At 38.4% G+C, this 274,461-nt stretch overlaps 8 protein-coding genes across 8 annotated transcripts; 5 read left to right on the top strand and 3 right to left on the bottom strand.

The window, feature by feature from the left end:
• Positions 1-10,404: 10,404 nt before the first annotated feature.
• LOC139732308 (NMDA receptor synaptonuclear signaling and neuronal migration factor-like) lies at positions 10,405-22,908 on the bottom strand. Its single transcript, XM_071643181.1, has 13 exons — positions 22,905-22,908; positions 22,110-22,302; positions 19,885-19,953; positions 19,026-19,180; positions 18,373-18,471; positions 15,691-15,815; positions 14,907-14,984; positions 14,219-14,252; positions 13,596-13,666; positions 13,084-13,169; positions 12,437-12,539; positions 10,985-11,060; positions 10,405-10,531 (listed from the first exon to the last, which is right to left on the bottom strand). Exons 1-13 carry the CDS (start codon positions 22,906-22,908, stop codon positions 10,428-10,430), a joined length of 1,197 nt encoding a protein of 398 aa, XP_071499282.1. The 3' UTR covers positions 10,405-10,427.
• A 20,680-nt stretch (positions 22,909-43,588) lies between these two features.
• On the top strand, positions 43,589-56,484 carry LOC139732298 (uncharacterized). The gene is made up of 7 exons (XM_071643170.1): positions 43,589-43,616; positions 45,012-45,249; positions 46,467-46,609; positions 47,393-47,509; positions 51,642-51,905; positions 55,610-55,761; positions 56,149-56,484. The coding sequence occupies exons 1-7, from the start codon at positions 43,589-43,591 to the stop codon at positions 56,482-56,484; spliced, it is 1,278 nt and encodes a 425-aa protein (XP_071499271.1).
• Positions 56,485-66,897: 10,413 nt separating this feature from the next.
• Positions 66,898-136,333, top strand: LOC139732812 (uncharacterized). Its single transcript, XM_071643656.1, has 5 exons — positions 66,898-67,072; positions 122,263-122,458; positions 129,104-129,243; positions 130,297-130,590; positions 135,937-136,333. Exons 1-5 carry the CDS (start codon positions 66,952-66,954, stop codon positions 136,260-136,262), a joined length of 1,077 nt encoding a protein of 358 aa, XP_071499757.1. The 5' UTR covers positions 66,898-66,951; the 3' UTR covers positions 136,263-136,333.
• Positions 113,670-174,708, bottom strand: LOC139732802 (uncharacterized). The gene is made up of 5 exons (XM_071643647.1): positions 174,574-174,708; positions 140,118-140,172; positions 119,017-119,411; positions 116,618-116,840; positions 113,670-116,148 (listed from the first exon to the last, which is right to left on the bottom strand). The coding sequence occupies exons 3-5, from the start codon at positions 119,387-119,389 to the stop codon at positions 115,422-115,424; spliced, it is 1,323 nt and encodes a 440-aa protein (XP_071499748.1). The 5' UTR covers positions 119,390-119,411; positions 140,118-140,172; positions 174,574-174,708; the 3' UTR covers positions 113,670-115,421.
• LOC139732791 (torsin-1A-interacting protein 1-like) lies at positions 143,639-148,753 on the top strand. Its single transcript, XM_071643638.1, has 2 exons — positions 143,639-143,766; positions 145,823-148,753. The coding sequence occupies exon 2, from the start codon at positions 145,827-145,829 to the stop codon at positions 146,988-146,990; it is 1,164 nt and encodes a 387-aa protein (XP_071499739.1). The 5' UTR covers positions 143,639-143,766; positions 145,823-145,826; the 3' UTR covers positions 146,991-148,753.
• Positions 174,709-176,627: 1,919 nt separating the features above from the next.
• On the top strand, positions 176,628-184,647 carry LOC139732780 (calumenin-B-like). Its single transcript, XM_071643627.1, has 7 exons — positions 176,628-176,833; positions 178,099-178,204; positions 179,441-179,622; positions 181,095-181,208; positions 181,907-182,003; positions 183,199-183,347; positions 183,969-184,647. The coding sequence occupies exons 1-7, from the start codon at positions 176,639-176,641 to the stop codon at positions 184,119-184,121; spliced, it is 996 nt and encodes a 331-aa protein (XP_071499728.1). The 5' UTR covers positions 176,628-176,638; the 3' UTR covers positions 184,122-184,647.
• Positions 184,648-193,190: 8,543 nt separating this feature from the next.
• LOC139732769 (uncharacterized) lies at positions 193,191-206,892 on the bottom strand. The gene is made up of 4 exons (XM_071643617.1): positions 206,554-206,892; positions 198,845-199,005; positions 197,796-197,917; positions 193,191-196,816 (listed from the first exon to the last, which is right to left on the bottom strand). The coding sequence occupies exons 1-4, from the start codon at positions 206,770-206,772 to the stop codon at positions 196,110-196,112; spliced, it is 1,209 nt and encodes a 402-aa protein (XP_071499718.1). The 5' UTR covers positions 206,773-206,892; the 3' UTR covers positions 193,191-196,109.
• A 3,458-nt stretch (positions 206,893-210,350) lies between these two features.
• On the top strand, positions 210,351-261,003 carry LOC139733239 (procollagen galactosyltransferase 2-like). The gene is made up of 10 exons (XM_071644082.1): positions 210,351-211,061; positions 217,985-218,213; positions 218,997-219,131; positions 228,511-228,712; positions 251,172-251,291; positions 253,661-253,850; positions 255,564-255,696; positions 256,510-256,637; positions 257,388-257,591; positions 258,088-261,003. The coding sequence occupies exons 1-10, from the start codon at positions 210,817-210,819 to the stop codon at positions 258,446-258,448; spliced, it is 1,947 nt and encodes a 648-aa protein (XP_071500183.1). The 5' UTR covers positions 210,351-210,816; the 3' UTR covers positions 258,449-261,003.
• The last annotated feature ends 13,458 nt before the right edge of the window (positions 261,004-274,461 follow it).

Here is a 274,461-nt window from a genome sequence, read left to right as displayed (position 1 = left end):
ATTTAGAAACCACTCTGAAATGTTACGGAAAGAGCATACAATTCTTTGGGTGAATGGGAAATTTATTTAATGAAAATTGGATTCGAAATGACCGAGATATCAAAAAACAAGGGAAAACAAGAGAGATCCTAATAAAGTCGTGGCTGTCACATTTTACAAGGATTGCTTTTTGGGATATCTCGGCCATTTCAAGACCAATTTTCATCAAATAAACTATTTATCAAACAGATAAACAGAAGAATGAATAAATGTTCATCAAATAGATTCCATGTTCTTTCATATATGTACGTTATTTCATAAGAGGTATCTCCTCATCCTACAAACGCCAGCACACACATACACACACACACACACACACACACACACACACACACACATACACACACAGCTGGAAACCTGCGGATCCGTCTAAACTACAAGTACTGTCATCCCCTTTAGAAACAACAGATAAGTTGCACTGCACATGCAGTGTAACTAACGAAGACTGTTTCTTGTAACCAAAAAGCTTACAAAAAGACTTTGGATTCCAGAAAAGGAGTTCATTTTAATGGGAATCCATTGATCATGCGTGGGCCCTCTGATGAAAAGCCTTAGTCCTAAACATTTTGTTGTACAGTGCACTCTCGTCGTAATGACCACAGTTATAACGAAATTCTGGTTACAAGAAGTAAGAATCAACGCCCCAACATTACCCGCTCCATTTCTTTTTAATTTTTGTTTGGTTATAACGCAATTTCGATATAACGATAAATCGGATATCAAACGAGGACTTTGTTATAATGGGAGTCCACACATACTAGCAATAGGTACATTGTGGGAGTACCCCGTTGTTTTCTTCAATAAGCAAATACATGTAGTCCTTTTTACCCTCACAGTGTCTGACTACAGAAAGCGAAACATAAGGTAGAACCTCACAATGTACCTCTTGGTCGTCCACTGTACCACATTGTAAAAATCTGTCATGCACAGTAAATGCGTCTTGTGGTCACAAATGCACTATCAACAATAATGGGGTCTTTTCCCTGTTGTTCAGAGTGTGTGTGTGTGTGTGTGTGTGTGTGTGTGCCTGATGTGGGATGTGCAACACATTTTCCTGTAGTAGATAATGTGCTTCTGGGTATCAAACATCCAAGCGTGCGGTATACATGTATGTATGTAAACTTACCATGCTACATATGTGTCGAGTTTATGCTGTGTTCATGAGAAACAGACCCACCACACTATCATCTACGTACGTGACTGGAATGTAGTGTGTAGGCTACACTGATGCTCCTCACTAATCCTCCTGGGTATTAAACAAAATGTGACACAATAGAGACAGCGGAGGTACTGAAAATATTCATTTTAATCATATCAGCTCTGATATTTTGATAGAAGTATTTTGACAAACCGATACTATATACACAACATACAAATACAACAATGTAAACAAGGTCATGGCATGGTCGTAATGATCTCATATGATATCATTTATATTTAAAAAAAGTCTTGTCTTTCACATGACCGGCAATATTTACTGGCAAGGGATACAGAAGGCTCGAAGCTACGAATATCACAGTTTTCACTCCATTCAAACATCTTCACCCGAGTTTTAGTTTCGCCAGAGGTTGATCGATGGTTACGAAAATGCAATAATTTGCAATCTTTTTCTTCTTTTTTTTCAAATATACCTGCTGCTGTTGCATAGTTAAACATGTTACAGATGTGATCATCTGCCACTACATCTGTAATACGGAAAATTTGGTGCCCCAATATAAGTAGCAATATAAGAGGCAAAAGTAGCAATCCTTTTTTAGCCTTGGTTGCGTGATTGGGGCCCTGTTTTATGAAGAGTTAAAATCTATTGTATAGTTGATTTCAACTGTAAGTCTGTGGCAGCCTGTGTAGTAAGGAAATTTAAAATCGATTTTGTAATTTTGATAAAACGGGGCCCGGATTACCCAAAGACAAATTTGGTTGCCCGGCACCAATGTGTAGTGGTAACATAAATGTTACACCCTGCTGAAGAAGGTCCCAATCTACGGCTTAGGCAATATGCGCTGTGTAGAAAACAAATGAAAGACCAATTAGCAGTTGTACACTTGGAAAAGGTTTGGTGTGTTATTTGCACACACTATCTGAAGAAACCTGACATATTTAGCCGACACGCATTCACACACTCTAAAATGATCCTGAGTAAGAAAATTGATTAAAGTTTGTTCTTTACAATCAAGCACTATGATAAGAAGACCAAGTGGTTACAAGGGAAAAAATTAGACGAACAGAAGAATCTTGATGACAAATCTTGAAGTACAATGTAAGTTCAATTACGACGAAATGGACAAATATTGTACTTATAGGAAATCATTCAAGATTTAAAATAGAATTATGGCCACAAAACGTCTTAAATAGCTCGAGACGAACAACTTGAATAATCCAGTTTGTGTGTGTGTGGGGGGGGGGAGGGAGGGGAAAGGTGCCCCACGTTAGTGTGAAATTTGCATGTTTGTCTTTCAGGCTCCAGATGTACTTTCAGAGCTGGGTCTCATTTTTGTATTTTTGATGCTTGCTCGATTTAACATGGTTCCTGTAACATTTTTCCACGTTGTCATGTCTTACGGTTACATTAAAACTGAAGAGCCGTTTCCATGCATCTTCCTCTCAGCGGGCATTGGTCTTTTTGGCGGCAGTTGCATTTGGGTTTGGGTTCCGTGTCACGTGGCTTGAATTGACTGATAACTCTTTTGGTTGTGGGATTTTATGACTGCATCTATGTACGTTTTTCATACAGCTGTAGCTCACTTTTATCGGGTTCTTATTAAATATTGGGTTCAGTTTGTGCCCTTTTGGGGGAGTGTTTGCTGATGAGCTTCAGAAGTCTACCAACAAAAAGTCCGATGAGTAGCAAATACGTTAAGCCGATCCACCGTGCCACATAAACACAGAAGCACATCACTTTGAAAATCAAGTCTGCCTGAAAATCGCCGCAGCGTGAAACCACCGGTAGCGGACAAGACGTCAAAGCACACGATGGTATCTATGTTTTCTGCACCCTATGCCCATCCCATGAAAAAAAGAATGAAAACAAAAAGAATCGGGGATCAAAATACCGAGCAGGAATACGCCTCATTTAAGTTAGTCTACCCGTTTATATTCGGTGCTTTTCTGCCTGCTGTCAAGGTAGATTTGGAGGCAGCTGGTTATCTAAACTTGGAGAACGACCATTCCATATTTACCATAAAAGGACGAGACTCTCCCGCTTCTTCTAAAGAAGCTGGTAAGAGCTCTTGCTTATGACAAACGCAGAGCTCATCACGAGGATCACGCAGGTCAGATGCAGCATGGTATCAATGATGTGGCTTTCACTGTGGTTATCAACCCATAATAAACGACCAATGTGGCTTTCACTATGGTTATCAACCCGTAATAAATGACCAAGAGATCGAAAGCGGTGTAGAGTTTACACCAAACTGCGTGAAGAAGTCAAACTTTGATGATTTCTTAGAGCCAGCCCTCTCCCCCTCATACCCCATACCTGTGGTAAGGGACGAAGGGAAAATGGTGATTGGGCCAAGGATCGAGGGGGAGGGAGGAGAAAAGTTTCAGTTCGACTTGTTAGAGCCAGGCCCTTCTTTCCTTCCTCACGAGGAGGAGAACACGGCCCGGAGAAGAGGTAAAAGACGGTACAAGAAATACAAATCGCCGCGATTCACCATTTCACCAGGATGAACGCTAACGAAGAAGAATTAATCCTTAACTCTGTTCGGGAGTTAGATTTCGATGCTTCAACCTCCGTCCGTGGTTCTAACCTCAAACAACCCCAAGATACCCCATACCCGTAATAGGGGATATAAGGAAGATAGAAAGTGGTGGAGGAGAACAAGGGGAAGAAGAGGGTGCAGGAGGTGTCGAATTCTGTTGGAGCAGGGAGGTGAGAGAACGTCTCAACTCCCTGCTTGTATATACGACGAGAACCACCTACAAGAGCGATGTAGAACGTCAAACACCAAACTGTGTTTGGAAGCTGAATTTCGATGTAATCGAACCAGCCCCCCCCCCCCCTCCCGACACACCCAATCCCTATCATATGAGAAACTGAAAGAGAGCAAAGGAGGAGGAGAGGAATCTGCAAGAGGTGTAAGAAGATGGGCACAAAATTACTCAAGCCTTTTGTTGGGGGCGATCCGACAAATTCTATCCAACCATTCATGGTCTGAAATAGTGATAGTGACCAGATGTCAGAACACACATCACTATACTACAGAACATGAAGCTACCCTGCAGGACCGGCAAAATTGCAATTCTACTGCCCTTCTTCCTTTATTTACAGAAAGGACAGCCCAATAGAGGATTGGGGATAAGATCGTTCTGAACAAGTCGAAAGACGAGATCTGAACCTTCATCTTTACGGAATTGTTCGAAGATTGAACTTGACGCAGTTAAGGTCAGTCATATACTGTCTTATATACATGCGACACACCATGTCGAGTCGCGTATCTGCTCTAAGAGCTCTGGCTATACATTACCAGACATCTCCTCGATTTTAATTCATCAGTTCATCTTTTGCGAACAGAATGTTCTTGGATCTCGGGACAGATCAGAGCGGCGTACAACCGCTGTCACCTACGCCATTCAGCCTTTCATAAGGTTAATTGATTATTGGCAGGAAAACTACAAAATTTTCCAATACTCGGTTTCTCCCCTGGAGTGCAAAACAAAGGGTGTCACTGGCTATATAATTAAGGAGAACCGCCGAGAGGAGCACAAACCATCTTGATAGCAAACCAGGTAATCATGGAAGACTGTAGTGCATCCACGAGCAAGGGAGCATCTGCACCTTCTAAATCGACATCAAAACCGTCATCACCTAAACTCGAGCAGTCAACACCTATAAAACCCGAGCACTCATCACCTATAAACCCGAGCAGGGATCTGTGGGAGATAAAAAACCAGTCTACCAACCACCCTACTCAGTGCCACCAATACCAAAAAGCGTCGATGACGAATTAGACGAAATACCGGACGGGTATCTCGCTTTTTCTACCGGTGTTGGGATACCGGGATTCGAAAAATTTCGCCGACACAAGTACGTGGAGTACCTAATACCGATATGGTAAGAGAATAAGGAAGTCCACTCAGACCCAAATGCTTGAGTGAGCACGAACAATGGGTGCGATGATGTAACGTTATTAGCATAACAATGGGTTAATTTGCATAGGAGGTCACGCAGAAGGGTCATGTACGTCTCTGGTAACTAAGCAACGGGTAAACAAATAACATAGTGGTTGATAATTGGTGGGAAAAATGGTAGAATGTTCGAAAATTGGCTGGTTTTTTTAAAGGAACGAAGGAGGAAAATGGCGCGCATTTGAATGATTTTCATTTTTGAATGATAATCATTATTCGTAGCAACCGTCATCCAGTGGTATTTGTTGTAACTATAAAGGAGTCTTGGGCACATAAACAAGAAACAAAAAACTTGTATAAATATCGCCGTCTTGACAACGGCCTCATCATTCGAGCTCCGCAGCCTGACGACGTAGCAACTCTGGAAGAACAGACATCATCGGGACAAGTTCTGACTTGCAGTGGACGTTGGCACTAAGAAAAGCATAGCAGTTTTACATATTATTCGCTGGATTTCATCGTTGAACAGGTGAGACGAGAACGTGTTGCCCGTATTAACATTTTAAACGAGATTGAAAGTTAAAATAGATAAAGCCAAGCATGTACACTTAAGGCGTATGCATGTTGTGATTGAGGTATAGGGAGTATATTGGTAACATAACGTGTCTTAAATTTTTAGGCGAATATTTCTACGTTCAACCGTTTGTATACGTGTACTGCTGTAAGCATGAAAAACATATGGTCGCAAAGACATTCATAATCTTGTTCTCGGCATCTTAGCGCATGATCGTGAATGCCAATAGCCATTGATTTCTATAATTGTGACAAAAATTGTAAGCAGATTTTTCTCCGTTTGTCTTGTCGTGACTAGTATGTCCGGAAACATGACTCCTGAATGGACTAGCCAAGACGGCGCGAGCGCGAACATCAGGCCCTCTACACTACATATATGGCGAGCGCTAGACGGAGGTGTCATGCGCAAAGGAGGAGAGAACAGAGGCAACAAGCGGTAGATCAGCGCAGGAGATCCCTCAACTGGGATGAGTGGGAGAGTGTAGAGGAAGGGAACTCCTCCGATCCCGATATTCCCCAAGCCGGGCATGGTGACAATGTGGGGGTAAGTACGGAATATGAATAGACGTTTTATTTACATTTTATAGAACGACGAATCGACAGTTCAATGTCACGATATGGTCATATATTATCAAGTTTAGATATCATATCGATATGAATAATAGTTGCAAGTAATCTTTATTTTCTGTGTCTGTGTGTATGCTTTGAATTAAAACAGAGGAACGAGGATGAAGATTCATCCGACTTGGACAGTGAGGAAGCTTCGAACCCTCCTGAAAGTTCGCGGTCCTTCTCACAACCCGACAGTGAAATGCATCCGGTTTCTCAAGAGGGCGAAATAGATACCCAGATGGATTTATTCTCCAGCCCTCGAGAGAAGGACAGTGAAAATTCTACCCAGACAACGCGTGAAAACGTCTCACCGAGTGAAACAAGTTTGATGGTAAGTTCATGAGATATCAATTTTGGCAATATTGATGGAAAAGTGTCTGAAACAACTTGTAACTATGCTTGTCTTGTCGGTTTCATGTTTAACAACATTTTTTTCCTTACTTTTACACAGGACCAGATCGGAGAATATTTTGATCTCCTTGCGAGGGAGGAGATGGAGGCGCCGCGTTTCAGAGGGCGCATCACGGACTATAGACTGGCGATACGCCCTTTAGAGACCCTTTTGATACGCTACGCTATGCACGATGTGGTAAGTGCATTGTTTGAAAGCATCATAATGCGTGTTACGGCAAACTTTGAGAAAGGTGATGAGGTAGGCTTTGTCATATCATCTCCAAATTTGAAACAGGATGCGGGCATACCTCTGACGAGAAAAGATCAACTTTCGGTGGAACTAAGGAGCTTAAAGCTCCTTGGTGGAATGAATCCTGTCCATCATTGAGCAAATTATGCAATCCAACGAAGATTTTCGGCTTTTGGGGGTATTTAATCTAAAGGTTGTCCACACTCACATGCCCGAGGGAGGCAAATCCAGTGAAAACACGATCCCCTTGGACCGCTTCATCGCAAAGAAAAAGAGATTCGTTCAAATTTCGAACACAGATAATCTCTGTTGTGGGAGGGCTTTAGCCGTGGCTGTGGCCTATGTCAATAAAGATGAAGACCCCCAAACATTTCGCCAAAAAGCGGCTGGAGTGGACAAAGCCAAAAAAAAATGTGGTTTACCCGAAATAAAACAATTCCAGAGGTATCTCCATGACAAAGGCTACCAAATCGCTGTGTATGTCAGTGGTGGAACGCATGGGCTCATATACAAGGGACCGGAGTATGGCAAGTTGTTGACCCTTTTCTTCCATAACGGGTATTTTGACGTCATCGTCGCCATGCCCGCTTTCCTCCGTAAGAGCTCTTTCTGTAGGGTTTGCTTCAAGGGGTACGATCAAGTATCGAAGCACGTCTGCCTCGATACGTGCAATTGCTGCAAAAGCAAACAAAACTGTCGGTTAGAGAATTGGGTACAGTGCCCTGACTGTGGCAAGTGTTTCAAGACCGAAGGGTGTTTCGAAAATCATCAGACACCCTTGCAAACTGAAAAAACAACGATCAATCTGCCAACTGTTGCAGAGGTACAAGAAGTGCAACGTTTTAATCGACAGTAGAAGAGAAAAATCCGAAAAACACGATTGTAGGGTGGGATATTGCGAGCGATGCAAAACACGGGTGATCAAAGAAGGGCATCAGTGTTTTATGAGAACTCTTCCTGATCCCAACCTGAACCATGACAAAGAGTAAGAAAAAGAATCAGGAAAAGCAGAAATCCAAGAAACAAAAATTCATCGTTTTTGATTTCGAATGCAGACAGGATGACAAAGTGGGGCAAAATGACCACGGGCCTGTCTTTAAACACATTCCAAATTTGTGCATTGCACTGAGAGTGTGTCAAGACTGTTTTGCGGATAAGGGGGGGGGGGGGGCAACGTTTGCACAACCTGCCGTGTTAGGGAACATATTTTCAAAGGGGACGACACGCTCGACAAATTTTGCGAATGTTTATTTGGCACGGAAGAGGATCACGAGAGAGTAACTGCCATCGCTCACAATGCCCGCTCATACGATACCCAGTTTCTCAAAGAATACTGTCACAGACAATTAGGCATTGTACCCGAAGTCATCATGAATGGTGGTAAGATTCGTAGTCTTCCAATCAATGATGTAAAAGTCATTGATTCTCTGAGCTTTCTCGCCATGCTTCTTTCTTATCCCTCTACCTTTGCTCTCAAAGAGTTGAAGAAAGGGTTTTCCCCCATTTTTTATGCCTCCGTTTTCAATAAAACTGAGTACCAAGACTACAAAGGAGCACTTCCGGACAAATCCTATTACGATCCCGATGGGATGTCTGAAAGCAAGCGTTCAGAATTCGAAGCTTGGTACTCAACACACAGGAACGATCATTTTGACTTCGAAGAAGAAATTCTGGCATACTGTCGTTCCGACGTCCAAATTCTCATGGAGGGCTGCATGGCTTTTCGTACGCTTTTCATGAAAGTAACGGGCAATATTGATCCCTTCAAAAACATAACCATTGCTTCGGCCCGTAACACCGTGTTTAGGACCAAATTTCTGAAACCAAATTCCATAGGTCTCATACCTACCCATGGGTATAGATGGAAGGATCGGCATTCTCTTCTGGCACTGAAATGGTTGGAGTGGATTAGCCACCAAAACAACGTACGCATTGACCATGCTAGGAACTGGGGAGAGCATCGTATTGACAGGTTTCGCGTCGATGGTTACGACAGGACCACGAATACCATTTACAAACTTTGGGGGAATCTGTGGCACGGTTGTCCACGCTGCTACCCTCGACGGGATGTCGTTCTGCCGGGATCCGATGAAACGGTCCAAGATGTATATGACCGCACCATACCGGCTGAACGTCATACGAAAGCAAGGGTACACGGTGGTAACCATGTGGGAGTGCCAATTCAGAAAAATGTTGAAGGAAGATTTGGCGGTGGCAAATTTTGTTGACACTCTCCAGTTCCAGGAACCCCTCCAACCGCGCGAAGCATTATATGGGGGGAGGAAAATGCGCTAAAATCATACCATAGGGTACAGAATGATGATCGCATAGAGTATGTCGATGTTTGTAGTCTATACCCTTCTGGGTTTGCAAGTATGCCGAATTTCCGCTAGGACATCCCACCGTGATCACGGACAACTTTGACGACATTGGCAATTACTTCGGACTTGTAAAATGTCAGGTGTGTCCTCCACGCCAACTCTTTCATCCTGTCCTCCCCTACAGAAGCGAGGAGGGTAAACTTCTCTTTCCTCTCTGTCGAACGTGCGCCAATGACAAGAACACCCTGTGACCATTCCAGTGAAGAAAGGGCCCTGCTCTCTACTTGGGTTAGTACACGAGGAACTAAAAAAATATATATATATTCTTGAATGTGCGTGTGCGTGTGTATCTATATGTGTAGTTATGGTATGTCTGAATCTCTTTTTTCTGTTTTACTCCATCTTCTAGACCCAAGAAAAACACAAATTAACTCTCAACCGCTCAAGCGACACAACCGGCACTGCTTCTACATGCACCTGACGTCAGTGCCCTCACCACATGACACTCTACCTCTAACTGTGACAGCTGATATAATGCTCTAGAACTCTCTCGACTCGGTCTGTGACGTGCTGGTAGCAGAAGTTTCTTTTTTTATTGTTGTTGTTGCTTTAGGTTGAAAGTAATGCCATTTATCATATATATAATATATATATATATATATATATATATATATATACATATATACGTAAGCCCTTGTCAACTTTTGTCTATCAAATTGAAGACTTTGCCATTTGACCCTGTCAGATTGAATTTTATACTTTTCTGTTTAATATCATGGAGGTATGCTCCCTTCCCTTCTGTGTTTTTATGTTCCAAATAAACTCTCGTTTCACACGTATTGCACTTCTATGCATGGTATAGTAAAATGTGTGATTTTCTTACGACTATACGAGGAATGTTGTGTCGATATACATAGCCATAAAGATCAAATCTGGTATTCAGTAAGTAATTTGAACTCCCCCCTCCCCCCTCCCCCCCTCCCCTCCACACTACTCTGTAACACACATTAATTATGCATTATATACATCGCTTTTCTTTCAATATCTCCCGCTATTTCGAGACTGCTAGTATATAGTTCCTATGTCTAGACTTGTAAGGCATATCGTTTGATCAAACTCATGGCAGAATCGGAGATTTTGTTATTCTTGGCTCTTTGATGTCCGTCCAAGCATCACCTCATTGACGGTGGAAGCTTCATCTCAGACTTCGAGTACTTGGTCGACTTCCACAGGCGGTACTTGACAGGGCTGAAATACGAGCTGATCATTTCGGCACCTGTACCATAAAGCAAGTGATACAAATACACTTTTCTTTCGGAATATTGTTCATGCTCATCCAAAATAGCAATGTTCTTGGGTTTGTACAAGTGTCAGTGTGTAATGTATACTCTTGAGACGTAGGCTTCTTCTAAGTCGGCCTAAACAAAGATGTTATGCTTCTCTTTAGTAAATACGAATGTTCTACTCCTTGTTGGTCATGCCCTGAATTTCGACGGGGAAATTCTTGAATTTAGCTTTTACACAGCGCTTTAATTACGTACCTACCCCGGAACGAAACAATTTTGAAAGAAGCTAGATTTCACTTTTGTTCTGCATGTTAATAATATCTTTTATTTGCCTTTACCTTATCATGTCAACTTTCTCCCGAGGTATCAGTCTTTACTTCGAGGTCAAAAATTGTTATACATTGTGTATGTCTTGTCGAGTGGCTAAAGAGAGAAAATTATACCTTCACCGGTGAGTTCCAATGGGGACTCGAACCGCACGATGTTTGGCCGCATGATGTCCTCCAAGTAGTCAAACATCTGTAAAGAGTCAAATTTTGATGAATAATGATGTTAATAATAATGATGATGATGATAACAACAACAACAATGATAATGATAGTAATAGTAATAGTAATGATAATAACAATAATAATGATAACAATAACAATGATAATCGAGTCTTTTAATGCACCATGTCTATCACACAGTGGCACTCCCGGTGCAGAAAGGTAAGACCTCCTCTCTCATTGCTTCATTCAGGAAGAGACCACAATTGAAAGAAAGCACAACGTTACTGGAACAAAAAAGTTTTGAGCTCTTTTTTGAACAGAGGGAAAGAGGTCTCCGTTCTTACAGTTACAAAGGCAATGAGTTCCAGACAGAAGAGCCAGACTGAGTGAAAGTTCTATTGCCCCATAAATGATAGGTCCGGGGAACTCGAAGCGTATGAGCAGTGGATGAACGAAGAAATCTGGTTGCTTTGTACTTATAGAATAGTTCCTGAAGGTAGCTCGGTGCTGTGCCGTGTGAAAACCAGTATCAAGTTTTTGTATAAAATTCGCTAAAAAACAAATCATTTGAGATATGTTTTCATAATACGCTAGCAGGGGATCCCCGTTATAATGAAATCCTCAGCAACGGCAGTATTCTTTCTACATATCAAAATTTCGTCAGGGCCGAACAACTAAGTACACAAAGATATGCAGTCAATCATCTAAGGACTTGAATTTTTACTTCGTTATACTGAATGTTTCGTCATAGCCATATTCGTTACAACGGGAGTGCACTGTGCCAGCTGACGAATAAGACTGGCAATAGATTTCTCTCGGTCTCTGTTTAATCTTCAAGAGACAGCGATGTGAATCGTGAATCGAGCACAAAATCAGATTATCTCTTCACTTGGAAACCGCATGATTTACAGCACAAGGCATAGCTACTCAGTTGTCTTCATGATAGACATAATTCACTTACTCTGAGTCGGATTTGTATACTATATCGAGGAAGGGGGTACAATGAGACTGATGGACATTGCTTCATACCTTGATTTCCGGTCATGATTGTGTGTCGTGCCATAATGAGCGATATATGCTCAGGTATCAAATGTGTCGTTGGATAACAACATTTACGTAAATACTTGCAATAAAGAGTACCGTATGGACACAAGAAATATGATCTTCTTAGACCTTTTAGCTTGCAGAACCAGGTGACAATGTCTTGCTAATAATGCGTCATGGATTTACTGCAGTCACTTGCATTTCAAGATGAATGTACAGAATGTGTCACTGAACTACACTTACTGAAGTCAATGGAATCAATCACCTCGGCAAGTAAACATAGACCGACAATATTGCGCGCAGGACTTGGGGGGGGGGGGGGGGGTAATCGGGAGGGCTGACAAACATAATGGTGCTTACCTGCAGACCACTCTCACTGCCAAGGATGTTGCATCCCATAATGTGAATCACTGTGTCCTCCGGGTTGATTCGACTCATCATCTTACCCACCTCCTTCCAAAACCTACAAATTTGATATGAGGTTTCATACATACAGGGTGACTTTTACTTCAACGGCGATATCTTCTAAAAAATCATGTATTTTTTAGAATTAAAAAAGTGGTTTTATGGCATGAAGCCACACAAAGTATCAACATCATTCATTTCGCCAATGATAAATTGCATGTATATCAAAGAATAAAGTACATGTACATGAAATAATAAACTGCATGTACATTAAAAAAATAAAGTACATGTACATGAAATCGAAATATATTTTTAATTTCACAAAGAATTTCTTTCACTTATCAAAATTCAGATACAAATAGATGTCACATATGATACGAAGAGACAAATAATACAATTTGACAGGTAGCTATACAAACAGTCTAAATAACATGAATACGATTTCAGTTGATATTAGACACAAAACCTCTTCGTTTTATTTGTGGCAAAAAAACAATACTTTGCATACAAATAAACCACATTGTAACACTTTACAATATCGAAATATAACAGGCAGAACAATTAATGTCCGTGTGTGTGTTTGTTTTCTTTACATTTCTTACCTCACTTGGTCGGCTTCGCTTTCCTTCTTCAGTTTTGCCGTTGTCAGAACTTTCTTCTTTAGTATATACAGATATCCCGGCCCACCCTGATCATAGGAAAAATACGGGGAAAGAATAAACAATCAATGGCCTTCTGTTACCTATCTTAATCTGCATTGGAGATGCATGTATCACTTTGATATGCTCTTTCAGGGAACCGAATGAAATCATAAGTTGATTTGCTTTTTATATAATTGGAAGTGAGCTTTAAGATAGCGAATACTTAACAGACAAAAAGTGTTAGTTTACCTATTCCAACGGCTCTTTTTTTGAACGTCAGTGTATACTAGTATTCTTTATCAAAACAATGCTTTGTCTTGGCTTTCATAATTATGAAGAACACTCGTAGTAAATTGAGGCTTTGGAGAAATTGAATGCACTATAAATAATCTCAAATGTTTTCTGGGAAAAAAACTAATGAATATGCCTGGACTGAAATCAAAGCTTCTTTTATCCTGACATCGAGATCTCACCGAAGCATATATGCACAATGATCTTGCTTTGCAGCCTTGTCGGTAAGCTTGTAGGTTTACCCTGATGGCATCTGGGAAAAGATACAAACATGACAGTCAATAATACTTTTAATCATTACATCTTTTCGAAATGTGTGTGGGTTGCCATAAGGGAATCCAAAATTACATTATATCAAAGTATACATTTGTGACGGTCCTATCACTTTTATCTAATCGTCCTGACTGGTGCCTGAATAGGGCTAGTTCATTCTATTGTGATTTTCTATCTAACAGAAAGGAAGATATAAAAATAAATATCATGTATTGAAATACCGGTGCATATACAATTTCCTAATCGCTCAAGTTCCGGGAATAGAAACGGGACAGCCATAGTTAGGATACAAGAACATCAATCTTTGGGATAATGAATAAAGATCAACTCCGGGATAGCCTACCTGGGGCCCATTTCATAAATTAATTTGATAGCTCATCAAAGTCTTTTGCGTTATCAGCTTCTTGGTTGTTTCGATATCTTCTGTTATTACATTGTTAACAAAAATCATTTCAACTTTGATTAACATGATAATTATAAATATGGTATGATGAAACAACCCCTTGATTCACTTGACTGTAACACAACTCACCTAATAATGTGTCGAACGTATCGTTATTGAAATCCTGAAAAGAAAACAAAACGCACATACCAAGAAGTGGTTTAGTATACACGTATAGTACTCATCGCATTCTTATCATATTACTTTTCCAATTACTTTTCCCGTCTACAGTAGTTACAATATGGTCTATCGATTTGATATTGAATTGTACTTTATTTTGTTTGATTTATTTATGTACAGTATTGTTTTTAAGTGCTGGGCACATCATACTTTGACAAATCATTTGCAGTTCAGCCTCTGGCATATGCAAAGTTGATTTATTGGATGAATGAAGGTACCAGTCCTTCAGATACCATGACACATCCGTCAACTGAATACTGAATCTAAATTGCATATTACACTCATTCAGTATGCGGTTTTTGCACGGTAGGCCCTACATAAGAAAAGGTACCAGACAGCATGTGCGCTGCTGTATTCAAAGTAATGCAAACAATTACGGAACTAAACTATCCAGAAAATCCTGTAGTGTTTCTGTTGGTCGAAGCATGAAACCACTCAAAACAATTACATCATGAAACCTATCAATAAACATTTCAAGAACAGCTGTCTCCTTATCCTGAGGAGTAAAAAACTACAATGATCTCGATTACCACTCGTTAAACAAGAATACACATCTATAATGTAGTATCAATTGGAAGAAATCCACTTTACTACTTACGTAATTGAAGACTAGAACACCCTTTTCATGCGCCGTTGCTTGTAGCATGTCAGCTTTTGGAACATTGGATGAAATGAGCTGGAATTAAAATTGATAAACGAATATGTGTAAATAACATGCAGTCTTAAAACGATTCTATGATTTTCAGAAACGAAGGACACATTATTGTTGTTATAACCCTTGACAATGATTTTTTGATGAAAAAGAAATGTAAGCCTTGTACATGATTATGGTATACGCATATTTTTATTTATTGTATTACTTGTATATGAATGAGCTCTGTGTGCGTACATGCTTGTATAATAATAGACCCTAGCTGGTGCAGGCATGAGACACAGAGGACTGTAATTGCTGTATGTCATTAATGTTCGGAACAATATTGTATTTCTAATTGATATATGTTGTATTCTTTATTTGGTATATATTTGCTTTTTGTTTGCCATTTTCTTCTTTGTTGACATGTTTGAACATGTATATGCATGTATATATATCTTTCCATTTTTGAAGCGCCATGAGCACTGAAAAGTGGACCTGTGCGCTATACAAGTAGCCACTATTATCATTATTATTATCATCATCATAACTTTTTATTTTCTTATTATAATTATTGTTATTATCATTATTATTATCATTATCATTACTGTTATTATAATTGTTATTATTATCATCATCATTATCATCATTGTTATTGTTATTATTATTATTATTATTATTATTATTATTATTACTATTACTATTATCATAACAGATAAGGGCAAACACACACCCATCGTTCTGTACGTACCAGTATCCTGGGAGGCTGGTAGTCCGGTCCACCGCACTCTGTGACCTCCAGCTGCTGTTCTGCGTACCACTGCAACTCCGTGATTTCGGACTGAAAAACACCAAACTCCTGTTTCGTTTTCGTGCCTGAAACGGAAAAAAAGTGACATAAAGCATGGCATGATCAATGCGGAAAAGTGAAAAACCGATCGGCAGCTTTCCTTGTTCTTCCTTTCTCATTCGCTGCCCACATCGGGGCCCACACTCGGGAGTGCACTATTGTAGGACACAGTGGGAAAATTACCCCAGATGAACCCAAATGCATGCCAGAAACGCTATCTAATGTATAGAAATATACATCAACCACACAATTAGAAAATTGCCCGCAAACCCAGTATCTGTTCTATGTACATTTTGGACTTGTGTGTGTGTGTCTGTATGTGTGTGCGCGCGCGCGCGTGTGTGTGTATTGACACACCACACCGCAGATCTATTTTTGCACCACAATTCCACATCAGGAGGGTGTTTCATCAACGTTTGTCGGCGCTGACAACTTGAATCACCATAGTAACAGTCAGTGACCAGAGCATCTCAGCCGATCAAAACCAAGGATTTTGCTGAAATTGGTCAGTGCCGACAGTTGTCGGCGCTGACAAGCATTGATGAAACACCCCCTGGTCTATAATAGGAACATGATTGAATAAATTGATACTGATGACTGTTTAAAAAACAACGACTTCAGTTCCTTTAAAAAAGAAAACTGAAAAGAATGTGGACAATTTTTCTATTGATCCTACCACATGCTATATAATCCGTGCCATGAATATTCCCAGCTATCTACACGTTCCTTTCCTTTGATCTGTCGTTCGTTCCATCGCCACGATGACTTTTTTTTCGATTCGTCATCATCATCATCATCATCAGCTGTTCTCCTATTTATCCATATTATTCTATTTTCATTTCGCAGCTATTTCGTTTTCTAGCTCTTAACAATTCCTCTATGCTAGCTTTCTAATTCTCTCCAACCTTCCTTCCCTGTCACGCAGTGGTATTTATCATTGATACATTTCAATTATTATGTCTGGCGGTCGACGTGCTTTGTTTGTTCTCCACAATATTGTTAATATACACGCTCGCATTTATCACCGCACGTATCTCTGGCAAATGTTTGATGAAATGCGCTATGGTGTCCACACGAAGCTGCTCTTTTCCATACAACATTATTGTGTGCGTATTCGAAATGTGAGGAAGAAACACTGGATCTGTTATCTAGTTGTCATGGAATCGACACACAAAGCTTAAATACTATCCGCTAGTCAATTTCCACAAAGGAACTGACTTTTAGCATGCAATTAACATTTTGAGACACGGGAGCAGAATGGAATGCTCAGACATTAATTTTGAATCAATCTTCACAATTTAATACGTGATATTATGGAGCACTTTAAACATTGACGCGGTGGAGTTCGCATACATTTTGTGCTGGTGCGCGTTATAAATTATGGAATGTCTTTTGATTGAGTTTTACGCTGCAAATGCCAGCGCTTCTATAGTTACTATAGTACAAAATGGCCAGAGGGTTTTTTTTTTGTGAGTGTGTGTATGTGGGGTTTTTTTTAACACGATTCGCAATGGGAATTTCTCCCACATGGTTTGGGTGAATGCAGTAATATTTAGTGGAACAGATCAAGGAAAGTTTGAGGAAAATCGGACAATCCGTTGAAAAGTTATGAATTTTTAAAGTTTTGCTGCCGCAAATCAATGCTGGATGAGAAGACTTAAACAGGCCGTTGTGATGTCACAACTGAACAGCGATATAAAGAAAATATAAAGAGAGTTAAAAATGTAATTTTCTAGCATAATGAAAGAGTAATATTTTGGCGTAACCTATGCTTACCTCTTTAGAATGCAGAGGAAATACAGTGTATTGTCATAATGTCAGTAACAAGTCAAAACAATGTGTGCTTTTCAGTGAAAATTAGCTTTTTTTCTAAATTCTCGTACTGTATGTCGTTGTTCTGCAGCTGCATCAAGAACTGCTATAATCTTCTCGTCCAGCCGGATTGGCGGCATCGAAACTTTAAGAATTGACAACTTTTCATTGTCAGATGATTTTCCTTAAACTCCATTGTGTTAAACTAATATTGCTTCATTTACTCAATTCACATGTATCATATTTCGAGAAACTTCCTCTTTAATATACTACAATATAGAGAAATACAATGTGGCAGTATGTTGAATACTAAAACAATCATGCTGTTTCACTTTTGATGATATAAACAAGGAGAAAAGAACATGATGCCTTTTCAAACGTGTTTGAAGGATCGTGCTTAATCATCCTAAAGCAAGTCGACCTGTTCCTGGCAAACCTCATTACGTTGTACATGCATATACCTGACCTTTCGTATCTGCTCATAAAGATCATAAAGTCACTCTTTCGATTGCAAGTCTCCGCAGTTTTAGTGTATGTTTAGAAAGAGTAAGGAAGAGCCACCTCTATGAGAAAATGAATGAATGAATGAATATGTCTACCTATGACACCAGAAGTCCTGAATAGCCCAATAAAATCGATCAAAATCGCATTAGACAGTTTCACCGTTGGAACCCCTGTGTTTTCAATATAATGTTCTTGTTTTGAATTCTTGCATGTAGCATTATGTAGGCCTACATAATACAGATTAAGTTCTGATCTCAGCAAACATACCGATTTCAATTTTGAATTCCTTCTTGTCTGCCTCCAAACCCGCCTTGTCACGCCACGCCCTTGCTCGCGTCCTTCTCTGCTCCTTTCTTTCCGCTAATACTGTGGTGAGGAAATGGTACGCCAAAAAGTTACATCACATTTCATATTACATAATGGAGGAACAATATTTCTCTAAAGTTCTGTCTATATCTCAACCCCTTAAAAAAGGGAAAACAACAACAGCAACAAAACGCTGACATAAGATGATGGCTACTATATCTGTATATCATATACGGTAAATTAAACAATTCGTTCTGGTTTTTATTGTTAACCTCTTCCACCAGCGTTGACATTAATTGGAAAGGTGTACAAGCAATGTAAGAACATACAAGTAAACCATCATTATATGCGCTATACAGTATCTAATGTATACATAAATGAATATACCGTAATATTATACTATATATACTACTGATGGCTGAGGAGACATTCCGCTGTACATTCTACATAATTCACACACATACACAACTGTGACAACTATTTCTTTTTTTGTGTGTGTGTAGGAGAATATTGATAATATGTTTCTTTATGTTCTCACGGTTTTAGTTTTTTACTCATTTGTTTAAATGACAGACATGGGTTACTGGGAGGTCAATATTTGAAATATCACTTACATTTCATTTGTTCCTCTTTGGTCAGTTTCTTAACGGGTTTGTGATCGAAGTCTGGTACCGAGGGCGTGATGGGAGGCAGTTTGGTGGGAGCTGGTGTCACGGTCCTTGATATATCATCCTCGGTACTGATTGAGGACCGATGACGGCGAAATTGCCTAATCAAAAAACAAACAAACAAACGAACAAATGTGAAAAATTCAGTGATGAAAACAATATTTGATAATAGTGACGATGATAATAATGATAATGATAATAATGATGATGGTGATGGTGATGATGATGATAATGATAATGATAATAATAATAGTAATAGTTACAATAACAAAAATAGTGGCTATATCTAAACAGTCCACAGGTCCACCCTTCGGTGCTCATTGCGTATCAAAAAAAAAATGAAAATGAAAATATTTACATTTACAACATGACAAGAGGGAAGAGAATAACAAACAACAAGCAGACAATATTAATCAGATGAAGAACACAATTTTCCTGAACATTTTGAATTGCAGCTTTATAATCCTCAGTGTGAAAGTAATAAGTAAATGATTCCACGGTTGTTATGCAGTCGTAAGATTGCGTTTATAAGTGTGTGTTTTTGTGGGGTTTTTTTCGACAGAAAGAAAAGAAGGAAATTTAACTGGTATATCACCGTGATTTCCCAGACGTGTTTTGCAAAGGACTTTTCAACGGTTTAAAAGACAAAAGTGCGAAGGGGAAAATAAGAATAGTGCATTTAATTGGATTTCAAAGGAAAAACAAAAACAAAGAGAGAAGAGCAAAGTGAAATGAAATAGTGTTTCCATGTCGTCTTGAATTAAGGTATTTAAAAACATACATCATGAATTCTTATTTGACTTACCTCTGGATCTTGATGGCCATGTCATTTTGCTTCTGAAGTAATTTCCTGTCTTGGAAGCCGCGAAACACACTGTAGAGATAAAATTCAAAATCAGTCCACTGTGAACGACGCGTCATAGCAACAAAGGCACAATCACCTAACAACCGTTCGAAAAGGAGCAAAAACAGTGCACTATCGGTCAAAGCAGGGACTCGCCTCCCTGATCAAAGCAATGGTTGGATATCTAAATTATCATGTAAGGGATTGATGATTATTGTTTCAGTGGTAGTGATGGAGGTTGTGATGGTGCGATGAATGAAGAAAAAATGGTTATTCCGCGGTGGATGCAAGGAAACTGGTCTCGTCAATGTTCTTAGGATGGCAGTGATTAAACTGTTGAGGGTGTTGCTGGTACCGGTAGAAGTAGAAGAGTTGGTGGCGGGTGTTGTGGTGTCAGCTGTTGTAGGAAGGAAGTTGTTCTTGTTGAGGGACGTTACAATGGTAGTGGCTGTTTCGGTGGTGCGTGTGATGAACAGTAGGCTGGATGATTGGAAGGGAGGAGCGATGCCGTGTTGGTAACGGTAACGATGGCTAGGGATAAGTAAGAGGTTATGAAGATGTGACGGTGCAACCATTTGTTGTTGGTACAAGTAATGGTGAATGTGGTAGATATGGTAGTAATGGTGGTGGCAAGAGCTGTAGAGAAGCTGACGAGAAGTAGAATGAAGGTTAGCGGTGGAGATAGCTGTTGCCATAAACATCACCGATAAACTGTCAATAAGACGTTGATTGATCTGCGCATCGATTCGCGCAGAAAGTCAAGGCTGCGTCATCTATCAAGTTCTAGTTCAGCTCGGTTCTCGCTTGCTTGCTGAGCAATATCGGTAATTGAAGACCCAGACGACAGCCAAACTCTTTCAACCAAACCGAAAACAAACACATCCTGCCGCAGGAAATTGGAAAAAAACATCGGTGTCTTGGAGAATGTCTCGCGCAAAGCACAGGGACTGCATCTGAAGTCGAAAACGTCGGCACGAAAGTGATGCAGGTTTGTTGAAACAAGACAAACAGGTTATTCTTTATAACTATATTATGCGAGTGTAATACATTACTGGCGTCCGGTGTCAGTTATTGAACCGTTTTAATGCATTAGTGTATCAATTTCCTATGGCGCTTCATTTCGCTGTTTCCACAACAAAAGTCATTCATCACTGACAACATAGGTGACGTTTGACAATTAACCCGGAATACACAGTAATTCGCTCAGTAACGCGTACAATTACCTCTTTAGAGCTGGTGACGATTAGCTTTTACGCAAATACCGTTGATATTTCCTCTCCATAAAATATCCAAAGTCATTCCCCTGAAAATCATCCTATTCAGGAATGTATCATCGTCAAACTGGCATACCATCGTATCATAGCCACATAATAACTCAGCATTGCATCTCCTACATTATCATAGCTTGCGCATTACTTTATGCAGTCTGTTCTGTGAGGGACGAATTCATTGATGCACATCCAATCATCTAAATTGAGTCTTGTCACTATGACAACGTGATAGCGTCTAACTGAGGAGCGTTCTTATCCAACATCACAAAGCAATGCTATGTAAAATAGAACATGGGCATTGCCAACAATAGAATCATGTTATAGATGTTGCTGCTGACATTAATTCATGGTTATTTTCATAATAATATCACCCAACATTGTGCAGAGAGAGAGAGGCAAATAGATGAATTACTCGCGTGCGTTATATCGACGGAGAACTCAGTATATTTAATTAGGCAATGGCAGTGATGATCCATAGCGGTTAATGAGTTAGGCAACAGACAGAAGCAATCTATTGTCATGGTTGTGATACTCCATTGTAAAAATCGATTGAGTAGTGTTTGTGTGTCGTGCAATAATCTGCAGAAATAATTACAATGCAATCAATTATTCGAAATTCAACAAAAGAGCGCGGTCTTAGAAATCGATTCCTGAAATAATGATCACTGTCGATAAGAATGTGTATATATGTATGAACAGTTAACCTGTCTATTGTGAATACCCAAGAGTAACGAAAAAATGGCCGTTTAAGAAAATGCAGCGAGATTTTCGTAGCCGTAAAAGACAGGTGGCTGTTAAGGCAGGTTTTATTATGTTGATGTTAGGGTGCCGATATGTTTTAGTTGTGATGAGTAGTTGCCACATGACGCAACGACTGACGTAATCCATGTGCAGTTATTAGCAAATTTTCCTAACCTTTGAATCTTTGTGACTCTATCAGCGATCTCATCCCGCTCCTCTGAATGTTCCTCGGGTAAAACGCCATTTTGTTCGCCCGTGCCGTTCGTCAGAACGGCCAGTTCCTCGTTCCTTGTTTCGGAGGTCACTCCCGTGTCATTTGAATTGCCTTCTGTGATGAATACCGGCTGAGCTGCATTGCCATTGGCGTCTAGGGTGAAATATAGATACAACAGGGAGATGTTATAGATGGAGTAATAACTTTTCGTATAACCCATACAAACACAATGTTTATGTTCTATAACATTACACTGGGATGTCAAACATTCCTCTTCGGTGTTGTAACGCGCAAATCGAAATTTATGACATTGAATGAATACAAATTAGGTCATCTCTAACGATCATATTTTGCCATAGTGCGCCCACGTTAGCTTTCTATCTGTTAATCTGGCATAATTGATTTTCAGAATAAAGAACTCCACTAAATAAAAAGGGTGCTCCGGCGTGTTTTCTTATTTTTGATGTTATAAACGTGTTAATTTTTTTTTTTACAGTTTACTTTCATTCGATGCCCCAATTCAAAGCACATACATCCATTGTATTTCAGTGACAATTTATCTTATTCACAATCAGGGTCATGTAAGCAGCCAAGTATTGTGCAGACACGTCTTTGTAAGGAAATTCACATGAATTACAATGTAATGGATAAAATAATATTCATGAGACCTCTTGTTTTGACTCTCCCTCTCGACTGGGAGCACATCGAAGCGAACAACGCCAAATACGCGAGTCTACACGTGCAAATACACATACCCATGGTGCACATACAAAAAAAAAAAAAAAAAAATCCGGACAACATGAATACAATACTGCTGAATTATATGCACACATCCAAATTTCAGGAATTGATGTTTAATTTGGTGTCTAAACTACATGTATGTCTTATTCCGAAACTTTTGAGCGTTATATTTGGTAAGTGTGGCTTTAATCTCAGCCTGTTCCTATAAAGCTGAACTACACTTCTACTGTTAAGTTTTCTTTTGCATTTTGAACTCGCTGCGTAAACATGCAGATCATGGTGAAATGATCAAAATAAACAATGTTTGACATGACCATTTGCACAACGAAAACTCTGAATTAACATCAAGTATTACACACAATAAAAAGCATTCATGTTAACAGGCATAGTTTCTTATAATAAATGTCTGGCAAGGACTTGCACCTGTTACTCTCGAATCATGCGTGCAAGCTTTACGATTCAAAAGACAATTTTCATGTTACACAATGTCTTAGTGTGCCCATATCAAGTTGTATTTATAAGCCTGAAGGGTTCATTCAAAAATCGATACAGACGTGAAATTCGTTGAAGTCTTTATTCGTCACGTTCAGGAATGTGTCTTCTCTTTTGTTCTTTGAAATGGAATCTTCAAGATATATCTACCATCTGTTTTTTACAATAGCGGCTCACAATTGTTGCATAATGATCATTGTAAACAACCAATTGCACAAAGCAAGTTCGTCACAGTCATGAATGCACAGCGTTTAGAGGTTCTTGGATGTGTTCTGGTATTGTTATTGTTGTTTGCAGTCTTTGTTTGCTGTGGGCTCGAAAACTTTTTCATATCCCTTTGCAAACATTTGCACGAAGCAAGCAGAGAAAATGTGACTCAGGAAAAAAAGGGGGAAGTTGTACATGTATGTCTTCTAAAACAGCGTATAGACATCCGGTTTTAATGTCGGCGATAACTGAGGGATGGGGGACTTCCAAAGTAAGAAGAAAAGATGATTCAATAGGTTATGCAATGATTCAAGTACATTGGTCTGCCTTATATAAATCAACTACTGTTAGGTATATACCGCAGCTCTTCACCCAAACCGAAAAGGTCTATCAGTTTCAAGCACTAGACATATTTCCTGCGTAAGTTAGAGGACGGTCGTGTTTATTGGACCTCGGACATTCAAAACAGTAAACAACCAACCATGTATAGCAAACGTCAACGTATTCTCTAACCTTATGAATAGCAATTTATCAAAAGAGAAAGTTTTGCATTGTAAGTGTCAAGAAAATCATTATTTCGTGCAATTAATTGGAAAAATACATCAATCGATAACATTGGCCCCTAAAAATTAATGCTCGTTTTGCGACCTTGACAATTATGATGTAATTGCCAAGTCACTTTTAAGATAAATAATGTGTAATAGATATATGTAACAATTTCGTGATTTAAGTTTCTTTATAAAGTGTGAAATTTGGTGTCACGCCTTTATGCACTGCAAAGGAACTGAAAACATCAAACTTAACAAATGGCTCAGCTAGAGCACAGAACTATTTGGTGCATTTGAATTTCTGAATATTGTAATCAAAATCACATCAACATTAAACATGTACGTATCACCATAGGTTTACTGCGCTCAAGTAGTATGCTTGTAAGCACGTATTGGTACTATTGATATGGAAGCGAAATCAATGTTTTGGCGCCTGCTCCTCAAACCGCGCTCCAAAGAAACCACTCGGGCCTTCTACACAGCTTTATTACGTAACTTTATCATACGCTTTCTATGTATCAAAGAACGCACTCAATGAGGCATTGTGGACTTTAACACAAATTCTCGAAACGGTAAAATGTACCTTTATAGTACAGGCATGGACTCGTGGACAGGTAACCGATCGATTCTTCAATAATCGTATAATTAGGTTGCGTATACGAGAAACCGTCCTGATGTGAGGTGACGCCTAAAACGCCCTGGTAGTCTCATTGTTTTTCGATTAGTACGCTAGTGTCAGAAAAGGTCAATGAACTTAGGTCAGAAAGAAGACTTTGTCAAGGGATAGATCTGAAAGCATACTAACTTTCATTCTTTCCAGTCCGTCTCTACGACTGATAAAAAGTGACGTCCTATATGAGCATTATGAACTAGCTAGAAATTGGGTGATGTCAGATAATCAATGATCGCAACGAGACTGACGTAACGAGACTGAATGTCTCATAAAGCACGCGCTCTATCTGATAGATACCTCAGCCTATTTGGTTACGTGACATCTTTAGATGACACGCGATTTGCCCAATATGGAACGTCGGGAAGTGCGTCGAAATACCGTTTTCTAACTTATTGGTCAAAATAAGTATACTAGAACTGAATGTCTCACGCATTTTTTTTCGAAATAGTAATATATAATAATCTTCACATGATGTTACCATTCCATACGTGTCGTTTATATTATTTTGTTGGTTTTAGCTGCTTTTTCAATGTACAGAATAAATTTCAAAAACAAGCAGAATCAAAAGCCTTCGCAATTAATATTATTATGATTAATATTAATCATGATTTATATATGATTAATCTTTGGGAAAATGATGAAATCAGCCACGGCTTCTGAGTCACATTCAGATCAATGTTTGGCAAGTCCCTTGGTACCGTTGAATTTAAAGTTGGAAGTCGTTTTGGCGGCCTATGGGCTATTGCTTTTCGATCCTCCAAGGAGCTTCGCAGTTCCTCCCACATTGCTTCGAGCCAACTCAACAACACAGTAATCCTCGCCGTATACTACACTACCAAAAGTAGAAGGACGCTTTGTGGTGAAGGAAGAAATCAGTGAAGCGCTCAAATCGGCTCTCCTGGCGTCTGGAGGCCCTTTCATTCTTTCTTCTCACAAAGAAAATATAGATTTAAATGCGAGATAAGAGTACTGCCTCTCTCAGGACTTGAGATAGTGGACAAAATAGAAGCCAGCTCTTGCAGCTTTGGAATGATTTTAATCATCTTCACGAACCGTCTATTTTCCCACGTCCTATATGTATTTGAAACCCCTTGCGCGCCTAATCGATGCATTGCACACTTGAAATAAAGTACATATTGTATATCATTAAGCGCATTGTCGCTAGATTTATCTCCCTTTCTATGCGATTATTACCAGCCAGCGACGAGATCTTGTTTATGTATGATTCAAAATTGATAGAGCATATATGCGATTAAAATGATTGAACTTTCCCACGAAGGTTTATGCGAGTGCGTTATTTGGAATAAATCAACCATTCTACTGATAGACCAGGAGCTGGCTGCTGGTCAATTTACCCCATCAAGCCCAAAAGGTTTGACCCCTCAAAGTTACTGGGGCCACCCCCCTCATTACAAAACTGGGCGTCAGCCTGATATCTGAGGGCGGGGTCGTCCCCCAGGGACCCCCCCCCCCCCCAAAATGGCCTCCGGCGGGTGTAATTTACCCCATGGAGCCCATGGACCAAACCTGGTCTAAAAGAATGGCCTAGGGGTGTACATAATAAAAATATAAAAACTGACAAAATATCTGGTCGGGAAAGGGGTTGCCAGACCGTCCCCCCCCCCCCCCCTGGGCCCCCCCTGGCGGGTGTAATTTACCCCATGCAGCCCATGCACCAAACTTGGTCCAATGAAAGTACTATGGGTGTACATAATGAAAATATAAAAACTGACACGATATCTGGTTGGGAAAAGGGTTGCCAGATCCCCTCACCCCCCCCCCCCCAACCACCGCCCATTACGCCCCTTCGTGGGTTTAATTTAGCCAACAGCACCCATGGATCAAATTTGGCTGGGGGAAAGTAGGCCCCACTATGGGTGTGCAAAAAATAAAGATAAAAGCTGACAAAATATCTCACTTACAAAGAGTAATCAAACATATCCCCTACCTTTGCTACCCCCCCCCCCCCATTTTTTAGTGTGAAGGGCCTATACAGTTTGGAGAGGTATGAATGAGCGTGTCATAAAAAGTAATAAATGGAACTTCTTGAATTAAGATGAAGTTATGACAACAGAAGCATTGTGTGTGTACATATATCCACATGCCCCATCCCACTCCCTCCCCCAAAAGAATGGAGTTATTGATATCTACACTAGAAACATAGTCAGACAGTGCAGACCTTTGCCAAGCAGCTCATTTCCACCCATCCACACATGCTAAAAACTGCCAAATTTCCCATATAAAAGCCTTTTGCTTTTAAATGCCATCAACTTCCAAGAAATAACAAACTGTCCCTGTGTTGTAGCCTCTCCCAGGATAGGCTGCAGTGCCAGTGTGGTGCATGTAGTAGAGTGCAGACTCATTGACAACCAACAAAGGTTTGTACCTGTAAACTATGAGAGCTGCACAAGGTATAGAAAACAAACAACTGAAGTGAAAACAAGCTTACAATGTATGTGTACTTTCGCCTCATACATCAGTGTAAACAAACTCAGAGTTGAGCATAAATACTGTAGCAATGCACAATTATAGCTTTGGCTCTAACAGAGATGTAAGTGAATGACCTTTGGTACAGATTCCTATATTTTTGCAGGTATTTAAAATATTATCTTACTACCAATGGTTTTGATTTGCAATCTAAGCAATTTGAGGCTTCATTTGGTCACAGCTCTTCAATCTTAAGGCTCTCTGTCCATGTTTCTGGCATGGTAGACATGCTGCATGTACTGTAGCTTGTTAAGACATCGGTATCACAATATTTGCAACTTTAATCAGGCTGTTTGTTATTTCTTTTGCTATATTTAAAGAGAGTTTCAGATTATTTGCCTAATCTTCATACCCAATTCTGCAAGTATTCATTCACTGGAACATCTGCATCTTCAACACTTATGATACATATAGCTATTAATAAGGCTATTTCTAATCCTAAAGTCAAAGTTGTCTATTAGATAGAGAAATTGAAATGTAGTATAATTCTGCCTTTTTGACTCTAGCTAAGAATGATAGGAAGTGCAGTGACTTTAACAAATTCAGGGTTTAAGTGTTCTATGCAAATTTAAAGCAATGCACACCTTTGACACTTAAACCTATATAGGCTGAGAACATTGATGTTCTATTTATTGGTTTTTCAGTTATGACTCATAATACACTACATCTCGCTGATAATCCATCCCCTGTTCCAGTTCATTTGGTTTCGCCAAATAGTACTAGGTACTCTACAAGCTATAGCATGTATAGGAAATATAGGTCTAACGTTAGATATCTAGCCATATCATAGCATATTTGAGACTTAGATCTAGTCCAAGATCTAGACTCTTGACCTTTCTTTGTTTGCTCTGTTACTGACACCAATTGTCATCCAGTGATGAAATACATGTACTACTGTCATAGGGGCCTACCAGTATAGTACCTACAATAGGAAAGCCCAGTTCACTTCCCGAGGTCAGGAAAACATCGCCTTTTTATTGTTTGCAGACTGATGATACACGTGTTGCCGATCTTCGAAATGTATAATTGCATGCAACAAGTAAAATGTATACAACATACAAATATATGCATGCAATTAACCACACTATGGCCTATGCACCCACTGCATGTACAATTTTGTATCACATGTATACAGTTTCTTGTACTGTTGTACATGAGCTTGCTCCACATGCATGGTAACACAGTTGAACTGGAGGATGTTGGATACAGTTGTGATTATTTCTGCCACTTGAGATTTTATGTTACTTATATATAGTATTGTCTGCATTATTGTTTGTATGCAAAACAACTTGAAAGGTTGAGAACACATTTGGATGAAACTTGTATGAAAAGATGATAATAACACAATTACATTTTAAAAACAGATGATAAATATAAATTTTGGTAGTGATCCGGGAATCTTTATGAAATTTTGATGATTTTTATCTTATGGCAGATGAGATCAATGGAATTGGGAGTTCAAGCTGCATGGATTTGAGGTTTGCATACATGCGCACTAAAGGTAAAGGCATGTGCTCAAGGTATAATGCACTACCACACAGCTGGAAGTTGATGGCATTTAAAAGCAAAAGGCTTTTATATGGGAAATTTGGCAGTTTTTAGCATGTGTGGATGGGTGGAAATGAGCTGCTTGGCAAAGGTCTGCACTGTCTGACTATGTTTCTAGTGTAGATATCAATAACTCCATTCTTTTGGGGAGGGAGTGGGATGGGGCATGTGGATATATGTACACACACACAATGCTTCTGTTGTCATAACTTCATCTTAATTCAAGAAGTTCCATTTATTACTTTTTATGACACGCTCATTCATACCTCTCCAAACCGTATAGGCCCTTCACACTAAAAAATGGGGGGGGGGTAGTAAAGGTAGGGGATATGTTTGATTACTCTTTGTAAGTGAGATATTTTGTCAGCTTTTATCTTTATTTTTTGCACACCCATAGTGGGGCCTACTTTCCCCCAGCCAAATTTGATCCATGGGTGCTGTTGGCTAAATTAAACCCACGAAGGGGCGTAATGGGCAGTGGTGGTGGGGGGGGGGGGGGCGGGTGAGGGGATCTGGCAACCCCTTTCCCAACCAGATATCGTGTCAGTTTTTATATTTTCATTATGTACACCCATAGTACTTTCATTGGACCAAGTTTGGTGCATGGGCTGCATGGGGTAAATTACACCCGCCAGGGGGGGCCCAGGGGGGGACGGTCTGGCAACCCCTTTCCCGACCAGATATTTTGTCAGTTTTTATATTTTTATTATGTACACCCCTAGGCCATTCTTTTAGACCAGGTTTGGTCCATGGGCTCCATGGGGTAAATTACACCCGCCGGGGGCCATTTTGGGGGGGTCCCTGGGGGACGACCCCGCCCTCAGGTATCAGGCTGACGCCCAGTTTTGTAATGAGGGGGGTGGCCCCAGTAACTTTGAGGGGTCAAACCTTTTGGGCTTGTTGGGGTAAATTGACCAGCAGCCAGCTCCTGGTCTATGACGTACAATGCGACAACAAATCGGTTTCTAACAAGCTATCATTTCAAGCTGTGACGCTTTTATTTTGTTCGATGGAATCTCGGTTCCTCCATGGGGTGTGCAGTTCGTTGCCAAACTCCTGTTGTTTCTCTCATTATCCGATCTATTATATCCATCTCCAAAGTCTGTTGTTTGTCAAAAATGCATGACATTGTGTCAAAGTATCACACATAATATGCAGAGTCTAACACGCACACACACGCACACGCACACACTCACACACACGCACAAACCCCTCTCCAGTCAATCAAACTAAGAATCAAACAAAAAAAAACTTACCTGATTCATTTTTGGTAACATTTTCGGTTTCTCTCCTCTTTCTCGCTCTCTCCCCTGCTTCATTGAAAGCTTGCGCGGCTCTGTATAGAGATTGAAAAATAGTGTGAGAGTGTTAATAATTTGTCTGAGAAATATATTACATTTAACTCTTTAGCTTTTCATAATTATAGTTTACTTTCCACACATACTCCTGATTAATTATCCACATTTGGCTTATTTTTCATTTATACAACCACTTTCCTCTTCCATGTGTCTATACTTCCCAGTACTCTCTTTTACACCTTCTTGTAACTGTTCATTGGTTCTTTTTATAATGACCTCCGGTCAAACTCTGTTCCGTATTCTTGATTGGTTTGTGTATGTAATGATTTGAATATGTACATTCACTACAATGGCAGAAGTCAGTTGGTAGATTAGAGAAGAGGCTACCACAGGGACTGATCAAGAAGCTTTATTTAGAGATGGAGTTATAACCAGTTCGTAATTCCACATTTTGCATGAGCAGAAAAGGGTCATTTTTAGCAACAAGCATTTTGGTTTGTTAATTCACTGAGATGAGCATCCTTATCTAAATTATAGTGTTTGCCAGCACATCCACCTTACAGCAAGCGTGGTATTTGGCAATAGCAAATGAAAAAGGTTTTTATTGCGTTTAATACAGAAGAATGAAATAGATGCCTGCTAGAGTGTCAACTGATGGACTATTATGGTCACCTTGTCTAAACGCAAGTACACTGTACATATTTCGTTTGAACGCAAATTCCACAAATTGATATGTCGGGCAAGTTTATGCATCATACCGCTTGGAAAACGAGGGAAGTGTCTGACCAACTTAGAAAAAAGGAAGGTTATTTGTACAATGTGTACATGAGCTAATTATGAACTGGTTTATCATTCAAACAGTTTTGTGTAGAAAATTATTCCGCCGGTGCATTGTGCCTTTGATGATTGGGGTTTGATGATGTCGTCTTGCCTATTCATAGCAATCTGAAAATTCATTTTGATCGCTAACGTACATTGTAACGTTGGCTATATTTTGTTTGGCTTCAAAGGATATTTAGACATTTGTGTCTCCATTCTCTAGAACCTCCTTGGACCGATGGAGATCAGAATCATTTTCTTACCCTCATCTGCCTGCCCTAAGCTGAGTATTTGGTTTGGGTAGAACTTTGCTTCATTTTGCAGAGTGAATAGGCTCGGTTTTGAACATCACTGAGATGAGTTTTACAGGATGCACAATTGTATATAATCGAGTTCTGCGGTAAAACCATGGGGAAATATTCTTTCAAAACACCAATGGCATTAGAAGAGGATAGTCTAGAGAAAAGCTGAAAAAAGGACTATTTTCGCTGAACATTTAGCTTAATTTTGTTTCTGCTGAATGTATTAGTGAACAAGAGACGGGAGAGAGAAACAGAGACCGTGCAAGTGTAGTCTTGATAGCTCAGAACAGAAATATAACGAGGAGAGTGGATTATAGAAGATGATAAGTGTGATATACGATACGCGAATTTCTTCCAAAATAATCTACCTCTTTCCCTCTATTCCCTTTTTATGTAAGAATGATGAAAGAATAGTTTGGTAACAGAACACATGGAGGGCTTACGAATACAACCTTGTATACTAGATTTTCTGAAATAGTCCGGTACATACACACATACACTGTGCTATATAGCGCCTTTCCAAAAGGTATAAGAGTTCTATATCACTCATGATAAAGTTATGTGCAGATAGCCAGAAATATCAGATGGAAATTTATAGCCCTTCGAATAGAAACATGCTTCTTGAAGAAGACTACATAAATTATGTATTTGCTTATTATGGGGGGGGGGGGGTGATGAATTTTAAAGTTTCGGGGCGATGTACGAAAAAGAACGATCTCCATTTTGAGGGTCTTTGAAATGAGGTACGGAAAAATGCAAACATCATGTACTATACCTGAAGATCATAGATTCATGCGTCTACAAGGGAAGGGACTGATGACGAATCAGTGCTGTATTTAAAAGCATCAGCTCCCTTGTACATTCTTGGTGCGAATTAATAGAAATACAAATACACATGACTTATTATGACACCCGCTTTTTGTACACACATGACATCACGATTACTTTGTCCTGCCATCAACATCGAGGCGCGTAAAAGTGTTAGGTCCTTCATGACGACATTCGTGAATGCTTATTATTTCCCGTCAGTGCATATTATGTTGCAATACGTCTGCCATGTCATTTTGAAATCGGTCTGGAACTGGATAATCTTTCGAAGAATGATCAAGTTTGGATTTGACCCCATCCACCTGGTCATGACCACCCAACTTATAAACCGTATGTAAAGTATGGCCAAAATCTAGACCTGAATACAGACGCCTAAAGCCTGCATTCATTATCATCCATAGGTATCCATTTTTTAAACCCAGGGAATGGTTTTCAAAATAATTAAGATTATCGATCCTCTGGTTACGAGCTACAATACACCATTGTAAAGGACTGCATAAAAACAAACGAACAAACAAAGAAAGAAAGAAAACAATCGAACGCGAGTACAGCAGCTGTATGAAATAATTAGTTATCTATATACGTGTGGCTCCATTAGTTACCTTTATGTATTCAGGTTTAAACACAGTATAACAAGCACGAAACTTTATACAATAATAAAGCCGTAAACCAAAATGTTCAAATGTCATACTTTATCTTAGCAAATGTTGTACAATATAAGACGACAGAAAATTTCAGTAGGTGTCAAATGTATGTGTATAAAAACATTTCCCTTGAGAAGCCATACTCATGAGCTATTAAATCCATGAGTGCACATCACCCATGAATCATACAGACCACGAGCCACACACTCCGTGAATCATACAGCCCACGAGTTAAACAGCCAATGAGTTTGACACTAAGCAAACAAGGCCCACGAGACCGACACAGTAAACCCCGTGTTGTCGAACTCGTGGTCTGTTTTATCTTATGTGTCGAACTCATGGGCCTTCAAAATTGCCTATCGCCAAACTGGGCTGTATGACTATTGGAGCTTTTTTTTAACAATGTCGAACTCGTGGGCTGTGTGACTCGTGGTTGTCAGTCTCGTGGGATGACCCCCCTTCCTCGCAAACTTTCTGGTTATATTGTAAGGAACATCCTTTGTTATACAGGTATGCACGCAGACAGTGCCATAAAAATAGGTAAAAATCCCTGTTTTGCTAGCTTTATGGAGGATGATAAGCCTGTTGACAGTTTCTGACAGAGCAGTAATCACGAAAACTGTACATGAAAACAATTATCTTGAAATAAATTTACTTACGCTAATTTCGTCTGTATGGTTTTGTCGGGTTTCTTCTTAGACGCACCGGATCCCATTGCTCATACACTAATGCAGGTCTAATGAAAAGTTTATGACAGAATCTTTGATAATCGCCAAAAGGGAGACACTTTAAATATCCCGAGTTGTGATCAGATAATCAGACATAGAACCATGACATGATGATGGAAACAGAAGCGCGTCAGGGATCGGTGCAAAACAGCGAAGTTTTTTGCCGATTATGGACGTGCGTTATATCAGCTCAGCAGGTAGGCCCATGCGCGGAATTTTTTACAGTACTCATTAATATCATAAGCTGAAAAAAAATCCCTGGTATGTCAATGTCCACGTTTAAACTGCTTCCTTGTCGATGTTGTTCCCCACAAAATGTACACAGCTCTCTAGAGCTGACAAATTAATGGCGTCCAATGAAGTGAAAATTCCGAATGAGTGCATAAAGTTCACAACAAGATAAACAAATAACGCTTCTTGAAGGGGTCTTCTTGGTCGAACTAGTCTCAAAGTTTAGAGTCCAAACTATTCTTGAATCTCTGGCTATCAATGAATAGTTTTCATTTCATCTATTCAAACGCGGATCTACGATTCCGTATCGACATAGTCATCCTTGACACATTATGACGTGAGAAGTCGACGCACGTAGAATTACTCACGAAAGAAGTCGACAAACATAGAATTACTCACGAATGCGGCGTGGGCCCACATACTGTATCTTCCAACGCTGTCAGGGAAGCCTAATCTTTCCCTGTCGTTGTTAAGGCGATTGTGTACATGCGCACAAATACACTGGGCGCCACATTGGGTATGGGACAATAGACCTGTCCTTTGAAAACAGCGACTCCTTGTGGTTGGATACAGTTCAGTAGCTTTAGAATGGCGCGAGAGTATGGGTCGGAATCGTTAGGTGTAGCTTTTCGCTTTGTCAACCAGTAAGAATGGACTGGAACGTCATTGTTGCTTAGCTCCAAATTTGCATTCCCCCAAGAGAGAAGATCATGGCCTGCAGGCCACGGCCTTTCTTTGGTCTTCGATCGGTTGGAAGATACTATGCAGCATGAGGATAAGTAGGTACTCACCCAACATGGTCTTCAAGGGTCTTTGCTCAACTTCACTGGTTAAGGACCGGAGTGTACACAACACGTTTGGAAAGTTTATGCAAAGTCAGAGAAGTGTAACCAACCAGCAAGTTGCCTCACAGAAGCCTTTCCTTGATGGATCTATTTATCAGGTCTGGGACTGAAGATTTTCCAAATCAATATTCCTGAAATTTAAATCCAATCCCATCACGCAATCATTGCATAAAGTGATATGCAATAATTACTTAACCGACGGCGAATTACTCTGTCTGAAAATAAAGAGGTACTAATTTACTTCACTTCCAAGTACATCAACAACTGAACGCCCACAGTTTCAAATGCCAACGTTTTTATTGCTTATTTCATCACTCTCATAACCACTGACGTGCAGATTGTACAAAATATCACTAAAATCTTGAGATTCTGGTCTGGGAAGGACTTACTAAATGACTGGGAGATAGATAACACAAATTCCTGAAGTTACTTCTCTATACAAGATAATTTTCATGTTTTCCAACCTTCGACATCATGTGCTGCGTAAAGGTTCTCGTGACCGCTGCGTGTGGTACCAGACGAATCTCCAGAGAGAAGATTTTGTTCAGACTTTATAAGCCCAAAAAGCGAGCATAGATTAACAGCAGTCCACTAGTCAAAGCGGCATGCATCACATGTTACAAGGCATAAAGAGAAAAAAAGTGACAGAAAAAGGACTAAGCATCACAATTTGCTATAATATTCTGCGACTGAATGACAATGGAACCTGTAAGATTACACCATACAAACGAAGACATTTGGAACAAAACATTTGGAAACTTTGATACCAGTTTTTCGAGCTCCAGCAGCGTGGACAATATTGAATGTACAACGTGCGATATTTTACCTTTTGTTATTACGTGAAGTATAAGATGTACGCTCTGATTATAATCTTTCCATTCACCCTGTCATCCCACCCAACAAATTAATGATCGCCTCGTCAAGCGCCCATAAACGTTTAATTTGCAAATAACGATGTTAACTTGACTCATAGAATATATTATTATCTTGCAAGAAAGTGTTACAATCGGGTCAATACAAATCAGGCACTTTAGACTGTATTCAAAGAGTGACATTGTTCATTCTTTCTCAATTTCCAAAGCTGAAATTGGTTTTTCTTCTCATCTTGCCAAGATGGCGCTCCTAGATGGCGCACGCGTGTGAACAGTTGGCGCTGTTCGCTTTGACGTGCGAACCCAATTGATACTTAGTACCCCTTTCACGCTAGTCACTGGGGTGATCACCTGGGAGATTCAACGGGGATTAATCAAACGGGAAATCGAGCAGGGGAGACATGCGAAAAATTTCGTTCACTTTAGGACTTTTTACACTTGTAAATGGTAAATTTTTGCTTAGTCCCGTACCAACCGTGGGGCTAAAGGGGGCCTTAGGAGAATTTCTAAAACTCAACAATAATGGGAGCAAATGGAGGAAAATGTGCAATTATGAAAAAATTTCATTAGTTTTGAATGCATAATCACTTCATTTTCACTGGAAAAGGATGTTCATACACTAGCGAACATAGGCTGAGTAACTAAAGCTTATTCCTTCTCTGAAAACAAACAAGAGTTACTCTAAGCGGGCAACACTTTGGAGAAATGCTTTAACCCTGTAAAGCCCAAGAGGGGGGGGGGGGGGGGGACACACTGTGCCCCCACCATATTTTCGTTTGCAACTCCTACACCCTTTACCCGATTTCAACCAAATTTGGTGACTTTGCCTAGAGTCTTGTTACGAACATTTTGATGTATAATTTTTCTTTGCTCCATACTGCTGGTTGCCATGGAAACCGTAAACTGACAACCATGTTCGTCAGATTTTGCATGATTTTCTGTTCCAATTTCAGTTAGTAATATGATAATGGATGAAATGGGGGTTTTCTTGGCTGTAATTTGCTGAAGGACCAAAGGTGAAGTAATTATGGTTGTGAATTACCCTGAAATGGCCTTATTATTTCCTTTATTTTCTATATGAAATAGGCATCAAACAATAGATAAGATAGAAATAATCGAAAATACAGCATTTTCCAAAGACTACCCTTTTATTTTGTGTTATCTTCACACAAGCTCTGCCTATAATATCATTTGTTTATCATATTATCAATCTGCAAACTCAAAATTTCAATGTTTTGAAAATACGAAATGCGATACCAATATATGTATCCATTCAAAGCAATACATCATAGGTTTAATATATTTCTTTATATTGTAATGAATAGCGCCCCCATACGTTGACCTTGAGAAAGTTCAACCATAACAAATAGTGAAGGTTGACTTACTTTTCCTTTGTGGTAATATATGAAAATGATCAATATAAAATAGAAACATATATACTGGGGATAAAGAAATAAAAATAAAAACATGATTTTAGTGTATTTCCTATGTATTTCTTTATATTTTGGTTAATAGCGCCCTCAGTGGATGACCTTGAGAATTTTCAAATGTCGGGTCATATAGAGTATGAGTTGCTCTACCCATGTGCCAAATACGGCGGTCATACATCATATTTATTTTTTTAAAAAAAGTTATATTGGGGGACACAATGTGCCCCGCCCCATCCCCCCCCCCCTCCTTGGGCCTATGGAAGAGTCAAAATAGCTTGGGCTTTATAGGGTTAAGAGTTCAGAAGGCAAGACAACCCAGCCAGAGATAATCAGGTTATATAACACCTCGCCTTGTCACTGCTTTCTATACGTGCAGATCACCCCTTCTTTCTTTCTTTCTTTTTGCGATGCAGATCGATCACGAAAAATGAATGAATTTACCCCAAACTGATGTCATCATGCTATCGAATATACCTATAGGCTGGTGTCAACCGCATTATCAACTTTTTCTGTTCTCTTTTGTTGGTGGTTTATTTTGTGTGTGTATGAGAGTATCAGTCTATTTTTTCTGGGATAGACGTGGGACTATAATTCAAGCGGAACTGTTTTCAGTCATCACTTTAGGTGTATGTTTGCAGTAAATTTCGGAGACAAAGCATGGGAAATTTTTCCTGTCCGTCCCCCTTTTAGTGTCCAGTCTGTCTTGGATCTCATTAAGTGGGCAAGTCAGAGTTTTTATACACAACGATTCAACGTAATTTGACTCAAACAATCGTTCTCATTCCGCGCTAATTATTCAAACTTGCCAATGCTTACTTGAGGGATTTACGTACTTTGGTAATGGGAGGGGGAGTGGACTTAACAATAAAATTATTGTGAGGTTGGTTTACAGAGGTAGCGAAAAGACAGAAAGGAGATGAAAGAGGTTGCAAACTACGTGCTACACGCACCACGGTATGAAAGAAAAGTAGAATGTTGTTTCTGTTTTTGTTTTGTTTTTGTCCATTTTGGTAAAGTGGACGCCTGGTTACAATGGGGGGGGGGGGGCACAGTCCTCTCTCCTTCTCCCTCCTTTCCCATATAATATTTACATACCTTCTTCTTCTTACAGCCCTGGCGTTTATCGTATCTTGATACGATACGATCTCGATCTCGTCTTTATATTCCTTTAAACGTAAATTAAAAGAGTTTTTATTGAGTGCATATTTTGCAGACACTGAACAGTCGTAATGTCTTATGTAATACTGTGGTATGTTATTGTCCGATCAAACATTTTGTCAACATGTTGCAGATTCCATTTAGGGTCTTGCCATCGGGCTCTCTGAATTCATCATTAGCAATTCCACATTCTACTTCGTTTCCCTCTCTTCCTCTTTCCCTCTGCCCCTCTCTAACCTTCTATGCAGAGCTTGACGGCATGCACCAAATGGCTTAATAGTTGTACATGTTACTTTTTGTGTCTTACTGATCATATCCTGGTGAAAGTTTTAATGCAACAATAGTTTATAGTATATATACCACAGTAGGCTGTATAATAATGATGGCTCGGTCACAGTAAGTTCATATTAATGTATAGTTTGTTTGTTTTTCTTCTTCTTCTTTTTCTTCTTCTTTTTTATTACATAAAATTTGGCAACCTTACATCATCATTCTGGTCTTATCTTCTATCCGTTCTCCGTTTCTTTTTCACAAACACTGATTACTCGGGGCTTACAGCCAAACAAGCTAGCTTTCATGTAGGTCCCGTCATACTTCTCTTTGATCAACCCCATTTCGATTTCGATCTTGACCAGTTATCATTACATGTAATTACTGTGTTATCACCATGTATATTGTTTGTTTTCTGCACATTGTTCACAAGGTAAAAGAACTTGTCTGGTTTCTGTTGTAATGTTCATAAATGAGAAGTATGAAAATAAAATGAATTGAATTGAATTGAATTGATTATTGTACCTTAGTTGTGTTTAATATATCAGGGCTCGACACTAACGGTGGCCGGTGGCTCGGGGCCACCAAAAATGAAAGTCGCGCCACCAAATTTCAAAAAAGGGCAAATTTGGTGGCCCGCCTTCAAATTGATGGAATTTACGTCGATGAAGGGCAATTTGTCAATCAGTTGCAAAACTCAATCATTTTGTTTCGGCAAAAATTAGATCTGCGACACGAACGCAAAAGACAACGTTTATTAGGAAAAATGGTGTTCCGCACACGCGCGAGACAGTTGTTTCCATTCTCCATCCCAGGATGCTGTGTCGTCTGGAATCTAGAAAACTTCTACCTGGGAAACCCCATTTCTGACTCCTCAAGGTTGACCCTCACTGACTTAGCTGGGAGACGGATGACTTAATATTATCTCATATATCTTGTATCTATATCGTTGATAGTGAAAAGAAGACATAATATACGCATAGGCATATGTATGCATATATGAATATACAATGCTTATGAATATATGTTTATACATTATTACCATTTTGTTTGTAATCTTCATGCTTAGTGATGGCAAAGCATGATTATTATATTTCAGAAGTTTGATATAAGAATTGAAATAAGAGTTATTTGTTATCATTTTTCCATTTTTTGATACATCATATATTTTTGTTGATAAGATGATGTTAGATTGCATTTTTGCGTTGAATCAAATGATTAATTTGTGCATATTGTAAAGGTAATACTTTCAGAAGATTGATATGACACTGCGTTATATATCATGGCACACTATGCCATTAGGTTAATATAATCGTTCTGATGGTAGATCCTGAAGGCCTGATGACAGGCCGACAGCTCGATTAAAAGGTAGCACAAGATCGAGAGCAACGTCTGCCTCAAGTCTCAATTTTTCGCTGTATGTTACCCATAATGAGGCAACTAATAGAAGTACACAGTCCATGCCGGAAGAGCGCGGCGTCTACACGGATCAACACGGCAGCTTATACACGGCAGCCACACGGGCCATCCCGGATTGCTTGGCCAACACGGCAGTCCCCGCATGACGCCGGATGTTTTTGACCTCCAAAAGTTGCGTGTTGGCCTCCCGGATGTCCAGGGATGACCAAGGCGTAAACAAGGATCTCTCCTCGGGTCATCCCGGATCAGATCCGGTGTGATCCGGCATGTCTATGTTAATGGGGCTTAAAGCAAGTAACACGCAAAATGCTCTCATTATACTGTTATGTATACACGTACATACATATGGCGCCGTAACAAGCAGGAAACCAGAGTTCTGTGACAAACGCCCACACCGCTGAAAATGTATAATAGCTTTAGTTACTGACCACTTGGTATAAAAGGAACATGTACAAGCCCTACTTACGTTAAGGAACTGTTCACGAATTCCTTTCAAGAACAAGCAGTGATAGAGCTAATACAGTGCTGTTAATAAATCCATTGATGAATGCAGTTTAAAGTTTACGTGCGTAATCTTACGGCTCTGTTGAAGGGGAAGGGGAGGGGAGGATAAAGTGTTTGATATCATTCGAGTAATCATTAAAATTTAGTCCTACTCTATTCTATTTCAGGTGCATTACGTGAACCAAATAAATATTCGAAGACCAAACAGTATTCGGTTTACACCAATATGTTCACATCAAAGTAAACATTTCATATTTACTGCAAAGAGACACGGATAAAGAAATTACACGAAGCTACAGCTAAAAGGAACGCATTCTACAATCATAAACTCTAACCAGATTATGCGATAGCCATTCATCTATAAAGTCAAAATTGTATGGTAACCAAATATCTCTCACTCTAAAAACAAAGGTTCGACTTGTACTTATACGGGTGCGTACTTTGCAACTATCAGACCACTGGGAGCACCGTTAGGGGTGCAATTGTGCACCTTTCCTGCCAGAAAGGTGCAAAATTGGACCCCTGCAAGGTTGAACCTATTTTTCTTAGAGCGTACATAACCTGAATAATTATGTTTTATGTTTACCGCCTCCCCCTCAAAAAAAAAGTAGAGAAAAGCCATTTATAGCGTACTATAGACATGTATGGAAATGTTTAAAAACATTACAAGTTAGAAAATAAAAGTGAGTTTGAAACCCCATGTGGTGAATGAAACAAGATAACAGTGAGTTGATGTCTAAAATAAACTTTTAATAACAATATTGACGAAAACATTATGGGGGTGGGGAAGCAAATGCCTTGGGCGTTTAGTTAACATATACGGTTAATAGCGTCAAATGATCACAGAAAAAAAAATCCCATACGAAAACTCACAAAACATATTCAAAGGATGAAGTTTGAATTTATATTTTAAGACTGTCTGACTCTTCATCTCTTCCACCCTCTTGCTGGTGTCAACAATCATTGTCTGTTGATCTGACTTTATGGAAATATGAATCCATTTGTGTGTTATTTTATTGTATACTTCATTTTGTGTGTGTGTGTGTTATTTGTGTATTATGTTCCTGTATCATATTATGGACTTGAGGAAGAACAGCCTGTGGCTGAAACAAGTTCCTGTGTGGAAATAGAATGAATGGATGAATGAATTCGCTATGGTTCATGGGAAGACTACTTTTGTGGGAGTGGAAAGAACGGGGGATTGGGTATAAGCTATCAAATAAATAAGACAGAAATGGAGAGATAGATACTTAGAGAGAGATAGAGGGTGAGAAAGAGAGAGGGAGAGAAAAAAAAAGCTAATAGAGCTTCTTTGAACATTTTATATTTGCACTCTCGTATTCTTGTGTTTGTCTATACTTCTATTTTTCTGCATTCCTCTATATATTATTATCTTTTAGTTCTTTACTACTACGCATGGGCAGTCGTTAACAAATGTATATCAGAATGATTCGAGTCAGGGGAGGAGGTGAATTGATCAACCGTTTTGCTGAATATGCCTTGATGTCGGGTAAACGAGGGAGTGCTTGTAGACTGTGAACGTTTTTGGACATGTTTTCCTCCATATAGCGCTGGTATGCTTTATAATTGACCTACTCGTGTGACGGTTTTACACTTTTTTTATGTAATGTAGAGCTGTGTCACCTTTAAATCTTCGGTACTCCAGCAGTTGACCAGCTCAATCTGTCCAGGGTCGTACATCAAAAGCAAGAGATTCCACTGAACGAGACAAGATAAGTAGCTTTGTCTATACTCGCGAGTTTCTATCTAATAACTGATGGACACAAAGTGCGTAATAATTATGTTACCCACTCGGAGTGCAAATTGGGGATTTCAGTACAAAGTCAAATTATACTCATCACCATGAACAATAAAAAATCTGCCAAAGTTTCGTTTTCTTCTTTTTGTAAATAATTTTGATATTGGATTGCAATTTTCCAGAGTGACGTGGTCTAGGTGAAGGAAAAAATAAATAAATTGAAGACCACATTTCACGTATTAACGAATTTGTCTGGAATCTTGGGCTTGTTTGTTCACTTGAGTCGTGGAAGTAATTTGAAGAAGCAGTGGAATAGCTACGAAAGGTAAGACTGTCCATTCATTGGACATGGTTCTCTTTCATTTTGATTAAGTTTAGGGTGGATCAGGAACCATTATATTATAGTATGGGTAGGCTACACGACTGTACGGTACTCCCGATGGTTGATCCTATATACCGTATGTACTTGTAAGATCTGGTCGAGCCCTATTAGGAGGCTTAGAAAATAACAATATCAAATAACTAGGAATTTAATCATAAAAAAGAAGTACAAAAAGGTAGAGAAATGACAATTCCAGATGACAGTGAAGTTCAAGTCACAAATTCCATAGAAACTGTCCTTAGTGTAAGAGACCTGTGCAATGCAAATATCTTTTGACATGAATTGATTTAGTACACGGTGATTATCTCTTATTTGGCCAAATGAATATCTAAATGTCTGCGATATATTTTCTAATATTATACCACTTTTGTTCAGGTTCATAATTCTTCATATCAATCACTGCCAGGGGCGGATCCAGGGAGGACCGCAACCGGCGCAACCCCCCCCCCCTTTATTTTTTGTTGAAACAAAAGAAATAAAAAGAAAAAATGGGGGAGGGGTGCGTGCCCCCCCCCTTTAATCTTGTAAACGCGCCCCCTCTTTACAGAATTCCTGGATCCGCCCCTGACTGCTAATCTATGATTAACAGAAGACATTAATTGGACTGCACCTTTTCCTTGACTGAGCACGACTTGAATGTTTGCTAAGATGTACAGTTAGTATTGGCAATCTTTCAACAGACATGACTGAGGGCGACAATTGAATTTTAAAAAAAAAGTCATAGTGCATGTTCACCCCCGGCATTCATCATCCGTGTACCAGTTATTTTCTGTCCATGAATGTGTGTGTGTGTGTGTGTGTGTGTGTGTGTGTGTGTGTGTGAATGTGTGTGTGTGAATGTCTATGTGTGTATGTGAATGTGTGTGTGTGTGTGTGTGTGTGTGCCATTCGTGCATATTTGACTCATTGGCACGAAAAGGGTTAATAATCTCTGTCTTTTATGCGACAAGCCCTGTCAGCCTTGGGCTATTAACATAACAATGTTGCCATTTCGGGGCCTTGGTGGTTGTTCCAAGTTCATCGTGTCATTGCCGGTAACCAAGGATAGCGTGGTGTATTGTCGCTGCCAGGAAAGTACATGTAGACCTAGTAGAAAGATAGATACTGCAGATGAATAGATAAATAGATGGATAGATAGAGAGGGGGGGGGAGAGAATCAGACAAGCGCACGCAAAATTGGGTCATAAAGCCACATGATTTCGTTCATGAATTATATATCAGAGCCTCCTGCAAACAGTGGCGGTGATATCAACCATGGCTCCAAGCAACATTACTGTAACAGGTAAGCAAATTATATACCTCTCTTTGCTGCAGCAGTTTTCTCCATAAAGACTTCTTTGGTTTGGGTGAGGGCTCTTTTATGTGAAAGGGATAGATCAGTTTCGGTTGAGATGGGGCTTCAGGTTTCAAACGTTTTTCGGTGATGAGATCTTTTATGGAATAATAAAGAGCATGTCATTCTAAGAGGAATTCAAAGTTTATTTGATGAGCACTGGTTTTGAAATGGCTAAGTTGTCCAAAACAAAGCGATCCCCATTAAAGAAGGGACCCATCTTTTAATAGGATTGCTCTCTTTTACTTTGTTTTATGATATTTCACGAGCCATTTCAAAACCGATTTTCATCGAATAAACTTTGAATTCATCGTAGAATTGTTTGTGCGCTCTTTACAATTTCATAAAGTAGTTTCTAAGTTTCTCGCAAAAAGGTCGAAAGCTGAATCCACACTTCACCAAATACCGTATCATCCCTTTAATGTTTAATATCAGTCATATCTTGGCGGGGGGGGGGGGGGGTTCAGTATGCCTAAAAATAGTTGATTTATACACTGGCATACAGCAATACGCCTGGCTCCTTACGTACCCCCATTGGATCATCTTCCTATATTTTTGAAGCCCCCTGTTACCGCCGCCGTATTACAATGTTTTAAACCAGATAGGTAAATAAGAATTGAGATTCTATGTCTGAGGTGCAGACAAGTAAAGTATGTGGTCCCATCAAACTTAAAAACAAATACACGATAACCTACCCCCCCCCCCAAAAAAAAAATGATAATGATAAACCAACCAGTTCCCCTGAAACCGGCACAGATGTATAATGTATGAATTCTATAAGTAAAAATGTAAAAATACAAAAAGAACAAAAACCCAAAACACACAGGTATATCATGTACACAGTTCTCTTTTCTCTGTAAATCAAGTTTGCTAAAATGTTAAGTCTTACTTGGTCGTCATCTGTTTCTAGCATCCATAATTTTAATTGAATCCGCTGTTTGACTGATCGCCCGTGCTATTAATAGTTCATGGTATAGCGGCCAAAGAATCAACTATACAGTTTTTATGCAAGAATTTGTGCGTCTCACATAACGGCACTTTGCTCTAGAGCAAAGAAAATAAGTAGTCGCGAGAAACCATTTTTCATCTCTTTTTTTTTTTATGCGACAATGTTTATACTTATAACATGAGCAAAATGAATTTACGTGGTGTTGCATATGGGAAGACCTTAACTACCCACAACCCACATACCCATGATAAGTTATTTGCACTGTTGGGATGCAACCATATTATGTTCATCAATTCTTGCTTGTAAAAAGACGAGAAGAATGGTAACAGACCAGAAGAGTGGGCGAATTCCTTCTTTATAACTTTCTCGGCTATTTTCTGTCTCTCTAATATCAGCCCGAACCTTACGGCAGTTCGTACCGGTGTGTCGTGGAGCAACATCTGCCCACTACCTAGGACATGGGCTAACCGTTGCCAGAAGCATGTCCACGCACTCGCTCACCAAGCACTGTGAACCTCCGGAATTCGGGAGAAGTCTCCGGGAGCGAGAGTTCTTCATCCCGGTAGACCTGGCCTATGTTAACCACGGGTCTTACGGAAGTGTGCCGAAGAGCTTGTTGAAAATTCAGCAGAGGTTTGTTCATTGTATTCCCCTCTCTCTTTTGTCTGTATAGGCCTATCACCATCCTTCGAAACTTCGAAAGGAAATCGAAACCCAATATACGATAATACGTGTGGAATGAGGGAATGCAGAATGCTCCTGGAACACATTAGCGAAGTTTGAGGCAAATCCGTTCAAAGTTGTGAATTTTTAAAGTTTTGGTACCGCCATCGCTGGATGAGAAAACTGAAAACTACAGATTGTGATGTCACGTACGACCTATATGTACAACGACATACAGAAAATGCATGATGTATGCAGGGAATTCCGCAAAAATTCATGTTTTATGTTGAGTACACTTTCTTGTTACTGTATTTCATGCCCCTTGCTTTCTAAACGAGGATAGTCAAGAGCTCTTTTATTAGGCTAGAAAGTGAAAATATGTTGCATTTTGCTTGTTTTATTCATATCGTTTCCCATACGTGATACGTCTGTTGTAGTCTTTTCATCTCATCCAGCCCACCAAAACTTTGAAAATTCATAGTTTTTAAAGGATTCCGATTTTCCTCAAACTTCGCTTATGTGTTAAGCTATTATGATATTGCGACATCCCCTCAATTAGCATTTGTAAACGTGGGTTTTATTCTCCTTAACAACCAATGACAACGTCAAATCGTAGATGTGTATATCATGTAATGCTAGAGCGTGCATCTAATATTCTTCCTCCGTTCATCGATATTTTTTGTTTTGCTTTTTTTTAGGCATAATAAGATATGAATATTCAATTATAGTCTAATCTTAGTCCCGTTTCATAAAAATTGTTATCAGTGACAAACTGCCACATTTCTATGACAAATTTACTCTCAGCCAATCAGATGCAAGGACTTCAGTAGCTTATAACAACTATCACAACTTGTCACTGATAACAAGTTTTATGAAACGGGGCCCAGAAATGCGCAGGTATGTTGGTAATTTACGTGTACACATAATTATACACAGCTCAGATCGAATAATTATTTTTAACCATAAATGTTCATGATCACAATATCGACCCTTTGAAACTCCGTCAAATCACTTTCGTTTTTTTCTTTTTCACAAATATTTCTATACATAACAGCGGAAGCATCAAAAACATATAGAACCTTTCAGTTATCATCATGATTTTTCTTTTGTATAAAATATGTATCCCTCCGGAAACATTACTGACAGTCTTGTTGTAACCTCTTTTGATGCACTTTGTCCACATGCAGGATGCTTGAAGAAATGGAATCCAATCCAGAGCTGTGGTATAGATTTAAAGCGCTGGATTTGTACAAGAACGCTGCAAAGCAAGTAGCCGATTTCGTGGCAGCACAGCCTGAAAACTTGCTGCTCATCGAAAATGCAACAACTGGTGGGTAACAGCATGTCATGTCTTGTGTTGTAAAGTGTGATAACAGATTGTTCAATGGGGATTAGTCAAGCACTAATGTGACCAAACAGATTTTTTTTTTATTCGATGAGAACTGGTGTTCTCGGAGTAAAGATCTCTATCAATACCCACGCCGCCGTTGCAAAACCATCTATAAAAATAGTGTAACTTGTACCGTCATAAAATATGCGGTGGAGTCATTTTTTTTTTTATTATGCACATGTTCAAAACAAAAAAATGGGTGTGATGATAATGATATGCTGAGAATATGGTGAGGTGATGACGCCATTAGCTCCACTATTTTGCGACCATAATATGTCTCGTGAAAACTTGTGAAATTGTGCAATTTGACAACTTCCTTGTTTTCATACCATGGATTTGATTTAACTTCTATAACTATATGTTTATACTATTTCACTCTATTCATTATATAAGAGTCAAATTAACGTTTTCTCTTTTCACATATTTCTCCAAGCATTTGATCATAAAAACTAACAGACAGTATGATACATTATACACACACATAAAAATGTATACATAAAAACCAAGTCCGTCTCTTTCTTGATCTGGGAGCGGGTGAATGTGTGCGTGTCACTTGTGTTGGGTAGGGGGCTGTCTAATAAGTCCATCCTCAACACACTGTCGTAGATGTAACACTTCAACTTTTTGGCGACAAACAATAGAAATGAAGCATTTCATTATCATTTCCGAAATCCCCAACTTTCACATCGTTATCACAATTCTCTTGAATGTCTCAACTTGCAGCAACCAACAGTATCCTGCAATCTTTTCACTTCGAGGCTGGGGATCAGATATTGATGACGAATCACACGTACATGTCGGTCGAGCAGACGGTACAGATTCTCACGAGTCGGAGACCGGGTAAGACGAAAAGACGATAGCATACACATTATTGAATAGAACAGATTTGAACGAATCACAAAGGATTTGATAGTTTTTGTCAGGCATGAATATTAGCAGTATAGCATATCTCGTGTTGTCATTCACCTGCAATATTGCCGTTTCCGAGGCTCACCAGAAGGATTCGAGGTTAGGCAACTCTATAGCCTCATGGTTCATTGACACCATGGGGATCATCGTTGCCTCCCAGTCCTACATCAGTGATCATGGCGCCTGCCTGAACTGTCGCATGCATCTTCCCTCCATCTCTTCGTAGAGAAAATCACACTTGTATAGCTAATATAAGCAGAAGGCCACCCAAGACCCTTCAAAAATTCTTTACGTTTGAATCAAGAAAATGCGTATCCCTTGGACCCTTGACTTTCGCCCTTCTCGTCCTTTCAGTTGGCATGCAGGAACCCTTGAGCCCTTGCTACAGCTCCAACCCAAACATGCAATCAGACAGTAGCGAATGGTACCATCTGGACACGGTCACCATCACTCCAATAATACTCCAATAATACCAAGCCCAAACCTAGAACTCACATATCATGGCGGTGAGTTGGCTCAGTCGGTAGCGCGTCTGTCTCACGATCCTAAAGGCCCGGGTTCGAACCCGAGTCTGGACTGAGCATTGTTGTGTGTAAGCATGCCGTCCCCTCTAGCAAGAGGCAAAACACTCTGTCCCTCGGATAGGACATAAAATGGAGGTCCCGTGTATGAGAGAGTAACAACTCATGCACGTTTAAGATCCCGCTTCATTCATTCATCGCAAAGAGCAGGGTGTTTAACGCGGTGAAGTGGTTCCACCTCACATCCAACTGGACCCCATGGAAGACCAGCTTAGCGTAGCTGAATATGAGCTATCCAGCCATCTTCTCAAGGGCTTTTTACACTTGTGTTTCTTAACCCCGGACTTTCTCTGACCCAGGACTATCGTTAGTCCCGTACCAATTTTTTCAGCTTTTTACACTCGCCAGTTAGTACCGTACTATCTCTTGTCCGGGGCTAAGGAGAAAACTGACCTTTTTACACTCGTATTTCTTAGCCCCGGACTTTCCAAACCACATGAATATTCATAATTACGCTGTGTACTGTACACGTACACGCACGCACCGGCAGCACTTGATTACCTCGTTTCTGATTGGTCAGTGAGGGTCGGACTTCGTCTCCGTCGCTTAGCCCAGGATTATTTTTTCGTTCTGTTTACACTTACTTGCTTGGCACCGCAATTGCGGTGCTAGCACCGCAATTGCGGTGCTAACCCCAGCTATTTTGCAGGGCCAGATAGTACCGTACTATCGGTGGGGCTAGCCCACTTTGGCAAAAACGAGTGTAAACAGAAAGTGGGCTAAGGATAGTCCCGTACCAACGGTGGGGCTAAGGCCTCCCCCTTAGCCCCACCGTTAGTCCGGGGCTAAGTAAAATTTTACAAGTGTAAAAAGCCCTTCAGATGGAAATGAACAAACAAATAAACAAACAAACAAACCTAGAGACTGAGTAGTACTAAAGCATATGCGAACAGGAACAGACGGCGCCTTACGTTTTTTTTTCTGACAGTGGCGACCTCGGCCCTCCGCCTCGGCTCACCCGCTGGAATAGAGCTGCATGGACCTGTGAGATTCGCAGCCCCGACACATTGTAAAGAACATGCAGATCACATGAAAGAAGAAGAAGAAAAAAAGCAAAGAAGAAGAAGAAGAAGAATGAGGAGAATAACAAGATTATACATGAAATACATATAATGAACGGGCGCACATAGTGAGAGTGCACGCATGACAAATCGGGTGACGTTCGTTATTCCTCCAGGGTTATTCCAAAGGTTTGTCTATTAAAAAATGAAAATAAGATTCGGTATTCCAATGGTTCGTGTTATCGAAACACACAAATTCAGTTTACCTAGATATCCTTTATTCCAAAATTTAAATAGGGTTCATTATTGGGAACATTTGTAGCTTGTTGTGAAGGTTCATGCTCCGAAACTTTGTTCATCTGAAAATGGGAAAAACGTGAATGCCTATACCACCAACGAACGTTCGGAGTCGTTTTCGGATTAACAAATCTTGGTAAATAAATGGAGTCCGAAAATGGTATGGGTTGTTACTAGCTCAGCCAGGAAGGATGTATTTGCCGGAATTGTCTGTTTCTGCAATATCGCTTAAAAAGCTGTGAAATGAAATTTGATGGATATTTCAGACTACATTCGTTATGGCAAGAGACACAAAGTAATGTTGTATCAGATCTTGAGCCGGAGTCACGATTTTCACTTAGGATTATTCGCCTTCCGGAATAGAGGACGGTACATTGCACTTTTTGATTTTTGATTTTTGATTTTTGATTTTTTTTTTTTTTTTTGAGCGCGAAACAAAAAAAAAATGGGGTATCATCCAAAAAAAATTAAATGAACGAACAACATCTCCATGATAAGGTCTGTTAAAATCTAATTCTAAATCTAAAACTAATTCAGATCGCAGTATATTATTTAGGATCTGGCGATCCAGAAGTAGAAGCCATGTACAATGCAATATGTGAAGAAAAGAGGGTTTTTCATTATTCTATTATGTTGATATTCGGAAGTCAGTGTTCTCTACACATACTTGAATATCTTCCTTTTGCCTTCATTATTGACTTTTTTCTCATTAATCATCATTCTGTTGAAGTTCAAACATTGACATTACGAATTTTTATGCCATAGAGAGTGACATAAGCGAACAAAAGAGAAATACTGGTAATATTGAGAAACAAGACAAACATTAGTGTTATATTTTGGTCTATATTGCGATATGTGACTCTCTGTGGTTTTGGCGGGGGTCATGCTCTCCGAGCTCTTTTGCAGTTGCCATGGTTGTGGGCTTCTCTTGATCGAATAGTTACAAAAGCCCTTTTGTAGATCGCCACCGCCGTGACGACAAACCTTCTTAGTGCGGCTATGCAGAGCACTCGATTCCAGAGAATTTGCGCCGTGGGATAATAATTGAGTAACGGCGAGGCTACGAGAAACCTCGAGCACGGTCGAACAAATCAAGACCACACCATTATGATGAACTTTTGAACACATTCTGTAAAAGTCATGAAGCATAGCGTCCCTTAGCTGAGAGTTCAATTGATATTTGTGGTGGTCTCTTGTTATTGCTTGTGTGCTTTTAAATTCCTCTGCACAAAGCAACCAAACAAGTAACCAAACTGCAAACAAAAAGGGACGTGACTTTTTTTGTGTCAAAGTTTAATCGTCGAATGGCCTTTATTTTTATGTAAAGGGAGACGAACAACAACATCAACGACAAGGTGGTATGTGTAGAGCAGAATGAACGAGCACTCGATGTTAGTTGGGAGTTGGTGTGACAATTGGAATATTTATCTGTGATAAATTTGGGTTAGAGGAATTCAGTACACAAGTTAAGTCATGCAGCAATACTTCACTCAGATAACTCCCTACTCATCCCCCCCCCCCCCTCTCTCTCTCTCACCATAATCCATGTGGACACAATATACACGTGTAGACATACATAGTGTATACAGCAGACAGGTTTATTAGACACCGGAATTCAAAATATGAAATGCCATTAACTTTTCTCACATTTTTTTTTTTAGTTTCCCAAAGAGTTTTCCCTGATCACTTGCATTGGCAACTGATAATAAGAACATAGCGTCTATACCGTAACAATGCCTCCGCACGAAGTGTCGCAGGAGGCATTAGTATGTTTTCGGGTTGTCCGTTCGTCCGTCCTACCCCTGTCCGTCCTTAGGCCCTAAGTGAAAATGCCCTTATTCCCGAATACTTGCCCTCCGAACAATATATTCAGCCATCCAAATGAAATCTGGTTCAAGGAATGTATAAACGCTAAACGCATTTTGATGTTGTGCCATCAAACTTTCAAAAAAAAAAAATGTAATTTCTTTTCTTTAATAATGTCGTCTCACACTGTGAAGCTGTATAACAGACCTATGTGAGAATCAAATACAAAATGGCGGAGGCATACCAGCCATAGACTTTATAGCGCCATTTCAAGTTTTATACTTAAAACCACACAACTTTACAAGAGTTTCTTATTTTGCGGGGAGCATTACGTAGTCACAACTCCATGCAGTGACGTTTCATTTTATTTTCCACAAGATATCGACGTGGTACAAATTCACATACCTTTCAAGACGACGACGGAAGAAATACTCGAGCGTCACGTGACAGCCCTCAACGAAAACCCGCGAATCCGGCTCGCCCTGATCGACCACATTCCCTGCACATCCGCCACCTTGTTTCCAATCAGAGAGCTTGTGAGCATGTGCCGCGAACGGGGAGTGATCAGCGCGGTAGACGGGGCGCACGGGCCGGGCCAGGTTTCGTTGAGACTGGAAGACCTTGGCGCTGACTTTTATTACGGTAGGCAAATGAGCGATGTAGGCCTAGTGATCCCTGAGGTCACTCCAAAATGAGTGAAAATGAGCATTTTCACTCAAAATTCACTCCAATTTCACTCTAAATTCACTCTTTTTTGTATTCACTCCTTTAAGAGTGAATATTTTCACTCGATTTTTTTAGAGAGTAGGCCTAACTTATAGAGACGTTGCCTTAGATTGACAAACGTTATTTAAATCTCGTCTACGATGTAAATTTAGTCCAGGAACAAAACAAGGGTGTACTAGACGTATCTGGCATATGCGTCACGTGCATTTATAACAGTCGAAATAACTCATACCAGATTTGAAATACACCATTGTAAATGTATTCATTTATTCATTCATTTACTAAAATATATTTATTTAGGATGACTTGCTCAGTTTGAGCTGTTTTCCATCAATGTCCTGAGATAAAACACAATAACACCAGCAAGTGATTAATCTTCACAATGACTGTCATCAGCAAACAATTTCACATCAGCATCACTGAAATAAAAATAACCAAACAGATTAATTATCTACAGAATAACATAACAATAATTAATTATCTACAAAATTGTGGGCCTCTTCCAACGAGAAGACTGCAAAGAAAAAGAGAACAAATCAAACTAATATGAAAATGCCGACATAATTATGCGTACCACACTTTTCTGTGGTAAAGAACCCAGCTGTAGCAGACACAATCACAAGAACTAACATGCACCCAAGTTACACACACTCACGCACTCACACATGTACGCATGCATGTAAAGGAAGATTGCATAACATATACAAACATAATCATGAAATATTATTCCTTTGCAGTCGGTCCTGGAAAATTAGACTTGCTAAGATTGCAATAAATCTCTCTTCCAGCCAGTGGCGTATCTAGGGAAAACGGCGCCCGGGGCAAGCGCGAAAATTGCGCCCCTAATTTCTGAAAAAGACTATTGTTCAACCCCAACCCCATCCCGGTAGGGACTTTAAGCAAAGTCCACATGATATGCTTTTCAAGCCCTTAAAAGGGGTCTTTTGAGGGTGATTTAAATGTAATGAATTTTGATAAATTTTGGCGAGCGAGCGCAGCGAGCGAGCCGAAAATTTGTGTATTTCAGCTGACAAGACATGGAATTCTTGTCATTTTTTGCTTATCAAATCTTACAACTCTAATCAAGATAGTGACGGCCTTATAGATAACGATTTATCTATACCAACAAACTGAGTACTCTAAAAAATATTCTAAATCAAAGGGGCATTTCATGAAGCATTTTGTCCGACAACTTGTCGGACAAAATTTGCTTTCAGCCAATCAGAAGCAAGGATTTCAGTAGCTTTTAACAGTTTGTCAGACGAAATATCTGACAAATTGCTTCATGAAATGCCCCCCCCCCCCCCCCATGTACGCGCGAGTGAGCCGAAATTTGTATATTTCCGCGTCATCATCACGTTTTGTTCTTATCTCCTTTTTAATTTTGATAAATTTTGGCCAGCGAGCGCAGCGAGCGAGCCGAAAATTTTTGTATTTCAACTTACAAAACATGGAACTCTTGTCATTTTTTGCTTATCAAATCTTACAATTCTAATCAAGATACAATGTATAGTGACGGTCTTATAGATAACGATTTTTACTAACAAACTGAAGACTTGAAAAAATACTCTGAATTAGTACGAGCGAGTGAGCCGAAATTTGTATATTTCCGCGTCATCATCACGTTTTGTTCTTATCTCCTTTTTGTTTTGATAAATTTTGGCGAGCGAGCGCAGCGAGCGAGCCGAAAATTTTTGTATTACAGCTTACAAAACATGGAACTCTTGTCATTTTTTGCTTATCAAATCTTACAATTCTAATCAAGATATAGTGACGGCCTTATAGATAACGATTTTTACCAACAAACTAAGGAATTGAAGAAATACTCTGAATTAGTACGAGCGAGTGAGCCGAAATTTGTATATTTCCGCGTCATCATCATCACGTTTTGTTCTTATCTCCTCTTTGTTTTGATAAATTTTGGCGAGCGAGCGCAGCGAGCGAGCCGAAAATTTTTGTATTTCAGCTTACAAAACATGGAACTCTTGTCATTTTTTGCTTATCAAATCTTACAATTCTAATCAAGATATAGTGACGGCCTTATAGATAACGATTTTTACCAACAAACTGAGGGCTTGAAGAAATACTCTAAATTAGTACGAGCGAGTGAGCCGAAATTTGTATATTTCCACGTCATCATTACGTTTTGTTCTTATCTTGTTTGTTTTTTTTTGGCGCCCCCCCCCCCCCCCCCCCCGTACGTTCGAAACCGTTGGCGCCTTCTTTTGATCCAATTGGCGATCGCTTCGGAACGAAAGAAATTGCAGCCGCTGCTCAGTGAAACATTTTGCCTACTAAATATAAAATGACATGTGTGAACACAATAGACATTGTCATTTTTTCCGCTTCATCATCACATTTTGTTCTTACCTTCTTCTTCTATATAAAATTTAGAGAGCGAGCGCAGCGAGCGAGCCGAACATTGTATTTCAGCTTACATAACATGGAATTCTTGTGTGAACACAATAAACATTGTCATTTTGTCCGAGTCATCGTTATGTTTTGTTTTAATCTTTTTTTGATTTGGTTTTCTGCCCCCCCCCCCCCCCACATTCTTCCTCCCCCCCCCCCCCCCTTTCCGGTGAGTTTCTTCTTCTTCTTTTCTTTTTTCTTTTTTTTTCTTTTTTTTTCTTCGTTTTTTCTTTTTTTTTCTTCTTCGTTTTTTTTTTGCGCCCCCAAGGAGTGGCGCCCGGGGCACGTGCCCCCCTTGCCCCCCCCCCCCCTAGATACGCCACTGCTTCCAGCCCGTGTTCTCGGTCTTGCCTGGTGCGTGCTTATTTGTTTGTACTTAAACATTACGTCTATAATAATCATCTGCTGTCCCTTTTGAACAGCGCCTCTTTACGTCAATGTTGGACAGTTTGTTGATCAGCTGCAATAAAAACAACTCGATGGTAGCATGAATTTGAATAATTATACGCGGTTTCATCCGCTGCAAACACTAGGATTAGAACCAGCACTGGCAGTCGGACGGAAGCTCGGTGGTCTAATGAATAAGATGCTGGTCAGAGATCAGGAGGTTGTACTATGTAGGTTCGAATCCTACCCGAATATGTATGCCCATGATTTCTTTTGTTATGGCTACTTCTTATTTACGTCGATATGAGGGAAATTTGTTAATCAGCAGATGTATGATAGGCCTATACTCGTATACAGATGGGCATCTGGCAATGCTGATGGCGTATAGAACTCTAGGATCACAGTGTTTACACTATGTAAAAAATCACTCTGGGAAGCGAAAACCACATCACTGGATGCTGTTTGCTAAAAACAACAGCAACAAAACAAACAAACAAAAACACACACTCAAAACAAACAGTAAAATCGTGAGCTGGGAAATATTTCAAGATGGCAAACGGAAAGGTTGTGACAGAGAGCTTACTGACTGTATGATATACTCCATATGATATGATACATATATATTTATATATCATATATATGTATGTATATATATATATATATATATATATATATATATATTCGCCTATGCTATTTTTGTCTCTGTGTGTTTGTGTTCATGGGTGTGTGTGTGTCTTTTCAAATCTATGTGGCTATACTAGGTAATTTACACAAGTGGTTGTTCTGCCCCCGTGGTTGCTCGCTCTTCTACGCACGTCCAGGGCACCATCACTGGCTGCGCACCGCCGTGTCGTCCCTGTACACTTTCTCCGAGGACCTCCACAAGCGTTTTCACTACACGGGCACCAAAGATTACATCCCTTTTTATATGGCCGGGCATGCGATAGATTACCTCAGCTACTTGGGCGGCTTGGTGAGTTACAACTGTTTTGAGGATACTTGAATGGTTACTTCCATAAAATGTTTATCGTTATTGCCATCATAATTGCTGCTTGTTTGACTTCTTGTGTTTGTTTATTATTCATTTAAAGGCGACAAAATGACACTCTTAAAATGCGACAAATCAGCTTTGCAATCGTTCTCCACTTTTGACCTTTTTTTTCATCAAGGTCGTGCCAGGTCAAAATAATGTTCCAGTTAATCAACCTTCCAGATTGTTTTGTCATAAATGCTTTAATTCAAAGGACGGCGAAAATATTGTCATGGATGTAATAATGATGTTATATCGACGTTTTTATGGTTATAAAGATTCGACAATAGTGAATTCTTTTACTAACATGGGATTTTTGGTCTGACACAGGAACGAATCACGGCCTACAACTCGGAGCTGACGATCTGGGCCGCTGAGATGCTGGCCGACGCCTGGCAGACGAATTATATCAAACTGGAGGGGAGGGTGCGGGCGCCCTTTATGTGTCTCGTCACTCTGCCGAAGACCCCGCGTCTTGCACAGTTCTGGCATCCCACCGGACTGAGGGAAATCTGTCGCGAGATAGCCAAAGAGGGCGTGGTCGTTGCCGTCACGAGGGACGAGAAGGAGAAATATCTGCGCCTCAACGCGCAAGTCTACAACTTTAAGGAGGAATTCTACGCGTTACGTGACGCAGTCATCAAGGTGCTTGGAGCGAAAGTTTAGATCACCTGACGTAGGTCCCTACATGTTCAGCTCATCGGATGTTAAAAAAGGAGAAGAAGCTCAGGAAGTTCATTCACATTATTGCTTTTTTAAGACTCTTATTATAACAATAATATATGAACAATATTATCATTTCAATAGGTTAGCCTCCCTTGCTTTCAGCCTACAAGGATTAAAAAAAAAACCAAAAAACTTTCAACCCGAATACAAGTAGGCATGCTATTTAGCTGATACATGTTATCTGAAACATGAAGCGGAGTACATCATTAGGTGTTCACACTAATGATTTAGCTCCCAGTCGAGTCCAAAGGCAACCGAAAGTTCTTAGTTTCACCTTTTGGATCGTCACCTTGGACTGGTCGGTCTTGGAATGAGATTCCTATAATGACGTCGAACAAAAATGAGAAGACATCTGCATCCGAAATAATAAAGAACATCACAGTGCACTAATGTAACTTATGGTGTAATTCGATATCACTTATACACTGGCTTCTATACTTCTCTTTCCCCTGCTTTTACTTCTCTTACTACCACCATTCCACCAATTATTGAAGTGATCAATTTGTCAGAACTATCTATTCCCGCCATTTCGAAATTCATCTATAATTATGCAGTTAACAAGACTGAAAGTGACAGCTCGCATATTGAAGATGTGCATGCACTGCTTCCTTAGGAACGAAATCATTGAGACGTTTGGGAGATGCAGAAAAAAAAAATTGCCGGAGATATAAACATTTAAATGAGATATAAATCATAAAATAGCATATTAGTGGAGAAGCCATCATAATTCATCATGTTAGCACTTAAAAAAGTTGTCTTAGCCGACACTTATATGAGTATAAATGATTTCGCACATTATACGCAAAATTTCACGAAATTGATTTGTTTGGTAAAAAAAGCAAAGCTGGATTGAATTACAGTGTTTAATAAGTGTGTCAAAATAAACGAAATGCATGAAATAGCTCTTCTCTTTGATGTAAATTTCAAAGCGATATTACGATAAGTATTACTTAAACAAAAGTAAAAACAATAAACAGAGACTTTTTGAATATGATGAAGATGATGATGATAATGATTATGATGATGATGACGATGATAACGACGACGATGATGATGATGAGGATGATGATGATGATTACTGGAGCAGGATTAATGTCGCACCATTTGTAAAGAACATTCGGAGGCGTCCAAGCCTGAGTGAAAACTTTATTGAAGTCACTGGTCTTCGGCATTTGAACTATTTGTCCTTTTGTAAGTACATGTACATTAAATGCTTGCTTATTTACCCAGTTTGGTGTTCTTAATTGTCATTGATGATTTTGATGTGGACTACCTCCCTCCTTTACAGCTCTCCTGGTCACGTCTCGAATACAAATTATTAATGTAAGGTGGCGCGTACTAACACGCAAACCTTCGAAATTGAGACCTGATTTCGTTTTCGGATTAAACGAATCTACAGATTATTACAGTACATAAAAACATTACTGTAATCGATTTTACAGTGGATATGACATTTTAATAATAGTGATAATAATAGTGGTCTCTTATATGCGCTGAAGTCCATCAAGAATGATGCTCATGGCGCTCTTACATAACCAGCATGACCAGTACATAATACAGCCATACAATAATCAAATACAATAACTTGTCAGAAGAAATGAAATACAAATCTTTGATAATATTCCACCTGTTTATAGACTAACTCATTAATTGGATCATCACTACCATTTCCCCATTATACTGAGTTCTCCGTTGACGTAACCCACGTGAGTCATTCATCCATGCCTCTCTCTCCCTCTCTCGCACGTGGATGCTTAGTGATATATCAAAATGACCATGAATTTTTGTCACCGGAAACATTCTGTAAGATGATTCTAATGTTCACAGTGTCGATGTACTATTTCTGCACAACCTTGCTCTGTGATGTTGGATAAGAACGGTCCTCAGCTAGACGCTATCACGTTGCCATAGTGACAAGAGTCAATTTGGATGATTGGTCGTGCAATTTGCATCGATGAATTTGTCCCTCACAATCAGGACTACATAACGCAATACGCTATAGGAGATGCGGTGCTGCGTTGTATGAGGCTGTAATACCATGATAGATACTATGCTAGTTTGGACAACGATACATCCCAAAAAGGATATCCCTACCAGTGAAATGGACTTGAATATTGAACGGAAATGTCAACGGTGTTTGTGTAAAAACCTATTGCTACCATCAAGTCTAAAGGGCCACTCGTACACGTCACTGCATTTCGGCTTGTTTAGTGTGTACTCTCGGTAAATCGTCGAACCTCACCTGTATTATCAGTGATATGCAAGTGATATGTTGTGGAAATAGCGACATACTGTACTGTTGGAAACCCATACACTCTGACGCATTATGGTTCAATTACTGAAACCAGACAATGCCGAAGTATGTATTACACTCGTAAATAGAGAAACCGGCTCTCCTGATTCAACAGCCTGCATCACTTTCGTGCCAACGTGTTCGATTTCAGATGAAATGCCTATATGCTTAGCAAGAGACACTCCCCAAGACACGGATATTTTCCAATTTCCTGCCACAGATAGTGTGTGTTGTTGTTGTGGTTTAGATTGTTTTGCTGTCGTTGGAGTCATAATTTACCGATATTGCTCAGCAAACATGAACAAAACCGAGGTAGAATTTGACAGGTAACGAAGCCCTCACTTTCTGCGCGAATCGATGCGCAGATCAATCGACTAACTGCCAGTTTCTCTTCCCCATGTTAGTGCAATCTGGTGATGATGTTTATGGCAACAGCTACCACCACAGCCAAACTTCATTCTACTTCTCTCCAGCTTCGTCACAACTCCTGCCACCACCATCGCTACCACAGCTACCACCACTACTTGCAGCAACAACACACGGTCGCACCATCACATCTTCATAACCTCTTACTTATCCCTAGCCATCGTTACCATTATCAACACGGCATCGCTCCTCCTTTCCAATCATGCAGTCAACTGCTCATCACACGCACCATCGAAAAAGCCACAACCATTGTAACGTCCCTCAAGAAGAACAACTTCCTTTTCACGACAGCTGACACCACAACACCCGCCACCAACTCTTCTACTTCTACCAGTACAAGTACCAGCAACACCCCCAACAGTTTAATCACTGCCATCCTGAGTACATTAACGCGACCAGTTTCCTTGCATCCACTGCGGAATAACCATTCTTTCATCATTCATCGCACCATTACAACCACCATTACCACCACTGAAACAATAATCATCAATCCCTTATATAATAACCACTGCTTTGACCAGGGAGGTGAATCCCTGCTTTGACTAATTGCACTCTCTCTTTCTCCTTTTCGAACGGTTGATAGGTGATTAACTGTGCCTTTGTTGCCATTGGTTGCTATGTCGTTGCGTCGTTACCAATAATTTTCAATTTTATCTCTGCTATACAACAGTGTTTTTCGCGGCTTTCAAGAAAGGAAATTACCCCAGAAACAACGACATGGCTATCAAAATCAAGAGCTAAGTAATTAAGTAGGAATTACATGCCATACATGTTATTTTAGTATCTGAACTATAAATAAAACTATTTGTTTTTTCCGTCACTTCTACTTTTCGTTTGTCTGTCTCCCCCTTTGAATTCAAGTTAAGTCCAGTATTTCTTTGTTTTCCCTTTCATATATATATATATATATATATATATATATGTGTGTGTGTGTGTGTGTGTGTGTGTGTGTGTGTGTGTTATGAACGAAATGTCACGCATGTAGTGTCATGACAATATCTGTTATTTTGTGTGTGTGTGTTTTAGAGCTCTTTTTAGATAATGAGAAACTTCTTATGAAATACAAAAGAACATATAATTCAAAGAAGAAATCAAAGTTTATTTGATGGAAATGTGTTTTGAAATGGCTAAGATATCCAAAACAAAGCAATCCTCATGAAAGGTGGGACCCACCTTTTATTACGATTACTTTGTTTTACTTTGTTTTTACCGTAGAAATAGTAATGAACTTTCAAATAAGATATATAGTTCACGAAAGATGCAATGTCTTATGTGTTTCATATCCGAGAAGACCAACTTATTTCATTCCAGTCCTCAAATATGACTACTCAAAAAAAAAAAAAAAAAATCCTCTCTAAAAACTCTCACTTTTTTCTGTTTCAGAATTTTCCGTCGACCTGTATATAATCTATTTCGTTTCATTTGATTTGGATTTTGTAATCTCTTTTTAAATACAAGAATATAACATAAATAAATTGTACAAAGTTATTGAGTAATATTTGAACACATGAAATGTATAAAAACAGGTGAACAATTGACAAATACGGGCAGGTGACTTTTACGCATTAAAAAAATCACGTACTTGCTTTTGAAAACACAAATTAAGCATATCTAATTGTAAAAGAAATGCAGGAGACCATTATCATAAGAATAATATAAGATTCATTCATTCATTCATTCATTTATTTTTTATTTCCAACAAAAACATATAAATATATTACAAAAATTGAATACAGTACATAAATTTCATTATACAAAGTAAAGGATAAATTTACAGAAAACTTGTAGGTATAGGAAAATGTTGGAAATGGGGAGGAATGCTAAAAAGCTGAGCTTGTAGGGTGCATTCCCCCCACACGTAATACAAGAAATTATGATCGATTGACTGATATACATTGAAAATGGATGAAACAAAGAAACTAAGACAAAAAAAACTATAACCTAACTTATCCGAAACAAAAACCCTAAACAAATCCCTACACCAAGTCGCTGTCATGCCGGAAGAGAGAGGAGAGAAACTAAGACAGAGAGGGAGAGAAATAGAGAGAGAGAGAGAGAGAGAGAGAGAGAGAGAGAGTGTGTGTGTGTGTGTGTGTGTGTGTGTGTGTGTGTGTGTGTGTGTGTGTGTGTGTGTGTGTGTGTGTGAGTGTGTGTGTGTATGAGAGAGAGAGAGAGAGAGAGAGAGAGGGAAAGAAAGCAGCTTATTGCGTGGAGTGAAGATAAAAGACAAAAAAAAAAATAGAAGGACACGAGAGGTAGTGGATGGATGGAGCCGCTTAGCTGTGATTTCAACAGAATATAAGGTTGGATTTTACACTTCTTTGCAACCAATAAAGAATCAACACAATTTTTCAATTTCATAGAATTAGCATACAATTAATTTTCATAATGCTATTTAGATAAATTCTTATAACTGTTCAAAATATTTTTCTTCAGATTACTCTTAAAAGAACTTAAACTTGGGGATGTCCTTAAACTGTTAGAAAGGTTGTTCCAATATTTAGGTCCAGCAAATAGATTGTGTAAACATAGTTCTAGTTAAAGGCAGATGGAATTCATTTGAGTGACGAGTCGGATATTTATGGAACGAGCGGTTTCTCGCAAACATGCTTGTGAAAACAGACGGCAACAAATTATTAGAAAGTTTATACATAAATTGGCCAAGACAATAATAATAAATATCAGTTATCTTTAAATTTTTGTTTTCAGAAAATAAAACATCGGTGTGGGCTCTCCAAGATACATGACAAATTATTCGAAGAGCTTTTTTTCTGGAGACGGGACAGTCTGTCGAGATATGTTGGATGTGTGTTCCCAAGCTGAATATAACATTAAAAGGGTGGGAATGGGAAAATAATATTTAACTCTATTAATAACATCAATATTTTGAGATATTGTGTGACAAATACTATCAATATGTGACTTCCGTGAAAGTTTATTGTCTATAACCAAACCTAAAAACTTCATTGATGCAACTTCATCTATAACTATATCATCTATTTGATGCTTTGATAAGATGCTTAATGTTAATGTGTATTTTGAAGAAGGAACTCACTCTCATCTTTTACATCTAATGAGTTTTTATGGCTTATTTTTTACCCGTTTTTTTCTTTTTGTGCATATGGTTGTTGTTGTTGCTGCTGCTACTGTTATTGTCATTGTTTTTAAGACTTATCTTGGTATATTCGCTACGAAAACGTGATATGGGGCTGCCCGGGCTGGTCCACGTTATTCATAGGTGTGAGCACAGAACGGTCTCATTATAATGTTTTGAACGCAGCTGGCGCCATAGCAAATAGGAAACCGGTTTAACTCAGAGTTCCTCAACACACGCCTAGGATACTGAGTACCCTGCGTATAGAAGTTGAGCTTACACGGAGTATGAACATGGCCGTGGTATGACCAAAGAGTTACAGACTTCTGTCTACTGGTTTACATATAGGCTATACCCTTTGATTTCGCATCAGTGGATCTTACTATAAAAGACTAACAATCTGGCTCATGAGGGCCGGGATACAAGGATATTATGTTCAGGTATATAATTCAAATCTTGGTCATTTCTACCAAAGTTTGTTTATTTTTCTAAGGTACTTCATTTCGATCGATATGGGAACGCTAAACCCATGATACAACCCACGTTTGAGGACGTTCTTGCATGCTTCATAACGACCGCCGTAATGGTTTTAAAGGAAATTAGAAGATTACATTAGGATATTACCACATGAACAAGTTCCCATAGCGACACGTGTATCTTGTCATAAAGGAATGTAATCTATCAACACATCATAAAACTTGCTAGAGTAATCTTCAAACAGAAGAACAGAGCTTAGGAAAAATATGGGGGGGGGGGGATATAATATGAAGCATATTAACTACCCTTATCATTCTAAGTAAACTATCTTTAACATGCCTTCTGAGGTTCGCCACGGATTCATTCACATTAATTAGAATAATTAGAATAAGACCACAAACAAACAAACACCCTCAGCAATACACATTAATCTTACAAGAGCAAACGTTTAAACAGGAAGCTACAAAAAGGGAGGGGGGGAGGGGGGGGGGGAGGGGGCGCCTTACAAAACTAAAGGGAGGGGTGCACGCCCTCATTTTTTTCTTTTTATTTCCAGGTGCACCCCGCCTGAATCCTCCACTGTTACTTTTCGTTTGACGCGTTCACATTTTGCACAGTATCAAGGAAGCTGAAAGTAAACGTTGAAATAATATATATATATATATATATATATATATATATATACATGTATATATACAATGTATATATACATATATATATATATATATATATATATATATATATATATATATATATATATATAATTACACTTGCATGCACACTCTCTTCTTTCTCTTTCAATTCAATCAATAGTTTATTTATTTCCATAAAGAATACATTACACAAACGGTACATGTGTCAATGTACCTCTTTCATGTAGGCCCTATACATAAATACATAATGATACATAAAAGCACATGATTATTAACATCTTTAAAATGATGTATAATGAATACATGTATGCATGTATACTGACTTTGATGGTGTATATACTTTGTTAAACTAGGCATAGCTGATCAACACAAGAGGCAAAGAGTTCAGAAAAGCATTTCTTTTTCGATACTGCAAATTGGACGAATGTTTTCTCATAACTATACGGGAAGAAAAGTAAAATGGCATCATTGTACGCATGCAGGGGACATTAATATCTTGAAGAATTTATGCAGAGCCTATACAGAGGATATCATTGCGTGTGTGTGTGTGTGTGTGTGTGTGTTTGCGTAGTGTGTGTGTTTGTGTTTGTTTTTGTTTTTTTCTCAATATCTGTGTCACAAATGACAGGAACGAAAGTTTGTCTAAGAAATAGGACGCCATCTCATCTTGGACTTCTGTAAGAAACGGAAATGGTTGGGGTGGGTGGTATCCTGCAATGGCCGGAACTAACACAAACTCATTCTAAATAGTAACAATTGGTATCCCCACGTGGACACACCAAAGGTAGCAGGTAGCAGAGTCTGACAGACATAATTGCAATCATGACATGTCAACAACACATTTCGCTAAAGGAAGTCATTAATGACGTATATAGTATCACTCATCACAAACCTGCTAACGAGGAGAACTGTGACGTCACAGGTGCTCTACCAGTCACTCTTTCATCTTGCATTCAAGTTGATATCAAGGCCCCAAGAAACACAGTTCAGCTGGAAGGCACGGTAATGATGATGATGATGAAGATGATGCTGACGATGAAAACGGCGACCACGACGACGATGACTTTGATACCCCTATACTACTTCTATATCTTGCAGTATAGTAGTATGGTATAGTAGTGACACCATGATATATGATAACAGATTGATAAAACAGATTGATGACATCGCTATATACAACATCAAGGCTTTATAAAAAAAATCAAGTTAAAACTAAAAGTAAAAATTTGAAACATTACTCTCTCTCTCTCTCTCTTTACAAGGGAATGTAGAAACATATCTAAGATGTGAATATACTAGTAGACAATTGGTACATTCAGCAGTTCATTGCTAAAGGCACGCAATTAAAAAGGAATTCCATTAAAAGGAACTCTCGGATCTGCATGCATGTATTCAAGAGGTGATCGCATATTTGGTGATGATCTGAACGTGATTCAGCGGCGGGTTTTTGACAGAGAGCTGTATAGAAAAGACACAGCGGTATACATATAACTTGAGGAATTCAGTGAGGTCAAAGTCTAGAATTAGGCCAAAATATTTCGATTATATCATTACTGATTATGACCGCAAGATATTGGATTAGGTTTTGATATGATTGTTAAGAGGGCAAACGGTGCATTACCTATCATAGCAAGCTTTGAATGCCATCGTTTTGTTTTTGATTTTGATTTTGATTTGTTTTGCTTTTCAAATCTCACAGACTGTGTTATCCATTGATTGGAAAACGGGTATTCCGTGAGTGATTTGATGATTGAGAACGAAAGAAGATAACACTAATGACGTCATAACAGCAATCACTTCATGTTTTGTCAATTTTTTTCTTGTTTTTAGGATGTGACAAATATATGTTCCACTGAATTTACAGGCAATGAATGAGTGTTTTACCGGAGGAGGGTATAGTCCTACAACACAAACGGCAATCATGAACACAATAATTCATTGAAAATTTTCAACTTTAGAATGATCAACACTTACATTTGGCACAAACCAATAAAATGCAAATCATTGTAATTATTATGATTATTTTTTTTGTAGAGTGGTATAAATCTGCAAATTAGAATATGAAGATCCGTCCATCTCCTCTGCTGATTGTTATTAATTTGGATTACAAAGTCCTCTTATAATGAAATATTTTCAAGGGACATTTTCCTTAGATACATGCTTGTCATGAAGAACGCTCTTTAATCATTAAGAATTTCCCAAAACTATGATTGTAATAAGTTTAAGAAGCCAGAACTCTTATATCGATCTGTGGCATGAATAGATATAAATATTTTCTCTAAGACAGTTAATTAGCATGTGTTGTTGGGTATGATCAACCCGTTGCCATTTTCTCTTTTGCTGTAGGCAGATGGTTGTTCAGCAAGGCACTTTAGCCCCTATATTATGAAGTTTTACATTGTGAGGTCGGTATAGTAAATGGATTTGTACTCTGAAATCCCCGGAGGCAAATCAAACGGATAAGTTCTTAGTCCGTTAAACTTGTCACTGGGTACTAGATAACACGTTCAGATATGTGTTGCGCTTTCACTTTAATTGCATATTACTTTGTAAACCAATATCTACAACACATTTCATGGAGCTAAATCAGAACCTTCCACTTTTGTCATAATGCATTCTACATCAGTAGAAATCTCATATGGTTAAGGTTGCGCATGATGACCCTAAAGATTTGCACTTTCATGAAAACTTTTCTCTCACCTCCTTGTTAAAATAAAGGATAAATAGCTTTGTGTGTTTCTATAGCAATGAATTTGATAAGATTAAAAAGCTTTTAACAAAATCCGTATTTCCACTGCAGTCTCCAACTACGATTGACGCCATGTATAAGCACCCCTTTGTATGTACGTAAAAACTTTACTATCTAATATCACACTCTAGCCTAAAGACTACACCAGCAATACGATGTCCTCACCTTTCTTTTTAATCATGGACGTAGACAAGAGTAGAGTACTACTATTCTGTTTTCTGTTTTTGAGTTTCAAGTTTCGAGTAGGACTGATGTAGACGATTATACATCTGTATTACTTAAAGAGGTTGGCTCAAGATAGAACTTGAAAGTAGTGGTGGAATAGTAGACCTTTACCCCTGAAGTACAGCGATTTATCTTATTGTTCGTCGGCATTTCTTACTGTTGAATCACACACCCGTCCATGTAAACCCACTTACGACGATAAAACGAAGGTACAAAAACCAAGAACGCATTTCTGAGAATATTTCAGCTTTGAGGAGGCATGGTGATAAGTCCCGCCCCCTCATGCATATTCATAAACGACCTCTTTGAAGAAAGGGGATCGTACCGATGATTATGACGTCAGCCAAACAACACATGGGGGATTCTCTCTCGCTCGTGCGATCGATTTATATCATTCGGCGCCCGTGAGGTTGCATTACAGCATCAGTGACTGCCAACTCAGCGTGGCTATTGCTCTGCAGTGCATACAAATCAACTCTCTGCTGGACAGATGGATCCTAACACGGGAATATTTGTAAAAGTCGAAAGACTTTCGAATATGGCAGTACTTATTTTCACAATCGTCTCGATATCATTTGTATTAACGGTACCTGCACAGCATTCAGAAAGCGGTAAGATTTTTAGAATATTTCTAAATATTACATCTCGTCATTCTGTATCTGACCGAATCCGACCAGCTGATCCGGTGCGAGCGCTTGACGTCGGCACCGCCTAAGCCTTCGGGGGCTGTCCCCAATCTCATACTGGGTCAAGTACAGTATGAACGCACAGTTCTTTATCATCCCAAATATTTACGAGGGGTCGTTTATCCTTGATAAGAGATATTATCATCTTATATCCATGCCGACACATGGCAGGGCTGTTGCTTCTGGCTGTTTATGTCCATCAAATTTCAGCATTGCATATCAGTGCATTTAAAGGGATACGTACCCCAAGGGCCAAGCATACACACGCATGCATAGAATGTGCAGAATGTTAGTTTAAAATAATAATAACGTCACCTTTGAAGTGCTTGGAAAATCGGACAATCTGCTTAGAAATTATGAGTTTTTGCAATTTTGGTTTAATGCATGTGCCTTATGGATGAGAAGTCTACTGCAATGATATACTGTGATGTCGCAACACTATTCAAAACAATATAAAAGCATATAGTATAAATAAGAATTCTGTTGAACTCGTGTAGGCCTACATTCCTGTGACTTATTACTTAGACTTGTTATTATGTAAGATATCGATTAGGATAATCTCCCTGCATTCTGAAGGAGGTAAGCCAAGGGCTCTTTCATGATATCAGGAAAGTGAAATTATTTTTATTTACCTGCATGTATATTGACATATTAAACTACTAACATTTGGTGTGTGTGTCTAAATTTCTATGCATGTTTGTGTGTCTATGTGTGTGTTTATAGCCAAATAGTGAAAGAGGATGGTTTGACACCACCCAATGTATGTTTGCATCAATCAACTCTAAACACACAGTGATTCATGAATTTCAGTGTCTCAATGTTTTATCTTGTCTCCATCCATTCATACGTAGGCCTGTGTATGTATATTTTCATGCATACATATATAAATTATATACATAAGGCTTATTGATAGATGGATAGAGAGGTATGTGACACAATCGCCATGAAAGTGCCCAATTCATTGCGGTGAGATCTGGGCTAGAAGTCGTCAATATTTGTTGAAGACTGCAAAAAGGCTGTAATTAAGATTATTTCGTGGATGTGTAGGACCTCCCTCCAGAAGGAGAAATTAAGAAATGAAGACACGCAAAGGCTTATTCTCTTGATATGTGGAACTATTGTAATATTACAAAATAATGAACGAAAATCCCAATAAAGTGCTAACCTGTCATGTGGCATAAAGAATAGCATTACCAACTGTAGCTACATATTTGTCACATGGCAATATGTTGTTGGAGTAGCAGTCACCGGAGAATATCAGAATTTTGTGTTAAGGGCACTTTGAAATCATTACAAGTTCTATTCAATGTTAGGAAAATGCCATCTGGTGTGCAGAAAATGGTTGGAGGATTAAAGAGGGAGAGAGAGATGGATGTATTTTAAAGCCATGTCTTTTACCTACCAGCACTAGAAAGGCAAGCATATAACAAGGTTAAAATCATGTGACTTTCTGTTTTTTTTGTGTGTGTGTTTGTGTGATTGATATACATGCATAGATACTACATTAATTACAATTCAATTATGATTTCTTATATCATGGTCATCCCCATTATTATCTTCATCAATAATTTTCATATTTCTACTCATAATCATGACAATTTATGAGGATGGATAAGGATGACAAATGAGTTGCAGATTGAGGTATGAAGTACTCTTCGTACCACATAATGACTGAAGATATTCATGGAAAGATGGATGATATCTTTTTGGGACTGAAAATTATTGTGTGTCAGAGGCACAGGGGGATACAGGGAGAGAGGAATCATATAACTTCAACTGAAAGCATATATCAGATTTTATTAGTTACAGAGAGGCACATTGAGAAAAAGGAGATTGTAGCCCGAGGTTTAGCAGTGTGTGATGATAAAGGAGTGGATTTGTCATGCTGTAGTCTGCCCTAAAGCTAGAGTTCAGGAATGCGAACAGCATGAGCCAGAAACCCACTTTTCCTCTCTCACATAGACAGCGTTTACCCATGGCAAGTAAGAAGAATTCAGTGTTATTGAAGAATCACACTAAATTCAAACCTTGCATTGGTTTGGTGGACATGTGATTATCCCATGCTCAAAATAACAATGATCACATTACTCCAATACAAAGGATCCTTCATTTTTGGCAGATATCTACTTTTGTCTTAGTTATGTCACATTCAAAGCTTATGTAATTAAAGATCACAGGGTAGAAAACACTAACACAGAAAATTATGTTAGTACCTAAAGTTGCATAATATCTACAATCTAGAGTGCAGTAATAATTTGATAGTTCACTTTCCTATACCTTAGCTTGCAACCAATTAGCACTCAGTACAGCAGAAAGGGAAATGTGGATGGAGGAAAATCTGATTAAAAAACACAAAAATTGTAAAAGAGAAGATAAGGGGGGGGGGGGGTATGGAAGGAAATGACACAAAAAATAAGAAACAAATGAAAAAGGCTAATAAACAGGAATAGGAAAAGGAGATTGCAATGATAGAGAAGAAGAGGAGAAGCAGGAATATTAGAAAAAGAAGGGAGTGCCCAGAAAAAAAAAAAGATTTTTACAGAGAGAGAAAAAAAAATGGAGGGATAGATTGAATGCATGTAATATCAGTTCTGCAAAGAAATTCTTACTCTCAGAGATATGATATGTCGAGAAATAAGACTAATATGAATATATTGGAAGCCAGGCTGAACAATGCTGTCCATAGTTCAGGCTGACCTCCAGACCCCAATACACTTTTATGACATACCCTTTTATCACTCTCAAATGGGGCTGTTCACATTCATACCTGTTTTCCTGGGGGAATCATGTTTCTCAGGACCTCTCTCAAACCAAATACCTTTTTCTGTGTTTACTGTGGATTTATTCAGCTTTGCACATGAAGATCTTTGACATTTTGTGAGGCATAATTATTTTCATTCCAAGAGACTGTGTACCATATTGTATTTATTGGTCATCATGTGATCATATTTAGGCCTAGATATATACTTCTGGTGGAATTTTAAGAGGAATACTGCCAAAGTGTGTAAAGTTTGTTGTGTAAGTTCAAATACGTTTGTGAAAGAGTGGGAATAATGTCTGCATTTCTTTCAATTTCTCATATTTGGGGAGACAGCTTTTGAAATAAGTTGTATTTTGTAATAAGCTTTATCTAGCTTGGTTTTTGACATAGTTAATGAGCAGCTTTGCCTGTCATGTCACAAATTTTGTTTCAGTGCAATTTTACCATGTCAGTGTGAATGGCTGTGGAGTTATGAATAGATAACAGCATAGGCTAGCAGGCATGGACTCAAGATAAATAGCACAGTGACTTACTGATTTCAGTCAAGTGATAACTTACTCTGTCAAGAAACGAGCTGTAATTCTTTCCTCAGTGTAATAACATGTAGCCAGTATAGGGCCTAGTACTTAACATCAAAGCAGATATGGATGCAGCGAAAAATGTGAAGTGTAGGGAAACTCTCGATTTCTCACTCCAACCAAAACCGAATTATACAGTGTATATAATGTACTCCAATTTACTTGACCCTTGAAATTGAGGACAATTTGTGCCGATGTGAACGAAGCAGTAGGCCTATCCCTGCTGTGCAGGTTTGCTTTCATAGGTGAAACTCTGCAATAATAAATGAAGCCTGGGCAAGAAATGTGTACGAAGATTAAAGGCTTTAGCTTTTAACCTGTGACAGGGACCTCCATTGTCCACTGGTGATGGGCATGTTATGATAGATGGGAACAGGACATTAAACTGCACCTCAGTAATTTAATTTATGAATGTTGAAAATGGCTTTTGACTATTTGATTTTGAGGGAAATTCTGTTTTTCCTTTGCAGAAGCTCTGCTAGGATACCTTCCATAATTTCTCAGTAAGGAACATAAAATCTTTGTTTTATAAGGCATTGGGTAGGATTTTGAAGCTTAGCTTGTTTTGTGCTTGACAGCAAGGCAGTCACTTTGATTAGAGTGTGAAAACTTATTTTGGAGTTTTAAATGCCAAAATGTCAGAGTGATTACATTGCTTTAGTCAGTGAAATGGAACATTCACAACAGCACACTTGTATCATTCCCAAGAAGGTTGAAATGTTGAATCTGTGCTTCTTTGACAGCTAGAAATCTATTAACCAATATTGGCTGCCATCACACGTCATTGTTGCCATAGTAATGAAAAGTAATAGGCCTTTGATGATTATGAGATGATATGAATGATCACAGACATTCAAAGGGCACAACGACATCCAGGTTCTTCCTATGGAAAAGGAACTGTATTTGGAGATATGAAGAAAAGAACTAATTTGTTCTATTAAAAAAGAAATAAATTCATCTTGTTTTTGTATCTTGATATTTGTTCCTTAGCATTCTACATTTCTCTGCCTCTCCCAGGCCCCCTTTCTCTCCCTCTCTCTTTTCCCTGTCCACTCTCTGAATTTCATTTTCTCCTTCTCTTCCTTTTTTGTCTCTAATATCATGAAGGAAGCCACTCACAAAACTTTCTGTAATCACAATGCTAGTCTCTTTAAATACTGTTAAAGTCCCTAAACAAGTTTTGTTTATATCTCCAAATCGTGGTTTAGTAGCGATGTGCAACAGGAGCAGGCTTGTAATTTCTTTCTGCAAAAGAAAACAAAATGCTCCTAAAACAATAAATCAATACATAAAGATATACAAATTGTGCAAGCATATTACTTGAAACATGTGTATATATATTACATTATTTGATCAGATGATGAATTTAGTATAGGTCCTATGACAGACTGTGAGTTTCGTTTGTTGTAATGAGTTTGCCTTTCCCCATTTCTTTTTGAGCAGATTTATTTTAGGTTGTTCCACATTGATTTAGCTTTCAAAGGGCATGGTTATACAGTTTTGTATCTCTCACATATTCTCTAATCATGAAGTATGAATTGGTTCTAGCAGTAAAATTATATCTATTCCATTCTTTCAGTGAGAATACTCTAGTTTTGAGCTTGATGTATCATATATGGTGGCAAATATGCGCATTGCCCTTATTATCTGATGTGCAGGTAGGTTGCATCAGTTTGATGTGATTAGATCCAGCTTGGAAGCGGGCAGATGAAACACAGATAATTTGCCTTTAAAATGGCTATCCAGAAATCTTTATCAAGAGCTGTCCTCATTTTACAGTTTATCAAATTATTGAATTTATCAGGACTATGTGTCTTGTGTCTAATTGAAGACTGCATTGGAGGTGGTATTGGATCTGTAGCAATCATCTCTGTAAAGATACAAACAATTTCCAAAATTTCCATAATGTAATGTGTCTGTTATGAGATGATTCAAGCTGTAGTACATGTACTACGTGGCCCCAAACCACATTAGATAAATCAGATCACTGCCACATCTGTATATTTGTTTGGATATAAATCAGTCCCAACCAGCAGCAGAGGCTAATCTTACATAGGTCTTAAAAGGGATTCAGCGACGGCATTTACTTTGAAATTCAATAACCCTAAAAAACTTTCTGCCATAATTCCATTCTCTCAATTTTATTTGCTGAAATCTGATAGCAAGAGAGAAAACTAACAGCTTCCTTTTGAAAATATGATGTAAATCAACAGATTGTTGTGTTACAGAGCATAATGTGTTATCACCCTTTACTCTGCCATGTCTATTATATGAAGGGAATATATCCCTCTAGAAGTTGATCTATGTGACAAGAATATAATTGGAACCATTGACATTTTTTGCCTGTACAGTTGACTCTACAGGAGAAAACATGATTTATGGGAAGAGAAATTCTTAATGTCAAATACGAAATAAAAGGTACCCCTTCCCTCATGAGATGAAATGTAATACAAATGTATCTGACATAATATGATATGTTTTCTGCTCAATGTTTTCAGTTTTAAGATTTTCTAAGACAGTGACTACTGAAGAATGTGATTTATTGATGACAGCCACTCTTCAGATGGATACAAAGCTTCAAAAACCATAATCTACGTCATACCACCAGGCCACCAGGTAGTCAATGATACTTGCTATGATACCAAACCATATTTAGTAGAGTTTCAAAGAATGCAAAAGCTCTTTCTTGCTCACTGTTGTTGCCACAATGACAGATAGTTGTTTAGAAGAAGAATCCCACGTAAAGCTGAAGCATGCAGGATAACACATGGTTTCATGGAAATTAGTGACAAAGGCCACATTAACTGAATTTTCTGGTTGCTAGAATCAGACCACAATTGTGTATGATCTGTTTTTGTGGTAGAGGCTGGAGGACAGAACCACTGCATTTAGAGTTAAAAGAGACCCATTCTAATTGGGAAATATTGTTAAAGTATTGATCTTTTTAAAATCTTTCCATTCACACATTTACAAAAGTTGTATGATATCTGTTTGACTTTATATACACCTACTAGAAATTTGAGGTCATCTAGTGATCCGCTTCGTCTCACATACTCTGTTACTCGCACCTTAGCCAGTGATAGGACATTTACTGTGTCTGCTTCAAAGCACTGGAACAATTTACCACTTACCGTTAGACAGTCTCCATCAGTCAGTGTGTTCAAAAAAGCCTTGAAAACACATCTTTTCAGTAGCAACTAGTTCGTAGCTGTATATATAACATTTATCCAATTATACATACTGTCGTACATGTTTTGAATTGATTGTAAGCGCTTTGGGCCTTGTGGGAAAAGCGCACTATAAATAATAGTAATAATAATAATAATAATAATAATATCTCGGCAGAGAGAAAGAAAAAATGAGTTTTTGTCACTCTTATGCACTTGTGTGTTTAATTAGCTTGGCAGTTTGCTGAATATGCAACGGATGGAACAATGACCTATCTGGCTAGCTACACATCTTGAGTTTGGCTGTAGGAAGTAATCTGCACATAGATTAGAAGGGACAAAAATATGATTTGTCTATGGACAAGGTTCACACTGTAACTTGTTTAAAAACAAACTTCAATGCAAAGGTAGAAAAATAACATTCTTGTGCATAAGTCCCCCCCCCCCCCCGCAATGTTTTATGTGGTTTTTGTCACAATTGCCTACCAACTTCCATGTTGTTGCAATGTTTTTTCATTTTTTTTGCTGTTATTTTCCTACTGATTCAATATTTCTTTTGTCACAAATTTTCATGTGTAGTGGGAATGGCCCTCCTGTATATGAAAATCAGTAAAAGTACAGATAAGATGGGAATTAAGGTTACTTTTCACCCAGTTTCAAGGCATTTGAGATTTTACTCATGCAACTTTCATAAACGATACTGCATTTTGATCAGGTTTTACATCGCAATAATTTGAGTAGGGAAGTGTTCTTTATTTTGTCAAAATTCAAGACAGACAGCAAAGGTGTGAGTGTTCATAACTACCAATTGTATGTGCCTTTAAAATGCATGTAGCCAGTTTTCTCATGTATTACTTTAATCTCATTTGGAGCAAAGTACAATCCAACATGAAAACAAAAACAGGTAGTCTTCAAATCAAATTCCAGTCAGTAAGTCAATACATGTTGTAAGATAAGGCGGCACAGAGAAAAACAGTCCTCACTGTCCTTGAAAGGTAAATGCCATATTTTCCAATGTGTCATGTATGCTTGTCGAGGCTTGGAATAGTAATAGATACCGTACGTTGAGTGTGCTGGCCCTTCATACTTCCCAAAAATTTAATCTAAAGCTGACAGATAATGTGTGATAACAGAAACTGAAAACATTAACATTCTTTGCTGCCCATACCTGTCATTTGATTCATATCCTCAGTTGATCGGTTCATAGTCTTCCACAATTAATGCATAAGAACATAAATTTCATTCATGTGATAGATATTTTGGATAACTGTAATTGCAAAGTATTCGTTACAAAATGATAATCTCCCAACTGCCATTAGAAACAACAGAAAACCTAATTTACATCAAGGTCCTATTACAAGAGGATTTTTACCAGTAAGGCTAGGAAAGAACTGATAAAGAGACAGACAGACAGACAGACAGACCACAGACAGACAGACAGACAGAGGGGAAAAAGAATGAAAGAGGAAAATAAAAAATGAAAGAACCAGCGATTATACCACAGCTATTAAATGTTAAGTACTGGTATATAATTAAATCTATAATTTATGGTAGGATCATGAATTTCCATGTGTAGGTGTGTGAAATAGATTAACTCTCCAGTGGACAAAGTTCAGTGAACTTTTGCTACTTTCGTCATGGTGTATGTGTTGAGATATGTGACATGGTATAGGGAAGGAGTGTACAGAGTATCAATTACCATGTTATACACATATCAACTGACCATACCGTTACACCTGTATCCTGCTGATAAAATCACTGTATTAACCATCTGGTATTTACTTGGAGGTTGCTAGGAGTGATCTCTAAACTTATGATTACTGGCAGTAACTTGCATCAGCGCAGTTCATGTTCATGTAAAGCTTAAACTCATTGGAGAATTTAAAGTGTCTGAAAATAACAACAAAATGGATAATTTCATCAAATGGACTGTGTATGTATTGTGTAATCTAACAATAGAATTAAAATGAAAAATGCTCACAAAAGACCACAACTGTGGTATGTACTTATCATTTGAGGAAATAAGTGAGTTGATCTTTTAAGGAAGTTTAAAACAAGTGTACAAGTGAAATCGATTCATTAACTATGAAATTTGCAAGTTATTTTCCCCTTCTTTAATGATTTTTTCATGAACAATATGCATGATGTGGCCTAATTTTTTCTTGACACATTTAGCATATAACTTTAAGTTTTGGAATGCATTCTTCACATCTTTCTCTACTTTCAAATTGTTTTTGTGGTCCCTTTTTGTTCTTATCTACAAAGATCACACTTGTGGTATAAACATATTCATTTGTATACATAACAATGTAAACTTTGAAGTTTATATAATGATCAGAATGAACTGAATGCCTCCCTGCAACAGAGGTCATATATCATTTCCTGTACAACAATATTTGGATCAGAGCCAGAAAGTATTAGGCCTAGTACTCAAACTGTTTTGTGAGCTTGACTGCTGTGTAGAAGTATCTGCCAATAATTAAGTCTTCAGGAGAGATTGTAGGGTATTATTTTCATTGTAGATGATGAAACAGAGATGATGTCCTCGAAGACTTTTTTTTTTGGCTGCATCCCCTCCCCACCCCCCCCCCCCCCACCCCTCAAAGATCAAATGTTGTCTTACTGCATGGCTGCCAACTCTGTAAATCCTTGACTTAATATTTTGAATACGCCCATCGTCACTGTTCCATGTTTATCATGTCAGCATGAATACTAGTTGGTGTGGTGCTGGAGAAATAGATTAAGAGAATGGAATGGAGATAGATAGAATGATATAATGAAGGAGATAGATAGATGTAATAATACTGATAGATAGTTACATCTATAGGGAAGTACAGTGTAGATAGATAAATAGATTACAGATATATTGATAGATAGACAGCTACATAGCTAGATAAATTGACAGATAGTTGCTTGGGTAGATAGATAGATAGATAGATAGATAGATAGATAGATAGATAGATAGATAGATAGATAGACATATAGATAGAAAGTAACTGTAAAACTAGAAATTGTTGCTTGAACGATAATTGTGAATTTCGCAAGAGCAAACATTTGCAAGATTAAAATGCACGCAAATGTTCTTGCCTACAATCAATGTATGCATTCACTGCTAGTGGCAATTGCAAAGGTTTCATGCTGCGAAAAAGGCTGCCAGCTCAAATTCGTGAAAAATTAATGCCACAAAAATTTCTTGCTTAACAGTAGATAAAAAGGCATAAGTTACAAAGGTAGATAGAAAAAAAAATCAAAAGATAAAGAGAGAACAGAAGAGAGGGAGGGGAAAGAAACCATGAGGAAGCAAGGGGGCCTAGCCTAGAGGACTTGCTGGAATTCTGATGAGATCATCCAATTAAGGCAGGTTACTAAGGCTGGTCAAACCCTAAGTCCAAGGAAATCTCACAAATTTTTAGACTTGGCAAGAACATTACCTGGCTATGAGGTATTGCATTTATGGTGACTTTCCTTGAAATTTAATCCACTCTAGCTTATTGGCAAGGGGTTCATTTGAAAGATAACTGCTGTTTATGAGAATGCAAGCCTACAGTCGATCCTGAAACAGTTTCTTAAACTTAGGCAAAGTATACTGACTTGACCTTGATCACAGTGATGTTTAAATTGACTTGATACATATTGCCCTTATGAATGTTTGTGGTTTTACACAGTACAGATCAGGACCCCATTTCATTAAAAAAAAAGTTGATACCAATAGCAACCCTTGCTGGAATGGCAATTGTCATGGTAACTACAAGAATCCAGCTTCCTGATTGGCTACTGTTGCTAGTTATAGCAATTATTCCCCCCCCCCCCCCCCCCCGCTTTCTGAAAGGGGTTCGTCAAGTGCTCTTTCATTATGCTAGAAGAGTGAATTTTTGTGGAATTCCCTTTATATTTTCTTTATATTGTTGTCCACACATGACATCATAACCTTTAGTAGTCTCCTCATCCAGCGGTTCCAACACCAAAACTTTAAAAATTCATAACTTTTACATCGATTGTCTGATTTTCGTCAAACTTTCACTGATGTGTTCTACTAATGTTGCTGCTTTCACTCAATCCACATTTCTCTTTGGGTTTTGGTTTCCTTTAATGCCAGCATAGCAACTAACACTCTGTGTTGTTCCTAAATCCTTGTTACTTCACCTTTTCCAGTAAGTTTACAAAGCTGATATTGTTTGTTTATCTTCTCTAAGAGGATCATAGAGCTACAAAGTTTCACTTTCACTGGAAGATTCCTTTGCTCCTCTGTAAGAGATTCCATTGTGTTAGTATTTCACATATCAACTCCAACCTCTTGAAAAGGGTATTACGATTTGCAGATGCAGAGGTAAATCTAGGTGTGCCTTTGTGAAGATTTGTGACCGCGAAGTAGGCCATTTGTGACAGGTGCTTAGGAGCAAGAAGATTAGCACTGTCACTGGATGAGAATTGGGTTAGAGCATGTTAATCTTAAAGCTATGCAGGGTTTCTATACTACTTTGCCTGTATTACATGGTAAGGTTTGCTCTTTTACAGCATCTATAGTGGAATACATGTATTATCCAGCCAAGATTAAGAAGTAACAGCAGTGTTCAACAGTCAGGTTTATGTATATCAACTGTACCAAAACAACTCATTCATAAACATGATTAATGCCATATACACTTTAAAAAAAAACCTGAGCTCTCCATCTTTGTTACAATCTTTCTTACTTGCATATTTTCTGTTTTTATTATTTTTTTTTTTCGGGGGGGGGGGGGGGGGAGGGAGGGAGGGGAGAGTTTCAAGGGTTTCACCTGACACACTCATAATCAATGATATCTTGTAAAATATCTCCATTGACAAGCTATGAAGATAGTTTTTAATAGTGAATGCATAATATTTCTTCTTTATTACTTAAGGTGAAGTAAAGATGCCCCCGTTCTGAATTGTGTGTTTGACACTTTTCATATCCTTTAATCAGTTATAGACCCATGATGACTAAATCATGATCACTACACTGGCCTTTCTCATTAGCAGGCAGTTGGGGTAGCACCCACGTCTCTGTGGTTGGTGACTCTTCTTCACCCCTCCCCCTTCCCCAAGTCCTTTAGAATAGGGTCTATAGTGTATTCTCCCCAAAGCTCTTCAAATTGACAACTGGCATCTCCAAGGTTTTAGTCAACATCCTACTCATTAGTGAGAACAAGTGTCTTCATCTTCCCTCTGACAATTTCTCTCTCTCATTTTGTTTTTTTTTGCCCCAGCCCAATTTGAGTCTTAATTAGTGTTCCCCTGTATCGCTGCCCAGTCTTTGACATAATTCCAGAGGTATGTTTCAAATTAAGATAGAACGATGCCGTCTATGTAATTAGGTCCACCCACCAGCAGACGATGAAAAAAAAAAAGAAACAGGAGAAATTCAGAGATAGAGATATATAGACAGACACAAACCCACACCATCACCCACAGATACTCACACCCACACCCTGCCCTGTAGGCATTTATGACTTACTTGGACTGGTCAGTTGCCCTGGATAGTAGAAAGTGTCAATCAAATTATAAGTGATCACTGAATGACTCATTGGGCCAACAGAATGCTGGTGTAATGATTCCAGAATTTTTCATTGATAGACCCACACAATTTGTATCGTTATTGTATTGTACTACATTTTCCTGGTAATTTGACCATTTATCAAGTTTCCTTACAAAATTGTTCAGATGATAATATGTCTCATTACTGAATAAATACTTAAATAGAATAATGAAAAATATGTCATTGCAATGATGATAGAAGTGATGATACTACTGTACTTGTTATATTAATGATAGTAGTTGTGGTAATCGTATCATTAGTAGTAGTAGTAGTAGTAGTAGCAGCAGCAGCATTAATGATAATAAAAACAATAACCTTTTTTTTTGTCATGGTGCAGCTGCAACAGAGCATTTGTGTTAAAAAAAATGCACTGGAAGCATAACTTGTTCTTTCTACTTCATATATCTGTGTTGACCAGGTTGCTAGAAGATGAACATTAAACTTGCATACAACTTGTTAGTAATGATTCTAGACTCACAGCAAATTGTTTGCCTCGAAAGGTGCATATTTTGTTGTGTATAGAAAGTATTTTGCAAGAGAGTACACACACACACACACACACACACACACAAAATAAAGATGAGGGCAATTTATGTTCACTTTATTCTGATGCACCACACAGATACTAAAACAATAGGATTGACAATAGCATGGTAACACCAAGCATTGTTTCGATTATTCTTTTTAGATGGCTTATGTACATATTTGATTTGGATTAAAAACAACCAAACATGGCTGTCCTTACTGTCATTGTCCTGACTGCCCCATTTATATTGTATGGCAACACTTACCTTGAATTGAGTGAGTGTGAAAATCTCACAAATCTATGTGTGCTGTGTCATCGTCTGTGGGTTATTGTATTCAGGAGAGAGGCATTAATCATTCATGAACATTAGATGTAGTGACACAGCTCACACAATTCATGTCACCTGATTCTGCTGCTGAGTGTGTCGGTGTGTTACTGCCAATGTTTTACAGGTCGTAACTACCTTTTCTTTTTTTACTGGGCTTATGTTGTCCCTCCCACATGTCATGACGGACCAGGAAAGACTCGAGAGACACATGTCAACATCCCCTGTATTCCCATTAATCTTTAGACTCTGCACTCATCAGTGATAATCCAAATTTGCAGATTTGGGGGATTAAAGGAAGAAACCCCTCATATGCAGAGAACCATGGGCAAATCATGGTAGCTCATAATGCTAACTTATCTGGCAATAGTTTACGGATTGTGTGATTCATGTTCATGAAGTAGCATTACTTTCAAATTTTGCCTCAATCACTGCATGTATGACTTGAAGGTATCCTTGGCTAAGTGTCGATTTTGAATAAAGAAGTCCATGCACTCGTGGAATTGAATAGTTCTGCTCATTATTAATATTTGGCACTCTATGACATATCTGAGACAAAATCTGCTCATTATGGGAAATGTTACATACTCTCTCTCTCTCTCTCACTGTATAGTGTTTGTGTGGGTGTGTGTAGTGACCTTTTCACACTGCTCCTTTAAAATGAAGTTGATAATGCAGAGGGTAATCGTTATTTGCTTTACTGAGATGAAGGAATGTCATATCATGATAGAATGTAAAGAAATATATCAAGGCTGCACATTGAAGGATTTGACATACTGTGCATATTGTAGATGATATTTATGACAACACCATGACAAGCAATTTATAGGCTCAAGTACAGATAATAACCATATCAGCATGGGCCCAAGTATGACTTTGTGAAAGATCTGATATAGCCATACGGAAAGCTCTCTCCTTCTTCCTCATCTCTCTAGGGCCCTTTCCCTGATTCAGCTCCATGAGGGCTTAGTCACTAATAATATTGTAATTGTGAGCACAGAATGAGCTGTTCCTAGGGCATATATGTGATCATCACACTCACACATCAAAAGAAAAACCCAAACCCTCTAGGAAATGATATTATAGAGAGAGTTTTTGAACATTTGATGAAATAAGGCCCTAAATCATTTACTCAGGATGTGTCACGCTGTAAATGTCAGTGACATGAGTTCATATCATCCAGGCAAGGCAGGTGATAAAGACAGTAAATGCATCAGTGATGAGAGAGAAAGAGCCTCAAAGGAGGCCAAGGTGGTTTTAACAGGTTTATATGGAAAGTATTTTGCACTTGTTTATCTTTATTTGCTGCCTGTTGGTTTTGGAAGGAAATAATCCAGTCTCATGACTTCTAGATATAGATATTGTTTTGCAATCAATACAAAATACAACCAGAAGAACAATCAATAGTTCAATTAGCCTTTCTTTCAGTATTTCATTTTCAATATCACCAGAAAAAAAATCTTTAACTATAATTCTGTTCATAGTGAGAAGATACTGTAAAACACAATATTTTTGTGGCGTGAAATTTTCGTGAATTGGAGCCAGCAGCCTTTTTCGCAGCATGAAATTTTCGTAAGTTGCCTCTAACATTCAATGCATATAGTGTAAACAAAACTTTAGGGTGCACTTTAATTTCGCAAATCTTGGCTCTCGCGAAATTCATGAAATTAAAATGCACACGAACACTCCTCGTTTTACAGTATCACGTTTTAAGGACTTTAAAGAAAAAGAAATTGGACCTTTAATGTGATTTCACTTGAAAATGACAAATGATCCTGCTTGAAGTGCCCTGTTTTCATTAGAAGTAAATTTCATTTCCAAAATTGAATTTCTGTGATGACCATGGCTCTTTTATCTTGTGATGACTTTACTATACCTCAGGCATTTTAAGGAAATTACAGGAAATCTAAGAAATGGTTTGATTTGTTATCTGCACTGCTTCAAGACTAAAGTTTCATCAAAGGTTACTATACATTGTGTACTATTCCAGTGCCATCTATTCTTCCAAGATGAAATTTTCACATGAATTTTGGAGACTTGTGTTGAGGATGACAGTGGGGTGGGATGGGCCATCATTCTTACATTTGTAATTATTTAATGGAGATGCATAAAAGAAATAGAAATGTTAAAGGTTTGATGTACAATGAACCCCTTTTAAAGAATGGCAGAACAAAGCTCCTAGCCAGAAAAATTAGTTGGTTCATAAATATTGAAACCAAGTTAAGATAACCATTAGACTAGCCTCCATGAAAATTATCTTCACAAAGCTTCCAATGTTTGTTAGTCTGTCAAGATTCAATGTAAGATATCTGGGCATGCACCACATAAAAAAAGGATATTTTCAAAGTCATTATCTTGTTTTAGCGGAATAACTACCTCTGTGAATCATTTTATGCTGCAATGTCTTTGGAGATTTCCAGTGGATTTCCTGCATGCTATTTTCTTCACGTTCATACAGTAGTATTGACTTGGAGAACAGGGAGTGTTGCCTTGCTCTCACCTGTGGGGACTTCTCGCAGGCTAGCTGTTGGTGTGAGTCATCCAGCAAAACTTGGCTCAGAATCCTGACTTTTATTGTCCTTGCTGACATGTATCATATCATTTGTTTGTTTCCTTGTTTGCTTGTAACCTAGATTAACATATTGCCTAACCTTGCACTAAAAATGTGTAATGGCATTGTCTCGCAAGATGAAACATTCAATAGGGTTCTTGAGTGTGTAAATAATATTTAATGATAGTGATTATCAAAGTGATGAAAGTGAAGGTATTCTACAGACAGTGCTGATGGATGATATTCACAAATCAAAGTTAACTGTAACCCATTCTGTGTGCCTCGGACTTTAGACAGTGTGTACAATGCTATGGGGTTTTCTGGGCCAATCAGCACTCAAGCACACAAGGGTTAACAAAACCTCCAAACCAAACCAATCTCTGTACAGATTGTACAAAGGACTTGTGTATGCATAGGACTTATGAGCCAAATTTTGTTATAGATATGTAATTAGCCTGGCATGCATTGGATGATTCTACAATGTAGGTAACTCATTGAGGACTGGCTGATTTTGCTACAGCACACATTTCCCATAGACACTTGCCCGAGTATACTCGGGACTCGTATCTTGAGTAATATGAAATTATGTAGGCCTAGATCCTTTTCATTGTATGAAGCTCACTATGATGATAAAGTATGTGTTTAAATTGTTACATTGCTAAATCAGCTGCATCATTGTGCATTGCATGAATCAGGAATAACCCTTGTGAGTTAAATGTTCCTCTGGAAAAGGAGAGCAGTGGAAGACTCCACATAAAGAAACAGAAATGTTCTGTGATGAGTTGCCACCATATTGCATCCAGAATGCATTCACAAGCCTGAGGCAACAGAAGGTATCTTAGTCGAGTGTGGAAGGCATGAACCTGATATATAGCAATGTTGTCACAGGTAACATTAATTTCTGATCCCACTTGCTTAGAGTTATAGTAGGAATTCAAAAAAGAATCTCCATCTATTGGATATCATTTCTGGCACTGATTAGAATATCATCTGTGGTACATTTGACCACATTGTTCAGAGAGGTTCACACAAAAAAGTAATTTTTGAAAATAACTTCATGTATCACGGACACATGGTTGCCAGCAACCAAGAATTGGAGTCATCAACATGTATGAACATCAATCTATCATGATTGTTATAATTCTTTTTTTTTTTTAATTTGACACCACACCTGTCTATATCAATGATAGTGGAATCACAGGCTTGGGGGATGTGATAGTGGGTAATAACACCCACTGGAGAGAGATGCTTAGTGAAGGGGGAGGGGGTAAGGGAGGAAAGAGAGCTTTGGGAGATGCTGCCTGGAGTGGAAGAGAGTGGAACCAAGAACAGAATACACCTGATGCCTTAATGAATAACTGGGATAGGATGTTAATTACTGTCATTATTGACAGGTCTGACATATCTGTCAGAAAGAGTCATGATAGAGTTGATATATTGTAGGATTATTCTTTAACAAATTATTGAAATATAGGCCTGCAGGAACTCAATATATATCTCAATATTCATGCCTTACACTGAATGTTTGCTAGAATTATATCCCACAATATTTTTGGAGATGCCAAGCTAGGTACAAAGATTCTCTTACCTGCAAACATTATAAACAAGCAAAGTTCACTGAAAGTTTCTGGGCAAGAAGATATTAACTAGCAAAAATATGGTATGATATGAGGAAAATATCCTGAATCTTCCAGGGCTGTGGTTCCTGTTTACTGAATGAAATCGTCCCTGAGTGACATATTGGACATCATTTAGATAGCATTTAGCCTGGTATACCTATCAAGGGTTGCCATAAACCTGATGATGAATTCATCAAATATCTTGCAATGGACCCATTTTCTACTTTCCCACAACAGTGACAAAATTGCACTGGAGAAAGTTGGAGATGCCCATTAGGCTTGCCATTAATGGTCTTAGCGCTGACAGCAGGAAAAACATGCTAATGAATGCAGCAGATGGTGATGGTAATTATATCTATGTACCAGCCCCTATCCCTCCCTATCTTGCAAATTTTTCTTCACCGCTAGACTATTTTCATGAGGTTATTGAGATGGTTACAGAGAGATGGGATAGCCGAGAAATTGAGATGATCATGACATGGTGGATGGAATCATGGCTGCTTTTTTGCTGAAAATGTTTCCTTATTTTTGACATGATTTTCCATTTTTTTCATCCCTGTACTCATTATATATCACAAGTTTGCTTCAAATTATTTCAAAAATTAACTCTATGTTTTCCTTATCTCAAGTGTATGCAGTTATTGTCTCGATGCACTTGGGTATCTGTGATAGCTGATGTATAAGTAATAAACTCGTTAAGAAAATTGATGTATTGTGGAAGATATTCAAGCTTTTTACATCTCAAAAGCCTTGCTTCTCTTGTATTCCCACTGTCTTTGACTAGTCAGTAGTATACCCAGGGCTTGATGCTAACTTTTTTCACTGCACTGCAAAAAGTCCGGTGTTAAATGGTGAACACCGAGCTGGTGTTAAATTTTCGGTGCTCATTTATGGTGTTAAATTAACACCCCCGGGTGTCATTTCCAAATTTTAAACTGTTTTTTGAAGAGTTTCTTAGTAACTGCACTTCTTGTTGATTTTTAATTTAAGCAAGACGATCAAGAATTTTACATTAAAATACTAGATTTTTGAAAAAATGTGAAAATAAATTTACACCAAAGTGACACCAGCTGGTGTGGTCTCTTATTGAAGCTGGACGGGTGTTAAACCATTGATATTAACACCAACAAATATCAAATCAACACCATGTGGTGTCATTTTTGAATTAACACCAGTACAGTGTCAAAATAACACCAGGTACAGTGTCAAATTAACACCACGAAGTGTCAGGTGAACACTTTTCAACACCATCACAGTGCATTTTTAACACCTGTGGGTGTGGTCCTTTATTGAAGTTTGATCGGTGTTAGATTTAACACCCGTGGTGTTAAATCTAACACCGATGTTTTTACAGTGTGGTGTCCCCTAAAATCTTTGAATTTGAAATTTTGGTAGCCCCAAAAAGGAATGTATTGATCTGAAGTAAAAGAAAATAAAACAATCCAATTTGAATCTTAATTGCCTGATTGGACCACCAAAAGATGATGTTTCTAAGAATTTGGTGGTACGACATAATTTTTAGTGGCCCCAGGTCACCGGGCCACCAGGCCACCGGGTCACTAGCCCACCACTAATGTCAAACCCTGGTACTGTATAAACTGTTATTTTCGCAAGGCTTTATTTTTCGCAAATTTCGCAAATCACTGTTGGACCACGAATTTAACAACACTTGAAAATGTTGCCATGCCATTGAGTAATAGTGCACTTATGATATCATGGATGTCAATTCACGAAAACGACATCTAGCGAAAACATCAGTGATCTCCTCATTCGCGAAAATATCTGTACGTGAAAATAAAAGCTCATACAGCATACCAATGACATGACTCTCACATGCAGACACTCAGACCTTGCTGGGTTAGCCTTTGTAAGAAATTTTCTTTTTCTGTGACATTCAGTGTATTAAACTACTAACTACAATAACATTAGACAGATGTGTGGGATAGAGTAGAGTTCCGTATTGCCAAGGGTAAGTAAGTGTACCTTTAAGGTGAATGTAGTGAGGTATCATTCACACTAACAGCCCATTATCTAATGATAATGCCTGGTCTAATGTTCCTGCATCGTTGAGCTGATGAAGAGAGAAAAACATTAAGCATAGTGCCATTGATGAAAATTTCCAAAAAGATGAAATAGTAAATTTCTCAGGACCTACTAATTTTCCAACACCAGAATAAGGGATAACTTGGCTTCCCCTTTGCTGTGTACTTATGCAATATACATACAAAATGCACTATACATTTTGTCTTTTTTAAGCTGTTTTTGCTTCAAGGTATTTGCTTTTTTTTCTGACAGCCTTCAGAATTCCAATCCCACCAATGCATTCTATCATAGTTCAGTCAGATTACCATTGATTCCTCTCCTGAATAGCTCTAAATCAGCATATCTTTCTATTCTGTTGTCAGACTACCAGTATTGTATACATGATTTTAGTTATGTGTTTGAATATAACAATGGTACATCTCATTGTTTTGTTTGATTGTTTTCGAAAATAAGGGGGAAAATGACAGTAGTATTTGTGATATGTTCAATGCTTAAAACTCTTTAGTAAATTTGAGTTTGAATTGAACTTATTGAATATTGAACTTGCATTTCTAAAAGATCTCTCTAAGGAAACAGATTCAGATCAAAGATTAAGAATTGACACGGATCTGACAGGCTTCATTGTAAGATGACAGTTATCTGGAAGTCAACCATCAACTATTCAATTCCCAATTAGCAGCCAGGCCAGGTGATCATTGGTTAGATCCCGTTTTTAAGACGACAGCTTGGTTCCACGTCAGGGTGTAAAACCAAACACCGGCATTGCCACAAATTAGCAGTATTAGATTTAGGGCTCGTAAGCTTTCCTGTGAATTAGTATAATTCAACTCTCAGCATGCGTTGTTGACCAAGCAATTAACCAAGAGACTTTGACATTGGTCAGTGTCCAGCAGGCACTGGGGAATTAAATTTTTAATCCTTGGAGACATGTTGCGGTTTGTAGAACCTAAGTGGATTCAAGGAAAGATACCAGGTTGATGTAAACTTCCTATCTGCAGTATAGTTGAGATGACAAGGTTGATGATAATGAGAACACGATTCCTATCTACCTTGGCAAGAAAAAAAAAAAATAACCTAAAATTGCCCCATTGTATACTGTACACTGGCAGAAAAACAAGTGAGAGTTTACTTACCTTTGAACCGTCCTAGGTTTGAAGGTAAGTAGTGTGCGGAATCCTTAAACAAGAGTGGTAACCCTCATGGTCTAGTGTACCAAAATAGGTAGAGGTATGTGACCAAATACCGTAATTTTCACTGATGAGTGAAAGTTTACATGGCTGGATAACCTCTGAAAATGAAAATGCACTTTTGATATGGAACTTTCATTTTGGGTTTTACTTGTGCATGATTTTAGGTGGTCATCAGTGACATCCAATGAGAGTACAGAATATGAGGAAAACTCAAGTTTTATGCTGTCAATGTATAGGAAGGAGCCTATGACCCCAAAGCCTCAACTAATTGTGTTTATCTAATGGAATGGTATTCTTTCAGGAATATTTACATCTTTACCAGTAGACATTTATTGTGAAGAGAAAGCGTAAACACGTCACAAAATACTTGCAAGTATTTTATGACTTGCTTATGCTCTCTCTTCACAAATACATCCTTTCTGAAGTATTCAGTTTTACATTTAGTTTTTGATATTTGAGGGAACAGAAGTAATTCATGGGTTATGCAAGATGGTAATGATACTTGACTGATAATGCATCTCTATGCATTAAATTTACCCAGTCATGGTAAAGAACCGAGATCATACTAGTATTTTATACCCTGATAAGATACGAAATTAATAAACTGTAGGTCACCAGACTGTGATGAGTGACATATTCTGATACAAATAGAATTTGACTTCTTCATTCTGCTATTGTACATGTACATGTAGTATTGACTACCTTAGGGTAGAGTAAAAGTACCGTAGTTATGGGTAAACTCGGCATAGCGGGTAAACTCGGCCCCCTGCGCGCACGTTACAACTATCCATAATGCGCGCGCTGGGGGCCGAGTTTATCCATAACTACAGTACCATACTTTTTATTACTGGTAGGGCCGATATTGCACTCCCGTTATAACGAACACAGTTGTATCGAAATTCTTGTTATAACAAAGTAACAATCCAGGTCCCCACATTATCATCTACACAACTTTATACACTTTACTGTTCGTCTATATAGTGGACTCCTGTTATAATGAAGTACTCCAGACCGGCAGTTTTCTTTCGTTATATATCTTAATTTCATTTTAACCGAACAGATAAACAATAAAAATACATGGAGTGGATAATGTTGCGGCCTAAATTTTTACTTTATTGTAACCGAAATTTTGTAATTACCGTGTTCGTTTTAACGGGAGTGTACTGTAACAAAATTTTGATATTCAGATAACAAAAGAAAACTGGCATTCGCAAGAACTTTGTTAAAATGTGAGTTGCCTGTACTGATACTAGAACTTTGGTACCAGTCAGGCTAGTTGCCATGTTAGTAATCCTAGCAAACATGACTTCAGGCACTGGCCCAAGCTGGTGTGATATTTCCCCTCACACACAGAGAGAGGGAAGCGAGTCATGCAGCCACACCTTGGCAGGTTCTCATAGTAGTCTAAAGCTTTCCATCATTTCAACCCTCTTTTCCAAACTCTTGTTTTGTCCACTTCCATTCATTTTAGCATAGCTGCTACTGATAGTAACATTCGGCTTAGCTTTGCTGTCATGCATCCAAAGAAACTTCTTCATATGGGATTTGAAATAAGTGTTAGTATATTTTTTTCCCTTGTACTTTCATTAAACTGTTTGTTTGGACCTTCATTTACCTCAAGGGCTATAGTTTTATTATTTATTTGTGTGTAGATTTAAATCATGATTAAGAATTAAAGATCAAGATAGGTGGAGTATATCAATCTTTATCTTTAATTGCGGTAATTATGTTTGTTTTGTTTTTTTTCCAAGCCCCTGCGCAATTAAGGAGAAACACAACGTTAGTTTGTTGATACTTGGAGGAGCATTTATTCAACGAACCATGGTAGTGGTACAAGTCACAGTTATACTGCTTATTATCATAGATGGCGCTATTGTATGTTAATTCAACAACACCTTAACTGGCGTAATCACTTCTTTCTTCCTTGCAGCAATTATACAAAAATTAACAGTTTTACATACCGCAACACTTACCTAACTTCACAGCACAAACTTATAGTGACATGAGAGCAAACACAATATGAAAATCCTATAAAGTATATGTTTAAGTCACCTAACAAATAAACAAAACTTTTACACTATATTTTCTCCAAGTAACATCATAAATCAGCATACATATACCTATGTCCTTAAATGACTTACATGTAGGGTAACAAAAAACCAATATCACACCTTGTATCTTAAAAAATAACTGCTTACAGTCTTCAACATGGGAACAATATGTTATGCAAGCATCACACTGCACAAATAGCCATTTCTTAGTATCATAGAAACTATCAACTTTCATATACAAATATACCTTACTACTGCTGCTCAAACAATTATTATAAACAAAATCTTAAAACAAAACAAATCATTGTTTTTGTTTTTGTTGTCCGTGACAGCACCTAATAGTGCAACCAAAAAAATTCCAAACCCTGAAAATATTGGTAAAACATCTGATCGCATTGGGCAAACATGAATATAAAATGGATTAATCATAATTGAAAGAGAAATAAAGCTGGCACCATAGGAATGGGAGAGACTGAGGTGACAGACTAAAAATATACCAACATATCTGATAAAGAAGGCATGTGATTAGAAAGAGGGGGATGCATGAACAATTATAAAAGACATGTGTGAAACATTATACTCTGTATAAGATACAATATAAACTGACTGTTAAAATCGTACTATACAGCACTTGGAAACAATAGCACAATTTGCCTTGACTAGCATTGTACAATACCAGATATCAAACAAAACAGCTTGGTCCCAAGGATCTTATCATAAAGATTTCCCCTGCATAACAAAAACATGCCAGTAGTTAACACACATAATCTGCATGATGTCAGACAACCTAATAAAACAAATAAAAAGAAGTCTCCTTGCTTGGAGGACCTTGATATAAAGAGTTTCCCCATAGAACAAAAATATGCCTGTAGCTAGCACATATCATCGGCATGACCTATTAAACAACAAAAGAATGAATGTACATTGTATATAGTACATGTGAAACATAACATCAAATGTTTTAACAAAATCACAGTCCTTGAAAAAAATTACTAGCCGGGGGATCGAATGAGCACCAGGCACTAGTTACTACACAAACTGTACATGGGTTATCACATGGTGGTGTAAAACAACAATACTAAAGTTCAGACCACAGTGTATGTCACTGACGAACAAAACCGGGGGGGGGGGGGGGGGGGGGGGGCCTGGAGGCACAGATCTATTCGAGAACATAATCAGAGAGGTAAGGCGGGGCATGTCGGCTGCGATGGGGATATCGTCGGCTAGGTGAGGGCACACCAGGTGTTTGACAATTGTCTGGAGGAGCGGGTGGGGGTATAAGTTCATCATGTGGGGTAGACAGTTCATGTGGGATATCGGGGGGTTCCGGTGGCCGGAGGTCAGGTTGCATCGAAGTGATAGCACCGGGATGCAGAGGGGGCATGTGATCATTCGTTACTGTAGAAACCTCGGGAGGATGTGGCGGGGGCCTCGCTTGATCTGTTGCATCAACGATGGGTAGGTCGCTCACATCATCACCATCAGATTCAGGGGACCGAGAAGGTAAAGTGGGGACATCTGACGGAACCTTCAGACAGTCAGAACGGCGCACACGGTAAGACGTGGACCGAAGTTGGTTACCGACGAACCTGCGAACGTTGCACCACTCATCCTCAATACTACAAACGAGGTAGCGGGGTCGGGAATGCATCTTGGATCGATCCCTGCGGAGATAGACAAGATCACCAACGTGAATGGTGATGTCTGGTGAAGGGGGCGGTCGTGTGGGTGCCTTCGACTTGACACTTGGAGCATGATTAGCACGTCGGCGGTTGTGTTGAGTCATGATGATATCTTGGTCTTTGATAGGAATCTGTTCACTTGTGAACTGATCACGTTGAGTCCAAAGCTCCCGAGCAGATAGGCCATTACCACGGAGCCGACTGTTGAGGCGATTTGTAGCAAAAGCAAGGGCAAGGGGGGTAACTGGGCCACCATGTGGATCACCACGGAGTAGTTCGTCTTCCAGTTCCCGTACTGCTTTTTCAGCGACAGGGTTCTTGTTGACGTTTGTGGGTTGACCAAGTTCGAGGGTAATCCCCTGTCTACGAAGCAACTCATCATTCCGGAGGGCTGCAAAGCCCGGGGCTGGATCTGTGCGCACTACAGCAAGTGGGCCCTCTAGCGGTCGTAAAGGTGGGCACAAATGGAGTAGAGCATTGCGGAGGGAGCCAGCACGTTCATCCGGGATCAGCATGCATGAGGTATACGATGTCACCGTCTCTCTGATGACGAATATGAGCTGTCGTGCACGCTTGATGACATCTGCTGCAAATGATACGCCCACCACACATGGCGGATCACTTGTGGATTGGGGTGTGGCAGCATGAGGAACATTCCGAAGTGAGAGACAGCAGTGGCAACCTAGGCTTACCTGCTGAATGGCAGCATCAAGGTCCAAGGCGTAGAAATACCGAGACACCACTTGTTTGAGCTGGTGTGGGGTAGGGTGACTCAGTTGGAGATGGAGGGCAGTGAGGATGCCAGGAAGCACCCTGCGGGGAACTACAATACGCTCTTGCCGTGGCTGGAATGCGCGTTCTTGCCGGACAACAAGGAGGCCGTCACTAGCAATGGTAGCGACCTGTAGGTAACGCTTCACATCGCGAATATCCGTCAATTTCTTTGAAGGGCGGGTACCCTGCTTGAGATGGGCATGTGTACGACGGAGGTCTGCGCATTCAGATTGAATCCGTGCCCACGCATTGCGGGATGTGAATGGCATACGTGTACGTCCAGACAGAACTTCGTCTATGGTATTGCGGTGAACAGCGGCGCCCTCCAACTGAGCAATGAAAGAGCAAATCTGACACTTGGGCTCTTGACATGGAGGAGCATTCCTACTGGCAAAGTCAGCTGGTACATTCGCAGAGCCAGCTAGATGGCGAATGGATACCTGGTACCTACTCACAGTTGTTAGGAATGTGGAGACTCTGGGACTAGCAGAAAATTCTCCACGGCACAGCTTTTCATAGGCCTGAACACATGGTTTGCTGTCAGTAAGGATACAGACAGGGTGATGTGACTGAATAATGAATGGGCTGAAATGCTTGGTGGCAGTGGCGATTGACAGTGCCTCCACCTCACAGGGGAGCCAGGTGACTTGGCGGCCATGCAGCTTAGCACTAAAAAAACCAGCCACAAGGGGTTTCTTATCTCTCGTCACATACATGGTGGCACCGAGGCCATGTTTCTTGACTGACCCATCTGTGACAATCCACAACTGGTCGGAGGGTCGTGGCAGAGTGATAGTCCGTGAAGACTGAATGGCGGACTGAGCCTTGGTGAATGCACCATGCAACTCATCTGTCCAGTGGATGCGGTCTTGTGACTTTAGGCCAGCAATGGAATCGTCAAGGGGGCTCACGTACGAAGCACAGCTGGGGAGCACACGAGCAAGCATCTTGTACGCGCCAATAAATGATCTCATGCCCTTCACCGTAGTAGGAGGGGAACAGGTTGACAATGTTGTCATCCTGTGTGGACTTGCACGGAGGGTTCCTTCAGACCAGATCCACCCTAGGATAGTTGTAGTCCTGGGACAGACAGTAGTCTTGGTCGGGGACAGGTGAAGGCCATTGGCAGCTAGGGCCTGCAGTACCCGCGACCAGTTCTGAAGCAAGGATTGTGGTGTGTCGGCACCACAGTACAGATCATCTGCCAACTTAACAACAACGCCTTCAACCAACAAGTCTCCAAGCACGCGACACATCATTTCCTCCAAGGCAGTCTCAGAGCCTGGCATACCCATGGCACAACGGGTGTATACCCGGATACCTCGGAAGGGTGTAGCAACACCACAGTATTTCATGGACTCCTTTGAAAGGGGTATCTGATAGAATGCACTGGCAAGGTCTGATGCAACAATGTACTTCCACTGACCAACTTTACGCAATGTAGAATCAACATCAGGGAGGACCGAGGGCTGAGGCTTGGAATAACGACCTACATCAGCGAAGGCTGTGACTAGCCGGTGACCGCCATTGGGTTTCTTGACCAAGAAGGATGGGTTGACATATTCAACAGTGACACCAATATCCTCTGGACGAGCAAAAACACCAAGTTTCTCCAGGTCATCAAATTTATCCTGCAACTCGACAAGCTTGTCATGGGAATACAAGGGGAGCCGCCCTTTGCGTTGAGGTGGTTGGACTGGGCCCATGTTCACAACAGCCTGGAATGGTCCAGAAGCACCGTTATAACCCTTGTAAGAGGAGCTAAACACACTGTCACACTTGGCATGAAGTGCCTGGAAAGCATGCCTAGTCTGTGCTGGGAGAATCCCATCTGGATCGAGAATCACTGATTCAGCAGACTGGGCAGAGGAGCCTTCCCCACGGGGCGGGGTGGGGGGCGCTGCAAGCCGACCTGTGATGGGTGGGGCAGACAGACCTGTATCCTCCATACACATGGGGCTGACCTGACACAAATGCGAATTGCGCCGAATAATACAGGGCGCCTCAGACAGATTGGGAATGCGGATCTTACCAGCGATACTCGGGACCACCTGGGGAACCGGGAAAAATTCTGGCAGGGAGGGGGTAGGAGGAGAGTCTGTGCGAGGCTCTAACACAAAGGTCTCCTCATCTGCAAACTGGGGAGGCAAGGCAAGCTCAAGGAATTCTCCTGGCCAGAGAGTCATGGTTTTAGAAGGAGCTCGGAGAACGTGGGCACGCCTAACAGCATGGCCAACTTTTGACTTCCCAGTGGAACCATAGGAGTACACAGTGCCATCATCCAATGATATCTGCCGCTTAGCTGGTCGAATAGCCACATCATTGCGCTCCATAAATGGGGTCCCAGCAAGGACCTCAACATCCAAATTCTCCACCACCAAGCCCTCAAAATGGAAAACATGATTATCACGAGACAACGTGAGACGGGTTTCACCAACGACCTCCAAGGGGGATGATCCATCGGCTTGGTGGGCAGACTGGGATGTGGGAGCCACACTACATCCTAGTGCATGCGCTGTAGAGGCCCGCATCATGTTCCCAGTTGCACCGCTGTCAACAGTGACACGAACAACATGATGATTGTAAAAAGCATCAAAGTAAGGAGACTGACGCACCTGAACACGGAGTGTAGCAGGGGAGTCTCTGGAGTCTGGCCCAGACACCGCATCTGGGTCAACCTGAGTGTCCTGGGGTTCAATGTCATCCGCAAGCATCTCATCACTATCAAAAATCTTAGCAACCTGGCGGGCTTTAGCCATGTACTGCCTATCAGATTCTGGGAGGTAGGGGCATACACTAAGAAAGTGATTGCTGGGGCGGCCAGCCTGGAGACAGAGGGGGCATGACCTAGCAGGCTTAGCGCGAGGTCGAACACGAGATTGTGGTTGAGCGCGCCTAGGGTTAGATTGATTGCGATTGCGTGGGGGAAGGGCAGCGGCACGCATGGCCCTAGAACACTCAACTGACTCAAGGAGACTAGTGAGGGCCTGAGATATTTCAGGCTTAAGAGAAGCAAGGGTACGTGAGCGGAGCTCTGTGCCGTACCGCTGTTTGACTAGCTGGGGAAGATCAGGATGAAGCAATTGGAGCCAATGCAACACTATGAAATTTTCGATAGTTGGAGTAAGCTCTTCGTCTTCTGTAATGGTATCACCATGGTGAGTAATACCTCCACCTGAGGTCAGCAGGTTATCCTCTACAAAGGCAAGTATCCTTTGGTACAAGTCCTCTGGCCGTTCATCACTTTCCAACTTGATGTTAGAAAAATCAAGAAAATGGGCACCGGTAGACTGAAAACCGTAATGGAGACGAATTTTCGACCAAATGTCATTGAGTGAAGTGGAACTGCGGACTATACAGTTCCTCGCAATCACGGGACAGAAATTGGCTATCTGTCCTAGCATTAAATCAAGCATGACAGCCTTTTGCTGAGCTGTTTTGCGAGAATCTGTGGGGACAGAGCTACTGTCATCAACAAAGCCCCGATTAGGATTTGTCTTGGTCTTTTTGGACCATGTCACTGACTCGCCTAGGAAGGGTGCAAAGTGCTGGTCGAGGTTGAGGGTGTACAGGAGATTCTGTCTCCAACTCTCAAACGAGGTGATGGTTTCTATTTTACCCAAGCACCATTGCTTTGGCACTTTGGCCGTAGCACACGCCATTGTGGGTGTGTGGGACTGTACCGTACAAACAAACTAGTTGCTATTGAAGTCCTAAGTAAAAACTTACGTTTACGGTGGACTTGGCTGTTTTATCTCAGCAGAATTTCTTCCTGTGATGGGCAAGATTTAACTTAGGCTGTGGGTAGTATTCCAGCGCTGCCACCACGCAATTAAGGAGAAACACAACGTTAGTTTGTTGATACTTGGAGGAGCATTTATTCAACGAACCATGGTAGTGGTACAAGTCACAGTTATACTGCTTATTATCATAGATGGCGCTGTAATGCCTTGAAATTACAGGGTAAGACCATTTCATTTTGCATGACCCCTACAATATAAAATCTCTTACAACTTCCATCAATTCCTCCTTTGGCAAAATTTTGGCACTACATACAGTGTCTGGCAGTGTTTGTATTGCTCAACTACTTTCTAGTTTGGCTAGGGAGAATGAATTCAATCACAGTCTCCTTACATTACATTACAGTCTCTCTACATTATAGGTCATCTTTCAAATGTGTTTCAAAGATCAGCCTTCTTTTCAAGTGCTTCTTCAGTGGCGATGTGCTGGTATGGAAAGTCATTCTTTGTTATACACAGAGAAAAGCCACAAAATAGTCAGTGGACGTGCAAGCAACTTGCAGAAGACGAGGTTAACATTGAATGGTATCTTTTCTATCCGACAAATAAAACAGAAGAAATGTGCAAATGATGTGGCAAAAGAAGAGAAATGATACCATGTCCAATGGTATCGTTTGTTGCACCCTCCACCCCTTGGTGGTAGGCACCTACCCATTGTATGATTGTGAAGATTCTATGCTGTATCATTCACAATGTGTGTGTTAGTTTGTGTGTGTGTGGTTTTTTTATGTGTGAATGTTCTGACTAGCCATCATGCTATCTTAGTTGCTAGGTTATCAGAATACAACTTTTGGTACTGCAGCTGTAGAAATAGATGTAGAAGCTGATGACAGTCTCAGAGACTGTATAGGAAAATGATGAAAATGGTGACAATATTACATCTTATCTCATATAAATCTTATTTGTGAGTGTGCCTTTTCCAGAGTCTGGAATTGTTTCATTCATTTACTTTTCAATTTTTGCATCAACAATAATGGGTAAGCTCTCAGATAGGGCCTATACTCATTCCTTTATTCAATCACAGCTAAACTAAACTCTTTTTTTTTTTAAAGTCTGGATTGTTGTTTATTTTACCATGTAGACTTAAAGCAGGATGAGAGACTGAAGAAAAGGGGAGAAAGACAAATGACTATTACTTTCTTTCAAAGGTACTTGCATAGGAATTGCAGTGAGTGTTGAGCATTGCTTGTGGAGACTTCAAAAGCAGAAAATGAAGAAGAATGATTAGAAATAGTTATTATTAAGTGTAGCATCTTATTCAGTTTGTGTTGATTAATTTGCATTCTTCATTTTTCTCTTCATAAGTATCCACAATGACTCTTGCTATTAACTATGAACAGAATATTCTCATCAACTGTCAGTTATACTACTTGTAATATGAGCTTCAAGATGACCCAATAAAGTGGCAGAGGAGAGGAGTACGTCTGTGAATGTTGGGTTTGAAATAAGGTCATCATTCAAGGGAATGATATGGAAGACAATCAAGGTAATTGTGTAGGATGTCAGCAGGATAGTTTCAATGATCACTACTCCAAACCACATCCACCCATTTTCTCAGTTTCCAAAAGCCCAAGTATCCTGTTATGCTCCAGCATTATTGCAGACATGGGTGGTAAGAGCCAAAAGTATCAGGAAGGTGATTGGCTTACTCCTTGAGGAATGAAAAAGGGGCAGAGGAAGGCAAAGAGGGGGGGGGGGGGGGAGGGGTTAATGTGATACCACCCCAGAGAATGGTGTGGTGGAGAGTAGTGGGGATTGAAGCAAGGTCTCGATACCTGGAACCACATCCTTCTCCCTTTCCATGACTTTGGTGTAATAAGATGCTCCTCGTGTTTAGCATCATTTAAGAGGTGCATAACCATTCCATGCACTCTGCCTTCTTAAGTTTCATTTTTCTACCATTTTCCTTCATTTCTGAGAAGAGGATTAATATGTGAAAATATGCTCAATCAGTAGAAAACAAAAAAAATGAGAGAAATTCACCGAAGCATAAGCAAGATAGTGCTCGATAAAGAGAGTCATGTCAATTTTCACATCTAAAAAATTCCCTCCCATAGAGATAACACGTCATAGCGAACATAGAAAAAGAAGTACATATGACCTTTGACCCCACTTTGCACAGACAAGATGGCATCTGAGCAAAAAGTGGTTATTTTATGAAATGATCCCTGTAACATGGTCTTTACGTGGGCAAAATATGGGAAAGATAGGACCTGTATTCACCAAGATACAGGATGAAACATCTATGACCTTTGACCCTAATTTACATACCCAAGATGGTGTCTGATCAAGTAGTTGTTATTTTATGAAATAATGTTCGTGACATGAACTAAAGATGTGCAAAATATGGTGGTGATAGGGTATGTTTTTCTTGATTTATTGCACATAAAGTTGCAAAAAGAAAGAAATATTTCAATACATCGAAGATAAACTTTAATTTCAACCAAGTTTTTTCACGTGATCCCGACAATGTATGAAGAAACGAAGGGCACACTTACGATAGCTCTCCGTCTCAGCTACAACATGTTAAAATCTTAGAGAAATTCACCGAAGCATAAGTGAGCTAGTGCTCGATAAAGATAGTCATGTCAATTTTCATTTCCATAAAAATTGCACTCCCATAGAGATTACACGTAAACTGGTCAAATTTGACAAGGTTACCTTCAATCCATTTTTTCGAGGTAATGTCGTCATCAAATCAAAATTGTGTAATTACATAAATGAAAGATCATTTCATAACCTACAACATATTGAAATTTGGGTGAAAATTGGGAAAGGATAAGTGAGATAGGCTCGAGTAAACTTGAAATTTGATGACGTCATTTTGAAAATTTTCTTTTTTTACTTTATTAAGAAATTTGATATCTTTTAATCATTTTGTTAGCATAGCCAGCCCATGAAATTACATGTACAACTCATCAGCTTTCAGAATATGTAAAGAAAATGGGTGGTCACCGTCCATTCTGACGAGTAAAATCCGATTTAAAATTGGCGGTTTTTTAGCATAGTTGCACTGTGTATCCCCATTGACGCACGCGCGGAATTTTGAATTTGACGGGCCCATATGACGTCATATTGATTCGGATCGACTTGAAACTTGGTAGAAATATTCCTTGACATTTTGGACATCCGATCCGTGTGAAAAAATTGAAAATTTCTATTTTATATTAGCTGTGCGTGCGAATATGTGCGCGCGCGTACGCGTCCGTCCAATTTTTTCAATTTTTCAAAAAATGCTCCAAATGGTCTGAAACGTGTGCAAAAAAATTTTGAGCTCGATTTGAGCATACAAATATTTCAACGCGCGCGTACGCGCGCGTTTTGAGATAAGAATAAATTTTGAGAATATGAGTAGAATCCACTTGACTTGAAATATATGTGACGTAAATTTCATTGAAATATTCCATTCCATTAATGCGATATTCATGAAAATGTGTTTTCATATAATGACGTCATAGTGACGTCACGGTCGACTGATCACTATGATTTTACTTGCGCTGTCGTCCTTACGACATGATACATATATGGTGTGAGTCTGACATTGAGAGGCAATGCACTTTGTGAGCTAACCTCTGCACAACTTTTGAGGAGAAATAAAGAAGAAACTAGAGATTGTAATTTGTCATCACTGACAAATTAAGGTGATCCGATTTTTTTTAATCAATGATTCGAGTCCTGATCGCAATAGGCATGACCATACAAGTTTCATCTGTGTTTAGAGACATTGGCCGTGTGATGTTTGCATTCTCATTTAGAAAAGGGAGTCATATCTGCCATCTTTGGTACCAAATTCTGTATACACTGAATAACGAAGATACAGCAATGAATACATATGACCTTTGACCCACCTTTGCACTCCCAAGATTGCATCTGATGAAATAGTGGTTATTTTGTGAAATGATTCTCGCGACATCGTCTATACGTGTGAAAAATATGGGAAAGATAGGACAGGTATTCACTAAGATACAAGATGAAACATTTATGACCTTTGACCCTAATTTACATACCCAAGATGTTGTCCGATCTAGTAGTTGTTATTTTATGAAATAATGTACGAGACATGAACTAAACATGTGCAAAATATGAGGGTGATAGGGCGTGTTTTTCTTGAGTTATTGCAAAGAAAGTTGCAGAAAGAAAGAAATATCTCAATACATAGAAGATAAGCTTTAATTTCAACCAATTTTTTATCGTAATCCCGACATCGTATGAAAAAACGAAGGAAATGAAACGATAGCGCAAAGTCTCAGCTACAATATATTCAAATCTGGGAGAAATTCACCGAAGGGTAAGTGAGCTAGTGCTCGATAAAGACAATCATGTCAATTTTCACATTAAAGAAAATTCCCTCCCATAGAGATAACACGTCATAACGAAGATACAAAAAGAAGTACATATGACCTTTGACCTCAATTTGCACAGACAAGATGGCATCTGAGCAAAAAGTGATTATTTTGTGAAATGATCCTTGTAACATGGTCTTTGCGTGTGCAAAATATGGGAAAGATAGGACATGTATTCACTAAGATACAGGGTGAAACACCTTTGACCTTTGACCCTAATTTACATACCCAAGATGGTGTCCGATCAAGTAGTTGTTATTTTATGAAATAATGCACGTGACATGAACTAAACATGTGCAAAATATAGAAGTGATAGAGGCCGTTCTTCTTGAGTTATTGCAAAGAAAGTTGCAGAAAGAAAGAAATATCTCAATACATCGAAGATAAGCCTGAATTTCAACCCAATTTTTTGACGTGATTTTGACATCGTATGAAAAAACAAAGGGCACACTTACGGTAGCGTAAAGTCTCAGCTACAACATATTAAAATCTGGGAGAAATTTACCGAAGCTTAAGTGAGCTAGTGCTCGATAAAGATAGTCATGTCAATTTTCATTTCCAGAAAAACTGCACTCCCATAGAGATAACACGTAAACTGGTCAAATTTGACAAGATTACTTTTAATCCATTTTTACGAGGTGATACCGTTATCCAATCAGAACAATGTAATTTTATGTTTGAAAGAACATTAAATAAGCTACATCATACTGAAATCTGGGTGAAAATTGACAAAGGACTAGTGAGATACGCTCGAATGAACTTGAAATTTGATGACGTCATTTTGAAAATTTACTTTTTTTACTTTATTAAGAAATTTGATATCTTTTAATCATTTTGTCAGCATTGCCACCCCATGAAATGACATGTACAACTCATCAGCTTTCAAAATATGTACAGAAAATGGGGGGTCACCGTCCATCCTGACGAGTAAAATCGGATTTAAAATTGGCGTTTTTTTTGGCATAGTTGCACTGTATATCGCCATTGACGCGCGCGCGGAATTTCAACTTTGACGGGCCCGTATGACGTCATATTGAGTCGGATTGACTTGAAACTTGGTAGAAATATTCCTTGACATTTCAGACAGCCGATAAGTGTGAAAAAACGGGAAATTTCTATTGCATATGAGCTGTGCGTGCGTATATGTGCGCGCGCGTACGCGTCCGTCCAATTTTTTCAATTTTTCAAAAAATGCTCCAAATGACCTGAAACGTGTGCAAAAAAAATTTGAGCTCGATTGGAGCATGTCAACATTTTAACGCGCGCGTACGCGCACGGTTTGAGTGTAAACTGAAATGTGAGAAAATGTGTAGAATACGCTTGATTTGAACTATATGTGACGTAAATTTCATGGAAAAATTCCTTTCCATTAATGAGATATTAATGAAAATGTGTTTTCATATAATGACGTCATAGTGACGTCACGGTCCATTGATCACAATGATTTTACAAAATCTGTCGTCTTTGTGACATGATACATATATGGTATAATTTTCAAATTGATAGGCAGAGGACTTTCTGAGTTAATCTCTGCACAACTTTTGTCCAGAAATAAAGAATCAGTACAGATACAATAGGTGATCCGAAGGATACTCGGATCACCTAAAAAGAATCCGTACAGATACAGAAGGTGATCCGAGAGGATACTCGGATCACCTAACTAGAGATTGTAATTTGTCATCACTGACAAATTAAGGTGATCCGATTTTTTTTTAAAATCAATGATTCGAGTCCTGATCGTAATAGGCATGACAATACAAGTTTCATCTGTGTTTAGAGACATTGGCCGTGTGAGGTTTGGATTCTCATTTAGAAAAGGGAGTCATATCTGCCATCTTTGGTACCAATTCTGTATACACTGAATAACGAAGATACAGCAACGAATACATATGACCTTTGACCCACCTTTACACTCCCAAGATGGCATCTGAGGAAAAAGTGGTTATTTTGTGAAATGATTCTCGCGACATCGTCTATATTCGTGTGCAAAATATGGCAAAGATAGGACAGGTATTCACCAAGATGCAAAATGCAAAGTCTTAGGTACAACATAAAATCTGGGAGAAATTCACCGAAGGGTAAGTGAGAGCTAGTGCTCGATAAAGAAAAGCATGTCGATTTTCACATTAAAAAAAAAATCCCTCCCATAGAGATAACACGTCATAACGAAAATACAGAAAGAAGTACATATGACCTTTGACCTCACTTTGCACACCCAAGATGGCGTCTGAGCAAAAAATGGTTATTTTGTGAAATGATCCTTGTTACATGGTCTTTGTGTGTGCAAAATATGGGAAAGATAGGACATGTATTCACCAAGATACAGGATGAAACATTTATGACCTTTGACCCTAATTTACATACCCAAGATGGTGTCTGATCAAGTAGTTGTTATTTTATGAAATAATGTACGTGACATGAACTAAACATGTGCAAAATATGGGATTGATAGCCATTGTTGTTGTTCATCTATTGCACAGAAAGTAGTAGAAAGAAAGAAAAATAAAGAAAAAAATATGTTATTTTATAGAAATTTGAAGGAGAAGCATAAAAAAATCAGAAAAAGATAAAGTTAGGAAGGGAGATTAAGACTAACTAAAGAAAAAGAAGAATAAAAGTGTTAAAAAAAATGAAAAAAAAATATTGGCAGGGGTGAGCCTCGAACCAGGGACCTTAGGATTACGAGTCGGATGCGCTATGCAATGACCTATTTCATGCTCCATAAGGCCCTGTGTATTAAGCAAAATGACGCTGCATCGAAGCCACGTGCCATTTTCAACCAAGTTTTTCGACGTGATGCCGACGTCGTATGAAAAAATGAAGGGCACACTTACGATAGCCCAAAGTCTCAGCTACAACATACTAAAATCTGGGAAAAATTCACCGAAGCAAAAGTGAGCTAGTGCTCGAAAAAGAGAGTCATGTCAATTTTCACTGCCAGAAAAACTGCTCTCCCATAGAGATAACACGTAAACTGGTCAAATTCTACAAGGATACATTCAATCCACAATGCACTTTGTGAGCTAACCTCTGCACAACTTTTGAGGAGAAATAAAGAAGAAAAAAGAGATTGTAATTTGTCATCACTGACAAATTAAGGTGATCCGATTTTTGTTTAATCAATGATTCGAGTCCTGATTGCAATAGGCATGACCATACAAGTTCCATCTGTGTTTAGAGACATTGGCCGTGTGGTGTTTGCATTCTCATTTAGCAAAGGGAGTCATATCTGCCATGTTTGGTACCAAATTCTGCATACACTATAACAAAGAAACGGCAACAAGTACATATGACTTTTGACCCACCTTTGCACTCCCAAGATTGCATCTGATGAAATAGTGGTTATTTTGTGAAATGATTCTCGCGACATCGTCTATACGTGTGAAAAATATGGGAAAGATATAAGGACAGGTATTCACCAAGATACAAGATGAAACATTTATGACCTTTGACCCTAATTTACATATCCAAGATGTCCGATCTAGTAGTTGTTATCTCATTAAATAATGTACGTGACATGAACTAAACATGTGGGGTGATAGGGCGTGTTTTTCTTGAGTTATTGCAAAGGAAGTTGCAGAAAGAAAGAAATATCTCAATACATAGAAGATAAGCTTTAATTTCGACCAAGTTTTTTTTTATCGTGATGCCGACAACGTATGAAAAAACGAAGGGCACAGTTATGGTAGCGTAAAGTCTCAGCTACAACATATTAAAATCTGGGAGAAATTCACCGAAGGGTAAGTGAGCTAGTGCTCGATAAAGACAATCATGTCAATTTTCACATTTAAAAAAATTCCCTCCCACAGAGATAACACGTCATAACAAAGATACAAAAGAAGTACATATGACCTTTGACCTCAATTTGCACAGACAAGATGGCATCTGAGTAAAAAGTAGTTATTTTGTGAAATGATCCTTGTAACATGGTCTTTGCGTGTGCAAAATATGGGAAAGATAGTACAGGTATTCACTAAGATACAGGATGAAACACTTATGACCTTTGACCCTAATTTACATACCCAAGATGGTGTCTGATCAAGTAGTTGTTATTTTATGAAATAATTTACGTGACATGAACTTAACATGTGCAAAATATGGAAGTGATAGAGGCCGTTTTTCTTGAGTTATTGCAAAGAAAGTTGCAGAAAGAAAGAAATATCTCAATACATCGAAGATAAGCTTGAATTTCAACCAAAATCTTTGACGTGATCCCGACAGCGTATGAAAAAATGAAGGGCACATTTACGGTAGCGTAAAGTCTAAGCTACAACATATTAAAATCTGGGAGAAATTTACCGAAGGGTAAGTGAGCTAGTGCTCGATAAAGATAGTCATGTCAATTTTCATTTCCAGAAAAACTGCACTCCCGTAGAGATAACACGTAAACTGGTCAAATTTGACAAGATTACTTTCAATCCATTTTTACGAGGTGATACCGTTATCCAATCAAAACTTTGTAACTTTGTGTTTGTAAGAACATTAAATAAGCTACAATATACTGAAATCTGGGTGAAAATTGACAAAGGACTAGTGAGATATGCTCGAATAAACTTGAAATTTGATGACGTCATTTTGAAAATTCACTTTTTTTACTTTATTAAGAAATTTGATATCTTTTGATCATTTTGTCAGCATTACCACCCCATGAAATGACATGTACAACTCATCAGCTTTCAAAATATGTAAAGAAAATGGGGGGTCACCGTCCATCCTGACGAGTAAAATCGGATTTAAAATTGGCGGTTTTTTGGCATAGTTGCACTGTATATCGCCATTGACGCGCGCGCGGAATTTAAACTTTGATTGGCCCGTATGACGTCATATTGAGTCGGATCGACTTGAAACTTGGTAGAAATATCCCTTGACATTTCAGACATTCGATCCGTGCGATAAAACGGGAAATTTCTATTGCATATGAGCTGTGCGTGCGTATATGCGCGCGCGCGTACGCGTCCGTCGATTTTTTTTGAAATGCTGTAAATGACCTGAAACGTGTGCAAAACAATTTTGAGGTTGATTAGAGCATGTTTACATTTCAACGCGCGCGTACGCGCTCGTTTACTATGAACGTGACCAAATTTTATGAAATATATCAATAGACCTTGACTTGAACTATATGATATCTTAATTTCATTCAAAAATTCCGTTCCATTAATGAGATATTGATGTAAACGTGATTTCAGATAATGACGTCATAATGACGTCACGGTCAACTGATCACATTGATACACTAGATCTGTCGTCCTTAGGACATGATACATACATGGTATAAGTTTGAAAGTGATAGGTGGGGGACTTTTTGAGTTAACCGCTGCACAAGATTTGAGGAGAAAGAAATAAAGAAGAAGAAGAAGAAAGAATCCGTACAGATACAATAGGTGATCCGAGAGGATACTCGGATCACCTAAATATTTTCTGGTCAAATAGATATCATGTGATATTGTATTGTATATCTTTCCTTTTTATATGTTATTACTATTTTTATTCTAATTATTAGGTGATCCGAGTATCCTCTCGGATCACCTATTGTATCTGTACGGATTCTTTCTTCTTCTTCTTCTTCTTTCTTTATTTCTCCCCAAAAGTTGTGCAGAGGTTAGCTCAGAAAGTACTCTGCCTATCAAGTTCAAACTTATACCATGTATGTATCGTGTCCCAAAGACGGCAATCGAATTGAAATCAAAGTGATCAGTCGACCGTGACGTCACTATGACGTCATTATATGAAAACACATTCTCAATCATATCTCATTAATGGAATGAAGTTTTTCAATGAAATTTACGTCACATACATTTCAAGTTATGCGCATTCTACTCATATTCTCAAAATTCACATTTTCTCTTGGTACGTGCGCGTACGCGCGCGTTGAAATATTTGTATGCTCAAATCGAGCTCAAATTTTTTTTGCACACGTTTCAGACCATTTGGAGCATTTTTTGAAAAATTGAAAAAATCGGACGGACGCGTACGCGCGCGCGCATATACGCACGCACAGCTCATATGCAATAGAAATTTTCAGTTTATTCACACGGATCGGATGTCCACAATGTCAAGGAATATTTCTATCAAGTTTCAAGTCGATCCGACTCAATATGACGTCATACGGGCCCGTCAAATTCAAAATTCCGCGCGTGCGTCAATGGGGATACACTGTGCAACTATGCCAAAAAACCGCCAATTTTAAATCGGATTTTACTCGTCAGGATGGACGGTGACCCCCCATTTTCTTGACATATTCTGAAAGCTGATGAGTTGTATATGTCATTTCATGGGTTGGCGATACTGAAAAAATGATTAAAAGATATCAAATTTCTTAATAAAGTAAACAAAGTAAATTTTCCAAATGACGTCATCAAATTTCAAATTCACTCGAGCGTATCTCACTTAAATTTCGCCAATTTTCACCCAGATTTCAGTATGTTGTAGCTTATGAAATGTTCTTTCATCAATGTAATAACAACATTTTGATTGGATAACGTCATCACCTCGTAAAAATGGATTGAAAGTATCCTTGTAAAATTTGACCAGTTTACGTGTTATCTCTATGGGAGAGCAGTTTTTCTGGCAGTGAAAATTGACATGACTCTCTTTTTCGAGCACTAGTTCACCTATGCTTCGGTGAATTTCTCCCAGATTTTAGTATGTTGTAGTTGAGACTTTGGGCTATCGTAAGTGTGACCTCCATTTTTTCATACATCGTTGGTATCACATCGAAAAACTTGGTTGAAAACTTGCATGTGGCTTCGATGCAGCGTCATTTTGCTTAATACACAGGGCCTATGGAGCATGAAATAGGTCATTGCATAGCGCATCCGACTCGTAATCCTAAGGTCCCTGGTTCGAGGCTCACCCCTGCCAATATTTTTTTTCATTTTTTTAAACACTTTTTTTCTTCTTTTTCTTTAGTTAGTCTTAATCTCCCTTCCTAACTTTATCTTTTTCTGATTTTTTTATGCTTCTCCTTCAAATTTCTATAAAATAACATATTTTTTTCTTTATTTTTCTTTCTTTCTACTACTTTCTGTGCAATAGATGAACAACAACAATGGCTATCAATCCCATATTTTGCACATGTTTAGTTCATGTCACGTACATTATTTCATAAAATAACAACTACTTGATCAGACACCATCTTGGGTATGTAAATTAGGGTCAAAGGTCATAAATGTGTCATCCTGTGTCTTGGTGAATACATGTCCTATCTTTCCCATATTTTGCACACACAAAGACCATGTAACAAGGATCATTTCACAAAATAACCACTTTTTGCTCAGACGCCATCTTGGGTGTGCAAAGTGAGGTCAAAGGTCATATGTACTTCTTTCTGTATTTTCGTTATGACGTGTTATCTCTATGGGAGGGATTTTTTTTAATGTGAAAATCGACATGCTTTTCTTTATCGAGCACTAGCTCTCACTTACCCTTCGGTGAATTTCTCCCAGATTTTATGTTGTACCTAAGACTTTGCATTTTGCATCTTGGTGAATACCTGTCCTATCTTTGCCATATTTTGCACACGGATATAGACGATGTCGCAAGAATCATTTCACAAAATAACCACTTTTTCCTCAGATGCCATCTTGGGAGTGTAAAGGTGGGTCAAAGGTCATATGTATTCGTTGCTGTATCTTCGTTATTCAGTGTATACAGAATTGGTACCAAAGATGGCAGATATGACTCCCTTTTCTAAATGAGAATCCAAACCTCACACGGCCAATGTCTCTAAACACAGATGAAACTTGTATTGTCATGCCTATTACGATCAGGACTCGAATCATTGATTAAAAAAAAATCGGATCACCTTAATTTGTCAGTGATGACAAATTACAATCTCTAGTTTTTTTTTAATTTTTTTAAACACTTTTTTTCTTCTTTTTCTTTAGTTAATCTTAATCTCCCTTTCCTTACTTTATCTTTTTCTGATTTTTTTATGCTTCTCCTTCAAATTTCTATAAAATAACATAATTTTTTCTTTATTTTTCTTTCTTTCTACTACTTTCTGTGCAATAGATGAACAACAACAATGGCTATCAATCCCATATTTTGCACATGTCTAGTACATGTCACGTACATTATTTCATAAAATAACAACTACTTGATCGGACACCATCTTGGGTATGTAAATTAGGGTCAAAGGTCATAAATGTTTCATCCTGTATCTTGGTGAATACATGTCCTATCTTTCCCATATTTTGCACACGCAAAGACCATGTTACAAGAATCATTTCACAAAATAACTACTAATTGCTCAGATGCCATCTTGGGTGTGCAAAGTGGGGTCAAAGGTCATATGTACTTCTTTCTCAATCTTCGCTATTACGTGTTATCTCTATAGGAGGGAGTTTTTCTAGATGTGAAAATTGACATGACTATCTTTATCATGCACTATCTTACTTATGCTTCCGTGAATTTCTCCTAGATTTTAATATGTTGTAGCTGAGACTTTGTGCTATCATATAAGTGCCCTTTGTTTTTTCACACGATGTCGGTATCACGTCAAAATACTTGGTTGAAATTAAAGCTCATCAACGATGTATTGAAATTTTTCTTTCTTTGCACAACTTTCTTTGCAAAACCACAAGAAAAACATGCTCTATCACCACCATATTTTGCACATGTTTAGTTCATGTCACCTACATTATTTCATAAAATAACGACTTCTTAATCAGACGCCATCTTAAGTATGTAAATAAGGGTGAAAGGTCATATATGTTTCATCCTGCATCTTGGTGAATACCTGTACTATCTTTCCCATATTTTGCACACGTATAGACGATGTCGCAAAAATCATTTCACAAAATAAACACTTTTTCCTCAGATGCCATCTTGGGAGTGTAAAAGTGGGTCAAAGGTCATATGTATTTGTTGCTGTATCTTTGTTATCTAGTGTATACAGAATTTGGTACCACAGATGGCAGATATGACTCCCTTTTCTAAATGAGAATCCAAACATCACACGGCCAATGTCTCTAAACACAGATGAAACCTGTATGGTCATGCCTATTGCAATCAGGACTCGAATAATTCATTAAAAAAATCGGATCACCTTAATTTGTCAGTAATGACAAATTACAATCTCTAGTTTTCATTGTAATTATTATTATCATTATTATCATCAAGGACATCATCATTTTCATCATCATCGTCATCATCATCATCATCATCATCTTCAATTACATGAATATGTAATTAAATGAAACCTTTTTTTGATTTTGAAAAGGTAAGGCTTTTGCTAATTTTGATGCATTTTGTGAGGAAACTTACCAACACACTTATGATATTTCACACCCAATAGCGCACAAGATAAAAAAAAATCTAATAAAAATTCACAAATAGTTATATAGGCCTCCTAGCCTCCTCCCTCTGCCTTTGTCCTGTCTCTTATTTCCAACTCTGTGGAGGGGTCGCTGTAAGGTCACTGCACTTAATCTGTTTCGTCCAGACGACTTCATATGCCATAGCTCATTTATTTTGCAAATTGGCAATATGACGAGTGGGTGAGTTGAGACAGGCCCACTGGTATTGAGGAGGTCTGTTACATGATAGGTGCTGGTTGATTGCACTTGGCTGAAGTGAATTTTGGGAACCAAACCGGGGCTGCGATCACACAAAACCGTCATGCCCGGGAGACCTGTATCAGATGACCCTGTGGCCCGTGTGAAAACCGGCATGTGCATAATTTCTTATGATTCCTTGTGATTTGGGTCAGAATGAGGAAAAACTGAAGCTAGTAGAGATGACGGCAACAATGATGATGATGATGATGATGATGGCAATGACGTCTCTAACAGATACTGAAAATCATAAAAATGATGATGATCATGCTCAAGCTACTCATGCTCGTGATCGTGCTACCAATTTTTGATGATGATCATAGTTTTTTGTGTATAATAGATGTATACGATGGATTATACTTGAAATTGTTTGAATACATACACATATATGAAAATGTGTAAATCTTATAGAAATATATTGTGCTAAATAACTGACATGCAAGACTTCTGCAAATTAGATTAAGGTATAGATTTTGAAGTCACTGTACCCTCATATAAGAGATCAAAAGAGTTATGTATAATAAAGTATCTGTACCTGGTTCAACAATTTCCTTGTTCTGTTCTTACCTTTTCAAGTAGATTCATTGTACACTGATTCACTGGTACACTGTATTCCATCTCATGTTTTTTGTTGCTGGATAATGTTTAACAGTAAAGGGCAAAATGTTAATGTGTTATACATTCCTGCACTACGGAAGTGTATTTTTTTTTCACACCATAGCTGGAGGAAACATGATATAATTGGACTGTATGTATCCTAGAAGGAAAATCTCATGGGGTTTAGTCTGATCAGGATGGCCAGAAGGAATGATTTGTTTTCAGTGATTTCATCTATTTTCAGGTGAAAGTGAAATGAGTGAACATCCTGAAAAAACAAAAATCAAAAACAAAAACAGAAGTTCAATCATCAAACACCAATGCATGAGAGTGTCACTTTGACCTGTAGGGAAATACTTAGAGAGATAGAGAGAGGCAGAGAGACAATAAGAGTGAGAGAGGGAGAGAGGGATATACAACATATATATATATATATATATATATATATATATATATATATATATATATGTGTGTGTGTGTGTGTGTGTGTGTGTATGTGTGTGTGTGTGTGTGTGTATGTGTGTGTGTGTGTGTATACATACATACATAATTTAGACAAAGAGAGGGAGGTAGAGAGAGAGAGAGAGAGTGGAGGAAACTAATGTGTAGACGCTTGTGCATGTACCCGGTACTAGTACTCTCTGCACACAGTTTTTTTATCTTGTTCGTTCTCTACTGCAGAAAATATTATTGAGTTGCATCACCTTCACTGATAAGGCATGCTTGAGTCTGTGCCAAAGAGAAAGTATTAGAGTTCACGCTACATGGATTAAAGCAGTTAAATCGCTTGTACTTAGCCATGGGAGATAGTTGTTAGAAAACATTTGGCTGTTGTGAAAACTGTATCCATGGGATCATTGTACTTATGCGCTGTCTTAAAGGCAGTCACTTCTAAATGCACGCATCATTATACGGAACAGGAATTTTTTGGTTTGTTTTTATTTTCATAAAGATGAAACCAATTTCCCAGCAGTGGCATGTGATAACTTTCTCCTGGAATTTTTAAAACCAGCTTTAAACCAGCCAGTATATGTATGTAAACAAATTGTCATAATCATACATGAAGTGATATGATCTAGTGGAGAGGTGATCGTGTTCTAACTTGTATAATAGCTACTACATTGTACATTTATTTTTCAAAATGAGTAGTAAATACTCTGTGTGTGTGAATACAACTGTATGTGAATGTACATGTGTATGTATGTATATACATGTATGCATGTATATGCATGCATGTATGTATTTATGTATATATTAGTTGTTTCTCATGCCTTGTGAGGACAATTCTACATTATAGATCCTGTGAAACCCACTCACACACATCGGCCAATGGCCAAATGAATAAGTGGTAATTCTACTCTAACTGCATTACCATTGAGTTGTATTTTGGATACCAGTTGTATTGTTCAAGGGTTTAAATATAAAGTTAAGATTGTAGTACGGAAAAAATTCTGGGGAGTAGACGATATTTTATCCAATCTTTTCTATCAGTTTTCCTGATTTCAAGGCAAAAAGAATCCCCACTTCAACAAAATATCTCCAATAATCACGATGAAATCCTTCCTACCAGATGATCAATTGCTCACAATTTCTTCTTACTTGAGGTCGGCAAGTGATGGAATTACAGAGAAATTTTAAACATATTTTCACTGCATATCACCATACAGAATGGGTGAACATCAAACTTTTGTATGAATGAGAATTGAGTGCTCCTAATATTGAAGAGGCATCATCTTGGCTTAGCTTGCATTCAATTTCAAAGGGCTCTGCCAACAACCTAATATGATATGGTCTATGTTGATTTGTTTTGCTACAATTTCAAACCAGAAACAGTATTTTTATGGTGGATAGTGATTTTTGCTGTTTCTGAGCTGTGTTTAACCCCTTTAAATGTGTGGTTCAGAGATAGCAGTGATTGGCTATTCCAGATTTATTACATTCTCCTTGATTCCCCCAGCAGCTGAACACAAAGTGCATTGACACTCTTAATGTCAATATAGCAGCTGCAAACTGAGGAAAAATAGCAACTTGGGATGGTAAGGTTCCTTAGAATATGTCCGTAATATATTTCTCTCTTCTTTAACTAGTTGTAATATGGTTACTGTTTTTCTTCATGTGGACCTTACTTTCAGTAATGTTTGCAAACACATTTTTCAGAAGCGAGTGATGTTGGTTTCAATTTGTAAGATACAAACACAGCAATAGTCATGCCTTATCCAAGATGGGGAAAAAATAATGGAATCAACTTTATTGTCTTACTCACATGTCAGTTGAGTGATAGTCTGTTGGATCATAGAACTACTCAAAACAGTGGCAGTAATAGGATTTGAGCCAACATGAAAAGAATGTATCATCTATTGTAATTTGTTCTGTCCATAGTAATTTACAAGAAAACAAGAATGTCATGTGTCATGGAAGTATCATCAGTGTCTTTAGTGTTCAATGTGTCTGATGAAATATCAAATGAATACAAATCTAAAGACTTGTTGAGGTGGATATCTTTCTCTCTATCGTGTATCTTCATTTTCATAGGTATCCACTCATTTAGTGACAACACCATAGATGTGAGAATAAGGACATATTTGAGTAGTGAAGAGTTTTATTACTTTTCTAGAACATGAGCATTGTGTTCACATGTTTCAGTATCAAGAAAGGAATACAAGATCTCCTTGTACTGAAAGCTACATCCTTTCATACAAAACATCAAGTAACTACGAGAACTATGCCTGATTTTCTTCACGTCGAAAAGGCATACATAGATATGCCAACTGGTTTCACATTATTCACAACTATATCTACATGTTTAAATCATACGACTTCAGACAGGTCAACATTATCACAGACATGCGGAGAGAAAACTTTAAAAGGAAATGACAGATATAATATTCATAACAAAAGGTCACAAATGCTAGTGTTCTGCTGCTATTTTTTATATGTACAAAGCTTCTGTCTTGAACTATATATTGTTATACCTGTGACCTAGTCACTTCAAAATTATAGTTCAAGCTACACAAGACAACCTATTTTCTTTTTCTTTCTTTTTTTTTACATGCTGAACAAGACACAATATGAAAACTACAACTAATCATTTTAGAGTGTCCTGCAAAAGTTTGGATGAGAGCATCAGATAACATCTTTCGATAAGTTCAAACTAAGGTAGAGTTGAAACCATAAATGACAAAATATGTGTGTTTTACAACAATGAGACAACTAAAAAAACATCCCTAGATTTATCGAATGATCTTCATTAAATCATATTCTCTCTTCTTTTTTTTTGGTTACAACACAATGATCATTGGTTAGTTGGTGGAGTCTATACACACTGAAATACATCCATTGAAGAGAAATCATTCACTGTTTAATAATCATGATTTTTTTTTTTTTTTTTTTTTTGGGGGGGGGGAATGGGTCGAAGGAGGTTGTAGCAATAAACAAATACAGTAACTTTTTGGACATGTTAATGTTTTTATGTGGCGCTCTAATACATTGCTGGAAGCGTATGCATGTGTATCGTAAAGTAATAACAGCAAGTATACCAACATTCATGTACTCAGTTAACTTAACACATAAAAATATGTCATATATGTACTGAAGAGTGACTAGGACGCATGAGATGTGTATCACAAGAGCATTAATGAATGCTTTCATCTTTGGTTAGAAACAAGACAATCAAGCTACACATCCAAACAAATATTTTTACTTTTTCATTGTTTAGCATTAACACTCAGCATAGTAACTGGGATTACAATGTATGAACAGGAATTGTTTTTTTCTTTTTTTTCTGCAAGACTAATTTAGTGCAATTCCCATACTCTATGCACATTTCATTCTACCATATATGCCATCAGCATAGTCTATCCTAAATGTAGGACAGATATTTACAAGTGTAATGCCACAGATGACTGGCACTGTTTCAGAACATTTTCTGTTTTACGAGAAAAATGACAGTAAATCCACCACATGATACATGTACTTCATTCACAAAACTGTAATCAAAATATCAGTCTAACTGCTGAATATGTTAAATCAAGCAGACTTACTTTCATGAACAAACTGAAAAAGTTCAGATGCACAAAATCCTTGTACAATGCAAGGAATATGAAATAGATAAACGTGTTGTCACAAAGTTCACAAAATAATGCAGAGTGGAGTTGTATGACTTATCCTCTACACACATGATTTGGAAAGAAAAGAAACTAATAAAAAACACTTTAATAGCCATGCAATTGTAGCAACATCAACATACTGCTGAAATAAACACTAGAAGGTGACTCTTAAAGTACATGTAATAATCACATGATAACATAGGTTAAAAGTATAATTCACCATCTTGGCACTTCTACAGTCTAGCAACACAGTCTAACACAATTATGGTTTATTACAAGCTCATAGATATGAGTGTTTGAACCTTACATAACATGATAGTAATGTAACACTGATACATCTTTTCATTTAATTTTAAAGCCATGTTTGTGAGATGTAAGCATTTCTAGCTCTACAAAGCTATGTACAGCCACGAGTCACATAGTCAGCTATATACATTTATAATACAAAAAGACATTGAGGTTAACAGGTCTTTTGAATGCTAGCATGTCATCATCCGGCATTGAAAGTTATTAACCATGGGGTATGTCGTTCAAGTTGGTGACTGAAGGCTGAAGAAAATTCAGTATCACTGAAAATGCTGCTGTAGATATTGTGAGTTTTGAATTTATGTCTAAAGTTCACGACAAGTGAAACCATTGCAATGTGACATCTTTTTCTGAAGAAAGTTACCGAAAGTTTTATTCTTCATTCTGCATATGTTCTGGTGACTATGTTGCATTTTTTCTTTTCTTACAGAAATCAACTCATTTGGCAAAAATATGGTGTCATTATTGCACTGCATGCAAAATTCCTGTTGACTCTCTATCTATCAGAGATGAGTAAATCTTGTGAGGAAGGCAAGAAACTTTTTAAAAATGAAGATATATAAATAGGAAAAGACAAATCTTTCTACATAAACATATTCTAAGGCAGACAAAAAAAAAAACATTTTAAAAGTCATACATGTAAACAGTAATCAATAGCAAATCTAAGCAAGTACAGTAAGCAATGATAGGATGTTGAAGATAACAACAGTGGTGGATCACATACACAGTGCAGTGAGAATTCTGTTAAGAACCTGTGTGCTGGGGTCTTGGGGCTTGGTGCAGTGTCAGCCCTGGGATGAGGCTAAGGTGTGCAGGGACCTGAAGTGGTCCTGGACCAGGGTGTCCTGGAGCCTGGTGTGGACTCTGGCCCTGATGTGGCACCTGGACCTGGTGAGGTGACGAACCCTGATGTGCAGATCCATGGTGCATTCCTGGTTGCTGGTGCTGCCCAGGAGCCTGTTGTGGAGCCTGGCTCTGGTGTTGGAGCGTCAAGCCTTGGTGTTGCTGCGCAGCAGCTTGGTGCTGCTGAGGAGGGGCTTGATGCTGGGTGGCATTCCCCTGGTGCTGGGACACCGCCACTTGGTGCTGCTGCTGCTGCTGCTGCTGGGCTTCATTACTTTGGTGTTGGAGGGACGAGGATTCCGCCGCTTCCTGGCGCTGGGTGGAGCGTGGCCTCCCCCTTCGGCCGGTTCCCTGCTGAGGCACCTGCAGGGGTTGGCCCTGCTGGGGAGAGGGCGTCTCTGTGTTGTGAGGAGACATGTCATCGCCCTGTTGCTGTGGGCTTTGCAAGAAGAAAGGCAGGAACCGACTACCGCAGTCAAGTTCCAGCTGGCGCACCCTGAGATACACGGCCTCGGTTGGGGTGGGGATGAACGGGGGATCCCCTGGCTGTTGTGCTTTCAACTTGGCCTCCACCTGTCTCCCCTGCTGCACCATATACTTCCAGCAGTACCGCAGGTCACGAATGGTTCTATGGTGTGGGACAAAATGAATGTTGGACAAAATGAAAAAGAGTCCTGTTGCTGTGTACCAAGATGGCAAATAACAAAATCCAATTCATGACGGCGTATTAAAGGCACAAGAATATAAAGTGCAAATTCAGGGAAAATCGCTCTGAAGAATTGATACCAAACTGTCAACAGAACAGGAAAGCACATTTTTTTTTTTAATTTCCTACTTTAATTGTGTCACAGTTTTTTCCCCCATTGCTGAAAATTTTCGGTCCAGACAAATGTCCCAGAAGTAAGGTGCTGTTCTAGCGTCTAAAGGAATTGTAAATGATGAAGACATAGAAAGAAACCACAACTGAATGTACAGGTAAAAAAAAGAGAGAAAAAGAATATGATTGTTGCAGAATTGTCAGAAATAACACATTCCTTGGTCACTTTGCCTTTGAAAGCCATCTTATGTCACTGAAATTTCAAGTTTTTATGGCGTACCTTTGGGTGACAGCACGAGGATCCTCATTGTAGTTGTCATGGATCTCCTGCCAGGCCCCGTCCCTGCGGAGCTCGCAGGTGAGCTCTGGCCCGGTCAGCATGACGTCCGACCACCTGTTGGTGACCAGCTCCAAGAGGAGCTCCTTCTCATACAACTTGTACACAGTGCGCTTGCCTCGTTGCTTCACGTTGGGCAGGTCTGTGAGAGGCGGACACGGGATTTCTTGGGGATGACATGCATGTGTGGTGGAAGCACGGTCAATGCGAAATGTCACGTCACGTTCAACGGAAAGAAAAAAATAGACATGCATAGGGGTTCACGTGTGGAAGAAACAACAGAGGTCATGAACGTAATACAATGTATAATGGTGCATTAAGGTACATTCATTATCAACAAATTGGGTACAGAAATCAGGCTTGGTTACTGGTACATGCAACAAACGGTTAGACTAGAGAATTTTTCATCATATTAAATATTCTTTTACAAGAGCCTTTGCTGCAAGTGCATCTCTTCCACACAAAACTGTTACTTTGTTGAGATAATAAGCCAGTTTGGAGAACGTTAACTCATGGGCACGTTGGTATGAATGACCTCTCTTTTTCTCAGTCAGTTAGGGGCGCTTTACTCATTTTCAGAGCGACATGTAAATGTATAAGCTTTACATAACAGTTCATGGGATTCATCGATCCTGTTCAAACAAAGAATGAACTTGCATAGACCAGATGACCAGAATGATCCATCAATTAACACTTGGGAAAGCATCCATTACATTACGAGGAAGATTGTGACGTACACACAGATCACAGTGTACAGCTGTATTGAAAGTTAAAACCAAAGACAGTAGATAACAAGATACGAAGGCGTGCGATAACAATGGACTTTGCCCTCAGAGTGTATGACTGAGATTAAACAACGCACACAGCCTGGGCTGTATGAGCGAGGCATGTTTTTTATTGGATTTGAGTCAGTAGGAATTGCAAGCGAGCACATGGCTTTGCTTATGTAGGGGAGAAGAATGTTCGCGAAGGCATGTGCTTTGCAATGGCATGGATACTTATACACGGCGCTTTCGTGGCTATGCATGTACATGTACTGGATGGACGGAGGTCAAAACACACCAATCCGAAGCTTGCTTTGTAAGTTTGTTGTAAACGACAACTGATACGGAATCTTTGAAATATTGTTGTGGTATTTTGGTAGATTTTTTGTGTAAAATATTAACAAAATCAAAGATCGCTTGAAGAAAAATTGTCCCGTTTATCAGAGGTCCCCGCTTGCATTGAATGTATTAACAATTTCTATTGATATTGCCAAATACCATGTTTGCTGTCAGGTGGGTATGATGGCAAGCAGCATATAAGGATTACATGAATAATCATTACATCACAGATGCTTATCCCAGTGAATTTAGAAACCAACATGCCCGTTGGTACAAATGACCTTTATTCTGCTCATGCACAAAGTAGAACTGCAAACTGGCTTATAATCATGATAAACAGCTTTGAAGCTGGACAGACAATAATTCTGTGTTACAATGAACTGATTGAAATAGCATAGCCTTGTGCAAGTGTTAAAGCAAGCATCAGGCTCCATTCCATATGTAGGTATATTAACACAGATTACAGCTTGGAGTTAACTCAGTTTGATTCTAAATTTCAGGCCACGAACTACAAGGCTGTCATTTATTCTTTTCTCTTGTGAGAGAACAATTCTCTTATTCTTAGAATAATACATTCAGTAGTATTCCACTAACTTTAAACATAAGTGGTCTTGAATAGTTGATTTCGCTTTTTTTAAGAGTTGAGATTTAATCCCAACTATCTTCTGTTCCTGATAGGTAAGAGGAATAATCTGAAAGAAAGTGCTTTGTGGATTTATGTGTCTATGATATTGCTCATGCAGTAATTAAACAAATGTATACAGGACATAATGCCTTATCAACTAGTACATGCATGTTATCTACATGTATTGCTACAGTCATTATAAGATGGGGAATTCAACAGAAATGAAACACATGACAACTTTGAAGAGCTTTCTATATGACAAAGGTTGGAAGTATGACAGTTAATCCACCTTCTTTCTATCCACAAATATGATTATCTATTTTGTTTCCCTTCAACAAAGCTGCATAAACAAAGGGAGAGCCAAGGTGCACAAGGTAAAAGCTTGTGCATTCAAGCATGCAATAAGCTTTGTCTTTGCCAGCAAGCAAATCATGGAAATTATTTGGATCTAATATTTATTGAAATAGAAAGATAAAAAGATGGACAAAATTTTGCTGCAACTTTTGAAAAATGCTAAAAGATGCCATACTTCCCATCTATGTCATAATGGTTGTACGTGATTGCAAAGAACGGGGATAAAACTACAGAAAAAGGCCAAGGAAAGTTGACTGTACCCGCACCGTCTTCCATCTTCCAGTGGGAGGCATCAAGGAGCAAGGCCCGGTAGTTGACCAGCCGTTTCCGCCCATTCAGGTACTCCATCACTATCTGCATCGGGGGCAGCTTGGGGAACTGAACCTGTGTCACATACTTCCAGGCACCCCGCAGGTCGTCGGAACTGCGCCGCGACACGGTGTCGCGGTGGGCGTTGAAGAGGAGGGTGATTTCGGTCCAGGCACGGTCACAGTTGAAGAGGACCTTGCCCTCCTTTCGCTTGTCGGTGATGGCGGGGAGGTTGGGTTCGATGAGCTCCATCAAGATCTGCTTCTCGATCTTCGTGTACGTCTTGCGACGATACTTTGGTGGCATTTTAAGTGGCATTAACATTCAGCACGATTTAGGTAGAAACCTGCATGGAAGGAGCAAGAACATTCCAGTGAGTGTTATACCATTTCATTACCGGTACCTGGATATGAATCCGATGAAGGGAGAAAAATATTCATCCATATGGAATATGTGTCTGTAATATACAGAATAACAAACAGTGTTCAAAACATACAAATTAATTCACAGCAACACACTCCATGCATGTGACCAGGTAGATATTACATGCAAAGTATGACAACAGCTGATAAAATAAAGGGGTCTAGCCTCTTTCCAGACTGATACCTGTACAAAGATTGAATTTAAGTGTGAAAAAAAGAAATTACAGCCATGGAACGAGGCTATGACAAGTTGTCTGTGTCGCTCAGTCTTTGTGGTCAACTGTGGCACCAATTACCTGCTTTGCCAGAAAATTTAATGACCTCATTTTCACAGCCTCTGTGGTAGATGCATTTGGATTCTTACCGCTGTATAGCCTTATCTTATTACTCTGTGGTGAGATGATGAAATATGCTTCTCAACTTGACTTGAGTTGATATAGGAGGTTGAATACGATCTAGGTCCATATAGATTGCCAGGCTATGATGGTTTGTGTTGTGACTATGGATGCAAGTCTGAGGGCAGGCACTAATCACGTTGTTGGCATTTAAACAAATAGAATCCAGGATGCTAAGTGATTAGTTACTTCACATTACCAATGGAACTGGTGGCAAAAAATGGCCACCTTCATTGAAAGTCACTTGCCCAAATGAGGAAAAGAATGTCTATGGTGCAAGTGAGCACTCATCTATTGTTTCAGCAGCAACTTTCACTGGACAACTTATTAGGTCAGTAGGCATACCTTAATTTGCTCTGTTTTCTTGGAGTACGGCCTCTCAATTTATTTAGGAAATATGGATGTCCAGCTAGACAAGTGTGGATTATTATCTATATCATGAATACTGAATGTTTTAATCCCTTCCCAAAACAAATGAAAAGCCAGTGCTTAGTTTGATGCATCTATATCTAATGTTATGTACCTTGAGAAAGAATGAATTTAAGAATGTAAAGCCAAAGAGCTAACTGTCTGAGGTAGATAGGAACAAAACTTGTTTTACAGAATGCCATTCCACCAGAATTTCAGAATTCTGAGTGCACATGTCCCTCATTCTTCAGATGTGCATCAGCTGGCTTCAAGGGTAGCCAGCTCACACACAAGCAGGGATAACTTGGTGGAGAATGAAATATTCATGTCATGTCCTAAATCTTGTTTAGCTGCTGTAATCCTATATGGCAGGGCTCAGACACATCAGTACAGTGTTGCAACCAGGCAAACGTGACAGTGTAGACGAGAGGAAATCGAGTGGGGGGGGGGGGGGGTAGGGGGAGACAGATGAATGGATGCATGGAAGGATGAAAGTAAGGTGATATGAGATAACAGAAAAAAGACACTAGGCAAAAAATGGGAAAAGCTACATTGAGAATAGGGAGGCATCCCACCTCCCTGCTGAGGACTGGACTGAGATAGAGAGAACTGTGCTGAATATAAGTTGGGCACAGTTGGTGAAACACAATGTGACAAAAATAACATTGCTATGATAATGCATAACATGGAGATAGAATTAACATATTAACAGTTATACAGATACATGTAGTTTGAAGAAAATTGGAGCAGGAGATCTGAGAATATGGACAGGGAGATAGCAGAAGGAACAAACAATGGAGAATTAATGGACAAAAGGGGGCTGCTAGTTTGAGAAAACAAGGGAAGCTAATCTGTGAGAAATAGCAAGAAATAGAGAAAGTTGGATGTCATGGTAAAGATATGCTGGCACTCGGAATGAGCGCACTGAGAAAACAGATATGTGGCTGGTTAAAACAGTGAAAGGAAATATCATTACCCTCCCATCCCCCCCCCCCAAAAAAAATGTAAGGGAAGAGGATTCAAGAAAAATATGAAGCATAAGAAGTAAAGCATGGAGCTGAGAGTAATGTGAAGAAATGGGTAACAGGGGCCATATCATAATAGAGGCGGGGGGGGGGGGGGGGTGGGGGGGGCATGGGGGTTGAATCGGGCAAAATTGCTGCCAATTAATATTTGGACAAATGGGAATGTCTTGTCAGAATCTCCCCTTTATAAGATTAACTGCGAAGGGACAGTATATGTCGAAATGGATACCCTGAGAAATCAAGTCTCGAGTCTTAATGGATGCAGCGAGCCACGTGCATGGATGTATTCCCCGTCTGGCCCATTGCAATATGGATAGGAAGTCTCAACATCAATTTGTTTGATCATTGCTTTTCATCTGTCAGCATCTCGCTCAGACCATTGCCACAGGAGCCGGTCATCCAAATTGCATTGTGCATGCGTGCACATCTTCCTGGACTAATAAGATTCATTTTCTGATCATGTATCTTTATTTGATAAGAATGGCATATCTGCCATATTACTACATTCCTCTTCTTCATGTCTTTCCTCCCTCAGCTGAAGCAAGCAGAAATGAATTGCATGCTAAATGTAATGGTGGTTAAAAAACTAAAACAAATAATTTTATTACTGCAAGAATGCATAATATATGTACACATCCTGATTCCTTCACATATGCATATTTTATATGCATAATTATATATCATATATTTTTTCTCCTGAAGATGGAATCCATAAGCATAGTTCCATTCATACAAACTCATAAAACAAATGAAGTTATGATTACAGCATAAATATGGACATCTGTGTTTTTTGTGAGTACTTTTTCAGAACATCACAATAGTCATGATGTTAAGAATACTTGCTGATTGATGCTGGAATTTACATGGAATTGCATTTTGAATTTGATTTCAAGTGGAATATAATGAGCATTTCATCATTTTCAAAAAATCTTTTTAACACTATACAGGATGTCTGTGTAGCAGTCAGGGAACAGTAAACTACACTTCATGTGACAGTGGAACCACAATGTGTACCTGTAAAGAAGGCTTCATTGGCGCCAACTGTTCAGACTGCTCTGCTGGTTTCTACGCTACAGGGACAGGGGACTGCAGTCTTTGTCAGTGCAATGAACATGGGTCCATCAGCACTGAATGCAACATCAGGTTGGTTTCAAAGGAAAACGTATGTGTGTACATGTGACCTTTTGCCACAGAAGAGGGACATAGATACTACAGATAAACTTTATCAAATGAAGACAGTGAAACCTTTTGATCGTTTCTTTTGATTGTTTCAACTGAGTGGCAAAACTAAGGTAATTAATATTTGTCTGTGATACTGTATACAGCATATAGTGAGTCTATTTTTTCTGCAAACCGTGACTTCCCGACAATTTTGCAAATGCAAAAATTTCGCGATTGTGGCACACAAGAATAAACGGAGACATGTACATGTGCACGCTGCATTCATATCTAGATCACAGTTAGTAATTTTGCACGTTGCGAAATTCACAAATAGTATGTACCCAACTTGCAAAATTCATGAAAATAGAAACCTTGCAAAATATATGGCATAGGCCCTATACGTGTACAGTATAAGAACAGCCTACCAAGTTTTTGAAAAGGACTTGTTACCACCTGTGCTATGAACCTGTACCTCTTGAGTGATTCACATAGCTAACAACAGCTGAAACCCTGGCCAGTATTTACTTGCATTTGCATTCTTTAACTAGATAATACAGGCCAAAATTTAAGTAATTAGTTCCACCTAGCATGGAAAGTGTAGGCAATGCACTATAGGTGTTTTCAAGTATTCAGTCTGATACAGATTTGTTGGGCAGTTTGCTTTTTTTTTATTTCGAAGGTTGGAATAATCATTGGATATGACCCAAACCAGGAAGCCTGTATGTCATCACTAGGGAGAGCGTAATATGGCAGGTGGTGTAAAGTCAGGAAGGGCGGTGGATGACCTGTGGTGGAAGTTGTGGGGGCAGTGACACCAATGGAAGGATGCCACTGAACAGGTGTATCAGGGAATACCTTAAGCCCTGGTCCATATCAACTCACATTGTATGGCAATTACATCATATGTGCATATGCGCTAATTATGCTCATATGTTGTGGATAAACGGTAACCATCTTCTCCTCCTCCTCCCCCCCCCCCCCCCCCCCCCCGACAAAGAGAAAACAAGGAAAATGTTTTGTGTATGTCTAAACTTGCCAGCGGGACTTCATGTTTTTTCAATATCGAGAACTTAGCGTTGAGCCTGTTGGAGCATCTGTACTCTTTTTTACTCTGTCTGATATATCTGTTACAACAAAGTTCCAGAAATGTCCTTCAAAATAATCTGTTTCAAACAAAATCAGAGTACAATGTATTTGGGTGATCAAACTTAAACAGTTACATTTTTGATATTATCTATTTGTAGCCAAAAATCTTGCAAATGCACATACTTCTGTAGTTCAAAATAAAATGGTGCACCATGTACATGTGTAAGTAAATAGGTATCATTTGTATACACATTGTATTTTATTTGGTGTTTAATGTAAAGCATGCACAATTGTAGATTCCATGCACATAGTCAAAGGGGAATGAACTCTGATTGAAGATGTTTTATTTACTAATAAAACCTCAATTCGCAAGAATTTAAATGGAAAAGGAAGAATACAAAGACAACAGTAAAAATGACTGTAAAGCTCGTGATAACTCCCCTGTAAACCAAGATCGCAGAGAGTGTCTCCCTACTAATGCTACTCCACCACTTATCCTTTGCAAAATCCCTAATTTCATATTTCATCGCTGGCTGCTAGTCTAGTCATGTTTGACATTATATGGACTCTGGATTTCGCTGCCAGCCGAATGTGACACATTGGATGGTTGGCTCTGAAGGGGATTCCCTCTGATATTTTTTTTTTCCTTCATAGGAGGGAGAGGGTTGGAGGAGGGGGGTGACTCACCCTGTGGTGAGCTACATATCCCTTGCCCTTGATGAACGAACCTGCACAGCTTGATTGGCAGTCAATTTGGAGACATTGACTAAGTGTTTAATGACATGAACTACAGGTGTATATTCTGAAAATTGTATTAAAAGTGAAACGTGGGTTTTGCTGTATGACCCGATGACATTTTTGTCACAGATTTCTTTTTCCAGTATATTTGTCATCAAGCAATATTGACCACATATATCAGTGTTCTTACAATCTGAAAACCATGTGTTGTGGTGAAGCTGAAACATGAATCATTTCCTAGAAAATTATACCTCTTCAAGATGACATACATGTGCTGTCTTCTCTTTTTCTGTAGTGATATTTGAACTTTTAACCTTTTATTTCACTTTTTAAAATCTCAGTCAAAAGTGTGTGATGGGTATGCATCCAAAGTTCCAGTTTCTCATGTAGACAATTCATTCTTGATGAAAGATGTTATAGCTGTCGAAAAGTGGTATATGTCATTGAAATGATGGTCAAGAAAAGACAAAAGGTTTAGAGTCACTTTGTGACCAGAACAAAGAGAGATGGACAGCAGACACTTATATGTCCATCAGCTGACCACTGTGACAAATGAATGGCAGGAAATCATAGGCACAAGAGACACAACCAACTAACCTTGCTGTGATCTGTTAAATCACCTATGACATCACTAGCAACTCAGGCAAGAATCATCTTAACATTGCCTTCATTTATTGTGGTCCAATTCAGGAGCATTTGCAGACACCGCATGTATGCAAGTCATAGTTTCAGAGTTAATTGCTTGCGTGCATCAACCTCTGAAATGGCAGGTGTATTAAGCATCACATCAAACACACAACAGACAATCAATCCGACTCGAGTAACTCAAGCGACTGATGTTTGTGGGAAATCAATGGTGATACACTGTGCCTTGGAATTTCGATAACAATTTTAGTTTCTTCGTAACTGTCCGCGTAATCTACCTTCAAACTCATAAAGAAATATATCGACTATTGCCGTCCTAACCTTATGTTAGTAGTTTGTGAGAGTATGGATATCAAACAGCCACTATGTTTTCTAAATACTCACTTTGAGAAGGACATAGATTTGGTAATGAAACAATTCATTTCTTCAATTTCACTAAATCATAAATATTTTTGATATTTACATGCTGGTTCATAAACCCCTTTCCTTCTCCTTCAAAAAGGCCTGTTATATGACACTTTCCTTCAAGTATAAGCCATGTTGGCTGCCCTTTCACATCCCATACAGTCTGCCCAAAACGTAATTTTTAAAGGTTTTTATTTGAATGTCAATTCCACAATGCCATTGACCAAGCATGCATCCAATTTCACCTGTCTGCACCTTACGGGGGTACTCCTCCTCAGACCACAAACAGCCACTTGTCTTCCACCACTAAACGAGCCTAGTTAGTGGCTGTTGCTGTGGTTTGGCATATCACCAGGGAAACTATCTAAAACACATCTTTCATGGCATTAAAGTTTTGGTACCAGGGGCCCCCTCTCTGAGCTCCAATTTTCTTCAAAAACCTGCCTTTCTAGTGCCAAAAGTGGTTCACCACAATTGTACCACTGGTTAACTTCTGTACAGATATATTACAAGTTCTTGTTTCTCTGCAGGCTTTCTTGATGTGTCACTTGTGGAGACGCCACGAGTGTCATGAAACTGATTCTCAAAAAATAATTATTAAAAAATGTCCAGACTTGTGGTCTGTGACATCATGTGATGTGTCACATGATCACACCCACATGACCACGCAGTGCGCTCACAGTTGGTCTGATTCCTTCTCAAAGTGGAGACAGAGGGGTGTGTGTCATCAGGGGGTTAGTCACAAACAGAAGCAAAGTGGGGTCAGAAGGAGGCTAGATCGGGGACAACGGAGCAAGTGTCATGGAACTTCACTGGTTATGAAAGGGACTTGGAGAATTCCATTTGCTAAAGCCTAAAGCTGATTTTAAACTTCAATCTCAGCTGTTCTTTAATGTGTGTTTTTATAAAGAGGAAAACTGCTTCTTGTTTTTTTCAGCAGGAGTATCTATTACATAAAGCACTAAAAGGAATAAATTGATTGTGACGAATGTGGCCATGCATAGACTTCTTCAGAGACCAAGTGATGTTTCATTCACCAGTTTACCATGTTTTTAAATGGTCTTTACAGACTGTTCTTGGCGTGATAGTTTTTACGTGAAAAAATAAACCTTGTAATGTAGTAATGCATTTTGGTCAAAATGAAATATCCACTGCAGGCTTATTACAGGAAACCATTACTAAAGGAGAAAATTCAGATGTCATACACCTTTTTCATAGTTTTTGGTTTCTTATTTCATTGACTGACAATGAAAAATAAAAGACATTTTATTGAAGTAGGACAAGGAGTGATGCTTGAATGTCCTGGAGAGTTTCTGTTGGACCAGACACTAGATGTACGTTGCAATATCTTTGTCATGACTTGCAAATACTGTAATTTGATAATCTGGTACGGTAAGCTGCGGTTTCTCCTCCACTGGGAATCAGCAGGAGGACTAGGGACGGATGATCTGTCGTTAAGGTCTTTGCCAACAATGACATGGATACCAGAAACCTACTTAACCCATACCCAGCTACAGATATAATGATGTGCCATAGATGTCAAATTCTTGGCTGACAATGAAAGAGTTAAGTTTGTAAGATGACCATTAATTTTCTTCATCATAGCATAATTGCTTGATCCTCTTTTACTGACCAGAGGGAGTGTGTGGATGATCATCATTAACTTGTAACCAATATAAACATTACGACTCTGTCATTCTGGTCACTTTGTGCAAAACAAACAATTTCCCACGACGTCACACCTTTTTATTAGCTTAGTCGGAATAACCACATACATAACAAAACACTCCAGTCAGTGATATTTGAAACAAAAATCTCAAAGAATTCAGAACAAATTTTCTCTTTGTGACAGGATAGTGTCTAATTCAAAACTGTAATAAAATATGATAATCATGATCAACAACCTTTAGTACATTGTATATATGGTTGTACATCTAAAATCATGTAATATTAACTGTCATTCAGAATACCACATCCTAGTGATGCTTAACAAGTAGGTAACTAAAACACTCTGGTTAGCTATTGCCTTCTAAAGGCATGCAGTTGGCCCATTCTGTAGTCATCACTAAGGGTAACTTGAACAATTGAGAGAAAGGATAGATTGGAGGGGGGGGGGGGGGGGAGGAGGCTTACCACCTCCGCACCTCTAGACCCTGAATAACCTCAGGAGATACTAGGTGAACCAACGATGCTGTCACTCATTGAAACACAATTAGCTCTCCTCCAAGAGACAGGTGACCCTTACTTGATACATCTACAGTAATTAGACTAGTCTGCCAGGTCCTGAATCACAGATTTGCCATCCACCTGTATCTCTGTCTTTGCTGGGAAATTCAATTTAGCGAAGAATAATCTGGACTCGTGAGACTAAACCATAAATGATTTGCAAAAAATTGCAAACTCAGTGTTCTCTGTCACATTTTTGTCACCTTGACATTCAAACACAGACATTGTGCATTAATATGTGTATGTATACTTTGTTGATAATCATACTATATCATAATTTTCATCGATGAAATAGTATTAGTGTGCTGCCAAAGTAAAATACATATAATAACCCTACTGGCTGCATGAATGGCTGCATGAAAGGCAGAAGCAACAAGAAAGATTTTTACCGAAGCATAACGTTACAGCATATCCACGCACAGCCTTAATACTGATCTGGTTCATATGTTTTCTGTTTCATCATACTCTTGCAAACATTCATAGCATACATTTTGAAGGGTGAGTGGTTGTCACTTACGTCTCAAATGCATGATAAGACTGTCAGTTGCTCTCGCATGAAAAAAAAAAGGATTAAAGAAATAAACCGCAAAAACCTATTCTCAGAAGAAGTCTAAAGATTATGATCATATTTGTTCTGAAGAAGGTTGACAGCATGTTCATGATTTACATTGACATTGAGGGAGCTTTACCAAATGTTGTCCCTGGAAACATGACCACAGCCAAGGATGAACACGTACAACACACGCCTCTTACATCACTTTGTCTCAGGGCTCAGGATAGAGACTCGCGTAACTCTGTCGCTTCACAGATTTTATGATTTCCCTCTCAGCTGAGAACATCAAGGTGTCACTGGTTGTGTCAGTCATGATTTTTGGCACTAATTTGTCCTGCCATACTTGATTAAATTACAGAAACAAAGACATTTAGTGGCCCTATATGTGTAGTAATGATCATTACGGCATCATTCAGTGTGAGCAGTAATCCTAGATAAGGTGGCAGCTCTTTAATTAGTCAGTGAACAGCCAGATTCAAGGGAGATGCTCGGAAACTCAAATGATAAAATCAGAGTTTGACACTATTAAAGTATGGAATGACCAGCAGCTGTCCTCAACCAAGGTTTCCTTTCTTCCTTCAGCTAAGTTGCATGGGGGGGGGGGGGGGGGTGATGTTATTGGTCATTGCACCAGACTTTTATTGTTTTGACAATGTGCACGCAGTGCTACACATTGTATGAACTGCTCTTATGGATGATAGAGTAACTATGATGTAGAATGCAATGCAAACAAGCACTGAATGGTGATGTCTTTTTTTTTTTTTGTTATTTTGTATATATGTTGTTGAAATCACAGGTTGTCAAAAGATGACCTAAATTTAAGAATAAGACTCATTTTTTTTTTCATGATATTTCAAAATTTCTTATTTCTTTATCTTGAGCATTTCATGAATAGACATGGCATAATATAAATTTTAATCATTATTTATCATTATTATTACATGTATACATTCCTTTTCGTATCTCTTGTGCAGTACTGGTGAGTGCAGCTGTAAGCCTGGCATTGGTGGACCCCTCTGTGACAAGTGCACTGATAGCTCTCATTGGTTGGATGGAGAGACATGCAGACCATGTGACTGCACTGAATATTCTGCAAAATGCAGTGATACCAATGGTATGTATCATCCATCGATTGTTTAAGTGTTGTCATGCCATTTCTATAAACTGAGAAATGGTTTTGCTTACACAATGTCTGTTTGATTCCATAAACAGTTATTGCCAGTCTAGCAAAACTAGCTTAGCTAGAGAAACTGAGAGATGGGAGTGGAGAGCAAAGAAAATGCTCAATACTGCTCAGCTATAATTACACCATGATGAGTGATCGAATTTGATATATCATAATTTCTATACTGAAAGAACGGAAACATTTGTGGCATGAAACTTCCATGAATTGGAGCCGACAGTCTTTTTTCATGGCATGAAATTTTTCGCAAACTGCCCCTGGCATTCAGTGCATTATGTACACAGAAACTTTTACATGCATTTTATCTTCACAAATTCTGGCTCCTTGTGAAATTCACGAAAGTTTTGTGCACGCGAAAATTTCTGGTTTTACAGTACCCATGCTGTGAAAGAAATACGATACAATGAAATCTGTTACTCAGAAATGACAAGGCCCTTGATTTCCTGCTCCCTCACCCTATCTGTGCTGGTTAGGAATTCAGTGATTGCCAAGCTCTGGGGTGATGGGAGTTTGTAGATGCAAAATTATGATAAGAACCCTCAGTGGTTTAAAAACTGGCAAGCTTTGTGCTGGTCATTCATAACAGGATCACTCATTAGTTATGGGTGCCACAAAACCTCCCCACATGATGATTTAATCAGTTTTGACAACTTTTGATGCTTCATTGCCTTATCACTGTATAAATAAATTGCTAACACTTTTACTACTACAGTGTATATCAGAGACCTAACTAGTAGGGGTTATACCAAGTTTTTTACATCTGCAAGCTGCTTGAAAATGAAACTAAAAATGATTATGTAGCATGTTACTTCAAAATACTTTAGGTGATTTCTGATAGCATGAATCACATTTGTTTACATTTTATCATGTTATACACGTATGCACAAAAGTATAACCGGTAAATGCAATTGAGACTTTTGCAACTGATTTGTCATGCTGTTTGTCTTTGCTTATGTCTTTTGTGTTTTGCTCATTTCATCACAGCGAGTATGAATGACATGTGCCGGACATGCGCAAACTCTGTAAAAATCACCGAGAACTGCCCCAGAGTGTGTGGTCAAGGCTACTACAAGGACGGCGATCACATCTGTTCCCCATGCCCAGCCTGCCAGATGGCTGAACCAAATTCAACTGATCCCGCAACAGCAACCATACCGGCAGAATGTCGTAACTTCTCCCAGCAATGCCTGAGTAGATGTTCCCATGCTGGTGCAGATAGCGTCAAAGAATGCAGCGCATGTCATAGCTTCAGTGCAATGTGGAATTGCACAAACATAGGTGAGATGCTGTGTATAGTTAGTGCATTGATAAGAACTACCCTTGCGGCATATAGAGGTCCTCATTTTTCATTGATGCTGAGCAAAGTTTTATGTGGTGCAAACAAAGTATAGAATTCTGTGAAGTATCCAACAAATATCTCTAATTATTATTTCAGTGGATCTGTTGGAAGGTAGGCCTCGGGACGTGTTAATGTGGCAAGATATTATTTTCGTTGTGTAACAAACTACACACCAACACACTCGTCATACAGCCATATTCCAACGCCTTGAGTTATGACTCCACTCGACAATTACTAATTGTAATAACGGGCGTTGACAACAGAATATTTAAGTTTCAATACTATACACGCTTTATTGTCGTGTACATCATTATATCACACGCAGGTGATAATTATAGGGTATTTCCCCCAGAATATGAATCAATCAGGGTATTGGTTATTTACGACTCTCCATGAGCAATCACACCAAATTATATTTGGCCAAAACGTTTAAAAGGAGGTCTTAAAATTGAGGGGACATACATGTGATTATAATTATTAGGAGCGGTAATACAAATAAAAGGGTGCATAAGTTACGAACCACCGCGACAGTCCGAACAGAGTCCCAAGTCGCTTCCAGCGTAAAATAGCGGCCACGTCACTCTCAAAAGGGGACCTCAATCGCGATCGCGAACTGCAGTGCGCACTGCCACGATGAACTCCGGGTCGAGATGCTGACGTGTACACGTACTGTCTGGAACGGGACCGGCGTTCGCCGCCTCGTCGTCACCCGGCACTCACATCAATAGCGTTGACATCGATTGCTACGGATGCGATCCCACTTGGAGATTCACAATAAATTTACGCTAATTCGTCGTGAGCTGAACATGGATGAAGTTCATCCTTAGTCATTGACGACGGGGTTGACGATGGGAGGAGATGCGAGATGATGAGCTTTGATGCAAGCCTCATGCAGCGTCCGCAAATATGACAGGAAGGCAACTCCTCTTCATAACAATTGTTCCACAACTATTTAGAATTAATGTTGCTTGAAAAATGCACCTCACCGATGTGGTGTATTGTACGAACTCCAAGAATTATAGTACAATGTAAAACTGACTCAATATGGGATGGACTTGACTCTGGAAAGTATAATATTACATCTCCCCTTTGTATCGGACGCAGGAGATCGATGGTCTATGTCCATCTCCTTTGGAGGTTGAGGAGCCAGAGTGAGAGAAAAAGCTATGTCCACGGTTAATGTTAGGGAAAGGGGGCTACGTGGCAAGTATTATGGGATAAGCCTACGTGTACCTTTTTACATAACCGTGGTCAAAGGACTGGTCAGCAAAAATTAGCTCTTTTGTTTCTTTTTGCCATCGGGGAGCGTCCGGAGACAGTAACATGATTATATAATACCGATTGAAATAGCTCCCTCTCTCGGCCGGTGACTTATAGTCAGACTAACGGGGTACGTGCTGCTACAGATCCAAAAGGGCTCAAGTGGCCATTCATTTCCTTTCATCTCTGCACTGCACAGGTACTTTTAACTTTTGGTTAGTTTACTCTCAGTTAAAGGTTAGTTTTTTACATTAGGGAGGCGTTTACAATACGTTTAGGTATAGCAAAAAAAAAAAAAAAAACACCTACACACACACACATGCAAACATTATGTTATGCATGGATCATGAAAAGCTATATAATGATATTCTATGTTGACAATGGAGAGTCTTTGCCATACTCATTCCTTCATTACCTAGCCCTTCTGTGCCGGGGACTATTGGAGGGTGTGTACAATGCTATGGGGTTTTTCTGAGGCAATGGACACTCGAAGCAAACAAAGGGTTAAGTAGACCAGCATGATGGTGATGTCTGGTAGAGTCCAGTCCAGTGAGCAATGAAGTCACCTGACAGGCTCAAAACAAAGAAGCACTGAGTGACCTGCTCCTTCTCCCAGGGCAGACTTTATATTTTTGGATAGGTGGTACCTGTCGTTGTGTGGACCAAAATCCCCTTCTAATCCACCCTGTGAGTGTAAAAACCAAAGTCTGGCAAAGAACTGAGTATGCCTACCCAACAAGTCAGCAGCATCTGAAAATAGAAATTAGCACCGCAGAAAAAATATGGCCCATGATTCACTTCGAGAGTAGTTTCAGTGCCTGCAACCAGTGGTGATAATCCACCATGCTCATAGCATAATAAGCATGGTATTTTTTATCCAATATAGAATACGCAATTCCAACTGATTGACAAACTTTCCTACATCAAACATAGATAATTTCATCGATTCGATAGAATACTCAAGTGCATTAGAAACTATGAATAACACATTGCTATCACCACTAAAAAAAAAGAAAAAAAGAAATTACTGTCCGGTTGCCACCTATGCCAAGTCCACATTAAACAGCAAAGCCAATATGTTTTAATGATGTTTACGCACAACATAAGAATACAGGATGATAATTCTTTATTCTTGACAAGAATTCTTGTCCTGTTCAATATAAATTCAAAAGTCTTTTATTGTAAGCTCGTCTGGGGCAGAACATTTTCTCCAGAAACACAAGGACCCCCTTGAAAGCTTGGACCAATCAGTGATGGAGGAAATGAGTCAGAAAACTGTCTGGGATTGGGAAGGGCATACTTCAGTCCCTCCCATCAACTCTTCTCTCATGGTGTGTCCACTATCCCAACTCCCACACACAGAGGCTATATAAGGTGGAATGATCCTTTTTAGACATCAGTAATTTGCTTGAAGACTTTCTGATGTGCTTTCTAACTAAATAAGCACACAAGTTGTCAAATATGTGAAGCAGCTTGGCATGAACTCCAGAGCCTGTGTTTCATTTCTTCTGACATATGCATTGTACAAAGAGACTTTACTGATGTCATTTAGCAAAAGGTACATGTATATCAACCTTCTTGGAGAAACCTCCATCAAAAATTTGGGCAGATGACACAAATCTTCTGACATATGATTGGTCATTTTGTTGGCATTTCAGTCAAAATATGGCCTGTAAAGGGAACTGTTCTAGGGCATTTTAGATTGTATGATGCATACATAAATTGATGTGATTTGTCTATCAATTCGCATAAATTTAGATGATACTGGAACATGTTTGATCAAGTCTACAGCATGTTTTAATTGTGACACAAATATGTTCATCATATGCCAAACTGCAAGTTGAATCAGCAGTCTGCATTGATCAGACCAATCAATTATCCTAGGTCATGCAACCCTCATTCAGCAGGTGTCAGGTGCTGGCATATAGCCAACTCACCTGCTCTGTTTCTAATTACTGTCCACCTCATGCCAAGGGGTTAGACACAGTCCAAAGCCATCATCTCCCCTAGTCGTGGAGCGTGGTAGCGGTCAACTTAATCTCAGATTGTAGGCCTATGTGTCCCCCCCCCCCCCCAAGAAAGTGACCCTGAAGTTATATGTATTTACTACTTAGAAACGATGCTCTTCAGTCCATGCTATGGTACTTCCTAATAGGAGAAAGAACTTTTAAGTGGAAACAAATTCTTTTATCATTGCCACATGAACATGGAACAGTTAAAAAACACCTACTGGACTCCTGGCGGAAGTCTACTCATGGTGGTTGAACACATGAATGAGTCCTCCAGAGGCTGTTGCCATGGGGACACACGCTTTTCTGACACCCGGTCCTGGAGGATACCAGGGGTAGATGAGTGCCAGCTAAGCACCTGTCTGTCAGCCTCAATCAAATCTTGAAGAAATAAAACTAGTGAGTCATTGCCGCATGAGTTTGAGAAAACACTCCTCTCTCTCCTTTCTGTGTCACTGGCCGCTGGGGTTCACCAAGGAGATGAGGGGATGTAGTCAAGGTCGTGTTTCTCCAGTTTCCATGCGATTTATTGCTGTTTACATGTCAATAGAGCTGATGGTTACTATCTGCATGGTGATAGGGTAACAAGATTGATTTTTTTTTTCCTGAGTGTCAACAATTGATGTTCAAAATTCCACCTGAAATCTGCATCACTTACTGATGTTGCTCATCAAATAATGTATAATAGACATTCTCTTCCAGCCTTTTTAATCCCAATTAGATAGCCTTGTCAAATTAATGGGATCATTCTGTTACCTTGATATGCACTTCCTAAGGAAAGAGCGGCACGGCCAGAATGAATTTATTAAGGTTGTTATGAGGTCTAACATGAATGGCAAAGCAATGAGTGAAGAGTTCAATGTAAATTAAATTCATGTTATGCTTCATGTTCGTAAAAATCCAAACTAGAAATGTTACGGATAGGCTGAAAAGCTAGAACTCACATCATGGAATCATTACCACAAGAGCATTAATCACCTGTTCACTAAGTTATTAACGTGGGTGCGAGGTATAGATTAAGCCTGGGCATGTGGTTTTTACCTGTCAGTCACATCTACTCATCAATCCCAGGCAGGAGAGATATGGGATAAGCCCATGTGCAAGTAGTCGTTCGGTGGGAAGGAAGCTGACGAAATGTTTCACATCAGTCGGACCACGATTGTCTTATCATTGATTTCAACACAGGCTTGTGTTATAGGGAAATGTCCGGCAAGGTGAAAATTTTAGTCGGAGATTCGAAAGAGAGATGGGAGGGGACAGTTTGACGAACAATGAGTAATTCTTAAGAAGGGGAAGTCTCCCCTTGGGAGGGACTGTGGGGAGAGTTGGTCAGGAAATTTTGCCTAGGACATCCCACAGTTGCACCACCTTGAAATAATCTTCAAAAGATGGCCAAACCCCTAATATTCTCAAAAGATGGCCAAACCCCTAATATTCTCTTCCACACTCACTGCTTATCATCCCTGCTATCTGAAAGAAATAATTCACTGTTCCCCAAAAGGAGTCATAATTACGGTGAGGACATTGGTATGCATTATGGTAATGCAGGAACAATTAATCCTATATCTTTCTTTCACCCTTCGTACAATGTATTTCTTTTTACTGTTTATACACATAACATTTCAAACAAAGCAGTGCGTTATTCAAATTGTTGTTAACGTTATGAAGTGATTCCCCATTTAAAAAAAAAAAAAAAGGATTATTCCACACTGTAAATTGGCGCTTCATGTAATTTTTTTTTTCCAGCTTCCATTTTTACCAATGGGAATTGATATGCCCTCTGATTTTAGGCTGTGTAAAATAACTTTCATCGAATAAAAGATGTATTGTCAAATATCTTCAACTTAAACTTACTTGAGTGATGGTGTCTAAGATTTTTGCAACCCTGACTTGACATCATTACACAACAAACTAGTTTATTGGTTGGCTATGTCCTTGAATGACAGGTGTTCTCTAATTCAATTCACTCACTGTTGCTTCCTTGCGTTCTTGTCTTCTTGTCATTTGACATTTCAGAGACACCCAGCGATCCTGCCCAGAATGGAAGTGGGAAGAATGCCTTGCACAACTATTATGTGTACGCAGCGGCAGGGGGCGGGGTTCTTCTTCTCACTGCAGTCATCTCCACGGTGATATACGTCAGGCGGAGGCGGAACGACCAGAAGCCAATGATGCCGTTGTGGACAATAGAGCTAAAACAAGATGACCAGGTCTCGTTCACAGACTACAATGATGTCGATGTCATGTATCTGGATGATTCATACCTCATGGAACCCTCGGAAGTATTCACAACGTCCACAGACAGTATGGACGAGAGGATAGGATACAAGACTCTCAGCTGATTGGCTGACTAGGATGAACTTTTCCCTTTTGAGGAGAAACTAATGGACTACTACATCATTCTCTCTTTGTTGTAAATATGTGCATATATGAATTGTTTATCTACATGTTTATCTGTCATTAAAGCATTTTGAGGTACCGTATTTATGCATGTACACCTGTGTTGTTCAGTCATCATTGCATTTGATGGCTATAAGGGAAGAGCTTGTCCAGCTTATACCTACAGTGCACATGTAAATGATGATAACTGATGTTTATCTATTTCACTCATACATATAGTATTGTTGATGTTCTGCCTTACATGTGGAAGGTTCATCTTTCTCAGGCTTTTTTTTTTTTTTTTTTGAAGGGGGGGAGGAGGGGTTGTCATCCATAGTTCTGTATGAAAAAGGTCTACATGACCATTCATCTCATTTATTGGTTGCAAGTCTCTAAGAACAAACTAACATAGCCTTTCACTTCGATGCGTAATGTCTTTCTCTTCCTTGGTATGGTTTTGGCATGGAAACGACACAAAAGTTAGTCAGAAATGCATTTACACCTTTACTGCCTGTACAGTACCTCATCACTAAAAGAAATGGAAATACATGTACTGTAATGGACAGTGTGAAAGGAATGTTGCCCATTGCATATAAATCAAAGCAAATTGTCAAAGTTGCTTGGTTACACAAGTTACAATGTTTGATGACTTGGTCAGGTACAATTTGTCTTTTTTTCTAAACTTCTGGTTTCTGTACAGTAAGAATTAGAGTGTCATTGGTTGAATGAATATGTTAAGAAGTGTCAGTGGTTGAGTTGAAATGATAACAATTGTGCACTGGATGACATTGTGACCACTTGGAGTCAATTCTTACAAAGGAATTGAACATTTGGCTTAGAACTTAACTTATCATCTTTTCAGTTCAATCCTCTACTCTATTCTTCGCTAACCACACTTTCATTTATTCTTCTTAAAGTATCAGAGGTACACATGAATGTAACAACATGCTGCAAGCTCAGTCTGATTTGTGTGTGTGTGTCTGTGTGTGTGTGTCTGTGTGTGTGTGTGTGTGAGTGTGTATTTGTGCAATTTTCATGGAAGACCAGGGGCCCGTTGCATAAAAGTTACAATTATGGTAACTTTGCCATCCAATGGTAACTACCATGGCAACAATACTCAACAGCCAATCAAAACCAAGAATTCCATGGAAGTTACCATTGGATGGCAAAGTTACCATAATTGTAACTTATGCAACGGGCCCCAGTATCTACACGTGGCAAACTCACAGGCACTTTGGCAATAACGGTCATACAAATTTTGTACTTTGAGTCATGGACTGTACCATAACACGGCACATTCTGTTAATTGATGTACACAAGATATGAATTAACTCATAAGCTCTGTGATATGTGTGCTTTTGGTCTTAATTTTTCTCTTTCAATATTCAAAGGATTTATTAGCTCACCTGAGCCAAAGGCTCAAGTGAGCTATTGCGATCGCCCTTCGTCCGGCGTCCGTCGTGCGTCGTGCGTCGTCCGTCGTCCGTCGTCCGTCGTCCGTCGTGCGTCGTGCGTAAACTTTTTACATTTTCATCTTCTTCTTGAAAACCCCATGACCGATTTTCATCAAACTTGGCAGGTAGCATCCCTAGGGGGTTAGGAACTCAATTTGTTAAAATGGGCACCATACCCCACCCAGGGGGCCCCCAGGGGGCCCCCAGGGGGGCCCAAACCCCCCAAAATTAAGGAATCTGTAAAAATCTTCTTCTCTAGAACCAGAAGTGATAGAGCGAAGTTAATACTATGAGTTAGTACATTGATGACTGTAGTTTCAAGTTTGTTCATGGCAGAATCAGGGGTGCCCCCCTTGGGACCCAGGGGAGGGGGGTGGGGAAGGGTTCTAATGGGGCCTAAATTGTACATTTTCATCTTCTTCTTGAGAACTCCATGACCCATTTTCACCAAACTTGGCAGGTAGCATCCCTAGGGGGTTAGGAACTCCATTTGTTAAAATGGGCACCATGACCCACCCAGGGGGCCCCCAGGGGGCCCAAACCCCCCAAAATTAAGGAATCCGCAAAAACCTTCTTCTCTAGAACCAGAAGTGATAGAGCTAGGTTAATACTATGAGTTAGCACATTGATGACTGTAGTTTCAAGTTTGTTCATGGCAGAATCAGGGGTGCCCCCCTTGGGACCCAGGGGGGGGGGGGGTGGGGGTGAGGAGGGGTCCTAATGGGGCCTAAATTGTACATTTTTATCTTCTTCTTGAAAACCCCATGACCCATTTTCACCAAACTTGGCAGGTAGCATTCCTAGGGGGTTAGGATCTCAATTTGTTAAAATGGGCACCATGCCCCGCCCAGGGGGCCCCCAGGGGGCCCAAACCCCCCAAATGAAGGAATCTTTAAAAATCTTCTCTAGAATCAGAAGTTATAGAGCTGAGATAATACTATGAGTGAGTACATTAATGACTGTAGTTTCAAGTTTGTTCATAGGAGATCCAGGGGTGCCCCTCTTGGGGGTAGGGGGGAGGGGGGTGGTTGGAAGGGTCCAAATGGGGGCCTGAATTGTACATTTTCATCTTCTTCCTGAAAACCTCATGATGGATTTTTGTCAAACTTGGCAGGTAGCATCCCTAGGTGGTCAGGATCTCAATTTATCAAACTGAGCACCATGCCCCACCCAGAGGGCCCCAGGGGGCCCCAATTCCCCCAAATTAAGGAATCTTGAAAAAATTGGGCCCTTATTGTACATTTTCATCTTCCACTTGAGAATGCCTCGTCAAATTTTGGTAGAGCTGTGAATAATTTAGATTAGTGACTGCGTGAAAGGTGAACTTGCGATACTCGGGTGAGCGCTAGACCCGCGGGTCTCTTGTTTACATGTACAATGTGTCCCAAATGTGAATTGTTATCACATCAAAGACAGTGCAGTTTTCTTATCTTTTCTTTTTTTGCACTGATCAAAATGGAGCAAAACAGTATGGCTATATGATATTCTAATACTTATGCAATTTCCAGCAGGGCCTTGTTATAGCAGGGGCACTTCTCAACCACAACTCTAACAGTATGGGTTTTATAATTTTAGGAGAAAAGTCAGAGAAGAATGATTCTGTAAAAACAGGAAAATTCAACCTTCTCTGTGCCAACTGCAGACACAACCCAGTCATGATGAATTCAGAAGTCAATGCACACTATACAACTTACTTTTGATACTTGTAATATACTGAGTTTCATTTCACTTTTTTCTTTTTGTTTCTTTTGTTTTAACAAAAAAAAGGGGGAGGGGGCACACCCGGTGCATCCCCCCCCCCCCCCCCCCCCCCCCCCCCCCCCGATCCGGAACTGAAATATACTCCATGGACACTCATAATTTATATTAATCATGGATCCAGCTTTAGGGAGACACTAAGTGTTTGTCATTACCTTAAGGAGACACTAGTGGTTAAGAAGACATTTTGTGTCTCCTTAACGTTTTCAACTATATTATATCCCATTCAATCCATGCTTTGCTGCCGACAATGCTTAATACTCACAGTGTCTTCTTAAAGCTGGATCCATAGAGTGTTATACATGCACAGCTGCATTCTACACACACCATGGACACACAAGAGTGTATATATAGATGCACAGAGTGTTTTGTGCAAGATGACATTCAGGACGCATGTTTATTCCCCACAAATAATTTCTACACACATGCTGTACAATTCAGTGCAAATGTTAGATATGATGTAGGTTTAACATTTATTACATGCTCTGAGAGCAAGTCCTTCAGACATAAACCTTCTTTCAAAAGCTGGGAGTAAAATGGATTACTACAAAAGTACAGTACATTGTATGATATCTTTTTAGTCCCTGTCTTGAAAACCAGACTTACCTTTAGATTAATGTTAGCAGAAAGATGCTCCAGCTCCTTGTGTTTATTGTATGACCTGTTAGGGAGGGAGAAAGAAGAAAAATCATAACCAGCATTTTAAAGTCTACGTTAACGTATAAGTTTGGCTTCTGAAGATATTTCCCATTGCAGATTGTAAAGAGCATACAAAAGAAATTACATAACACATACAATGTAAGTGAGACACATTTTCAAGAGATCATGTTTATGGACCCAATATTACAGAAATGAAGTAGACAAATTATTATATTTGCTGCAACAAAATAGCGATTTCACAAAACATAGTCATGAATGCTAATACTGTCAAGCAAGATATTTTCGCAGCATGAAATTTTTTTCGTGAATTCCCACTGGCATTCAATGCATACAGTGTAGACAAGAACTTTCATGTGCATTTTAATTTTGCAAATCTTGGCTCTCATGAAATTCACGAAATTAAAATGCACACAAACATCTTGTTTTACAGTACAGTATTCATATTTGAAAAAAAAAAGGATGAGAATACAAGATAAGAAACATTTGATGTTGTTGTTTTATAATCTTTATTACTGGTCCACAGAAAGTGATGAATGTGGAGGGGGATTCTATTACAATTTCGATTACAACTTACGCGTATGGCCAGGAAGGTGTGAAAGAGATATAAATGTATTCCAACTTCTCTGCTATAGTCAAGGTACCACATACATTCAGTTTACTATCTGATGCTACCATCTTTGCAACTGTAACTTCTTCAACTCTTGCACTGTTACAAGGGAATGATACTATGCGTTTGATCTTCTTCTCTTCATCACTTATATTGACTGCATGTCACGGGGTTGAGAGTTTGAAGAGAGATGCTGTAAGGGAGTGAGTGACCAAACCTGATCGATCAGAGTGACGGTGGGGGTGGGGGGATGGTGTGGAAGGGAAGTGTCCCCCCCCCCCCCCCCCCCACCCATCCTTCCACTGGAGGGAACTTTGACAATTTTTCATTTCAAATGGTGCACTCTGGTGCATACTTTAGTAAAGATTTCAACACATTTTCAACAGATTTTCAAAATCTCAAAAGTTTGGGCTTGGGCATGCTGAATGTTTGGATTATCACAGATTTTTAGTATACTTGATTTCAAGTAAATGTGATAGAGTGAACAGTGTGAAGAGACCTAGAAAAAAACCCTTTAATTTCAATTCTTGTTTTAACATTTTTAGTTCTTTGCTGGTTCTTTGTAACATTTATATGTGGTGCATCACCACATTACCCATATAAAGTTAGAGATCATAAAGGGAAGAATGATACATGTAAGCTGACTTCAACAGTGCAACCTTAACATTTTTCTAGTTTTTTATTGCTTTTTGTTATATTTTGCTTATAATGAAGTGGGGCAATTATAATATCAATTTAAGGCTAATTCATATCTGCCCAACCCCCCCCCCAAAAAAAAAATATATATATATATATATTTTCTCAACTTTATAGGGCTTTTGTGATGATGCATCACATACAAATTATGACTATTTTTTCCCTTTTTTATATGAAACTGTGGGGCTCTTTGCTTTCTTTGTTTTGTTTCATCTAAGGGAGTCTATCCAAGCAAGAATTGCACTGTAGTCCATGAATGAAGCTTTTCTTTTGCCTATTCATATTTCAAATTAGTCTCTTCACAGTACCCTTCATGATATATAAAGTAATGTTACAATGTAATTGTAATTTATCAAACAACTAGTAAATATGAACAGTATAGTATTTGCTCATTAAAGGAAATTTGGGGGCAACTTTGTATTTGTTCAAAGTGATATTCACAAATAATTTGTCCTAACTGCTCCTTAGGATTACTTAAGCGGCTGTTGCTCTCAGATTCAAAATGTACAGTATATCATCAATACAACTGGTTTTCTTTTCAAGGTCCAGAAATAAAAACTGATCAGTAACTGCTGCAAGCACAGTAATAGGTATGCAACAGCCAGTTTATTGTACCCTGATGTAAGGTTGAAGTTGCCACAACTGATGTGAAATGTGTGCAGTATTTTGCAAATTTTGTATGAATTAGAACACCAATAACTTTGACAAACAGTGAGATGCTTTATTTATAGAAGAAAAAAAAAAGTTTGCACATTAATATTCTTCAGTTATAATGCTAAATTCAAAATCAATGTCGTCCACTGGTGCTACATTTTCTTATCTGAGAGTACATGTATACTTTTGATAGCAAAGACTTGAAATTAATTTTACTTCATGTTGAGTACTCATCATCAATTTTAGTTAAAAGTATCAATAGTGTAAATCAATAAACTGCAAGGCTCAGCAGCACAATAACTTGAAATATCCCAAGCACACATGTCCATAAACTAAATATAACTTACAGAGATTTACAAGTGTACTATAGCTATGAAGCAGAGGGAAAGTTGGGTAATACAGATAAAATGCACTTAAGTCGTCGCAAAAGTACAATTTCTTCCAAAACAAACAAAGAAATTCAGCATTACAAGGAACATAATTAAAGCCTTTATTATTAAACAGACCTGTCATCATATAAGTATACTTTGTTTTGTGTACATCTTCTCATTTTGCAAATAAATGAATGATGAAATATATGTAACACAATAATGCCTCCATTGCCATTATTTTGGGTACACGGTATGATAGAGCTAATGTTGTGTAAGAGGAAAGTAAGGAACTTAACCTTATGTTCAGTTCACTTTGATAGAATAAGAAGAGTCAAGCAAACTGCAGAAAAGACTAACTTTAGTGGAATTTAAGATTTTACCAGTTTTGAGAAAAAATGCTGTTCATCTGTTAAAAACACTGTAAAGTATGCTGTGATATCATATTTTTTTTTTTTACAATCATCCCATTGATATACAACTAAAATGCATGTATATGTACACTCAGTCAAGTGCTGTTGAGAAACTGTAATGTGTAAAGATATTTCTAAGAAATGTGATTTTTCATGAAAAGCATGCATTCCTTACACTAGTTTCTGATATATGATGTTGCCTTCTGGAAGAAGTAAGCCCAGTGCCCTTTCATTATGCTTTATATTTCCCATATCATTGTCCTTCGGTGAGGTTGACATCACAATAGTCTTCTTAATCATGCAGCAATAGCAATATACCAAGGCTTTTTTAATTCATAACTTTTGAATGGATTCTCTGTTTCCTCAAACTTCAGTGTTATATTTTACTAAATATTTCTGCATTCACGCAATTAATATTTACATTTGAGTTTCATTCCCCCAACCTTTGCATGTACAATGTTACTGTAAAACTGTAATTGGAGTCTGGAATTAGATTATAAGTCATGAGTAATACCCCCTCAACATAATTGTAAACAACCTGAATTATACTTAAAAAGTTCCAATCAAAGCACCAGCAAGTCTGATGTCTAGATGAACTGAGTAGCAAGGATGGACCCATGATAAGTGTGGCTCAATGGTTCTTGGAAAGTTGCAACAAATCACTACAGTTGTGAAGCAAAAACGTTTAACGCCATCGACAATAGGAGGCGCTATTTTGGTTGAATGTCTCTGATCAAGAAGGTTGAAGAGCGACCTCCAAATTCAGACGGACACTGTTCGCTCGATCGTCGCTTGCGTATGTGACTGCTACAAGCAAGAAGTATACTGGAAGAAACTCTGACCCCTGTGATCTCGAGGTATGGTTGATATGATTATGCGGTGATCTATCGTTTGTAACATGCCGATCAATTCATTTGCGATATCCAATGATTTACCTGCTGACACTTCCCTTAAATTCCATACACGGGTAGGGAGTTAGGGATGGGGAAACACGTCTGCTGTCTATCACCTGCCTGCATGCAACCGAGCGGGGATTCCCACCACGATTTCGACATCACACGTCCCATGATCGCTGATGGCGGCTTTGGAGACATTATGATGAAGGCCTGCCAGCATGTATTCACAGGCATGCATTGACGAGTATATGACATATACTTTAAGTTATTCTTAGTCGATATAAATTTTACTCAAAACGACATAATGGTCCGAGAGGAGAGTCAGGAAATCTCAAGTTCATTGTTTCCGGACCAAGCTTTCACTGTGATTCTTTCATCAGACTCCGACTTCGAGTAATATTGGTTTTCATTTGCAATCAACACTCTATTGTAGCAAATCAGTCGATTAGTCATTAAGACACTTGATAATATTTGGTGACTGCTTCTTTTTTATGCTTTTCGGGTGATCTACGGTATAAAGTGTAGTTATCAGTATAGTTACCGCAGAGAGTGGGAGAGTGTATATCGTAGGCGGACAATATCGATTGTATTTCTACATGTCAAGATAACCACTACGCAATGTCGTTGGTCATCATTAACTTGACGTTAAGTTTTGGATTTTTTTTTTGCGTTAGTCTGTTGACATTTATTGATATAGTAAACAGACTGGAAAATTCGGATGTATAAGTGAAAAAAAATGTACAGTATAGAGTTTCAAAGTCTAACGTATTCATGAGATCAGGGGACGTTCACGTAAGTTAGGCCCTACTCTTTTTTTTTCAAATTGATATTAGTAAGTAGAATAATAAGTATCTTTTGCATTATATTCTCGCGCTGTCAACCTGTGATGATGTAAAATGTGTCTGTAAGAGAAGGGGATTATATTCGCCAAATCATTTACACAAACAATTATTTTCATTTTTATATGAAGAAGCAAGTGTGTCCCTTTTTTGTCTGTTCCTTAATGGAACTATCATTTTCTGTTTCAATGTTTGTGTGATTTTACTCATACACACGATCAATCTGAAGGTCGGGTGGCGTTAGACAAGAAGTCCGTGATAATAGTCTAATATTAAATGGGTTAGTCAAATACCGGTTAGTGATTGGCTAAACACAGTCACGTGATGGAGGCACATTGGTTATGTTCGCCCATGGGCAGAATATTTCTGTAATGTTCTCTCATGGGAAAACATTTCCACGTAACAAATGACAAACGATACCAAAGGATTGAACGACCATATTTTTCACGCAATCGATAGGATAAATTTGCCTATTCCATACGATGTGAAAAAGCAGATGACCGATGATTGTAATGCTTATGAAACTGTGATTTTGAAAGACCCGCGCTCAGTGGATTTGGCTCTGCGCGATCGATCGAATACGTTTGTGCTGGTGGTTGACGTTGCGAACATGGCTTCCACGGCCTATATCAACCCAGAACAGATTATGGTATTTGACTAACCCACTATGATATAACAGATGATGACTTTTGTTGTCGGGAACATGTACCAAACGATCCACCCTCGGGGTCTGAAATGCTATTTCGGGAGGCTATAAGTCCATCGACTTCGTCTCGGGACTTATAACCTCCCTCAATAGCATTTCAAACCCTTCGGGTGTATATTATGTTCCCTCCCCCGCCAGTCATCATCTATATTGTGTTTAATACATATCATCGGCAATCGCGACCTTTTTAACTCTAGACTTCTGACACGTATCTTCAACTGTGAAACAAACAAAATGAATGAACAATAACAAAGACAACTCCTTTATGCGCACATGACATTGTATTAAGAAAAGATGAGTATTCAAGTGTCATCAATCGCCACTCAACTTGAGTTACGATGCATCCAGGTTCTGCGATTGTCGCGTAATGTATGAAAATACATCCTACATTATAGTCTGTGAATATCACCTGTTCCGTGCCCTAAGTACACTTTGGTGACGAAAGTTCATTTTCCCCTTTCTTTTGCAACAGGAAGATGCCAAAAAGTGGGAAAAGCTCCACTAAGATGGAGAACAAAGAAAAAACAATCACGAATGCTGGAGAGGGAAGCTTACAAGGTAAAAAAGAACAGGATGATGTTGAGGAGGTAGACGCAGACGTGGATCAATTACAGGGAAATACGAAGGTGCCTGGGACTGATGCTAGACAACGGAAGGGGGCTAAACAAAGATCAGCATCAACGGAGAAAAATGCTCCGACAGATGGACTCTCTCGTCGCGCCATTAAACGTTCTCCATCTCACAAGAGTCCCAGTCATGCTGATGACGGTTCCGGCATTGGTGTCGTACCAGAGTCGGGAAAGGGCACAGGAAGGGAAGAGGATCAACATGAGTCCACGCCTTCACACTGTTGCAGCATTCTCCTGATAGTAGGTGTCGTGGTCATACTAGTAATATCATTGATTGCCATTGCATGGTGGTACTATGGTTTCTCTTGGTTGCATTTGCTCCAAGAGACTCCAAAGTCATCTTCGGTTACAGAGAAGTGCACTCCGAGAAAGCGATCTGAAAGATACGACGCTCTCATGCAGAGAATGACGAACCTGAAGAAGCGATTCCTGTCTATGAACAAAATGGCCTGGAATGTGATCGGCGGTTCGTCCATGGCGCACGTCACCGAAGACATGAATCCAGACAATCCAGTGGTACTACTTCTTGTCGGACATCCAGGGGCAGATACAGACGTAAGAGTACTCGCTTCGCAGGTCGCGGACATGTACGCCGGAGTCTTCGCTGTCCACCACGACGCGTCAGACATCGCACACATCGAAGGCGCTCGCCTAGCGGGCCAGTCAGGCGACGATGCTAAAGTAAGCCTCGATGAACAGCTCAAATCAGGTTTGAGTGGCTGTAGTAAGGTCGCCTTAGTCAATGACTTCGACAAGGTACCTCCATGCTCGGCCATCTTGTTTCACGCTTACTGCGACAACGACAGCGCACCGTACAAGGATGCAGTCATCATCCTGACTATGATGCTGAAAGAGGCACTGGGGAATACGGACTTTAGAGAAAAGAGTACAGACGAAGCCATCAGAAGTCATCTGGAGAAGCGTTGGACCAAATGCCCGGAAGAAATCCCGCCGGACAAGACAGAAGCAATGCTCAGCCGTGTCGCTAATAATGTGGTAATCATGAAATAATGGATGCTCTTGGGAGAATCGGGTGTCACATCCCGAACAAGTCATTGTATGAGGTACAGTTTTCTTCAAACAGTGTAGATCAGCAGTTGCAATCTTATAAATTTCATTTGTACAAACGGAAAAAAAAAATCATACCTAAATCTTCATCCCTATGCTTCATAATACTAAAAGTATCTTGCTTTCATTTAAGTCACTCTGTGTGACACAATAACTGGTATTTAAATAGTGAATCACTACATAGGTCTATAAAGTAATCGCCAATTTCATTCACTTATGAAAATAGGGGACAACTTCCGTTACGTAAGTTGACAAGTTTGTCTGTTCTTATAATGGTCTGGAAATGGCGTCATCTTTAAAAGAATATCTTGAGTCACTTCTAAATTACTGTACATCGTTCTTAAAAACAAAGATAAATAGGATGTGGACATCTTATTGCGAATCCATGAATACGAATCCATGGAAGTATGAGTTTGTTGTTGGTGTATAGATGTATAAGTCAGGGATACATTGCCGTGAACATCGACATAAATATGACGGGGAAAAGCGCATTTTGGAATACCGGTGAAAATGAGAATCATTTTGTACGTACGACAAACTTGGAGTACTTAAGTTGTGGTTACTACTGATAAATATATAAATATATTACAAAATTGTATTACAAAATTGTATTATAATGCATAAATTATGAATACTCCCTTGTTGCACCCGTGTGATGCAAATAGTTATATAAAGACTACAAAACTTCACCGTCTCGTTTACGTCAATAATGACAATACAGTAGGTTTGGTAGACGCGAGATAGTCAAACAGCAAATAAAACAAATGGTGCTATCAAAACCATATTCACACAACTACCATTAATGGGGTCCTTTCTGCTCATCTCAATTTCATGCAATTATAACGCTATCGACTTGCGATGGACAGTTAATGCAATGTCAGTTATTGCGATGTCAGTCATTGCGTTTTTTATTGCGGAATCATCGTAGCAAAATAAAACACATTTTTTTTTTTTGGGATTGTCCATGTTAAAGCTGTTGAACACACACACACACACAAAATGTAGCTTCCATGGAAAGCAAGATCTGTTTATTTGCATATCTCAAGCAATTTGCTTCTGCATAGCAAAAGATTAGAAAAGACCGATTAATATTCAACCAAATTGCTCTCATGATATGGCCCAAATAAGTGCCAATATACCTGTATGATTTCTCAGAATTTCCCACTGAAATAAAAATTCACTCTATAGACATACAGCCGGTTACATGGAGATGAATTTTATCACTTCCGCTATGAAACACAGGTATTAAACAAGCTTCTATAACATATCAAACATATACGAGAGTCCTAAACGGCGCTGGGTATGAAACGCTGATATGCAGTTTCATTCCTTATGTTAATAGGATGAATACTATATTGTATATTGAGTTCTTGATCATATTGTGTACATTGCATATATTGTTGCATGCTATCATGAATATTGATGAATATGATTTACGTGTCCTGTTTATGTAGGCCACGTTAACGTATACATTATAGTAGCATGTTATTTTCCTCGCAATTCTCTTCTTCTCTTCGGGTCTCCTTTAGAAGCTGGATTTTGGTTAAATCTGTTTCAGTCATTGTAACTCCGTAATACATGATTACAATGTATTGTATAGCATGTTAAGTTGTATAATGATGATGATTTTCAAATAAAAAAGATATGCATTATTATATACTTAGACATTTTCTAATTAAAAGTTGCACGCTTATGGTGTGACAGAACGAGACAAATAAGAATTAGAGTGTGTCTTCGGTTGGTTTGCTAGGAGGACTTGCACCGACTTGCATTCATGTTCCGCCAACTATCGAAATGTGACCTTTGTGACAGAATGCACGCAACTGATCCATAGGCGCATGCCCATAATCCTCCGTATGGACTCATCACTATACATGTAATATGCCGTGCTAATTTTGTTTGTCAATACATGTACATAATTATATATATTTGATTTAAATAGTAAGGTGCTTATTATATAACATTCATCACGAATGTGCACAACAAAATACAATCAATAAGATCATTCAAAGCATAATTCATTCTCATTTTACACTCCAACGGTATTTCCAACCTCCACTCCGACTTGGGCTCATATTGCGGCAAACATCACACACGCACACTATGTCTTGTACACAAACAAGCACAAGGACGCAAAATCTGCATCAACCTATTACAGTTACGTTTACATCATCTCAGGTCCCCTCATGTCCACATTCTTGACGAATAATGATTTATATAATAGATCGCAAGAAATTCACACACACACATACACACACGCACACAAATAGACAGATAAAAAACTAGTAAATGAATAAGTACAAAATACCCTACAATATTGGCTGTTCGTGAATTCCTCTCAAAAAATCATTCACTTGGAGGATGAACATTATATTCCTCATAACTTAAATCACAATTTACAGATTATGTTATGTAAAATTCTACCAATAGATGGCGTAAACCCTAGTTTGAAAACACCGTCTCCACTGCATATTATACACTTGGTATATAGACCTGAACTGACAGAACAATTAGGTCACCATGTCGTAATTTCCTTCACTGGCTGTTCATAACTTCACGAACACCGGAATTCCAAAGTTGTCTACTCAGTATCTATATACAGGAGTGGGATTATTCTCCATACACAGAAATATACTATAGAGCATGTAGCAAGATCTTTCAAAAGGGCATGGGGAAATCAATATCAGCTGTGTTATGTAAGAAATTGGCAAAGGAACAGAAGGGCAGAACCTAATATTGGTTAGAGCTAGGTGAAGAGGAAGAAGTCATTTTATGAAACGAGATGAAAGGGACAGACCTATAGAAGATGCTGAAGAGCTATAGATAAGACAAGGAACATGATATAGACGATGAGAAATTAGAACATTCTCACTTCTGCTATACTGAATGTATGCCTATACAGTATACCTTTTACAATTTGGCTGGCAGTTCAAGAAGTAACGTCCATCAACACAACTCACTCAAATCCTGAAGAGGGGCATTACAAAACCGAGTGGAGAGACGGAGGTTTTGCGTGACCCACGTTGCACGTGTAGCTAACACGATGTGTTCAACCAGAGAGGTGGAAAGAACTCACGAATAAGCCTCTTCCTCTTCTTCTTCAATAGCGTATATACTTGTATACATGGTGATTAGTCAAATTTGAATATCATCATCAGTTTCAAGTGTTAATGAATAATTAACACTTCATAACCATTCTCACACAAAAATGACTATACGAATACATAGAAGTACTGATTCAACAACGAGTCTCCGGGATATTGCCACGCTCATTTATGATGAGGTTGATGTTGGTCATCGAGCCAAGACAATTTTCAATGCTCCAGTCCATCTTGAAGGTCGGAGAATGCGACCTTTTCCAAATCAGAGGTATTGGATGCTCCAGCTACTGCAGTAGATCTGACAGGGCATCTGGATATTCTCAGTATGTGAATTGGATTAGCATTGTCCCCTCCTGCATAGTACATAATCATTGTGCATCATTCCCTATTCTACCTTGTTTTTTTATCATTATTCTATACTAGTATATACTTCTTTGTCTTTATTCTCCTTGCATAGACTTGCAGAAATTTTCTACACACCATGACCATCTCGAGTTTATCTTTGTCAGAGTCTTTTAAACCTTCTCGTGAGTCTATTGTTTTCGCTCATTATAGGAGAAAAAAAAAAAGAAGAAATTAATTGGAACTCGCACTACAGAACGGCTTCTGCGAGCATTAAGTGACAAAACAAAAACAAAGCAAAACTAAATCATTATACCGAAGTAGTTTCGGGTGAATAACCTGAAAGTAATGCTGGCACGTAGAAGACAACCACAACCCCTAGAATTTCGGAATCGAAGTGAAGAGTTTACACACACTTAGATTTTTTTTAAAGAAATATTTGTAACGATCTGGCAAAACTTTATAACACGCACTAAAAATGAACTAATGCCTTCTCTATATTGGATATGCTCATTAAGACGGATGTAACGCAGTGCGTAAGAAAACAAAAAACAAAAAACAAACAAACAAACAAACAAAAAACCCGGTAATCCAACTTGTGAGCGTTAAGTATACTGGTTCAAAATTATCAACTAATGGAGAGCGCAATGATGGTTGTGAGGAAAGGGAAACTCTTCTTCTTTCCATTGGTACCTGTGTTGATAATTAAATGTCATGCATGACTCAGCACCACTTTACAAACACTGACAAGTTGCGTTTTTTTCCAAGTTTGAGCATTATTATGAAGGAACACTAAATGTCTTATTGATGTGGATGAGATCTGGCAATGGAAGTGGTAAAATGAACAGCTAGGCCAGCCTGCATGACTGCAGGTTTGTGTTAGAGGTTCCACTAACCTTTTATGATCCATAACCTTTTAACTAGCCTCGTGTCTGATAACAAAAGCAACCCACACAATTCATTTTCTCTGTTTATACAACTGTATATACAAGACTATGGGATGTCGCTGCGACTCTTTAAATACGAAAAGAAAAAAAAAGGACCGCGTGCGTGGGATGGCTTTTGTTGGAGTGACCAACCGACAGGTGGCTATGCTACAGTATGTTGAAAGTTAATATAGACATTAAAAAACAAACAAACAAACAAACAATGACTCTTGACCAGACAATTCGCAACGTGCAAGTAGTACATGTGCACTACACGTTTGTGCATCTGCTCAAAATAGCAGGGAGTTGGGAATTCCCACCTCCCTGACTGTAGTACAGCCAAATAGCGCTGATGCAGAGAAGTGCACGGATGGATCACAGCGCGCGACCGTGCGAGAGACGACGGGGCGGCGGCGGCGCAGCTGATCATCAACCTACCGCCACTAGCTGCACGTACGTCCCCTTCATGACGATCCATAGAACTCAGACAGAGTTCTGTGCCCCTCGCCTCGTACCCCCTCGCCAGGTTTGGACGCTCTTCCTTTTTACATGCTCGCCATCCACGGCCGCGGCGAACTTTCAATGCTGTACAAACTGGTGGAGCTCATGAAAATTACACTACAGAAGCTCGAAAAGGAAGGACGAGGACAGCAAAGTATGTTTCTATTGCGCTAAATCTGTTTGGTTCAGATGTATCGAGTAATTCTCGAGTTACATGATGAACTTTACGATGCTAAATTGATCTCCGGAGTGGTTTTAGTTCTACGACTAGACCTAGACAATGGTTTAATAGATTGTAGTCCCACCTATACGCACAGGTGTCAGTTACTATCAGTTTGCTATCACAGCACAGTTGGGGGAAAAACGAAAGCCGTACCGTGTGTGCGCCATCATCATGCATGTCCACGCATTTCTACGTTATGCGTGGGCTTTATCTGTCTAAATTCATCATTTTGATGGATTTCTGTTGAGAAAAAAAAACAATGTTCAAATACAGGCTCACTAGACGAGTGCGGTCTCTATCTAAATAGACCGATGATAGTGATGGTGATGCGATGGTGCTGGTGATCTCGGTGTCTGTCTCAGTGTGACTATCTACGTCTGAGTGTCTCTTCACGGTGGGCGTTTTTTTTTTTTCCTTATCTGACGTTGAGACATGGTAGACCATCTACATGATCTATGGTAAGCCCCCACACGGTCTACAAATGTAGGTAGTCTCGACTCTACTTCAGTTCGGGAAACCCACTCACAAGGGGGGTCCCTCCTTATAAGTAACCCGTCCCCCTTATAAGTAACCCCGTCCCCCTTATAAGTAACCCCGTCCCCCTTATAAGTAACCCCCAGGGCACCCCTTATAAGGAGTCTCCACGCTTTTTTGCAATGCAACGCGAAAATGAAAGGACTGCGGCAATTCGCTTGATTATGTCCATAAAGCTTCACAAGTTTCCTAGTTACTCACGAAATTTGAGCAAAATCGGTTTGAGGCATCATATCTAAAATCATGGATTTAAATGCGATTTTGCTCAAATTTCGTGAGTAACTAGGAAACTTGTGAAGCTTTATGGACATAATCAAGCGAATTGCCGCAGTCCTTTCATTTTCGCGTTGCATTGCAAAAAAGCGTGGAGACTCCTTATAAGGGGTGCCCCGGGGGTTACTTATAAGGGGGACGGGGTTACTTATAAGGGGGACGGGTTACTTATAAGGAGGGGCCCCCCTTGTGAGTGGGTTTCCCGAACTGACTTGTATCATACTGGTTACCATATACACATCTCATCATGCCCATGGTATATGGGGTGGGGCCATGTATCGTAAGTAATTTTAGTATCGTCAGTACCAGCAGTACCCATGGCCGTTGTGTGGCGCAGCCCAGGCCGAGAACTTGTCTTAATGTACCAATTGTGAGTTTGATGTTGGCGAGTCTGCTATGCCATCAAGTCAAACTGCAAATCACACTCTGTGACGAGTAGTCTGTCCTTCCATAATCTAGACTAGTGTGGTATTGTCCATCCTTTCTTTGTGTTTGTAAGTAACTTCACTACTCGTGCAATCGTGCCTTTACCTTTACGTATGAACTGATTGGTGATAACATGCAAAAATAGTGTGGAATGACTTACATGGCCTGGATGAATGACTGATTAGTCATAATATACATTTTATGAACAGTATCTGCACTCTTTGAACACATGTGTATGTACATGTTGGCATTAATTCAGGAAGTAAGTAGGAAATTCATATGCAAACTGAGAGTAGCACTTCGGCAGTATCAAATGACATGTAATTAGGAAAATAAAGGGCTGCAAATATTGCACATTGACCCCACACTTGTATGTTTGATTGGTGTGGACATCTTGAAGTGAACAGTACAACTGAATGCTACAATATAGTTGTATGTGTGTGTGCTCACCACAGGACATCTGTACTGCAAAATCTGTTGTATGTAAAGAGCAAGAAGCACAGTTGTGAGAAGGAAGTATGGATATGTTGTAGCTGACTAGTTAATAGAATGAGCCTTAACTTGAAGATTGCCTTTCACATTCATTAGGATTTAAACACTTTTTAACACATGAACCTACTTTTATGTATTGTAACAAGCACAGTTAAATTGCAGCAGAGCAAAATGTGAAAATTGGCTGAACTAATTTCTTTCCTTCTGTCATCTTGTTTTGTTGAAAATGGGATACTGGATCCCATTTTCATTTGGTTCCTCTGTACAATGTATTTGTCATCTACACCCAAAAATCCTTCTGTAATTAAGTGGCCTACATATCAAAATATGAAGTAGCAGTACTTGAATCTACATCATATCAGTTGACAACTGCACCCATAGAAGAAGACGCCATAATCACAGGCCCTTTTCTGGTTTTTTTTTTCCCTGTTGCAAATGCATGCAGTTCATAGTACAAGTTGTATAGAATGTAGAATTGAATAGAACATTGGTTACTAACTTCAAAATTTTTTGGTTTCCTTTTCTTTTTATTACTGTTACATGCAGATGCCAAGTTCACCTAGACTTAATCATGAACGCTACAACTTACGAAAGCGTTCATCAAGACCAAACTATGATGAAACTACAGCTACTGAGAATGATGCAAAGAACTCTGGGTCCGAGACTGATTCATCTGAGCATGACAACACACGTTCTGGAAGACACACACCTCCTGGTGCAGATACACCATCTGGCATGGATACATTACCTGGTGCAGACACCACCCTAACTACCATCAGTGGAGCAACTGACGAGGATGGAAATGAAACTGTCAGTGATAGTCTACCTAAAGCATCGAGAAGAAGGGGCATCACAAGAACTTTAGAGAAAGATGATTGTGAAGAGGAAAAGTCGGCTTCTCCTGCAATGCATCGTTCTAACCGAAATGATACAATGGAAGAGTCAAAGGGGAAGTATGAACATCAACCTTTACCTGATAACAAGCAAAACCATGTAAAGCAAAGGAACTGTGTAGGTTATTTTGTACTCACATTTCTTCTTCTTATTGTTCTTGTCATAATATTAAAGGTATACTTCTTTGACAGTCATGATTTTCATGATGCTGGTGCCAATACTGCTGACATTAGCACAGAAATTAGCACAGTACCAATGTCAGAGCGTTGGGAAAGACTCAAACTGGAGCTAGAATCCCTTGAGCAAAGTCACAGTGACATCGACAGTAATTTTTGGGACCTTATTGTGGGTCCGTCATGGAGCCATGTGCGAGGAGTCAAGTCCCCCATTAGACCAGTGGTTTTGATGTTGGTGGCACAGTCTAATTCGCTGAAACTTAGCAGAGTTTCATCAGCTATAGCTTCATTATTTTCTAGAGTATTTAGTACTAATGAAGAAAGTATTGTGGAGATTTTGGGGAGTGATTATTTCTCAAAAGAATCTGGCCAAGCAAAGTTAGCAATGGATACCAAACTAAGGACAGACTTTGATAAGGGTAAAAAAGTAGCACTTATTCAGGATTTTGACAAACTTCCGGCATGCTCCATTCTATTGTTCCATAGTTACTGTGACAATGAATATGCCCCTTACAAAGATGCAGTTCTAATATTTACAGTTCAACTCAATTTTACACTGCCACTGGATGCAGGGCAAAAACTTGTAGAAGAATCCCTTCAGGAGCATCTTGCACAGGTGTGGTCACAATGCCCAGAGGAACTTTCTAGTGATAAAATAATGGCTATGCACAGCAGAGTGTCCAATAACATTGTCTTCATCAAGTAGACTGCAAGCAGTTTTGGGGTGAATATACTTGAATGTGTATTATATTCAAGATACAGTCATTGGTGTTGTCATGACAGACAGTGCACTCCCGTTATAACGAAATGCTCGGGACCGGCAGTTTTCTTGCGTTATAACGAAATTTCGTTATAACCGAACAAATACAATATATAATGAAAACAAGGAAACCATGTATTATATCATATTATGTTTGCTGAATACTCATCATACACTGGAAAGCTATGTGAAATGTGATGGGATAACTGTATTACAATAATAAACGCAAGTTCCCCTCAGAAACTGTGCATGACACAAGGAGCGAACACACACTGGTGTGAAGCTTTCACCCATGCAGAGACGCTAAAATGCTTGTTCCGCTACGTATTTTTGAAAGCAATTTGCATTTCGTTATAACGGAGCATATTTCTTTTGTTTTTCTTCGTCTTTGGCACTCGGAAAAGACTTCGTTATAACCGTGTTCGTTACAAGCGAATTTTGCACCATAGACTTTAATGGTGATAATTTTGGGACCAGAAGATTTACTTCTTTATAACGAAATTTCATTATAACCGTGTTCGTTGTAACGGGAGTGCACTGTACATGTATGCATACTACTGTAAGTACCAGAGAAAACAAGGCATCACATCTACTGCACTTGTATTCATATATTCCATTCCAATTTCAAAGAAAAAAAATGTTAAAGCCAATACAAGATCAGTTTTTACCATTATACATGCATATTTTTTTAAATATTATCCAATAGCCCATCTTTGTTGTGTTTTTTTCTTGCCAACTGTCGAAGGTGGGCTAGGGGATCTGTATGGCCTCTGCACATCGTCTGCGTGTTGTCCGTCATTTTTCATCCATCACAAATATCGCATTTTACCTGCACCGCTTTCTTGCGTCAAGCTTAGTGACTTTGAAGCCATTTCTCCAAATGTGATGCACATACTATAAGGGATCTTTTTATCATGGAGCTGTCCGAGATGACATGCTATGGCCAAGGATGAATTAAGGTCAAATTGATCATCTAAGTCTTTCTTGGTATTGCCTTGTCCATGTCTTCATTTTAGTGAGCAGCAACAAATGTATCACCAATCTTGATTGGTACATGTAGGTGCGCTGTGTGAATCTACATACATGTAGTACATCTTATGGTTTTGCTTTCCCTTTGTTTTTGTGTCTGTGTCTCTGTCTAGGTGGTCATCAAACTTCTGCTATTTACTTTGATATAATCCACTTACAACAGTGTACATTAAACCATTCTGTCTATAATTCTTGAATGCAATTGTCAAATGCAACCAAGCTTGAGTCATACAAGTGTAGGTTCTTTGTGTGAACGTACAAGTTTTACATTGATAGAGCACACTGTCAAAGGTCATGTGATATCAACTTTGAACTTTCAAATTCAATCTGCCATTCACATTTGGATACAATGTTCCCCAAAATTACCCCAAACCCACCCTCATTTTTCATTGCAATGGATGTAATTTTATCATGGACCCATAAATGCTTCTCAATTCAACAGCATGACTCACAACAGATTCCATTAATCAGTTTCGTGTAAAAGTGTACAGATGTATGTTCTGAATAGTCCAAGGTGGGCAAGACGCAATCTGTTTCATCACTTTAGCGCTGGATATGTGCTCATGAGTGAAGGTTTTGAGTCCTGATCTGGCCTCGTGTAATATCTCTATCACACACAATCCACTGCTTCAGCTCAGATGGCTTCCAATTTGTCCTGGTTTATTACTGTATACGCTATATATTTCGCGTGGGTTTTATTTTCGCGAGTCGGGAGCTATTCGCGAAATTAACAACACGCGAAAATATTACTTTCCAAAATGAATCCCTTGCCTTGATGATACGAACATTTCAGTACTAGTATACCATGTCACGGCTTACCGAACAGACCATACTGGCTCAGCTTGTTTACGTTTACGCACGTCCACGTCTACTTACGAATACTGTAGAGAGCCAATCCATTATCGCAAGGGGACCACTCGTCAGAAATCTAGTGCGATGGACTTAACCACTTCAAAAATGTTGAATTCTAACTTACTAGTTCGCAGAGCTTGGTAAGTTTTTTCATGCAGTGTATAACTAGTATCATTCTTATTTGCTAGTAAGTTGAAAATTCACACTTTCTTTGCCACTTCATATTTTCTCTGGTCCCCCAATCGCGAATTTAACCACTCGCGAAAATGTGTGACAGCGGCAATTCGCGAAAATTTATGTACGCGAAAATTATAGCGTATACAGTAATTGGAATAAGCCGGAGCTTGTTTGTGTTCCCCTTCCTCGGCAACTTCCACAGGGAATACATTTGTAGTTCAGTAGTGTTTTCTCTACATCCCATGGTTTAGAAGCTAAGGTTAGCTTCAGTCTGATGGGCCTCCATTGCCTTTCTTTTGTACTTTTGTTTTGCCTTTGATACTGTTGATTATGTTGGTCTATCATGCAAATGCAAACTGATATAGTAAATACATGTACAAGCAGTGACATGATACTGTACATACATTATTTGTCCAGGTGTATGTGTATTGACCCTTGAACAAATCACTGTCGTACATTAATGCTTACACGATATTCATCCAAACTTAGCATTTGTGTGTTTGTGTGCTGGTCATGTAAAGTCAACCTTGCCTAAAGTCGAATCCTTTTAGATTGAAGAAATACTGTACATGTTGCTTTGACTTAGAGAAAGTTTCACTTATGAGGGATATAAAGATCAGTAGAATACTAGAAGATAAGAGGACTTGAAAACACCCTCGACTTTAATAGCCAATTATTCGACTTATGCGAGGTCTACTTAACATTGTAAGCCAAGGTTGATTCTGCATCGTATGTCTTATAAATATCAAAGATACATGTATGTTGATGCAATGTATCTGTACAATGTGGATTCCTGTACATGTATCTCCAGCTCTCTCCTTACATCAGTGTTATTCAGACTGTATATTGTCACACAATCTGTATGATGATCACACTGCACTACAAATACTGAACAACTGTAAAACAAAACCTTGTTAACTATCCTTCTGAAATAATCCTCTTCTGAATTTCTCCACATTTTAATGACAAGAATGTCTGAAGACATGCAGTTGTTAAAGGTACTTACAAATATATTGCATATGTACGTGTATAACCAAGGAATATAAATGTTTATTTCAATTTTCAGTAGAAGAAGAAAAAAAACCTCTTTCACCAAGAGATATTAACAGGTACATGTACAGACAAATCCTATTATATAATAAATATGGATGTACGTATACAAGCCAATCTTTTTTAGTATGAGAGGATTTTGTCTGTGATACTGAAATTATTTCCCTGAGTCACTATGTTCATTTTAAGGAGGTTTCATTATAACTGGAAAATTCTTTCGGTCCCAATGATCTCATTGTGGGTCTGCAAAATCAGTATTGTATGGTGATTCCATCTCATGTTTTGGCTAAGTGTAACCCACAGAATGTTTTTGTCCCCGCCGAACGAGTTCGAGCAGGGGACTATGAAACAGGCTCCGTACGTGTGTGTGTCCGTGCGTCCGTCCGTGCGTCCGTCCGTCTGTGCGTCCGTGTGTGATCAAAATGTTCAATTTGCTACTTCTCTGTCATTTATGAGCCAATTTTGATTCTGTTTGCTTTATATGATAGCACTACATGTATCCCCCCCAGGTATAGATAGATAGCCCCCAGGTATCTCACAGACCTTGTTTCTTTACGTTCCATTACTTCCTCAAGATCCCTCCGTTCATCCTCTACAATGCAATTGACTCCTGGACCACGTACTTCCACAAAATACGGTGATCGTGCTTTTTCTACAATTGCCCCTTCTCTCTGGAATTCTCTACCCGCCTATATACATTAAGCCACTTCCGTTAATCAGTTTAAGATTTTACTTAAGACTTATCTTTTTAGTAGATAGTTCTTTGGAATAGTCCAGTTGTGGGTCGGTCAATGGAGGTGCACACTGATTTTGATTTTCATTATTTATCGTAATTATACACTGTATCTATTTTTTTTTTTTTGGTATGTTTGTACTTGTATTTTGGTATTTTGGTATTATTCTGGTATAGATATTAATTTTTCCGGTAAACTGTGCGCTTAGAAACATCGGTATTAAGCGCCTTATAAATGTATTGTATTATTACATGGGAGCTTTAAAACTTCTACACAGAATTTCAGTTGTGACCTTTGACCTATATTGTACATTTTGCTACAAAATGCTACTCCTTCGCCATTTCTAACCCGATTTCGATTCCGTTTGCTTTATGTGATGGCACTAGGTGAGGGCTTCAAAACTTCTACACAGAATTTTGACCTTTGACTTCTTTGACCTTGATTTTTGACCTATATTGTACATTTTGCTACAAAATGCTACTCCTTCACCATTTCTAACCCGATTTCGATTCCGTTTGCTTTATATGAGGGCACTAGTTGAGGGCTTCAAAACTTCACACAGAATTTTGACCTTTGACTTCTTTGACCTTTGACCTTGATTTTTTACCTATATTGCACATTTTGTTACAAAATGCTACTTCCGGCGGGGACATATATTACGCACCGCGTAATTTCTACTTTTCCTTGTTATAATCAGGATTTGAAGTTTACACTTACCATCTTTTGAACAGTGAATAAAGAGCCATGATACAATTGCAATCTCACTTTTAAAACAAAACATTTTTAATCAACATTGGAGTCAAAGAAAATGCTTATGAGTTTAAATTGCGGATACAGTGTATAGCCAGGTGCCCGCACCTCGTCAGGGGCCCGAATACCGTCACCCCGCTTAAAATCGTTTTTGAGCGCACTGAACAAAAATGTATGCCCGGGACTGTGTCCTGTACGCTTGAAACTTGGCAGGGCTACCACAACCAAGCAAATTGTGGTGAAAACCGAACAGTTTTTCGCAAAAAATGTGAAATATTAATAGGGCTATAGGAATACGTGTTATATGTCACCCGCACGCATCTTTGTCTATGGGAACATCACGGTCACCCGCACACGTCTTTTACGTGCTAAGTCTATGGGGAGAGCGGGGAGGGTGACGAGTTGCGGGCCCCTTCCTTAGCGCGCAACTTTTTCGCATCATTCGCCTTTGACGACGATAGCTGCAAATTTTCAATATCGATCAGTGAACTTGTGATTCCATTGGAATTTTCAGCATTTTTCCTGTATGTGAGTTGGATTTCAAAGAATTTCAGTGGCGAAATGTGATTCAATTATGGGCAAACATTAACTATGACGAGGTGCGGGTCACCCAAGTATACAATGTATCTACACGTAGTTTTGGATTTATTGTCAGTTGCCAATTTCCACTAGGTGTCATATGTATCAGTACACTTAATTCTGTTTCACTGACAGTCATACATCTTGTGCAGACCAAGGCCTCTAGTTGACAGTGACTGACAAAGTCAAACATAGAAATAGCCATGCCTTGCATGATTCTGTAATTAATCAAACTCTTCTCTATTACATTGCACATTGAAAATAAAGCTACCATACATGTATGTACCATTATTGCATTTGAGCTATCACCATCTCCCCAAAATGAAATAATTTGATACTTCAGGCAGTTTTGAATAATTGTGTGAATAAACCATGTTATGTTGGCACATGTAACATCATGGTCATGCAATGTTTGTTTGTTTTGTTTTGTTTTTACTTTTTTGCTGCTCTGACTGCCTGACATTGCCACTGTGAATTAATTCAGGGCTCGACACTCTTTTGGGCCACTGAAATCTTTAAATCTTCAATTCTATTGGTCCAAAATAAAAGCAAAAGTAACACTCTAGTTGTTATTTTGAATTTTAGTTACGGGGCACAAAATTTATCTCTTGGCCCAACACCAATTCTATTGGCCCCAGGCCACTGATAATGTTGAGCCGTGTAATTGTATGTTCAGGTGCTGTTTGTTATTCTGAAACACAAAAACTCTCTATACCTAGAGGTTCCTCAATCTGAAAATGAAAAAGGGTTCATTAATCTGAACATTTGTGGCATTATTCCAAAGGCTTGTTCATCCGAAAATGAAATACGGTTCGTTATTCCGAAGGTTCGTTAATCCAAAAATAAAATAGGGTTCGTTATGAACCTTCGGAATAACAAGCCACATTTCATTTTCAGATTAGCGAACCTTCAGAATAGCGAATCTTTGGAATAACGAACCTTCAGAATAATGAACTGTAACAGTATTGTATGTTCAGGTAGGCCTACTAAATTGTGTGCTTTCTTAAACACCCATGTCAGCTGGTGTAGGTACAAAAGTTGTATAGAGCTGTGCATGTAGCACAATTTAATACATATTCATGAGTACTTGGTGCTGCATGCACACAATGAAATCCCTAAAATATTTGAGACCAGAGTGAGGAATGGAAAAGGTAGTATAAAAGTGTAAGGCTTCAGAGGGGAATACATTGGTACACGTACTACTGTAGCTCCCGCTCCCCCATACACACACAGTGGATGCATTGAGCAGAGAAGTAATCGGCCTGATGGTTGGACCATAATTGAGAGAGATACATGTATAGGGAAAGAGAGGAGGGAGAAAATGTATAAGAGGAGGAAGAGGAGATAAACTGTAGTGTGAAAGCATGACAGAAAAGTGAAGAATGAGTTGTGAATGGAAAATGTAATGATATGACTTTACTTCAGGACATTACAAAACTTTATTTTTTTCTTTTTTTACAACTTGCCCAAAACCATTTTCAGTGATTTCTCAAATTTCCATTTTTTTTATGGACAAGAAATGTTTCAGGTTCAAGATGTGCAGCTTATACCTCATGGACAGTGCATTTTAGGGTGTGATGAATATGGGATAAAACTGGTACATGTAGTACAATTCATGTCATTGAAATATACTTCAAAGCAGTCCACAGAAAAATGAATTACATGTAATTTCTCTTGATCATGCAAGCTGGCTAGAAGTTGGGATTGTTCAATGAGCACTGCACAATACTTACATGTACTGTACATGTACCTCAGGGACGGCTGTTTGATTTACAGTACAGTTGTACAGTTGTACAGTTGTACAGTTGTAACTTCTGACATTTTCCATTCCTTCGGGGGGGGGGGGGGGGTGTTACATTTTTTGTGACTATAGTACATGAGTTGTCAATGGAGATTTGCATCACTTGAGAGGCCACTGCATATTCTACACTACTAAATCTCTTGAGAACATTTTGTATTATCTTGCAGGCATATCATATTTGTTAAACTGCACTGTGCATATATAACTATAGTGCAGGTGTAATACTCTTGTATATTGTTATAATGTTAAGCTGCAAATTCTATACTGCTATTTCAGATACGGACTCTATACGAACACATTTTTGCAACTACACTTGTATATGAAGAGATTTACGGACATGATGAGATCTAAATTCATACTTATAGGTTCAATCCTCCTCGACATTCTCTGTTCATACTTCGTATTACTGTCATTATCGATTATGTAACATGTGCCTCGCTCGTGATTTCTTATTATCTCCTGAACCTCCTTTGTGCATATTTTGTATTTCTGCTATTGTACACCGTATCTGACTTGTACCGCGCTTGGGTGATCACACAACTCTCAAGAAGTCTTGTGCAGCGGACTTTGTTTTCTTTGTATTTTCTTTTTCTTTTCTATTCTTCGACGTTTATATTTCCCCAATTCACAAATTGTCATTCCTTCAATTGCATATATTAAGTAAGAATTAATCTCACATCCGCATCTGGGAATCTACACCCTGCAAGCAATGCTTCTATGTAGATTCCTCAGATTTCACATGTTAAATTGTCTTAAAAGCTGTACTAGACAATTCATACATGCTTTTGTATTCTTATGTTTATGGTTTATGTATTTGTTGAAATGTGGATTATGGAACAATAAAAACAAACAAACAGACAAACAAAATGTATTATGCCACATGACCATAAAGATATCTCGTAAAACACTTGATAAGTTTCCTATTTTGCCCCCCTCCCCACTTAAAAAAGAAAAAGAAAAAAAGTTTATGCAGGAACTTTGGAGATAAAGCCATGTCGTCTGCCCTTTCAGTGAACTGCACTATGCAGCTAGTGTAGTGGTCCCCGCTTATATCTCTCTGAGTCGCGGAATCCAGTTTTTGTCGTGACAGTTATTTTGAGCAGGGTTCCCACCTAAATAGTGACTGGTATTGACCTGTGCAGATCATCAGGACTGCACTGAGCATATCAAATTGTGACCAGTGGCTATGACCCTGCCAATGTCAAGATACAGGCAGCACTTTAACTTGAACATACTGTATTTTCAATATGCCGTTTGAGTGTGAGTAGAAGCTGATGTTGAACGATATAACCACCTGCACAATGCCACCTTTTTGTGCGGTCCCATAAATGACAGTATCCAAGAATGGTTAGAAAAAAACCAAAACTTGGTTCTGGTTAGGAAATTATATTTCTTTCATTCTTTCTCAGTATTTCAATGTTATTTTCAGATGCAACAGAAGAACTCGGGCAAAATACAATTGAGTGTCCTGATCGAGCCAGAGGTAGTTCCTATTGCTAAAAGTAAAACTACTTGGTAACATGTAAAAAGTTTGCTACGAAGCAGGTCCCAATTATCTGGAGAGTACTGTTGCAGTATGTAGCAGGTCACCGACATCAAGAAAGTCTAATTCCACTCCTCTGTAACTCATTTCTCATTTGATGAACAACAAATCACATTTTTCCCCCTCCCACCAGCCTCTCTTATGTTCATTCAAACAGCACAATGCATGTCTGCTAAAAGTTAGCCTTTTGTCATACACTGTATTTTTCAGTGTGAGAACAAAACACTTTAATTGTATGGCTTTGCACTGTAAACCTCGTACAGCAGTGTAATAAAAGATTCTGCAACAGCATTATACTATTTTTTTTTTCGGTGCATGTTTGTACAATGTGATGTCAATGCAAAATGTACCACAAAAGGACATAGTGTACTGCTTTGCCTCAGGGATATGTCTTCATTGTGTTATGGCAGACAACACAATTTTATGACATTTGAATTCCACTTAGCTGCACTGTACATTCCCTTTTTAAAAGGAAAACCAAAGTAGTCCACTAAGAAGATGGGTGATTTTTATAGGATGACCTTCATTGGTTTTTAAATGGAATTTCACACACAGAGCTCTATAATTCAGTTCATGACTGTATTTCATGCTACACAAATTCAACTAGCATGTACATAAAATGGTCATACACTCATCATAAACTAATTACAGGACAAGTTATCCAACAACCAAGTAACTGCAAATTTAAGCTGCGAAGTACATGTACTGTACCTACATGTATGACTGGTAAGCAATGATTCTGGGACAGTTGAGTATCATACAAAAATACAATTTAAGACTCTACAAAATGGTAAAAGATTAAAAGTCAACAGGACCTTGACAAAGCCTTGTGTGAAAGGTGTTGTCTTTCTGAATTATTCTTTGAGTGCATTTAAAACCAAATTTTCCCTGCTATTTTCTTGTTTGTTTTTTTGTTCTTTTTTTTTAGCAGATTTGCTGAAAATGCACAATGAAGTGTATATGTTGTGATGTTTTTTGTAGTCAAACTCAATGGAAGAGACATTTTATGTATTGCTCTTTGAAAGAGACAGAAAAGCCTTCGAGTGAAATTCTCAATGACATGTAAATCATGGTTTATTGATATCAAAGTACACGTGGACAAAGACTGTTTGAAGGCAACAATTTTTCTATTTAAAGCTCAATGTTTCATCTCATCCTTTGGCAATACACTTTCACTTGAACTAAGTGAAAAAATCAAGCAATCTTCCCAATTCACCCTGTCATTTATGCATGCCTGTCAGAGGTTAGTGCATAGATGCCAAGTTCAAAAGATTTTTATGAGTGAGATTTTCACGACTCGGCATCTCGGCGCGCGCGCATGTGCGTGAGCGAGGGGCGAGGGGAGGGTGTGGGAGGGGGGTGTCCACCCTCCCACGGTTGAACTTTTTCAATTTTTTGCTCTTAATGGTGCAAGCTGGTACATACTTAAACCTAACTAGGCCGGGCTATTTAGGTAGATGATAGAGCCGGGGGGGGGGCCTCCCAGATCTCGGTCGTCGACCGCACGATCGCGACGAAATTTGGCACACACATTGCCTATGATGTAATCTAAAGTACAATGAAGTTAATTTTTTTTTGAATTATTATTATTGCTAAATTATGCTAATTATGCATAATGATGCATGAAATCAGACAATTTGGTATAAATCACTAAATGAAGCTCAAAACAGGCACATTTTTTTTTTGTGTGTGTGTAAGGGCAAGTCCAAGATAAGGTCCCCTCAGAAGGCAAAATTTCATCTTTGCTCAATATTGACATGTTTGGTATCATTCTAAAGCTTATGAGTTGAAGTTTTGATTTCCATGGAGGAAAAAATGATACTACAATGTATGTAAATATATACAAATTTCAAGGGCTTCATTTGCATTATGTGACATATGTATGAGACATTCATAACTAGAAATGTCGCTATGGCGACTGATGCCTCCGCCATAATGTATGATTCTCCCAATAGGCGTATAGTACAATGTCTTCACAATGTATGATCCATGACAGTTTCACATAACTGGCAAAATATTGAAATGACAGGTTTGTCAGAAATGTCTTGAACTGGGTTTGCTTTAATTTTTTTAAGAGTGCAGGTACACATATTTGAGGAATTGAGAATATTTACTTGAATTCTGACAGACCTTTTTATAAGTTTATGCATTGAGTAATTTCCAAGGTATGAAGAAAGAGTGTAATGACGGTACAAAATGAATTTTTTTTTTTTGAGGGGGGCCATTGAAACCTGGCCTTTGACCCTTAACCATTGACCTTTGACCTTCTGGCTGGAAATTTCCCAGAGAATCTCCATTAGGTAATGCATGTATTAAGTTTTGAAACTAATAATGCAAGCATTGCATATACTAGTATATGAGGGAAATAGTAAAATTTTGAGGAGATGACCTTGACCTTTGACCCCTGACTATTGACCCATGACCCCTAAATTCCCTAGATAATCCCTGCCAGTCAGTACATGCGTATGTACCAAGTTCCATAAAGATACATTGAACCATTTGCGAGAAAAGTGATATTGCGACATTTTCACCTAACTTTTGACCTTTTGACCTTTGACCTTATGACATGAAACTCTCTGGAGAATCTTTACGCAGTAGTACATGTCCACACCAAGTTTCAAGAAGATACCTTTGGGCATTGCATAGATATGGGGGAAATTGCAGCATTTGTAGCATTTGACCTTGACCTTTTGACCTTTGACCTCTTGCCAATGTCACTAAAATCTACTCAACTAATTGTCCTATCATACATCATCCTTGGACCAAGTTTGGTGAAAGATGCTTCATCCAGTTTTGAGTTATCACGTAAACAGATAAATATTAGGATTTGACCTTGATCTTTGACCTTTGACCTCTGTCCGATTTCACTGAAAAACTAATCAAGTAATTGTCCCATCATACATCATCCTCCAACAAAGTTTGGTGAAATTTGCTCTATCCAGACTTGAGTTATCGCGTAAACGGATACAATTTCATGATTTGACCTTGACCTTTGTCCTTTAGCCGATTTCACCCAAAATCTAATTAAATAATTGCCCCATCATACTTCATACTTTGACCAAGTTTGGTAAAATTCCAGTAAATATTACTCAAGTTATCGCGTAAACGAAAGCGTACGGACGTACGGACGGACGGACGGACGGACAACCCGAAAACATAATGCCTCCGGCACCACTTCGTGGCGGAGGCATAAAAATTCATATTTATTCAAAGGAAAGCAAAATTATATTTGATTAATATGTGGACATAAGAAGTTCATCAAGTAGTTTATCTTGGTATGAAAATTTAGGGATTATGCAAATGATTACGCAAATTAGCTCTTGACCTATCATGAGATGTCCCATACGTAACAAATTGAGGTCATTTTTTTAGGTTTTTTCTAAAATTTCAAAGGTTGTTTGAATGCCCGTTTGGAAAGTTCTAATTCATTGTTTAGAGAAGTTAAATACCATAGAAGGAAGAAAAAATAGTAAAAGAAATATTTTTTATTACTAGGCAATTAAATAATGTTACGTATGGGACATCGGATGATCCTCATACATATTGCATGTGAATGCATGTTGCTAGCTGGGAGGGTCTCTCAGTACACAAATGGTCAATCATCCTGAAGAAAGCATCTCAACTTTGCAGCTACTTTTGAGTTATAGACACTTGAAACAATACATGTACTTGACTAAACAATTTTCAGAAAGGGGGAGGGGATATGGCAAAATACATACCGGTAATGAAAATTAGCATTAAAGAGGATGGTACACAGACTGTAGTTTTCATAGAAATGGGGATTAAGTTTTCAACATTTTACGAGATGATTGGAAACCAATCATATGAATTATTAAAGAGCATACAATTCTAAGACTAGAGGAATTCAAAGTTTATTTGATGGAGATCCAATTTGAAATGGCTGAGATATCAAAAAGCAAACAAATACAAAGTAAAATGAAGTGGTCCTAATTAAAAATGTGACCCGCCTTTTATTCGGACACGACGTTTCTTATTATCTCAGCCAATTCAAAACGGATTTTTGTCATGTTAACTTTGAATTCCTCTTCGAATTGTATGATATTTAAATATTTCATAAAAGAAGTGCTAATTATCTTGTAAAAGTTGAAATCAGAATCCCCATCTGAACCAGAACTATATACAGTCCCTTGAAGTAGAGATGTCTGATTTAAAGGGTACTGAAACCAAATACACTTCATAAAGCAGACTGAAAAATTGCAGTTCAACTTCTAGTATATTGAGTACTGTTCACCACACAATGTAGAGCTAGATAGCTACATTGTAGCTGCATTGTATAACACATGTATGTGATGATAATGAAGATGTTACTTCAAATTAGTGTTTTTGCATCATTTCTTTTTTCATTGCAAGTGAAAAAACAAATTGTCCTTATTCAGTTTTCAGTGGTAGCCACAACAAAAATCATGGGTATACAAGCTGTACATACTGAGGTGTGACTCGAATCAATGACCTGATTGCTAGACAGACATCACGTATCTACTCGATTACTGGGGTTCCACGCAGCAGGTATTGCATATTAATATTTCTTGTGTCAAGTTGTTTTTTATTGAAACTGAATGGCAAACTGCCCTTCATCAATGGAAGTACCATAAATACGTTACCTTACTATAAAATACAGGGCATACATACTCAGGTTGGTCATAAAAACAATAGAATGTGATTAAATATGATTATGATAGTAAATATTTGGGGAATATTGTTCCCTTGACAATCTGTATCAGTATTTGAGTAATTTCAACTGATTCTACCTCAATACTTAAAATGCAAAAATTTGATTATACATGTAGGTATTTTGCAAAATTATTTTGCAAAATACCCATAAACATGGTTCTCCACACACTAAGTGAATGAGGGACAAAGGGCATGCATACTCAGGTTGGTCATAAAAATATAAAAATATGATTGAATGTGATTATGATGGTAAATATTTGGGGAATATTGTTTCCTTGACAATCTGGATCAGTATTTGAGTAGTTTCAACTGCTTTTACTTCAATAATTATGCAAAATACCCATAAACATGGTTCTCCTCACACTAAACGAATGGGGGGCAAAGTGTCCCATACGTATGAAACTGTCCCATACGTAACACGTCATGTCTGTCTTTAATTACAGAACCTGTAATTAGAGCTTTTTGCTTCATGACATGAAACTTACAGTAAATACCTCTGATAATCTTGAGTGTTGTGACTTTCATCACAGTGAGTTACAAGTTGTAGAATGAAATACTTTCAGAGAGTTTTGAGGTTGAAAAAAATGATCAAAAAAACAAAATTTTTCGGGTCCCATACGTAACGGCACATATTTTCTCTTCTAGAATATAATTGTGAAGGTCATTTTTCTCCATTTTTTACATGATTATACTTCTCCATCACTATGATAAAGTTCAATATGATCAAAGGCCATAACACTATTTTTCAGGTCATAAAAGTCTCTGAATGTCCCATATGTAACGCGCGCATTATCTTGGACTTGCCCGTAAATATTCTTTTTAGTGTCCTTAGCAAATGTAAGAGAAAAAAATTGTGTTATCAGAAAAAAAAAATTCTTAAGTATTCTATTGTTTTTTTGAATTTCTTATGTATTTCATTGTTTTTTAGACTTTATGTTTTTCATTGTTTTTTCGATGAAATTTGTCCGCGACATTGTTCCGAACAAGAATATATGTTATGAATTGATCTTGATCAATAAAACCCCCAAATAATCATGCTTTTATGAAATTTGCCTGTAAACACAGTTTGCACTGAAATTGTACACGAATTCACGTTTTTGAGCAATTTTTGGTCTGACATGCACGTACATATTTATGCGCAACTTGAGAGAAAAAAGTCATGAAACATCGCGGCGATAGCTTTTCATGATAGCGATACACCGCGCGAAACGTCGAGGGGGGGGCCTTGGAGGCTCGTTCCCCCCCCCCCCCCCCCCCCCCCCCCCCGGCCTAGTTAGGGTTAAGTGACTATTTTTTACTTATTTTGAAAGACAAAAGGGAAATATGCCTTCAATTGCAACTATTACTTTAATCCTTTAAGCTATGCTCCCAATGCGTGAGAAAAATAGGTGTTATGCGTGAGATCGTGAGACAGACCCTAAATGCTTGAGTCTCACTCACAATGCATGAGACTTGGTAGCTCTGTTAGTGGGTGATTCACTGTGGAGATGATTTTAGGGCAGGTAAACAACAGACCTGTTGCCTGCCATAACCCAGACAACTACAATTAGTACTAATTTGTTTACAATGGGAGTATCTTTACCTGAAAATTATTCCAGACAATGTCTAAGCTTGGATGATATATGTACAAACCCATAATCGCATCAATTGGGAAAAAGAAAAAAACAACAACCTTGGGCAGTAAATCAAATCATAGGAATGATCATAACAGCATGGTTTCTACATTCAACACTAAAACCAATACAACATTGTTCGGCATGGCTGTAGCAAACAAGATGGAGGCAGTGTAATTTAGCTTGAGCAAATACACTGCAACATGTGACATATTCGCATACGCCCAATGCCACAATACACTTAAATCCACAAGCAAATTCAATATCACATGGTTCAACTGCAATGTGAGAACAAAAGAATAAGATACAATATGTATGTATAATGTACAGAAAGCAAGAACATACTGTATGGAACCACATCTCTTCTACTATTATATAAATATGATATATACACTTCTATATTACTAAATATGAATCTCAGGACAAAGAAAATTTTTAAACGTTTTCCATTGATGAAAAAGAACTGACCTACAGTTATATTCAAGCAAGGGCTGAGATATCCAAAGACAAAGTAAAAAAAACAACAAAAGTGGTCCTAATAAAACATGGGTCCCACCTTTTATTCTAGGACTTTATTTTTGATATATATCTAAAACATCTCAAAACCAATTTTCATCAAAGAAACTTTGAATTCCAATTAGAATTGTATGCTTTTTAATATTTCATAGATGGTTCCTCATTATCTCATGAAAAATTGGATGCATGAAGCCCATCTCAACCAAAATCACAGGTAGTACCATCCCTTCAAGCACCACCCAAAGGGAGTGCAGCAACTGAGCTGGGGATGGGGTTGGGGGGAAGGGATGTGTGTGGGAGGTGTTCTCCCCCCCCCCCCCCTGGTAACCACTTTTTTAGATGTAAATCATGCGATTGATACATATGAAACATATATTATTTAGAAATATATATATATATATATATTTTTTTTAAATAATAATAGTGAGACTCTTATAAAGCGCACATTTCTACCTAAAAAAGATACTCAAAGTGCTATAGAACAGAGTACATATTGTGTCACGTTACAACAGTATCACAGAAAATAATAAGACAATAAACCAACAAACAGTAGGTCTATACGTACACATACTATACATACAGGTATACAATATTGTCAATTTAAATTGAAAATGTATGTCTTGAGATTCTTTTTGAAACCATCACTGGAAGATGCTTCTCTAAGAGATTTTGGTAGGCCATTCCATAGTTTTGGGCCCATTATGAAAAAGCACGATCCCCCAATTATGCTTGATTCGAGGTACCTTCAATTCTAGCGAGTTTGATGAACGGAGATTACATGGTGGTTGGTGAAGATGAAGAGTATTTTGAAAGTAGACAGGGGCAAATTTGCGCAATGTACAGTAAACAAGAAGAAGAATCTTGAAGTTAAAACCAGTGTAGGGACCGAAGTATTGGGGTAGTATGCATGCACAGTTTTCTTCTTTAAAGGGAAGATAAACCCAAAGAGCAATGTGGATTGAGTGAAAGCAGCAAAATTAGTATAACACATCAGTGAAAGTTTGAGGAAAATCGGACAATCGATGCAAGAGTTATGAATTTTTAAAGTTTTGGCGTTGGAACCTCTGGATGAGGAGACTACTAGAGGATATGACGTATGAGTGGACAATAATACCAAGAACATATAAAGGAAATTCAACAAAAATTCACTTTTCTAGAATTATGAAAGAACAATGGACCAACCGCTTTCAGAAAGCAGGGGGAATAATTGCTACCCTTAACTACGGTATGTTAATATCAAGTTGATGGAATTTGTAATTTTCACGAAAAATGGATTTTTGTAGAATTTTCTTTATATTTTCTTGGTATTGCTGTCCACTCATACGTCATAACCTCTAGTAGTCTCCTCATCCAGAGGTTCCAACACCAAAACTTTAAAAATTCATAACTTTTGCATCGATTGTCCGATTTTCTTCAAACTTTCACTGATATGTTCTACTTATGTTGCTGCTTTCACTCAATCTACATTGCTCTTGAGGTTTATCTTCCCTTTAAAGTAAGTAATTTTATATATGATGCACACTAAATAAAACAATTTGGCTTATAAGATCTGATCTTTTCTTTCAAACTTGTCCAAAAATGTGACTTTTTGTGGTTAGAAATCAATTTTTCTTTTTTGTTTTGGGGTTTATTTTTGTGAGGCATGAGTAAAAGCTTGTCAGACCTGTGAGTTTTGCATGAGAAAGACCTCTGAGGCATGATTGTCACACCTGTGATGCGCAAGACTTACTATGTCTGAAAATATGGATGCTGAGAAGTGAAATGACGAGTGTATGTAGGCTTGAGAGTGAAACATTCATGGAAACTTAACGGGTACCTAGGTACCTTTACATTGAAAGCTTACGAAATTTGCAATCACCAAACTACATGCACCTTTAGAATCAATGGTAGACTCCTATGCATTGAAATTTTGATTGCTATATACTGCAATGCTATTATCAGTGTGGTGCATGAACACGAGTGTCAGGGATGGCTCTTTTTTTTTTTTTTTCTAAAGAAGATACCGGTACCGAAGTATTGAGGTTTAGTCTTACAATCATATCATTTTTCTTATATGTGTCATCCATCTTATTAATATTCAAGACCCGACATTAACAGTGGCCCAGTGGCCTGGGACCACCAGAGATATACATGCTGGGCTGCCATTTCCTAAGAAAAGATGTTTTGGTGACTCAATCAAGACCCCAGATTTCTTTGCTGCCCCCGCCCCCCCCCCCCCCCCCCCCCAAAAAAAAAAAAAAAAAATTAGTGTTGAGCCTTGATGTAATTATACATGTATGTGGTATGTAAAAGGCTGTAAGTTATTTGTTATTTTTTTGTGTACTTGAAATAGGCTCTATTAGTATTCATATTAATTTATGATCTTGAAACCATAAGCCTTATTGTGTATTTTTTAGGCATGATAGCTCAGGAAAATCTGTTTTGAGGAGCTTTACAATGAAATATTAAAAAAGAAAAGAAAGAAAAGCTTTGATGGTTCTCCTCCTAAACATGATACGACTCGTATAACAGACTCAGAGGACATTTCCATGGGAATTACATGAAGCTAGACAAGACTACGATGTAGACGTAGTTTTAGCGGGACAAGCAGTTTTAGTGGAGCATGCAATGTACAGTGCACTCCTATTAACAAAATTTCCGTTACAACGAAGTGAAAATTAAGGCCGGAACACTATCCACTCAATGTCTTTTTATTGGTTATTTGTTTGGTTGTTACCAAATTTTGATATAACAAAAGAAAACTGCCGGTCCCAAGGACTTTGTTATGCAGTAACTACACTGCCCTGTCGCTACGGGTACTTCTACTACAGTTTCCGGCGTCTGGTCGGGCTATAACTTAACAGGAGTTCACTGTGGAATATATACCGTATTTATGTATGACTGGTTTTTCAGTCAAAGAGGCATGATAATCCACACAACTCTGTCCACATGTCTGTGCATTCCAAGCCCTAACATAGTCATAGATTATGACACTTCATCTTGTTCCATCCACTCTGCTACCTTATGACCCCACCCCACCCCACCCCCAACCCGGTACTCTCACTTCCCTCGCTCAAAAATGTCCACTACGTATACACAGTGCAAAAGATTGCCTTGACAGCAGTTAGCAGCTTTCCACTTGTCCGATATCCGAGAGAGCCCAGGTATGGTGTATACAGAGCGTGCGAGGCCTCGGCTCGGAGATCGCGTCGCGGACAAATCTAAACACGGTTTTCTGCCCATATTTTCATAGGATATTCAAGATTATTACGAATGGAAATAAGAGCTCACTTTACATTGACACAATAATATATCGTTCTCCCCATTTCGATTCTCAATATACCTTCACATTAGGTCACTGAACTCTGTTGAAAATACGAGACACTGAGACCACCCTCAAGCTCGGATCCTCAATACCGAGTACGCGTACAGCATACACACACATACACACAGTAAAAGGTACAGTGTTTAGGTCGTCTCTCTCCTTCTCTTTCTTTTTCTTTGTTTCTGTCTCTCGAAAAATATCGAAAATACGCATAAAAATCATCCAGTTGTTTACTCACCATTTAGATGAAAATACAGTACAGACTCTCAGGAAAAGGATTGAAACACTAAACAGTACAGATTTTCAAGATATCTTCGTTTTTCTGCAATTAATTTCTGTCAAAATGTCTTGTCAGAGCAGCTGTCCGACAGCTCGTCGTGTACAAAAAACACATAGGCGTACGCAATTCTAATGTATTATCATAAGATGAGAGCGAATGAAAGGGCTAGCCTGTGTCACATTCGCGCGTGCTTACTGCTAGCAGACGACAAAAAGATCTGTAATGCATCTCAAGAAGCAAACACTGTGTAAATTTTATGATATATAACATTAATTCAAAGTATCATAAATACAAATAATATTCAAATATTTATTAGATAGGTACCTAGCTCTATTTTTTGAATCACAGGATTATTTGTTTTTCTAAGTTTAATTTTTAAAGACAGATTTAAATTGACAGCTGAGCTTTAGGCGTACGCGTACGCGTTCCCCTGAACCGGAAGAGTAAAATTAGATGCTTGCATTCTGTGGCAAACGGTGAATGAGGTGAGAGATATAGCGAATATAACGGGGTAAATACCCTGTGTTTTTAAATTCAATTTGTCATCGGATATCATTTGGCATGTTCGTAATACATGTGTATTTGTCTTGAAACTATTTTGCCTCGTATAAGTGTGTTGTTACCAAAAGTGTGCAGCTTGTGTGTTTGCCCAGTCCCACTCGTTGCTTACCGCGTGTCTGTACTGGAGACAGTTTATATTGATAACATTTATGCTCAAGGTGCTGACTGTATCACTCAGACTGATGAATATATGAGAGTGATCTGTGTGGTTGACTACCTATCAACCGTATATACATTTCCTTGGAAGTTGGGTCAACTTTCGATTACTTCACCGTGAACCTACAGGCTACAGTAATGAGTCGGTCTAGATCGATAGATGCCAGATGGGCTTGGCGGGTATGATCAAACACTTGAGAAGTTTAAAAATAAAAGTAGGGGCCTATCTCCTCTGACTTCTCTACTCTGCGACTCAGTTAGTCACTCTAGGTCTAGACAGTCGACATCCAAACAGTAACTCCAGAACCAAAATGCAGCTATTCTGTGTGATGCATGATAGGATTGATGATTGCGCTAATGCACTTTCTTAATGTAGATATCTCGATTATAGCCCGTGTAAATTGCACCAAAATCACACAGGATACAATAATAATAATAATACACTGTAATATTTGGATAGCGCATGTCACAAAAAATAGATGAATGTCTCTATGCACATTGAAGGAAGGAACTAATAGAAATTAGGAAAATAGACATGAGAGAGAGAGGAGGCAAAACAAGATGAAAAGTGACAGAGCTGAGTTAATAACTTATTTTCAATTACTCATGGATTTGAACCAAATCGGTCATTGGGAAATGTCAATATCGATGTTGACTTTCATGCTGTTGATCAAAACAAATCGCTCTTCATGCTTGGCGAACGATTCCATAGTGTACACATGTTGCCTGCACAATCTGAAACAGAAGTCAGCCATCTAATAATAGGTGACAAATCTTTCCAGTAACTGGGAGCTGAAAATCAATGTAAATTTGTATTAAACAATTTATGACAAGTTGAGTGCAAGTTAGTTGAGAAATGCAGTTCCTAGAGCACACATGACCACACACATACAAACATTTCTCAATGGGCTTCTGTCACCTTGCCACAATCATTGTTCTGGTACATTAATTTCTAATTCCCACAATGGATCTCAGTTTTTGCCCTTGTGACTGCTATTTGTAGAACACTAAAATCATATTCTACTTGATTCAAAATAACATTAAGTTTTAACATATTTTATAAATCAAGAAAAAAGCTCTGCTAGCTTTCACCGCTGTTTACTTATCCACTAGTACTGTTCTAAATAAAATGAAGTTAGTTATATACTGTGTATAATTTATCTTTCATGCACAACCAGCACCTGTATGGTCCCCAGCATGTAGCTACTCATGTTATTCATTTTATATTTTCATACACTACAACAATTGCAAATGAGGACATTCTTCTTTTTTGTTTTGAATATGTGTAGTAGTATACTACACCACCATGGAAATGCACTTTCTGGCCAGACTTATCTCCATGGCAGTAATTCTGCTGATGGTGCTCAGAGCTGCTCAGCCCAAGATCTCCCTTTATGATGATGATGATGATGAGAGCAACAAGATTGAAGACATTCTCCCTCATTATGCAGGAGACCAGCACTTAGACTCCTTTGACCAGACCCTATTTATTGGAGGAAAGGTATGATTGCCCGCTGTAGCCCCCTCCCCCCCCCCCCCCCCCACACACACACACTCTCTCTTTGTGTGTGTATTTGTGATTTTGAGCTCATGTGTACCAAGCAACCACCAAATATGTTTTATTGTTATGACTCTGTTAAAAGTAAAATACTGTCCAAAAACTTCATTTACACTGTGCAGTCTTGCAATTTTCAAACAAAATAATATTTTGCCTCCAAAATGTTGGGGTTTTTTCCCCCTACAAAGTATCAGTATTTTTATACCCCCGCCCACACATAGTGTGTAAGGGGGTATATAGGAATCATTTTAATCTTCAAAAGCTGACAGTTGTTTGCCTGTTGTATGTGTAATAAATATGTGTGATAGTGAAATTAATTCAATGAACACTTTACAATGAACAATTTATCACTGTCAAATTCTGAATTTGTGTTATGGTTTCACCTTTAATCGTGGTCAGTAGATTTAGATGTTGCCTCTGTGTTTTGAGTGGATACAACACTTACTTTAATATGCATATGTCTGTGGTACATGGATTAAATTACAAAATTGCATTTTCATGGAGATTTGGTGCATGGAAAAAGAGTTTCCACAAAAGATCACAATTTGCATGATTATGATATTAATCTCTATATGTACACTTGAGAGATTTTCAAAAACTAAACAATTTACCATAGCAAGGCAGTCACCTTCCTAGTGAATACATTTACCTCAACAATATATCTGCACAGTGGGAAATCTACCATTATTTTAGAGGGGTCGTTTAGACGATTTTCAGATTTTTACATCATGTAATACATAAATTGACAACTTTATGTAGGCCTATAGATTGTGGAATTTATTGTGATTTTTTAGCAGAGAAATCCAACTGTAAAAACCAAAACCAAAATACACTTAACAAGGATGATAACATAGGAGGCTCACATATTTTAGAAATGTAGCAATGTAATTTCTTTACAACACTGCTTGCTTAACAAGTTCACCTGTGCAGAATTCATGCATGCTTTCTTTTTTGTTTCTACTTCCTTAAGCATCCACTCATGTATTCTTATAAGGAAACTGCAAGAAAAACATCCTTGTTCATTGTGATTTGTTATAAATATCTTATCCTTCATCCCAATTACTTTAGATTCTGAAACTCTGTACCCAGTATAAACAATTTGTTCTTGTTCAAATATAAAAGTATGAAAATCATCCAGAGGTCTCCTCTAAGTGAATATTTGAATGTTTTTCTTCTCTTTTATTTTTTTATGTGTATGTGTGTGACAGCAAAAAGCTTCAGACTTCCGCAAACTGCCAGAGGAAGAGAGAAAAAAAATATTTGCCAAGATTGTCACTCTTGTGGACGTGAATGCAGATGGGCTTATTGACAAAGGTACTAGATTAAGAGAACATTCACTATGATGCATATATGTAACATAAACAAGGTGAAGAGATATGATTTGGTTTATGGTCTACACACCCTTTGAAATACTGGGCATCAAAGAAATGTGTTTGGACATTAATTTAAGTGTGATTCTGTGAGTGTTTACCTAATAGGACAATAACAGACATTATCTAAGTCTTATCCTTGTTGACGGAACTATGGCTTGCCCTTTCAAGATTGTTTGTTTGTTTGTTTGTTTTTTATGCTTATTGATGATTACTTTGTGAAAAGACTGTTGAAGAAATGTACCAACTTATATTTGAATTCATCTAAAATTATGGATATGTCACACATGATTTGTGTTTACAGGTTTAATCTCTTCTACATTATATCAGTCATTTTCAAAACAGTAATCACTTGAAGTATGGATTAAGTTTGTGATATTCATTCTATAGTCCAAACATAGCCTGTGCCATGCATGCAAATGTAATGAGGTCCTGAGGCTTGCCAGTATTCATTTCTTGTTATCACTGCTCGCTACAAAGTTTATACAGTCTTAGGAAAATAAATTGATAAAAGCCTCTACTTAGATATGTCTTCAACCATCTTCTGTTGCAGAAATACACAGTTGATAACCACGAACACACACACACACACACACACACACACACACACACACACACAAAGATTATTATAGGTGACTCAATTTGTGTGAAATCGTGCAGTTTATATTAAAACTCACTTCAATTCAGTCTCAATTCGATATTAATTTGATACACTGATCTGATCCCAACGTACAGAGTGTGTCAAATGACATGCCGATGAACGTACATGGAAAGCACAATTTTGTTAAGAGTGATTCTTTACAAATGAAAGCAATGCAAGTTAAAGAAAAAATGTAAAAAGTATAATGTAAGACATGTACATGAATGCAATTTGAAATAATTCATATGGTTTTGCACAAATTCAGGTGCAATCTCATGATGTCTATTAAAGAGCACCTTTGCATCATTCAGTCTTTTTTTGGAAGGGGGGGGGGGGGGAAGTGGGTGGGCCAAAAATTATAGCTACGATAAATCAAAACAACAAAGCACTGACAATGGTGGAGTCATTGTGTGAAAGCCTTACAAGTGCTTGTGTATATGTGTTGTATGTGTGTTTTAGGACTGGTTAGTAACCATCGGAAGAGGCATGAGTGTTCATTATGTTGTCTGTGGTTCTCTTTTCCTCGCCCACCGGGATAAGATGAGCTGACAGATTGGATGTACGAGGCCCTGGTCACCGTTGACAAGGAGGATACAATAGAGAGCATGGAGCCAATTGACGTCAACCAGGATAGGAAAGTGTCCTGGTTTGAGTACCATGACCATGTCTATGGCTACATGCCTGGTGATGATGAGGAGGAGAACAAGGAGGAGCATCAAAAGGTTTCACTTCAAATTCTTTTCTTCATTCACTTTGAGGAGTTCCTTTAGCTAAATAAATACCGCACTACTTGCCCTCAGTCATGTGGTCCGTGCTTTGGACTCCCTTGGCTGCATTAGTGTTAGTGACATTGGGCAAGGCACTTTGTTCTCATTGCAGAGTCATAGTATACTGGAGACTTACAGGTATTGGTCACATGGTCATGAATACAGGGCTGGAACTGAATGTCAGAGGACATGTTTTAATGACTTCCTCAGTGGAAATGTTACATTTAAAAAAGCTATCTAATTCAAATGTGTGTTAATGAGGTGTTTTAGGTAAGTTTTGGCATCCCGAGTAGACTGATAATTATGGAAGAGAGAACTCTTTCTAATCCCCGCAAAATCATTGCTGTGGATTGTTTCATACAGCTGAATATTCATGTTTTTGTGAACTCCTTAGTTTGCCTTGGTTTTACTACCACTGACTCCAAGACCCTACATCATTGGTGAATGTAAAGATGGAGGGTTTAAACGGAAATGGTTGTGATTGCTGGAGCTGATAACTCACATTGTGTGATAATAACAGTGAAGAAATGGAATGTACAGTGTAGCAATGGAAATGTACAGTGTATGTCTGTTCACATCCAGTGTATTCTGTCATTCTGTGAATTTCTAACTCTGATTTGAAGATGGAGCCATACAACATTCTAAATGTCAGTGGAAAATTCCATGTACTAAGGTACTCAAAGAAAAGTTGTGGGCTATCTGTTGTTAATTTTTGATGATATCTACCTGCAGTGGTTTGAAGTCAGGAGACCAAATTTACGCCAGCTTTCATTTTATATAAGAGCAAATCTCATGATCTCATTCAGACCTCCCAATTTTTCTGTTGACTAAGTTTGGCTTTCACATTGCACTGTTTACAGTTTTTGTGCATATATGTGACAACATTGCTGGTTTGAATGCCTTAAGTCAAAAGGGCTTTATAGTTCTGAGCTTATTATTGAAAATTTGAGAACAAAAATAATAACATCCCCAGGTAAAATGGGCAATGTGAACTGAAGAATCTCATGTAAAAGAAAATGCAATTTATTTAAGTGGTTTTTGTTTATCACATGGTAAAAAGAGATTCATCTACAGTAAAGAAATTGAAATAATTTGATCTTAAACCCATTGAGGATGGACTGATTTTGCTGCAACAAGCATTTCCCATAGACACTTACCCGAGTATATTCGGGACTTGTCCTCAATGGGTTAAATGAGGATGTAAATGATCCACTGATCTTGTCCTGGACGTCCTTTTCATATCAGTCATGACATATCAATCCTGTGCCTGTCACTTTACACACATGAATGATTTTTGAGGTGTGAAGTTTCTTCAATTTGTCCCCTCAACCTTCACCCCACTGCTTGATATTCTCTTGCTTTCATGAACAATTTTGCTGTTTTTATTCTTCTTTTCTTATCGTGGTTTGTTTTGTTTTTATCTACAGTACATCAGGAGAGCTAAAAGGACTTATGACATCGCTGATATGGATGGTGATGGCTTCTTGAATGCCAAGGAATTTCACATGTTTCACAATCCTAAATTCTACAGAGAAATGGAGGTGAGTTCAAGGAATTTCATCAATCTGTGTGATCTCATGCAACAAACCAAACAAGACTCTACAATAAGAGAAGGATTTAATGTAAACTCTATGCACCTGAGAATGGAGATACTGAACTATTCCTTCCACCTTTCTGCTTAGTCAGGGAACATTTCAGACAATAAGGAATATATGTTACCCGCTTCAACAAAAGGATCAAAAAGTCAGGGGAGGTAGACTTTCTGAAAATGACATGACATTATTCCCTTACTCTTCTGCTTTAATTGCATACATAACACAACTCAGAAAAGTACTTGGTTGTGGAGATATTGATGATTTTATGGGAGCATGCTAAGTGGTCAAAAAAAAAAAAAGGATAGGCACTGCCATCAATGTGCAGATAATTCTTTATTTATCAGTTGAGGAGATCTTTATGAACACTTTGATGAACTCTTTAGTAAAGATATCCAAGTAAGTCTATCATTGAGTTTGCATAACTTACAAATGTACAAATATACTTAGCAATATTTGTATGACTCAAGGCAATCAAGTTTAATGTGTCAAATGATGTATGATATCAGTAGTTTAGGATCAAAAACAGGTTTCAGATTCTCAAAGGTTGATTATCGCATAACCATGTAGGATGTGTCATGACCTCCTTGATTCTTGGTTGATTTTTCTTCAAGCTTTTGGTCTTTTATTGTCTGTGTTACCTGTAGAGAGTAGTTGTCTCTGATTCCCTTGAGGACTTTGACACCAACGGTGATGGCGGCATTGATATCACAGAATTCATTGGAGACTTCCACACAGTGGATGGTGAGTACCATGTGAATAATGTTTTATGATAGTATGACACTATTCATAATAGATATTTACCTCCGCCAAGGGAGGAGGTTATGTTTTCGTTACCGTTGGTTGGTTTGTTTGTTTGTTTGTTTGTCCGTGTGCGAAATAACTCGTAAAGTAGTGAACGGATTTGGATGAAACTTGATACAGGAAAGCTTGAGAATGACACAAGTAACAAATGAAATTTTGGTAGTGATCCAAGAATTATTTTGGAATTTATGAAGGATTTTTTATATTTTGACAGGTAGGGTCAATGAACTTGGGAGTTCAAGCTGCGCATTTTTGAGGTTTTCAAACGCGCACTAAAATGCATGCTCTAGTTTCTGCTAGGGCGAGGCGTGCCGCGCAGCTGAGGGTTTATGATGTAACAAAGGCTTCTATATTGGGAAATCAGGTGATTTTTCAGCATGTATACCTATGGGTGGAAATCACTGGTCTCTATGGAAAAGCCCAAAGAGCTTTTCCCCAGTGGTGGAGAGGAGAAAATCTCTTTGGGAAGAGCAAGATCATTGGGAGAAAGTAACTGCTTGGCGGAGGTCTGCGCTCTCAGAGTGCTTTTTTAGTTAGATCGGTATTCTTTCTTGCTAGCCATTTATTTCCCAAAAGTGAATGTTGTTTTAAAGATGACCTCCTGCCACAGCTCTTTCTAGGGGAAGTTTACCAAAATTCAGTTATGATGACACAGTTAAAAGGACAACAGACTTCATATAGGTCACATTGAACCTCATTTTGATGGCCAAAATAAGTCATATGCAATGGACTTGTGTCTTCAAATCAACAGTGTTTGTTTGAGAAGAGTCCAAGATGACTAATCAAGATGACTAGTATTTGTGGCATGTCATAGGTATTGTCAAGAGGTATTGGTACACTGTGACTATGTATATTCTCCGTACACCATCAACACTGCTTTTTCTTTTTCTTTTTTTTTTTCTTTTTTTTTTTGGGGGGGGGGGGGGGGTCAGTGCCAAATATGTCAATCAGACAGATATGACATAAATATCTAAACCTAATATAAATGCCATACCCATACCCACTGTCATTAGTATTGCTTTCTTGTACTATTCGTGTGGCCTAAACTGTGTAACAGACCTGACACTTAGAACATTCTGCCATAAGTTTTCTCACCAGTCAAATATTGCACTGTTTGCTGTTGTTGTTTTTCCAGAGGAAGAAGATATACCTCAGTGGGTTCTTGAAGAGAAGCACATGTTTGAAACCGAGTTGGACCATGATGGAAATGGCAAGCTTGAAGGGAATGAGATATTTGAACTTGAGTCACAAGAAAAGTCTTTAAGGGCACAGGCAGAGCGAGAGGTAAGACCAGCATTATCATGACACAAAATAATTTTTTATGTGGCTATATTAACCAAAAATAACAGCAGAGAGTGTTTTCCAGATGACATGTCATGTAGCAGTAGGTCTGTTTCTGATCCATTTTTCATGATGACGTGCAAATAATTGCTATTATCTCGAATGACTGAAAATAAAACACATCTTAAAACTGTAAAAACACAATATATTCGCGGCATGAAAATTTCGTAAAGTGGCGCCGATGGCCTTTCTCGCAGCATGAAATTTTCGCGACTTGTCACTGGCATCCAATGCATATTGTGTAGGCAAGAACTTTCGTGTGCATTTTAATTTCGCGAATGTTGCCGCTCGCGAAATTAAAATGCACGCGAACATTCCTCGTTTTACAGTATTACTTGTAATGATTTGCAGATAGAGGAAATCATCCTTACTTTCGTTCACCATTGTCACTAGTCTTTGCACACTAGTATAGAGCATTAAATCTATTACATATCACACAATTTTTACAATAGTAAGAGTAAATGAGGTGCCTTGATTTGTTCATCACGTTTGTGTCTCCTCCCACTCAAGGTTTACCTCAATGCTTGTGTCATTCATTCATGTTCACCTTGTTCTCTCTCTCAGGTGGACCATCTTCTGGCCATGACGGACTCAAATGCTGACAACCATCTTAGTCTTGAGGAAGCTGTGGAGAGTGAGATTCTCTTCATGGGAAGGGACCAGCACACACATTTCAACAGGAACCCAAACATCATTGTCCAGCACAACGAGCTATAAAGTTAGGCCACCATTTCAGCACCTCAAACCTGCAGTAAACCTTGCTTAAGTTGACATACATTCCACCACAGAAATGTGTCAGCTTACACAAAGAGTGACCCATGTGTGGAGTTGTTGGTATCTTGTTGAGTCATCTTGTTGATGAACATGTGTACTATGGTTAGATGAGTTGTGTTGTAAACTCTAGGAGTCTTTTGATCATTGAACTCTTTACCTTCTGGAAGAAAAAGGGAAAACCAAATTTAGCCTTGGGATGCACTACCAACTTAAAGTATTTCAGCATCTCGATGTGAACATGCAATGATCGACTTGTTCATGTCAACTTGCACAAAGAATTCCATGAGAAGAAACAGAAAAAAAAAAAAATCAGGACCTTTTCTTGTATGTGCACTGAAGCAATGTCGATTTAAGAGAGGTTTACTGTGGTCTAGTTTCCTGTTAAGAAGCAGGAGGGTGTTTACTATATGAACTTGTCAGAAGCTAGCACCCTGCTACATATAGTTTTCAACCAAATTTGTTAGCCATCTGTCACTGGTATAATGCTTTTCCTGCATGTAGTCACATAAATCCAGTGGCTTTTCAGTCAGTTTGTTAGAGACTCTAAGTATTGAGTAGTAGAATCCATTGCTTCACAGGATATATTGACAGGATGTATTGCACCTGTCAAAATCTGCACTGCGCAGAAATGTTTAGACAAGGTTTCCTCATCAAAACTGCCATGCATACAATTTACCAAAATTGGATGTATTCACAAAAACAAGAAATCATGAAGAAGTCATCATAACAAATAAATAAAAGTAGGAGATGAAGGGGGAGGAGGAGAAGAAGAAGTTTTAAAAGAAAATACAAAATATACGTATATACATATATAAAGCGGACCCTAGGGTGATTATATGTATTTGTATATTAACAATGTATATCATATCAGATGCTAATGGTCATTGTCATGAGAATTGATGTCAAAAGTTGTAGATGATACAGGCATATATTTGCTCCATGTAGTGCTAGAAGATTTTGTACCTTGAAATAACAAACATTGGTAGGTGAATGTTCAAGGAATAGGGGACACTATTCAGATATACTTTCACATTAACTTTATTTTGCATTCTTGTCTCTGTTAAAGTAAGTCTGCACTATCTTCTTGTAGACTGAAATAGCACCATGCCTATTGCCTGCCATGATAAATAAAGCATACTATAAAGTTACAGAAGAAAACTATCTGCATGTAGAATTTCCTTCAAATGTAGGGATGTTTTTAAAAGTCACACATATTTGCAAGTGTCCAGCTTCACTCTGTGTGATGAAATAGATCTTGTGGAGTACTTGATATTAGAAGAAGGGTAAATATTGAGGACATTCAGAGTATTCTTATCAGACTTTTTGAAGTTTGCCTTTTTGTAACTTGCAATTGCAAATTACAAACAGCATATTTCAATGACTTTTGTGTGTAAATACAGTCCTTAGTATTGTGACATGAATTCATCTTTACACTGAATGCTCTCTCTGAATGTTCATTTATAATGCATGTTGATGCTTCTGTGTTACTATGCTATATTCTATTTTTAATGTTGATATAAACAACTTGAGAAATGGCAAGAGCAGTATTTTAGATGGACTCTTAGATCAGCTGAGAGCAAACTAGAGATAATTTTTGCAGAGACATAAAAATTGCTATCAAAATATTCATACTTGAACCATATTTGGTCTGTGTCTAGCAAGTAAATTCATTGTCAGTATTATAAAAGAATTTATGGTTCAAGCTTTTGTAGCTGATTATCGTTCTGAAATATTTCATGTGAAGTCGGTCCATAAAGGTCAAATGTTTGTTGTGTTGTACTGGTAGTAATGACATCACAAGTTTAAAAAATGTCTGGTATTGTGTGGTATATACTCGGACACATTGCAGCAGTCAACCATTTTGCATTCTGACCTTAGTCAAACCATCATAAAACCACTCCTTGAAACGTCTTATGATACCTATACGTGATACCATTATGTGTTGTTATGTGACATGTTGTTATCTGGACATCATTTAGTGCACTGGAACTTCCACAGGGGAACCTCATTTTATTGGGTAGCTCATATCAGTGTAAAAACATGATAATATGAAAGGAGTTGGACGTGCAACCTATTGTTATATCAGGTATCTGGTTGTATCTGACTTTGTTTTATTGAGGTTCTACCATATTTGACAGCTGTCAGGCAAACTGTATTATTGCCTTTATAGTCATCTTAGTATTACATAAATGATGTAGACTGTGTTACTTGTTATTATAGAATGGGTTCAAGAATGTAGCCAATCAGAAGTGCTGAAATGAGTCACATGTGGGCTCTTGATTTTCTTACTAACATGCACAGCCGTGCAAAACGTGTGCAACGATAAGTCATAACAGCACAGCGTGTTATCCTATGGCAGATGACTTCTGTGCGAGCGGCGCGAACCAATGATAATATGCTACGTGCTGGTGTGGGTATTTATTGTCTACTTACCAAAGAGATTTGGTGTAATCTCTTTGATACGCACGTATTACTGTACGTGCATGTGCGCAGCACCACTGCACACGGTGTGATCGTCTGTAAAGCCGATTGAAGAGTGGCCCAGTTGTATTGAAATGTGAAGTCTTATTATCTGATAGACTGATATTATACTAAAAATAGTTCTTCAACCCATTTTATAAACCAAATAATGCACAGGTTTAAGTTTGTGACATTAGTGGAGATGCAGCGCACTCTTGCGTATTCACAATGTAGTGCAACATGCACTCGGCTTCGCCTCGTGAATGTTGCACAATTGTGATTACCCTCGAGTGCACTGCATCTCCACTAACGCACTCACACCTGTGCATTATTTGTATAATAACAGAAGAGAATATTCTGATGACTCTTATGGACCAATTTACATGAAGCTAAAAAAGTTCAGATAAGTTTGTCTTAGTTTAACTTTGGCCTTACCTTTTGTGTACATGATGCTTCTATGCTGTGTCGAAGTTGAATTGCAATCTATTAACATGTGGATGGAATAACATTGTCAATGTCAATCTTTGGTTGGAGAGAATGCAGTGCATAAGGCTTATATATTCATTCACAGGCCTGAATATTTGAATGTTTTCAATTTGCTTCGAGATATTGATACTACAACAGTATCTCTTTTCAAGTGTGATTGAAATTCTTTCTAGATCCTGCTGTAAAAGCTGCTATTTTTGCAAATGAGGAAGTCACAAACATTTTCTCAAGGTGTAGTTTTCGCAATTTAACACAGAGGCTATTGTAAATGCATGCCACTCTACTGTGCATGACAACATTTTTTTGTCAGTGATTTCTGAAATTCACAAAAATTCAATCATTACATGAATAACAGCTTTTACATTATATGGCATAGTGTATCATAGTATTTATCCCAGTACTACATTCTCTAGTAGTGCTGGTTTCTCTGTTACATACAGCTGCCATTTGTAGTAACACTACAGTCATCTCTCATAAGCTAAACTTACTCTCATTTCTTCTTCTCCCTGTGCATATTGATGGCAAATTTCAAGATTTCAGCAACCCAGTGTAATCACCACTTGATTTGATGTGATATACTGTAAACTCAGTCAAATTTACATGACAATGCCTTCCATGGAGAAAGGTTCATATATTTGCAACAGCATGGTAGTGGCTCATGAAATTTACTTTTGTGATGCTTTTAGATGGATAAAGAAGATTTACTTTTCAATGTCAACTCATAAAAACTGCATGCTGAGAATAGTTGATTTAAAATCTAATTCAAGATCTTAAAATAGAGTAATGTTAGAGGTCTGTCATCTTGCCAACATTGTCATAATTTACATATGTTTGGTAAACATATTTGTATATGTGCATTGTATCATATTCAAGCTTTCCTTTGTGTGGATGATTTTGAGTGATCTCTTAACATTTGTTGATTAACATTAATAGATTCACCCTTATCATCACAAGAATATGATAGTACATGTATGTGGAATTAGCTTTCATATCGCATCAAGTCTGCCTTGACTTGTCTACGGTGATTATCTTTATGTTTTTTTCTCGGAAGGGGGGGGGTTATTGTTTATGTTACAATAAGTATGCTGGCTTACTTATGACAATGAGGCTTTTATATTTTGAAATTAGCAATGGCTTTCCCTAGTAGAATGTTGGTGTGCCTTTAAGGTTCTCTGTAATGCAAATATTATTACATGTACCTGCAAAGTTGTATTATGAATGGGAAATCCATAGAATCATCTCTTTCCACAAAAAGAATGAAGGCATGATACGAATTTGAATAAATGAATTGACAATGGCCCCTCCCCCTCCCCCCCCCCAAAAAAAAAAAAAGAAAGAGAGAGAGAGAAACAATTGCTCAAAGATTATGTAATTGCTATGATACCATGAAGGGCATTGCTGAGTTTAATTATAAAAGGAATTCAAAGTTTATTTGATGAAAAGTGGCTTTGAAATGGCCAATATCCCAAACAAAGCGATCCCAATGAAAAGTGTGACCCACCTTTTAATAGGATTGCTTTGCTTTACTTTGTTTTTGGATATCTCGGCCATTTCAAAACTGATTTTCATCAAATAAAGTTGGATCCTCTCAGAATTGTATGCTCATTAACATTTTATGAAGTTGTTTGTAAGTATCTCGCGAAAAGTTTTAAGCTGAATCCTCACCTCAACCAATATTATACCATCCCTTGAAAGCAATGTGATGAAGAAATGATTGAACTAAAACTTTTAGGGCCTTCACTCATGAAATAGAAAATCTATCACAACTGCATTATAGAGAAACATTAAATCTATGCAATAATTTGTATGTTATCATGATAGAACATAACTATGCAGAATTCATGTATGTATGTCTGTAGTTTGGCTGAATTGTTCATGTAATAAATACATTGTACAAACAGCCATGACATTTCTCATGTATGTGACTTTTTCCTTCGTAACTGAGTTCAAAATGTGCAATACATGTATTGTGTGTTGAATGTACGTCTGTACATTGTAGTATATCTTGTTGATATAATTTTCTAATGACAAAATGTCAAAATTCACACAAGTCAAAAGATTTTCTCAGGTTCCTTTGGATGCGACTTAGGTGAAGTTAACCTAAGGCCTAAATCCAATGAAGTTACACCTTCTGTATTTCTATCTTATTCTGCATGGAGAGTAAAATTTTTAAAAAATATTTGTAAAATCTGTTTATTATATAAAGAATGCATACTTCTGCACTTTAAACACACACATACACACACACAAAAAAAACCACAAAACACCAACACCAACAACAATAACAAAGAACTGATGAGTATCAACTTCATTGTATAAAACTTTATTGATGCATTTTCTTCATCAATGAAATCCTGACAAGTCTTACAACAAATATGAAATGGAAATCGTTGGTGAGGGACATAATGTCACACAAATATCTAGGTGAAAGCAAGTTAGTTTATACACAAAACACCAGTACCTGTAAACAAAAGAGAAGTTAATCTGTGTTCACAAGTTAGACTGAATAAATACATTTGTGCAACTTCAGGCCAGCACATTGAATTTGAAATCTACAAGGCAGAGGACATTCAATAGAAAATGCCATACGTACATAACATTGGTGTACATTCTGGTTGATACTCTTGATAAATGAGATGTTGCAATAGCAATGCTAGCAAATCAAATTGCCATTAGGCGCATCTTCATCAGACCACAGTTCAAAACTAGCGGGGTATTTTGCTGTTTGGGATAATAAGCCTTAATTTTGAATTTGAATCTTCACTAGCTCGAAAACGGCCCGCTTGGGAGATTGACCCGACAATGATGCATGCGTACTTTGCATCACCACTTGGCTCAGCTCAGCATGCAATTTGAAGTAGTTTCTCCAGTATGATGGGATCAAAAAAATTTTAGGCCGATGCGAGATGCAACTCAACTCAAAACTTCACAAATTAGCGCACTACATCACAAACTAGACCAATTTTTTATTTTTATTTTTCCAATCAAATAGCTTGATGAAATTTTTCCAATCAAATAGCTTGTTATTTGCATTATCATTGCACAAATAGTGGGTTAATTTGACACTGGGTTATTTCCTTACCACAAAATAGCACACTATCTTGAAACTTTAGTCTGATGAAGATAGGCCTATTGTCTAACTTCTGATAATAATAATAATAATAATAAATATCATTTATAAAGCGCTTATTACAACGTTTCTAAGTCTATCTGAGTTTTGACTGGTCTGGCATTATTTGTTCTTTGCTTCCCAAGCCATTAATTCCTAAAAGAAAATGGCTTTAAGGGTTGAATATTGGTTCTCAAAATTCTGAGCCAATGTGTGTTATGAAACCAAAAGAATAAACATCCATATACAAGGGAACCTTGTTATAACAAGCTGCTTAGGACCACTGAAGTTTCTTCATTATACCAGGTACAGTTGTATCTTGTTACAACCCATGGATTAAAAAAAACAACAGAAGAATGTAAAAGGATTGGACCTGCAAAATTACCTTCTTACACTGAGTTTCTCACTTTATCGGCCCCTTGTCATAACAAGGTTTGACTACATGCATTTCAGTACTTCACTAAATACAAGGATTTTCAGCATAGTTTGTGACTTTGCACATTCAGACTTAAGCCAATTTCACACAAACTTTCCCAAAATGAGGCCGAGGCCATATGAATCATCATATGTCGGCTTTTCACTCACACAACTTATACCATCAACTTAAAGCAGTTACATCTGACTTATATGTGCATCATTACTACAAAATACAATATGGATAACACTAATCTATGATAAATATTACAATATCTGTTTACCATCTGTGATACATAGCCTGTGTGAGGTTTAAATACTTCAGTGTGCAAAGCTTTTATAAAATGTACCGGTATCTCACATTTCTCAACACTGCTCTCTCTCTCCATATGAAACTGAGAAAGAATGTTTCTCTGTATATTCGTAACACAAAGATGTTGAGAGATGCATTTCATAAAGCCTGCTGACATAGTAATTTAACACATCTATTAAACACGAAAATTTGCTATAATTTAGCAAATGTTCAAGGTAAATAATAATCTTGAAAAGGTATTTTTACACCTAAAACAGAAAAACACACACAAAGTAATCGCAAGAACTTCAAAGACAGAAAATGTTTAGCTGTACAAAAAGAAGTTCCATATTCTGCATGAGATGTCACTAGCATGTAATCATATGTTTACATAATATGAGAATATGCTCAAAGCATTGATTCTAGCATTTGTAGTTGGTTTCCATACACTTTCTTCCAAAGGAATTCATGCCTTTCTCCTCATGTATAATGCAATGCCTTCAACACATTTTTATCTTCATAAATTGAACAAATCATTTCGTGATAACACTCATATCTATACCATATCACAGCCCTTGGAGAACAATCTTCACTTTTGAATAGGAAGCGCAACTGATATTACTTTTAGATAAAGTTAATGCTACTTTTATGTAGGTACACTGGATGACCTACACACAGCACGAGAACAAATAATTGCTTCGTCTCAACATTTCATTACATCACTGCAAGGAGTCAAAAACAAATCGTGTTTACCAAAGTTCAGCGAAAACTACTCAAGAACTCGTTTAAAGATATAAAGTTTGCCTTTTTGATGTGTACCAAAGAGAATAATGTATACACAGAATAAAGAGCATTAATTACCTCTGCCAAGGCGGAAGGTTATGTTTTCATCAGTGTTGGTTTGTCTGTCTGTTTACAAAATGTTGTGAATGCATTTGAATGAAACTTGCAGGAAAAGTTGACAATGACACAAGGACAGATGATTAACTTTTTTGGTAGTGATTCAGGTATTTTTGTGGATTTTTGAAGGAGTTTTGATCATTTTTGCAGACAATGTCGATGAACTTGGAGGTTCAAGCTGCACGTATTTGAGGTTTGCATAGCACGTGATCTGTTCAGGAGAGGCGCCGTGCAGCTGGAAGCTGATAATGTAACAAAAGGCTTCTATATTGGGAAACTGGGTGATTTCCAGCATTCGTGTATGAGTGGAAATTAGCTGCTTGCTGGAGGTCTGTGCTCTCTGAGTGCTTTTCTAATTGTTTAATTAACTTCTAAATTTACTACTCTAGTATAAATCAGCATGTCTATAGATTACATTAAACAAACCACTATTCATTTCAGATTTACGACTTTCAATAAAAAGGTTTTTTTAGTATACGTCAATAAATGCTGAAAATATAGCTATAAAAGATATTGCGAACTTAAAAGAAAGAAAAGTGTCTGCCATTTCCAATAATCATGTAAAGTAAAACAGAACCAACAATGCATTATACATGGTTATCTTTCCACAAATTTGTTTCTTTTCTTCAAAACAGGTAAACCCTCAGAACTACACCTGATACCCTTTTCTATTCCACATCTGAATTTCCACTCATCACTGGAATACTTCTGGAATGCTTTAAAATCAAGTAACAAGTTAAAAAAGCTCAACATATAGCATATTTAAGTGCTGACCTCAGTATAAATTTGCTTTTTATGACTCATTTCAACTACTAAAAAAGAGAAAAATCCTTTGAATACACCACAGAATTGAAGACTGTCATTACCCATGAATCACACAAGAAATAGAAGCACACCTGAAAATAACATGCACCGAATATGTCAAAAGCAGGAAAATGCTTGATGAGATATTTGACTGAAGTACGAATAAAACTAGAAATGTCGCTACGGCGACTGATGCCTCCGCCATAATGTATGATTCTCCCAATTGGCATATAGTACAATGTCTTCACAATGTGTGATCCATGACAGTTTCACATAACTGGCAAAATATTGATATGACAGGTTTGTCAGAAATGACTTGAATGTTCACTTTCCTTGAACTGGGTTTGCTATAATTGTCAAAGAGTGCAGGTACACATATTTGGGGAATTGAGAATTTTTACTTGAATTCTGACGAACCCTTTTATAAGTTTATGCATTGAGTAATTTCCAAGGTATGAAGAAAGAGTGCAATTACAGTACAATATATATATATATATTTTTTTTTTTTTATTTTTTTTTGGGGGGGGGGGGCATTGAAACCTGGCCTTTGACCCTTAACCTTTGACCTTTGACATTCTGGTTGGAAATTTCCTGGAGAATCTCCATTAGGTAATGCATGTATATATTAAGTTTGAAAACTAATAATGCAAGCATTTCATATACTAGTGTATGAGGGAAATAGTAAAATTTTGAGGAGTTGACCTTGACCTTTGACCCCATGACTATTGACCTATGACCCCTAAATTCCCTAGATAATCTCTGCCAGTCAGTACATGTGTATGTACCAAGTTCCATGAAGATACATTGAATCATTTGTGAGAAAAGTGATATTACAACATTTTCACCTAACCTTTGACCTTTTGACCTTTGACCTTATGACATGAAACTCTCTCTGGAGAATCTTCACGCAGTAGTACATGTCTACACCAAGTTTCAAGAAAATACCATAGGGCGTTGCATAGATATTGGGGAAATAGCAACATTTTTAGCATTTGACCTTGACCTTTTGACCTTTGACCTCTTGCCAATGTCACTAAAATCTACTCAACTAATTGTCCCATCATACATCATCCTTGGACCAAGTTTGGTGAAAGCTGCTTCATCCAGTTTTGAGTTATCACATAAACAGATAAATTTCAGGATTTGACCTTGATCTTTGACCTTTGACCTCAATCCGATTTCACTAAAAAAACTAATCAAGTAATTGTCCCATCATACATCATCCTCCTACAAAGTTTGGTGAAATTTGCTCGATCCAGTCTTGAGTTATCATGTAAACGGATACAATTTCATCATTTGACCTTGACCTTTGACCTTTGGCCGATTTCACCCAAAATCTAATCAACTAATTGCCCCATCATACTTTATACTTGGACCAAGTTTGGTAGAATTCAAGTCAATATTACTAAAGTTATCGCGTAAACGAAAGCGGACGGACGTACGGACAACCCGAAAACATAATGCCTCCGGCACCACTTCGTGGCGGAGGCATAAAAAGAAATGGTGTAAACCAAAGATGTATTTTAGTTCATTTCAACTTAAAAAATAAATACCAACTGTATGCACAAATGACTGCTTTTCAATAAGTTCTGTGTATATTTAGTAATTTGAAATGAAGGGAAAGACATGCATATTATTTCTTTAACCTTTTATTTGTGTACAAATTTGAGTTTGTAAATTACCTCAAGGAATTAACCACCAACTTTCTTGGTGTAGATTTATCCTAAGTCATATCAAATCCAACCGAATGTTATTTTCATCACATTTCATCTAGAGGACAAGCATCACCAGAATATGGTTTGTACACAATTTTGTGCACAATGCCTCCATGTTTAGAGACAAAAGATAGGAAGTATTTTGTACTTTCTGACAACTGATAGCAGTTTCAAAGGATTTTTTATTAATATTTACCGAACATAATTTGACAAAAAATTACGACATAGGCCTAATGCCACACAGTCACAATAGCATTATCTGAAGCTGTAATTAGTGGAATACTTCATGAAGAGAAGAAAAAACAATTGTGTTTAAAAGCTCTTATAGACCTAGTCTTATGAAAGAAAAACAAAACAACACCCCCCAAAAAAACAAACAAACAAACAAACAAACAAACAAACAAACAAACAAAAAACAAAAAGTTTCTAATCACACAGTGGATTCCGGAATGAATGGAAACATTACCTATGATGCAATATTTTTCTCAGTATGAAAAAAAATATGGCAATTCTGAAAATTTTGTGAATGGAGAAGACATTGTAATAAATTGGAACCATAAACTATGACTGATGAAGAGCTGTCTATTTACTGAAACATTCTGGTAATTTCTGGACTGATAAAAACTCACACACAGTCTGGGCAAGAAAGAAATAACGGTAAAACATACCTAAAAATATTGAGACATTTCTCCAGTCAAGCATTGCCCAATCATACATTGTAAATGCTTACTAATAGATTATTTTCACACTTGAAAACTACTTTTACAGCAATTTCCCTGTACAAAATAATCTCAGCATTTACAGACTGTGACAGCGTATAACACTGCTATTCCTTTCGCAAAGTGATATGTATTTTCACACAGCTGTATATTAAGTATAACATGTTCTAGACATGCGTGCATCTTTTCCCTCTGAACTCTTGCACATGGGCATTAGTTGAAGAACAGATACGAATATACTCAAGAAAGACTTGACTCAACGTAAGCGATACACACTTGCAGAACACAAAACACTACGTACAAATACAAAACACTTCGTATTCTGCATTCTTCATGACACAAGATCCTGTTGGCTACAGACCCACTAAACATGCACCCGTCAGTATAGAAAGAAGAAAGTATCAAAAGGTTTAAATATCAATCACTACAAATATGATTTTTGTCATTTCCAGCAATCATAACACAATTTCAGTTGCACATTATTATCTTCCAGATTGAATGTGTTTTTTGGGTTTTTTTTCTTTTTTTTTAGATGATGGCATTTAAATTTGGTTGCTAGAATATGAGCGTACACATTTAGCTGTACCATGAAGAGTGAATGATAATGAACCATTCCACATAAAAAAAAATGACTGTATTGTAAATGATATGTTTCTTCATGAGTGACGGCGAATGATTAACCTTCATATCTTTAAAAACAAATTACGAAACCATCCTGAGCATGATGAAAAAATTGTGTTCATGCAATGTAAGGCACAATATCAAGCTTCACGAGGCAGGTGGTGACATATAGCAGCTGATGAGATAAAGTGATAGGTAAACTAGATTGATTGCCATCTTAGAAAGGTGCCTCTATGTGTGACATTGTATCTTTACATTATTAAAACACATATTGGGGTAACACAGGAGGTTGAAGTATCACTTGCAAAAGGCTACAAACATCAGAGAAACTTTTTTCAACACTAGAGAATCTGTGATGAAAGAATTGGTTTGATGTTTTAAGAAACACATGGCAGCCCAAGATGCTTCATTCTATCTTCTTACAGAGAAAAGAGCAACCTTATTGCCTTCTGGGTCCCTGGTCAGCCAGTGGTCATCATTCAGCCGTTCAGCTCCCGTTGCTTTATTCAAATTCCTGATATGGAATCCTACTGCAAGAGAGTCAAGGGTACAGGGCTTGCAGCCAGGATAGTGTGCCAGTGTGAACTCACACTTGTCCGATAGACTATAAGTACTGTAACGCAGCGCACTGGTGTCTGTCTTGTGCTCCAGTGCGGTGACACCAGTAAACTGACGATAGAACTCGTCCATGGCATCAAATTTACTTGGATCACGCACAAGGAGCAGGAGGCGCACGCCAGTTGCTGCAGCTCCGGTACGCACACCCCACATGGGCAGCGCCCTCTCTGAATGGATGTAGAAGGAAGTTTCATTTTCCATCTTGGACACCTCCTCAGAGAAAGACCTTGTCTGCCAGGGTGGGCTGGACAAGATCTGCTGGATCTTGGCTGCTCGCGACTGGGTTTGGGGGGTAAAGAAGAGGACCACACCCATGGAAGGGACGCTGTCGGAGGGCACAGTATCAGCAGGTGCTCCCTCTTCTTCTAAGATGGTGGCATGAGTGAAAGATGCAGAGAAGACCTCCAGAAAGGATGAAATGCCAGCCCTGGTGGGATCTCCTTGCTGCTTTGGTACACTGATCTCCAGGAGACTGCGAGGAGGGTTGGTTAACTTGGCAGCTGAAGTTTTTGAGAAAAAGAAGTGAAAATCAAAACATTTCTGTCAAACAGCTATGAAGCCCACTCGGTCTGCTTCAACGCTAGTAATCATCACTCAACCGCCTGGCTCTGTAGATTATGTTACGATCAAGCATACGGATAGTTTCTGCATTTTAAGGGTGAGGCCTACACAGATACTCAGTCATATTTCTATCAGTCTGAACACACGCCAAACACAGTATACACAGTATTTTTACTTAACTTATTATGTGAATTCCACAACTGGACCAGTATTCACAAAATGAACAACTCACAAAAATCCTGCCTCTTGGAACACACATTCTTCATGTATGGTCTCCATGACTGGAAATGACACACTTTTCTCTAGAAGAAGGATAATACTTCTCATACCATCACTTTGCTTAGCATTCCATTGTGAATTTGATTTTGAATTCAACCATCTGTGAAATTGTCCCAATTAGTGAAATGTTGTACTGACAAAATGTATCTCACATCCTTGTGCAGTACTATCATACTGCTAGGTCATTTCTGTAGTATCTGTCATGATATATTATGCATGGAAAATGGCATATATCTATTAGTAACAGCAGATGTTTTATTATCATGAATAAGAGTGTCACAATATCTTCCATTTTATTAAGAAACTATGTCTCTACACTTTACAGCCCACAAATGCTTGTACTTTAATATATGAGTAATACCAGTGGTTATTGTTATCTGTAGCCAAATCATCACCAAAATCTATTCTCTTGACAGGTGGAAAAGCATTACTTGCTGAGTAGAAGACATTGGCAAACTCCTGATATATGATGTACGTACATAATCAGCCTAAAAAGCCCCTGCTGAATCTATTGGAAAGTGAGTAATAATACTCAACTGAGTTTCAAATATTTTCTAAATGGTTAGTAATCTATGGTATATTTCATAGGCACCTCCCATACCACGTTAGAAGGGGTAATGTACTACAACAAACACAAACCTTCTAGTTGCATGACCTTTGACCCTCCACATGTATCCAGATGTCCATCCATAAAGTGCTCCCCAAGCTGCTTGTATTCAGCTGCAGACTGGAATCCAAGAAGCAGGCACTGCTGGTCCCATCTTGAAATACAGTGATTGCAAAGGATAAATAAGCCAAGGTCACTCTCACTCAAAGCACTGAATTTACAGTGGATGGATCAATTCTAGCATGAGACATGCTAATCATTTATCATTTTTTAATCTCTCATGTTTATATTATTTCATAATGTTATTTGTTTCATAAAATCTGATGTGAAGATGTGGGTTTTTTCATGAGCTCTCATGTGGTGACTTTTTTTATGAGCTTCCACTATGAAGACAATTATTTTTACAAGCTATTCTTGGTTTGAAAAACAATATTGTTTGATTTATTGATAATAATCTTTGATTTGATATCAGTACTGAAAGTGGATGGGGCAAATCATTTCAAGAAGGGCCTCATTTTTCTTTTCATGACAACATGTCAGTAGCAGTTGAAGCAGAATTGCGATTTAACTGGCTCCAGCAAAACGGTTATCAGTCATTTCAATGGATCAGCTTAGTGACATCAATTTAAATGCAAAACAAACACTTCCTATTTCCCCCATATAAATCTTAAATGCTGTCATATCACAGAAAGTAAAACATACAGAACTAAAGTAAAAAAAATCATTCATCCCTGTTAAAGCAAGAGATGGCTGGAAAAATTTTATCAGAAAGCTCCACTAATAAAATAATACCATACAATTGTATATGCATATCAATGCAACCAGTACACAAATTGCTTGGTACACTAGGTATTGATTAAACTTACAACACTGTTTGACAATAAAAAAAAGTCACGATGAATGTCAATCTGGACATTCAATCTTGCATGAGTTATTACAATCCTGTCTTACAGACAGGACGAGTGTGACAGTTTTGATTTCTCTTACTTACAGTGCAGTGAATATATAGAGAATTTACTCATTTGGATCGGTTAAAATCATCTCCATACCATCTCTACATTGCTTGCTACCTCACACCTACCTCAAAAAGTCACACTCTATTCCCTTCAGAAGAGCTTGAATGTCTCTAGCTATACGTTGTGCTGCTGTCTCGTCCAGCGACTGGTCATCAGTGGTCAACAGCGCCATCACGCCTGAACCCTCAACTTTGCTCGATACCCTCTTTCCCCATTCCCTGTGGAGCTGGACATATCGGAAAACAGAACATGAAAAAGATTGTATAAAAACACAGACACACACAAAATGCAAGCAATATTGAAGATGTACTGTATGGTCATTTTAAGCAAGCTGAAAGAGAGAACAGAGAGAAATTAGTAACACAGAGACCCGATGAGATTAGCTTTATCTGTAAAAAAAAAAAACACTTCTACCATGCTAAGGACAATGCCTTGTATATATATGGCAACCAGATTTCTATTTCATATATTTTGCAGAAGCATATTTACAGCTGCATGAGTCTTGTCAAGTTTAATTCTAGTGTATCAATTTTTGTGTGCATATACTGAATGTATATATATATATATATATACATACATGTATAAATGCATTTTTTTCTTTTCCTTTCTGTAACATGCTGAAGATGTAACATTCATATTTTCGACAGGATTTCTTCTAATTAGCCTTTCCCTTCTGATTTATCTAGAGATGCAGAATATATGAAGGGCCACCTTTGGAATGTTTTCCAATCAACAACAACAACAACAACAAAAACATTGATTCTGTTAACCCTTCCTGTGTTTTGTTCTCTGACTGGCAAAGATGAGTGGAAACTAAATTGTCAAAGAATAGAGATTACCTAATCCCCCTATCCCTTTTGTGTCACCATGGCCTTCTGTTGGACTAATCAGGGAGGTCCTCTCTGGACTGATGCACTTTGCTACACATGAGTGGGCTTGCTACTCTCTATCACTGCAAAAAGGTCAATTTTAGATCGATTAAAGGACAAGTTCACCTTCATAAACATAAGGATTGAGAGAATGCAGCAATATTAGTAGAACACATCAGTGAAAGTTTGAGGAAAATTGGACAATCGATGCAAAAGTTATGAATTTTAAAAATTTTTGTGTTGGAACCGCTGGATAAGGAGACTACTACAGCTTGTGAGTCATATGCGTACAACAGTATAAAGAAAATGTAAAGAAAATTCAACATGTTTTCACTTTTTTCGCATAATAAAAGAGCACTTGACTTGCCTCTTTCTAAAGGCAGGGGGAATAATATTACCCCTAACATATGTCGGAAACGAGTCAAGGGAATATGTACTTTTTTCAAAACATGGAATTTTGTGAAATTCTCTTTATATTTTCCTTATATTGTTGTACGCATGTGACATCTAAGTTATTCATACACTGCAGTAGTCTTCTCATCCAGCGGTTACTGCACAAAAACTTCAAAAATTCATAACTTTTGAACGGATTGTCCGATTTTCCTCAAACTTTCAATGACATGTTCTACTAATATTGCTACATTCTCTCAATCCTTATGTTTATGAGGGTGAACTTGTCCTTAAAGCAATTACTGAATGCTGATGACAAAGCTTGAAAAGTTAGGCACTGGGCATGTTAGGGTTCAAAACTGAAAGTAGATACTGCCTCCCCATCCCCCCCCCCCAAAAAAAAATAAAAATAAAAAGAGAAATTAAAAAAACTATACATTTTATTCATAGGGTATTCTCCCCCATCTCTACCCCAAATAAAAAAGAAAGAAAGAAACTCAAAGTACCCTTGAACATTTTCTTCTTGATCAAGTACCTTTCATGGGCTTAACTACTTGTGCCTAGAGATGAAGAAAAGATAATATTTAGCAATGTTTCTTCATGGTCCTTACCCATGGGCCACTTGTTAGATAAGTGCAGATTTGAACAACTTGAGATCCTATGTTTTCACCTTACAGATGATGCCTACTATTTTCTAATACACATCATACACAAACACATGTATCCGTTAGGTACAGATTGTAGAGGATTGACTTAAAAAGCGCTCAATGCTGTAAAGCTGAGCATGATAGCCCCAGCACGAACTGTCGGTAACAGACTCAACCACTGGTACGCCTATAGTTGTATATAATGAATATATATTGTCATCATGACGAAAGTGCTTTTTTGCATTGGTATCAGTGATTAAATTCCTTTGCCCCATTGAAGTCTACATGAAATGAGACCATCCTGTGACACCAACTGCCATTGTATAGAGATCTATGTGTATTCTTGATTATTTCAGTAGGTGTGTATGAGCCTTGATACATGAGACCTTGATAATGCAAAGAATTTGGGAACTTACTTAATAATTGTGATACTGTGTCATATGGGGACCTGCTCCAAGGCCTAGCTAAAGTCTCCAGTACAGTTCGAACAGTTAGTAAGCTCCATTCACATGTACATGTACACCACTATGTACATGTATGAGTCAAAGACACATGAACCTAAAATTGTTCTACAATGTATCTGCAGCCCCCCCCCCCCCCCCATTAAAAAAAAAAAAGTTCAGATTTTTCTCCATGCATTCAGACAATGAACAACTTCAGATGAGTTGGAATTTGCCGAGTAAAATATCAGATAAGTTTCAGGGAGAATCAAGTCTCTATTTTGTGAAATAAACAAGAATTTTACCCCTTAAATTGAACTACAAATTTTGTTTCATCAGACTGTGAACTGCTACATGTAAGCTTTAGCTTCACTCACTCTGATCATACTTCATTCAAAATGAAGCAAACCTGAACAAGGTATGGATTTTCACTTTAGAGTCACTGTTCACTAATTATTCTGCCAAGCATAGTCACCACAAAATCTCATTGTAGCCTTCACTATAGCAGCTCTGTGTAAAACTTACACATTGGACCCACTATTACTTTACCTTGTGTTATATGTACAAATATATGCCTTTCTCTCCCATCCCCATCAAGCCAGCTTTTATTTTCCATTGTTGGCATGGAAACCTTTTTTTTTTTACCTCAATTACCATCTCAGATGTATATACCCCTTAGTTATTAACAACTAAATCTAATATGACACTAGTGTGGCAATTAACATAGCAATATTAGCAGATGAAGTGCACAGGTTCTACTACACTAGCACACGCACACATACTCTCACTTAATACACTCACAAATTCACACACTCAACTCGCTCCATCAATCTATTGTGTTTGTCTTGTGATAAATTGGGGGGAAGGTCAACACATGAGTCACATCATTATTTAGACAGTGCATGAGAGTAATAAAGCACTCCATGACAAAGTGATGTTCCGATGACACAGTCCAAATTGCTCTTATCACATCTTAGATGAAGAGACAGACAGATAGAGAGATGATGTTTGTCTGCTGGATACATACAACTGTAGGCCTACACTGCATGTACAGTACACTGCCATGTGACAACTACAAATCCACAAAATACCACCAGGCATGATAATCATGAAAGCTACATGTACATGTATGTACTGTACTTCCCCACTTGTAGAGCTACATGCATTGTTTTGTATGCCACAATTGCAAATGGTTTTGAATTCTTCCCTGGCCTGATTATGGCAAGAGCGCATAGTGCAACTCACAACTTTCCCCTTTACACTGCTACAACAATGTAGTACAATATTAGGCCTACTTTTACTAAAGCCCTTGCTGCCATACCTACAATTTGTACTTTCCTCAGCTAGTGCATTAAGTAGTCTATGGACTCAAAATAGAGGGGTTATACACATATGTATAATACAATTTGTAGCTGTGTTAATTTTTTTTTTTTTTTTTGGGGGGGGGGGGATGCATTAGCTGTTTATACATACATGAACAGGAAAAAGTACATGTAATTACGTCGAAAAACAACTATCACTTGCATCCCGTTTGTTTAGTAATTTTACATCTACAATTAGCTACTCACAGTTTAAAATACAATTCTGTGCCTCCATTTTCAGGGCTATCAAGGCACTTTGTCATTGTTTAGAGTCGTATCATATAAACTGCTTTAAACACAAAAGGCTACACTAAGAATTACAAGTTGGAATGCAATTGCAATGTGATGATGATGATGATGATGATGATGATAATAATGATGATAATTACCATCATAACAATAATAACAATAATTAGAATAATAACGATAATAATAATAATAATAATAGAAATAATATATAACAATAAAATGATTTGTTGAGCACAGAAAACATGTCTATTCTACTGTGCTGCAAGGACAGGACAGGCCAATTTTGCTACAATAGGCAATTCCCAAAGGCACTTGTCTGAATATACTTGTCTGAGTATACTCGGGACTCGTCCTCAATGTTATCTTGATGCGCTGACTGTCTGGTCATTCAAATCAATGTACCAATGTCCTCAACAACAAAACATGAACAAAAAAGGAATCATCTAAATTGTGGTAAAGTGATCTTAGAATGTATACACATCTAGTGATGACAGCACAAAAACTTTGAAAATTCATAACTTTTGAATTGAAGTCCAATTTTCCTCAAACTTTCACTGATGTGTAATATTGCTGCCTTTACTCAATCCACATTTATATTTGGGCTTCAGTTTCCTTTTAAGAAAACTGTCCATCTTAGGGCAATCCCAACAACCTGGTACTCACTAAGCAACAGGCTCTGGCCACTTGACTTACAATGTATTTCTTTCAGAAAGCAGAGGAATATTACCCTTAACACATATGTCAGTAACAAGTCAAACGAGTGTGTACTTTCATCATATTTTTATGGAATTTTGTGGAATTCTCTTCATATTTTCTTTATCATCGTTTTCTACAAGTATGCATGATGTCACAAACTGTCTTTTAATCTGCATCGATTGTAGCGATGGCCACATCCCAACTTTCAAATTGTGTAACTTTCGAATGGATTGTCAAATATTCATCAAACTTTCACTATCTGTTATTGCTTCATTTGCTCAATGCAGATACTGTACATGTACACCTTATGTACAATGTATATTGTATGCATATTTGGGTTCTGTCATTTCACTCTTGAGCTCAGCTCAAGGCTCCTTAGAGATGAATAGAATAAGGTGTAAGTATTCCTCAACAGTTCCAGAGATTTAATGACCAAGTTTCGACATCAAATTGATTCTTACTGATACATTTTAGATTGTTCTCTCCTGTTTCAGCTTCTCCATAATTCTCCACAATTCAACCCGAGGTGCTCCATTGTACAGTTGTACCATGAGCACCCCAAGTGCACAGCATACTGTCTTTGTATGATTAAAAAAAAAAACCCACAAAAAAACAAAACAAATTCAGGCACCTCTAAAAGTGCCCATTTCACAAGCAAAATACGCTGGTGCTTTAGTGTACTAATAGACTAAACATTTCTTTTTTTTTTAAATCTAATTTATACCTGCCATAGAACTTGCTCATTTCTAGACTGTTTCCATGGTCTTGGAAAGATTTCTTTTTTCTTTGTGTTTATCTCCTTTCCATGGTTTGTTTTCAAAACAAGTCTTTGAGGTACTGTGCATGTGCCATACAATGTACTTCATGAATATTCATAATTTGTTCATGACTGGTACGGTAGAAAAAGAGTTTCAATGCACTTCATGTAGCCTTTTGACTACATAAAGGCCTTCTCGCTGTATGGTGGTGAGCGATTGGGGTCGAGTGAATCGAGCCCAGCCAAGAGTGATGGGGCTCCTTGTGCTATTGCACTCAGCTGGGCTTGCCTCTTCGTTCACCCAAAAAGCAATACCGTACACAGTGAGAGTCAGGGTGGTCCACGAGGGGTTTTACCATGTCGCTGCAACATGCTAAAATTCTTGTGCAACATCCTAAAAAGCCAGCAACATGCTATGCAACATCCTCAAGAATTTGCAACAAGCTCAAAGTAAAAGTATTCAAAAATGTGCAAAACATGTGCATAACATAAGAAACATCAAACTACCAGGTACTTTAGATATTTGTGTGCAAAACATGAGAGAGAACATTGAATGTAAGCAGCACAAAGAGAGATAAGTCAGCAAAATATTGCGTACTATGTACTCATCGTGTGCGCTCCGCGCATATTCAATTTCTGCAATATTCTCAGATTCTGAGCTTCCAACATGCTAAAATTTCAAGTTGTGGACCACCCTGGAGAGTGCCTTGTCAAAAGGCTGTACTGCCCTGGGTTTGGGCTAATAATACACAGATACTGTATATGAAAGCAATGGATGGCTAGCGCATGTGCACAGGTTCCAAATCTTTCAAGTGGACAGTTATCATACTACAGATTTCACTTGACCGAATCAAGAAAAATCATGAATTTGGACAGTAAGAGACTAGTGGAGGAACCAAATTTTTCATGATATGAGTGGCTAACAACTAAACTACATCTGTACATATTCAAATTGAAAATGATTCAAATTTGACAGTTACAAAATGTACATTTCATGTCCAATACCACCACATTTGTACTTGTAAGACACCAAACGCTTACATCTGCAGCTGAATGCCAATTTAACTGTGGAGCTGTGGCAATTATTTATAAATACTGAAAACATTGTCATGAATGTTGACAGACGCTTACACTTGCAGGATACATACTGTATTACATGTACATTGTATATGTAATACATTTATAAGATACTGCAAAAGCCTAAAATTTTGTGAAGTTTTTATTTTTACGAATTGCGCGAGTCAGGTGCTATTCGCGAAATTAGAGACACGCGAAAACATTGACTTTTATCTCGATGTGGATGTGACGTACGCATCATGTACATTTCTCAATTCAGTACAGGACTCCACGATTGCAAATTTAACCACTCACGAAATCGTCGGGAATTCCCGATTTGCACAAATTTAGACTCACGAAATAAATGGCATATACAGTATGAGATTTTTATATTCGCTCATTACCAATACTGCCTGTACAACGTGTAAGTGCATGGGTTCATTCTGCTGGACGTACACGAGCTCTACTACAGTAGTAAATTTACTGCACTGAATTGTCAGGGTTTGGTGGCTTCCACTGCACTGCACCTGAACTGTGGCCTCCTCAGCCCCTCTAACAACAGACAGATTTCTTCCATTCACTTAGCTGTGCGGACTGTGTGATCTATCTCGGCGACACGTACGCAAGTTCAGCAGTTTGAACATGAATGCTTTGCGAGCATATCTTGTACTCAATTGTAGACCTAACAGTGGAGATAGAAGCCCATTTTTCCCGATAAAGCATGCATACAATTGTAATGCTTGTGTAAAGAATCATAAAATTGGTGAGCTTGACCTGTTTCTTGAGTAAAATTTACATACACTTGTATAAAGAAAGGTTGGCTGTAGGCATGGCAATTTCTGTGATCTATTTGTGCAGTATATAGATGCCAAACTCGAAGGTAGAACCACTATAAGTTCAAGTGCCAAAGGAAAAGTGTTACTTTTTGCACTTCTGAATTTAAGACCGACTCATTAAATATTCAATAACTGTCAATATGATTTACGGAAGACCCAAACACAATTCAACCGTTCAAAGTGCAAACTGACATGCATTAAGAATGTGAAAGATTATCAACTTCCTTCATTCATTCACTCATTCATAATTCATTCATTTGCATTTCAAAACATAACATTAACAAAAATCAAAATAATCGCCTTCACAATTTATATCTGCTGACTATTTTGATCTTATCATTACTAATAGTTTGAATGGACTTCAAGTTCAACACAAATCATAACATGTCATGTGTGATTGATCGGCAATGGTATACCGGTAATTATCTCCGAAACAAACACTTGGATGGAAAATGAATCGCTTGCGTTCTTACCAGTCGGTATCGTGTTGCAGGATTTGTCACCTTCTGGAAGCTACTCATATCTTGGGAGTGAGGAGAAAATATCCTGTTCTGGTAAAATCGAGGTGGGATATCGGCAGTCTTAACTAAATCGATAACAGCTCGAGCGTAATCAGTTTCGTCTGCAGACGATGGCAGCTCGCCTTCTAAAAATGTCCCATCGCAGTCCTCCGGTACCCCAAACCTTGCCATTTTCAAGCTACAAGAAGAACTTTTCTTTGTGGTAAAGTAGTAGAAGGAGAGAGTATTAACGAATACGAACGGTCTTATGAAAGTACGAAGGGCCTAGACCAGGAAGACAACATCGGCGATACAAACGAAAATGACCTCCACAGTAATCTACACCACTACACCTGAGAGAGCCAAGCTTATCAGCTATTCAATGACTGGTTGTTCGCCACAGGGGCAGCATGCAAGGGAGCTGGTCGGGAAACAGAATAATTCGGCCTCTGCATAAGTCAATCTAATATGAATCGAATCCTTCCATGGACAACTCGGATTGGCAGCGTTGCTTTTGGAGCGTGTCAAAAATTTCATCTGACGGAATTATCAAGAGGCTGTGGCTATAGCACACACTAAAAACGCTCATAAGTACAGATAATTCATGAAGACAATGGAGTCATATATTATACCTGAGTTTGGCAATCTGTAACATTGGTAAATTCCTAGTGACATAACTTAAATAGATAATTAAATGAATTAGATGGATGGACTTAATTTTTTTTTCTTTTACAAATTTATTGATTTCCTCTTCATTATACAACGTAACATACAAAATCATATTACAAATCACGTTTTGTTTAACAAATTAACAACAACAACAACAACAATAAAAGATGGGTATCAAACTCTTCAACAATTGAACAATATCCTAAAGATACAGTCAGCTCTCGTTACAATAAACTCCTTGGGCCCAGCGAAACCACCGTGATCTTGTCACTTTTGAAACCTTGCCATATCCAGGGTGCAAATACCTCTGAATAGGAAAATTTTAAAACCCTGGGACTCCCAAAAAACTACCCCATCACGTCAGGGTTCTGCCATATGGATATTCTTTATAACGAGAGTCGACTGTATGTTCTTCTACAATGACCTAAAAAATATGTTCTACAGGGGACCATTTCTTATAATGAAAATCTAATTTGTTTGTTCGTTTTGCAATGTTGGATTCTATATATCGGATATTAACAATAAATGCTGTCAATCCATGAAATTTCACACCTGTATCTTTGCATCTCTGAATATATATGTACCTTTTGTATAGCAATATTAAATGATTCAATAAATTCCTGTGGGGCCCTTTCCAGTCTTTGATGAATCCAAACATTACTCTAATTCTTGTACAATCCTCTAATTTGACATGAAAGATCGTACCAATTTCATCCACAAATTTTTGAAGTAATTCTTTGGCAGCTTTACAATCAAAAAACAAATGTACAGGGGTCTCAGCACATGACTTACAAAGCGTACACAACTCTGATTCTGATATTTTCATCTTAAACAATCTTTCATTTGTGTAAAGTATATTATGCGACAACTTGAACTGAAATTCTCTCAATTTTTCTTCAATTGTACATGACAAATGGCAACATATATATTTGTGTCCAATCTTCTGGTTGAATTCCATACTTGCCAGCGAAAACTGTTTCGCAAACAGGTCTTGATTTAATCTCTTTTAGAAATTCCTCATATATTGGTTTTGATTTCACATCTTGTAACTGTGAAATAATAAGATCCTTTTGTTTTTGAGCCACTTCTTCTTTCCAAAACATCTCCAATAGGAGTGTATTGAAGGAGCATTTCGAGTATTTTTGAACAGAGTATACAATTGCCATATACATCATATTATATTTGCTTGGCACTCCTTTCCTTAATCAAAATTCAAAATCAATGAGCCGTCCATCAATACTAAATATGTGATATACAAATGTGTATATAACAGGATGGACTTAATTGGCAAACAACAGAAGTAAAGAAATAGAGATACGTATCTAATATCACCACCACTTTTCTACTACTTGGGTCCAACTTTTATTATCATCAGAAGCAGTTATGATAATGCCATGTTTACAAAATGCATAATCACTTTGAATGTAGATCTTTTCCATCTTCTTTTTATACTAATACAAGCCATCATGTGGTGGAGCGTACTGCATGGTTGACTATATTACCAATCTCTAAGGAAAGAACAGGCCCTGTACAGATGAATCATGGAATAACTCCTTTAATATTCACAGCTGAAGAAAATGCAGAGTTGTAAAAGTTGTTAATTTTCAAAATCAGGGGACGGATCCCGGAATTCCGTAAAGAGGGGGCGACTTTACAAAATTAAAGGGGGGCGCACGCACCCCACCCCCAACCCCCAACTGAAAATCCCTAACAAAATGAATGTTTTGTTAAATTTCATGGGAGAAGTCACATGATGACTGGTGCATCACATTATTCTTATCTATCAGTATATCATTATATCAATCATCATCATCATCCTCGTTATCATAATTGATATTCTACAAGAATATCAATTATCATCATCCCTTTACAATCAACTACTTAGTAGTTGATTGTAAAGGGATGATGTCCCCCTTCATTACGGTCCTCTTCACAATATAAACGCCGTACCGGGTTGACTCGATCCATTGACCTGAGGTGCTATCAGAAATCGTCCCCTATCTCATAGTGTCGATGTATGGTGGGATATCCAGAGAGAGGCCTAAAGATTAAAATTTATAATCATACACACAACAAAATGATAACAATACTATACTACACTGTGACTAATGATAATGGTAACAATAACAAAAGCAAAGAATGAAAATAACGACAGTATTACCATCACTCGCATCACATAGTTTCCATTTGTATTTGAATTACTTATACATTTGTACATAAATCCCCAAACTGTTCAATATAAAAAACAAGGTATAAATGATATTGTTATTTCAAAACGATTTTACAGCCGACTGCTGATATTATTATACTAAACTTGGATAGGCCTACCCACTCCTCAAATACTAAGTAGAATTTCTATAAGGTTGAAGGAGTAGATTACAAACTTGGTACAAATACACACAATGATACATCATCATTCATGTACACAAATGTTAAATGCATACAGTGTAAGTACATATCATCAGTAGTACACAGTTTATGTTTTTCATGCAGAACGCATGGAGGGACGATAATGTACTGCGTATGGGCTGACTTGCTCTATAAGAGTATCCGACCTTTTTGTTTGGCCGAGTTATTATCAAGCCGATTGAGTAGGGAGCCAGTGGAAGATTTACGTGGAGCGCTTCCCACACCTGTCCGTCAGTCCAAGTGCTTTCCATTTAGAGTGGATGAGCGAATCCATTATTGTAATAGGGACGTTTATGATGTAGGGACCTGAGGATCATTAAAAGATTGTAAAAGTACTCACTTTAAAAGAAGCTATCGTACTTTATTAGATTTAGAATATCTATCTGATATTGTTGAAGTAAATTCTTGTCATTTATTTGATATTCTAGCACCAGTCATGCCGCTCAATTACCTCATGAAACATGTAAACCCCCGCCGTCTTGCGGTCCACAGTCAGTTCTGTGTCCACGGTGTTACTTGTCAGCGGTTTACCCGCCCAAGAACGATAATTTGACGCTTTGGCACAGTAATCTTTATTACCACAAACACATGCATGGTTGTAGTCTGTTTACGTTGCTTCTTATATGAATGAATGAATGAATGAAGGGGTGACTTTCAATGAGCTAACTACATCAGCATCATTGCAAGCAATTTTACTCTATGTACATTTGCACACAAAGGTAATTACTGAAGTAGAAGTGGGTCAAGAAGATATATGTGCGTTGATAGGAACGATGAGAAGCAGAATCTTAGATAGTGACACTGCCATTTTGGCTACTATTTGGGTACATGTCGCGGATTGAAAAGTTCTTTCCCGCGCTATTAAAGTTTGCACAGTGCAGTTTGTGATCGCACGGCAGCGGACGACATCAGACGGACAGGAAGTACAACGTTCTGCTGTGTAGACTGTGAACAAGGCAGGTGCTGCGATCTTCTGAGCCGGATGATTCGGCGTGGCACTTCGTGGAGCCTCCGTGCGCGTGCATAGTGAATACATGTATTGGAATTTACACACAACCAGCCCAGACACAGTCAAACAGACTTCATGTAACTGTACCTCCTTGTTGTTGGTCAAATCCACTGCAACTGATTGCTGGTCAAGAAAGACATCAACATCAAATGGCGAAGCCGTGGTTTTCAAGTCGTAAATTGCAGGGGTTTAGCTGCATTATTGCAGTTTGCTTTGTTCAAGCAGCCTTCGTTTGGACCGAAGACACAGCACCACAAAGTGTTGGAGCTGACACTGCAAGAAAGAAACCAACGATTTTGATCCCGATATTGGCTCGCAATAAGGCGCATTCATTACCTTACTTTTTCGGTTATCTGGAGACACTAAATTACCCCAAAGATCGCATCTCGTTATGGTAAGTGAAAACTGAATTAAATGAAACCTTGTTTCCCTTGATGTTATTTTTATGATCACTCATCATGCATGAGTCATTATTGTCTTGACCATCTAGGCTAGCTGCTGTTGACATTACATTGGTTAATGTTTGTAGAGCATGATGTGAAAGGTTGTGGTTAGAGATTGTTGCTGGTCACAGAGACTCCAATTCCTACCTAGCCTGACCAGACGCCGTGCAAAACAGCGACTGGGCTGTGCATCCAACTCCAAGTTTTCCTTACAATGTAATTTATACGTGGGAGATTCTTCTGCCTGGACCCTGTAGCAAACTGGAGGCTCTGATCATGAGAACATGTGCACAATACATTGTAAATTTATGTACACAAGCGTGAAGTAAGCATGACATTCCTTACAGGGGTCTGGGCCTATTTTAGAGACCCTGCAAGCTCTGGCGAGGGTTATCTGCTCTCTGGCATTTATCTTGATAGTCTAAAGTTGTACTTGACATAAGAAAAGTAAAGTTGAATGGGAGAAAGCTCAATCTTAAGCAAAGAAAATGCCTGTTCAAGACCCGATAACATAACATGAGGAAACATTGGTGGTCTGATTGAATAAATCTTCTTCGCTGCCCACTGGAGTAAATTATATTCGAAAACCATGAACAGTGCAGACCTGCCAGAAATAATGAATATAGACATCAGTGAACTTGTGCATTGAAGTGTATGCTCATCAGAAGCAATCAACCCCAGTCAATATTCCTTTGCAGCTCTCATAAGTTACGTTCAGACGACAAGCCCTAACCTCGAGGTTTCCTTCGAGGTTAGGAAACCTTGAGGTTTAAGCTCTTGCCCCCTAACTTCGATGTGTGTCCACACGACAAATCTTAACCTCGAGGTTACGAAACCTCGAGGTTAAATTCCTGCCCCTTTTTTTGTGTCCACACGTTGCTTAACTACGAGTGGGGATCCCCCCCCCCCCCCCCCCCCCCCCCCCGCGACTCGTGGTTAGAGCGCTAACCATAAGCTTTCTCGTGGCTCCTTACATCGAGCAAACCTCGAGGTTAGTTACATGTAACTAACCTCGAGGTTAGTTACATGTAACTATGAATGCGTCTTCATGGTCCCTAACTACAAGCTCTAACCTCGAGGTTAAGGCTTGTGGTCTGAACGTAACTAGTGTGTGTAATTTTAGAGATCAGTAATTCACAATTCATATGGGGATTTTCAAATGTATTGGGGCTGGGCCAGCCATTCCACTCCATGACCATGATGCCTTGTACTCTATCCCCATGCTACCATGGGATGCTACCAAGTCTTTTATGCAGGAGATACACAGCCAGAGCAGGAGAAGTTCAGCTGGAGAGTGAGAGATTTGAGAAAATGGCCCCAGATTGGGAGATCTCTCTGCATGTGGTCATTATTGTCAAATACTCTGGGAAAAGTGAGATGCATTGAGATGCTGACAATTCTGTGTGACAATTTCATTTTGCCACATTTGAATTACATGTACACGTAGTAAATCTTGCATTTATCAATTTGTTGTAGGTCCATGCATACATTGTACACTGTATCGGTATAAAAGTTCTTGGAAGTGTTTTATATTTAACTCACCTCAGTCCTACAACACATGGAGGAAAAGGTCAGTTTGGGCCAGGAAATGCTGAACAGTGCTCCTTAAGCGCAAAAACCCATATGGTGCTTATAATTCACTGACAAGTCTCATAGTTTTTATGAGTGATCATGATTCAAGCAACGGGCATTCACAGGATAACATTATCATCCAAATTTGTGAACGGTATAAAACTCTCTGCATGCTGTCAGGTATGTTTGTGAAATTTGTGCAAATTTGACCCATTGTTACAGAATGGGTCAAGATATAGAAAAGCTCATTCTATAGTAAAAATTGATATAAACAAGAAATCAAATGTTACTAGGAAGTTTTTTTTATGATCATAATTTTTCTTTCTATTAAGTGCAAGTGAGCTGAGGGTCTTGCACTGATCTTACATGGAAAGGGGTCTGGCACTGATAAGCCTACCATAACTGCTATAAAAGCTCAATCTTGAAATTGCCAAACAAAGGGAAACAATAGCATTAAACCTGTTAAAGGCATAATTTACCTTTTGCAGATGAAACAAAAACCCAGCATTAGTGCTTTAAAATAGTTCTAAAATGTGAGTTATGGATAGAAACAATCACTGAAAAATTTGAATCAATAAAATCGATCTTAAGTGTTGTTAGATATACGTACAAAATGTGAACAATAGTTTAATGTAATAAACATGTTTCCAGACTAAACCGTCTACAGTTACGGTTTATATCTCCTGTAATATATTTTAGGCGTTATTGCTAAAATTTTATATGGTAGGATGTTTTGTGGTACAACAGACCTACTCATATGCATCAAATGTGATATCTTGCACATTTTTAAAATCACTGCTCCCAAAGGTAATCTGGACCTTTAACATTGAGGAAAAGAATCCCAATGCTTGAATGTTACCACAAAATACTCAAAGAGCACACATGCTCAGTTCATTGACCACAATGCTACATGGTTTTCACACCTTTGATGCAGTGTTCATGCTAATCTACTGTTGCTTTCAGTATGCATAGAAATCACATAGAGTTCTATGTTTTGGATCAATATGACCTCAGACCATGAATCTACATTTTAATTGTGCATTATTCCCATGCATGCCATAGTGCTTGCTCACACTCTTGCAATCATTGAGTATTACAATTGTATGTCAGGCACAACACAGAGTCCACACTATTGATATTACTAGGTACAGTACACTTCAAATCTATGATATGATAATATGATCATCTTCATGAAAACTGCATATTTAGAACATCTTATATTCAGGAAATAATAGAATTTGATGAATAGAATTGGGGAAATAAACATTTCTGTGATGAAAAAAATAAAAAAAAAACATTTTCACATGTAAAGAAGCACTTTACATTAATACACATTACAATATTGGTGCTCACATCATAACATGTGCAGTGCTATAACAAAGAATATGGCTTGATTTGAACCTGCTTCTTATGTGTATACATATCCTTGTATCTTAAAGAAATTGAAAGTGTTAACTGTAGACAGATATAAAGTTTATGAAACTTTTCTTCATTGAGATTGGTAAATATGGTAGTTACACAGATCATTCAAATACAAATACTGTAACTTTGCATTTGCTAGCTATGAAAGTGAATGGGGGAAAGAGAGAGGGGGGGGGGATGTAGTTTGTACAGAAGGACAAAGGTATTCAAAATGATTTTGAAGGGGTGAGCCAAAGAAGCATTATAGTCAGTCAGTCAGTTATTCCGTTATATTTTCAGACACTATTTTTACCCGTTGACTTCAATAAACAGAGTAAATTTATATGAACAGAATGCTGGAAGTTTTGTTAAAATTGGACACGAGATAAGCAAGTCAAGGACAAAGATAAGTTGAACATACATGTATTTTCACTTCTACACTACCCCAGTAATATTGGTTGTAATGACATTTTTGCAACTTAACCCATTGAGGACGAGTCCCGTGTATACTCGGGTAAGCGTCTATGGGAAATGCATTTTGTAGCAAAATCAAACAGTCCTCAACGGGTTAAAGATAAAGGGGAATATCATCACCTCACCTAACTCTCCCTTTGCTGTGAGAAAATATAAAATCATATCAATAATGTAGTGACTATAGCCACTTTATCACTTAGAGAACTGTTACCTGGTACTGGGTTTATGTATTCAAATACTATCTCAATAGTTTGTAGATCAATGCTGTGGTTACAATGTAATTCTTTCAATAAATTCACAAAAGGTAGCTTTTATAGTGGAAATTTGTGCACAGACCAGTGAGAGACTTGTAAGACTGTGAAATTAATCTCCTCTATTACCGTTTTTGGGGAAAACTTTTGCTACTTTGGAATTTCCCATACTGGTCAGGTAATTTCCTTATTCAGTGTCTGATCTTAATCAAATGTCTGTCATTCTGTTTGATTTATTTTACTCTGCTTATTGAAAAAAAAATGGGAAAGTGAACTTCCAGTTGTATTGCACTCAGAGTCTGTCAGTTGTATAAAGCAGTAGTAGACAGCCGGCAGACAGGGTCTGCCAAGGTCTGCCAAATTCATGATTCACAAAAAGGTCAGTCAGCCTGTTAGACTATAGAGACAGAGAGGAAGTTTGAAATCCATCCTATGTCCTGTGAGAGGGCCAGCTGTGAGACGAATGCCTTTTGGATTTCCCACCCGCCATGTTCATGACCGTCCTGGTAGCTGGTAGACCAGTGGCCTTTCTATTACCTCTACCATCCACTCATCACTGTTGCTGAGGATACATGGTCAGGGTTCAACAGTTTGACCTTTCTGTGACAAATAGACAAATATGGAGCCGAAATCCAGCCCTGCAACCAGTCCTCATCCACAATGATAATCTGCACAGAGAGCCGTGTTTCATACTGGGTTTGTCATAAGATGTGCAGTTGTGATATCACTGACAAATGTTCAAAAAAAGTGGTTTTGCAATGATTATTGAAAGGACTGAATGCTTGAATATTCATTCATAGAGCAGACACAAATTAGTATCCAGTTGTAACAATTTGAAGACTAAACTTGGAGCAGTTTGGCAGTTTACCCGATCTTTAGTTAATTAGTTTTCTACACACATTCCACTTTATGTAGCTTTTGGTGTGGTTTGCTTTTATCTAGGATTCTGCACCAATGAATTTGATATGTTACAGCTACAGTAAATGTCTGCAGTCGTTCGTAACTTTAAGAACAACTTTATGAAACAAAACTTTGAAATAAACTTTGAAATCCTGACATTAGCGACTACAGTATGGCTGCCACTTGTAAAATAGAATGTGAATACTTATATCATGCACTTGACACTCCAGACAGCTTAATTTTCTCAAAGCGAATTTTATTTCTTTGAGGTGTTTTGTTTTTATGAGTAGTTGCAAACAAATTAAGATGATATCAGTGCAGATAGTAATAATTTGTATTCTCAGTAATTGAGAAAGATGGGTGTGAAATGACAGTCATTTATTGATTCTGACAACCGAAACCATAAAATGCTTCAGGATTTCAAGATTTACAGACAAACTAGATCTTCACCATCCCCCTAATCCAGTTATACCGGATACTGTTCCAGTCTCTAAATCTGAGTTTCTTGTCCCTCCTTTTTTCCTCTCATTTATTACTTCCCTTGCCACCTCACAGGATGTTATGACCTGTGTAGCTCTTCATCCCGTCAAATGGAGCACCCTTCAAATGGGTCTTTCATGTTATGAGTCTGGAAAGCTTGACTTTATGAAAGTGCACTCTGGTATAGCTTTTGTTATGAGGAAAGTTAAAATAATATTGAAGGTGATTTTAAATGTAAACATTATTTTGCTAATTTGTTCATTTTAGGTCTGGCCATCAGATCATTGTCTGGAATGTTGATCAGACATCTGCATATTTTTATTTTTATTTTTTTTTTCTAATCAGACAACCAGTCTTGGATAACATTTAGTTGTAGTCATTTGTTGTTGTTGTTGTTGTTGGAACAGATTTTATGAATCTCTGAAAATTGCAGTGTTCAAAGAGGGACTGAAGTGTAGATTCAAAACAGATCACCCTTCATGTCAGTTGTGGGGAAAATTTTAAAAAGTGTGAGGAAAATTAAAAATGGCTTTTATTCAGTGTATTTTGATAAACACTGTGTGCAAAGCAAACACCCCCTATATCACATTGCTAAATTTTGTATAATTTCTTGATCTGAAAATTGTACTTTAAATAACTTGCATGTTGCGTGTCTACAAGAGCAAGTATAAAATGATGTAAATCAAATGGTGTTCTTCTACATCAATAAGACATTTTGAGGCAATAAACAATTTATGTTTGCATAGAAGTTTGACTTTTTTAGATACAGCTGTACCATAAGACATGTATTGGATAATGTCCCATCTGTTGAAAGAAAGAAAAATATAGTCAAAATATTTAGAGAAGAATATGTTTTAGTTTGTTCCCATTTAGACTACAGTGTACATTCCATCATGTCAAAATGTCAGACTTTAGCTCCAATAGATGTCACCAGTCAGTGTGATGTTTGTTATCCCAGCTTCCAGGATCTACTCCTTGATAAACAGCATCATCAACAACATTTTGTTCACATGTGGTGATGGAACAGGTCAAAGCGTTGCAAGCCACAAGGATATGAAGGCTGCAAAATGTTGGTTTTCTTTTTTTTAAAGTAAAGACTCTGTCATGGAGGGGTGTGGAGATGAGGAGTGGAGGGAGTAGGACAGCTTCTAAGATTACTACGTTAAACTTTCCCACACATGTTCAGAAGGTACCTGTGTAATTAGCGTAGTTTGTTTCAATAGTCTGTTTACAAAACCTTTTCTGACTCTTTTTTTTTACTCTCATTGTAGTAATGGAATGCAAATAAAAGAAACAGAATTACACTCAATTTCATGATAGAAATCAGACTGCAGAAATGAAATGTGGAGAAGTTTGTTCATACGGTTAACAAAATCATACCAAAATCTTATCATCAAAAGCAAAAATAGCCATGGAGAGATTTGTCATAAAATTAAGTGGACAGAACAATTTGCCCACTGTATTACCGCTGATCTTTTGCATTTGATGGACTACACACACACACACACACACACACACACACACATATATACCACATCAAAAAGAACAACAAAAGCCAAAGAAAGACAGGCTAGATGCTACATAATTGATATACACCTTAGTGATGTAGGCCTACGTGTACATGTTATAATGTTCTACGTGATCATTTTAATAGTCACAAATATGTTTCCATTTGCAATCTTCTGAAAAGAACAAACAAGCAATAGAAATTTGACATGATTTTGGGGATACGTATATCACGTTATCTTTAGTGGCGGAGAACTATCAATTTCTATGTACTCTGTATCTGTTGCTAGGATACGAGCTGACCACAGCATTGATAACACCATCCCAATGCTGAAGCAATGGGTGGAAGCTACACAACATCTCTACCATCATGTGGACTTCCAGTTTTTTGAAACCCCGAAAGTGTTCGCTCTGGAGAAAGGCCCTCATGACTGGCCTCCAGCACGCTTCAACCATCTCATCTCACTACGTGAGGGCGCTCTAAATGCAGCTCGCAGACAGTGGGCAGACTATCTACTGGTGAGAGAGTGATTTTTCTTTTAATTCATTAGCAAGGATTGTCGTTCCTTTACAGTGGCGGATCCAGGCGGAGGCGCACCAGGTGCACGCCACCCTTTATTTTTTGTTAAAACAAAAGAAATAAAAGAAAAAAGTGGGGCATGCGCCCACCTTTAATTTTGTAAAGGAACCCCCACCCCTTACAGAATTCCTGGATCTGCCCCTGCTTTTAAGTATGTAAGATGCACTCGGCTGATTATCCAGTAATGTGATGAACTGGGCACACAATTTATTTTTTGAAATTTATGATGTCATATTCCTTTCTATACACTTTGGTGACTGGCATTATTGATTCTGTCTCCTGAAGAATGCATCACCATTTGAGTTATGCAATGCCATGTAACAGCAATGAAATACATGTACCTTTGTAGAATGCTTGGAAAAAGACAAGTGCAGTCATAGTGTATGAATGAGTGTGTGTGTGTGTGTGTGTGTTTGCATGTGTGCATGTAAAAAAAATGAGAAAAAAAATGTATGTAATTAAGCAGCATAAAGTTAATGGAATCCTAACTGCCTTCGTTTGTTTGGTTTTTTTGTTTTTTTTTCATTGTGAATATGATGCTGACTTCAAATGAAATTCAAATAAAGAATATGATTTGAAAAAAAAAAATATGTATAATAGCTGTCTGTATTAGGGAGAATGGGAGAGGTGGAGAGAATATTATATATTCATATATTTGTGTGTCATGGCTTTGTATAGGCCTACACATTTTCAATCAACTTTCTTCTAATGTTTTATAACAGGCAATAGATGTTGATAACTTCCTCTGGGAGCCTAACGCTCTGGATATCCTGATGCGCGCCAATAAGACTGTCGTAGCCCCGATGCTGGAGTCTACCACATACTACTCCAACTTTTGGGGTGGAATCTCGGAAAAGGTAAGCAGTGGGTCAGATTGGTCAGCATTATAGCTGTTGGTCATTTTGTATGAAATTTTCTTCATCATTTTTCAGGTAATACCACCTCCTGTGGGTACAATTGTAGGTGGTCACACTGGATGTTCTTGTCCATATTTAAGTATTGAGATTCCGCAGAGGGTTGTGACAAGGATATGTGATGATCTGTAACTTGAATTTGGTTGATGCTGAATGTAGAAGGAGTAGTCAAGTCAGTAATAGAAGGAAATATCATACAATGTTGATTGAGGTGAAAGTATTCTTGATTCATTTTTTTTATAGTTTAAGTGTCATAATCTTCATCCTGGTTGTCAAACAAAAATAAAGGTTTAGTTTGAACAGACCCAGTGCATACATCATGCATTAAGAAGGAAATACACTTTTTGTATGACATCACTTCACTCAGCATCGCCTTGATTCAGGCACGTCCAAAGCAACCCAATTTGGACAAAATTAAGATATTGGGGTTACTTTAATTTCCATTGAACCTTTTTGTCATTGTTATACTGATCTTGTCGCCTCTTACTGTGTAGCTGAGGAGGTCATAGAGGCCTGCTGAGTAGTCACTGACTGAGTTAGCTGTGTAGTAGCTGCTGGTTGCTATGTAACCAAAGTGCACCAGACAGTCTAGACCCTGATTGCTCATTGTACACCAATAATCAATCTCATATGTTTCACATATGTGGCAAGGCCAAGCCATGGAGATTTTGTTGGTCATATTTTGAAAGCATTTCAGCTTCCAACTCTTGTAGAGTAGAGATGCAGGGTATACTGTGGAGATACATTGCATTTATGATAATGCTGCTATGCTTTTAAATTAGGCAACTTTGTTCTCTTCTGGACAGTGAAATGTGGCTACATTTATGTTTCAAGATTGGCACTCAAATGACACTGTGTAGGGCATTAGATGTTAAAAGTCACATCGCATCACACCAGGAAACATTGCTGAGCACATCATGTCTCACTTTTAATAAATCTAATTATATCAAGAGCAAGAACGACACATTATAACAGCGGGTGACTCTGCTCCTCATAAATAATGTACAGGTGAAAGGCAAACTCAGGATTTGACAATGCATTGTCAGTACAGATATGAATTAGGATTTGGGGATTTCTTCCTCCCATCTGTAATAAATCATGTGAATTTCTGCCCCATCAACATTTTTTTTTCTTACAAAATATTGTCTTAGGGATATTGAAACTTGTGAAACAGCAAACATACACAAAAGTCCTTGAGGTGAGCTTGCCTACTGGGTCCATTGCTTGTAGTAATTTATCTCCCCAGGAAGTCTGATTTGAGTTTGTGGTCAAACAAAATTGAGTTATACCCCCTATTCAGACGCATGCCATTTTATACCAAAACTCAGTAACGAAACGACGTATAAAGAATCATCGTATAGCTGACAGACCGTTCAGACACTAATATCTACCGTTCTGGGAAACGTCATATAGATGTGCAGTTTCCCACTGCGCATGTTGTTATAGTCATGAGTGACAGCTGTAGGGTCACCTTTCGTGCGGGCTCCCATTAAGCCCCGCCCAGTTATACCGTTCTATAGTCGCCATATGTTCAGACGCACACGGAATGCTGATTCGTTATCGAGTTCTAGTTCGAAACGATGCTCTGACCATCGTTTCGCTATACGTCGTTTCATTATACGTCGTTTCGTTAGTCAGCATTCAGACGTATACATTCATCGTATAGCTATACCGTTTTGGTATAGCTATACTGTTCTAGTATAAATTTTTTGCGTCTGAATGCCCTGTACTTGTATTTGCCAACCAACTTTCATCATTCTTCATACCTGCCTCAATTTGGCAAGTTTGCTCAATTCATGCAAATTTCATCAGTAGAAAGCATTCAAGAGCCACAGTACAAAGTAATGTTCCCTCCTGTTTACAATTAGCAAAGAAATCCATCCATTGTCTTGATTTTGTGGGGTTTTTTTTACTAAATTTTCAATTTCTTACCCTTTTTTTTACCCTGAATGACCTTTTACACTATATTTTTATTTATTTTTTTAGTATCATAACTTAATTATGACATGACTACTCTAATATATATTATCACCATAGAGTGCAAGGAGTTATTACAATTTATCATGTTGGACTCCTTTGGTGCTGTGCCAGAAAGGTCAGCTGTAAAGCGTATCCATTTTCTAAAGTTAATATAAAGCTGTATGTTGTTCAGAAATGTTTTTACATTTTTCTTTTGTTTGGCCATGTTTGAACATACAGTCTTTCTGTATTTTATGCATTCTACCAGTGGTTTGAATACTGGTATGTCAAAGTTTGTTCAATGCAATTTTGATCTTAAATGTTAATCTTTGTGCTTGTGCTCTCCAGTTCAGGATATTCTGAATGAAATCATCAGTCAGCATGTTTCTGACATTATGGTCTAATTAGAATTATGTGATTTCACTAATCAAGTGTGTGAAATCTTAAACTTTCATGACAACTTCGTTTTCTTTCACTGGAGAAAACCAACTTATTGATATGTCATGTAATCTTTGCATGCTAAGGAGAGAAGTTGTGAGTTTCCTTTCAGCATGTTGAATTATCTTTGGATCTGAGTGATGCATGGGTATCTTTATCAATTTGAAGTTTAAAGGGACTGTACAGTACTGGTTGAGGTGGGGATTCATGTTTTGAACATTCCGAAATGAGATAATGAGAAACCTCTCATGACATATGAAAGAGCATGTAATTTTAAGAAGGATTCAACGTTTATTCGATGAAAATTGGTTTTCATATGGCTGAGATATCAAAAAAAGTGATAATAATAAAAGGTGACAGGCCACGCCTTTTATTAGGATCTCTTTGTTTAACCTTGTTTTTGGATATCTCAGCCATTTCAGAACCAATTTACATCAAATAAACTTTTGATACCCCTTAGAATTGCATGCTCTTTGACATCTCATAGAGTGGTCTCTGAATATCTCGCAAAACGTTAAAAGCTTAATCCTCACCTCGACCAGAACTGTACACACCCTTTAAAAGATTATTTATGAGTGTATTCAATTTATGTAACCACTAAAAGAAAACACTAAAAATGCATCCTTGTGAAATGAGCGAGCTATCAAGGGACTGACAGTTTTTAGCCCTGTCTGAAGAATTAGGTAAGTAGGATAAAGTGCCTTGCTTGGTGACACAATTGGCTGCTGCCACCGGAATCAATCCAGGAACCTCATAACACTCTGTGGTCATACAGTATCCACTGAACCACAACAGCTCCTTGGTGTGCAGCCTTAGTTTTTGAAATATCTTTTTTTCTTCTTCAATTTGTGATATAATTTTCCTTTTTTCCTTATGAAGATTTACAGTGATCTCCTTTCTGCTTTATTCTGGATGGGTGCAACACTTATCATGTAACTGTGAATGTGAACAATCACTTAACCCGTTGAGGATGAACTGATTTTGCTATAGCACGCATTTCCCATAGACACCTGCCCGAGTATACTCGTGACACTTCCTCAATGGGTTGATAGTGCTTTAGCAAGTATTTGAGTTCCATATGATAGAAAGAAAACAATTAAATCTTGTGTACCATGTATGTAAGATTTGAAGGGATAAGTTCTTGTTTCATTGCAGAGAGTATTAACATTTACAACTGAAGTTCATTAGATTTGCAGAGGGATAATTTGCAGGTGGGATACTGAAATGGTAATCACGATGATAAACAGCACAGGAACCATAACCCAGTGGACTATTACAGTCTGCTAACCACTTCAGATGCAACTTGGGAAAAAGTGCAGCATAACCACAAAAAAACCTCAACATTTCCATCTTGAAGAAGTAAAGTTTTGAAGCTACCAGGCTGTCTTGTTTGTTTGAGTTGCAAACAAAGATTTGTGTTCTTAGCATGCCTTCACATTCAGAATACAGAGATATTTTATAAAGATTGTTTTTTTTTGGGGGGGGGGATGTGGTTTGAGAAGATTATTGTGTCCTGAGACTTGCAGGGTTCTAGATAATCGATCAGTAGAGTTTCCAACATTTATGATTCAGCACTTGCTGAATGTCATTACAGGAGTAAATCAAATTTTGACCTCAGTATTGAGTTCATTACCCTACTTCCTCTGATATGGTTTCCAGACACGGTGTTTTACCTTGAACACTTATTTTCATACATCTGGAGCATTGTACTATAACTGCATGGTAGAATTCTCCCTCCATGTCTCTTGGAATGTGTACTAGTACTTTGTGTTACACACATCTCATAGCATACTGTAGATTACTGTAAAGCGCAAAATGTGTATGTGCATTTCAATCTTGCAAGAGGCAAGATATGCAAAATTAAAATGCATGCAAAAGCTCTTGTCTACATTATATGCATTGAATGGCAGTGGTACATGTAATTCACAAAAATTTCATGCCGCAAAAATTTCGTGCCGCAAAAATTTCGTGCCACGAATATACCTTGCTTTACAGTAGATCAAAATTTGAAACCCATCAAGCCAAATGTTAGTTTTTATTCCTAAGTGTATGTTATGATCTGATCCATTCATGTTTTTGCCTGATTTCTAATTTTGTGCAATAATGACAAATGCAGTATCACTCTGATGAAGCGACCATTTGAAATTTAAGAAATCAAAGTAAGCCATGATTAGTAAAAGCGGCAAGAATAAATCAAATACATCAAAGCAGATTTAAGGTTTCCATGGGAATTGTACACTTTTCACTTTCAGAATCTTCTCTGACTTTCATCTTAGCCGGTCCCTTTACAGAAAAAAGAAATCAAAGTGCATGTTTATGTGTATCATTGTTAACATCAAGAGGATTTATGCAGCTACAAGTGTATGATAGACTGGGTTTCAGACAGTACTAAATGACTTTAATACTATGAATAGGTTTTTGATTGTATTTCTCTCTCCAAATGTTTTCCATGGTAATCATCAAATCCTTATGGGTGTGAGTGTAAAACCATTTAAACCACACTTACATGCCCATTTAGTCCCCTGTTCATGTAACTCAGTCCAGAAGGTCCAAGGGCAGCTAGAATGACCTGTTTCAAAACTGATACTGCTCAATGCCTCAAGTGTCTCCTAACCCTTGACCTCAAGTCTAGTTTCTAACATATGTCTCGCTGTTGGATGTGGGGTGGTGTATGATTTTTTTTTTCCGCTGTGGATTTGGTATCAACTCTTTCTATTGGCAGAAAGGGAGTCAATTTACAAAGTGTTGGGGGGGGGGGGTGCACTGGCGTAGCCAGGGGGGGCGATGGGGGCGGTCGCCCCCCCTAAGATTTGGACCGGGGATTTGGGAGGCGAAAACAAAAAATGCGTGTATACTGTATGCATGCACATGAAGCGAGTCTCCTTTGCAACCTTTCATCAAATAAGATATTTTTTTTGAATATTTCACTCAAAGTGTGCACCAGATCGTTGAATTTCAATTCAAAATATGCAAAATCTCTCGTGCTTGGGAGGGGGTATCCCCCTCCCAAACCCTCCCCCTCTGTGCCTCTTTCCCTAGCTAAGTACACTTTTTAGATTTACAAAAAATTATGAATAATTCTGAGTGCACGAGACTTATCACTTATATTCCGAAAACTCAAGGTTCCCTCATGTATAAGGGGAATTTCCCCTTTTAATCGACCCTTTCCTCCCTCAGCCCCCCCCCCCCTCCATCAGTTTTTTTTTTTTTTTTTTTTTTTTTTTTTTTTTTTTTGTGATTTCCCAAATGTTGATTCCATCAAATATGCGTATACGAGATATCTCAATTTCAACCTTAAAAAGGCAAAAGCTCCATCGGAAGGGAAGGGTGGATATAACACTCGCCCACGCCTTCTCCCTGCTCGCCCACCCCCCCCCCCCCCCCCCCCGCCATGCATAGAAGTAGACTGTGGCTATACCCAGATCGCTTTATTTTAATTCTAAAGACGCAAAAGTTCCTCGAGCGGGAGGGGGAATCCCCTTCCCCTATAAGCTCTATCTCACTAAACTTTATACATACACACTGTTGATGGTGCACATTCGGAATAAGAGCTAAATTCCGTGATTTTAACACTTCGATGAAAGATTACTGCACCAAAAATTTGCACCAGATCGCTGAATTTCAGGTCTGAAAACGCAAAATCACCTTCGTGTGGCAGGGAATATGCCCCTATCTTTTTCTGTTTGATTGCTGAACAGACAGCGTTCATGATATTCAGTGCAAGAATTAATACAAGAAGACTAGTGTATTTAAATTATACCATTTTATAGTCAAATTGTTCAATAATAATCTACACTAAAATATACTGCAACCTTAAACAAGTGGGACTGTTTCAAATCGTTAAAACGCGCAAAAACATGCATCAAATTGCACCATTTGCAACATGAAAATGCAAAAAGTTCTCACCGTGGGAGGGGGGACACCCTCCTCCAACACCCTCCCCTCCCCGCTCGCTCGCTCCACTCGCTCGGGTTCAGTCGCGTTCATGATATTCAGTGAAAAGAATTAATACAAGAAGTGTATTTAAATTATATCATTAATTTTTATAGGCAAATTGTTCAATAATAATCTACACTAAAATATACTGCTACCTTAAACAAGCCGGACTGTTTCACGTCGATAAAACGCGCAAAAACATGCATCAAATTGCAGCATTTGCAATATCAAAATGTAAAAAGTTCTTATCGTGGGAGGGGGACACCCCCCTCCCACACATTCCCCTCCCCCTTCGCTCACTCCGCTCGCTCGGGTTCAGTCGCGTTCATGATATTCAGTGAAAAGAATTAATACAAGAAGTGTGTTTAAGTTATACAATTTAATAGGCAAATTGTTCAATAATAATCTACACTAAAATATACTGCTACCTTAAACAAGTGGGACTGTTTCACGTCGATAAAACGCGCAAAAACATGCATCAAATTGCACCATTCCAAAATCACACCCCCCTCCCACACCCTCCCCTACCCCCTCGCTCGCTCCGCTTGCTCGGGTTCAGTCGCGTTCATGATATTCAGTGAAAAGAATTAATACAAGAAGTGTGTTTAAATTATACAATTTAATAGGCAAATTGTTCAATAATAATCTACACCAAAATATACTGCTACCTTAAAGTGGGACTGTTTCACGTCGATAAAACGCGCAAAAACATGCATCAAATTGCACCATTCCAAAATCAAAATGCAAAAAGTTCTTACCGTGGGAGGGGGGAAACCCCCCTCCCACACCCTCCCCTACCCCTTGCTCGCTCCGCTCGCTAGGGTTCAGTCGCGTTCATGATATTCAATGAAAAGAATTAATACAAGAAGTGTATTTAAATTTTACCATTTTATAGGCAAATTGTTCAATAATAATCTACACTAAAATTTACTACTATACACCTTAAACAAGTGGGACTGTTTCACGTCGATAAAACGCGCAAAAACATGCATCAAATTGCACCATTTGCAACATCAAAATGCAAAAAGTTCTTACCGTGGGAGGGGGGACACCCCCCTCCCACACCCTCCCCTACCCCCTCGCTCGCTCCGCTCACTCGGGTTCAGTCGCGTTCATGATATTCAGTGAAAAGAATTAATACAAGAAGTGTATCTAAATTATACCCTTTTATAGGCAAATTGTTCAATAATAATCAACATCAAAATAAACTGCTACCATAAACAAGTGGGACTGTTTCACGTCGATAAAACGCGCAAAAACATGCATCAAATTGCACCATTTACAACATCAAAATGCAAAAAGTTCTTACCGTGGGAGGGGGGAACACCCCCTCCCCCCTCCCCCCCCCCCCCCTCGCTCGCTCCGATCGCTCGGGTTCAGTCGTGTTCATGATATTCAGTGAAAAGAATTAATACAAGAAGTGTATCTAAATTATACCCTTTTATAGGCAAATTGTTCAATAATAATCTACATCAAAATAAACTACTACCATAAACAAGTGGGACTGTTTCACGTCGATAAAACGCACAAAAACATGCATCAAACTGCACCATTTACAACATCAAAATGCAAAAAGTTCTTACCGTGGGAGGGGGGAAACCCCCCTCCCACACCCTCCCCCCCTCGCTCGCTCCGCTCCCTCGCAGACTTACCGCCCCCCCCTAAGATGAAATCCTGGCTACGCCGTTGGGGGGGTGTTTTCGTCAGAGCACCAGAGGTGTGATATGCATGTAATTCAAGAAAGGTACCATTTAGTATAAAAAAACAACATTCATGTAAACATTGACTGTTGTATAACTGAAAGTTCCCCTGGAAACAGAAACTTGAAGGTCAAAATGTCAAGGATTCTATAAAGGAGTTGCCGATAGTGTTATCTGGCACAAGACTGTTTGAAATGTTGTCTTCAGAGAGTGATTTGTGAGGCCTGTGCCCTCTTCATTGTTAATCTAACTCCAATCTATTCCATTGGTTAACATCCTGTTCATCACACTGTATGAATGCCGAGTCACAGAGTCAGTAGAACAGAGTTTCTTTGATAGGAAATTGATTTGGGCCCTGTTGCATGCAGCATACATAGACCCTATTTGTGAGAATTCAAATATTATATGCAACTCAAACCTGTTGTTGTAACCAAGCAGAAACCAACATTGGGATGCTTTTCTGATGTTTATGTTAGATTTTAAATGTAACTTATTGTTCAAGATCCACTTCTGTGCTGAGATAGGTTAATGAAATGGGTACAGTATGTTGGGTTGGCTGTTGGCTGTAATATTATTGATTCTGAAATAATTCACCAATTACATTTTATTTCTACATAATGATAAAGGTTTGAGTGGGGATGTGCATCTGCTCCATCCTAAATGAAATTCAGTGGCCTACCACAAAATGGCTGAGGCAGCGCGATCCGATCTGTGACCTGAAAATACATGACTTCCGGATTCACCGCATTTAGCACGTCACCTTGCATCACCGCGTATTTTATCGCTCAGTAGAAACAGCTCAAGTGGTCGTAAAATACGAGGTGATGCAGGAGACAAAATTCACGGTGATGCGAGGTGATGTGAGGTGCTATCAGTAGAAACACACTCAAAGATAGCCTGGTGGTAGTGTCACAGCCCTGAAAGCAGTAAATGACAGGTTCAAATCCTACTGGTTCCTTTTTCTGACACTGTTTGTTAAAATGTAGATTAGCAGTTGCAATCTTACAAATATGATTGAACAAAGATTGATAGAAAAAATCAGCCAATGCTTGTATTAGTTGAATGGTTGCTTAAAGTGACTCATATTTTTACCTATCAATGTTTCACTGGCCAGGCTTTCTCTCTCCTTTTCCCTCCCCACCCCCCTGTCTCCCTCATTCTCTATTTAATTCTGCTCCTATTTCTTATCCTCTTTCTGCCTTTGAATCTAGATTAGAAAAGTCCATAATTGCAGTAAAAACAAAACAAAATACCGGTAGTACTGTTATGGTCATTTTTTTTTCTTCCAGGGCTATTACAAAAGGACCAAGGAGTATGTCAAGATCGTCAAGAGGAACGTGACTGGCTGTTTCCAGGTGCCCATGGTGCACTCCACCTACCTCATTGACCTGCGTCACAAGGCCACAGACGATCTGACCTACAAGCCACTGCCGGACTTCAAACTGGACTTGGACGATATGCTTACATTTGCACACTCTGCGAGGGCTGCAGGTGGGAGTTTTAATACCAAACATCATTTACTTGCTGCCTTGACTAGCCAGTGTTCTGTGCTGTGGATATTTTGTTCTCCCTGATGTCCTCTTATTCTCTCTGATAGTTGATATATGCTACAATATGCTACAGTCATGCAGCGGTGTGTTGCTGAATGGATGTCAAAGAAAGAAATTAGAAATTATGAATTTGAGAGGGTATGCATCGAGTAAATAAAGTCAATTGTGGAGCAAAAGGAAAGACAGAAACAAAAATAGTGTGTGATTTTGCGAAATTGATATGAATTTAGAAAACGGAAAAAAAAAAAAAGAAGTAGAAGGGACAGGAGAAGTGAGTGCTTATCCAGGAGAAAAAAAAGAACAATTTTGAAAAAATACAGAGCAAAGCGGCATTGAATGACTTGGCATCGTGACTTACCTAAGGGTTGCCTGTTTGATTTAATTAGGAAGACAGGCAGCATGTTACATAATGTGTGATACCAAAGTAAGTGTCACAGTAACAAATCAGTGCAGTGCGTCTTACAGCAACTAGCAGACAGTGTGGACATGGACTTTGCAAGGGCCTTTCCTGTATGTTTGCAAAATGAGCAGCCTGAACTTTTAACAGACAAAATGTTTAGTGTGACTAAATTTGTTTGCCTTTTGATGAGCTGTAGACCTATTCAGTTTGAAAACACTAACTTATACTGGCCATAGCTCAGGGGCTTCCAAAATGAGAAGAAAAGCTGATTCAATGAGTCTTGCAATGAGTTAGGAGTATTGCTATGTCAGTGCATTTAAATCAGCTATTGTTAGGCATACTGAAGCCCCAAGTTATTGATGAAATAGATATTAACATTTTAAAAAAAAAACAGCACCAAAACTGAGCAGATTTATTAAAGGATCAGCAGCCCAGCGTAAATGTTTCTAATATAGGTCATACAAAATAACAAATGTAACATATTTAAATTTAAACTTTGGGGCTTGGAGGGGGAGGGGGGAGGGGGAGGGTGAAGCAAAGCCTTGTAGACTAGCACATTTTAATAGAATGTAGGACCACATTGTATGAGGATTAGGGGCCATACTGACAATGTGCATACTGCAGATTTGACAATGGTAACAGAGTTTTGTTCCTGGGACAGTGTTGTTTCAGTGAGTGTAAACTTAAATACATGTCTACCCCAACTTTTAATGACATCTTCTGTCACCAAATAAAGATATACTCCATGTGTATGGTTGTCTCTCTGTCCATACGTATGTAGCTACACATGGACAAACCACCCACTATGTAAGGCTTAGTCTGCTATGATTATATAGGACTTGATATGCTTTTCCTGTATTTTGAAGTGAAGTAATGAATTATTAGTGCACATACTGTTTATATTGGGCACATTTCACTTGTCCCAAGGGGTACATACACCAGTGCACTGAACCTGTTCAGTGTATAATTATCATGGTCTATGCACCTGCAGAGACTCCAACCCCAAGCACCTTCTGATCGGGAGATTCTCCCGCCTGAAACCCCTATCAAACAGGAGACTCCAATTTGATGTGCGCTTCGTGCACATCAGGAGCGCAAAGCGCGAAGTTCCTTGCGGCCGGGATCCAGGGCCCGCTTATGGGCCCTGGAAGCTCGGTTCTAGATGCTCTCTCGTGCTATCTAAGGCTTATTTTTCAACAAACAATGATATTAAAGTAAGAAATCATTTCAAACGGGAGACACAGAGCCAGGGCAGGAGAAATGAAATCTCAAGCGGGAGAACGGGAGATTTTGCAAAAATGGGCTTTCGGCGGGAGATCTCCCATCGAAAACGGGAGAGTTGGAGTCTCTGCACCTGCTGTAGACTAGTTTCCTATCATGATGATCAAATTTGCATTGCTGTCTGATGTACATTGTACACCTTGTCGATGTTATAACAGGTGTTAGTATAAAAATGTGTTCCTGCATATAGCCATGTGGACATTTAATCATATCAGGGGATTTGTGTTTGCTTGTCTGCGGTCTAGTCTACCAAAAGGAAACAATTGCTGAAGTCCTACAAGGCCTTGACTATCATTTCCACTCACTCACTCTCATGCAGGAGATTCCCATGACAAATATAGCTCCTAAGAGATTGTATCTCAGACCATTGAAGCTACTATCTTTCTCAGAGATAATATTTTGTTGGGATGTTATTTTCGTCAATCTTCCCAGACAAAAAATATAACTAGAAAAAGAAAATCTCAAATTTGACAACATATCAAAATATTGCCATCCTGTTTTGTGAGTACTATTAGTAGGAGAGCAATGGATGTACACCGTACATGCAACACTACATGAGCAGACAGCAGCTGTACCAGATGACAAGCCTACTTGGTGCACATGCACACTCGCATGGTATATGCTGAGTGCATGCAAGCAGTATGATATTCAGAGACTCCAACCCCAAGCACCTTCTGATCTGGAGATTCCTCCACCTGAAACTCCTAGCAAACGGGAGACTCCAACTTGATGTGCACATTTGCAAAGCGCCCATCTCGAGCACAAAGCGCAAAGTTCCTTGCGGCCGGGTTCTAGATGCTCTCTTATGCTTATTTTTTCAACATACGATGACACTAAGTAAGAAATCATTTCAAGCGGGAGACACAGAGCCAGGGCAGGAGAAATTAAATCTCAAGCGGGAGAACAGGAGATTTTGCAAAAATGGGCTTTCGGCAGGAGATCTTCCATCAAAAGCGGGAGAGTTGGAGTCTCTGGATATTTGCATTCCTGATTGCAAATGCAACTACCCACTAAATTATCTTACAACTCTCTATTCGCGACATAATATGCTTGTGAAATATTAATTGGTAGAGGTATCAATAGTAAATGACTGCCATCCGTAGTCAGAATTAATCAAACTATAATTTGTCTGAAAATATGACAGCATTATGCATGCAGAAAATCACTCATGAACATTTCCTGTGCTGAAATATTTTTCTGTTTGTGTTATAAACAGATGGTATTATGCTTCATCTGCCAAACAATTATAACTACATGTAGCTTTATATTGCAACATCTGTACTCCTCAAATAGCTGATCTTACTGGTTGCATCATACTATCAGTAGTGTAAAAATGGCAACCAATATCAAATGCATGTCAAATGCATGGAAGGAGAGCATTAGTGACTGTCATGCCCTTCAATTTCTTAGCTAATATTCTAGAATATTCCTATTCTATTCTAGAATTACTCATAACATTATCATGATCTCTGAGTTGTCTGATGATGATATGAGCGCAACACAGAACACACATGAAAAAATAGTGCAATTTGGACAGTGAAATGTGATTTTAAGGTAAAATTGCTGTAATTCAGTTTTCAATGTTGAGTGCATTTTTTCTTTATATTTGACAAGCAGGTGTGATGTTGAATTGTGACCCATCCCTCTAAAGACCATTTATGAAAACAAAAACACTGATATGATATGCTTTCTTTTACCAGGCATGATTTTCCCGCTATTTTGTGCTTTTCCAAACTTTCTGTGGGTGTTTGTAAGCATCCTTCCTTCTTTGGATGGGAGAAATGACTTCCCGCATTGAGTGAGTGGTGACAGGTTTGAAACCTACCAGATTTAGACCCTCTGTCTGACACCAACCCATCCTGCCCACAAACCTTGACCCTGACTGATGTTAAGAATGTGTCTGCTTGAAGCAAAACAGCATCCTCAATGTCTCAGGCCTGGGAGGCAGTAGCCTTTTGTCAAGGCCCTCTCACTTTATGATGGCTATAACGTGCAAGCAAAGCGAGCCAAGCCAATTGTGACAGAGGGTGGGGCTTTTGAGATCTGCTTCACACATTATTAGTCATGGCACATGAACCCTACTCAGTCAGTCCGCAGCGCGAGCGAAAACGCACGTATTTATTCAAGTCATATGCACGGCTGAGCGGTGCTTGCATACGTAATGAGCAGATACATGGTCATGAATAAATCGTCTAGAACGAGTATTTCTTGTCAGTTTTCGACACTTTTAGTATCGACTGAATGAAAAAACATTAGCAAATATGCTCATGATCAAAATAAAACAGAAAAGAAGAATATAGAATATCAAAATCTCTCTCGAAGTTTGGTATTGTATTCAAAAATATTCCTTCACGTTTGACGCCAAAAAACTAACCTGAAATCTTTCATGCCCCTCTAAAATATGGTGAAGACTATGTCCGCTAAAGTATATAGTATCACAATAAGGGCACGTTTTCTCATCTTCATTTCAATACGGGTCAGGAACTAGCAAAATTCAGAGACATGTCTAGCGTCGAGTTTAAAAAAGATTATCCTCGCGTTCGCACCGGAATTCCGGGTCTGTGATTGGTCGAAATCTGTCGCAAGACGCGGCGTGTCGCATTGCGTAGTATCCATTGGCTGCTGACTCAATGCTGTGAGTTCAAAAACTATGTATCAGATAAAAGTGTCATTGATATGAGTAATAGCTGAATAGTGTACAATTGAGTTGGAGGTAATTTGAAAATGAAAGCCTATAGGCCTATTAGTTTCATGAAATCCATTATTTTTTTAAATGTTAGGTTCCAGATTGTGATCGAATTTTCACTCTCTATACAAAACTTGAACTTTACACAGAAACCAATGATGTGTATGTGAGTGTGCACTTACAATGACCCTGAACAATGGACCTGACTACCACCTGTCCCGAGCTCTGCTGCAAGGCACATGAATGCTTTATCAATTATTCATGTGGATTGCCCTGAGCACTGCTAGTCTGAAATCTTGACACAAGGTGAAATGCATGCACATGAAAAAAGTAAGCACATGTTTCCATGTGCTTGCACACACCACATTTCAGAATGAACAAAGACTAGCTGCGATAGTGGAATTCCTCATGAAGCATTCCAATCCTGGTCATTGTCCACGACCATTGTCTGGGTATCAACAACACACTCCACGAGTGTTCATTCACTACCCCACTTCCGGTAAGAAAACATAATTTGCCTTGTTTTCAACAGGAAAATTCACAACCTTAAAAATGGCGCCCCTCTTCGTTTTTAATTGATCATACCCGCTCAAGTTTCACGATTGTGAAATCGAAGAAATTACGGAGATCTGTTTTCAATACCAGTCAGGAACTAGCAAAACATCAAACTATGATCTAAAGGCTTCTTGAACACTGAAAAAATAATCGTTTACTTTGATGCTAAAATGGACTACTATATTGAGATAAAAAATAGGGAAATTAGGTATCAAATTAATGAGCATAATCAGCTCTATAACTTACCCTACCATCCTGGGTCAAACAATGCACTGCAAAAGCAATGAAAGCTGTTGTTGCGACTGTCACAAATGTACACACTAGTAGTTATGTACATATGTATGATGTACTGTATGCATCCAGGCTGTTTTAATGTGTATGTACACAGGCTGACCAGATCAGTGGAGAATTTTCTAGGTGGTATATAATGTAGCTATACAGTACATGCATGTAACAGGAAATACATTATAGCTCACTCAATCTAGAATGATTTCACCCATTCCAGAATGTTCTGGGAAGTGCTTACATGTTTGGCTGAGTGAGGCACTGTCCCTGTAGCCCAATGTGATTGGTAGTTATTCTTGGTAATGATGTTTTGTACATAGTTAGGCAGTGAGTCATCCAGGTTTCCTGGAACTTGGACTGGCTAGTAGGTTGGAGAGAGTTATAGAATGTGCTAGAAGGGGGTGAATGGATAGTATATAAGCCAGAGAAATTCTGCAGTAGGCAGAGTACCCAACACCTCTGCTCTGAGAGTTACGTCACTTCTGGCTCTGAAGCGACTTGTTATAGTCAGTCCTGTGTTACCTGCTGACCTGTTATGTTTGTGGAGATACTTGGCCTGGGAGACATTTTGCCTGCAGAGAATTAATGTGCCTTCATTGGACTCCATATTTTAATGTCAACGGACATTGCTACGGCAAAGCTGTGACGGGCTGGATTCCTAGCTGGACAATATAAAGTGAATCATCATTCAACGCATCGACTGGACGTGGTCGTTGGATTCTGCACATTTCGCTGGGAACATTATACGGTGGATCTATTGTGGACATATACCCTGGATTTATAACGCGGACTATTGTAACCTGTGCCTCTGGATTTACGTCGAAGGAATCATTCATCGGTGCATCACGGATCATTCATTTGTGCATTAAGCATCGTATTTGGACACTACCAGGAAACTGTAGGGATTTCGTGATTTAGTGAGTAAGTGATTCCATTACTGACTTATATTTGTTTCTAGTGATCATTATTGTACTGATGTGAAAACCGATTACGAGTCTGTACCCACAATATCACTGTTAATAAACCGCCTGAACATCAGTTGATTGTTTCTTTTGTGCGATCATTCTCGGAGTGATTTTGGTCGTAACAAAATTGGGGGCTTGTGTCCGAGAATTGAATTTAAAGCCAAAACTTAGAATTTGGAACGTTCCGGAATCCAGAATATTAGTACAGACAAAATACCGGTTGAGTTGATTGTTCAATTGTATATTGTGTGTAATACATTGTGACAATGTCAATCAGTACAATGGATGTTCAGGCATTTGTTCAGAGGACAGATTTATCCCTCAAAGATTTGCAAAGGTTACGCAAATGTGATTTGACCGCTGTTGCACAGCATTTGAATGTAGATGTTCCACAAGGTGCAAGAAAGGCAGAGATTCTTGACTTAGTAGCTGGTCACATGGAGCTCAAAGAAGAAATTGACACTCCAGATCAAGCTCAAATTTCTGATCAAACACGGCTTGAACTTGCTAGATTGGAAATGGAGAAAGAGAAGATGAGATTAGAAATGAAGGAAAGAATAGAAATGAAGAGAATTGAAAAGGAAATGGAGCAACAACTGAAATTGCGTGAGATGGAATTGACTCATGCACAGACTGTTGGAAATCATGAAAGGGCTCCCTCTGAATTTGATTTGGCCAAGAACATTCGATTGGTGCCAAAGTTTGAAGAAAACAGAGTCGATGCATATTTTGTGTCATTTGAGAAGGTGGCTGACAGCTTGAACTGGCCACAGGAATTTTGGCCCATGCTCCTTCAAAGTGTGTTTGTCGGCAAAGCAGCCGATGTGTACTCATCTCTCTCAAAAGAGCAATCACGTGACTATGCTACAGTCAAGAAGGCAGTGTTGAATGCATATGAGTTGGTGCCAGAGGCGTACAGACACAAGTTCAGAAATTCGTACCGCAAACCAGGCCAGACACATGTTGAGTTTGCTCGTGAAAAAGAAATGACGTTTGATAGGTGGTACAGATCCCTGAAAGTGGATCAGGACTTTGATAACCTACGTGAGGTTGTTCTCTTGGAAGAATTCAAAAAGAGTGTTGCTTTCAGTGTGAGGTCACATTTGGATGATCACAAAGTGACAAGTTTCCATAAAGCAGCCTTGATGGCTGATGAGTATGAGCTGACCCACAGAAATGACAACAGACCACCTTTCAGGAATTTCTCTGGAAATAAGAGAGACAAAATTCAGTCGAGCAGTCCAAAGAATGTTGGTTCTGAAAAAGGCACGAGTTCTGAAACTTCATCAGCACCAAAGCCTCAATCTGACAAAGGGTCCAGTACAAGTGCAAATGTCATCAAATGTTTTCACTGTAACAAGACAGGGCATGTAAAGTCACAGTGTTGGAAGTTGCAAAACAAAACAAAGAAGGACTTGGGATTTGTCATGTCAAAAAGTGTCCTACCCGAAAACAGTGTCCCGTTCAGTGAAACACAGGCCATTGAAAGTCAATCTCCCAAATTCAAAGCTAGGGTGAAGCAGGTGGATGAGAGCTATCGTAGCTTTTTGTTTGATGGTGAGGTGACCCCATGTACCTCTGGTGAGGCAGGTAAGCCAGTGGTCATCCTGCGGGATACGGGGGCCTCTCAGTCGTTGATGGTGGATGGTGGTATGACTTTTCCACCAGATAGTGCAGTGAATGCAAAAGTCTTGATTCAGACTGTTGATGGCAGTTATATGTCAGTGCCACTGTATAGAGTGGATTTGAAGTGTGACCTAGTTTCTGGTCCTGTTACTGTTGGAGTTGTTCCTGAGTTGCCCATGGTAGGCATTGACTTTTTGTTGGGGAATGACTTGGCTGGAGACAAGGTGGTTGCGTCTCCAGTTGTTTCGGATAAACCAGTGGTGGTTGCTGAAACTGAGCAGTTGCAGGAGGAGTTTCCTGGGATATTCCCAGATTGTGTTGTGACTAGGTCTCAGGCTCGTAGAGCTGTTCAAGATGATGCGGATTCTGTTGATGTGGAGGAGAATTCCGGTGTTTGGTTGGCAGAAACCTTTTTCAAGGATTTGAATGATGGGGTTGCTGTATTAGGCTCCGAGGCTAACAGCGATGGGCTGTTTAGCAAGTCTTCCTTGGTTGAAGCACAGCAGGCAGACTCTGAGTTGAAAGGCTTGTCTCAGACGGCATGTTCTGAGGCTGAGGCTGAAAAGGTCCCTGAGTGCTATTATGTCAAAGATGGCATTTTGATGAGGAAGTGGAGACCTCCCCATAGGCCAGCTGATGAGGATTGGACGGTGGTCCGTCAAGTTGTTGTCCCTCCTAGTTACCGCGGTGAGATCTTGAGGATTGCTCACGAGTTACCTGTTGGCGGCCATTTAGGCGTCAGAAAGACAAAGGATCGGATCATGAGGCATTTCTATTGGCCAGGGCTGAATGTGGATGTGGCTGAGTTTTGCAAGACTTGTCACACATGTCAGGTGGCTGGTAAACCACAGCATTCGGTGAAGCCGGCGCCATTGATTCCGATACCTGCGTTTGAAGAACCATTCAGTCGGGTTCTAGTTGACTGTGTTGGACCTTTGCCTAGGACTAGGTCAGGTCACAAGTACCTCTTGACAATCATGGATATGTCTACACGGTTTCCAGAGGCTATCCCATTGAGAAATATCACTGCTAAGACTGTGGTAGATGCTCTAGTGTAGTTTTTCACTAGGTATGGGTTGCCCAAGGAAGTGCAGTCTGACCAAGGGTCAAATTTCATGTCAGGCATATTTCAAGAGGTGATGTATCGTTTGGGTGTGAAGCAGCTGAAGTCGTCAGCTTATCATCCCCAGTCCCAAGGTGCATTGGAGCGCTACCACCAGACCCTAAAGACAATGATTAGGGCATTTTGTGAGGAGTATCCCGAGGATTGGGATAAGGGCATCCCTTTCCTGCTGTTTGCAACGAGGGACTCCCCAAATGAGTCGACGGGTTTCAGCCCATTTGAGTTGGTGTACGGTCATGAAGTTAGGGGCCCACTGAAGCTCATCAAAGAGAAATTCATGACTGAGGATGATGAGGTCCACCTACTTGACTACGTGTCAAAGTTTCGTGAAAGGCTTTCAAAGGCTTGTGAGGTAGCTAGGGATCACTTGAAAGTGTCACAAGATTCTATGAAGAGAAAGGCAGATAAAAATGCCAAAGCCCGAATTTTCAAACCAGGTGACAAAGTTCTTGTACTGCTGCCCATACAAGGTGAACCACTGAAAGCCAAGTTCAGTGGCCCATACAGTGTCAAAAAGAAACTCAATGATGTGAACTATGTGATCAGTACGCCAGATAGACGAAAAGATCAGAGGGTGTGTCACATAAACATGCTGAAAGAGTACTACGAGAGAAAGGCTAGTCAGCCGGTAGGTGTAGCTCAGGTGGTAGTAGAAGAAGTAGATGAAGAGGGAGAAGCTCAAGATGAGAATGGAAGTGAGCCCTCTAGTGCCAGGTTGTCTAACTCAGAGATGTTAGGGAAAGTAGATGAGGCACTGAACTACCTACCTGAAAATCAGAGGAAAGATGTGACTAGTCTGTTACACGAGTACGAAGAATTGTGTAAGGACAAGCCAGGCTGCACCCCTCTGGCTGTACATGATGTCGATGTAGGAGATGCTGACCCTATCAAGCAAAACCCTTACAGACTAAACCCAAGCAAACTGCAAAAAGTAAGGGAAGAGGTTCAATACATGCTAGACAATGACATAATAGAACCTAGTAAAAGCAGTTGGAGCTCCCCAATCGTCATGGTGCCCAAACCGGATGGGTCTCAAAGATTTTGTATTGATTACCGCAAGGTAAACGCCGTGACGAAAACAGATTCTTTCCCCATTCCTAGACTAGAAGACTGCATTGACAGGGTCGGAAATTCTGCATATGTCAGTAAAATAGACCTTCTAAAGGGATACTGGCAAGTGCCCTTGACCGACAAAGCCAGAGAGATTTCTGCCTTTGCTACACCAGATGGCTTGTTCCAATGCAAAGTAATGCCATTCGGCATGAAAAATGCTCCAGCCACCTTCCAACGGCTGACAAACCAAATCATTGCCGGACTTGACAACTGTGTAATATACATTGATGACATCCTAGTGTACAGTGACACGTGGGAGGAGCACATTACACACTTGCAGCAACTTTTTGATCGACTCAAGGAGGCCGGATTGGTGATTAATCTGGCAAAGAGTGAATTTGCAAAGGCCAAAGTGGTGTATCTCGGGCATGATGTCGGTCAGGGACAAGTATTGCCAAGAGAAGCAAAGGTAGAGGCTATACTAGGCTTTCCCATCCCCCAATCCAAGAAGGAGTTGCTCAGATTTCTGGGCATGGCTGGTTTCTACAGGAAATTTGTACCGAATTTCAGCACTGTAGTCACCCCCCTAACAAACCTGCTGAAGGGCAGGGCAAAGTACACCTGGACTGATGAGTGTCAAAGAGCCTTCGAGAAACTAAAGGCAGTCCTTGCTAATGAGCCTGTTTTGGCAGCTCCTGACTTCGCAAAGCCATTCAAGGTGGCAATAGATGCTAGCGATGTAGGAGTGGGAGCAGTTTTGCTCCAAGAAGATGAAGAAGGCACTGAACGACCAGTTAGCTACTTCTCCAAAAAATTGAACACATACCAGAAGAAGTACTCCACAATTGAGAAGGAGGCTCTCAGTCTCATCCTTGCCCTCCAGCAATACGAAGTGTACTTGACAAATAGCAAAGGGGAGATCACGGTCTATACTGACCACAACCCCTTGGTCTTTTTAGACCGGTTCAAAATGAAGAACAACAGGTTGTTCAGATGGAGCATGATGACGCAGCCATATGTACTCAAAATCAAACATGTGGCAGGCAAAAACAATGTAATTGCCGACGCTCTGTCAAGAGTGTAACATGAAGAGAGTATCAAAGGTGAACGGTTTTCACCGCATATCATTTCCAGTGTATGTGTTTAGCATATTCATTAATGTGTGCAAAATAGTTTGATATGATTGTATAAGCTCCAAGAATCCAAGCAATATCATTGTAAATGGTATCCATGAAAAGAGAACATGGAATTAATGCAGCTATTCAAAAGGCATGTGATAGTATGTGATTATTGTTGCTTGACTTGGACTTTACCTCACATTCATTGTAAATAATAATGAGAAATTGTGAAGGTAAAAGAAACCCTTGCTACGGCAAGGCTTTCTTTTTCCCATGGGGGATGGTGTCACAAATGTACACACTAGTAGTTATGTACATATGTATGATGTACTGTATGCATCCAGGCTGTTTTAATGTGTATGTACACAGGCTGACCAGATCAGTGGAGAATTTTCTAGGTGGTATATAATGTAGCTATACAGTACATGCATGTAACAGGAAATACATTATAGCTCACTCAATCTAGAATGATTTCACCCATTCCAGAATGTTCTGGGAAGTGCTTACATGTTTGGCTGAGTGAGGCACTGTCCCTGTAGCCCAATGTGATTGGTAGTTATTCTTGGTAATGATGTTTTGTACATAGTTAGGCAGTGAGTCATCCAGGTTTCCTGGAACTTGGACTGGCTAGTAGGTTGGAGAGAGTTATAGAATGTGCTAGAAGGGGGTGAATGGATAGTATATAAGCCAGAGAAATTCTGCAGTAGGCAGAGTACCCAACACCTCTGCTCTGAGAGTTACGTCACTTCTGGCTCTGAAGCGACTTGTTATAGTCAGTCCTGTGTTACCTGCTGACCTGTTATGTTTGTGGAGATACTTGGCCTGGGAGACATTTTGCCTGCAGAGAATTAATGTGCCTTCATTGGACTCCATATTTTAATGTCAACGGACATTGCTACGGCAAAGCTGTGACGGGCTGGATTCCTAGCTGGACAATATAAAGTGAATCATCATTCAACGCATCGACTGGACGTGGTCGTTGGATTCTGCACATTTCGCTGGGAACATTATACGGTGGATCTATTGTGGACATATACCCTGGATTTATAACGCGGACTATTGTAACCTGTGCCTCTGGATTTACGTCGAAGGAATCATTCATCGGTGCATCACGGATCATTCATTTGTGCATTAAGCATCGTATTTGGACACTACCAGGAAACTGTAGGGATTTCGTGATTTAGTGAGTAAGTGATTCCATTACTGACTTATATTTGTTTCTAGTGATCATTATTGTACTGATGTGAAAACCGATTACGAGTCTGTACCCACAATATCACTGTTAATGAACCGCCTGAACATCAGTTGATTGTTTCTTTTGTGCGATCATTCTCGGAGTGATTTTGGTCGTAACACGACCTCTGCAAAAACTCTCGCAAAGTATCGCGAAATCTCGTCAGTCTCTAGGGCACAAACTGCGCAAATGTGATTCTGAATAAAATTGTCGTTCGAGCCTCATTATCGCACGCGCTGCGGACTGACTGTACTGAATAGTCATATAAACAGGTTCCAGTCAACTAGTGGAATGGCACGCTCCCTATAGCCTCAGTCTTCGCATGCATCACTGACCACCAGCGGAGGTCTGTGGCATGCATTTGCCATCATAATTATGCAAATCGGGTTCAGGCAGACAGACACACAGATTAATCAATTTTTGCTCCTCAAATCGGGAAGCAATAGTCGGTAATTCAAAGGGCTAACATAAAAATGTGAATCAGATCTCAAAAGGCCCTCGCGCTGTCCAATTCAGCTGAGTTCCTCATGACCGTACAGCGAGAGAGCCTTGGAAAAAGGCTAGGGAGGCAGTGTTTCTATGCCACCATATCTCTTCCACCGTCTGTCTCTCTGGCAGTAGAAATCTGTCACGTCATATCCATGGAGAAGTTTCAGTTTGTGAAGTCAAAGCGTGCAATGATACGCAGGAAAAAAATATACAGTTGTATATATAAAAGAGGATTACACTGATATGTCTGTTTGCTGCTGTGATTACTGTACAGATGGTATTAAGTACTATAGGAGTTAAGATGTTTAATAGCAGGAATCATCCAGAAATATGTCAGACAAAAGTTGCACCAGGAAAATTGATTAGGGCATCACTTTCTAAAATCTAACTACAGCTGAGTATCCTCACTGATATACCATATAAATTTGAATCAATGTTGTAACTGGGCATTACGAGGCAATACAATGGATTAACTTCCTGGATTAACTGAAATGTTTGAATGAAGATTCATATGTTCACATGTATTCAATGTAACTATTTTGTGATATCCATAGCAATGTAGACACCAGAGAGAGAGAGAGAGAGAGGAGGGGGGGGGATGGGGCTGTATACCATTTCAATGTGATCAAAATGAAATTCCTCCAGAATCAAAGCAGAAATATCTGTATGCTAATTTCATCAGTGCTTTTAAGTTTTTGGCTGATAAGAAATTCCAGCTGCTGTTATATGATGGAAGACATGACTGAGGGAATATTCTGACCCTTGAAGGATTATCTCATGTTATTTCTAGTTTTATCGGATTTTCTGACATTAGTAAGCACATCATTAGTAAGATTACAACTACATCTGTGTGATCTGTATTAACTCTTAATGTGCCAGGCCCAAAACCCCTAACGTGCCAGAGGTTTTTACCTAAAGCTAGAATGTTTCGAAATTGGATCGACAATGAAATTTAAAACCGCCATATCTCTGAAACTATTGACTGTTTTGAATTGAGTTCTACACAACATATATCAAGAAATGTTTGTTCTTTCATGTCATGTAGTCAGTTTGCCATAATTTCTATCTGATCCTGAAGTATTGCAGAAGTAATTGATACATCAAAAAAATTATTAGAAATTTTTGTGTAGTATGGAAAAAAAGAGTCAGTCGCAGTTTTTCTTCAATAGAACGCTCCCTTGACTCTGTGAGAAAGTTTTAGAGCAACATCTCCTCTTTCAAATGATAACAAAATTGCCTTCTAGAATTGTATGATTCCAAAGATACTAGCAGTTTATTTTGTCTTAGCAATTTCTCTTTCTGCCTCAGTAATTCATTCCCAAATGTGACTTCTTTAGTCCCAGATCCTGTATTTGCAACTGAAGTAATGTCCCTGGCCCTGGAAGAGTGTCTTTTGTCCACTTGAGAAGGAAGAACCTACTAATCCTCCTTTTGTCTCAGCGGACAGGGGGCTGGCGTATTCTATTGAAATCGGCTGGCCTTTGTCCGCGCGTAATTCCTATGCTAGCATGGGGGACGATTAGTGACGTTTACCAAAACAAAAGGATGAAAGACTTGACCGCCGAACGAAAGCTGACCCTCTTTCAGGGACAAAATCAAAGCAGCTTCCCGCAGGACAGCATCCAAGTGGAACAATGCGAGTGGAACCGCATAGACAATACACGCAGATTCAATAGCATACACACGCGTGGTTTACCAATGAGACTTTTGGTCCATACACATCTTGCGGAGGGTGCGCTCACTGCGGATTTTCCCGACGTGAAAAAAATACATCTAGCTGAAAAATCATGTATTTACTCAAAAATTTCCAATGTAAACATGGTCATATTTTCAGTGGAAACGATGGTTATACTAATCAGCTACCAGTACATATCATTGGCAATTTCTTGGTGTAACACATTACGGTACCACAATAACTTAAATGATCAATGCTTTTCTCGCTCTTCTTAGTCGCCGATCGGCGACCATGGCACGTCAGGACTAAGGTCGCCGTTCGGCGACCATGGCACGTTAAGAGTTAAATGTTACTGTTCATCAATGCACAGTAGTGCAGTCAACTATGTTACTATAGGCAGAATGCATAGCTCATGCCATGACTGTAATCAAAAGCTTGCTCATTGTTTGCAGCACTAGCAAGTGTAAGAATATCCTTGTGAAAGCCAGTGCAAATGTAGCTGAACTCTAAAAGTTAACCCCATAATGTAGAGTTCATGAATGAGGCTAATGGCACAATGGACTGTGATGTGACCTTGCTGTGTGTTCCTGTCAGAATTGTCAGTGAAGAGGTACCGGTACTGTAGAGGTACATCAGTGCTATGGATGTTGCACATTTTCACACCATAGCAAGTGAATAGAGGCATTTGCTCCAGTTATCTATTCATCAGTGCTAGAAGGGCTGTAGACCTGTTTGGTTTTGGTGCTATCTGTTTCAACCATAACTGGGGCTCAAATTGATTGTGAACTGACCTAGCAATGCACCTGACTTTATATTGCATAACCTATTGAATCATCTTTTCTTCTTTTTTTGGAAGCCTTCCAATTCTGACTTACATAATTTTTCAGTGTTTTAAAAGTGAATTGGTCTATAAGGAAGTTGAGGCTCTTAAAGTTATTCTTACAAATCTTTATCATGAATGCTTTTAATGCTGGACCTGTATCCACTCATTTTGACTGCAACAAAATTTTGAGCATTGCCATTACTACCACCTGTATTGAGCATTCTAAAATCATCCCACAGTCTAAATGATTAAGACAGCAGCATAATGTATTTTTCATAATAATTTTTCATACTCTGGCGGGTAAGATGAGTTTCGTGTGTTTTAAATTCCAAAGAATTGAGACATCAACTACTGGGACATATGGCAAGCTAAAAAATTTGCATGCTTTTTATTTTCGTGCTAATTTCTGGTTGGACAAAATGCACAAAAATTTCAACACTGCAAAAACGTCCACGTTTTGCGGTACATAATGCATAAACAGTAGAGATATTGGAGAAATCTGTTGTGTTTTTTAAGTCAAATAAAAAAGAATAAGCTGTCAGAAATGAGATCACCCAGCATTCTAGAATGAGTTGGACACCTTACAATGTAGCAGTGTTTTGTTTTTGTTTTTGTTTTTGTGAGATGAGGCTTTTCATGCAGACTCCAAACATTCAGTTCAGTGTTCATTATTGGTAGAAGCCCTGGATATTATGTGAGAAATTGTCATGTTCCTAGCATGTAAGGTAGAGGCATCGCAGAGTCACACTTTAGCCCATATAATTATGTTCATAGTCACTGTACCGACAGCTCAGTACAGTGTAAGTAGTGAGCAGGAACTGGCAAAACTTGCACTGTGTATGCTAGGGAATGTTTAGCCAGTTAGAGAAAAGGACATCGAATAACCCAAAACACCTGTGGATTAAAACTTTCACTTCCTTTTGGGTACAAAGACTAATTAGCATACTGTAGTACTGTAAGTTCAAGAAAAGGTCACTGTGTTTTCCCCTCATATCAGTGGAACAGCAGATTTTGATATAAGCATGTGAAACAGTACAAAAAGTCCAGAGAATTAAATTAAGTATGCATGTTTATTGTAAATTGTGATATCATTTCTTTGCTCTTACTGTAGATGTCATTCATCTGTTGGTCTTGAATTTCTTGTAGTCTGTAGAGATTGCTGCCCTTTAATTTTTTTCTTGTTGTGTAAGTGGTGGTGGTGGTTTTGTTGGGGTCTTTTAAATATGCCAGCTTTTATTTGTGGAACTAGGGCTGACAGTGGGCTAGTATCTGTGCTGAAGACTTTAATCTTCCCAAGGCAAGTCTTATTTGCCATCTAAGCAGACCTCTAAACACCAATGACATATCTGTGATGATGAATGTAGCGAGTTTGATGTGTGCTCTGATCCAGATTTGCATGTCAGCAGCCGCTGAGGCTCCAATCACCAAACCAGCCCCCTGGTCCTCTATTATGACATCATCAAGGTTCTCAGAAGGAAAAGTGCATTGCTCTCTTTTCTAAAGTCACAGCAGTATAAAGCAGCAATATTTCTCTCTGCTGCCACATGATGATTCTTCCAGACACTAAAATTTGTTATGGCTGCAAGTTCTGGGATATGAGCTAGTCTTAGTTAAAGGGAAATTTCAGCTGAAAGTGAGAGTTGTTTTGTGGATGTTATCTATGGAAGCAAACAAAGCAAATAGGGTGACAAAAGTTTGAACAAAAGTAAACACAATACCAAGAATGCTAGAATGGGACGAGTGTCAGTTTAGCATGGCATCTATGAGACATTTGAATAATATCAAAGCACTTGTGTGACTGTGATTATAGGCCCTATAGGTATAGGCCTATATTTTTGTTTAACAAAAGTACTAAAATTGTTTCCTCCCCCCCCCCCCCCCCATTATCAAGAATGAATCAGACTCCTACCCAAAAAGTGTATCCTAACATGAAATCTGTGCTAAATATGTTCAATAAAATTTTGAAAGTCTGAAGAAAGAGAAAACTGGTAATGACTTGTCAATGAAACAGGCAGGGGTTACACAAGAGTCTCTTACTCACATGGTAATAACAGCTATTCAAAGTGATAGTCCTACATGGTTTAAGAAGACCAACCAAATGTTAAATGGTCATAACTTTTTCAATACAGGTCACCATGCTAAAATCTCTGTATTTGTTTCTATTCAACTATATACTATATTCTGTATAGATAGTTAACATTTTTCTGGTTTATGCACATATTTTGTGTGGTTATTTTTTTACACTTCTGTGACTGACTATTCCTTGCTCATTGGACCATCACCCCATCCCCACTGGAGAGGGAATGATCCAGAGCCCTGTTTTATCGAAAGATATAATCAATTATTAAATTTCCTTACACCATAGACTTACGATAGAAATCAATGCTCTGTAGTCTTGTTACAGAGTCCTTTCCATGACATTATTACCTTGGTATCCCAAGGGAAGAATGTACTCTTAGTGAGACTGGAATGCAGGCTAGTGATGGTAAGAGAGACAGGGAGAGAAAGAGAGAGAGTCTGAGTGAGTCATCACCTATCTCTGCAGAGGTCAAAGGTTAGGGCAAAGGGAGAGAGCACTTCCACATCATCATGTTTTGTAATTCCCCAATCACACTGTGGTATAAATCTGTCAACCTCCCTGTGTAAGTCAGTAAATACTCATATTTCTCATATCTTGTGTGATGTCTCTGCAATTTTAACAAGTCTAACTCTAAGCTCATTTTTGTGTGTTGATATGTGAATTTAATTATTGTGTTGGACTATGCAGCTATATGTTGCTGTTCATTCATGTGTGCATCCGTGTAAAGATAAGTTTGTGAATTTGTTGATTGATAACACACCTTTAAATTACGTGATTAGTTCTTTTTTTCCTTTATTCTTATTATTATATTTTGCTGTTTGGGCGACAAGACCTCATATCTAAAAAATATCAAATGTTCAGATGAGCGAAAAAACGTGGCAGCCAAAACACGCACTGTAAAAAATGGGATGGTCTTTCCTTTGACATGCTGAGGTAGCTTCATTTTTGGAGTATAAAGACAGAACTAAGATTTGGACAGGACTTCACTTGACTGATTATGTGGCAATTATCCCAAAATTTTCACCCAAATTTGAGATACAAGGTCTTGTCACCCCAGCGAGGATTGAATGTATTTGATTAGGCCTATATCATATCATTGTTCATACACAAATATCTGATGTCAGTTTCTTTCAGTCATGGAAAATGTTGCTGTTTATGTGAATATGATATTTAGAACACAATTAACATTCTTTATTCACTTAAAGCTTTTTCTGCATTTCTGCAGAGGAAAGATAAGTTTATGGGGAACAGTTAGGGAAGTCGAAGAAGATGAATGATTATACTTTTGTTCATTCATTCCCTAATAAAGTCTGGTGTACTAAAGGCAAGTTCATATACATAATTCAAGTATATTCACATAAAAGTGCAAAAAAAAAAAAACCTGTCAGAAGTTGTAGGGCATGAAAAAGGGTTGGTGACCTCTCCTCTGATAATACTATCACAGAAATAGGATGTCATCCCCTGTTGTTACATCATCATTGTATGCAAGAGAACAGTGCTTAGTTTGATAGTAATTGGTTTGAGATTGACAAAGTATAGTGCTTCTCAATACATTTTAACATGTATTGATGATGCAGCTATTGTGACTTTCAGTGAGGTGCATCCTAATTTACTTTACTGAATTTTGGTTTAAAGAGTAAAATTAGATAGTTCCTGTAAGAATATGTAATCAAAGCTCTAATATAGACACAGAATGTCATTGTCTACCCATGCTAACTTCATTTGATTGCAGACTATTAAACAACATTTGGATTAGTTTGACAGATAACATGATTATCACAGAAAGCAGTTTAGAAAAGACATATTGCCATGAAGACATTGAATAAGTGGAGAAAAGAGTACAAAATCAGCTACTCTGACTGGAAATAATTCTTAGTGCATCATCTTGTATCCTGAATCTAGGATTTTTAGTAGTAGGCTTACATCATAGGCTGCATTTATCATCTTTCTTAAGTTCGAAACATGTTTCAATACCCACTATCAAAGCTTGTTTGTAAAGGCTGTTAGGATCACGTATCTCAAGTTGTTGCATTTATCATCTCAATCCTAAGTTGAGATGGAGACCTTGTCACTGCACATATCTATTGCACAGTTTCACCCTAGGAGAGGAGATGTGTAGTTGCCAGTGGTTGTTGGCTTGGGCATGTCTGAGTTTCAAAATGACTTTGCATTTATCATTTCCAAAGAAACATGTTTCTGGCTCAAACATGCTTGCGATTTTTTTATTTTTTTTTTTTTTTTTGTTTCATAGAGGCATTTTTTAACCCATAATCAATATAGCTTTGTGTTTATCAGCTGCCCAGATCTCCTGAAAGTTGTCTGGACACCTTAATTCTGTGCCAGAAGTGAGTTAAGAGGGCAGTTTGAGTGCTCTGAGGACCATATGGCACACTGTCCATTGTCCTTGCTTTGTGATAGAGATTACCGATCCATTATTTGGATCAGTAAAGACACCAGACTTACAAAAAATTTAACTTTTCCACCTTTTAATTACTTTACAACATTTGGAAACAGAGTTTCCAAGAAATTGCAACTTTTCAATGTTCGAGTGACATTAAGACATTTCGAAGTAGGACTGCATCAACTTTGAAAACTACCAACAATTAAGCTGTGCAGGATCTATTAAAGTGAATGCATGCAGGTTTTCTTAGTCTCGTGCCTGTATCTAGAAAGTGGCTGAAGTTTGCAATAGCCGCCTTTAAGGCTTTCCATCTGTGCAGCACATTCCAGTCTCAGTGATTTGTTTAGCCTGGCTGGCTTCCTTCCCATACCAAGTCCCTCCCAGTGGTTGGCTGGCTGACCCAGCCAGTGGACAACCTTCAGGCCTCTACTCCTGGCAGCAGAAGCTATGACCTCATGCTGTCCTCACTGCCTGCATTGCCCTCATTAAAGGGTCAGCGACACCTAGGATGAACGTTTGTCTCCAAAAATTACATAAAATATGCAATCTAAACGATAGTATTTCACACATTGCACACAATAGATAATAATATAATATGGACTGGCCTTGAGGGGGATACGACATTTATTGCCCAAACTAGAAATGTATTGCCTGAGTCTTGACTCGGGCAATGAACGTCGTATCCCCTGAAAGTAGACAGTCCATAGATTATTACCAATATCTTCGAGCAGTAACTTAAATCAACACATTGTAAACTTCCCGATTTACGGTAACAAAATCACTTGGTGCCAGGTCGAACCCTATACCACTGTGCACAATTCAAGTACTCGGCGTGCTCACACAGTCGCAGCAATCGTCCCCCTTTTTTCATGCTAACGTATGGGAATTTGCCCTCTGTCCCGAAACTCAGGTATGCTGTGCGAGTAACAGCCAGCACATGCAGTCAGACTCACGCCTACATACGGTACAGCGATTGTCTTCTAAATTTACGAGTTTGCCCTTCATCGCGAAAACCTCTCCGCGCGAGAAACTCTCACAACAGTAAATTTTTCATCACTGAGAGCTCAAGTGCCCGGATGCTAGCATTTTCGATATTTTCTCCTGGTGATTGACCGGAGTGTTTTTACGTGTAAAGTTAATGGCCAAACCTGGAAGAAGGAAAATATCCACTCATATATCCCGCTGTCATTGACGACCAACCAAAATAACAACTACAATTGCCCAGCAAAACTACCTCATATGGGTAATAATACACTATATTTCCAAAGCATTTTTCAATGTTGTGAATGCTTTTAGTAGCACTGACACAAATTGAAATTCGGTTACCACAGTGTTTGTTTTCAGCATCCCTTTTATTTTGTCGGATTAAGAGACTAGCTTCAACCTTTCTTAAGCACACAATACAAATGATTTTACTTAAACTACCATTTTTTTTATAGTGGACCTGAAACCCTGATTTACACCATCACAAAGTAAAGATTATGCATGAATATCAATAATAACTTCAGACCAATTGACTGAAAATCAAGTCATTGTAGTGATATGAATGTGTTCCATGCCATGCCAACCTTTTTCTTCAGAAGAGGATGAGTCCTCCTCAGTATGTGTCTCAAGTAGAGTGTTTAACATGATACCTGGGGCTGACCTAGGAATTAGAATGAACTGTTACAGTATTTACCATGCAGACACTCCCTATTTCTGTGTTCATTCTGAGTGAATTCCCAGATGTCACTCCATGGAGATTGTTAGATTTGGTCAGGATGTGAGACAGTCCATGACACTGGATGCAGCAATTTTTAATCTAATTGTAGGTTTTCTTACCAAAGAGGTGAAATGACTCAAAATCAAATCATGAGAGATAGAGAGAGAGAGAGATAGAGAGAAGGAGAGGAGAGAATGTGAGATTGATTGGGAGAAAAGATTTGTGCATTAAAGTATAAAGGAACATGTCTGAAATTTCTTATGAGAGGCTTTTATTTCAGGCTTGTATATTAGGCAGTTAAAATTTTCATGAAATCTGCAAAAATCAGCAGCTGAGTAAGTAATGTGGTGTTTCTGTTTTCATGTTGTGTGGTTAGTTGATTTGTTTCAATGGTGGACACTTGTCGGAGTTGGCAGTCATTTTCCCCTAAAACATCACTCAGCCAAAATTACTGGTATGTGCTGATGTATCAGACAATGCATTGCCATGGTAACCACACTTTTTACCCAAACCTTGTGGAACTCAGTGTCAACTCTGTAATTGTACAGTAAAGCAAAATTATTCTGTTTCCAATTCGACAAGTGCACAAACTTGGTTTTAACGTCATTGCCCTCATGACATCACATACTATAAAGCAACACTAGGGGCGGGGGTATTAATCACCTTCAGTGATAATTCTAGGGTTTTTTTGCATCATAATTGTTATAGGCACTCTGCGATGTATTTGATTACCATATTATGCATGCTTTACAATTACTGAAGACATATTACTTTCAAAGTAAGACAAGCATGTATATATTTGCTTTCGTGCCCAATTCAGCATGTTTGGAAAAAATAATAAATGATGTTCAGAAATATAGCAACCTGCCGTTTATAAACATTTATTTGTGATCTATTTCTTCAGGTGTACCTTTTCACATCTTGAACACGGATCATTTTGGTGCCATGCTGGTCCCTCCTGAGACCCACCACCCCCTGAAAGAAGAACTGGAACAGATGGTACACACCAGACTTGAAACTATGTGTAAGTTGAAAGATGAGCCATACTACTATTTATAAATAGGTACAGCATGTTTCACAAGTATATCAAGTTGCTTCATCTGTATGAAGCACTGTTCAGACCCAAAAGAAGTTGTTGATTTTCACTGAAAGAGCAAAGAGGAGCTAGCAAGCTTTGTGACTCACAAGGCTATTTCACAATGTTTGTCTATTTGACTCTTTAAATGCCATTGATTTTCTGGCAGGATAACAAGCCGGATAGACAGACAGCATTCTTCCATAAATCATTGCAAGATGGAGGTTTGGAGAAAAAAAAGTAAAACAGTTGAGACCATATCATTATCAAGTAATCTTGGATCATATGCATCATTCTTCAATGGACAAAATATTATTTTATATTTTTCTATATATTTGATGCCAAACATTAGCAAACAATAGATGCATGATATTTATAAACCCAATGTAGTGTTTTGTTTGATAGATACTTTATTTTCTGCAAATCAATATACATAAGTTACATAATCATGAAAATGCAGGAAATATACAAAGTAAATTCAACGCAAAGTCGTTTGACTTGCATAAACCACGATACATATTAAGTACATAATCATGAACATGTAGGACATATGTAAAGTAAATTTAACACAGTCTTTTGACTTGCATAAACAACGATATGAAAGAAATTTAATATACAGTATGCATGTCTATGCAGCAGTGATTCAATAAGAATAACATTTATAGTTAAGAAACGATTATGCAGAGGGCCGCCATTATAAGCATTGCTTGAAAAGATGGCCGGCCCGAGGAAAAGATAAGGACGTACTAAATTCGTAACAATATAAATTCTGCTGCGAAGGTAGCAGGGGAAAATAAACTCTGGTGTGTGATGGTGGTGGTGGTGAATGTGTGTGCAGGTGCTTGAGGGTGCACAATAGCAGATAGGCTGGAATTTAGAATAGTGAAATTGGTTTACTGAAAGAGGGGACGATATGCGCTGTTGCTATCAGGAGACCAACATTAGTTATATAATTTATTTGTTTTTAGTTCATATTTGAAATATACTGTAATAAAATGTACTTCTTTAAGTTTGCTTTAAATGAAAACAAGGAGGCACACTGTTTCAACTCCTCAGGAAGAGTGTTCCATGTATCCGGACCTTGATGTCTAATCGACTTTTGAGCAAGTAAAAGCTTCGGATTGAAGTGAAAATCATGGGAACGACGGGTAGGGTATGAGTGAATATGGTCATTGGTTACGAGGGTATTATGAAAAAATGGTAATGCATTTCGAGTGTGTTTATACATAAATATGGCAGTTAGGTATAAATGTATATCATGGGCCTTCAAAGTTTTTAGGCGATAAAATATGGGGTCAGTGTGAGCCAAAAAATGTGAATGTGTGCATATACGAAGAGCCTTTTTCTGGAGAAGAAAAATTGTGTTCAATTTTGTTTTGCTACTGTTGCCCCATACAATATTACAGTACATTACATATGGTAAAAATAAAGTGTTGTATAACATAATTAAAGTTTGATCATTAATTAAATATTTTATTCTTCTTAAAACACCAGTTGCTTTAGATATTGCTGTTGTAATATTCTGAACATGAGTATTCCAAGTGATGTTTGTATCCTTTGCAATGCTACGTACTATCTAAATGTCCAATAATTTGTGACAAGCTGTGAATAGGATGAGGAAAGCAGAGAGTGATTAATGGTACATAGATTTGAGTTTGCACTGTGCATATGAAGTTCAAAGACACTGAAAGTGTAAAGGTATTCATAGCTTGCTAGCAGTGGGCTCATTGTTGATGCTGAGGAAAATGGCTGCCACGAGGGGATGCTGTTCTAGGTAGGCTAACCTTCTTGGCTATGCGAGTCTAACCAAAGTACTTTGTCTAACTCACCTATCTATAACTCACATATGATAACTTCTGTTGTCAGGACTATACCAAAATCTGAATCTCAGGTTTTGAAATGGTATTTCATGAATGTTAAAATTCCTGAGTTCCATTTCACTCCCTTGTGATAGATCCTTTGGTATGTTTCCTCCCACACCAGTCAGCATCTGCAGAATGTTTTAGTGACCTTGAGGGGGAAAAAAAGTATATTTGAAACAGAGTGGTTTTTGTTCTAGTTGTGCTGGAGGGTGCCAGAGGCATTACATTTGTTATATGTTTCATATGTTGATGTATGTGGGAATATTCGCAGTCATCCACTTTCACCTCTAAATCTGTCTTTGCTCAATGAACAGAAGAATAAAGAGAGTCTTGAATGAATGAAATGCATAGGAAATTACATTGTAGAAGTTCCTTACATTGTAGATGTAAGTGCAACAAATGCGCTCAAGTGAGTAAGAGTTAACCAGTATTCATTTGTTCTTTTTGTCATCGTAGTGGAGGATGATACTCCCATGGCAGTATCCAAGTACATCACCCTTCCAATGGAGAGGGCGCCAGACAGGATGGGATTCGATGAGATCTACATGATAAACCTGGAGCGTCGGACTGAGAGAAGGAAGAGGATGATGGCCTCACTGGCACTGCTCAGGATCGAGGCAAAGATCTGGAAAGCTGTGGATGGCAAGTAAGCTAAAGCTTAGACCATCAAAATAGTACAGCTCTTTCTGGGTTTTGGTGTTGTTTTTGTTTTGTTTTGTTTTGTTTTGTTTTGTTTTGTGTTTGTGTGTCTCCGTGTCTTCAGTCAGTATGTTCTTAGTTTTGTTCATAAGTTTTGGTGACGGATCAAAGCTTGAAAATAGAACTACTTGTCAATGGACCAAATCTTTAAACAAAAGTTGAGTATATGATTCAATTAACTTGGAACAAATACCCAAGCTCTGAAATCACGACATTCTTATGTTAAGTAGTCCAAGACGGACAAGGCATAATGAAAATAAGATATTATTAAGCAGAGGGGAGAAGATATGAGGTATGAGATTTCTTCAATTTGTCTGCCCTCTGAACAAATGAAATTTTTAAGATTGCAAGGGCTGATCTATATTTTAACAAACATGTCAGAAAAAAAGGAACCAGTGGCAATCAAACCTGTCATCTACTGCTTACTGCTACTGTCGGCAACCAGGGAAAGCCTGGTGGTAGTGTTGGTGCAGTAGAGGACAGTTTCGATTCCCGCTAGTTCCTTTTTTCCGACATGTTTATTAAAGTGTAGATCAGCAGCTGCGATCTTACAAATTTCATTTGCAGGCCTACAGAGGGCAGACAAAGTGAAGAAAACTCATATCTTGTATCTTCACCCCTCTGCTTAATAATCTCTTTGCTTTCATATGTGATTCCTGTTAAACCATCAAGTCCCGAGGAACTGAGCTGCAAATTATCATCTTTTGATTGTTAAATTGACGACCCAGAATTTTGCTGCATGTCTTATGCTGAATTACGATTAGATGAGTGGTGGATTTGGTTGAATTCATCAAACCTGCACAGAATTGAAATAAAAATGTATCAACATTTCTACTTTAAGAAAGAAAGAGCACCTATTTCACAGATGTATAGAAGAGAGATGCATACAGATATATCCACAACTCACCGCTGTTGCACACAAAAATGTCTGTGCACTTATTGAAGACATGCCACCATTATGATTTTAGAGATATAAAATACCTGGATCACCTATTTGCCTGTGCTGTATTTCATGCATTCAAAAGCTTTACTTCAGTGTTAATTTCTTGTCGCTTTTGAGTGAGCAAGATATACCATCACTTCCATAGTGTGCTGTATAAATTTCTGATTTGGTGAGTATAGAGTTGATAGTGAAGGTCAAAGATAGGGCAGTAATTATTGCTTTGTATACCATGCTTACCGGTATTCTTTGTGTTTCAACTGGCAGATGGCAGACAATAAGAGCATCGAAAGACAAATAGATGGACAGATAGATAGATAGATAGATAGATTTGATAGATAGATAGATAGATAGATAGATAGATAGATAGATAGATAGATAGATAGATAGATAGATAGATAGATTTGATAGATAGACAGTTAGATGGATAGATTGATTGATGAATTCAAATATGATAGAGATACATGAATTTTTTTAACAGATAAGTTCACAGACAAATAAATTAAGGCTGTATTATGACAACAAGAATGAAATCTGCTCTGAAGAATATTGTCTTAGAGTGAAAGGGATGGATCAAATGAGGGAAAATTGATAAAAGAAATAACTTCAAATGAGTTTCCTCATTTTAAGAAACATTTTGTGCTTTGTGTTCTGTAGTGATATGGCTTTTCTTATCTCTGAACTTTTATCAGTTTTTCTATGCGTTGTTGTCTTTTCCAGACAACTTTCACCAGACATGCTGAGGGAGATGGGTATTGACATGTTGCCAGGATACGCTGACCCCTACTGGGGTCGAGTGCTGACCAAAGGGGAGATTGGCTGCTTCCTCAGCCACTACTACATCTGGCAAGATGTGAGTTACAATTACCTTCTGATCTCCTGGCATGTTATTCGTAAAAAGTCACCAAAATGACAATGGCTTGATGACAAAGTGCATTCATCTTGTTTTCATGGTAGATGTGGAGTTTGAATGGAAATTCTGTCATGAGTATGTCATTTTTGTCCTAGTTTCAGGATGGCAATAGCTCCTATCATGGGGATAATGAAAAAAAAAAGAACAACTGGTAGCTGACAGTGTTATTTTGTTTGTGAGTGTGGAAGTAGCACATGACTGTTGGATGTTCCATCATATTATGCTGCATTGTACTGAATACTTCAAGGTGTTTGTTTTATTCCCAGACCAGACAGAAGAAATACCCCCAGTGAAGTTCACTTGCACCTAATATGTCTCATGTCTGCAAGAAAACATTGTTAATGTGACTCTGACATGCTTGTAAATATTCCAAGACTGTGCTTCCTTGGTTCATGTATACTCTGCCATTTGACAGAGCTCTTACAATATCCACACCAAACGAAGACAGCACTATAAGTGAAAGTCATGAAGAATTGCACTTGTGCAATTCACATGTTATATGACTTTAAGATTGAAAATTAATGCCTTCCCCTGTTGAGAAAGTGTTTGTTGAGTGAGTTTTGCTACAGATATTAACTTTTTTTATCGACAAGGCTGCTATCTCATTTGTATCAAGCTACTTGAAGCTGACATTGCTAAAGGCGAAGAATCAAACTTTGGCACAGGTTGTACAATATAAAACTCCAGAATTTTACAAGTTCAAACTATATTTTTTCATTGTATTGATTTGTCTTTGTCATTTTTGGTCCGCAGATGGTGGCCAGGAACTTGTCACGAGTCATCGTGTTTGAGGACGATATCCGCTTTGGAGGGCGTTTCCGACCCCGAATGGCCAGCATCATGGCCGAGGTAGCAGCCCGCAAACTTGAGTGGGATCTCATGTGAGTTTTCTCTCATAATGCTATCTCTGTATGCGATGTCACTCCATTCAATCTCTCTCAATTTACTCTTTCTCTTGATTCATTCTATCTCACTTCAATCTTTCATACGTCATTGTATTGTATAAACATATTGATATATCCCCCTGTTTATATTGTGTATCCCCCTGTTTATATTGTACGTCTGGTAGAACGTAGGGGGTGTGCAGTGACGGGGACCCCATGGCCGTAAGAGTTTCGGTAGGGGGTCACGGGTCGCATGTGGGTATACTCTTGCTGGGGTAGTAGGAGCAAGCAGTGGTGAGCTGACGCTCAACAGAGGTGGACATGTCTGCAGTGTCTCTCCGTGTTTGGTAGCGTATTGTAAAGTCTTGTATACGCTGTATGTATCGGCCGGTCGTGTGGCGAGTACAGTTGTGCATCGTGTCAGGCGACGAGCCCTGACGGTTAGCCAGCTTGGCAAGTACGCTAATAAGTTTTCCCCTTCGCATGCACTACGATTGTCATCTCGGTGAATTAATGATGTTGACTTGATGTGATGATGCGATGTGATGTGATCCTTGTGAGTTTGGGTGAAGTGTCTGCGAACATACCCAAAAAAGATCCCACACCGTAACTGGAGAAATATTGTTGTTTTACAATATGTACTGTGAGTATTATCTTCAGAGAGCATAATCTTTTGAGCATGATGAGGAATGTTTCGTGTTTGTTTTTTCCTTCCTACTCTCTCACTCTTTTTCTCTCTGTCTCTAGATATGTTGGCCGCAAAATCCTTCACATGAAGGAAGAAGAATACCTACCAGGGTCCAGCCAGCTGGTCAAGCCTAGCTACTCCTACTGGACACTGAGCTATATGCTGTCACTCGAGGGCGCCAAAAAGCTCCTTGCTCAGAAGCCGCTTGGCAAGATGGTGCCAGTGGATGAGTACCTGCCCATCATGTTTGACAAGCATCCGGAGTGAGTAGAAACAGACACATTTAAAACTGCCGTTAAAATGAAAATGAGAAGCCAAATTGTAGCTGCCATTTTTCTATCTTTGTCAAATGTGAAGCAGATTATTGTTCAATGCCATATGATTCTAGTGAAGTGATTGCTAATTATTTGTACAGGTCCAGTAATTAGATAAATGTTAACAAAAGTAGTAACATTCTGTGATGACATACTGACCTTTGATCATTATATTAACCATGTCAAAGCTAGTCTGGACTACTGTGATTATAACATGATAGCTGTGTCTCTTCTCACTATTTCCTCAGCTTTTCAAAAAAGAATTGCATTTTCTTTCATATATGGGATGAATTCTCTAGACAAACTACTCAAATGCAGTGCATTCAACCCATTGCAACATATTTTCTGACTTCTTGAAATCTGGATGGAGGACAAGATGTCAGTATTTCTGAATGAAAGTCTCTTCAAGTCTTCTACATTTGTTCAAATCATTGTTATCTTTCAGGGAGGAATGGGCAGTCCAGTTTGAGCCAAGAGATCTGAGGGCTTTCTCTGTGGATCCTCTCTTAGTGGCACCCACCCACTACACCGGGGAGGAGAACTACATCAGTGACACAGAGACCTCCAGTATTTGGGAGGAGCTGGAGAAGGCTAAGAAGGATGCGGGGAAGCCATCGGCACGGCGACAGAACGAGACCAGCTCAGGGGAAGAGACGGGTGAGACCAAGGTGCCTGCTGCCAAGGGGAAGAAGACATCACAGGACCAGAGGAAGGACACACCCTCCACTGTCAACCAGATCAAACAAGAGGGGGAGAGCAGTGTGAGGGAGTCTGGTCAGAAGCATTCCGTCCGGGAAGAATTATGACAGCAGCCGGGGAGCAGCCATCTTGTGTTCACCACCAGCACTGAAGAAAAAACCCACCGTTAAACTTGATTTTGTTGTCCATCAATCTCATCCAGATGAGCAAATTCACTGAAGTATCCTAGCTAAGCTCATCAATGGAAGTAGATCAGCACTATCTTTTGATATGAGATAAAATCCTGCCCACCTTACTCTGGTTGCATCCCAGAATATCAAGCGGAAGGCATGTGTACCGAAAGGAAGACTGCTGTGATTACTTTACTTGTGCTTGGTATCAATTATTGATGTTAGATGTTCATCCTCAATCAACAATTTGGTGGGTTTTTTTTCCCTCTATCTCTGGTTTGATAACATTCAGCCTGGATTTGATATCATGTATTATATTCCACATGCTAAGAATCTTGCTATAGGATTGGTCAAGAGCTGATCATGTGATAAAGCGTAGTTTTGCCCATCACATCACCTGAGAAGAAAAGTTTGTTACACTCTATGATGATAGTCTTTTGTTTCGCTGATCTCTTAGTCCACATAGTCCTAACGAGTGATATAACTTACAATTTTGAGTACACGCGAAATAAAAGTGCGTTGCACTGTGGTCTATCATTTGACCTGGGTCAAGTGAAAGACCACAGTGCAACGCACTTTTATTTCGGTGCCACACGCGCGGGGTACGGAGCAAATTCGTTGTTTCGTCATCTACGCGCATACGTCTAAAAACTACGTAGCCTAAGCCATGAGGATACCTAAAGACAGCTAAAACGGTTTCAGAAGTGGAATAAAATGTGAATATGTAGGACCCTAGATGTGGAATATAAAGCAAATAATCAACTTTTAGTTTTAGGCAATGAGACAAACTATCACTTCCTCGGCGATCTGAACGTGTACGCTATCTTTCCTCAGCTGCGCTTCGAAAAGATAGCTACATCCAGATCGCCTCAGAAGTGATAGTTTGTCCCATCACCTTCACCAACGTTGATTATTTGCTTACTACTGAACATAGAAACTGCCAATTGTGAGGTTTGCCACAAGCAGTAAGTTGTAAAGACGATAAAGCATTGCATATTGCAAGAGCTGTACTTCCTTTTTATTTCAAACTGCCAACTTAAATTCTTTTGTAGAAATCATGAGGGAGAACTTGCATTTGCAGATAGTAGTGATCACAGTTTTTTTCATCCGAGTTAAAGATAATCCTTGTACAGCAGATCTAAACAAATTTCCCCATGTCAGCGAATTATGGTTTGCTTTGCTATGACTCTGGGTAAATGTAGGTGAAAAACACAAATCAAATAAATGTTCGTTCTCACGCGATTTCATTGTGAACCACCTGAAAACATGCTTGGAAGTATATACTTGATAAGTCCTTATACACTGCATTACTCAATACTCAATACTCTGAGAGGGAGGAGTAAAGAATATTCAGTGCTTGCTAGTTTGTAGTATTTTGTTTCCTTACCCGTTATCCCCTTGGTAGTACAATTGTAGTTTTGCATTTTGAGTATTATGTATAATATCATACTTGTGTCAGCATAGTCATAATTTCTTGTCAACTCCTTTGAAAGTATCACATCCCTAGATGCTGTTTACACAGGTTGCATCATTGAATAAATTTATACTGTATTTATTTTTAGATGTAAATATCTGTACGATTTAGATTCTTTGAATTTGTATCACAAATGTAGTGGACTTTGTTGAATGCAGGGTTTTTTTGTTTTCTAAAGCAAACATGTGATAAGGACTAATGTTATGATGGATCTTTTGTATGTTTGATTTATCATAAACCCTGCATCACAAAACCTACAAAATGTCTTACAAATTGATTTCTCAGTATGCCTGAAAAATTAATGCATTTTAGGGCAGTTAGGCTGATTTGGAGTGTGATTTTTTTTTTCTGTCATAGTAAACCTCAATTTGAAATTTTGAACCATGAAGTAAACTGCAAGCAGTCTTCTTATTACAGACCATTCTTTTTTCCCATTTCAGGTTAGATTTCTCTGTTTTTCACCCATGCTGATCCTTACTACTGTGAACATGTTGTCTTTGAAAGCTCACAGAAGCTTTAAAAAGAGTCAGCAGTAGCTTTTACACTCTGACGTAATCATGAATAGAAAGTTGTTCTTATTCATTAAATTCTTCCATCGTGCCCATGGTTTCTTTTGTCATGACTACTAATACGCTGATCAATTCAGTGCTTATTTACATCGATGTAGGGCACTTCGTTAATCAGTTACAACAGAAGGTTGTGTTTACCAAGCTGTGAGATAATTAAACTCCTATCTTTGCTTTATACACAAATAAAGAGTGGCTCTGCTCTAAAAAACAAAAACAAAACAAAACCTAAGCCCCTTTTATCAGAATTAGTCTTTGTACATGCTTAATTTTCACCATTAATTTGAGTTTGATATAGATCATCCCATCTTCATGGGTAAAACATCTTTGAAAAACTCCTCTTTCAGAATTTTACTGTTTAAAAATCATATCCAGCAGCTCTTTGTTGGGTTTGTGATGCAGGGTCATACATATAAGTATGTTTTAATTCCTGGACGTTCGTGTCAGATCTATGCCAGTATTTTATTTCTTGCTCACTTAGTCCTTCTGTACGAAGGGTTCAAGAATCTTTTTTTTTTTTGCTACTCGTAGATGCATTACATTAAATTTGTATTTACATAATGTAGGATAAAAAAAGAAGAAGATGATGTCACACAAACTTTTGTTCAGTTTACGCAGTATGTCCTGGGATGTCATCACCTTCTACCAAATCTCTGATATACGGTATTCTTGCTGCTGCCAATTTCTATTTGGAATTGAAGAGCAAAATGGCCGAGGGGGAGGGTTGAATCAACCCCCCCCCCCACCCACCACTAAACATTTTCCACAACCATTCTGCCACACGAAATATTTCGACTGCGCCACTCGCTGACATTTTACTTTCAAGTCTTGCACACTTTACGACACCATTTTTGCGAAAATCAGGCATACCGTTATGACACTGCACAACCTTTTATACATGCTTGTCAGACAGAAAATGGCTCAAAAACATGATTTTGTGTACAAAGTCTATGCAAATGGAGTTTTCTCACCTTATTTAAAAAGATATGATTATTTTCACTTTCATTGGCTGAAATCAATCAAGTTTAGCATAATCATGCTTAGAATATGATCTGTGATAATTTTTGTGGGGAAAAAAAATGATGAAAACAAAAGGTAAAAAGAAAACAAACAAATACATACAAAATTCATAAAACAATAGAATATAGAAGATATTGATTTTGATACCAGATTTTTTTTTTTAAGTACTGTGAAAGTGGATATTTTCCCGCGAGTAATTTTTCGCACTCAGCCGGGTAAGATGGATTTTATGTGTTTTTAATTCCGCGGAATCAGGACTTAAACTACTGGAACATTATGGCATGCAAAACTATTCTCGTGCTTTTTTTTTCGTGCTAGCATCTGGTTGCACGAAATGCACAAAAATTTCCATACCGTGAAAATGTACATTTTTACAGTTATTGTTAGGAATACTACAGAGAATATTATCACCAAACTTATCATTGTAGGAGCTGTATTTTCTGATTGAGAGAAAACTGTTGATTTCATGCATATTTTTAGCATTATTACTTGATGTAGAATAAAATGTAAAAAAGGAAAAATCTTTTCTTTTTTTTTTAGTATGGTACATTACGGCACAGGTAGTGTATGTGCCAATTTTCATGGATCGACGGCCAAGATTTCGGGAGGGGGGGCAGGTTTGATTCAATCCCCCGGCCACAGAACAGCCCAAAAAGCCTGGCCTGGTTAGGGTTAAGTGCCAAGGGCATGTCAAAAGCCTGACTAAAGATAAGTTCCTTGATCAGCATGTAGCTCCATTTGTTGGGCTCTTCTATTCAGCCAGTGGAGTATCAGGCAGAGATCACTCTTCAAAGGAAAAGAATGAATTTAGAGGCTGATCAAACTAATCAAATTACTGTTATATATGCATAATTTTGTACTTGTCATTGTAAATATATTTCTATGCAGTAGATTTTACGATGTGATGAATGTGCAGCAAGTTGGTAAAGCTGTAATTATTCTTGCCATGCAGTGTGCTTAGTTTGGTAGTATCCAGGCTGTTTTAGAATCTGGCATTGCTGAAGTGACTTACATTCAAAGGGATATTTCTTCTCATCTTTGTCTCCTGGCTGACACTGATATTATTTGGAATAAACTGCACACCTAATATTTGCTCATCTATGACTGGTAATTCCTGCTGTGACAAGACAGCCATAAAATGTGCAGATTGGAGACTTATTTCAGTGTTAGGTGATGGCAATACATGCAGCTTTGAACCATTTGTTAAAGAAGAAATTTCAACTCATAGTCGCTATTACCATCTCTAGAATCCAGCATCATATGTTAGTTTATATGCAGCCTGATTTCTTGCCCTCCAGTTATCCCACCTATTGTGTTCTTGCCTTAAGCAGTTTTCTTGCATTCTGTCTATTTATAAAGTTATCTTCCTTAAAGGACAAGTCCACCTCCATAGACATGTGGATTGAGTGAATGCAGCAGTATATAGTAGAACACATCAGTGAGAGTTTGAGGAAAATTGGACAACCTGTTCAAAAGTTATGAATATTTGAAGTTTCTGCCTAGTCACTGCTGGATGAGAAGATTACTACACCTTGTGATGTCACATGTGTACAATGATATAAAGAAAACATTAAGAAGATTCAACATATTTTCATTTTCTCGCATAGTAAAAGAACAATTGACTTGCCTCTTTTCAGAAGGCAGGGGGGAATAATGTTACCCTTAACATACGTCAGTGGCAAGTCAATGAAATGTATACTTTTTTTTCAAGAAATAAAATTTTGTGAAATTCTCTTTATATCTTCCATATATCTTTGTTCACATGTGACAACATACACTGTAACGTAGTAGTCTTCTCATCCGGCAGTGACTGCGCAGATAGTTTAAAAATTCAAAACTTGTGAACAGATTGTCCCATTATCCCCAAACTTTCACTGATGCGTTCTAATAATATTGCTGCATTTACTCATTCCACATGTATATGAAGGTGAACTTGTTCTTTAAAGTGATCTTTTCATTTCCTTGACTATATCCCTTATTACCTCAATGCATGGAGTCAAATAATGTAAATGATGACTTGTCTTAAGAGGGAGCATACAGAATAATCCATCCCAAGGGTTTGTAGTGATTCTGAATGAGGCATGTTCCGAGATGAAGTTGAGGGACTTTATCCCGCCCCCTCTTCCAGCACATCAAATCTTGAGCATAGAACATTCTGTGTATTCCAGACAACAGAAGAGATCATCTGTTGATACATACATTAACAAATCAAAGTGATCTAAAAGTAATGTATACCTAGAACTTGGATTGTTTATGGAAAACATTTTTTGGGGGTAAAATCACATATACACACAACCTTACACAGCCCCACTATCTTTATATCTTATGCATAAAATGTGTGCCCAAATTTCCTGCCCTTATGTATGTGACTGCTTCTCTTGTTCACAATCAGTTTCATGTTCATCCTAGGGAAAACATTGTAAGGGGTCCATTATCTCATGCTCATATTTCTCCAACTAATGCACGTAGTTGACTATCAAGCCATATGATGGAATTGTTTGATCTGTGTCTAAGTGCTTTTGAACTTGGTGTCACATGGAAATATATCTTCTGCTAGATGATCCAAGGAGATATGCAATTACTGTGCTGAATCATATTCGTCTGTCAAAGAATTCTGAAATAAACATAGAGAATACAGTTGTAGTTACTTTTCCATGAAAAAAAAAAAAAAATATATATATATATACACGCGGGGGCTTTTTCTTGTCTTGTACTCTTGTCCAACTCTTGCTCCCTACCCCGCCCTCGAAATAAAAAGAGAGTATATTAACAGGAAGTATTTTCTTTCACTGACCAAAAAGTTCTTTGTTATCATGTAGGCATCAGGAAGCAACTTAAATACAGTTCGACCTCGATTATCCAGCCTCCTTTTATCTGGAAATCTTTATTATACGGACGCGTTCACGGAGTGAAGGACTCTTTTTTTTTTCATCCAAAACTTGAGAAAAAAAAAACAGTGACTTTAAACTTAATTAAAATTTCTACAAAACTCACACGATTTACCTACAATATTCCCGACAGAACCAACATGAATTCACACCACATTATCATCGTAAAAGTAAGCAGTCATGATCTATCGGGACTACAATTTTGTGCAGGCTAGCATAGATTACACCACCGTTGCGGGGTACGCTACCTGCCTAGCTGCCAGTGAACTGGGACGGCAGCTTGGACGGCAGCTATATACATTAACATTGTGTCTCCCATATCCAGCCAATTCGCTTATCCGGATGAGCGCCGGTCCGGACATGGCCGGATAATCGAGGTCGAACTGTATTGCATTTGGGCAAAGAGATACCAAGAGTAAAACATAATACCAAATATGTTACTAGTATATTTATACCCAGCTCAGTTTGTTAGTAAATCCCCTCTAGGACCTACTGATAGCAATAAAGACTTTGAATCTTTTGTTAACAGCAGTTTAATGTAAGTAGTTCCTTTGGTGCTCATGTTTAAATGTTTACTAGTTATAGTGCAGTCATGCTTCCGACCATTTAGCATAAGAAAAGTGTTGTTAATTCACATATGGTGAAGCATTTTTTATCTTTCATATTTGTTGTTTTGTTTACATTGTGCCATTTTTCTTTGTATCCCTTGTAAGTCACATAATTTCATCTTTGTCAACTGTAGAGTGCCTCAATGGCCCAAATTCACTAAGGTGGTTCAGATTTAGGCCATGGTTTAAATTAAGTCCATGGACTAAAATAAGCGTAAGAAAGGTGTACCTCTGACATGCGCGTATTGCATACGCAATCTGTCACATGTATTTATGCAGAAAAAATTTGTATTAAAAAAAGTCTAAATTAAAACCACCTATGTGAATTCAAGCCAATGTGTCAATGGAACCGCTGCGCCTTGTCTGATTAAAAGTGTGCTACCTGTACAAAGAACATTTGATGTGTGTCTGAATATGTTCTGTCTGTTTAACTTTTAAGTAAAATGAGTTTCACTTACCTTTATTTGAATATTGATACATTCTGTTCTCCAGTTTTAATGCATGTATAAATTACATCTGCAATACGCTCAGGAGCATCATAAATGCATGAAAACCATGTACAGAATGCATGGCACACACATACAATATACATATTCAAGACTGTTGCTTTTAATGGTAAGTTTTGTTCCCATTTTATGTTCGCATTATGTCACATTACTGCTCTGCTATGGAGTTTCTTGTTCATTGTTCTCATGGATAGATTTATGCTGGCTATGTATAGCCATCTTTTGTTTGGTTGATGTAGGGTCAAATCTTGTGGCTGATTACATTAAGCAATGATTCACATAGATTTTTATTTGATTTGAAATGTGGGTTTATATGTTTAGATTTGATATGGTTTATGAATGAATCATTTTATATCTGGTTACAGAGAAGACAGAAGAATCATTCTATGCATTTCTGGTTCTCTTTATTTTATTCCAGTTCATTCTATTTCATTGTGCTAACAGAATTAACTTCAGCCTGTGGCTGTATTTTGCTAGTCTTTTCGGATATAGCTCAGAACATTGAATACATACAGTTATAGTTACTCACTGTCGAGAACATTATACAAAGCAACACCATGGAGAAAGCATAATCATTACAAACGAGAAAAGTTCTACATCAATATAACTAATGAATGAGTACATACATGATACTTTTGTATTCACACCACTTCTATTGATTCAAGTGAGATATGAAAGCAATCAATTACATTTGAAGTTTCATGCCACTCTTTTATGTCAATGTACCATAAGTTCCTTAAAATATGTCATAAATTTGCACAACTCAATATCGTTGACATTCCACAAAATAAAAACTACAAGAACTTGAATGTCATAACAGTTGACAAAGAGCCTGGAGGAAGATTTTTGTGTGCTATCTTTTATGCATTACATGCATCTAATGTCTTTGAATAGCCTTAATGCTGTGTGTAGATATGAAGGGTTTGCTTGCAAAAACCAATAAGTCCATTTTTGAAGATTTTGAAGTACGATCTCTGTCATAAAGTACAAAATAATACCTTTTAAATGATATATTGGTCACTACATATAAAGGTATATTTTTGAAGTTATGGTCAAAAGAAGCAAAAATTTTCGTATTATTCTCTTTATTTTTCTTGACCTTTAATCGCAAATATCTCCATTTAGCAAATATGGACTTATCAGTTTTTGCAAACAAACTCTTCATATATATACCAAAATCTCATAATTATATTGCCAGATAAGTCAGATACTTCGACGTAAGGGTCCATGAGTTAAAGCGAGGCTTTGATATTTGCATGCTCTCAACACGTTTTAATACAAGAACTCCACACTAACACACAAATAGTAATATCTGTTTTACATGTTTCAGTGAAATGGATAAATGTAGTTTTGTTGTGTACTACCTATAGAGTTGTTGCACTCATTAACAGAGTTTATGTAAACTGATTTTCCAGATAATCCAATCTATTCTTATTTCAGTTTAAAGAGTCATCAACTTGCAACATCCAAATAAAAACACTAGTGAAGTTTTACTCTTTGGATGTTTCAGGAAAACAGGCATTCATTTGCTGCAAATGCAGCCAATGGCTCATGGCTTAATGGAGTGTGGTAACGGCTGAACAGCTACATGAATGTGTCCTCAGCATGTAGAGACACGTTGCAGTTGTCAAGGCAGTTAATAAGTAGTTAAATAATCATTTTCTTAATGCAAATCTTAGGGTTCAAAAGACATTTATTTTTCGATAATACATGCAGTAGAATTGCATTCATTATTTCACATGTCATTCTCGATTCAACCATCAGACAGTTAAGATACGGCTAAGTTCAGGTCAGATTTGATCATTGCTTAACCCATTTTCAGTTTTCCTCTACAGTGGTTTAATTTGAGAAATATGTGAGTATCAAAGTCAACTTATATGCACAATGGTCATATTAACAACCTTTCCCACACATTAAATTGATACCTGTAAGTCTGTAATCTGTATATGAGCATACACAAAGAGCATTCATGCATGAAACAGATAAAAAAAAAAAAAGCTAATTTTCTGGAATTACAGTGAAGAAGATACATGCTTCCAAATAAAGACTGCAGTGTTGCTCAAAACCAGAAATATCAAACCTCACACGAGTCGTCCCTAATTCATTGAGAAACGCCTGACAGTCCAGTTTGTCTGTTTGGAGGTATAGCAGAACCTCATAGCGGTGAGGTTTCTCATTCGTAAATCGCCTGGGCACTCCATATGCTAGAATATCACCAGAAAAGAAACATGTGTCTTTATTTGTTTTTATTCATGTCCATATACAATGACATGCAAACCAAGCTCCCAATCTAATCTTTTCAATGTGATCGCTGCAAAGAGTGGTATTATATACAGGACAAAGAGACTCCTATGTCAGTTTCAGTAAGGGTTTTTTGTGATTATAATTTCAGTTTAATTCTTTGCATTTACTTCCAAATGGCAACACAAATTCACCAGAGCAGATTTGTGTTTTCATGTCTATTTTTGTCAAGATGACATATACATTCATTTATAGTGAAGTTATTGTTTGAAGGGTACACCACTGAAGCATTGCAATTCAAAATTAAACATGCAAATTTAAAGTGAAAAATTGATTGAACATTTATTTCAATATCAATTTCAAATTTTCACTAATTTCAATCTAGTGTGGTATTAAGACCGTGTTTAAGCATAATCCAGCCATCAGACTATAACAAACTAGATATCAAACCATTTGAATGTCTTCAAATGTGCATCATCCATCTCAAAACATCATTTAGGCTACCTCACGTCTATAATATTATGTTCTGCAAAGATGATGCCTTATATTTTTATGTATAGGACCAGTCATTAGGCATTTCTTGTTATTTTTGTTTGTCTGTTCATCTTCTGCTCATTGCTGCTGTACCATTTTCAGTTGTTTCACATACTAGTAGTGACCTACATGAGAAAGACATTTCAATTAATGATTGCATAGGCTCTTTCGTACCCACCTTGTATAGTATTAGCCATCAATCTTTCATATTTGCCATCATGCAGGTTTGCTCCCTGGAGTATGACAAAATTAATACATTCATTCCAATTGTCTATATACACTCAGAAGAACATGCATCACAAAACATATTAAAAGCAGATGATGAAATACCAACATAGCAATTACAATTTTAAGAATAATATCATGATACAAGGGATAAGCTAGTGAAAACAGGAAAACAAATCATGACAACCCAGCATGCTTCAAAGTATCTACTTGTAAAAAGAATGAATAGACAGATAACAACAAACAATAGAGCTTAAATCGTGCAACCTGTATTTCTATTCTGTATCAATTAGGAGACGGCTACATCTAACCTGCAATTTGGTAGGCCCTACCCAAGGTACATGAGCAGAATTCTGCAACTCGGCAGATATGATAGACCTTAAGATTTGCAACAACAATAAAAAAAACACACAACATGCTCTACTGTGTAAAGTTTGACATGAATATGAAGTTATTATGATTATAATCATCAAAATCATAATACATATTACAATATATTGGTCATTTATACCATTACTCCACATGCTTATGTCTAAAAGATAGAATAGTTTGAATCATACACCAAGCAAACAGGAACATACTAAGGACTGTCCTGTCTTGGGCAATACTTTTGCTATAAAACAATACATGTACTGTGACACTTTACTTCCCTTCCATCTATCCCTCCCGAATTCAAAGAATAGTTATAACTATCTTTGTAAGTCATGGAAACTTACCGCGATGTTGACAACAAGCCACATGAGCCATGGAGCTGCACTTGGATTCTCAGTGGAGGGGTAATCAATATCTACCATCACCAGGCTGTAGAATTCACTCTAGAAGACAAAAGGGCAATGGAAGCACTATTTTTAGCAATTTCCATGGGTACCACTTTGAGACTTCTTAGAAAGATAGTTAAGGTCAAAGAATCACATCACTTAGCTCGAGACTGAGCAATATTTATGTATACATGTACATGTAATAACTTGTTCTAATACCAGTTGCTCTCATTCCCAGATCATCTATACCAATACAGCTAAACTCGTTTGGTCTACATAGGACTGGACCATATGGGATCATGAGACCAAGGACGTACTAGGGGAGCCTATAGTACCTCCTTGGTGGGATCAAACAATGTAAACAAATTGGGATTACGTGCACCAAGTAGCAATTTACCAAAGTTTCTGGACTCATTCTCTAATTCTCACCCTTAGAGCCATTAAATAAGATAAGCCTTCTAAATAGTGAGGATCGATCCCTTTCTTTCTTTTACAAAAATGTATATGAATATATGTATATATATATATACACACACACTGTACACATATATATATATGAATATATATATATAAACACATGTATATATCTATGCACACATACACACACACACACACACACACACACACACACACATATATATATATATATATATATACCCATGGTCAGGATACAACATGAGTGGTGGCCTGATAGCTCTAAACACTGATGTCAGGGCAACAAATTTCATAAAAAGTTATCTTTCATTTTGCCCAAATATAGACAACAAATGTTCAACATTTTATATTTCCTTATACATAGGCCACCAAAATTTCACTCTCAAAGATTCTAGTGGTGTGAATGAGCCACCAGAGAATCATGTCAGTGCATGTTAAGCTCTACATATTCATATAAATATATATATATATATATATATATATATATATATATATATACATATACATATATATATATATATATATATATATATATATATATATATATATATAGCTTAAAGGGTGTACAGTTCTGGTCGAGGTGAAGATTTAGCATTTAACGTTTTGCGAGATATTCAGAAACCACTTCCAAAAACAAGGTGAAACAAAGAGATCCCAATAAAATGAGTGGCCTGTCGCCTTTAATTGTTATCACTTTTTTGGATATCTTAGTCATTTGAAAATCAATTTTCATCAAGTAAACATTTAATCCTTCATAAATTCACATGCTCTTTCATATTTCATAAAAGGTTTCTCATAATCTCACTTAGGAATGTTCAAAACATGAATCCCCACCTTAACCAGTACTGTACAGTCCCTTTAACAGCATCAAGCACTATTCATCAGTACTCAACAAACTATTCCCGACGGTCATAATAATGATCCAGACGTATGTAGATTCCTCTTAGTTCGAGCTTGATGCCATAGGTCTTCACCAGGAGCTGTGTGTGTGTTGTTTGTCCATTGGTATCGACGAGGACCATGACTTCTTTTCTTCTCCTCCTCCTCCTTCTTCTTCTTCTTCTTCTTCTTCTTCTGGTTTTTTTTTTTTTTAACCAAACAGGGTATTTTTTTTGTCTTTATAATTCAACGTTCTATATCACATTATACAAAATGTGGAAAAAGAAAATACACTGAGCTTCAAAAGACATTCTTGAGATAAAAAACAAACAAACACACAAACTATTTCCACAATATACTTCATTTGCTTTTGTAAATTATAATGTGTTTTCTTGCTATTCAAATCTTCCTCTATTCTTTTACAAATTTCTCTTTCAAACAAATGTTGTAAAGTATTTTCACGACATTCTTTTCGGGTTTTATTTCTTAACAGTATATATTTGTAAATACACCAAAAGGCAATTGTCAAAAACAAGTCTAATTCAGTCTCCTTATGAGCTTTTAACAGATGCATTCCTGTTATCTCAAAATCAATATTATATATAATTTTGATTATAACTGTTAGATACGAAAAGAAGATCTTTATTCAAATTACACTCAATAAACGCATGTAGATTATCTTCATCTGCACGGCAATGCTCACATTTTCCATCTCTTTTTATATGTCATCTGTACAAATTCTTTTTTACTGGTAGTACTTATACAAAATCTTAAAATCAAATTCTTTCAATTTGTTTTCTTTACAATAACACAAGTTTCTTTTGAATATAATTATTCATCTAGTCAAATGATGAGTCGAATATCTTTTCCCAGTATATACAACATCTGTTACTATCGGGACAATGTGTACACAACAGTTTGTAAAACTATTTGGTTGAAACATCTTGAATACTTCTTTTCTGCTTTCTTTTTCCTATTCTTATTTTAGGAATTTCTAATGACCTATTATGATTGCTTATCCATGCTTTTGGGATGGCCTGGTGTAATAAAATATAATACAAAAATCAATGTTTGCTTACTTTTCTGTCGCTTAAGTTGAGACAGAATTTCTGGAATGGATATGAAATTACCATTCTTGAAAATGTCTTTGAAAAAACAATTCCATTTTGATACCAACCATCATAATATAAAGTATTTTTATGAAAGTTACATTTTTATTATGCCATAAAATTTCAGGGTCATCCCACTAGACCGACACCCACGAGTCATACAACCCACGAGTTCGACAATGAAAACAGGTCCATGAGTCAAACAGCTCACGAGTCCTACAGCCCAAGAGTTCGACACTAGGCAAATAAAGCCCATGAGACCGGCACTAAGTGACAAAAACAGCCCATGAGTTACGACAGATACAACACGGCGTTTAATGTGCGGTCTCGTGGGCCTTGTTAGCTTAGTGTCGAACTTGTATGACTCGTGGGTGTCGGTCTCGTGACGTGCACCCAAAATTTCATATTGTACTCCATGTACCATGGGTCTTTATCATCATAACCACTTTTTGAAGCTTCTAATATTTCAATATAAAACAATGGGAGTTAATTGTTACTTATCATTTTCATATTCAAACAATCCAAGTTAGAGTTTAGTAACAATTCTAATCCACCAGAAAAATTATACCAATAAAAACACATTTTACTTCATGTTCCTTCCGATGCGTCCAAGCCATTTCAATCGAAAGGTGAATTTTTGCTTGGAAAGGTCGATCATGTTTACGCCTCCTTTTTCAAACTCTTTAATCATAATAGTTTGTTTCATTTTTTCAGATTTTGCTTGCCAAATAAAAGTGTATAACAAATTATTCAATCTTTTCAATATTTTCTCAGGAATTGTGTCAACCATAAGTATATGAACTATCTGACTTAAAGCTAAAGTTTTTACAATAATCAATCTACCAAAAAGGGCAAGTTTTCTTTTTCTCCAATTATCCAAAAGTCTTTGCAATTTCGTAAGTTTGTTTTCCCAATTCAAAGCACGTGCTTTATCCATATCAGGTGAAACATAAAACCCTACGTACTTTGTGGGTGTGTCTGTCCACACTAAATCAAGATCATCGAGTGACCATTTTGACTTGGTAGCTCCCAGCCACATAACTGATGTTTTGCTCTTATTCAATTTTGGTCCTGCTACATTTTCAAATAATTCCAACTCTTTTCTTACTATTTCTAATGATTGTTTATCTGAAACAAAAATAATGTGTCATCTGTATATTACTGTAATAATTTTACTTCAAAATTTTCCTCCATCTTTAAAACAGAAATACCATTTATACACTTATTATTTCTTATTCGGGTCGACATAAATTCTGCAGCAAGCACAAAAGGTAAAGCTGAAAGTGGACATCCTTGTCTAATGCCTCTTTGTATTAAAAAAGACTCAGACATCCAGCCATTTACTAACACTGAGCTGCGAATATCTGTATACAGTATTTTTATCCATGTCTGAAAGATATTACCAAAATTGAATTTGTTTACACGCAAAATCAAAATCAATTATAACATCAAAAGCTTTTGAAAAATCTGCCATCATTATTGCACCATCTGTTCCTTTTCTTTTCATGTATTCAATAATATCGATTGCCATTCGTATATTAAAAGCGGATAATCGATTTTTATGCCTCCGCCACGAAGTGGTGCCGGAGGCGTTATGTTTTCGGGTTGTCCGTCCGTCCTTCAGTCCGTCCATAATGAATTTTGTGGACAGGGTAACTATCAAAACCTTTTGGGGTATCCTAATGAAACATGGCATGTATGTGTATTACTACCTCCCTCATGTTTATGCAATGCCAGCAGGATTATTTTTTTTTACACTTGGTGTATGCATGTATAACCTAATAGAGATTCTCTGGAAAGTTTTTTTTTTTTACTTTTGTTTTTGCCTCAAAGGTCAAAAGGTCAAAGATCAAGTGAAAGTGCTGAACTAAGTTTTTCCTCCATATCTGAGAAGTGGCTCAAGTTATCTTGAAACGTACTATATATTTATGCATGTTCTGCCTGACAGTGATTATCTTATGAATTTTAGGGTCAAAGGCCAGATGAAAATGGTAACAATTTACTATTCAATGTACAGAAATTGCACTTTTTCTCCATACCTTGAAAATTACTCAATGCGCAAACGTATGAATGGGTCAAAGTCAAGTTAAAGTCCTTATATCCCAAATACATGCTCTTCTATTCATCCAATTAAACCTAGGTCAAGGAAGGTGAAAATTCAACACATTTGTGACAAACTTGTCATTTTAATATGTTGCCAATTTTGTGAAAATGTAATCACACATTGCCCACATGTACTAGTAGTATCTAGACCTATTAGGGGAATCATGCATTATGGCGGAGGCATACCAGTCGCCATAGCGACATTTCTAGTTTATATATCCAGTTTGATCTTCGTTTACAATTTCACTAATCACTGATTGCAAGCGTGTGGCTAATTATTTTGTAGTCGCAGTTCAACAGTGTAATTAGTCTCCAATTTTCTAAGTCGCTGATCTCCTTTTTTATCAATCAATGTTATGAGTCCATTTTTTTTTTTAGGTATCACACTTTTCTTTCTCTTTGAAACACTCATTAAGAAAATTCAGCAAAACAAGTTGAATTTCATCCCAAAATGTTTGATAAAATTCTATAGGTATAATACCATCAGAACCTGGTGATTTGTTTTTATTCATTGAAAAAACCGCTCGTTTGCATTCAGCAATTGTTAGCAGACGGCTCGCATTTGTTTTTTCCCTCTTCACTCCATGTAGGAATTTGAACTGAA

The sequence above is a fragment of the Diadema antillarum genome, unplaced genomic scaffold (genome assembly GCF_040938485.1).
Source record: "Diadema antillarum isolate AM-2024a unplaced genomic scaffold, OU_Dant_1.0 scf00000024, whole genome shotgun sequence".
Classification (NCBI taxonomy): domain Eukaryota; kingdom Metazoa; phylum Echinodermata; class Echinoidea; order Diadematoida; family Diadematidae; genus Diadema; species Diadema antillarum.
Note: the sequence above shows the minus strand (reverse complement) of the source record. Positions and strands in the feature narration are given on the sequence as shown.

Bases quoted from the DNA above. Each gene is read 5' to 3' on its own strand.
- LOC139732308 (XM_071643181.1), bottom strand. The intron at 15,816-18,372 runs GTATGTTTGCTG...TTTCCGTTTCAG, and splicing joins GGAATTCAAAATTGAAATCG to GCACGAAAACGAAACAGGAG. The intron at 13,170-13,595 runs GTGAGATCTCGA...TCCTATGATCAG, and splicing joins CATTGTGCATATATGCTTCG to GGTGGGCCGGGATATCTGTA.
- LOC139732298 (XM_071643170.1), top strand. From the start codon at position 43,589: ATGGCTCCAAGCAACATTACTGTAACAG. The intron at 46,610-47,392 runs GTGGGTAACAGC...CTCAACTTGCAG, and splicing joins CATCGAAAATGCAACAACTG to CAACCAACAGTATCCTGCAA. The intron at 55,762-56,148 runs GTGAGTTACAAC...GGTCTGACACAG, and splicing joins TCAGCTACTTGGGCGGCTTG to GAACGAATCACGGCCTACAA.
- LOC139732812 (XM_071643656.1), top strand. From the start codon at position 66,952: ATGGATCCTAACACGGGAATATTTGTAAAAGTCGAAAGACTTTCGAAT. The intron at 122,459-129,103 runs GTTGGTTTCAAA...TCTCTTGTGCAG, and splicing joins AGCACTGAATGCAACATCAG to TACTGGTGAGTGCAGCTGTA. The intron at 130,591-135,936 runs GTGAGATGCTGT...TTGACATTTCAG, and splicing joins GTGGAATTGCACAAACATAG to AGACACCCAGCGATCCTGCC.
- LOC139732802 (XM_071643647.1), bottom strand. From the start codon at position 119,389: ATGTTAATGCCACTTAAAATGCCACCAAAGTATCGTCGCAAGACGTAC. The intron at 116,841-119,016 runs GTACAGTCAACT...GTCATCCCCAAG, and splicing joins GAAGATGGAAGACGGTGCGG to AAATCCCGTGTCCGCCTCTC. The intron at 116,149-116,617 runs GTACGCCATAAA...CCCACACCATAG, and splicing joins CCTCGTGCTGTCACCCAAAG to AACCATTCGTGACCTGCGGT.
- LOC139732791 (XM_071643638.1), top strand. From the start codon at position 145,827: ATGCCAAAAAGTGGGAAAAGCTCCACTAAGATGGAGAACAAAGAAAAA.
- LOC139732780 (XM_071643627.1), top strand. From the start codon at position 176,639: ATGGAAATGCACTTTCTGGCCAGACTTATCTCCATGGCAGTAATTCTG. The intron at 179,623-181,094 runs GTTTCACTTCAA...TTTTATCTACAG, and splicing joins ACAAGGAGGAGCATCAAAAG to TACATCAGGAGAGCTAAAAG. The intron at 183,348-183,968 runs GTAAGACCAGCA...TCTCTCTCTCAG, and splicing joins GGGCACAGGCAGAGCGAGAG to GTGGACCATCTTCTGGCCAT.
- LOC139732769 (XM_071643617.1), bottom strand. From the start codon at position 206,772: ATGGCAAGGTTTGGGGTACCGGAGGACTGCGATGGGACATTTTTAGAA. The intron at 199,006-206,553 runs GTAAGAACGCAA...CGATATGTCCAG, and splicing joins CTGCAACACGATACCGACTG to CTCCACAGGGAATGGGGAAA. The intron at 197,918-198,844 runs GTAGGTGTGAGG...CTGTATTTCAAG, and splicing joins ATAGAGTGTGACTTTTTGAG to ATGGGACCAGCAGTGCCTGC.
- LOC139733239 (XM_071644082.1), top strand. From the start codon at position 210,817: ATGGCGAAGCCGTGGTTTTCAAGTCGTAAATTGCAGGGGTTTAGCTGC. The intron at 218,214-218,996 runs GTGAGAGAGTGA...GTTTTATAACAG, and splicing joins AGTGGGCAGACTATCTACTG to GCAATAGATGTTGATAACTT. The intron at 219,132-228,510 runs GTAAGCAGTGGG...TTTTTCTTCCAG, and splicing joins GGGGTGGAATCTCGGAAAAG to GGCTATTACAAAAGGACCAA.